This window comes from Rhizophagus irregularis, chromosome 25 (genome assembly GCF_026210795.1).
Source record: "Rhizophagus irregularis chromosome 25, complete sequence".
Lineage (NCBI taxonomy): Eukaryota > Fungi > Glomeromycota > Glomeromycetes > Glomerales > Glomeraceae > Rhizophagus > Rhizophagus irregularis.
In genome coordinates, this window is record NC_089453.1 from 2,901,784 (window position 1) to 3,137,171 (window position 235,388).

The 235,388-nt window shown below is 28.1% G+C and overlaps 45 protein-coding genes across 45 annotated transcripts; 29 read left to right on the forward strand and 16 right to left on the reverse strand.

The window, feature by feature from the left end:
* Window positions 1-9,412: 9,412 nt before the first annotated feature.
* On the reverse strand, window positions 9,413-10,528 carry OCT59_017056 (uncharacterized protein; the record flags this gene model as incomplete). Its single annotated transcript, XM_066146109.1, has 4 exons — window positions 9,413-9,472; window positions 9,549-10,123; window positions 10,313-10,381; window positions 10,501-10,528. 4 exons carry the CDS (start codon window positions 10,526-10,528, stop codon window positions 9,413-9,415), a joined length of 732 nt encoding a protein of 243 aa, XP_066003834.1.
* Window positions 10,529-15,188: 4,660 nt separating this feature from the next.
* OCT59_017057 (uncharacterized protein) lies at window positions 15,189-15,598 on the forward strand (the record flags this gene model as incomplete). The annotated part of the gene is made up of 2 exons (XM_066146110.1): window positions 15,189-15,446; window positions 15,524-15,598. The coding sequence occupies 2 exons, from the start codon at window positions 15,189-15,191 to the stop codon at window positions 15,596-15,598; spliced, it is 333 nt and encodes a 110-aa protein (XP_066003835.1).
* Window positions 15,599-21,734: 6,136 nt separating this feature from the next.
* On the forward strand, window positions 21,735-23,578 carry OCT59_017058 (uncharacterized protein; the record flags this gene model as incomplete). The annotated part of the gene is made up of 2 exons (XM_066146111.1): window positions 21,735-21,761; window positions 22,049-23,578. The coding sequence occupies 2 exons, from the start codon at window positions 21,735-21,737 to the stop codon at window positions 23,576-23,578; spliced, it is 1,557 nt and encodes a 518-aa protein (XP_066003836.1).
* A 476-nt stretch (window positions 23,579-24,054) lies between these two features.
* On the reverse strand, window positions 24,055-26,234 carry OCT59_017059 (uncharacterized protein; the record flags this gene model as incomplete). The annotated part of the gene is made up of 7 exons (XM_025325673.2): window positions 24,055-24,316; window positions 24,397-24,631; window positions 24,724-24,974; window positions 25,060-25,210; window positions 25,298-25,433; window positions 25,510-26,001; window positions 26,083-26,234. The coding sequence occupies 7 exons, from the start codon at window positions 26,232-26,234 to the stop codon at window positions 24,150-24,152; spliced, it is 1,584 nt and encodes a 527-aa protein (XP_025180063.1). The 3' UTR covers window positions 24,055-24,149.
* Window positions 26,235-26,775: 541 nt separating this feature from the next.
* OCT59_017060 (uncharacterized protein) lies at window positions 26,776-28,590 on the forward strand. The gene has a single exon (XM_066146112.1). It carries the CDS (start codon window positions 27,129-27,131, stop codon window positions 28,380-28,382), a length of 1,254 nt encoding a protein of 417 aa, XP_066003837.1. The 5' UTR covers window positions 26,776-27,128; the 3' UTR covers window positions 28,383-28,590.
* A 628-nt stretch (window positions 28,591-29,218) lies between these two features.
* OCT59_017061 (uncharacterized protein) lies at window positions 29,219-29,821 on the reverse strand (the record flags this gene model as incomplete). The annotated part of the gene is made up of 1 exon (XM_025325674.1): window positions 29,219-29,821. One exon carries the CDS (start codon window positions 29,819-29,821, stop codon window positions 29,219-29,221), a length of 603 nt encoding a protein of 200 aa, XP_025180065.1.
* Window positions 29,822-34,537: 4,716 nt separating this feature from the next.
* Window positions 34,538-35,077, forward strand: OCT59_017062 (uncharacterized protein; the record flags this gene model as incomplete). The annotated part of the gene is made up of 1 exon (XM_025331926.2): window positions 34,538-35,077. The coding sequence occupies one exon, from the start codon at window positions 34,538-34,540 to the stop codon at window positions 35,075-35,077; it is 540 nt and encodes a 179-aa protein (XP_025180066.1).
* Window positions 35,078-39,319: 4,242 nt separating this feature from the next.
* Window positions 39,320-39,685, forward strand: OCT59_017063 (uncharacterized protein; the record flags this gene model as incomplete). Its single annotated transcript, XM_025325675.1, has 1 exon — window positions 39,320-39,685. The coding sequence occupies one exon, from the start codon at window positions 39,320-39,322 to the stop codon at window positions 39,683-39,685; it is 366 nt and encodes a 121-aa protein (XP_025180067.1).
* Window positions 39,686-45,319: 5,634 nt separating this feature from the next.
* OCT59_017064 (uncharacterized protein) lies at window positions 45,320-48,544 on the reverse strand (the record flags this gene model as incomplete). The annotated part of the gene is made up of 10 exons (XM_025330305.2): window positions 45,320-45,529; window positions 45,614-45,706; window positions 45,787-45,972; window positions 46,055-46,721; window positions 46,818-46,974; window positions 47,067-47,219; window positions 47,304-47,431; window positions 47,507-47,588; window positions 47,666-47,887; window positions 47,968-48,544. 10 exons carry the CDS (start codon window positions 48,542-48,544, stop codon window positions 45,320-45,322), a joined length of 2,475 nt encoding a protein of 824 aa, XP_025180068.2.
* A 4,958-nt stretch (window positions 48,545-53,502) lies between these two features.
* OCT59_017065 (uncharacterized protein) lies at window positions 53,503-53,792 on the reverse strand (the record flags this gene model as incomplete). Its single annotated transcript, XM_066146114.1, has 2 exons — window positions 53,503-53,689; window positions 53,770-53,792. 2 exons carry the CDS (start codon window positions 53,790-53,792, stop codon window positions 53,503-53,505), a joined length of 210 nt encoding a protein of 69 aa, XP_066003838.1.
* Window positions 53,793-54,777: 985 nt separating this feature from the next.
* On the forward strand, window positions 54,778-58,111 carry OCT59_017066 (uncharacterized protein; the record flags this gene model as incomplete). The annotated part of the gene is made up of 14 exons (XM_066146115.1): window positions 54,778-54,857; window positions 54,935-55,027; window positions 55,103-55,551; window positions 55,624-55,766; window positions 55,850-55,864; window positions 56,053-56,073; window positions 56,157-56,171; window positions 56,259-56,273; window positions 56,351-56,365; window positions 56,459-56,488; window positions 56,799-56,859; window positions 56,928-57,475; window positions 57,561-57,926; window positions 58,004-58,111. The coding sequence occupies 14 exons, from the start codon at window positions 54,778-54,780 to the stop codon at window positions 58,109-58,111; spliced, it is 1,959 nt and encodes a 652-aa protein (XP_066003839.1).
* Window positions 58,112-63,302: 5,191 nt separating this feature from the next.
* On the forward strand, window positions 63,303-63,778 carry OCT59_017067 (uncharacterized protein; the record flags this gene model as incomplete). Its single annotated transcript, XM_066146116.1, has 2 exons — window positions 63,303-63,322; window positions 63,592-63,778. The coding sequence occupies 2 exons, from the start codon at window positions 63,303-63,305 to the stop codon at window positions 63,776-63,778; spliced, it is 207 nt and encodes a 68-aa protein (XP_066003840.1).
* Window positions 63,779-72,312: 8,534 nt separating this feature from the next.
* OCT59_017068 (uncharacterized protein) lies at window positions 72,313-74,575 on the reverse strand (the record flags this gene model as incomplete). Its single annotated transcript, XM_066146117.1, has 14 exons — window positions 72,313-72,351; window positions 72,447-72,464; window positions 72,556-72,579; window positions 72,870-72,878; window positions 73,005-73,013; window positions 73,108-73,116; window positions 73,232-73,249; window positions 73,546-73,584; window positions 73,711-73,728; window positions 73,824-73,832; window positions 74,058-74,081; window positions 74,207-74,224; window positions 74,300-74,335; window positions 74,564-74,575. 14 exons carry the CDS (start codon window positions 74,573-74,575, stop codon window positions 72,313-72,315), a joined length of 282 nt encoding a protein of 93 aa, XP_066003841.1.
* Window positions 74,576-77,632: 3,057 nt separating this feature from the next.
* OCT59_017069 (uncharacterized protein) lies at window positions 77,633-78,635 on the reverse strand (the record flags this gene model as incomplete). Its single annotated transcript, XM_025325676.1, has 2 exons — window positions 77,633-78,299; window positions 78,376-78,635. 2 exons carry the CDS (start codon window positions 78,633-78,635, stop codon window positions 77,633-77,635), a joined length of 927 nt encoding a protein of 308 aa, XP_025180071.1.
* Window positions 78,636-82,904: 4,269 nt separating this feature from the next.
* Window positions 82,905-83,447, forward strand: OCT59_017070 (uncharacterized protein; the record flags this gene model as incomplete). The annotated part of the gene is made up of 1 exon (XM_025310673.1): window positions 82,905-83,447. One exon carries the CDS (start codon window positions 82,905-82,907, stop codon window positions 83,445-83,447), a length of 543 nt encoding a protein of 180 aa, XP_025180072.1.
* Window positions 83,448-86,474: 3,027 nt separating this feature from the next.
* On the reverse strand, window positions 86,475-87,032 carry OCT59_017071 (uncharacterized protein; the record flags this gene model as incomplete). Its single annotated transcript, XM_025329796.2, has 1 exon — window positions 86,475-87,032. The coding sequence occupies one exon, from the start codon at window positions 87,030-87,032 to the stop codon at window positions 86,475-86,477; it is 558 nt and encodes a 185-aa protein (XP_025180073.1).
* A 5,349-nt stretch (window positions 87,033-92,381) lies between these two features.
* On the forward strand, window positions 92,382-93,020 carry OCT59_017072 (uncharacterized protein; the record flags this gene model as incomplete). The annotated part of the gene is made up of 3 exons (XM_066146118.1): window positions 92,382-92,436; window positions 92,548-92,811; window positions 92,875-93,020. The coding sequence occupies 3 exons, from the start codon at window positions 92,382-92,384 to the stop codon at window positions 93,018-93,020; spliced, it is 465 nt and encodes a 154-aa protein (XP_066003842.1).
* Window positions 93,021-104,856: 11,836 nt separating this feature from the next.
* OCT59_017073 (uncharacterized protein) lies at window positions 104,857-105,201 on the forward strand (the record flags this gene model as incomplete). Its single annotated transcript, XM_025325677.1, has 1 exon — window positions 104,857-105,201. The coding sequence occupies one exon, from the start codon at window positions 104,857-104,859 to the stop codon at window positions 105,199-105,201; it is 345 nt and encodes a 114-aa protein (XP_025180074.1).
* A 5,567-nt stretch (window positions 105,202-110,768) lies between these two features.
* OCT59_017074 (uncharacterized protein) lies at window positions 110,769-111,329 on the reverse strand (the record flags this gene model as incomplete). The annotated part of the gene is made up of 1 exon (XM_025310674.1): window positions 110,769-111,329. One exon carries the CDS (start codon window positions 111,327-111,329, stop codon window positions 110,769-110,771), a length of 561 nt encoding a protein of 186 aa, XP_025180075.1.
* Window positions 111,330-117,114: 5,785 nt separating this feature from the next.
* OCT59_017075 (uncharacterized protein) lies at window positions 117,115-117,469 on the forward strand (the record flags this gene model as incomplete). Its single annotated transcript, XM_025331927.2, has 2 exons — window positions 117,115-117,199; window positions 117,321-117,469. 2 exons carry the CDS (start codon window positions 117,115-117,117, stop codon window positions 117,467-117,469), a joined length of 234 nt encoding a protein of 77 aa, XP_025180077.2.
* Window positions 117,470-123,018: 5,549 nt separating this feature from the next.
* OCT59_017076 (uncharacterized protein) lies at window positions 123,019-123,222 on the forward strand (the record flags this gene model as incomplete). Its single annotated transcript, XM_066146119.1, has 1 exon — window positions 123,019-123,222. One exon carries the CDS (start codon window positions 123,019-123,021, stop codon window positions 123,220-123,222), a length of 204 nt encoding a protein of 67 aa, XP_066003843.1.
* Window positions 123,223-124,570: 1,348 nt separating this feature from the next.
* Window positions 124,571-124,801, forward strand: OCT59_017077 (uncharacterized protein; the record flags this gene model as incomplete). Its single annotated transcript, XM_066146120.1, has 1 exon — window positions 124,571-124,801. The coding sequence occupies one exon, from the start codon at window positions 124,571-124,573 to the stop codon at window positions 124,799-124,801; it is 231 nt and encodes a 76-aa protein (XP_066003844.1).
* A 208-nt stretch (window positions 124,802-125,009) lies between these two features.
* On the forward strand, window positions 125,010-125,388 carry OCT59_017078 (uncharacterized protein; the record flags this gene model as incomplete). The annotated part of the gene is made up of 2 exons (XM_025325679.2): window positions 125,010-125,249; window positions 125,326-125,388. 2 exons carry the CDS (start codon window positions 125,010-125,012, stop codon window positions 125,386-125,388), a joined length of 303 nt encoding a protein of 100 aa, XP_025180078.2.
* A 1,760-nt stretch (window positions 125,389-127,148) lies between these two features.
* Window positions 127,149-127,733, forward strand: OCT59_017079 (uncharacterized protein; the record flags this gene model as incomplete). Its single annotated transcript, XM_025316651.2, has 1 exon — window positions 127,149-127,733. The coding sequence occupies one exon, from the start codon at window positions 127,149-127,151 to the stop codon at window positions 127,731-127,733; it is 585 nt and encodes a 194-aa protein (XP_025180079.1).
* A 730-nt stretch (window positions 127,734-128,463) lies between these two features.
* On the forward strand, window positions 128,464-129,717 carry OCT59_017080 (uncharacterized protein; the record flags this gene model as incomplete). Its single annotated transcript, XM_066146121.1, has 5 exons — window positions 128,464-128,513; window positions 128,696-128,717; window positions 128,790-129,408; window positions 129,483-129,496; window positions 129,580-129,717. The coding sequence occupies 5 exons, from the start codon at window positions 128,464-128,466 to the stop codon at window positions 129,715-129,717; spliced, it is 843 nt and encodes a 280-aa protein (XP_066003845.1).
* Window positions 129,718-130,709: 992 nt separating this feature from the next.
* Window positions 130,710-134,756, reverse strand: OCT59_017081 (uncharacterized protein; the record flags this gene model as incomplete). Its single annotated transcript, XM_066146122.1, has 8 exons — window positions 130,710-132,343; window positions 132,413-132,574; window positions 132,665-132,805; window positions 132,878-133,480; window positions 133,566-134,064; window positions 134,150-134,319; window positions 134,395-134,458; window positions 134,535-134,756. 8 exons carry the CDS (start codon window positions 134,754-134,756, stop codon window positions 130,710-130,712), a joined length of 3,495 nt encoding a protein of 1,164 aa, XP_066003846.1.
* A 6,176-nt stretch (window positions 134,757-140,932) lies between these two features.
* Window positions 140,933-143,457, forward strand: OCT59_017082 (uncharacterized protein; the record flags this gene model as incomplete). Its single annotated transcript, XM_066146123.1, has 5 exons — window positions 140,933-141,299; window positions 141,369-141,712; window positions 141,803-141,929; window positions 142,008-143,202; window positions 143,451-143,457. 5 exons carry the CDS (start codon window positions 140,933-140,935, stop codon window positions 143,455-143,457), a joined length of 2,040 nt encoding a protein of 679 aa, XP_066003847.1.
* An 831-nt stretch (window positions 143,458-144,288) lies between these two features.
* On the forward strand, window positions 144,289-145,081 carry OCT59_017083 (uncharacterized protein; the record flags this gene model as incomplete). The annotated part of the gene is made up of 4 exons (XM_066146124.1): window positions 144,289-144,340; window positions 144,420-144,595; window positions 144,669-144,742; window positions 144,826-145,081. The coding sequence occupies 4 exons, from the start codon at window positions 144,289-144,291 to the stop codon at window positions 145,079-145,081; spliced, it is 558 nt and encodes a 185-aa protein (XP_066003848.1).
* A 9,866-nt stretch (window positions 145,082-154,947) lies between these two features.
* On the forward strand, window positions 154,948-156,076 carry OCT59_017084 (uncharacterized protein). Its single transcript, XM_066146125.1, has 6 exons — window positions 154,948-155,139; window positions 155,231-155,248; window positions 155,379-155,411; window positions 155,507-155,614; window positions 155,688-155,732; window positions 155,832-156,076. The coding sequence occupies exons 1-6, from the start codon at window positions 154,993-154,995 to the stop codon at window positions 155,889-155,891; spliced, it is 411 nt and encodes a 136-aa protein (XP_066003849.1). The 5' UTR covers window positions 154,948-154,992; the 3' UTR covers window positions 155,892-156,076.
* Window positions 156,077-157,471: 1,395 nt separating this feature from the next.
* OCT59_017085 (uncharacterized protein) lies at window positions 157,472-158,065 on the reverse strand (the record flags this gene model as incomplete). The annotated part of the gene is made up of 1 exon (XM_025331928.2): window positions 157,472-158,065. One exon carries the CDS (start codon window positions 158,063-158,065, stop codon window positions 157,472-157,474), a length of 594 nt encoding a protein of 197 aa, XP_025180086.1.
* Window positions 158,066-160,077: 2,012 nt separating this feature from the next.
* Window positions 160,078-160,996, forward strand: OCT59_017086 (uncharacterized protein). Its single transcript, XM_025331929.2, has one exon. The coding sequence runs from the start codon at window positions 160,233-160,235 to the stop codon at window positions 160,881-160,883; it is 651 nt and encodes a 216-aa protein (XP_025180087.1). The 5' UTR covers window positions 160,078-160,232; the 3' UTR covers window positions 160,884-160,996.
* Window positions 160,997-162,747: 1,751 nt separating this feature from the next.
* Window positions 162,748-163,622, reverse strand: OCT59_017087 (uncharacterized protein). The gene has a single exon (XM_066146126.1). The coding sequence runs from the start codon at window positions 163,505-163,507 to the stop codon at window positions 163,049-163,051; it is 459 nt and encodes a 152-aa protein (XP_066003850.1). The 5' UTR covers window positions 163,508-163,622; the 3' UTR covers window positions 162,748-163,048.
* A 1,763-nt stretch (window positions 163,623-165,385) lies between these two features.
* OCT59_017088 (uncharacterized protein) lies at window positions 165,386-165,979 on the reverse strand (the record flags this gene model as incomplete). Its single annotated transcript, XM_025308444.2, has 1 exon — window positions 165,386-165,979. The coding sequence occupies one exon, from the start codon at window positions 165,977-165,979 to the stop codon at window positions 165,386-165,388; it is 594 nt and encodes a 197-aa protein (XP_025180089.1).
* A 7,269-nt stretch (window positions 165,980-173,248) lies between these two features.
* Window positions 173,249-173,455, forward strand: OCT59_017089 (uncharacterized protein; the record flags this gene model as incomplete). Its single annotated transcript, XM_025325680.2, has 1 exon — window positions 173,249-173,455. One exon carries the CDS (start codon window positions 173,249-173,251, stop codon window positions 173,453-173,455), a length of 207 nt encoding a protein of 68 aa, XP_025180090.2.
* Window positions 173,456-175,079: 1,624 nt separating this feature from the next.
* OCT59_017090 (uncharacterized protein) lies at window positions 175,080-176,057 on the forward strand (the record flags this gene model as incomplete). The annotated part of the gene is made up of 4 exons (XM_066146128.1): window positions 175,080-175,110; window positions 175,690-175,791; window positions 175,853-175,894; window positions 175,969-176,057. The coding sequence occupies 4 exons, from the start codon at window positions 175,080-175,082 to the stop codon at window positions 176,055-176,057; spliced, it is 264 nt and encodes an 87-aa protein (XP_066003851.1).
* A 6,529-nt stretch (window positions 176,058-182,586) lies between these two features.
* On the forward strand, window positions 182,587-183,078 carry OCT59_017091 (uncharacterized protein; the record flags this gene model as incomplete). Its single annotated transcript, XM_066146129.1, has 1 exon — window positions 182,587-183,078. The coding sequence occupies one exon, from the start codon at window positions 182,587-182,589 to the stop codon at window positions 183,076-183,078; it is 492 nt and encodes a 163-aa protein (XP_066003852.1).
* Window positions 183,079-183,160: 82 nt separating this feature from the next.
* On the forward strand, window positions 183,161-183,631 carry OCT59_017092 (uncharacterized protein; the record flags this gene model as incomplete). The annotated part of the gene is made up of 1 exon (XM_066146130.1): window positions 183,161-183,631. The coding sequence occupies one exon, from the start codon at window positions 183,161-183,163 to the stop codon at window positions 183,629-183,631; it is 471 nt and encodes a 156-aa protein (XP_066003853.1).
* A 109-nt stretch (window positions 183,632-183,740) lies between these two features.
* On the forward strand, window positions 183,741-184,157 carry OCT59_017093 (uncharacterized protein; the record flags this gene model as incomplete). Its single annotated transcript, XM_066146131.1, has 1 exon — window positions 183,741-184,157. The coding sequence occupies one exon, from the start codon at window positions 183,741-183,743 to the stop codon at window positions 184,155-184,157; it is 417 nt and encodes a 138-aa protein (XP_066003854.1).
* Window positions 184,158-187,301: 3,144 nt separating this feature from the next.
* OCT59_017094 (uncharacterized protein) lies at window positions 187,302-187,767 on the forward strand (the record flags this gene model as incomplete). The annotated part of the gene is made up of 2 exons (XM_066146132.1): window positions 187,302-187,662; window positions 187,745-187,767. 2 exons carry the CDS (start codon window positions 187,302-187,304, stop codon window positions 187,765-187,767), a joined length of 384 nt encoding a protein of 127 aa, XP_066003855.1.
* A 9,109-nt stretch (window positions 187,768-196,876) lies between these two features.
* On the forward strand, window positions 196,877-197,176 carry OCT59_017095 (uncharacterized protein; the record flags this gene model as incomplete). The annotated part of the gene is made up of 1 exon (XM_066146133.1): window positions 196,877-197,176. One exon carries the CDS (start codon window positions 196,877-196,879, stop codon window positions 197,174-197,176), a length of 300 nt encoding a protein of 99 aa, XP_066003856.1.
* A 3,945-nt stretch (window positions 197,177-201,121) lies between these two features.
* OCT59_017096 (uncharacterized protein) lies at window positions 201,122-201,589 on the reverse strand (the record flags this gene model as incomplete). Its single annotated transcript, XM_066146134.1, has 1 exon — window positions 201,122-201,589. One exon carries the CDS (start codon window positions 201,587-201,589, stop codon window positions 201,122-201,124), a length of 468 nt encoding a protein of 155 aa, XP_066003857.1.
* Window positions 201,590-207,679: 6,090 nt separating this feature from the next.
* On the reverse strand, window positions 207,680-208,216 carry OCT59_017097 (uncharacterized protein; the record flags this gene model as incomplete). The annotated part of the gene is made up of 1 exon (XM_025327275.1): window positions 207,680-208,216. The coding sequence occupies one exon, from the start codon at window positions 208,214-208,216 to the stop codon at window positions 207,680-207,682; it is 537 nt and encodes a 178-aa protein (XP_025172083.1).
* Window positions 208,217-210,870: 2,654 nt separating this feature from the next.
* Window positions 210,871-211,954, forward strand: OCT59_017098 (uncharacterized protein; the record flags this gene model as incomplete). The annotated part of the gene is made up of 2 exons (XM_025333470.2): window positions 210,871-211,357; window positions 211,557-211,954. The coding sequence occupies 2 exons, from the start codon at window positions 210,871-210,873 to the stop codon at window positions 211,952-211,954; spliced, it is 885 nt and encodes a 294-aa protein (XP_025172084.2).
* A 1,219-nt stretch (window positions 211,955-213,173) lies between these two features.
* OCT59_017099 (uncharacterized protein) lies at window positions 213,174-213,765 on the reverse strand (the record flags this gene model as incomplete). The annotated part of the gene is made up of 2 exons (XM_066146135.1): window positions 213,174-213,343; window positions 213,537-213,765. 2 exons carry the CDS (start codon window positions 213,763-213,765, stop codon window positions 213,174-213,176), a joined length of 399 nt encoding a protein of 132 aa, XP_066003858.1.
* A 5,223-nt stretch (window positions 213,766-218,988) lies between these two features.
* OCT59_017100 (uncharacterized protein) lies at window positions 218,989-231,667 on the forward strand (the record flags this gene model as incomplete). Its single annotated transcript, XM_066146136.1, has 14 exons — window positions 218,989-219,412; window positions 219,740-219,882; window positions 219,957-220,756; window positions 220,836-221,127; window positions 221,194-222,599; window positions 222,678-224,616; window positions 224,697-225,864; window positions 225,937-226,093; window positions 226,181-226,700; window positions 226,786-226,840; window positions 226,914-227,019; window positions 227,093-228,163; window positions 228,241-231,499; window positions 231,578-231,667. 14 exons carry the CDS (start codon window positions 218,989-218,991, stop codon window positions 231,665-231,667), a joined length of 11,430 nt encoding a protein of 3,809 aa, XP_066003859.1.
* Window positions 231,668-235,388: the final 3,721 nt, after the last annotated feature.

Below are 235,388 nucleotides of genomic sequence, written 5' to 3' on the forward strand. Positions count from 1 at the left end.
GCATAGGGGGAATACTATGGCATGGGATATACGGAAATCGTCGAAAAAAAAGTTTGATATTTAATTTTTTAATAAAAAAAGTCTCCTTATGTAAAAGGAAGATATATTTATATCAATTTTCTTTCTTATGAAAGAACGTATTTGATTGTATTATTACTAAAAAAAATAATATAGTCCCTACGGAACATGTACTCCGGAAATGGCAATAAAATAATCAATACAAAAATAATTTTGCACACATTTTACCGCTTTGTTACAATCAAACAATAAACATTGTGATGTAACCAAATTAGGCAAATTTTCTTTCAAAATAAAGGAAATAATGAAGTAAAATCAAATTACGCCAAGATTTCTGATGAACTACTATAAATAAATCTCTCATTGATTTTGTACGATACATTCACCGTATTTATGATTCAATAATATGTAATTTTCGCACGGATCAAGCTGATTTTGTTTGCTGATCACCGTACAATTTAGTTTTCACCCCTACTTCCAATGATTTTGGCTAGTGAGCTAGTGAGCCGGGTCCGATTGATCAACATCTGGAACTTTTGATTTGTAATCATTTGGGGCTCATGTCTTCTGCCGTCATTATATCCTGTAAAAAATGTTTGTCCGATAAATATTCGGAATGGTTCAATTTTCCGGACATTCGCACGCTATTATACAATATTTGTTACAATTTAACACAATATGCGGAGATTGAGAATTTTTAACCACATAAAAAACGTACAATATCATGATGAATGTACAATAAATGTCAAGTAAATGTTCGATTTTCCAAACAAGAAACCGAACAGTGTTTGGACAATTTTTTATAGGGATGGAATCCAAGCTAATTTCACGTCGGATCAAATGGGAACCTGGGGCGAAAATTAGTATAGCCACAATATCAATCATCAATAGTTAGTTTATTTTGACAATAGTGATACAATAAATACAATGAATGAACATCTATGTGACTGAAATATTAATTTTAATTTACTCGTAAAATTTCGCTATTTATCAAATCCAGTATTTATAGTAATTTGTTAAAATGTACTAAATGAAGGAACGAAAACAAATTTTAATAATATTTTTAACATTTAACAAATCCCTATAAAAAAGGAATGTTTAGAATATATACGTAAAATATACAATATACATAAAATGTCTATAGAATGTCCATAAAATATATAAAAAATATACAAAATGGGCTCACTGTATATAAAATGTACAAAAAAGTATATGAGTCCCCTTTGCATATATCCTATGTATTCTATGGACATTCTATAGACATTTTATGTATAATGTACATTTTATGTTTATTTTATGTATGTTTTCTGAACATTCCTTTTTTATAGGGAATCCTTTATTCTTTTTTTGCATTATAATTGTTATCAATATCAAATGTATTAGTGTCTAATTCCTCTATATATAAAATTTTGTTTTTTTATTAACATAATGACAAAAATTTGGTTTATTGCATTAGTGTTACGATCCGCGGATGGCGGATACTAATTGATCCGGATATCCGACGGATGATCCGCAGAAATCCGAGGATTATAATACCGACGGATATCTGCGCTCACATGAATCTGAACTTTCTACAATCTACATTTTTATTTCGAGCTGCTAATTTCATTGATCTTTTGAAAAACCGAATTTTGAAGCCCTTGTATGAGTGTTTTACGTCCAGTATGGTTTGTAATTTTTTGGTTAGCCAGTGCAATCAATACCACTCATTTTGCATATTTTATATTTTCATTTCAATCGGGTTTGTATATTAATAATATAAATTAATTGATTAGTAATAAATAAATAGATAATTTAATGAAATAAATAATAGCGTTAAATTTACCATCTCGTTTGCATTCTTGGAGATAAAATGGTTCAGCTACTTAAGGACGATAAGACAAATATTTTTCATAAATTTCAATTATATCTGGATTATTTGGTAAAATAAGTAGCCTTCCCATGATTTCCGATTTCTACCGCTGATTCTATATATATGTAATATATCAAAACCTCCATTCTTCACGTTTTTTAAAATTCTCAGCCATTAAATAAAAATGTTCTCCCACGTAAACCTAATACAGTATATTGCGTTATAAAAAAAAAACTATTTTGAACTTCTTCGTTAGACAATCATTGGAACCATTTTTTTCTCCTTGATTTCCCTGAATAAACCTGCTAGAATTGCTTAAATATTTTGTTTTCAATTTATATGACTGAATTTTGATTTAAATAACGATAAATTGCTGAAACAGTTGCTTTAATTGAAGAAATTGCATTTTTCTGTTTCATGACTGCTAAATATCGTGCTTAATTCCAACACTTTTATTTCAAATATCTCCTCCAGTTTTCCCCATAATTATTTTTAGCACAAAATATTTCTACAGCACGTATCCAATTATTGATAGAATATTTTGTATTCTTTAATTTTTCCAGTTACACAAAAGAAGTTTACATTTTTTCAAATTGTCACTTGAAACTTTTTTTCAATAGTCAAAATTATTATGAATAATATTAATTCGTGATCCAGATGCATGTCTATCAGTAAAAATTCGTAAATAATAAGAATCTGCCGCCGTCGTCACAAAGACAAGTCATTTTTTAATTTTCATTGGAAGGGAAATTAATAATGCATTCGAAAGTTGTGGTTTTTCTGCTATAAAATACTGCGTAATATTTTCATTTTGTTGCACTGGATGCAGTGATACCTTACCCACAAAAATGCCAATTAAATAAATTTCATTAATGATCAAAATTTCGCCCCGTTTTTTGATAGTGTAATGCCGTAACTTACCTAGTAAATTTATTAATTGTGGGGCGCAGTATTATATTAATATTAGTATATAAATTTTTTATAGTTTAAAATTGTATTTTAATTGGTCCGCAATGACATTAAACTATGATGAACCAAAATTAGGAAAGGATTAACGTCCGAGATGACGTTAAACTAATGAATTAATATATCAGGTGATTAATTTGTAGATCATGACATTAAATTAAAGGATAAGTTAATTGGTTCTACAATTAAGGAGATAGTTGAGCAATGATAACATTGTTAATTTTGAGGTGTAAGATGAAACAGCACTTTTTAGCAATGTGTCCACCAAATATTTGGTTTTACACCGCTTTTTAGCAGTGTGTTTAGTAAATATTTAGATTTGAGGCAACGCTCAATATAAAGAGGTGTAGGATTAATCGTGTACAATTTAAATATAAATAGATGGTGATTTTGGACTTTAAAATCAGGTTACGAATTTTAGAGAATAATTTTTAAAATGTGTAGGTCTAGTAATACATTGCCTTAATTGAGCGTGGCTACGAAGTTTATGATTCCTAAACTATATATATATATCATATATTGATATTATATTTTAGCATATTTCTCTAATTTTATATTTGCATATTTTTTACATATAGAATATGATATTCCATTAATTAATTTTCACCATATAACAAAGATATTGCAAAATACGCTAGTTGAGCAATTTATTGATATGAGAGTGATTGATCAATGTATAGATTCTTAAAATCATGTGAAAATAGTTTTATGATCCTAATGATAATTATATAGATTCAAATGGTGAAAGTAATTAGTAATTGCACGAATCAATAAATAGTACAAATTTCAAACAAATTTCAAAAATCCATATTAAAATAATTGTACAATTTCCATTTAATAAATGTTAGAATTTAATAACTTTATAAAAAATCTACAATAATCATACATTTAAGTTTACGAAATAAAATTTAAATATCAGAATATTAATAATGTTATGAAAAGCCTACAATAATCATATGATTAAATTTTATAAAAAAATGCGAATTTATTCAATTATACAAATACTAAACAAAAACTAGATGATTATTACAAAAATAAAACAAAAACTGCACGATTTTTATACAATGACTTTTTACTAGGTTGTTATTATTAAAAAAAAATTGAAAAGTTTTATTTATACAATATCTGCCTTATTTATTATTATACGATCTATTGTTATTAGAAAAAAAACTTAGAAAAAATTTCTGAAATATTTTATTATATCTATAACGATCTATTAGCATTATTATAAAAAAAAAATTGGAAAATTTTATTTATACAATATTGTCTTACACATTATTAGAAAAAAAAAATTAAAAAAAAATTCTGAAAGATCCATAACGATCTATTGGTATTATTAGAAAATTTACACAATATCTGTCTTATATATTATAGCTATTATTAGAAAAAAAATTTTTTAAAAAAAAAATTCTGAAAGATTTTATTATATTTATAACGATCTATTGACATTATTAAAAAAAAAATTGGAAAATTTTATTTATAAAATTTTTGCCATATGTATTATACCAATTTATTGTTATTAGAAAAAAAAATTAAAAAAAATTTTGAAAGATTTTGTCAGGTTTATTGGCATTATTAAAAAAATTGGAAATTTTTAACCTATTAGAAAAACAAATTCAAAAAAAAAATTCCGAAAGATCCATAACGATCTATTGCTATTATTAAAAAAAATTGGAAAGTTTTATTTATACAATATCTGCCTTATTTATTATTATACGATCTATTGTTATTAGAAAAAAAAACTTAGAAAAAATTTCTGAAATATTTTATTATATCTATAACGATCTATTAGCATTATTATAAAAAAAAAATTGGAAAATTTTATTTATACAATATTGTCTTACGTATTATACCTATTATTAGAAAAAAAAATTCAAAAAAAAAATTCTGAAAGATCTATAGCGATCTATTGGCTTTATTAAAAAAATAAATCAGAAAATTTTATTTATATCTGCCTTATATTATACGATCTATTGTTATTAGAAAAAAAATTTAGGTAAAATTTTTGAAATATTTTATTATATCTATAACGATCTATTGGCATTATTATAAAAAAAAAAATTGGAAAATTTTATTTATACAATATTATCTTACGCATTAAACCCATTATTAGAAAAAAAAATTTTAAAAAAAAATTCTGAGAGATCTATAGCGATCTATTGGCATTAAAAAAATAAATCAGAAAATTTTATTAGAAAAAAAATTTAGAAAAAAATTCTGAAAGATTTTGTTACATTATCTATGGGCATTATTAGAAATTTTTATTGTCCGGAGGACAATATATGTCTACGCACTATGAAAAAAAAATCGATCACGTGAGTTTATCTGTCCGCCACGTGATCGTCACCCAATGAAATCGGCAAATTTTAGTTTTTCGTTCCGGACTTACAACGGTTCCCGTTTCCTAGTTTATACAGTATCTGTCTCACGTATTATACCTATTATTAGAAAAAAAAATTTAATCTGAAAGATTTTATTATATCTATAACGATCTATTGGCGTTATTAAAAAAAATGTTTCTCTATCTTTTTTATCAATAATAATATAAAAAAATGTTGTGAAACATTTTTATATTAAAATACTTTAACACTTAAAATTTTTATATATTATTATTGATAAAAAACGTTGCGAAACGTTTTTTTCTAAGTATAAACGTTTTTTTTAAAGTGTTTCAATATAAAAAAACGTTTCGCAACATTTTCTTATATTATTATTGATAAAAAACGTTGCGAAACGTTTTTTTTCTAAGTATAAACGTTTTTTTTAAGTGTTTTAATATAAAGAAATATATTTTTATATTATTATTAATAAAAAATGTTGCAAAACGTTTTTTTAAGTGTTTTAATATAAAAAAACATCCTGCAACATTTTCTTACATTATTATTAATAAAAAACGTTGCGAAACGTCTTTTTCTAAGTGCTTTAATATAAAAAAAATGTTTTGTAACATTTTTTATATTATTATTGATAAAAAACGTTGCGAAACGTTTTTTTCTAAGTGCTTTAATATAAAAAAAATGTTTTGTAACATTTTTTTTATATTATTATTGATAAAAAACGTTGCAAAACGTTTTTTTCTAAGTGTTTTAATATATAAAAAACATTTTGCAAATATTTTTTATATCATTATTGATGAAAAGCGTTGTACAAAATATTGCTTGAGTTATCCTATAAACTAATAATTAGAAACTAATAATTTATATCTTATTGGCTTCATTTTTGCTTAGATGAATCTAATGGTGATATAAGAATGATGATATCACAAAAATTGAATCCTCATTGGCTAAGACGAGCAATGTGATATATCACGTGACCAATAATATGTAACGACTCGTGTAGAAATTCAATGATCATCCAGGGTAATGTTTGCATCCAGGGTAAATTTTCAAAATCCTATAATGCGCCATACTGTTCAAAAATCCCGGGTGATCACCCTGGATGCATCCAGGGTCATCCTGGATTTTTGAACAGTACGGCGTTTAATAATCCAGGGTAAATCCTGGATACATCCCGGGTGGCTACCCGGGATTTTTGAACAGTATGGCGCATTATAGCATCCAGGGGGACCACCCGGGATGTATCCATGGTCATCCTGGATTTTTGAACAGTACGGCGTTTGATAATCCAGGGTAAATCCTGGATTGATCCCGGGTAGCTACCCTGGATGCATCCAGGGTGGCCACCCAGGATTTTTGAACAGTATGGCGCATTATAATATTCTGTGGTGGGTACTGGAACAAAAAAAATACTGGCTAGTTTCTAAATAAAGTTGACTTCGTTAAAAAAAAAAAAAAAAAAAAATCTTATTCACCAATTATTAATACCAAAAACCTACCAAAAAAATGCGTGTTCCCTGTTCATAATTTATTTATCTTAAAACGAGAGCATAAAACATCAACATGTATATGATCAAAGCTAAACACCCTTTTAATCACGTTACATCACCACCAGCGGCAGATTCATCAGATATAACAATTTCTGCGACTCATTTATCACCTAACATTATCAATTGCATCATAGGCAACGAAACATTCTATTGAGTTATTGGATACCCTCGCACGCGCATTTTCGTGTGAACAAAACATCACCTTTTACACTGACGGAGCTTCACGACCAGCATACTTACCATCTGACCAGACTCTGACTACTACTAACATGGGCTTCGGATGGGTCAAAGTAAGCAATAAATCTCCACTATACACTTTTCATGGCAATACCACCTTCACGTCATCATCCACCAAAGAAGAATGATTCGCTATGATACTCACGTCTTTATTAACATGCCCACCAAAATTCACCATCAATATTTATACAGACTCGCAGAATTGTATCAACACTTTTCATCTTGTTAACGACGCATTAACATCGGACAGAAAAATCCTAATGATCAACAATCACCACGCATAGCACATTATCAAATTCTTGATCAATAACATGACTTTGAATATCACACTACACAAAGTTAGAGCTCATTCTAACATTTATTATAATGATCTAGCAGATGTCAAAGCAAAAAAAGGTCTTGACATACTTCCAATGTATATTAACCTGAAATTCGTCCCGGATGCCACAATGTCTCCCTTTTGGGATTCCATTGGCACCATTGATAGAGATATCAGAAAATTCAGTATAATAGTTACAGATGCACATACTTTTGATTCTTTCATCAACAACTCCAAATTATGATACTTTTTCACACCACAATTTAAATGAAATCAATTGGTCCATCACGCAAGTTTGGCTCAAATATAATGAAACTACGGACGTATGCAGTTCAGAGAAATCCAACAAGATGAATTCAAACTGAAATGCCTGAAATAACATATTACCTTGCGGCGATAAATTAAAATCACATTATCCTTCACGGTATACTGATATTCAGAAGCCCATCAAATGCCCAATTTGCAAAATGGAAGACGACACAAATTCACACTTAGGTTTCCGTTCTTCCAGAACTTAATCACATCATCAAAGATTTTAAAGCCAGCCTACATACTAAAATCTCTTTGCATGCCGATCAACGCATAACAACATATTTGCTCAATCAAGATCTGAACAATTCTCCTCTTTTCCATCCTATACGGACAAATCACACCCAGTTTATCTATTACTTCACAACTTCATTCCGCAACTACTTGTGGATCTAATCAATCAATACACCAACCGATTTAACGTAACGAAAAAGCTAACAATAGAATTTATGTTGCAGCTACACACAGAAGCTATGAAACAATGGGACATAACGGAAGGTATCACTACTACGAAAAAGATACACCACAAGAAAAAATGTCACCAACGGATTAAAAACTGATCAAAACCTAATCTTACATTCACAAGCTCTCCTTTACCATTAAGGAATATTAACAAACATTACGATGAAAATCATCAATTCGACGACAGACTACGTATCAACTATTATCAATGCCAGAAGACGGACGACCACTTCATTCCATTTTGGATCATCCTCATCACATCGAATTATCTGCATGCGGATGGTTAGAATAATCTTTTATCAAATTGTTAGATAGACAACAATTTTATAGAGAATATTTACTATTTTTTTCTTATTTTTCTTTATTTTCATCTCATTATAATTTAGGTTTTTTTATCACTTCTTTTAATTTTTATTTTTATGATGTTAGCAGGATACTTGGATGCCTAGGGCTCATGGTTGAATATTAGGCAGGACAACTTCTTTATAGGGGGGTTGAAATTACTCATGTATGTTGTTTAGTCTTGTATTTGTAATACCTGCTACGGCAGTTGTTTGTTCTTTCCGTAGATAATAAAAATAAAAATAAAATAAAAATTTATTTTTATACTTAGTTCTATTTTCTTTTATAAAATATTTATCTTATAATATGGTTAATTTGGTCCACCATGACCCTAAACTGGAGGACAGATAAGTATGGTTATAGTGGATAGGATCTTTATTTAGTTAAAGACGCTAGAATTATTATAAATAGAGCACTATGAATTAGGATTTGGGCACAGTTTTATAATATTAATAAAGTTTATATTTTGCCACAGCAAATAATACCTCTGCGATGGTCTGGTTGGTAAAGAGATATACCTTTATGGTTATTTCTTGCAGGTAATGCTGCGAGGCCATCTGGAAGTAGTTCTGCTTTAGACGTCCCCCCTAATTTGGCTACATCACAAATGTTTAAAATAATAAATACAAAAATAATTTTGCACACACTTATTATATATTGTCATTTCCGGAGTACATGTTCCGTAAGGTCTATATCTTTTTTTTGCCAATAATACAATGGAGTACGTTATTCTTTCAAAGGAAAAAAAATTGTTATAAGTATATCCTTTTTACATAGTAGGATTTTTTATATTAAAAAATTAAATTTTTTTTACAATTACCGTATATCACGGGCCATAGTACTCCCCCATGTATAGTATAGTATCTAACCATGTAAATATACCCCGGGTATAAACAAGATTGGGATAATATGGCCCGTGAAATACTGATATAAAATTTTGACTTTTGTTTTCGTTCAACTAGACTACGACTACTGAAAATATTTTGGCATTAATAAACTATATTTCTCTTCTCTTTTCTTTCTACGTTCTTGCCTCATTTTCGTGAATAATATTCAACTCCTCTTTATTTAAAATGCCATTCTAAAAAAATGTTTGGCTCATCAGAAATCAAAAAAGTTTCTTCCTTTTTAAAGAAGAAATCAAAGAAATAAATTACCATGTAACGTTGCTTATTGTTTCTCCATCTATTGTAACACTGTTCCGGTGAAAGATCATGGCCATTAACGAGCATCCACTTAGAGGCACCATTCCAGAGTTCTACTTTTACACCACTATGAGGGTCACTCAATTTTTCGATTTTATTAATATTTTCTTTTAAATATAATAATAAACATTTGACCGCTTCGTCTTTCCAAGTGCATCGTTTTGTGTTTTTCCCTGAAGATAATTTTCGTGATTTACTTCCACTCCATGCACTCAATGACATTCGTTTTAGACGTTTGTACATAGATGTACTTTTACCCGAAAAAGATATTTGTCTTGGACTTTCACTCATTTGTCTTGGGCTTTCGCACACAAGTGTTGGACTTTCACTCGAAAAGGACATTTGCCTTGAGCTTTCGCACACAAGTGTTGAACTTTCACTCGAAAAGGTCATTTGTCTTGGGCTTTCGCACACAAGTGTTGAACTTTCACTTGAAAAGGTCATTTGTCTTGGGCTTTCGCACACAAGTGTTGAACTGTTCCAAGATAGCTTTCGTGCTACACCTTCGCCAGAAGATTCGGTTAATTCTAATGAAAAAAGGAAAATCATTATCATTACTCAATTTTAATAGAATAATTGTACGATTATCGACTCTCGTTATATCATATTGACAGCTTAATTGTCTACGAATTCAAATCTATTCTCTGTCGTTATTTTACCTTTAACTTATTTGGGTTGTATAAGGAAATGAAAGATCAATTTAAGGTTAATAATACCTTGATTGGGATTATCAACATTATAATCTAAATAACTCGTTTCTTTCGGAAGGACATCGACCGATAATCCTATTACAAAAAAAGAGATTAATATGATTTCAGGCAGCATAAATATTAATATCTTAATATGTGTAGGATAAACTTTTTGATAATGGCAATAAAAGTAAAAAAAAGGTAATAATGAAAACCTTTTTGATTGACCGCCGTCTGTGACATTGAAAGGATATCGTTCGAATCTAATATTTTATTTTAAGAGATTACAGCGTTAATAAAATCGACAATATTAACAATGTTCCTCTATTTAAACGGCAATATAAAAGCCGAAAAGATACGTGAGAAATGTAATCTAAATAAAGCTAGCCTTTTTTTATTGATAAGCATCACCGTAAGTATAATGTATTTTTGTGAAAAATGTTGATGAATAAAGTTTAATAACCTACATCGCGAATTTGTATTATTGTAATTCTGACGATTTTTAATCGTTAATAAAAAAATCATTACCATAGTAACCTTTGGAAGCATCATCTGATTGAGATTGTGGTAGTAGGTTTACTATTAATTATAATTGAAAAAAAAATAACGAGTTTATTTAGTAACCAATAGATAATCGGAAATTTAAGCAGTTTAAGCAATTATAATATCATAACTACTAAATTAATCTGTAATTGGCGATTTTAATCAATGATAATATTTTTGCTTTTTTGAAAACTGCAATAATATTAATTTTAAAAAAAAATTCATTGTTATAAATTACCTTGATAATCTTCTTGTCCAAGTTCTAGTAGTGGATCAGTGATTATTAGATTTAATTAAAAAAGCAATTTTTATTTAGTACCGATTGATAACAGAGGTTTAAGCGGTTTAAGCAATTTATAACATATTAAAAAATTATCAATTACAGAAATGAGTTCAAATTCAATAATATTAAGATTGAAGAAAAATAATTGTTATAATAACCCCGATAATCTTCTTGCCCAAGTTCTAGTAGTGGGTCGATGACTATTATAATTAAAAAAAACGCGATTCAGTAATTTACGGCATAAAGTATCAGTACAAAATGAAGTTTGCTTCCTTTATTGTAATTGGTAATTTCGCGCGGTGTAATTTTTGAAACGATATTGGGGTCGAGAAAAAATTTTTTTTATAATAACCTTGTTTGTGACGACAATCATTTAGAGTAGGATGATCCGGATGATCAAATTCAAGTTGAGAAAGTGAATGGATTACTATTATTATAAAAAAATAAAGATTTTATTTAGCATTTATTCAAATGTAGACGTGTGTTTGATTTAAGCAATTTAAAATAATTGATTATACTCGATGTAAAACAACCTTGATTATGATGAGAATAATCCAATAAAGATAAAGATTGAAATTGTAAGTGGGCGTTTAATTCTAAAAAATTAATGAGTGTTATTTAGCATTCGTAGTTTTATTATTATTTCTTAAATATTTTGAAAATGAAAATACTTTGATTAGAATAATTAGTATAATTCTCATTCGAAAGGAAAATTATTTCATCCATTGTCGTTATATAAAATTGAGTAAGAAGACTTTGTTGATCTTTTATTATTCGCTATACGAGAACAATTTTTGATTTTTCTGAATGAGTATTTATATCATTAATCAAAATGCAGATCCTCCAACTAAATAAACACATACTATGTACTGCACCATATTTGAAAAAGATCATTATTATATTATGATAAAATAAGTTAGATGTATTTGACTGGATTATCCAGTAGTATTTGTTTCTATTTGATTCGCAAATTTTTGGACAATGTGTTCGATCAAAAACTATGTCGTACACAAATTCGCATAGATGTTAAATTATTATATTCTAATAAAAATAAGTTTGCCTGGATTATCCAATAGAATTTTTGTTTTCTATTTATTTGGACAATGTAACAGTGTCGTACAAAAAAAAGATTTTTAAAAAAAATTCGCATAGATGTTAAAATAAAAATAAGTTTGCCTGGATTATCCAATAAAATTTTTCTATTTATTTGTAATTTGATGGACGATGTAATAGTGTCGTACAAAAAAAAGATTTTAAAAAAAAATTCGCATAGATGTTAAACAATCATTATAACATTTTAATCGAAATAAGTTTGCCTGAATTATCCAATAGAATTTGTTTTCTATTTTATTTGTAATTTGATGGACAATGTAAACAGTGTACAAAAAAGATTTTAAAAAAATTCGCATAGATGTTAAACTATTATATTCTAATAAAAATAAGTTTGCCTGGATTATCCAATAGAATTTGTTTTCTATTTATTTGTAATTTGATGGACAATGTAACAGTGTCGTACAAAAAAAAGATTTTAAAAAAAATTCGCATAGATGTTAAACAATCATTATTATATTCTAATAAAAATAAGTTTGCCTGGATTATCCAATAGAATTTGTTTTTATTTATTTGTAATTTGATGGATAATGTAAATAGTGTCGTACAAAAAAGATTTAAAAAAAAATTCTCAACTTTTCTACTACGCAGTTCCGAGATGAAAGAATATCATGTAATAAACCCGGTCAACTATAGTACCTATTTTATCAATTACAAATTCTGTCACTAAATGTTAAATGCAAAAATTTTTGTTTTAATCTAGGGACTCTTTCTTTGTGCGTCATACTGTTTAAACAGATTTCGTAATTATATTGTTTTAAAGACGGTCAGTTTCTAATTTTGTAATAATTTATTTTTGATTGAACACATTGTCCATCAAATTACAAATTTGCGAAGCAAATAGAAAACAAATTCTATTGGATAATCCAGTCAATTTATTTTACTTATTTTTATTAGAATATAATAATGATTGTTTAAATCTTTTTCAATACGTAATATGTTTATTTCTTGATCGGCTATATATAAACACTCGCTCAAAAAAATTAGTAAATATTTAAACAATCAAATTTGTTCTTGTATCATAGCAAATAATAAAGGTCAACAAAGTCTTCTTACTCAAAATTATTTACAATGGATGAAACAATTGTCCCTTTAAGTAAGAATTATATTAATGTTCTAATCAAGATTTCATTTTCAAAATATTTACGAAATATTAATAAAACTATGAATGCTAAATAACAATTATTAATTTGAACGCTCACTTACTGCATCGGATTATTCTCATCATAATCAAGGTTGTTTTACATCGAGTATAATCGATTAATTGAAATTGTTTAAATCAAAACACACGTCTACATTTGAGTAAATGCTAAATAAAGTCCTTTTTTTATAATAATAGCAATACACTCATTTTCTCAACTTGAATTTGATCATCCGGATCATCCTAATCTAAATGATTGTTGTCACAACCAAGGTTATTATAAAAAAATTTTTTTCTTGACCCCAATATCGTTTCAGAAATTAAGAAATATTATCGAAATAACCAATTACAATAAAGGAAGCCAATTTCATTTTGTATTGATACTTTGCCGTAAATTGCTGAATCGCGTTTTTTTTTAATTATAATAGTCATCGATAGTCTTTTAGAATTTATACAAGAAGGTTTGTTATTATATAACAATGAATTTCTGTTTTCAACATTAATATTATCAGAGGCAAAGCAATACTATCATTGTTTAACATTACCAATTACAATAAAGAAAGAAATTTCATTTTTGTATTGATAATTTTATGCCGTAAATTGCTGAATCGCGATTTAATAATCGCTATTTTAATTATAATAGATATCGATCCACTGCCCGGACAGGAAAATCTAGGTTATTATAAAATTGTTTTTTCCAATTTTAATATTATTACAGTTTTCAAAAAAGGCGAAACAATACTATCATTGTTTAAAATTACCAATTACAATAAAGAAAGAAATTTTCATTTTGTATTGATAATTTTATGCCGTAAATTGCTGAATCGCGATTTAATAATCGCTGTTTTAATTATAATAGATATCGATCCACTACGACAAGAAAGTAGCCAAGGTTATTATAAAATTATTTTTTTCCAATCTTAATATTATTACAGTTTTCAAAAAAGCGAAACAATACTATCATTGTTTAAAACTACCAATTACAAATTCAATTTGCCTTAACTTTGTAATTGATAATTCGTTATTTTATTCAGATGATGTTTCCGTTCTAAATAATATTGTTATTTTATTCAGATGATGTTTCCGAAAATTATTATGGTAATGATTTTTACTATCGAGTAAAAATTACAGAATTACAATAATACGAATTCGCGCTGTCAACTTAATCATGCAAATTGCGATATACTCGCTCATATTTCCGGTATTATCCCTTTATTCGTTGATATTTTTTACAAAAAATACGTTATACTTACGGCGATGCTCATCGTGGTCATAAAAAAGGATAGCCATATCCGTTTTCCGAGAGTTTTGTCGTATCTTTTAACGGTTATCGCATTATTTTCTAACTAATAAGATTGACAAGTATTAATGTCGTTGCTTTAATAGAATTCTTCTCTATCCCTTCAATGTCACAAACGATCGACTATCGAGTTTATTATTATTATTATATTAATTTTTATTGCCATCTTCAAATTAAATATGGTTACTATACAATCCCTATAAAAAAAATTCCGATAAATGATCATTTTTCTAGTTTTTATTCCGAAGAAACTTAGACACGTGATCATTTTTCTGAAAATTTTTTTATAGGGAATTGTTTGTATCGTTCTTTTATTGCCGCATTCAATCCAAAAAGTTAAAGGGTGAGAGAAATAATACCAGAGAATAGAGATTCGGATTCGTAGTTAATTAAGCTTGTCATCATACTCGTACAATTGAGCCACTAATTGAGTAATAACGACAATGATTTTTTTTTTTCATTAGGATCATCTAGTAGTTGGAGCAGTTACGTCTATGATTCGAGTAGTAGTGATAGTCCAAATCAAATGTGTGAGAGCCCGATACAAATATCTTTTTCGAGTCCTGGAAGAACAAAACGATGCGAATGGAAAGAGGAAATGGATACATGTTTATTATTATATTTAGAACTAAACAAAGATACAATTAAAAAACTACATAATCCTCATAGTGGCGTCAAATCAGAACTCTGGAATGGTGCATCTAAGTGGATGCTCGCCGGTGGCCATGATCTTTCACCGGAACAGTGTTCCATTAAATGGAAAAATATTAAGCAAAATTACACGGTAAGTTATTTCTTTTTTTTAAAAAAAAAGAGTTAAAAAAAAAGAGAAGTCTCTCATTAGCTAATCGTTTTATTTAGTGCGGTAAATTAAATGAGACGAAAAATCCAGTTCAATATAACTTAGTAAAAAAAATTATTGAACGAAAAATGTAATATTCCAATTTGTCAATATTTCAGTAATTATTATGTAGTTAAACGGAAAAGTTTAAGATTTTTAACTTTCTGTTTCATTATTGTATATATAATTAAAAAAAAAAATTAAAGGGACATATTTATATCAAATTTTTTCTTCTTGAAAGAACAAAGAACAACGTATTCAATTGTATTATTGCCAAAAATAATAGACCCTACGGAACATGTACTTCGGAAATGGCAATAAAATAATCAACACATGCTTTACCGCTTTGCTACAGTTGAGCAATAAACATTGTGATATAGCCAAATTAGGCAACTTTTTCTTTATAAATAAAGGAAATAATGAAATAAAATCAAATTTATCGATATTATGCCAACTTTGCATTAGCAACATTTATCAATTATTATTTACCTAAACATCGAATTCTATTTTTTCTTTTCTTCACCATTACACGAAATAACCTAATAATATTTCTTAATTGTACATGTTTGAAATCCGCGCCTTAGTTATCATCCTTATAAGAAATTTATTCCGTGTTTTTTTTCAAGCTGCTTATATTTTTAGTTATTTTTCCGTGAATGTGTCATATTCACGAGTTTTTACAGAAATTACGGATAAAATTTTTTACAGGGCTTCAACTGATAATTAACTGTAATGTGTTGTTCACTTATTTATCACCGAAATCTATTTACAGTATTTTATTATTTTTATTACATGTGCCTTTATCATCAATCTCGTCATTTGTTTTAAAAAAAAAATTAATAAAAGGAAATAAAAAAAATGGTAAATTACATAAATAAGATGTAGAAAACAGTATTGAGATTCTTACGTAACATATTGCAAATGTGGAAAAGTCTGTAATTCTGGTCGCATACGCTACAACAGCCAGGATTTTAGAAGAAAAATTATAAATGGAAAACACGTTGACAACATAGTAGCATGTTGTTGAATTCTCGAGTGCTGACAAAATACATACATAAATGTCAGTGAAGTTATTACAGAGGTCATCATGTTGCAATTGACCATGAAATACAAGAATACACGTCCCGGAATACACAAACCATCCGTTTCATTGTTAAAATTTGTCAAAAATCCGTTATATCGAGAAATCCGATATATTGAGGTTAAATTAATCATTCCGATATATCAAGACTTCCGTTGTATCAAAGTTCCGGTATATCGAATTTCACTGCTACGCCCGTAGTAAACTACGTTGCCACCGCAATCTTAACAAAAATGATATTTTATTAATAATATAAAAATAAATAAATAATGCTTGGTTTAATAATAATATAATACTAAAAATTATAAAAATAGAATTCTCGAATCTTTTACTAAGTCAGATTATCTAGCCCTTTATAATGAAATGATTTTCATCAAAATAAATTCTAAAATATTTTGTTTTCCCTTTTTGAAGTCTTCCCAATTTTGAGTTTCCCGCTTTTTGATTTTAGTAAACCTTTTTCTTTGTACGGTTCCCCTTTCATAAATGTAATTTTCCACTTTCAATAAATATTAACTTCGCAAAATCCCCAAAATTTGATCGTCAATCCCATTTCTTGTTATAGAAATAATCCCGAATATATTTCCCGAACCTAATCTATAAATAAGTTCAAACGCAAGAATAGCTACGGATGTTACATTTGTAATATTCCACAATTAATACTTTAAAATTTTATACACCTAAACTAAATATAATACTGTGCCCCACAACTAATAAATTTACTAAGTAATTCCTGGCACTACACTGTATATAAAGGGAATCTTTCCGAAGGTAACATGTGACTTTAATCATGTGACTTCACGTTACCACTTAGTTACACACATTTAAAAAAAATGCACTTTAAATAAAAGGAAAGCCAAATAAGATTGACCAATTGCAATTCAAATTTGGGCGATGGAATGTACAATGTGACCAAAAAGCTAATGATTATAAGAATTTTAATTTTCTTATGATAGTCTAAATCTGACCGGATTGAATCGATGCGGTCAGAGGTCAAGTCATACTGAATTGGTGTCCACCTCTGATTAGGGATGGCAACGGTCAGTCACGGTCAGTTATTGGTCGGTCATAACCGGTTATGGGTCTTTGACCGACCGACCATTTTTGCTGACCATTTTTCTGACCGTTTAACTGACAGAAAAAACGTTAAAAAGTTTTTTTTTTTGATTAAATCCGCTAACAAAAGCATTATACAACTTTTTTTATTGATTCAGCTCATAAAAAAAGTGTTAAATGAATAGGGTTGGTTAAATGGTCGGTTAACGATCGGTTAAACGGTCGGTTAAACGGTCGGTCAAACGGTCGGTCAAAACTGGTCGGTCAGAGCCTTTGACCGACCGATATCGGTTAACCGGTCATGACCGGTTATGACCGTAACCATTGCCATCCCTACCTTTGATCGATTTTATAATAGTCACGTCTACGTATATAAGTGATCAAATTGCTCAAATTCTAACTACAATCTGATTGGTTATACATTTTTTTGGTCAATCCGAAATGAACAGGGATTTCTTAAATAAAATACTATAAACTATTAAAGAAAATTTTTTTATTTATATTTTCCATTGGTCTTGATAACATTCAAAAAATTTCTATGTGAGTTTTATAATCAGATACTGGTAGTTAATTTTTCAAAAGTTAAAATCACTATGATCTATGAGATGCCAAATGTAGCTTGCCTTAATGTCCAAGTTTATTTTGTTTTTTAAGTAAACTCTAAACTACATGCGTTTTTATATATTCTACTATATACTGAAATGGTGACGATTTGAATAAAACTCATATTTTTGATATCTACTTTTTTGCATTATTCAATATTGTAGTCACCAATGCTTTATAAATGTAATTCAATTTTCTGTAATATTTTCTGCTTTGGAAGTAAATAATTATGACTAAGTTTCAAAAGATAATGAAATGCCCATCATTATTTGATATTCGATTTATACAATATTGTACAAAATGCATTTTCATCATGAGAATAATTTTCCGGTTGCCTTGGTTTTCTCGTAACACATTGTATTCTTTTTTTTTAAAAAAAAGAAAGATATATATATGTAGTATTTCTACAAAACAAAAAATAGATTTTTTTTATGTTGGTGTAAAAAAAATTTAAAAATTGAGTAATTTTATGTTTCTTATACTGTATATCCCCTTATTTTGTTACTCGGTTTCATAAGCTTTATTAAATTCTCTCAATACATCCTCTGCGATCTGTTTCATTTGATTTCAGATAAAAAAACACTTCAAACCAACTTCAGAGACTCTATTTCTCATTTTAGTTATGAGAACATTTTGTTTCTTTATTTAATTTCATAATTTATATTGTATAATGAATGCGAAATAAAAACAAGAAAGAACATTATTAATGAGCGTGAAAATGATCGTCTTCAATTTTAAAGTTGCATTCACAAATATATTTAAATAGTGATTAACACCTTACAATTCATCTAGTGTGATTATGACTTTAACGGTTAACTATCGTCTATCAGATTTAATCTTGTATTAATGATATTAATATAATTATAGGTTACAAAATTTGTATATAGCTTGGAAAGTAAAAGTAATGCAGTTCAAGGGCACATGTTTTATTTATCATATCTCCTTCATAACTGATGTCAACGATAGACTTAATACTAATCCTATATTTTCAATCCTATTTCCCTTTTGATATACCCATTTATTTCTATCTGAACTCATAGTATACATCTTTTATAATTTGGCAAAAACAAACTGCGCAATAGGATTTTTATAGAATTTATTCAGCCACTCATGAAGGACTTGGACTCTATATATGGTATGAACCTCACGATCCAAATCTTTCGAAACCTGAGAATTATCGCACAAAATCACTCGGAAAAAGAAAAAAACTACACGCCTCATCTACAGTCATCGTACTCGTAGCAAACAAATTTATACTCTTTCTGTTATCCGCCCTTACAAAAACTAATCTCCGCCCTTGGATATTAACGATGGACTTCTAGTAACTTTCTGCATTCAGTTCTTGGCAATCTCATAGAGACATTATCAATTTCTCTATGATCAATATGCTAGAGTTATTTCCATTTTATCAATTTTATGGTTATTTTTATTTTATTTTTTCTTTTATTAATTTATTTAATTTATTGCACATAAGAAACTGAAACGGTATCAACTACAATGAAAATAATATTCTACAGTAATAAATATTATAAAACTGACAGTCTGACATCAAGAAGCCCGTAGATTAACCATCTTCTGTGAGAGAGGAAAAGGAAAAGCATGACTAAACTATACGCAGGCAAATTGCTTTATTTGTATCTTCTATTTCATAAATAGCACCAAGATTATATTGAGCATACATATCCCCTAAATCTGCTGCTTGTTGATATAATTTAAAAAGATTCTTGTTTATTAACACTAGTTCCAATTCCGTAAATATTGCTCGTAGTACTTTTACGGTATAAAAGTTCGGATTTGTGATTTTATATAAAAACCGCTTTTATACCTCTTAAATAATCCAGAATTTGACTTTGATCGGCCGGTTAAATACGTTAAATACGTATTTTGTTTCAAAAAGCAAATAACACCGTTCATTATTCTTTCAACGAAATACGCATAGGAAAAAAGGTCCAAAATTTAATATTTTTCCCAAATAAAATATTTAATAAATAAACAAATAATTGGTTGATCAAAGTCATCAAACCTTTTTAGTTGTCAAAATAAATATAGTATTCACTTTATTAGCACTATTATTTTGTTAAAAATATATTTTACTATATTGTACATCTCTTCCACACGTAACTTATCTCTGTCATTTATATATAGCTTATTATTATCTTTTCTCTTGAAACCTTAGTACTAATTCTGATTGAACTGAAAAATATCTAAATGAGTTCCTACTACAATTAAATTGCCAATAACCTGAACGAATGTGGCGTAGTACCGCGGCCCGTCTCAATAATTATTTTCCTGTTCTCTTTTTTTTATTGATACCGAATGATTTTATGATTATCATATTAAATGCAATAAAATGTTTTATGATACATTAAAGAAATAAAGAAAACAATATGCAATCTAAAGACGAATATTTCTTTTATCGACAAGAATTCAATGACCGGTATTGTGTCAAATTGGTTCCTCTCTTTTTAGTTAACAAATTGTTGAGTAAAAATTTTCTCTGAATTAAAACATGGAACAAGAGCATTGGCATTTACTGTTGGCCAAATTTTAAGTCAATACATATTTAACTAAGCAAATGAATTATTATGAAAAGATTTAGTATAATTTTTTTAGTATAAGATTTTTAAGTTTTATGATGCAGTATAATTAATTATAGGTAGGGTTGTTAATAGTCTGGTCTGGTTCATCTTGCAGTCCAGGACAGACCGATTGATTCTATAAGACACAGTGGTCCCATGTACAGTACCTATAAAAAAAGTTTTTATTATTTTTTTTTGCATTTTTTTTTTAGATTTGGACATTCGTCTACCTCTTTTTTAGTTTAGTTGGCGCCTTAAAGGTTAGCACAACTAACTGTACGAGTAGTGCTTACAGTCCCATAGTATCTATAATTTGATCGTTCGACACATGACACGCCATCACGTGACTTAGATCGCCCGACGAAAATTTCCGGTGATGAATATTACAAAATCACGTGGGGGTGGAAAAAGTGTCGGTGATACTGGGGAAGATGGCTGACTCCCCCCTCCCTATGTCATCATTCAATTTAGGCATAATTTATAAAACTCCTTTGATTTATTTATAAGGATGTTTTTATCTACATTTATTTATTTATCAAGAAGCACTAACACATATTAATCAGTAAAATTAATTTCACGACTACTAATACTTTCACTATTCGTCCGTTTAGTTCAATATATATTAAGTTAAATTATTCGCTATATATATTTTTTTGGTCAACAGTAATTGCCAAATACTCTTATCTTGTTCCATGTTTTGTTGAAGTTCAACTCCGAAAAAATTTTGCTCAAACAATTATTAACTATAAGAGGTGAAATAATTTCACACGATATTTGATCATCATATTTTTGTTGAAAAATATTCGTTTTCTTTAGATTTCATGTTATTTTCTTTAACTTATGTGAGATATTTCGTTACATTCAATAAGGTAATGATAAAAATCGGTTGATGGGATAGAAGAATACAGAAGGATGAATATGTTGAGGGTGAAAGAATCGGTTGGTGAAAGAGGATTGTGTTAAGACGAGTTGCGGTGTTGCAACACATCTGTTTCCGTTTGACGATTCCCCTCCGAGCGAATTAGTCGTAGTTCTCATTTAGATATTTTTTTCAGTTTGATTGGAATGAATATAAAATTATTAGGGCTTCTAAGGTGATAAATAATTATATAAAGAAATAAATGAAATGAAAAACAAGTTAACACGTGAAAGAATAAGCGTGCAATATAGTAAAATATATTTTGTCTTTCAAAATAGTGTTAATAAGTTAATAATGTTTAATAAAGTTAACTTTTGGCGATGCCGCTCTTGTTGGTGCTGCTCTTGTTATTGCAATCTCTTGTTGGTGCTGCTTTTATTTGTTGTTGCACTTTGTTGCTGCCGCTCTTGTTGTAGCTGCTCTTGTAGCTGCTTTTGTTAATGATGCTCTTGCTGTAGCTGCTCTTGTTGGTGCCGCTCTTGTTGGTGTTCTTTTTGAACTTCTTGCTGGTGTTCTTTCCGCTCTTGTTGGTGTTCTTTTTGATCTTCTTATTGGTGTTCTTTCTGGTGTTCTTGTTGGTGCTGCTCTTGTTAATGTTCTTTTTGGTCTTCTTGTTGGTGTTCTTTCTGGAGTTCCTGTTGGTGCTGTTCTTGTTGGTGTTCTTTTTGATCTTCTTATTGGTGTTCTTTCTGGTGTTCTTGTTGGTGCTGCTCTTGTTGGTGTTCTTTTTGATCTTCTTATTGGTGTTCTTTCTGGTGTTCCTGTTGGTGCTGCTCTTGTTAATGTTCTTTTTGGTCTTCTTGTTGGTGTTCTTTCTGGAGTTCTTGTTGGTGCTGTTCTTGTTGGTGTTCTTTTTGATCTTCTTATTGGTGTTCTTTCTGGTGTTCTTGTTGGTGCTGCTCTTGTTAATGTTCTTTTTGGTCTTCTTGTTGGTGTTCTTTCTGGAGTTCTTGTTGGTGCCGTTTTCGTTAGTGTTCTTTTTGGCGTTCTTTCTGGTTTTCTTTCTGGTATTCTTGTTGATTTCCTAATTTTTCCTGAATGTTCAATGAGTTTCCGGGGTCCTGTTCCAATCTCTACTTTTAGGGATGATGCCACTCTTATTGGTGTTGCTCTTGTTTTAGCTGCTCTTGTTGGTGTTTTTTCTGGTGTTCTTGTTGGTGCTGCTCTTGTTGGTGTTCTTTTTGGTGCTGTTCTTGTTGGTGTTCTTTTTGGTGCTGCTCTCGTTGGTGCCGCTCTTGTTGGTGTACTTTTTGGTCTTCTTGTTGGTGTTCTTTCTGGTGCTGTTCTTGTTGGTGTTCTTTTTGGTGCTGCTCTCGTTGGTGCCACTCTTGTTGGTGTACTTTTTGGTCTTCTTGTTGGTGTTCTTTCTGGTGCTGTTCTTGTTGGTGTCCTTTTTGGTGCTGCTCTCGTTGGTGCCGCTCTTGTTGGTGTACTTTTTGGTCTTCTTGTTGGTGCTGCTCTTGTTAGTGTTCTTTTTGGTGCTGCTCCCGTTGGTGCCGCTCTTGTTGGTGTTCTTTTTGGTGCTGCTCTCGTTGGTGCCGCTCTCGTTGGTGCCGCTCTTGTTGGTGTTCTTTTTGGTCTTCTTGTTGGTGTTCTTTCTGGTATTTTTGTTGATTTCCGAATTTTGCCTGGGAGTTCAATGATTATAAGTTTCCGTGGTCCAGTTCCAACCTCTACTTTTAGAGATGATGCCGCTCTTGTTGGTGCTGCTCTTGTTGGCGTTCTTTCTGGTGTTCTTGTTGTTGCTGCTCTTGTTGGTGCCATTCTTGTTGATGTTGTTGATACCGCCCTTTTTAACTTGTTGGTACTATTGGTACCTCTCTATTTAACTTGTTGATGGCTGTTCTTGTTGTAGCTGCTCTTGTAGCTGCTCTTGTTAGTGCTGCTGCTTCCTCCTTGTTATTAGTACTGCTGCTCTTGTTAGTCCGTATTTCGTTGACAAAATATTGAACGATGTTTTTTTCTTTTTGAAAAAAAAAATACGTATTTAATGTTCAGTTTTAGATTAATTAAATTGTGAAAATTTTTTGATCAAATGATGAACCTTATAAATTCCAATAGCGTTGCACAGTTGCGTGTTACAATCAACTGAATCAATTCTTTTCAAGCATTCTAGAAGTTTCTTATATATTACCATATTGGGAATTATTGTCTGGAGGGACTGTATGACTATATGTCCTATTGATCGATCACGTGAATTTCTGGTCATTCAATGAAATCGCAAAATTTTGGTTTTATCTTTTTCCGCTCCGGACTAACAACGGTTTCCGTTTCCTAGTTTTTTTTTTACTCAGTTAACCAATTACACAAGCTGAGAGAAATCGTAGCTTATAGCTTTATTAAATTCTCATAATCAGGAAATAAATTACATAATAATTACAAAATAAAACATATCATCACATCCAACATTAATTATTAGAATAATCCAACGCTTCATCTTGTTCAATATCATCATAATTTTGATAATCATCCATAAATTCATAATTACGAATATTATCATGAACATTATAATGTAACAATAAATTAAATATATCAGGAAAGACTTTTTGATGTACGTCATTAGCCCAAAGGAAATCTAAACATAAAATATTAAAGAAAAAAATTTAATATGAATTATTATTATATAAACGAAGACAACAACAAAGAAATTCCTACCCAAATGTTCATACTCTAAAACTTCTCTCATTAGAACAGGAGTGGGTATTTGTTTCAATAACATATTCATATCAGCCAGACTATCTCTACCACCATAAAATATGGCAACAGGAGTAGTAATTTGTAATGTGGGAAATCTTTGACAAGAATATCCTAACGAAGTTGAAGTATAAGAATAAGGTGGTAAATCATCATACATCTGAAAGTTTCTTGATCTAATAATCTGAAACCAGTGCTATTTTAAAGGCAAGAAAATAATAAATCATTAGTTTTCCTTTCGCCTTTTTTTTTATTAAAAGAAAAAATCTGTAAAATTGAAATACTTACGACCAAACTTTTTGTACTTAAACAACTATATAAATGATAATAACCGATAGCTTTTTGAGCTTCACTTATATTTTTACAATCCCAACCAAATAAAATTCTTAAGGATAAATCAATAATTTTAGTAAAAATTGGTGGAGATAATACTTTTTGCCAAAATAATGCCATCGTTAACACAGCTTTACGTCCAAAAAATAAATATATTACATTTGGTGATAATTTCATTAATGCATCAATTACCGGATTCCTCAAACCTAAAAAATATAAACGAGAATTTAATTATTTCCTTATTAAAAAACTATTAAAACGTCTTAAAAAAAACTTGAATATTATTTATACCTTTTGGACTTGTTGCTGGAGCTAGCGCGATAAATAAATTTATTTTTTTGTTTAATTTTGAATTAATTGATAAAGCAGCAAAGCATTGAGCTGTTCCTTGTGAAAATCCAATATATGTTAATGATGGTGCACCTGTTATTTCTAATATATACTATTTTCAAGATAATTAATTACAATTAGAATTAGTATAGAGTCGATTTACTGAAGTTGATCAAAACATTAGTCTGATTATACATACATCAATTGTATCAGGTAAATCATATAAAGCCATTTCATCCATTGAATATTCCCAAAATTTTCTTTCGCTTGGATCAAATTTAGTATGTTTCATAGAATACTTATTACCTCTTGTATTACCAAACCAAACATCGTACCTAATCAAAAAAAAAATATTATTATTAAAATACGTTCTAATTTTCGTTGATATAAGAAAATTTTCTCATTATTTACCCAGCATCAGCCAATAAACAAGCCAACCTATTTTCATATTCAACATTACAAACCCAAAGTTCACTACAAGTCATTAATCCATGATAAAGTAATACAACGGGCTTAACAAAATTCTTTTTTTGATGTGAAGAAGAAGAAGTTGATTCAGAAAATTCTTGTAAAAAAGATGATAATGGTGATGATGATTTATTCTTTATTTCATTTGGATTTTTTCGAATTGCTGATAAAGAAATTCCATTATTCTTAAATACTGTTTCTATATTAGGTTCTTCATCTTGTTGAATTGGATTTAATGTAAAATTCATAGATTTAGATCCTACTGATCTACCATTAGGTATTCTTTGAAGTCCTAATATATAATCATCCTTTGTTTTTACTATATGTTCTTCAACTTTATAATCCCAATAACTAACTAATTCTCGGAAATTTGCCGCGTGTTGAAATAATTTTACTGGTAAAGTTCTTTCATCCTTATATAACATTGAAAATAATCTAAATGAAAACAAAAGTAAAAAAAAAAAGTTAAATTTAATATGCATTTTTACGTTTTTTTAACATATCATAATTTCATACCTCTGACTTTCTTCCCTAAGATAATTCACTCCTGCTTTAGGTAATAAATAAGTTATACCGCGAAGTAATTTTTCAATAAATAAAAACACGATAGCAATGAATAAAGCTTGATAATCTCTATAATTTAATCTTCCAATAATTGGAACTTCCATAATGATTTATTTACAAAAAAAAAATACAAAAAAAAAATATTTACGAGAAAATAAAATTAATTAAAAAAAAAAGATTTCTTCTTTTTAAAGATTATCAGATTATCCACGTACCGATTCATTTGCGTCATTTTTATACAAAATTTAAGGTATTCCGCAGTAAATCTTAAAAAAAAAAAATGTTGTACAGACTTGTTTTGGATCTGATTACCACGCTACAACTCGAAAGCGAACGGGCGTACGGTTTGTAACTGTGTTACGTAATATATATGGGCAAGAAAAATAAAATAATTCTAAAAATAAATTCACGTTTTTTCCTAATTGAACTAGTTTGGATTAATAAAGACAATGAACTTTATATAAAGAGAAATTTTATATATAGAAATGAACATCACTATCATTATGAAAATGGTAAATAAATTTGGTAATTAAATAAATAAATATGCGGTGTACAGCTCTAAAAAAAAGATTTGGTTAGTTTTCGGAAGAGAAACCCGAAAAAAATTATAATAATATATAATAAAATATTCCGGAAAAAAAATGAAAAAAGAAAAAAAAAATCTTTTTTTTGTTTCCTTAACTACATTTCATCAAAAAAATCAAGAGCTTAAATAAAATTTATTGATATTCAATATCCTACTTATTAACATATATTATATCATAATTTATTATAAATTGATAAAGATTTATTTAAGGGGCTAAAGTTTATTATACAAATAGCGTACATATCTGTTACAAACAATTACTATATTAGTTAGTGGGTTCTTTTAAAAGGTTTTTTTTAGTCATTCAGATTTCTTTCTTCTTTCTCTTTATCCCTCTCTCCAAAATAATAATAAAAAAAAAAAAAATTTTTTTCTCCACTTTTTACGATATTAATAATATTTAATTTATATAATGGGTCAAAATAATTTAACAAATATAATAAGAAATAAATACTTTATAACTGTAATAGTTCTTATTATTGTGTTCGATTTCTTGTATACAATTTTCTCTGATTCTCCTCCGTCAAATGATCAATTTACCGTGCCACCACCTGGCTTATTTATTCGAAAAAGACCTAATGGCATTCTTGATGCTGACCGAGTTATGAAACGTTGTGACATGAAATTTAGTTTAGTGGAGAATTGTTTAGAGTATCTTGATAAAAAAGAAGATGACTATATTATAGAACCTCCATCCCCAATTCCACAATGTAACGAAAATGAACCTCCAATGTTATTTCATGTATTTTGGCGTGGTATGATAACCGACAAGTTAACTTTACAAATGAAAAGTTTTCTTTATACGCAACCTTTAGAATGTTCAAAATTATACGTCTGGTTACAAGATTCTGACACTGATATCGATTTAAATCCTTTTGCGGGAAAAATATATGAAAAATTTTCACCAAAAAATATAGAATTCAAAAAATGGGATACAAAAGAACAATTGGATTCAGATCCATTATACAAAGGTTGGGAGAATATCATGTCTCGTCATAGTTCGGTATCATTTAGTGATTTGGTTAGGTTCGTTGTATTAAATAGATATGGTGGAATGTATATGGATGGTGACGTACTGTTCTTACGTGATATGCGTCCATTATATCATTCGGGTATAGATTTTTCATATAAGTGGAGTTTTAAATCAGAATATAACACCGCCGTATTAAGACTTCGTGCAAACGGAACCACTAGTAGGAAAATTATTTCACAAGCAATGTTAAACAAGATGAATTTTCATCCTTTTGAAATCAAAAATTATTTATTAGCAAATACAAGTGTTTCCTTGGATACCGCTACCACAAAATCTATTTATAATTCACATCTTTTTATGTTTTCCGTACCTTTATTTGATCCTCTTTGGTTAAAGAATGATCACAGACAAAATAATAATTTAAGACCTAATCTTAGAGGTATGGATGATGTTTGGGATCCTAAATTTATTCCGGGTGAATTTCCTAACATTGATAATTTAAATGATTACTCTCCTTTGGATTTGAGAAAAGCTGATGATTTTTTCAGGGGTGCTTATGCCTATCATTGGCATAATAATTGGGCTAGAGAATTAATACCTACTTGTTGGATGGGTGTAATAAATACTGCTTATGATGCTTTCATAAACGGTACCCAAAGAAACATTTATGGCGAATTTATTCAAAGTTATTAGAAGACTTTTCTTTTTTTTTTTTATTATAATTCTTAAAAAAAAAATTGTAAACATTTAGTTTTTTTTTTGAACGAGAACTTTCTCAGTTTAGTTTTAGAATAAATATGTATATCTTTGAAACTTTTATCATGTACAAAAAGAAAGTAAACGAATAAAATAATAATAATAATACTAATAAAATATTTATTTTTTCATTTATTTATATTAAGATTGATGGATTATATAAAATTAAAAGTTCAGTTACAAATAAAAGGGCGAGGTTAGGAATCCCAATTGGCGATCGGAGTCATCAACTCATCGTGTTATTTTATATATGTATATATTATATATGTATAACAAGCCCAAAGGACTCTTTGCCCCGTTTCAAATACAGAATGTTTGTGTAACCAATGTTACTTATGTTACTAATACATCAATTGACGTTAAAACAGCTACGCTAATTTTTTCCACGTTAGATGATAATTTTCTGAAAAAAAAAAAATAGAAAAAAAGCATCTATTAACTTATCCTTCACTTTTGTTGAATTTTCTTTATGAAGATATTTCCGAGTAAAGAGCATGAAAAAAAAGCCATTTTCAATCAGGAAAGGTAAAATACTTAAATAAAGAATACTTAATTTTTTGAAAAATATCCTTAAAAGACGGCATAGTAACGGTATATATTGGAAAGCATTAGATTAAAAAAGGTTAATAAAATTTTTGATAGATTATTGGCTAAATTTTTTTTCTTTATTTTTAAAAACGGATACATTTAGTTTTTTTTAAAAAAAAAAAATTACAAATAAATAAATAAATAACACTAAACTTAAAAAGGATAAAAATGTTAAGTTCTTAATCTTAATTTTTAATTTCCAATACGTATTGACTTAAATATTTCATTAAATGACGTTCGAGATGGTCTTTTTGACCGAAAGTTAACGCTAAATACTCATGTTCCATATTTTGTTGAAGTTCAACACCGAGAAACTTTTTACTCAAACATTTATTAATTTCGAGAGGAGAAACAATTTCACATGATACTTGATAAAGTTGGTTATTACATTGTTGCTGATAATAGAAAGTATATCCATTTTCATTGAATTGAATGTTACGTTCTTTTAATGATTTATTTAATAAGTAAGCTACAGTGTCGTTTGAGACTTCCTTGCAAACAACATAATAATGATATAAATCATTTGGTGGTCGAAAGAAAAAGATAGTAGAATGAATTTGAAGATTTGAGGAAGAATTAGTTTGTTCATTTGCGTTGTTGTCTGTCGGTTGAAATTGAAAGCTAGGAATTGTATTAGGAGACTGCGCTACATAGGTTACGTCGCTCGAAGCAGTCAAACTTTCTTGCCTTTCATGAGATGGAACGTCATTATCTTGTGAGTTATAAGGAATGGAAATAAGAGAAGGCTGATTGTTTTCTGAATTAGGAATTTGGACTTGGGAATTCATATTGCGATGACAAGAATATTTAAATTTATTGATAATAGTCCGCAGTAACTAAGGTTTCCTTAATTGGTAATAATATTTGCAGATCGTAAGTAGCAAAAAGAATTTTTGAAATAAAGGAAGAAAGATTTTGAGAAGAAAGGAATTTTTAAATGGTTTATATTTAAAAATTCATATTCAAATGTATGTGAAACAATCAAAGTTATTTTTAGTATAGTATAAACTTTTCAATTAAGCCGCGTTATTATAAATTATATTAAATCGCACGATTAATAGATGTTTTTTTTTATCGAAGAGATTACGGTAATAGAATGTTCGAATTTAGATTCGAAATTTGTCTTGTGATATCCAGTCACGTGATGTCAATTGTTGAAAAATTAACACGTTAAAACGATCAGTACAAACACTTTTATTTTATAATAAAAAAAATAATAATACATGTAAAAAAAGTATCAATTCATTATAAATTATATTAAATAGCAATGTTTTTTTTTTTATTTCGAAGAGAGATTGATAGAATGTAGAATGTTCGAATTTAGATTCGAAATTTGTCTTGTGATAGCCAGTCACGTGATGTCAATTGTTGAAAAATTCTCACGTTAAAACGATCAGCACAAACACTTTTATTTTATAATAAAAAAAATAATAATAATACAAAAGTAAAAAAAGTCTTATTAATAATATTTGAATAATATAGATTCGAATGTCCATTTGAAGTTCGAATATCCATTGAGATTCGAATTATATGTATCATTTAATTATAATATGATGATAAACAATTTGCATACTCTGAAAATAAAAATAAAGTTTCTGTAATTTCGTCTAGAAATGTGTATTATTCTTTTTTTATTATAATTTATTCTCTTCTATTTTTTTATTTTGATTTGAAAATTAAAACATATTTTTTTAAATATATTACTTAGGAGTGTAAAGGTGAGCTATCAAAGTTTTGAACAATTATTAAATAACATATGTCAAATTTTAAAATAGTTTATTCAGTTTATTTGCTAAAATAAATCAACAATAAATTTTATAAAATAAATAAAATCATCGCTTTTAACTTTTGAGAAAGATAAAATGTCGTATAAAATAAATCTGACCAGTCAAGCCACATTGCCGAAATTTTTATAAAGCAGGATCAATCATTTCATGTACAACAAGTGTATACATATTATTTAAGTGCCGTTTTTTGGAAGAATCCTTAAATAGACCCAGCGGATATCCTAGAACCATAGAACATAACAGTATTTATCATGTAGTGAGTAAAATTTTATTTTTATAGGAAGGCCTAGGATAAGAAAACTTGGATTTTATTACAAATCACGTGTTCATAAACGCTTTCCATCTTTTCACGTTTTTTTTGTTTGTGGTAAATTTCACATATAAAACAAAAAAGTGCATTGTTATTAAAATATTTTTATGGCCCTTTTTTTTAAAAAAATAGAGAAGCTTTTATTTGTTATTTTTTAATTGTTTCAATATTACCAACAATATGTTTGCTAAAGATACTTTTACAATAAAAATTTAAAAACTTTGGATAAACTAAATAAAATTTTATTAAGTTAAATACAATATTTGCAAAGTTTATACTATGTGTGTTTTTTATAATAATATACTTTATTAAATATTTTATTAACACTATCTAGTGTGTATAAAACTTTCACTTTTATTAATATATAGAAATCTTTGTGAGCTTATAACAAAAAACAAAACCATGACATAACTCTTAGTTAGTCACGTCATAGACATAATTAATTCATAACCCTTAAAAGAGCATGAGTTTGCAATCTACTACTAATTAAAATATATAGATGTAATGGTATATAACGTAACCATAAGTTAATTCACATCATAGATGTAATTAAGTTTGTACTTTTACGGATCACTGATCTCAAAATTTTCCAACAATAACGTTTGTTGTGATCAAAAATTTCCACCTTTTCGGTAAAATCGGGCCACTAATCAAGTTGCGACCAAAAGGCCAAAACCCAATCAAAAATCTGATTATTCAATAGGGAGAAGCAGGTATTAAGTAAAGTAGTACTGTACGGTAATACACATTCGGCGGTGTATCTGATGTAAAATAGTATGTATATTGTATTTTTGTTAGTACGTATGATTTTAAATCGTACGTACCACTTCGATTGTTAAATATAGAAAAATTGTACGTATCACGTTATGTAGTGAAAAAAAAATCACACATACGTATATAATCATACTTTTTACCAGCCTCGTCATACACTTTTGCTCCTTCTTTAAAATATGAAAATAAAAATTTAAATAAACATAATTATGTGTTGTTTCACTCGTTTGTACGTAATAAAAAAATTTAAATCATACTATCAATACATACATATTATTATATATTGTGATAAGTATACAGTGACACCTCTATAAGTGCACCCTCTATAAGTGCACGCACTATATAAATTCTCTTTAAGTGCACGGTGGACCTGATCCCAACTTATAAGAGCTCTTAATATTTTACTCTCTATAAATGCACACCCTCTCTAAGTGCACATTCTACTATTTTTTTACTATGGTCCCAAGGGGGGTGCACTTAGAGAGGTGTCACTGTATATGTACAGGACCCAGAAATATATATACAGGGGTAGGGTACACAGATGCGTCGCCTGGAATTAGACGGAGTAAAGTTTTGATTTGCGTACAATTTTAGAATTTTTCATCTATAGTTAGGTCATCAAGATTGCATCAAAATTTTTATATGTAAAAAATTAGTTTGCGTATTTTTTGGCTAATCTTATATATATAATATATTTACTGTACGTACTAACCGCATTGTAATATTTAGTATAAATTGAAAGAAATTTCTAAGGGTTAAAAAGTGAAATTTTAGAAAAATATTATTAAAAAAATGGTAAATTCTATTTTTTCATAGTATTTTGTTTTATAAATAATATAGAAGCCATGATAAAATAATTAATAACTTAATGTCTGAAATTTTATTTGCGTATTTTTGCAGGATTTTCAATATCAGGTGTCAATTATGCGTACTACTCATATAAAAAGTCTCTGCGTACAGCTCATAGTAAAAAAATTTTTCGCCACCTGACCTCTATATATATATTTCTGGGTCCTATATGTACCATAAAAAATCATACATACAAAGTAAAATTCCACAAACATACTAACTTACAAAATCGTACTATACTAATATTATATATACTCCAAATTCGGACGGACGTTAATCTTTTTTGTTTGTACGTACGTTTCTAACAGATAAATTTTTTTATACTAGTACGTACGAATGCTTTAAACATTTTCGTACGACTTTGAATTTTCGTACAATTTTGAATTTTCGTAAATGTTTTGTTTTTTAGTAAAATACTTTATGTTAAAAAATATAAATATATCAATTATACTCTTTGAAGATAAGCTTGTAAATTTCTATTTCTTTAATAATATTCAGCTCTATAATAATAAAATTGACTCATAAAGTCATAATAATTATATAAACCTATTCAAATTCAGGATTTACCAATTCAATTGGAAAGTCTTCAACATCGGATATATTATCAATATTCATATTTATAATTATTTTTCTTCTTCAAAGCTGTAAAGATTAAAAAGAGATATTTATGATAAATATATCATTACAAATATATAAATTAATCAGATCAATTATGTTACTCAAATATTATGTAATTGTAACATTTTCATTCTCGAAAGTTCTATCACATGATGCTGCGATGTAAAAAAATAGTCGTTAGAAAAATGGTGTATAGAAAATACAGCTTTTTTTTATCTAGATCACAAATGGTAGTTATCAAAAATTAAGGTAATATTAAATATTCGAAATGATACATAGAATAGTATAATATCTCGCTTCTTTTTTAAAAAAAAACACTATAGAACTACATTCTCTGTAGTAAAAAATATTTCCTGTAACTTTATATTAGTGTGATATTGTATGAAAAAGCTTTCTTGATAAATTGTACTCTAAACATATCAGATCGATATTTTTGCAGCTACTACTATATTAAAAAATAGTTATTCAAAATTACTGTATATTTGACTTGAATGGAATACTGTATCAAGAAGAAATCGGAACCGTAACATATCATTATAAAGACAAGTTAGTTTGACAATTGACTGGATAAAAGACTTTTCATATATTTATAAAGAGATTTTGATTTTTTCGCTCACTCTTTTCTGTCTTAATACTTTCTTTTGCTGTTATAAATTTATCTTATTGTAGAAGTTTTTATTTTATAAAAAAATTTAATGAAGTTTTTTTGCAATTTCATACGGAAAATCATTTGTAAAATAACGTGCAAGCTCTTCTGAAGTCGATCATCGGATTTCCCTTAATTGTCCGCGGCCTGTAGTGTTAATACAGTAATGCAAAACAATCATGTAATAAAGCATTATGTAAAATATTTATGTATATATATATATATATTATTGACAGCAGTACGACCTCTATATAGTCACGAAGGTTTTTTATATCACAATGTGTGGTTATACTTATACTATTGTAATATATATTATTATTATTATTATTATGTATATATATGAATATACATACAGTCAGACCTCTATATAGTCACAAGGTATTGTAAAATATTTATATTATATAAATATATTATGATATTGTATATTGTGTAACCATGTAAAAAAAAAAAATACATTATAAATAGTACCCGTTTTAGATAAGTTTTTTTCGAAAAAAAATTGAGATTCACATTCACATCCAATATGAATCAAACTAATTCACAAATTCAAGTTTCTGACTCGACGAACTTGTCGCCTCCATTAATTACTATCCATTCGAATTCTCGAGATGATAACACCCTTACAGACTCACAAACGCAAACAGCACTGAACTATCAACCACCTCAACAAACTTCTCAAATTACACTTGCACAAATCTTTACTCACCCTAATGACTTTTTCTATCGACCACCAAATGATTTTTGTCATTATTATGTTAATTGTAAAGAAATTTGTTATGATACTGTTACACATTTACTAAACAAATTTTTAAAAGAACGTAACATTCAATTCAACGAAAATGAATATATTTTTTATTACCAACAACAATATGATAATCGATTTTATCAAGTATCATGCGAAATTGTTTCTCCTTCTTTAATTGATAATTTTTTAAATAAAAATTTTCTTGGAATTGAACTTCAACAGTATTTGAACCAAGAGTATTTAGCATTTACTTTTGACCAAAAAATAAACCTTGAATATTTTTTAAAGCAATATTTAAGTCAATATATATTGAACTAAGATAAATTATTTTATTTAAAATTAAGAATTTCGATTCATATTTTATAAATAAGTTTATAATTTTGGTAGTATATAATAAATAAGTTATTTCACGGAGTCATTGCGGTTTTCACGGCTGCGCCATGAACTTAGAAATTCATCATTGGCCGGTATATAACAATTTGTCAATCATGCGCTTGGCGACATTTCATTTTTATTATTTGTTAGTTGGTATATCATGAAGGCGATCAAAGAAAATTCTTTTTTTTTTCATGGATGTTATTTAGATGTATTGTATTTCTATTTATAAATATATATAAAATTCATTTTTTTTATTAAAGCTTTAATAATCACTGGTCAAATTAATATTACAAGTTGAATTACAAGTTTGAATAAAGTTAAAATTTAGTTAATAACATAATCGAACGAGACGAACGATAAGTTTGTTACTGACTCGAAATTTGAAACCATATTTCCATGCGAAAGAAGCTGCCACCTTCTCTCCCGACAAGTGAGTGAGTATCAGATAATTTGATAATACAAGAGAATTTGATTAAAAATAAGACACGAGTTTTGGGTTAATATTCCCCCTTGAAAAACAAAAAACCTTATAAAAAAAAATTCTAGTAAAAACTCCGATAAATGATAGTTTTTATTCTGAAGAAATTCAGACACGTGATCATTTTTCTCAAAAATTTTTATAGGGAAACTCTTCCAAAAGTTCCTCCTTATATAACTAATTTAAGGGTACTTATTTTAGGGTTATTAACTTCTAATGTATTACTAATACTAACTCTTGGAATTACATCGTTATAACCATTGGTTCACATTATTAACATGGTAATCCGAGTTTCATGTTCATCTTCTTACTTGATCGTCATGTGATGGATCATAAGTTATTACTGCGCTATATGTTATGACCTTGAACATATGCAAACTTATCCAGATTACGTATATAGACCAAATAAACGTAAAAATGAGAAACGTAGACAAGCTCGTAAAAATGCTGTTGCAACTTTTAACTCCCAAGATACGACTACTACTAATAATTACGAAGGTGGTGAAGCTGGTCCTATCCAAATTCCAATATATTAATCCGAAATTGTACCGGACGTTTAATGTCACCCTTTTGGGATTCCATCGGTACTATTGATAGGGATATTAGAAAATTCAGTAAAACCATCACAGATACACAAACTTTTGACTCCTTCTCCACTAATACCAAGTTACAAGAAACATTCTCAAACCACAAGACATCAATTGGCCCGTCACTTGGATTCATCATAACGAAACTACGGACGTATGCAGTTCGGAGAAGTCCAAGAAAGAAAGACGCATTTAAATTAAAATGCTTAAATCATATATTGCCTTACTGCGATATTTTATCTTCACATTATCTCATTTTATTTAAATATTCAGACACCTATCAAATGTCCAATTTGCAAAGCGGAAGATGACACTAATTCACATTTAGGTTTCTATTTTTCTGTTTTACTAGAAATCAATCGTATCATCAAAGATTCCAAAGCGAACCTATATACAAAAATTTCTCTTCACGCTGGTCAACGTCGTATGACATACTTACTTCCTAGACGGTGTAAGACCTAAGCCCGTGATAAATCACGTTGCCACCTTAGGCTTAACAAAATAATACTTTTATTAATAATATAAATGAATACGATAATATGCTTGGTTTAATAATACTAAATAACGGTTAAATATTTATCCTAAAATTCAAAATAATTCTCAAAATTCGTATCAAAGTCAAATTATTTTTTACTAATTAGAATATTTGATTGACAATATTGTTGATCTTTCCAGAATTATCACAAATATAAATTTCGTCATGATCTACAAATTAATCAGCTGGTATCCTAATCACTTGACTTAACAATCTTTTTAGTTTAACGTCATCTCGGATGTTACATTTATAACGTCATATAATTTTAAAATACTAAAATTTTTATACACTAATTCTAAATATAATACTGCGCCTCATAATTAATAAATTTACTAGGTATATTACGGCATTACAACGGCTAGACCAAGACCTGAATAGCTCTCCTCTCTTCAGACTTATCACAGACAAATCACACCCAGCCTACTTACTATTACATAATTTCGTACCACAGCTCCTCGTGGACTTAATTAAGTATACCAATCGATTCAACATCACAAAAAAATTAACTTTAGAATTTATGTTACAACTACTAACCAAATTATATTCTGCCATATGGCTTAAGCACACCGACGCCATGAAAAAATGGGAACTAGCGGAAGGTATCACCACTTCGAAAAAGAAACGTTACAAGAAAAAACGCTACCAACGGACTAAAAACCGTACCAACCAAACCGTCATAACAACGGGCGTCTCTCGCCCACGTCCTTCGTCTTCACCGAATAGGACTTTCACTAAACATTATGATGCGAATCATCACTTCGATGACAGATTACGAATCAATGTCAAAAAACGGACGATCATTTCAGGAATCATCCTCATAACGTCAAGATATTTGCATGCGGAATAGTCATTTTTCGAATTGTTTAGATAATAGAGAACATTATATATATTTTTCCTATTTTTCTTTATTTTCATCACATTATAATTTAGATTACTTTATCACTTCGTTTAATTTTTATTTTTATGGAGTTAGCGGGATACTCGGTCATGCCTAGGGTTCAAGGTTGAATAATAGGAGGGACGACTCCAATCCAGTGCGCGGGGATAGAAATTACTCACGATTTTTAGTCTAATCTTGTATTTGTATTACCTGCCGCTTTCTATTGTTTGTTTTTTCCGGTTCCTGTCTATATTATAAAAATAAAAATAAAAATAAAATTATACAAATGGTGATCGATATTGGCGTCACTTGCCTACTACTTTTATATCATTGGCAGTTTGGCACTACACCATCAACAAATAGTTTATTATGCTGTATCCAATCTCACCTAATTTATGAAAAGAAGATTTAAAAATTCTACTATTGGAAAAAACGCCGAATATCACGTAAAATCATAATCGTATCTTTGTATAATTAAAATTATGTTATTTAGGGTGAAGTAGATGTTTATCAGCTTAAAAAGAATTAAAACTCTAAAGTTCCATTACTGAGAGCTCTGTTTGGTTCTGTGAACTGAACTGTCCGACTTGAGTGATTTAGTTGATCAGTTCCGTTCAATACTTCAATTTTATTTTATTATAAACAAATATTGTATAGGTTTAAATGCAATCAATAAGATACTAAATGATTTAATTTAATATTATTTATTTTGCTAAAATATTAATTTTCAGTTAATCTTCACTATATATATAAGCGCGAAATTGTTTTATCATTATTACCGTCCGGAGCGAAGCGGACAATATATTTCCAAGCACTATGAAAAATTTGTCCACTCACGTGAATAATTCTCTGTAAATTCGAATCGACTAGAAATTTTTTCTTATTAGAATTGCCGGATTCTTCAAAACCAAATAGGCTTAGATCACATGATGATTGATGATATGATTTTAAATTTAACATCGGGTTAGCCCATATTTATACTTGCTCCACTATAACCAATCGATTCCACAATTATTAATGATTATTTCGGCGATGACATTTTATTTTGCAACCTTTTGGAAAGACAATTTATAAAACAACATTTTTTCACAACAACCCCCTAAAAAATTTATTCCATGTTTCTTTTTATGTTATTCCGTAAATGTATCATATTCACGGAGTTTTTCGGATGAAATTTTTACAGGGAGCCCTTTGTTTAATTATAACACCTTCTCAAGCCTTTTTAACGCTTTTGAATAAATATTGATCGTCTTTATTTAGTTTAGTGTGCCGTGTTTTATTTGACGTGACTGGTCAAACTGTTAAAATGGTTAGTAATTTAGGTTTTATAGGCAGTACATAATAATTTCTTCTGATCTTCAGCAAGTTTGATCTTCAACATGATGATTTCATGGAATTTTACGGAATTATATAATATTCCCAGAATTAGATATAAAGGGATGATGTTTTTCGACGAAGATTTTATTTCCTTGTTCGTCAATGATTTTTTTTTTACTTATCATTGTATCTCGAGAAAAAAATAAATAAAAATCATTCTATTGTTAAATACTAAAACAAACTCTAATTAACGTAGATTTATGTTCAAATTTAATAACCCTAACAGCTAATAATTTTTTTAAAATACAAATAAACTTAACCTCTTAATTTTATTTTAATTTTAATTTTATTTATTTAATAATTTATATTCATTACTAAGTCAAATATGAATCAAGATCAAGTTTCTAACTCAAAGAACTTTCCATCTTCATTTACATCATCTAATATGAATCAAACTCAAGTTTCTAGCTCAGAGAACCTTTCACTTTCATTTACCTCGTCTGATATAAATCAAATTCAAGTATCTACTAACTCGGAAAACATTCCGCCTTCATTTTCATTTACTACTATTTATTCTAATTCTCAAGATAACAACGCCCTTATCACTTCTCCACGACAAAATGCAAACGCATTTCACGTAACTACTATGGTTCAGGATATTCATCCTCAATATGATAATATGCAAACGTTGCCTCAACAAACATTACAAACTACACTTAAAACTACACTTTTTCTATCGACCTCTAAATGAATTTTGTCATTATTATGTTAATTGCAAAGAAATCTGTTATGATACCGTTAATTATTTATTAAACAAATTGTTAAAAGAAAATAACGTTCAATCTAAAGAAAATGAATATATTTTCTACTATCAACAACAACATGACGCCAGCTTTATAAATTATAATTTAAATCTTTGTTTATGGTCAGTAACAAATAAGTGAATAAAGATTGCCACTTGCGTCATTTATATCTCATCAAAGTGAAATTCATATTTAACTACCCATAATTCAATTCTAAATATACGTTGCTGTAAACATATCACAGATAGATGGCATTTATATATTTAACATATTTTAATTTATGTAATATTTTTGTCATATAGACAGAATAGCTTTATGATATTTCTAATATAACATAAATAACATATTTTTGGAATATTTCTATTATATACTAAAATACAACTAATAAAATATATATCATGGTTATGTGCATTTTGCAATGCTTTATAGTATTTAGAGTTTATTTTGAAACCTTTCGCTATTTATATTAAATTAGTCATTACGTATATCACGTGAATAATATTAAACTTCAAATTTTAAACTATCGAAAATTTCCCTCCTTTTAGAATTTTAAACTTTTTCGAAACTTTTCTCCTTTCCTTCGTACTTTCCCTGTCCTTCGTCCTATGCCTTTCCTTATCTCTCATTCTTTCTCTTCCCTAATTCTTCCCTCTATAAATTTCTTAATAATTAAAGAAACGTTTAATAAACGATTCGATTTTTCTTTTTTTATTATTACTAATTTTTATCCTTTTTTAATGTGCCAATGACCGAAATTTTTTTTTAAAAAAAAACTTTTTCTTTTAACCGGAAATTCTTAATTTTTTTTATCTTATAAAATTTACTTTTCTTTTGAACAAAAGCATAGAAAGAAAAAGGATTTTTATACCGAATATTGAAATAATTTATCTTTTTTTTGAAAAAAAAAAGGAACAGACCATTCAGCTGAGTATATTTTACTTAATCCACCTTTGTAGAGAAACCAGCTCCAAAATGAACGCTGGATTTCTAAGTTATGATTTTATAAAAAAATTTTTTTATCCCAAATAACGGTAAGTTTAAAAGAATGAATTTTAAACTATTAAAAGAAATCATTTCTAACCTTTTTTTTCTTTTTTAGGAAATCGGCTTCAACTTGGAAACCGGAAATCCCAAATATTGAAAAAATGAATTCAAAGCTTTTAAAAAAAATTTTTTTAGTTTCCTTTTTCGTAGGAAATCAGCTTCGAAAATCCAGATAAGTTTCGAAAAATAATTCGAAACTTTACAGTAAAAAACGATTTTATTTAATTTTTTCTTTTTTTAGGAAATCGGGTTCGTAACCGGAAATAATTCTGCGCCTGGTCATAACAAAAATAGCAGTTCTGAACATTATACAGAAATCCAATAGTCCAAAAAAATCGAGGGGAAGAAGCCTTCCAAAATCTGAATCTCCTTGAAAGCTTAATCGACCTTGAACAGTGAATCCTCATCCGTCCACGCGTCCTAATACCTCTCTCCCAAATCCAAATTCCAAAAAATTCCTCCAATCCAAAGAGCGTTTATAATCCATAAAATCCATTCTAGATTCCATTAAAAACCCTTTGGTATTTCCTAGAACAAGAAATTCTCGTTTACATTTATTTACCTATTCTCTACCGACAATCTATCCATACTCCTAAAAAGAACTAAAGAACCCATATCCAATCAAAAATTTCACGTGATGACCGCTGCGGCCTTTTTTAAAAGACCAGTCAAATTTTTTGCCGAAAATATAGGAATTTTACTAAACTAGGAAATTTTTTTTAGGAAAAAAATACATGATTATATATATGCATTGCCTCATCATTCCAAAATTTAATAAATTATAATCATGCGCTTGAATCACAATCATTTTTATTTTTGATAGATAACAAATTTATGATTATAGTATTTTCTTAAATGTAACAGTTTATAATAATATAATAAATATATTTTATACATATTTTCGATACATGATTATTATATAAAATAATATTTTCAAAATTATATTTTTAATATATAATCGATAGATATCGTTAACATATTTTTATCCTGGATTTCTAACATATGTTTGATATATCATCATAAACATCGAGTTATAAGAGAGTTAACGGAAATACACCATATCTGATATGTTTCAAACATATTTTCAGGTTCTGTAAAGTATTAAAAAAAAAAAATTTTTTTTTTGTGCACTAGATTAAGAAGTCATTACTCGATAAACTTTTTTTATCATTATCACGTAATTGTTACTTTAAAATTTTATTTTTATAGGAAGAAGGTCTATGATAGATTTCATTACAAATCACGTGTCCATACAAGTTCTCTTTTACTTATCATCTTTTCGCGTTTTTTTTTTTGCAGTAAATTTCCTGTATAAACAAAGTGTGTTGTTATTAAAATATTTTATGACCTTTAAAAATAAAAAAGTTTTTATGTATTAATTTTTAATTGCTTCAATATTACTAACAATGTGCCTTTTATAAGTATGATATTTTACAGTAAAATTTAAAAATAAACTAAAATTTATTTAATTAAATACAGTATTTGCAAAGCTTTTAAACTATATGTGTTTTTTATAATAATACTGATTATGTTTCTTTTTGTTAATCATAGAACTTCATGCTTAAATTTTAATGTTTAACGTTTTAGATTTTGTATTATAGCGTATAGGTTGGTTTCTTTTTTATAAGTTCACAAAGATTTTCCATAAATGAAAGTTTTTATATATCTGATAGTGTTTAATAAAATTTATAGTAACTTCATAAAGAGTAATATATGATTGGCTAGAAATTTGTCGAATTTGTCATTACGTGCAAAATCAACAAATAAATTGCATTTCTCGTGATATCAATGTTTACCCGTGATGTTACAGTGTAATTATTTGATCGTCATTAGCTTGGAGATAAGAACGCCGAAAAGCCTGTGTAATGTGTCTAGCTTTAATCGTAGCATAAATTTGTTGATCGTACTAATCATGAAATTCAATATATGGTTAGTTTGATGCCCAAATATAGCTTAAACTTTTCCAGCATTTTTATATTAAACTTGAAGCTTGATGCATATATTTAAGCGTAGTAAGCATAAGCTTCAAGCTTCAAGCTTCAAGTGTTGGATCCGCAGTTATCTTCTTTACGGATGGTAGGTTAATAGGTTAATATATATTGAAACAAGAACGACAAGAACGATACCAAACCATAATATTTCAAGAAGTTGTCGGACATAAAGAAAAAGTTGGCAGAGATGATGAGGTAATTCATTATTTATTTAATTTATTTGTATATTAATTTTTTTTTTTTAATTTTAATTTTTTTTAATTTTTAATTTTTTTTCTTTTACAGTGGCTTATTGAAAAGCGGTGACTTTTTTGTTTATATTCAATGAACCATATAATTTACCATCATATGTATTATTCTCTAAGACATTATAATAAAATATTATTTTGATCTTAAAGAACAAAATGTCAGGATCTACAATTTATTAAAAAAAATATTGTGTCATCTATTATTGACTTAAACTAAAAAAGAATAAAACTTGGGATTCTATTATTATTGAAATGATAAATATGGATTATTAAAAATCCACTGATTTTCGTGATAGAATCTACTATTTAAACTATTTATCATGAGAATCTTCATTCAATTTTTGGTTAAACATTTGTTTTATACTGCAATTCCTGCAATACCTGCAATTCACATTGTAAATTATTCTGCAATTTGATGCGTTTTGATGTGTTTGATGCGTTTGATGCGGGAAATTCTAGTAGATGAATTCACTTTACTTTGTGTTGATCTTCAGCAGGAAAATCATCATATAAGAATAAATGCTATATTTTACCGAAATTTTTCTTTTTTTTTTAGTAAAATTGGTTGATAAACAGATAAAATCAATTATGATATGTGGCGTATGATAGAAAAAGAATTTTATCAAATGTTATCATATATACAGAAGCCATGAAATTTTCAACTTGCATTAAACAAACTTGCATTGCATAAATAAGCCCATAATTTCACGTGCATTTCTCAAAGACATGGGTTACTGTGAGTTTATTGTCTATTTTCAATAGAGTGTACATTTTAATAATTAAGCTTTCTGTAAGAACTGTAAGGATAACGATCAATATGGAAATGATAACTTTAATTAATATGAAAGTATTAGATTTGAACTTTCTAAAGTTTAATCTATTCAACATTCTAAATTTATATTATATGCGTCTTTTTATGTTATTATATGCATTAGAAGCTTTTTTACAATTTTTATTGGAATTGGAAAATTAGAAGACTTCATCATCGTACAACGTTGCGTACAGTACCAACCCCCCCCCCTGCAATAGTTTCCCTCTAAAGTACCGTGACTATTTATACTATTTAACAGTAAATTTCGATATTTTTGAAAAGTATCTGGTTCTAATTTTGGCCAAAATTTGATATTTGGCCAAAAGTTATTCCCTGTATACAAGGATATAACGATATGTTGAGATCCATATGAAAATCGTTGAAAAAAATATCGTTATATCAAAAATTATACTGATAATTTATATGTTCTCTCATATAGTGGGAAAGTAAAATTTTATTCGTTATTAATGGATTTTTAATATACTGTATATTGGTATATCGAATATCAGATCGAGGTCTGACTGTAGTACCCTCTCTTACATAGTCACCCCCAGGCCTGGGTACTTTTCAATCTAACCTAGCCTTTCTTGAATAATGATTCGGGTACTGTATGCAGCACTATATGGTATGTACAGTAACATACACTATATTTATTCTTTCGGGGGAACTCTTTAAATCAACAAGTTTAATAAGACATTATACATTTTATTTACCGTAATATATTCTAGTAATTACATTAAAAGTAAAAATAGAAAATTTTCGATAATTTGATGTTCAATTTTAGTCAATCATATTAAAAATATAAAATTAGAAATATACTAAAATAAATTAAACCCATTTGAAAATCAAAGCCGTGAAGCTCGCATTTTTTTTTTATTTTTTTTAGACTAGGGCGCGACTACCCACTTTGTAATTCACTGGATGAGATACAACGGAATAAGGATGACCTTCATCAAGAAATGCTAAGGATAGGTTAATAATATAGGAAGAAAACAAAGAATAAGAATGAAGAAAATTTAATTGAAAATTGCTCGATACAAGTTGAGTCGTCTACAATATCTGATAATAATGACGTTTAATGAAGGAATGATGTTTTAATGCTTTTAATGCGAGATATTTGACCAACATTATACATACAGTCATTGCATTTACTCCAAATCACGTGATTTATTCTTCGTGTTGACACTTTTATTTTCTACCATAGTATTATAGTTTTATAGTTATTTTATAGTTTGTAATAAAATTGATGACACGTAAATTTTTTTAATGAATTTTAATATTTATTTCACAAATTTATTCAAATTATAGATAATAAAGACTCGTATTTTTTTTTTAATAAATTTAATATTTATTTCACAAATATATTCAAATTATACATAAAAAAGACTCATATTCAAAATACATAAATATAATAAGATAATAATAAACTATATATATATATATAATAAATCATTTCTTTCTTTTACAAAAACTACAGTATGTAACTCTTTATCTCAAGCCAGCAATAGATAATTCTCTAGCTTTAGCATGCTTTCGTACAATTTCTGTCCAGCTAGATAAATTTACTCCTAATCTTCTACTTAAAGTTTCAAAAGCAGTTTCCAAATTTGTTGCAAGTTCTTGGAATTTTGTTTTTGTTGAACTTTCGGAAGATACTCGTATTGCAATAATAAGAGCTCTACGCAAGACAGTCGCAACCTACGCATATAAAAAAATTTATTATAAATTAAGTAATTGAAATTTTTTAAAAAAAAAAAAATAAAAAAAACCATTTATACTCACATCCAATAAAGTGTCAGTGTCACCCTTAATTGCTGGGTTCCTTTCTAATGCAAATACATCAACTAATACATCATAATAAAATCCGCTGAAAACCTAAAAAAAAAAGACAATCAGTTTAATAATTTTTTCGTGCTACGTCATACACTTCAGTCTTACATGAAGTTTATACTTACCAAAGATAAAGCATGTACTTCGGGTTGAGCTTTGGAACCTATAAGATCATTAGATAAGTTTCTTAAACCTTTTCCTTTATTATTGAATAAGGCGTCTCCAAATTCTTCTCCTACAGCTGATAAGAAATTGTTCGGGACTCTTAAATTTGCTTTTGTTAAAGTAACAAATAAATCTGCAATATCTGCCTAACAAAAAAAAAAAAAAAATTTTTAATATTTTAAATTTTTAAAATAATTTTTGATTCACTTATTAACAATGTATACTTACCATAGAGATAAGAACAAATAAACTGCATAAATCACCGAAAGCTTCATGGAAACCACCAGTTTGTCCATCAGATCTCCATTGAGGTTGCAAAATATCCAAAAAGGAGTGGCCAGCTTCATGTGCCACCACATCTAAACTTCTACACAAAAAGATTGGTGTACCATCTTTTCTCTTGGTGAAAAAGAATTTCAAAGCACCTTCTTCGCGACTATAATAAGCATTAGCATCTTCTCCAGCATGAGGAAATATTTGAAGTCTCTTATTTCCCCAAGGTCTGGTTAGTTGTGGTGGATTTCCATCAAGATATTCTAAATCACCCAATAACAAATCATATGTATATCGAACAGTTGAAAAAGTATGTACAACATCAAATCGAGTGTGATTATCTGATTCGTTGGGAGCTTGTGAAGGAGTATTGTCAAAATCTAATAAGAAATCTCCATTTGCATCAGGAGCTATCGGTTTTGCTGTTGATACTGTTTCGAACCAAGGATCAACTGGTCCCGATTTTATATCAGTATTTATTAAGAAAAGTTCGCGTATACCGATTGTCTTGACAGATGGATCAGATTTCCAGACTCTAACTCGCGATCCTTTACCGGGTGGTGGAACAGCCGCTTTTACAATTGAAGGTTGTTGCAAGCGAGAAGCCAAAAAATTTGCGCCCCTATATAATAAGAACGTATAAAATGATTAATATAAGTAAAAATTACTTATTTTTTTAAAATTAGAAATTTATTTGATTTAATGGTTGATTGATTACCTTGGGTAAATATTTTGATCGTAGTTAAACAATACGAAAGGTAATCTTTCAGGAGTTTTAAGCTCGAAGCCAAAAGATGATGATTTGTTTGAATCTGATGGATTAAATTCAAGGAATTTTTCATTATGGCCAACAATAACTGATTTGGTTGAGAAATCTAATGTGATAAAATTTAAAACAGAAAAATTTAATTCATGATTTCTTTCGTTCCAAAAAATGATCAATTGACCTTGAATTACAAATAATCACCTGGATGAGGAACGAATAAAAAGAGTTGCTCCGGTTTTGGAATTGTAGTACTTCCGTGTGTTTCACCATCTGAAAAATTCAAAGATCCTTGATTAGATTCAATGCTCACGAATTTTCCTGAAGGATTACGCCATGCTACTAACGGGATAGTAACTATAAAAGGAAAAGAAAAAAAAAGTTTTTAATTAAATATAATGAATAAAATGCATTTTTTATAACGTTAAAAGTATATTTTACCAAGGGTAAGATTTCTCAATATATCAGCAGAATCAAGCTGTTTATTATCACGCGTGTATCCAATTGAATAAGTGTGCTCATCATTCTCAACAAGATAAACTGCAGATTCATGCCAGTTATTGTCGGGTCTAATTGATAAAACAATATAGCTTAATTGAAGCGTCAATTATTTTTTTTTTAAAAAAGAAAAGAAAATTATTTACTTTTCTTTATTCGCTTTAAGACTTTTTCCTAGATATGCTCCATATTTCTTATTATACAACGCATAAAAGTTTCCGTAGTTATCTGTATTATCACGTGATTAACCGTTAGGAAATGAAAAAACGAAAGACTAATGGAATGAATATGTTTAATATATCTACCAATTCTCCAAAGCTGAGAAGGATCAGTGAAATTGTAAAGATTTTTCTTGATTGAACCATCTTTTTCCATTGAAATGGCTAGCTTGCTAGAATCAATGAATGCAAAGTATCTGTAAACTTCACCACTACTTGGTTCAGCTTCCGAACTAAATGAAGCAGTGCCTGGACTGATGTTAAATGGGCGGTCAACGTTAACAGCGGGAAGCTTCCAGTTAATTTTCACTATATTAAAATAAAAGAAAAAAAAAATATTATTTTTTTATGTTGATTTTTATTTAATTTCGACAAAAAAAAATTCCTACCATATCTTCCGGATAAAGCGGTTTCGGGACCATGAGGACTTGTTGCAGGGTAAGGTTTACTTGAACTATTTAAACCGGAAATAATGCTTCCAATTCTAGCTTTTTGTTCGTCGAAAACATGTTCTCTTGACCAACCAGACAATTGATCAAAGTAATCGGAAATATACAACGGGACATTTGTTTCAAGATCCTTAATTGCATTAATAGGTGTAATACCAGATGACCAAGTTCCATTTCCTATACCAGAAACAACATTAGCAATTTTTGTGGAGGATTCCGAGAAATTTTCAGCAGGAACATTAAAGTTTGCGGAGAGTTCATTAGCAATTGAGGTGGAAAGTGATTGAATCCAATCGTCTGAAGCCGTATAAACTGATGTTGCGTCTTTGGCAGGAGATTTTTTAAAGATATTTTCAATTACAGATTTTACAGTTTCTTTGGGAAGCTTATAAGCGATACAATGAGGAAAACTCTTGTGTAGACCTCCTCGAGGGTCAGGAGGGTCAGTCGCAATTATTTTGGTTATTGAACTTGCTAACAGCCTTCTTCCTCCTGTTGGTGTCATTGAGGTAGACATTTTGATAAAAGAAAGTTTTTGCACCAAATTCGAAAGATGCAAAGGTTTTGAGAGGTTCCGAGGACGGTAAAATGACCTAGTATTTATATCTGTTGGATTATCAAGAAATCATTTAAAAAAGACGTAAATCACGTAATTTTCCTTACCATATGGATTACTGTTTATTTCTTACAATAATGATGACTTGTCGGAAATTGTAGAAATTGTTTACCACATTTGGTTTGATGAATTCTTAATTTGTTACTTTAGCATAATTTGTGAGAAGTGAGGTGAGTACCTTCATCTTTTTTTCGGTACATAAATTCCGAAAATATTGATTTTTAAAATAAAATTTTCAAAGCAAAAGACAAAGAAAATTCAAATTTGTTATGATTAACCTGTTAACAGCTGAAAGATCAACTTTGCATACGCCCATGCCAATTAATTGTATTTTTGATTCGTTGGTATATAAAAATTCTTTTATAGTCTAATATTTTTATTGTAGGCCGTAGTTAATCTAAATATTTTTATTGTAGGACGTAGTTAATCTAACCTTTATTGTCTAAAGAGATCCTTTTTCATACTTTTGTCGCCCAAAAACAAATAAAACGAAAAACTTAATTTCTTTTTGTTTGTTTTTTTTTGAATAAAATTTTCCTCTTATGATAAACGCCACAAACTGCAAATTTTTTTTATAACCTGTATTTGGGCAATTTCCCACATAGTTATTATTTATATTCTCATTTTTGTTTAAATTAATCATCTTGATAAAGAGAAATGATGTACGAATTGCAGCTCAATAAGTTTCTTTGTTTGAACATTTCAATAAAGTTCAACCAAAAAAAAAAAATAGGCTAAACTTGCAAGTTTAATTGCGCCAATAGCATAAGATTAAATAACATAACTTTTTACGAGTCAATTTATTTTTTATTATTCATTGTTAAAAAGTAAAAGAGGCTTTTTGGTTTAGTTTTTTTTTTTCATTTCAATCGTCATTAACTAAATATCATTGAAAAAAAACCCAATTTTTCCTACTTTCCTGTTTTATATATTTCATACTAAATTAATAATATTCTTTTTTTAATCTACCGATTTTTTAATCAGTTGAGAAAAAATTACACAAATAGTTTACGTAAATATTCGGAGTATTGGACTTATCATATCTATTGTATTGAAAATGAATAGTCTAAAACTTGAAAAAACTTTTAATTATATTGATATAGAGTAAATATTTTTAAGAACTAATTCTAATCCTAATATTGATCTTAATCAATTACAATTAAAGATTATAGAGTAGCATCCTTACCTCCCTCCCTCCTACCGAACTCACGTCTTATAAATAATTTTTTTATTCATTTATTAAATAATCAAATATGATATTAAAACTTACTTCATTTTATATAAATGTCTAATTGTCATACATTGGCTTTTTTAAATTTAAAATATTGAATTTAATATCATTATGAATTATTTCATAAAGTAAAAAAAAAATAAATAAATAAAAAATAAATGAGTAATATTTTTAATTACACGAAAGTACACGAAAGATGATTATGAAAAAAATTGTGTAATATTTGTTAGGGATGGGGACGATCCAAACTGATACTATTGAAAAAACCGAATCAAGTCAAACCCGAAAAACCGGTTCGGTTCCATAATCAGTTTTTGTCAAAACTGATTTGGTGATGTCCGATTCAAGTCGCTCAACCTGAACCTTTTCCAATCCTAAATATTGTACGCGTATGATATGGATCATGAGGTTGTGTGATAAAAATTTTCACTCATGTATGGCATTTTTTTAATCCTATTTTCTGTTTATTTTATTTTAAATAATTTAACTTATTATAAACCAGAAAAAAGGCACGTAATAATCTATTGGTAATTATTTTATAATGAGAAAATTTTATATTAGATGATTTATTAGTTAGAGAAAAAATTGGAATGATTATTCATTTATCAATTTATCAAAATCAAGTATACTACTAGGGATGACCAGGCAATGGATCGGAATGAGGTCTAATCCAAACTGCCGAGTATGTTAATCAACTCGGTCTCGACGATTGAGGCACCTTTTGGCCTTGATCGTCGAGACCGTTAGGATTCGACAATTTGGATTAAACCTCATTCCGATCCAAATAAAGAATTATTATCAAATAAAGAATTAACTTATTAAATTGGATCTACTAAAGAGAAAAAATATTTTTTTTTTCCAATTTTTTAATTCTTTCTAAAATAAATAAAATAAGGAATATTAGTTAAATTCTTTCTTATATTAAAGAAACCGCTTGATAAATCAATACAACTATCTGCAACATGCTTTCTATTATTCCTCCTAACAAATTTTTATTATCTCAAGCATCCAATTTTGTGAATTCTGACCCTCTATCTATTAATCACATGTTCAAATCAAAAACAAACCTGCCTATTACCTACCATTTGTCGGATCGAGCTATTAATTTCTCCTAAAAAATTATTTTTGCGCTCACTATTCACAAAACCCATGGATTGATCTTACAAAAAGTTTCTTTTGCATCAAATGGTAATATCTTCTCCCCGGTCAAGCATGCGTTGCGCCGTTGCCTTGGCAGGTGCCGGGATAACGTCAGCATATCTCACCTTAAAATCAGCGTTTATGATCAATCTCTAAAATATCAAACATTATCACCACCATAAGTCCTCGTATATTCTCATAAATGCTTTTTATATTTATTTATGTAAACAATTTATTTTTATCCATTAAAACGTAATAAAATTTATATATCAAATATATTATTTTTAATTATTATCTACTTATAATATTAACCATATCTGAAAATAATATCTGATGTACAACGCGGTTTGGGACACAACAATTCATCAAATGAATTAAAAATTTAATAAAGATTTTTGAGTAAATATATTTAAAATATTTCAACATAATTTGGTAGATACTGATTAAAGCTACAAAATGACCTTGGGATTATCCTATTTGATTATCTAAATCAAAAGTTATTATCCTGTAAAATTCAGGTATAATTTTCAGATTTGAAACATATAATTCTGGTCAGTCATTATAATTTTGGCTGCTTAATTCTAGTCAATATCAATAAAGTTATAATAAGAATCTTAATTCTAGCTAAAATTAATGATTTCAGCCAGAATTACAGAGAAGTATAGTCACATGATTTATTTCTGTCCAATAAAAGTCAATATTAATTCAATCACGTGATTTTTTTAATTTTTTAATTTGAAACATATTGATGATTGTTGTGTCTCCCACTATACAAAACAATTAAACCGAATCACAAAAATAATAAGTCATAGGTAATTTATTGACTAGTTTAAGACAATATTAAATATAACCATTATTTAATCGGTTCGATTAATTCGTTTCGAATTATGTTAAAGATCGGTTTATAAGTGCGAAAACACTTTAGCAATTCACAACCTACCAATTGCATTAATAAAATTTACGTTGACTATAATAATTTTTTTGGATCAACAATATAATTGTAAAAAAGTAATAAAATTTATAAAATTCTGTACATTGATTGGATCGGTTCATATAAAATTAATATCTTGCATCAAAAATTTTCTTAAAATATGTTATGTTTTTTTTTTTTAATTAAATAATTCCAAAATCATGATAATTCAAAATCTTCACCATGATATATATGTTATGCCAAAGGTGTCAATTTGTGTCAGTTGATAACTGACGCGCATCAGGTGTTCACAATTAAGTCTTCTTAATTTTTCAAGTAAACTTTTATTTCACAATGAATTATACTTTATATTTGATTATGTGAAATTTTATATTGTAAAATTAACTTTTAATTTCTAAATAATTTTTAATGAAGTGTTTCTCATAAGCTTGATCTAATATTTTAAGATTACATATTTTTTTTAATGTGATAAATAAATTTATTTAATAAAAAAAAGTTAAGTCTGAAAAAATTTAAAGTTTAATTATACCTTAATGTTAGATAATCATATGGACAACAAAACATAATGAAACAATGAATAACTGTTGTAGGCATAAATTCAACAATCAAAAATTGTTGAGCCACTTTTGGGATCTTTAGTTTTGGTAGGTTCAGTGGTAGGAGATTTACGTACTGTACATTGGTAAGAAACTGTCAGATTCTAGTTCGAAATCGTCACAATAGGAATCAAAAAAAAAAATTTAATAAAGACATTTTTTTCGATGGAGTGCAGGATAGACGGTGAAGGGAGGCCATCGTTCAAGTTGTCTACAAAGATGAGAATTTACAGGCTAAGGCGGAAAAGGTTCTCGGATATATTGTATGGCTGTTAGAGGAGATGCAGCAGCCTATGGACGATTCACAAAGTGGTGAGCAATTGATGGTAATAGAAAAGCATAGGTCATCGAGCAATCTTACGGAAAAATCAGATACTGTAGATAGGTCTTAAGTTAGAAATTTCATGTATCACTGGCGTAAATCCGAATCTGTAATTTAATTTTCACATGTACGGGCCATATTCCGAAATTTGGATTTATCATTTGCCTGTATCAGTAAAACATTTATTTTATAACATATACATGAAAATATGTTTAAAAAATCAAAGTAAAGCATCTTTATTATGTTTTGACTTTACAATGATTAGGAAGTCAGTTTTCTATGTATGCCTCAATACATGTGACAATTGTGACATCCAATCACGTGCAAGATCAATTACAAACAATTAAAAGAAAAATGAAATAGGCATATATTAGTGGTTGACCAGATTGTTGGGATCGTCACCACGGGTGGCTTTAATAGCGTCAATATCCTGACTCCTCAATTCCGATAAAAGCGTCCTATATCTATCTTTGATGGCCTCTCCGAATCGAAAAATGACTTATATATACAGTCAAATGAATATTCGGCACGTTCAGACTCGTAGTACAAGTCGTAAATTCATTGTAAAATATCGTTAGGTCTCACATCCACCTGGCCTTGTAAATCAATTACGTCTTCATCTTGTTCAGTGCATGTTTTCTAGTGACTACCTGTAGATTGGGTAGATCTTGCTGACCGATTTGGATTGCTGCGTCTGGTCATGCTTGAATTTTGATTTTCCTCAGTCATATCTACAGTAGAAGCGTTGTCGGAGGTCTCAGTTGTTGCGTCATGAGGAAGACCTGGTCCCGTGTACTCAACGCCCTCCATGGGCTGAGGGCTGCTTCTGGATGAAAAAGGGTCAAACAAATTATCGCACCGGCATTTCAGACATTGACTAAAGTTCCTTTGAGCAACGTCTCGTACGAAACAGCTCGCATGAAATACATGCGAGCAAAGTCTTATGACGCACCCGTCCAGTAGAAACACATCATCTAAGCAAAAAGAACAAAAAAACCGCTTCAAGGGAATCAATCCCATCTATGTTAGGCTGCGGTGCATTTGTCAACACTATCATCAAGGCCAAACGGGTGGATTCTTTGAGAGAAACCATCAAAGGGAATAAGATTCTTTTTTCGTCGATGATCTGCAGGGGCAATTCTGAGATATACATAACTTTGTATCTGGTTATTGCGTAACTGTAGATCACTTATTTAAGGTTCCATTCATTCTTAAAGATTATATAGAAAAGATGTTATGTATAGACACCTATGTATATAGTGTATAGTGATGTGCACTATACGTTGATTTTGTGATTGTACGACATGACAAACATATTTTTTGTACGTATGTACACTAACCATACGTAATTGTTATATGTATATATAAATGTATCCAGTGGCGCAGCATATGTGAACCGGCAAATTTTGCAAACAGGGCCGCATTACGGCGTTATGCACTAACACGTGAAACAAAGTGACGAATAAAGGCGTGACGAATAAGTTTTTACTCACTCGAAAAAAACTAAGTCCCTCAGATAATTATAAACAGTGAAACAAGGCTCGGGCGGGACAATGTGATGAATTAAAAATAGATCACGTGACTGTGCAAAAATTGCCGGTGCGGCTGGGCTAGTACTAGTGTAGACAGTTACTGCGGCTGCGCCTTATCATTTGTATTTACGTGCGTTTGGTCTCTTATTTCATTCATACGTACGTATGTTTTTATTTAATTAATATTTATTATTATTTATTTGCCATGTATGTACGTACAGTACACTCAGTGCAACCATACGTACATAGCCAAATTTCACCATACACTACACACAAGGGTCTCTATACACTACATGTTTCCTAATTGCCCATTCTTAAACGTTAAATTCTTTCGCCACACTTTTTTTCTTTTCATTAACCAAACAAACGTTATTAAAAAAAAATGGATGCTAATAAACTATTACAAAAATTATCTCAAAATTTACTTGAAATTTTGAATGATGACGAATATTGTGATATTAGGTTGGAGATGACCCTTACGTAAAAATATTCCGGGCTCATATGAACATTTTAAACTATCGTTCTTCTTATCTACGAAGAATTTTATCAACTATTGAAAGGAGAAATGATGGAACTTTGATACAAATTAAATTACCAAATATTTTACCAGAAATTTTTCAAATAATATTAAGGTTAATATAAGTCTTGTTGTTTTTATATAAACGTATTTTTTTTTTGAATGTGAAATTAATTATTTTTTATTTTAGGTATATTTATGGGGGAAGATTACCTTTGGAAGAATATGATGCTTTAGATATCATCAAAATTTTGGTTGCCGCCAGTGAATTAAGTCTTCAGGAATTGGTCGATTATATACAATCCTTTTTGACCAAAAATAAAGCGGATTGGATGGAACAGAATTTTAATTTGATATATCAAACAAGTTATGAAAAAGATTCATTCTTGGAACTTCAAAAATATTGTACTAATTTAATATCTAACAATCCAAATAAGATATTTAACTCTTTAGATTTTTCTACATCTCCTGAAAAACTTTTGATTTCAATCATTCAAAATGATAATCTTCAAATGACTGAAATTCAAGTATGGGAGAATGTTCTTAAATGGGGCTTTGCACAAAATCCTGATTTTCCTTCAGATCCTTCCAATTTTTCAAAAGATGATTTTAATTCTTTAAAGAATACTTTACATCAATGTATTTCTTTTGTTAGATTTTATAATTAAACTTCTAAAGAATTTTTTTATAACGTGGTACCTTATAAAAAAGTTTTACCAAAAGAATTATATATGGATTTATTAAAAACTTTTTTGGATTCTGATAGCGAACCAGTTGATAAACTAAATTCTCGTAAAGTAATTAATGATAATCATATAAACAAAAAATCATCAGATGAAATGCCACAATATCAGGTATCAATAAAAATTTTAACAATATATAGTCGTGTTTATTTGAACCTAAGTTAATTTAACATTTACCTTATCACTTTTATTAGGAGAATTACGGTCGGGTATTGATTAAGCTTTAACAAAATATACTTGTTTGTGTTTATTTGAATTTATATATGAATTACTTTAACATTTATTCTATCATATTTAAAAGGCGGCAAAAATTCCGGTATCAATAAAAATTTTAACAAATATACTTGTATTTATTCGAACTTTGTTGTTAATTTAACATTTACCTTATCGCTTCTAGTATAAGAAGAATTACGCTCAGGTATTGATTAGGCTTTAACAAAATATACTTGTTTGTGAAATTTACATATGAATTATTTTAACATTTATTCTCATATTTAAAAGGCGGCAAAAATTCTGGTATCAATAATAATTTTAAATAAATATACTTGTATTTATTCGAATCTTGTTATTATAAGTTAATTTAACGTTTACTCTTATTATAAGGATAATTCCTCTCAGGTATTGATTATACTTGTTTACGTTTATTTGAAAATTACATATGAATCATTTCAACATTTATTCTATCATATTTAAAGGTGCCAAAAAGTCAGGTATCAATAAAAATTTTAACAAAATATAGCTGTTTTATTTGAACCTTGTTATTATGAGTTAATTTATATTTACCTTATCACTCTTATTATAAGGATAAGACGATTGCAGAAATTCACGAAGATGTAATTAGGGATTGGAATCGATTAATCGAAAATCGACAAAACATAGTAAAATCGATTCTCGAGAATCGATTCTCAGCAATTTTTTACATATAAGTTAACCTGACTCCAAAGTAATTTTTCATACCAGCCAAGTGCTGATTATTTTCGTTGAAATTAGAAACTGATTCAAAGTTAGGTTGGTCGTCTATAAGAAAAATCTTGAAAAGATTCGATTTTCGATTCCAATCCCTAGATGTAATGAAAATAGTATAGAGAATATACGTATATTTAGTACATATAATAAATAAATATTCTTTTTTTTCAATTTTAGGCCGCAGAACAAAAAGAAGAGGCTGACTATCTGAGACGAATGACTAGTTCAGGTGGTAGAGGTGAGTTCATTTAAAATTAGGGTAGCTTTTTACTTAAACTGTTATTAATTAATTATAATCAAATTTAGGTATGCCTAAGATGGCAGAGCAAATGTCGCGCAGTGGTTCAAGTCATCAACATCGATCAAACAAAAGAACGATACAATCACCAGATGGATGGAGTACCGTTGGAAGTTCATCACAAAGAAATAAAGAAAAAGTTGGTGACCTTACTAAATTTGGATCAGTAAATCGTAGTAAAATCGTCAGTTTAGCACCAGGAGGCATATTAGGAGGCTGGGTTAAAGGTTGGTCCAAGAGTGATAATAAAGATCAAAATGATAAACCTGTAGGCCTTAATAGGGCAAATTCAACAACGAATATATATAGCGTATTAAATTCAGAGAGCTCAGAGGGAAGGAGAAGCTCCGAATCAAATTCATCATACACTCAAAAACCCTCTCCACCAACAGAGCGTAAAAAATTAATTTTAGCTCCACGTACAAAGAGTTTCACACCTGAAGAGCCTGTAAAGTTGGCATCATCATCACAAACAACAGTAAAGTTAGATTCAAAGAAGATCTGTAAAAGTATTGTCAATATGGTGGAAGAATACTTTTCAATATTGGATAGTCAAGTATGTGCAATTAATATAGGTGTATTTTTGTAAGACCCCCCTCTATATTGTAACTAAACATTGATATGGTTATATGATTTTTCAGGAGGTCATTACTTGCCTTAAAGAGGATATTCCAGTAGGATACCATCCAAAGGCAATAGAAACATTCGCAAACAAAGTGATCGAGAAAAAGCAGAAAGATGTGGATGATATTATGAAATTGTTCAAAGAAATTGTATCCTCCAGTACTTGTGATAATGATGCTTTTAAAGATGGTTTTAAAGCTACTTTAGAATTTTTGATGGACATTGGTGCAGATGCTCCAATGGCTTATTCTTATACAGGACAATTGTTATTTAGTACTGAACTTTCTTTTCGGGATATTACAGAACTTCTTAAACCTTTGGATGATGATATGGCAATTGATAAAATTGTGAAAGGATATGCGAAGGCATTAAAAAATGATGTGGTATGTTAAAATTATTTTCGTACATTAAAATTTTTTTAACTAGTTTTTTTGTTTTAATATATTTCTGTATAAAATAGGATGAACAAGAATATGTACAAAAAATAAACGAATTTGATCTTACATCGCTATTCCCAAAGAAAAATAAAGATGATATAAACAAATATATCGAAGATCTTGTTAGATAAAAATTTTATTTTCTAAGTTGCATTATTGATTTTTTTTTATCATTTTTTTACTGATTTTACATTCTTTTTCAAATTCAGGGGTGGTCTTCAAAAAAATAAATATATCGGGAATTTTTTAATTGTAAATGAACATTTTTTTTTATTTTTTCAGAAAATCAAACTGATAATAAGGTAGAATTCAAATATTAAAATGAATTTAAGATGAATTTTAATATTTTACGCCTTAGAATAGTATTCATATAAATAAATATCAATTCAAATTTAAAAAATATTGATTAAATAAATTACAACTACTATATGATTTTTTATTTTAAATATAGGTTAATCATATAAAAATTACTATGTTTTAAATGTCATTTTTGAAAATCTAACAATTTAATAGTACTTGTCTTGTAAAACAAAGTTACCAGTTTATCCCTTTAAAATTTTTAAATTTTTTAAAATATAGAAAAATTTATAAGCATCCCAATTTTATTGAATTAAATATAAACTTCTTGCACTATATGCACTATATCAAAAAAATCTTTATAATGCCATTCAAAAGTTTTAAAATATTTATAAACCTGATGCTACTAAAGTTAGACTTACCTATAATTACTCTATACTTATTTAACATTTATTCTATTTTATTTAAATGACGTCAATAATTCAAGTATCAAAAAAACTTTAACAAAATATAGCATTTTATGAGTGAGTTAATTTAACATTTGCCTTATCACTCTATCTTATTATAATGATAATTCCGCTCAGGTATTGATTAAGCTCTAACAAAATATACTTGTTTATGTTTATTTGAATTTACATACGAATTATTTTGCAAAATATCTGTATTTATATTAATTTGAAAATTTTATTGAAATTTAATAGCCAAGTAGATTTTATCGTAATCAGGTATTGATATAATTTAACAAAACATTCTTATATTTAAATTTTGTAAATCCATTTAATAATTGTCTGATCTTAATAATAACAGATCAGTAACCAGGATAAAAACAAAAAGGTAATGCTAATTTTAACAAAATTGACTGTATAATTAATTATAATATTTGAAAAGATTTATTAATTATTTAACATTTTATTCTAATAATTTTTATTTAGAAGTCAAGTAATTCTTATAATGATAATGATTGGTGTTGATAACATTTGACAAAACATCCTTATATAGAATTTGAAATTTATGTTGTAAGGTATTTAATGTTTGTCTAATCACTTATAAACAGGATTTGAATTTGGTAAACCAATATAAAAAAAACTAGTGTAAAAAAATTTCCTTTTTTTTGTTTCCCAATTTTTTTAGTTCTTAGATCTAGATTAGGATGCAAACAATATTTTTTATTTCATTACAAATATTTTCGTGGCCATCATTATGACATACTTTTGGCCAGAATTAAAATTCTAATAAAACACTAGCCCATAATTTCACCACTAGTTACCATCACCACTGGTGATATTTAGCAATACTAAATAAAAAAATATTTTTGTATATCATTGAAAATTATATTATTAAATAATTTTTAATAAAAAAAAAAAAATCTAATTTAACCAATTAACCGGAGGGGAAATTCCTCCCGTAACGAATAAGAGGTGACAAATAGGATTTTTAATAACAAAAATTTCTGTCCCAAGATAAATAAAGATCGTGGGGTGATACGTCTGATACGACTAACCTAACCCTAACCTAACCCTAATCTTAACTCAAACTCTCATAAATATTAGGGGGAACCGATTAAGTATTCAGTAAATAACTTTTTTATCATCCTAGATATACTAATTGGTCCGCCACCCTGTAAAAAATCTGATCTGTGTTTTATCTTTCTATGTTTTTTCCGTGAATGTATCAATTTCATGGAATTTATAGCCTCAAAATGTAATTATTTTCTAAAAAAAAAGTGTAAATTTTTATTATAAAATGAAAAATATTTTTTTTTTGATAAAAAATAAATATAAAAAATACAAGAACAATTAATAATCTATATTATTTTATCTATATTATGGAAAATCAATATAAAAAAACCGATATAAAAAATTCTTTTTTCTGATTGCGTGATATAGTACAAATGTAATATAAATATTTGTGACTTATTAAAGGAGTTTGAGAATTTTTTATTAAACAAAAAAATTTTTAATAAAAGAATTGAATCTTTAAATCAAATCTTTAAAAACCCACTATCATTTGGATCTTCAGGAACTTGTTATGATTTAAATATCTTCATATTAAATTAATTAAAGAAAAATTCTTACACCGATAAAAATATTCTTTCTTTCTTTTTTTTTTGTTTAAATCTTAATTTAATTTAAATAAAATTATTTTTTTAAATAAATAATTTCAGCTGAATTTATGGTCTAATTTTGGTCAAATTTATAGTCTAATTTCAGCTAAATCTATAATAAGAGTAATTTTAACGCTCACCAGTGGTGAAAATCACCAGTCACGTGATTCAATAAATTTTTAGTTTTTTGTTTAAACGAAAATATAAATTTAATAAATAATTTTTCTGCAATTTTATGTAATAATAAATGAAATATAACTTAATAGTAATGTGTATAATTTTTTCTTTTTCTAATTAATATTAAATTGTAATTATATTGTAACAACAGCTTCTGCCACTCTAAAAAAAAAAGCAAATAACAAAAAAAGTCATAACGGGAAAAAATATTTATATAAAAAAAATTACGTAAAAAAAATGGGTAAAAAAAATATAACCGATCCAACCTTCTTAGGATCGATGATCTAACCAAAAAGAATATAATTCTCTATTAATTATATAATTAAAATTAATAATCAACAAATGATGGGTATATAGCAAACATGTATTGTATGGTTAGCTTTGTATGTATTGTATTATTAAAACTTTTTAATGTATGTAATGTATGGTCTTTTTCAATTATGTATGTATTGTATGATAAATGTGGTAATTTCATGTATTTTATTACCAAATATAACTATTTCACATTTTTCATTATGATTGTGTACTGGCTAAAACAATTCAACATGTATTATTATAATCTTTTTTTTCTTTTTATTTAAAAATAAATATTTCTACCATGTTTATTACTTTTCATTTAAAAAAATTTAAAATAAATATTTCTATCGCGTTTTTATTACTACAATCTCTTTCTTTTCATTTAAAATATTTCTATTACGTTTATTATTATGTCTAAAGTAAATTCTATTATTCTTTCAGATATTGAGACTATATCTGATACCTTATGAGTCATCATCTATGAATATTGTAAATACTTGCATTATCTCTAGCAATACATTAAGAAATATTTATTTTATTTATAATAAAAAATAAATTTTTTTTTTGTAAATCCTAATCTTTATGTATGGCGAAAATAAGTATGCCATACATAGCAAACGTTCATTTTAATATCCATACATGTATGGATACAATCAAAAATACATAAGCATACAATACATACAACGTTAAGTATACACTACATGTATACTTGCCGCCCATTTAAAATCCCCTCCCATCCCCTCCCATCCCATATCCCATCCCATCCCAAATCCCAATCCCAAATTTCATCCCATCCCAAATCCCAAATCCCATCCCAAATCCCAAATACTTGTGTAACATTTCTCCATTGGCCATTATCACGTGACGTTACACAAACTTCCAAAAAAGGAAATTTTGCCTCCCGCAAAAAACGGATTTGGTTTCACAAGTATTCCAAAAAAGGAAATTTCTATGCCGATCACATAATTCCGGCCGTAATATTTTAGTTTTCGAAGTCTAATGTTAATTCAGGTTAGAATTTAGTTTAAATCCTTATCCTACATACCCCAATTTTTAAGAGATTTACCGATCAGATTTTAATGAAATTTATATCATTGGATTTGTCTCGATGCAAGGAATTTAATGGCAGTGAAATTATATTCCCAACATTAATATTTACTAAGTTATTATAAAAAATGTATTTGTATTATTTATTTCATGGGGAGTTGGAAATAATAGGGTTTTTTTCCCGAAGGGAAAAAACCCTATTGTTTTCCTTCTCAGGAAATAAATGGGTAATCCCCTGGAGCATGTCACTCATTAAATATTAACTATTTTAACAAACTAAAATTAGTAATTTCCTGGCTAGTGTTCTGAACGGGTCGGGTCAATTCGGGTGACCCGTCGGGTTGACCTGAAAATTTTGGGTCAGGTCATCAAATTTATGACCAGACCTTGGGTCGGGTCACAGTTTGACCTGACCCATTTGACCCATTTGACCCATGTATCAGCATTAATTAAAAATGTCAAACAACGTTTTTTAATTAAAAAAAAATGAATAAAGTTTTTTTAATGAAATATGTCGTATTTGACGGTTTTTCATTAAAAAAAAATTTGAAAAATGGGTCTTTTAATCGAGAACGTCGAATCTGACATTTTTTAGTCTTTTTAAAAAAAAATAAACATTTTTTTTTTTACTGAAAAACGTCGAATCTGACGTTTTTTAGTTTTTAAAAAAAACAAACGTTTTTTAGTTTAAAAAAATAGAATTTTTTTTTTATTTAAAAAACGTTGAACCGGCGGTTTTTAGTTTTAAAAAAATAGAAATTTTTTTTTTTAATTAAAAAACGTCGAACCTGGCGTTTTTTAGTTTTTAAAAAAATAATAAACATTTTTTTTTTACATAAAAACGTCAAATCTGATGTTTTTTAGTTTAAAAAAATAGAATTCTTTTTTTTTTAATTAAAAAACGTCAAACCGGCATTTTTTATTTTTTAAAAAAATAATAAACTTTTTTTTTACATAAAAATGTCAAATCTGACATTTTTTAGTTTAAAAAAATAATTTTTTTTTAATTAAAAAACGTCGAACTTGGCGTTTTTTAGTTTTTTAAAAAAATAATACTTTTTTTTTACGTAAAATGTCAAATCTGACGTTTTTTAGTTTAAAAAAATAGAATTTTTTTTTTTAATTAAAAAACGTCGAACCCGGCGTTTTTTATTTTTTAAAAAAATAATAGTTTTTTTTTTACATAAAACATCAAAACTGATGTTTTTTAGCTTAAAAAAAAAATTAACCAATTTTTTTTTCATAAAAACGTTGAATCTGACATTTTTTAACTTAAAAAAAAATTAAACGATTTTTTTTTTATATAAAAATGTCGAATCTGACGTTTTTTAGTTTTTTTAAAAAAAATAAACGTTTTTTTTACTGAAAAACATTGAACCCAGCGTTTTTCATTTTTTTTAATGACAAATAATAATAGTATGTGTTTGTGTAAATAAATCAGTTGCACAATTTCAATAATCTGTATAACAGTTGTATTACGCTATGTAACGATTGCGTAATTTCAGTTTGTGTTATATTGGAGAGTTTTTTTTTTTTTGACAAAAAAAAATTTCTAATTTTTTTGTTTTCAATTATAATGACAAAAAAAAGAGAGACAATAAGTATAATGAAATTTTCATAAAATATTTCAATAATTACAACTAATGATTAAGGTCGTAATGATTTAAAATAAAAATGATATCATAATAGGTTTGAAGATCAAAATAATGCAAAACATTTACGCCAAGAAGAGATAAATGATACAATAAATGATGAATCGAGTGGAGAATCAGAAACAGAGATTGATTATGAAGAAGAACATGGAGAAAGTGAAAAAGCTGAGTTATCTGGTTCTGAAGATAATAATAAAGATAATAATGAAAGAAGTTTCGTATAGAACCATTTTGAAAAATATACAGATAATAAAAATGTAACATGGGCAAAATGTCGTCACTGTAGGTATGTGTACAACTTTGCATTAAATTATATAAATCAAGTAGTTTTTATAAATATATTAATAATTAAATATTTAATAGTTATGGAAAGTACAAAATAACTGGCACAGGTAGTTCAACAGGCAATTTGAATCGACGTTTAAAAACACATTTAGACAAAATCGATCCTTCTGTACAAAGACAAGCCGAATTTATAAAGAAATTTATTGATGGTGAAAATAAAGATTCGAATACTGTAAGTCAATTATTCTGATTTCTGAACTTTTATTTTTTAAAAAAACTCATTTTTGTTTCTTTTTACAGGTATTTTCTAATGAAATTTTTTGGGAAATGCTAGCAGCATGGATAGCTGTTGATGACCAATCATTTACAGTAGTTGAATGTCCAGAATTTCATCAAGTTATAAGATTATGTAATCCAAATGTGAATCTACCGTCCGCTGATACTATTCAGAGTGATATCCTAAATTTATATAGTATTTATCGTCAAGATATTAAAAATCAATTACAGGTTAAGTGTCTTATAAACTTTTTTTAAAAAATCATCTTATAGAATTAAAGGAAATTTAATACTAACATTATAAATTTATAATTTAATTAATAGAACAGTCCAGGTAGACTAAGTTTCACGTTGGATGGGTGGACCTCACCTAATAATATTAGCTTTCTCAGCGTTACATGTCATTATATTGACAAAGACTGGAAAATTAATGATATCCTTCTCGATTTTATATGTCTTAAAGGCTCCCATTCAGGAGAGAACATGGCAATTGAATTTTCACAATGTGTTAAAGAATTTAATATTTTGTCAAAAGTAATAAAATTTTAATATACAATATATGATATACTGTATATACTTTAATTATTTAATATTCTTGTTATTTAATTTATTGTAGATAATTGCGATAACAGCAGACAATGCTGCTAATAAGTAATAACAACACATTTTTAAAGGAACTTGAAGAAATTTGTGTCCAAAATGAGACCAATTTTCATCATAAGAAAAATCACGTAGGGTGCCTCGCTCATATAATTAATTTGACAACTAATGAGATTTTGAAACACGTGAAAGCTGGAGAAGCCAGAGATGGAATTATGATTTTAGAGAATAATTCTGAAGAAAGTAATACAATCCCGAAGCTGAAAAAACTTATTATCAAAATAAATTCTTCACCACAAAGAAGGGGTCGGTTTTTACAACATATCAAAATATTTTCTGAATTGACATCTTCAAACCTAATACTTGATGTCAAAACTCGCTGGAATTTGACTTTCCTAATGTTGAAACTTGCGTTAGTATTACGAGAAGTAATGATTAAATTTTTATATATAAATATTATTAAATTATTTGATATTAATTTTAAATTCTAATATTTTTCATTTGTTTTATGTAGGCTCTTGATGATTTTATAATTCTTCAACGTGATTTAAACAGGTTTATAATCACTCCTGAGGAATGGGATATGATAAAAGAATTATGTCGTGTACTTGAGGTAGTTTATTTAAAGGTTTTATACTTTTATTTAATTCTTCATTATAAATAATATATAGTTTATTATAACCCTTAGAAATTTTACAAAGCAACCGAATTTATGTCATCCTCACAACATATTACATTATCATCATCTGTTCTGATTTATAATATTTTATTTGATCACCTTGAAAAATTTGTTAATGAAACAAGTGCCGAATATTGTCATATTGAAGAGATTCGATTGGCTATTAATAAAGGGATTAATAAGTTATCAACTTATTACTCTAAAACAGACGAATCTGAATTGTATTATATTTCAACAAGTTAGTATTTTTATACAAAATTTAAATTTATTTGTTAATCAAGTATTTAAGCTAATATTCAATTTATTAATAATTAGTACTTGATCCACGATGTAAATTGAATTATTATAAAAAAAATAATTGGGAGCAGAAATACATTGACAAAGCAACAAATATTATTACAGATAAATATAAAGAAATATATCAAAGTATTTCCAACTCACTCACTGATACCGATACTACGATCACTACCAATACAACTAATAAAAACAATTTTTTATTTGAATTATTTGAATTTGAAAATAATATTGAAGATATTGACGAACTTCAAGATTATCTTAATAAACCTGTAATCTCGCCTAAAATGGACCCTTAGGATGGTGGAAGGTAATTTCATTTGTAAATGAAATTGTTTTTCTTTTTTCTAATAGTTAAATTCACTTTTATATATATGTATATATATGATAGTCAAACGAAACTATTTATCCACGACTTGCAAATATGGCACGTGACTATTTAGGTATCCCAGGTAAGAGAATGTTTTTTTTTAAAGTAACTTCAACATTTTTTAAACATAATCATTAATATTAATTATATATAGGAACAAGTGTTCCCGTTGAGAGGATTTTTTCTGGAGGTTCAGATTTAATTACGAAAAAACGTTCCAACTTAAATATTGATAGTATTCGAACATGCATATGCTTAAAAAATTGGAAAAAATATGAACGTAAATCATAATTCTTTTTTTTCTTTTATTATAATTAAATTTTTTTTATAATTTGTAATTTGATGTTTTAATCTTTTTGTACATTTTATTTTTTTGCATAATAAGTATAAATATATTGGTAGAAAATAAATAAATAAATGCTTTAAATAAAAAAAGCTAATAATAAATGATAAAATCAATTATAAAAATATTATTAACGTTATAAAAATGTTTTTTTATTACATTAACGTTATAATAACATTTTTTTATTACATTAACGTTGTAATAACGTTTTTTTATTATAATAACGTTTTTTTATTACATTAACGTTATAATAACATTATGATAAAGGGAAAAAATGGTATAAACATTATAATAATGTTCAAAATAATGTTTTTTTTTATTATAAAAATGTTATAAACATTAATACGTTATAATAACATTTTTTTATTATAAAAATGTTATAAACCGTTATGATAACAGAAAAAGTGTTATAAATGTTATAATAACGTTTATAATAATGTTTTTTTGTTATAAAAACGTTTATAATAATGTTTTTTTGTTATAAAAACGTTATAAAATGTTATGATGGGAAGGATTATAGGGAAAATGGTAATAACATTTTTTAACCATTATGATAATGGAAAAACGGTATAAACGTTATAATAACATTTTTTTTTATTTTAACGTTATCTGACCCGTTTGACCCGTTTGACCCGAAATATTATATCGGGTCAAACAGGTCAACGGGTCGGGTCGGGTAAGATGGGTTACCTGACCCGACCCAACCCGATTTTTTTTTTCGGGTCAGGTAAGACGGATCACCTGACCTGACCCGACCCGTTCGGAACACTATTCCTGGCTATCTATATGAGACCGGGAAATAACTAAACGAAGATTCCCGGTCATTTATAAACTCAGCTAATCACTCGCAATTTTTAAAAATTAGTATGAAGGTGATCATGAGTAAGGTTGCTTGCCGAAACCTAGGGGTTTAGGCAAGATGGCGTTTCGCCGAAAAGCAAAATTCTGCCGAAACTATATTAAAGTTATATTAAAAAACTGGCGAAACTTTGGAGAAAGGCGAAACTGCTGAAACTTATTATAAATGCCGAAACTGCCGAAACTCTGCCGAAACTATAATAAATCTATAGTAAAATTTTGACGAAACTAATCGTAGGATTTTGAAGAGGTTTAGACAAGCAACCTTAATCATGAGTGACACTTAGTGTGATGGGGGATTATATATATAATATATATTATTAAATAACATGTATAAAGCAAGCAATAATTGGTTACTTTTAATATAAAAAGTTTTTAAAATATACTATTTATTCAATTTATTATTTTATATTTTTTATTACAATTTAACTTTGAATTAACTTAATAAACCTATCTATTAATTCATCAAAAAAAGTTTGATTATTTATTTCTAATATATATAATTTGATAGATAATATTATTATTGCATAAATATTTAATAAAATAATATTTACAAACCAGGAATTAATTAACTGTTAATCTAAAAAAATATCATCAAAATTATTAATTCAAATAAAATAATCAATATATTACTGAATACTAACTGCTAACATGTTACTTTTAAATAATATATAGTATAAAAATACATTTTTTATAATAAATCAGTCAATATTAATTTTAGAAATATGATTTCACTACCATTTAATTCCTTGCATCAAGACGAATCCAAAGATATAAATTTCATTAAAATCTGATCAGTAAATCTCTTAAAAATTGGGTTTGTAGAATAAGGATTTAAACCTTTATAATTTGTAATTCCGGCCGGAGTTAAAATATAAACTTCGTAAATCTGTTCGGGATCTTAATTTTGCTCATATTCTGGTAATGGATGCAATGCTGGCCAGAATTATATGATCGGCGTAAAAATTTCCTTTTTTGGAATACTTGTGAAACCAAAATCTCTCAAATTTTGCGGGAAGCAAAATTTCCTTTTTTGGAAATCTGTGTAACATCTCGTGATAATTGACCAATGAGATTATTTGGGATAAGGGATGGGATATGGGATATGGGATATGGGGGATTAGCATAGCGGACATCCCTATTTTATCACAATTTTGATGATCATTTGTCGATCATTTATTCAATTTTATCTCTTCGCTGTAATTAAATTGATTGGCTTTGGTTGAAAATTCTACATAATAATATATACTCAAATTTTACAGACAGCTTAATATTCGTTTGGATTTACTGCATATTAAATTTTATCAAGATTGCATCATTATTGGGCGACTTTTACTAGTAATAACTTTTTAAATTCTAATAAAATGTGTTTTTATGAGTATTTCTTCACAAAATTTTAAAGACTATTTATAAAACAAATGAACAATATAATTTTTAATGATCAAATTTGTTGTTTAAATAAATAAAACAAAAAATAATTCATTAAACAGTTCATAAAATTTTGCCAAAATTTTTTCCTAATATTCCTAATATATATTTTAATAATATTCATAAACATTCTTTTAATGATAACTTTTGGTTTATCTAAAATTCTGCTGGTTTATTTTAACCATTGATTCTTGAATACCTAAATAATATATTTTAAAAATTTCAAGTTTCGCCCATAAATCTGTGGCTTCGCCCGAAGCTTCAAAATCAGATTAGCAGATGATTGGCAAATGATTGGCAATTATCAAATTATTGGAAATTTTGGTTCAAGGCTAACCTTGGCAATACATTTTTTTTTGCCATAATACTTTTATAGTATATTTTTCATAAATTAAACTGACAAAAAAAACAATTAGTATAATTTTCCCGAGCATTTATGGCTTTACCCGATGCTTCAAAGTAGAAGTGATATGATATATATATATGATCGACAAATGATCGGCAAGGTGATAAAAGCATGTCCGCTATGCTGGTAGGATTGGGATTTGGGATTGGGATGGGATTTTGGCAAATGGGAGGGGATTTTGGCAAACGGGATGGGATATGGGATGGGATGGGATAGGGGATTCTCCCATCCCATTTAATATGGGTGGCAAGTATAACTACATGTTTTATAATCACCTCAATATTTGATGATTTGCAATTCAGAATTCATACCTTGAACTTACCGATATTAACCTAAATAATCTGGAAAATAAAGAGGAAAAAAAAACTTACACTAACATGGAATAGATTAGGCGCAAGCAGAAAATATATTACAATTCAAAACTATTTATACATGCTAGTCTAAACATTACGATTTTTTCATGTATTTTTTTAGTTATATGCTTGTACAATAATTACGTTATACAATATTATGGTAAAAATCACCAGTGGTGATTAAAATTCGAATTTCACCAGTGGTGAAATATTACATTTATTTATTATTTTCTTTTTTTTATTACGTTTTAAGACTAAGAAATTATGTAATAAGTCAAAAGGTTCGACCTAATTCAAAATATTTGCACAGCACTAAAAAATCACCATACTAAGGACTTGAAAAGATTTGAACCATAATACATTAAGATAATATTGTAGCCTAATCAATTGTTTTTTGTAAAGTATAAAATAACCAAGAATGGGAAATCCGGCTATTTGCAGAAAATCAAATATATAAGATTACTTACCATTCAACAATTATTAATATTAACAAAACCAATCAATTTATTCGGACATAAACATAGAAAGGAAAACAGACATAAAAATATGCAATCTATCTATTAGTAAAAAAAAGCAAAAATATAATTTTATTTTTCATAATAAAAAATTATTATGACATTATAAGTTGTATAAAAATACCATTTTTTTGCTAATGATGACAGTGAAGAAATACATATGGTATACTATAATACTATTATATATGGTGGTTTCGCTCCTATCTGAAACACAATTACACAAAAATGGGATGAAGTTACTATCTTAAGAATTAGAATTAGTGGTAAAGACGAAGAAACAATGTGTAAATCTAAATAAAAATGTTAAAAAGATGCGTAAATAATTTCAATATCTTGAAGAACCACTTGTCTGAACAACCTTGACCCGATAGAAGATTACATCTGAATAACGAAATGACGCGAGCTAAATATTTGGTGAGCAATTAGCCTACTGAACTCCAACGAAGGAAACAATGCAGTTTGATTCAGCATCATATTAAACACATACAAAAACTTACGGACCTATAATTTAGCGATATCCAAAATAGAAACTCAATCCAGGAACGTCAGCAGGATCAAATACATATAATATTTTTCTGATAATTTATAAAACGTAAAGACCATCACCATCAGAATCAGACGGCGAGGATAAAAACACATGAAAGGCGGATTATTTCATTGTGGATGAAATTCCCATGGATATAACGCCTTCTCAACTCTAATCATTTTATATATATTTAAAATAGAACATATACAATAGCTTTTAGTTCACCCATTTCACACCCGACAGTATTTACGTGCGACATTCAGTTGTATGTGAAAGAACACTGCAATACAGAATCGGTCCTGTCCAACTCGTTTTAATTAAGGCGGTATCCGAACTCAAGAGCTTGAAGACTTGGTGTTTAATAAGGATTTCTTTTAGTCTAGACTTCTCTTTTATACATTTGTAATTTTCTTTTTTCTTCCACTGTAAAAAATAAATAAACAAATAGGATCAGTGGTAAATGAAGCGGAAAGTTCTTCACTTTTCATAACGTAAATAGAAAATACTATTACACTCATTAATGCTGACTATTTTAAAAATTAAATCTTCTTCAAAGATTCTTTCATTTCACAACATATTTCCTGCTCGTTAATTAATAATTAATTATCTTCTGACGATGGTTATCAATTCCTATAGTAATTCATATATATGTTGTGTGTCAAGTGTCAATTTGCGTCAGATGCAGCTGATGTGCGTCAGATGTAAATTGATACTTGACGCGCATCACTTGAATCACACAATAAAGTTCTCCTATAGTAAAAATTTTTTTTTACTAATAAATTTATTTTTTGTTCCATAAGTAAATTTGTTTGTTACAATAAATTACACATATTGTGAAAATTTTATGGTTATTTAATCTATGTTTAATTAAATATTGTAAATTTACTTGAAAAAACTTGTAATTTATTAATATTTTGAATGAAGTGTTTCCATAAAACTGAGTCTAATCAATTTAATATTACAGGGTTACATATTTTTTAACAAGAATAATAAACTTATTTAATAAAGAAATTTAGTTTAAGTTTGAAAATTTTAATTTAATTATAACTTAATTTTGCATATTTTATATCACAAGTGACGCGTGTCAGGTATCAATCTACGTCTGACACATGTCGGCTGCATCTGACGCAAATCAACATTTGACACACAACATATATATACCATTTCTTAGTAATTTGTTATGATAGAGTAAGTCATAAAAAAAATAAACTAAATATTTTCTATTGGTATTGATGTAGATCACAACGATAAATTTGATAAGTCTAAAGGCGGCTGATAATCTTCAGAAAGTCAGAAAAAGAAGTATTTATTTATTTGACTGAGGTATTCAAGAAAGAAATCATAATAATATAGAAAATGTAGAAATTTAAACCATATCGCTTTTAGAGATCTTATTTTTTAATTTTTTACAATAGAAAATATATAAAGTTCAATAATATTGGGAATCTTTTTAATATTTATCAAAAAAAAATTGAAAATCGGGCTGAAAATAATTAATATAAGGAATTTTAAATTATCTAAACACCAAAAAAAAAATTTGTGAAAAGATTAATAAACCGTTCTAAATTTATACACTACTAATTGCCTTTTTTTATCCTAAATACTAAAAAACAACCTTTTTTTCATTTTTCTACTCTTAAAATATGATTTTTAAAAAAAAAATACGAAACAAATCTTAAAATGTAGGATAAATATTAAAATAATTCTGGTATAATAAGCATACTCTGTTGAAATTTAATCAATACGTGAGAGTCCAATGATGAGTTTTGGAATATTTTTTAACTTTATGTGTTTTGGTTTTTGGACGTCCAAAACCTGTCCAAAACTATCTAAACCGTCCAACTGAGAGGAATGATCTCATTTTCTAAATATAAGTTACAAGGTAAACATTAGAATAATTTATAGTGTAAATTTCAAAAATTTCTTCTTTAACCCCAAAAAGTAAAAATTTAACAATACCGCCTGAATGTTTTTCTCCTTTATATCATAAATAAAAATAATAGAACAATTTTAAAAATAATTCTGGTGCAAATTTCAAATAAACATAAGCATTTTTTGTTAAAAATACCTGAGGGTAATAATAATCACTCTGCTTTTTTAAACAACTCAGGTATAGAGAATTTCTTATTGTATTTCTTTGTTTCCGAATTATAATAATACTTCTCCTTTAAATATAAGTTACAAGACAAACATTAGAATAATTTATAATGTTAATTCCAAACAAAAATTCAAAAATTTCTTCTTAAACGCAAATAATAAGTAAAAAATTTAACAGTACCGCTTCACCCTTTATATCATTTTATAAATAAAAATAATAGCACAATTTTAAAATTAATTCTGGTATAAAATTTCAGATAACATAAGCATATTTGTTAAAAATACCTGATAGTCCTTTTAAATATAAGTTACAAGACAACATTAGAATAATTTATAACATAAATTCCAAACAAGTTTTTATATTTTTTTTTCAAAAATTTCTTCTTAAACGCCAATAATAAGTAAAAAATTTAACAGTACCTCTTCATCCTTTATATCATTTTATAAATAAAAATAATAGAACAATTTTAAAATTAATTCTGGTATAATTTCAGATAAAAATAAGCATATTTGTTAAAAATACCTGATAATCCTTTTAAATATAAGTTACAAGAATAATTTATAACATAAATTCAAAACAAAAGTTATATTTTTTTTTCAAAAATTTCTCCTTTAATGCCAATAATAAGTAAAAAATTTAACAATACCGTCTGAATGTTTTTTTCCTTTATATCATTTTATAAATAAAAATAATAGAACAATTTTAAAATTAATTCTGGTAAAAATTTCAGATAAACATAAGCATATTTGTCTGATAATCCTTTTAAATATAAGTTACAAGACAAACATTAGAATAATTTATTCAAAACAAAAGTTCTTATATTTTTTTTTCAAACATTCTTCTTAAACACCAGTAATAAGTAAGAATTTAACAATACCTTATTAATTCTATTTTTCTTTATAAAGAACAATTTTAAAAATAATTCTAGTATAAATTTTAAATAAACATAGTTAAAAATACCTTATTAAAGAAATTAAAAACAACTCTCTCCTTTTCCTCCTTTTAAATATAAGTTACAAGACAAACATTAGAATAATTTATAACATAAATTCAAAACAAAAGTTATTTTTTTTTTTCAAAAATTTCTCCTTTAATGCCAATAATAAGTAAAAAATTTAACAATACCGTCTGAATGTTTTTTTCCTTTATATCATTTTAAAAATAAAAATAATAGAACAATTTTAAAATTAATTCTGGTAAAAATTTCAGATAAACATAAGCATATTTGTTATAAATACCTGATAATCCTTTTAAATATAAGTTACAAGACAAACATTAGAATAATTTATAACATAAATTCAAACAAAAGTTCTTATAAATTTCTTTTTAACGTCAATAATAAATAAAAATTTAACAGTACCTTTTTGGTCTTTATATCATTTTATAAATAAAAACAATAGAACAATTTTAAAAATAATTCTCTAATTCTGGTATAAATATCAATTAAATATAAGCATATTTTGTTAAAATACCTGAGAGTAATAATAATCTTCATTCTTTTAAAATAAATTACAAGAAAAACATTAGAATAATTTATAACATAAATTCAAAACAAAAGTTCTTATATTTTTTTCAAACATTTCTTCTTAAACGCCGGTAATAAGTAAGAATTTAACAATACCTTATTAATTCTGTTTATCTTTATAAAGAACAATTTTAAAAATAATTCTGGTATAAATTTCAAATAAACATAAGCGTATTTTGTTAAAAATACCTTATTAAAGAAATTAAAACCATCTCTCTCCTTTTCCTACGTTTAAATATAAGTTACAAGACAAATATTAGAATAATTTATAACATAAATTCAAAACAAAAGTTCTTATTTTTTTTTTCAAGCATTTCTTCTTAAACACCGGTAATAAGTAAGAATTTAACAATACCTTATTAATTTCATTTTATTTATAAAGAACAAATACGTTTTTAAAAAATAATTGAGTTAACAAATTCAAAATAAACACAACATATTTTGTTAAAATACCTTGAGGTTCATTGTCGTTATTACACAGTCCTTTTTAAATATAAGTTACAGAAACAAACATTAGAATAATTTATAACATAAATTCAAAACAAAAGTTCTTATATTTTTTTCAAAAATTTCTTCTTTAATATCAATAATAAGTAAAAATTTAACAGTACCTCTTTTTCCTTTATATCATTTTATAAGTAAAAATAATAGAACAATTTTAAAATTAATTCTGTAATTCTGGTATAAATTTCAGTTAAATATAAGCATATTTGTTACAAATACCTGATAATCCTTTTAAATATAAGTTACAAGACAAACATTAGAATAATTTATAACATAAATTTTTTTCAAACAAAAGTTCTTATATTTTTTTCAAAAATTTCTTCTTTAATGCCAATAATAAGTAAAAATTTAACAGTACCTCTTTTTCCTTTATATCATTTTATAAATAAAAAATAATAGAACAATTTTAAAATTAATTCTGTAGTAATTCTGGTATAAATTTCAGTTAAATATAAGCATATTTTGTTAAAATACCTGAGAGTAATAATAATCTTCATTCTTTTAAATATAAAGTTACAAGACAAATATTAGAATAATTTATAACATAAATTCAAAACAAAAGTTCTTATTTTTTTTTCAAGCATTTCTTCTTAAACACCGGTAATAAGTAAGAATTTAACAATACCTTATTAATTTCATTTTTATTTATAAAGAACAATTTTAAAAATAATTCTGATATATAAATTTCAAATAAACATAAGCATATTTTGTTAAAATACCTTGGGGTTCATTGTCGTTATTACACAGTCCTTTTAAAATATAAGTTACAGAAACAAACATTAGAATAATTTATAACATAAATTCAAAAACTAAAAAGTTCTTATATTTTTTCAAAAATTTCTTCTTATATCAATAATAAGTAAAAATTTAACAGTACCTCTTTTCCTTTATATCATTTTATAAGTAAAAATAATAGAACAATTTTAAAATTAATTCTACAATTCTGGTATAAATTTCAGTTAAATATAAGCATATTTGTTACAAATACCTGATAATCCTTTTAAAAATATAAGTTACAAGACAAACATTAGAATAATTTATAACATAAATTTTTTCAAACAAAAGTTCTTATATTTTTTTCAAAAATTTCTTCTTTAATGCCAATAGTAAAAATTTAACAGTACCTCTTTTCCTTTATATCATTTTATAAATAAAAATAATGAACATTTTAAAATTAACAATAGTAATTCTGGTATAAATTTCAGTTAAATATAAGCATATTTTGTTAAATACTGAGAGTAATAATAATCTTCTACATTCTTTTAAATATAAGTTACAAGACAAACATTAGAATAATTTATAACATAAATTCAAAACAAAAAGTTCTTATTTTTTTTTCAAGCATTTCTTCTTAAACACCGGTAATAAGTAAGAATTTAACAATACCTTATTAATTTCATTTTTATTTATAAAGAACAATTTTAAAAATAATTCTGATATATAGATTTCAAATAAACATAAGCATATTTTTGTTAAAATACCTTGGGGTTCATTGTCGTTATTACACAGTCCTTTTAAAAATATAAGTTACGAAACAAACATTAGAATAATTTATAACATAAATTCAAAACAAAAAGTTCTTATATTTTTTTCAAAAATTTCTTCTTTAATATCAATAATAAGTAAAAATTTAACAGTACCTCTTTTTCACTTTATATCATTTTATAAGTAAATAATAGAACAATTTTAAAATTAATTCTGTAATTCTGGTATAAATTTCAATTAAAATATAATACATATTTGTTACAAATACCTGATAATCATACTTTTAAATATGATTACAAGACAAACATTAGAATAATTTATAACATAAATTTTTCAATAAAAGTTCTTATATTTTTTTCAAAATTTCTTCTTTAATGCCAATAATAAGTAAAAATTTAACAGTACCTCTTTTTCCTTTATATCATTTTATAAGTAAAAAATAATAGAACAATTTTACAAATTAATTCTGTAATTCTGGTATAAATTTCAGTTAAATATAAGCATATTTTGTTAAAATACCTGAAATTAATAATAATCTTCATTCTTTTAAATATAAGTTACAAGACAAACATTAGAATAATTTATAACATAAATTCAAAACAAAAGTTCTTATTTTTTTCAAGCGACAACTGTAAACACCGGTAATAAGTAAGAATTTAACAATACCTTATTAATTTCATTTTTATTTATAAAGAACAATTTTAAAAATAATTCTGATATATAAATTTCAAATAAACATAAGCATATTTTGTTAAAATACCTTGGGGTTCATTGTCGTTATTACACAGTCCTTTTAAATATAAGTTACGAAACAAACATTAGAATAATTTATAACATAAATTCAAAACAAAAGTTCTTATATTTTTTTCAAAAATTTCTTCTTTAATATCAATAATAAGTAAAAATTTAACAGTACCTCTTTTTCCTTTATATCATTTTATAAGTAAAAATAATAGAACAATTTTAAAATTAATTCTGTAATTCTGGTATAAATTTCAGTTAAATATAAGCATATTTGTTACAAATACCTGATAATCCTTTTAAATATAAGTTACAAGACAAACATTAGAATAATTTATAACATAAATTTTTTTCAAACAAAAGTTCTTATATTTTTTTCAAAAATTTCTTCTTTAATGCCAATAATAAGTAAAAATTTAACAGTACCTCTTTTTCCTTTATATCATTTTATAAATAAAAATAATAGAACAATTTTAAAATTAATTCTGTAGTAATTCTGGTATAAATTTCAGTTAAATATAAGCATATTTTGTTAAAATACCTGAGAGTAATAATAATCTTCATTCTTTTAAATATAAGTTACAAGACAAACATTAGAATAATTTATAACATAAATTTCAAACAAAAGTTTTTAGATTTTTTTCAAAAATTTCTTCTTTAACGCCAATAATAAATAAAAATTTAACAATACCATCCGGTCTTCATCCTTTATATCATTTTATAAATAAAAATAATAGATCAATTTTAAAAATAATTCTGGTATAAATTCCAAATAAACATAAGCATATTTTGTTAAAATTTAATCAATACCTGATATTTCGATGATGATGTTTCTGAACTATTGTTAGTTCCTTTACGAGGTTTTGGCTTATCAATTGGCTTGCTATCAGGATCCAAAAAGGTTTTTAATAAATCCATATATAATTCCTTTGGTAAAATTTTTTTATAAGGTACTACATTATAAAAAAATTCTTTAGAAGTTAAATTATAAAATCTAACAAAAGGAATACATTGATGTAAAGTATTCTTTAAAGAAGTAAAATCATCTTTTGAAAAATTGGAAGGATCTGAAGGAAAGCCAGGATTTTGTGCAAAGCCCCATTTAAGAACATTCTCCCATACTTGAATTTCAGTCATTTGAAGATTATCATTTTGAATAATTAAAATCAAAAGTTTTTCAGGAGTTGTAGAAAAATCTAATGATTTAAATATCTTATTTGGATTGTTAGATATTAAATTAGTACAATATTTTTGAAGTTCCAAGAAAGAACCTTTTTCAAAACTTGTTTGATATATCAAATTAAAATTCTGTTCCATCCAATCCGCTTTATTTTTGGTCAAAAAGGATTGTATATAATCGACCAATTCTTGAAGACTTAATTCACTGGCGGCAACCAAAATTTTGATGATATCTAAAGCATCATATTCTTCCAAAGATAATCTTCCCCCATAAATATATCTAAAATAAAAAATAAATTAATTTCACATTCAAAAAAAAAATACGTTTATATAAAAGCAACAAGACTTATATTAACCTTAAAATTATTTGAAAAATTTCCGGTAAAATAATATTTGGTAATTTAATGTGTATCAAAGGTTCATCATTTCTCCTTTCAATAGTTGATAAAACTCTTCGTAAATAAGAAGAACGATAGTTTAAAATGTTCATATGAGCTCGGAATACTTTTACGTAAGGGTCATCTCCAACCTCAATAGTAATATCACAATATTCGTCATCATTCAAAATTTCAAGCAAATTTTGAGATAATTTCTGTAATAGTTTATTATCATCCATTTTTTTTTTTATTAATAACTTGTTTAAAGAAAAGAAAAAAAATTGTGGCGAAAGAATTTAACGTTTAATGAATGGAACCTTATATAAGTGATCTACACAATAACCGGATAACAGGGTAAACAATTGGTCCATTTATCACATGATAAGAATGGATTATACAAATTATTCACGAAATATTTTATATGAACAAAATATTTAAAATAAATATAATAAAGCTTGAAATTCCCTAATTGAAATTTACTTTTAACGATGTGAAAAGTTCTTTAGCAATTTCATAATTATTGGCAATTTTGACTTGGCGTCCGGCGGTCCGGGTAAAAAAAAAAAAATTAGCCGATCTCTAAATAGATGATTGGCAAGTTACGCATCATATGATCAAGAAAAGTTAATTTCTTCCGCTATTTATTACCATGACTCACTTGATCATAAGAAACAAATTATTTTTATTATTTGGGTTAAATTCAAGATTACTATGAGACAAATTGTAATGCTTGCCTCACTTTGAAACTTTGGTTTAAAAAATTGTAAAGATTATCATAACTCATGGGTAACTTATTTTTCATAATTTAAATTTACAAGGTAATTTGCCAAACGAAGCGATTACTATAATAATTTTTTTTTTTTTTGATAAAAACAAACAAATAATAATATTTGAAAGAAATGCCAAGTACAAATTTTTGGTTCTTTTAGATAGCCTTATACTGCGGTTAATAGAAGATTCGATTAATAAGGATGCATCACTAGCGTCTCGGGTAATACAATGTTCCCTTGCCCAATAATATGCAGACTCAGATGATCATGCTAAAGCGATTATTTGTTAATCACAAAAATGTAACCAAATTTGGAGGACAACATTATATTAGAATTGAAGGGCATCATCCTACAGACTGTATAATGAAAATTAAATTCCTTTAAGCTTCAAAGCCATACCCATGCTAAGTGTGATCTAAGTTTAATTTTTAAAATTGTAATTCCTATTTACGTTTACCTTAAAAGTCTGCAATACAAAGATAAATGATCGTCTATTATTACTATTTTTAGCCACACTATTTTTAGCTTACTTGCCGCAGTTTTTTTTCTGGGTAGCCACTCAACTTTGAAAAAAATATTTATATACAAATGGAAAAATCTAAAACTTTGAACAATAATAATTCTTTTGCAAACAATTTAACAAATAATTTGTTCAAGTAAAAAAAAAAAAATATGAACCAAACTAATTCGCAGATTCAAAAACTTCTGATCAACAACAATACGATATTGATACACCTCTTTTATTTCATCCTAATAACAAATAATGGTTATTGGCATTATTATATTAAATGTAAAAGTATTTCTTATAATATGGTTTCATATTTATTGAATGAAAAAATGTTAATTTACACGGGGTGTTCATACACGAGTCACGTGACTTTATTAAAAAGTTATGTAAAAAAATTTTTTTAATAAAAAAAGGAATATGCAATATGTGTATTTTTGTCTGTTCTGCAAGTTTACTTAAAACGTCAAAGTTGATTTTGAATGTCAATTTTGATTTATTTAACAAATTCTTAATTTTTTTCCTGTTTTCGTTAAATTTAATTCTGGCCAACATTTAATGATCAGCATAGAAAATTTACTTTTTTGGAAATCCGTGTTTGAACACCCCGTGTACAAATAGAAATTGCCTTATTGAATATATGTAAATGAATATATTTTCTATTATCAACAAGAACATAATAATAGATTTTATCAGATTACCTGCGAAATAGTTTTCCCTTCTTTAATCACTAATTGCTTGAATGAAAGTTTTCATGGTGTTGAACTTCAACAGAATTTGCTACAAGGAAATTTGGTTTTTACTATGTATCAGAAAGAAGATCTTGGAATTTCATCTAGCTCGATATCTAAGCCAATACTTGTTAGATTAATAACCAAGATATTACATATATTATTTATCGGGAAAATCGATTTTATTTTTGAGAATAACATCTTTTACAAGCTTTTGTTCAGAGACAAGTTAATTAATTCGCCAATTCTTTTATGTCAATAAAACTTATTAATAAATTTTCATTTTCACATTAGAATAAAATCTAACGTTGTTTATTTTTCGAATATGATTAATATACTTTAGAACTATCTACAACTACGATAGTTTTAAGATGATTAGTTTGTGATAAATAAGTTCCACATGATATCGGTCAATAAATTATTTAATAGACGGAGACGTTTTATGACTATATATTTTTTTTATAATAAACCTTTGACAATAACTTTCATTTAATAGTGTTGACAATTAATAATTTAAAATATAAAGTCTTAGTGATGATATGATATATATTTACTACATATAAGCAATTTCACTAATTACTTTTTCAATTAGTATTACTCCCTCTTTAAATTGTTCACAAACAATAAAGTAAAATATTAGATTAAATTGTCCTTTGTGTGTAACATTGTAATAAATTTATTTACATATAAAAGTTCTTATCTGTTATGCATTGTAACTTACCTTTAAATAGTAAAATGCAGTAAATTTACATTATGAAGATATATTTATATCATTAACAAATGATATTTACACATAATAATTGTTATAAATATGTCCGTTATCACTTTTTATATTTAATCGTCATTTGTTATTTTTTGTTATTTAATGCATAATGACTGCTGAGAAATAGTAAACCAAAAATTCAGGTCATATATATGGATAATTAGGTAATTTCAATATCAGCACCACAATTTTATGTTCCATATAAAAATTCTAATTCGTTATAGCCAGTACTCGCCACTGGTTATAACGAACCGGAATTTTGAGCATCCGAACCGAACTTAGCCAGCCCCTATATATTAGTCATATAATATTCTATAACGAACAGTCATGTGACTATTACTAATCCAGGCAAAATTTATAGTTCCGGCCAGGATTATTACGAAAATTTCGAAATTATAATTCTGGCCAGCACTACAAATTTATCCAGAAGTTCGGTATATTAATATACCGAACTTAACCTCCTGGAACGGAGGGTTCCAGTGGCGACTGTAATAATTAAAATAACCTTTTATAGCGAACTTACAATTAAAAAAATTCGTTATAACCTTTTAATTTTAAAATTCATTATAAAAATTATAAAAAAAAATTTCGTTATAGTATAAAGAGTGAACTTTAAACGAATAAAATTTAATTTATTTATATACTACATATATATTTTTTATTAATTAAAAATATAACTGATAAATCAACTGGTGACATTTAGTAAAATTCATATTAAATATTTGAATATATTAATTTCAAATGGAAAGCACTAATTTGATTTTCCGATTCTGAAACTGCCAAGATTTTACAGATAATAAATTAAAGTGACTTTAATTAGAATATTCTTGTAAACAAAATTTTCTTAAACCAAGTAAAATAAAAGTAAACATAAAATATCTTATTTGTTGCTTATTTTCAAAAGTCACTTTTATATGTTGCAATAAATCAAACGGACGAGCAAATAAAAGTATTAAAATGCATACAAAAAAAATAGTTCGAAATAGGAAGTAACTGAATGTATTTATTTATTTACAGCAAATAAAATACTTATTTTCATTCAATTTTAATAAGGAAAAAAAGATTTTATACACTTTTTTTTATATTTTTCGTGAAATAAATATTTTTTTTCTTATTGTGTAACATTTCTCACATTGATCCCGATTTTTTCTTTATTATTTCGCAAAGTAAGGCAAAGTACGTAATTACCTAAATATGAAAAATAAAGAATATATTTATAATAAAGAGAAGACCTAGACAGAGAGAAGATAGACCTAAAAAAAAAGTCGAAAAAAAATAATAAACACACTCTCAACCACGTACCTAAAGGAAGATGTATAATGTAACTAACAATTTTGACAATTTTTCAATTTTTGATGGTTATCAGACGTATGTATCTTCGAAAAAAAGATGTAGCTAAGACAATTTTGGTATAACCCTTTTTATGTAATATTATGACTCATTTTTTTGAAGATCCATACTGCAAATGAATCTAGTTACTCATCGATCTTTTTATGATCCATCAGATCCATCAATTGTAATACAATCATTTGACAACTGGCCAATATTAATTGATGTATATTGATTAAAAAAGATAAACCAAACATTAATTACCTTAATTTGCCATACTCTTTTTTAGAGGAATATTAATTTTTTTCTTTTACTTACAAAACAACTTGTCAAAAAAAAAAAAATTTTCAATAGTTTAGTTTTTTAAAATCGTTTTATACACCTATATCTTAAGAACCGAATATTTAAATATGAATTCTCAAGGTCAGTTTTCTAATTCAGAAAACAACCAAAATCCTCTTATTTCTGCTTCTTTCAATCTACAAAACACTCCCGTTTCATCTAATGAAAGGCAAGAAAGTCCAACTGCCCCGAGCGAAACTTATATGACGCAGTCTCTTGACATTCAGTCTCAACCAATAGTTGCTAACGCATATGTACAATCCGATTCTTCCGTATATCTTCAAATTCAACCCGTTTATCCTACTATCTTTTTCTTTCGACCACCAAATGATTTTTATCATTATTATATTAAATGTGAAGAAATCTCAAACGACACCGTTGCATACTTATTAAATAAATCGTTAAAAGAACGTAATGTTCAATCTAATGAAAATAAATGTATTTTCTATTATCAGCAACAATATAATAACCGACTTTATCAAGTATCATGCGAAATTGTTTCTCCTTTCTTGGTCAATAATTGTTTGAATAAAAATATTCTTGGAGTTGAATTTCAACAAAACATGGAACAAGAGCATATAGTATTAACTTTTATCTTGAATGTCATTTGAAGAAATATTTAAGTCAATATTTATTAGGCTAAGCAATTTACTTTTTATGTACAAAGAAATGAATTTATATACAATCATTTTTCAACGACTTATTTGCTTTTTATTTGTTTATCTTTATTTATTTATTTTTTTTTTTTGATAAAAAAATTATAGGGTTATAGGGTTATATATGATATTCAATGTGACTTTTTTTATTATTTATTTTTTACAAAATGTATTAATATACAGTTCACCTTCTCTATAGTGAATTTTTACATAGTGAATAACTTGCTATAATGAAGAAAAGTTCAGGTACAGATTTTTTTTATATATAATAAAATGACTATAGTGAGGGTGAACTGTATAATAACATCAAGGTTTAAATAAAACAACAACATTTTACTTGTTAATCCAACAGTTTAACATTACTTAAAAATAATTTTAAAATAATTACCGTATTGTTATTAACAATATTAATTGTAGTCGAGAAAATATTAATTGTACGAAAAAAGCGCAGTACGCACAAAAACCTACATGTATTTATAATCTTTATTCAGCGTACTTTCTTTATAAATTACTTAACTTCCGCTTATATATATTTATGAACGCGTATCTCGGAACAGTCCCGAGTGTAGAGGAATCCAATGGTAGTAAAAACACATTTTTTTGTGATAAAAGTCTGTAATATTTTATTAAAAAAGAATTTCAAGCCAAGGCCCCGGCTGATTATCAATCATATGGACAAATAGGTTCAGTTGAAATTTAGGTTATTTATATTTTTTATTTTATTAATTATTATCATTATTTTTCTTATACTGATAAATATTTAACTAACATTAATTTAATAATTATACAAGGAAATGCGATCGTATTTTTTACGCTCAGTATATTCGGCGCTTATAAAATATTTTTTTTCCAATAATAGAATCGTTTCATAAATTAGGATGAGATTGAATACGCTATAATAAATTATTTGTTGATGGAAATTTCTATTACAGTCTAAAACTATAATTATTTATTGTAAGGATTTCGAGTTGGTAATAAAACTTTTATCGCCTTATTTATGAATAACTTTATTTTAATTTGTAACTCAACCTGTAACTCTTAAAATATTAATTTGATAAATGTTTATTAAAGCTATTATAAAAAAAAAATTGAACTTTATTATCTATAAACGAAATTGAAAAAATTTTTTTGTATTTCGGAAACCGTTATTAACATAGGTTCAGTTTCTGAGATGAGCGGAATAATTGGGAATTACACGAACATTCGGACATGAAGTCATCAAGCGTAGAAGTATATAGTCCTTCACACTTCGGAATAATAAAAAAAATGACAAAGTCGCCAAATGTGACGAATATGACGTGGCAAAATTGTCATACATTGTTATAAATACCGGTTATGAATGATGATCATAAACGATAAATTTCTTAAAAAGAATAAGCAGTATAGAGAAAACTCATAAAACCACCAAAAGAGAATTCTTTACCTTAATTTAAATAAAAATAAGTTATAATTCGGTAAGTATTGACATAAATATTGCTTTAAAATATTTTTTCGTTCAAAAGTAATGCAGTTAAGTGTCGTTTTGTGATTTTTACTAATATTTTAACGTGAATATGATTTCTAGATACTTAAACTTAATACAGCCAATTAATGTAATTATTTATAACAATAAGTTAATTACTAACGTCAGTTACATTTGTCAAAGAAATTTAACTCGAACTCGTAATATTATCTATTATCTCAACTAATATACAGTATTTAATATAGCTTAATACGATCGACAATAAAATTTTAACTGAATAATTATTAAAAGTAATTTAATTGTTTTAGCTGAATTATTAAATAATAAGTTTCGATTTTCATCTTTGTTACTGCTATATTTATTATTTTTTCAAACAATACCGGATTATTTAAGGAAGTTGGTAATACATGACATATCTTTTATATATTTCTTATTAAGAATAGTTTTTCATTCAAGTATGCCGTTTTTGATATTCATTCAGACGAATACTGTGTTACAGACAGACGCCAAAAATTAAAAAAGTAACGTTACATTAAGGTTAGCCGTACTTTGATCATATACCAAAAAAAAGGGCGAGAAATCTTGTGACTCCATAGTGCAGAATAAAAACAACTTCATAAAGTAAATAATAATGTTTAACCTTACTATTTGAGTGAAAAATACAAACAAAAAAGTCTCTAAAAACAAAAATCATTGCAATATTTTCAAAAATTTTTAATTACTGTACTTATTAACAGTTATATTATAAAAAGCCAACCGATAAATGATAGCAAATTTATTTTATAAAACTTAACATTAAACCTAGTAAGCAATAAGAAAAATAAAGAATTTTGGGTAGAATTTTTGTAAATTCCATGAAATTCCTTGGAATACAGCAAAGCAAAAGGATTTTTATAATTAGAAAAGCTGGAATAAAAAAAAAAGGTTATACTGCCGTGGATTTTCGCCGTTGGACCATATAGACGATTATATAATATCAATATTTAATTATTAAAATTTTGAAAAAAAATCTCCTTTTCCAAATTTGGTATGATTTATTTTATTCTCTTACATACTATATATTCTTATATATTTTTTTTTTGGAAGTGAACTTGTTTTTATTATGCGTCTTGACATCGTAAATTGTTTTATAATGAATTTTAGAACAAAATTATAGACTTATTATAATAATGTATTACATATTGATGAAATTAAACGTTTAATGCTAATAAAGTTTATCGAGTAATGATTTCTTAATCTAAATAATGCCCGAATTTTTTTTTGAATATTTAGTATCGGATGCTTGTTGCGATTTAGGAAATGATTTAACTCCACGACGCGAACTATTAATGTGCTGAGATATAAATAATACAAATGTCATGCTTTGTTACTGCGATTCAAATACTATGTCACAAAGTAAACTGATGGAACAGAGTTTTATTAAATATATTTATAACATAAACTAATGATTTATTTAAAAATATAATAAATAAAATAAAGATAGAAAGAAACCACAATAATCTACTATCAAATTTCCTATTTTACTTTAATAAGTATTGACTTAAATATTGTTTCAACAAACCTTCAAGGTTTTCTTTTTGTTCAAAAGTGAACGCTAATTTTTCATCCACATTCTGTTGAAACTCGAAACCAAGAAAATTTTTATTCAAACAATTATTAATCAATAAAGGAGAAACGATTTCACATGATACCTGATAAAACTTGGCATGTTGTTGTTGATAGTAGAAAATACATTCATTTTCGTTAGATTTAACGTTATTTTCTTTTAATGATTTGTTTAATAAATAAGCAACAGTATCGTAACAGATTTCTTTGCAATTAATATAATAATGACAAAATTCGTTTGGAGGACTATAGAAAAAGGTAGTAGGATGAAAAGGTGTAGTTGCAAGTGTAGTTTGTAACGTATGAGTTACGTGCTGAGGATGAATATCCTGAACCGCAGTAGTAACGTGAAAACCGTTCGCATTCTTTTGTAGTGGAGAAATGGTAAGAACGTTGTTATATTGAGAATCAGGATAGATATTGGTAAATGAAGGCGGAAGGTTCTCCGAGTTAGAAGGTTGACCTGGATTCATATTAGGATATGGTAAATGAGAGTGTTTGAATTATATTGTTCGAAAAAATTTTTTTTTAAAATAAAATAAATAAATAAATAAAATAAAGAGTTGAATTTTTGATTAAAAATAAATTTTGTTAGTTATTGGGAATTATTTAAATTTTTTTTTTTTTATCCGGAAACAAAAAATTTAGTCAAACGAGTCATAGAAACCAATACAATGATCAGTCAATAGAAAAAAAATTAGACAATAAGCAAGGAAGTAAAATTTTGCGACGGAAAACAAAAATCGCATCCAACACAGTATCCAACACACCTCATTTATATATAAATTCTGTGAATAATACGAATATTCTCATTCTCTTAGGCTGATATTTATGGAAAGTCAATGGCACTTATAATATATTGGTGATAATGTTAACGACTTAACGGTACAAAATACCTAATATAGACAACATAGACATATAATACATTACTGCGACATTTCCTTTGTTTAAATGGACAAACTGATAATATTTAAATTAGCGCATAAAAATAATGAAGACTGGAATTTGGGCGAATTACCAGGATTCAAACCATTAACCTTACTATTTTTAGTCATATTACACATAAACAATTCCATTAAATTTGTTTATACCAATATACCAAATATTACAAATTTTGGGCGGTAAAAACTATATTTTGGTATTCTTTATATTTCCATTTTATATTAAACTGTTGAATAATTGAAAAAATATAAATATTTTTAAAATAATAATAAATGAATATATAAATAATAGAAAAATACTACGTATCACTTGCGGTGATCATCACCGGCTACATTTAATATTATATAATCATTTGTGATTTTTTTTTATTTGACGTAATGTTTATTACACGTGATATGACGATTTGATATTTACCCACGAAACCTCTAGCGCACAAAGCCACGTTACTCCCTTTTTTTTCTATTCAAATATTTACACTCTAATCTATCCCAAAATTTTCGCAATCTATCTATTCAATTTTTTACATCAATTTTCGATTTCGTAGCCATCCTGTTTGGATTACTGAAAGGTTTTTTTTTCGGATAAACTTCAACCTAAATAAAGCACTGTTAAAAATTTGTAGTTGAGGTCAGACTATATTAGAAAATGCAGAACGGAGTACTCTTGGATATATCAAACAAAATTAACAGTTAACCTATTGATGATAATAACACAAGGACTGTATTAGAAGTGCAAACTAGGATACTTAACGCGTCACCTAATAGTCAAGAAAGGGATACAAATGAAATTAATAATACAGACACAACTTTAAGCGTTAATGATACTTTCAAAGATTGGGATGCAGTTGAAATTGCTGTTAATACATACGCAAAGCAAAATGGATTTGTTGCTATAAAATCCCGTAAAGATATTGATGCTATTGACAAAACTATTGTTCGACGTTGTGTGTATAGTTGTTGGAAAGCCGGAACTAGTAATCCAAAGAAGGTGGAAGACATTAGCTTACACCGCGAAAGTGTTTCAACTAAAACAAACTGTCCATGGCAAGTGGCTTTCTATTATGGCAAAAACACTGCTGTAATACGTCTTACTAAGCTTGATAACAACCATAACCACCAATGTGATCCAGTAACTATAGATCTAGCCCCTAAAAATTGTCATCTTCCTAAAGCAGTTTTTGATAAAATAGAGCATTACATTACTAATGGTCGTTTAGGAGCTGCACAGCAATATGATTTACTCACCAAAGAGTTCCCTGAATGTCACATCAAAAAAAAGAACTTATATAATGCAATCCAAAAATTTCGAGGTGTTCGAGTTCATGATGAATCTGATGCAGCTGTAATGCTTTCATATCTTATGAAGTTACGTGCTGAAGATCCAAATTATATTGTTGTTCCACGATTAGAAGGACCAACTTTGCAGAAACTTGTAATTTTTTAAGGTATCATTAAGCTACCTTAACTATACTGTCTATGAATCTTAAAAGTAACGTGACGGTCAAATTTTCTTAATATATCATCCCAATAATGAAATAACATTTGGATGATATTGATATGGTCATGTAACGTTAATTTGCATGACATTTTAACTATACCGGGCAGGTATTTTTTACAATATTGTGAAATTGTTAAGAAGACATCTTTTTAGCATGTTCACGGTATTCTAAATACATTTTTTATAATATACAATTATTTTTTAAAAGATAAAATACTTTTGCGTTGCTTATTGTCATACAATCAGAAAAAAATAATTTTTTTGAAATTATTTATTAATAAATATCAATATACTAATGCAGCTTTTAATTACAAATACATATTCATTGCATAAAAAATTTTTTTAAAGCGAAATAAATCATAGAGCCAGTTTCATAGCAACTTTTGCTGAAACTCAACTATAACACTTCTAGCATGTGACTATCATGTGATTATAGGGCCAATTGCTAGTGGAATCATAAACTTCGTAGCCACGCTCAATTAAGGCAATGTATTACTAGACCTACGCTAAAGATAACTTTAGCAAGGCTTTCTTTGTGAATTATAAGAAATTTCATACACTTTGCCAGCTGGTGGGATAGCTTATGACCTCTAACATAAAGTCTGATTATACAAATAATAATAAATCCAGAATGTTTGCATTGCTAAGTAGAGGTTGTTTCAATTCTCTTGTATAATCATTATCCTATCAGAATAAATAATAATGTCAGAAAATTTATTAATGAAAAGTTTTGCTATTACGTTAAAGTTGTTATTTACCAAATGAAGTCCAACCTATAAAAAGTATAGTTAAGGTCTTCAAAGAATTTCTAAAAAGAAAAAATATATAAATGAGCAATTAAACATTCATTAAATTAAAATAAAAATAAATAAATACTTTCATTTTTATTTATAATCACTTGTTTTTTTTGAACTTTTCTTTTACGAGTTTGCTTTATTGGTAGCACAGTTTGCATTTATCTTAAAGAAAATGTCGAATTATTATTAAAGTTTAGTATAAAATTAGGATATTAATTTATATTGATTAGAAGATTGCAAATACTAGGTAAATTATTTACAATATCTTCCTGTATTATTACTTGTTCTTTTTGAGCACTACTACGGGTTTGTCTTTTTTGTGCATGAATAATAAATATCTTTAATAAAAATTTATTGTAAAAGAAGTTAAAGGAATTTGATCTTTGCAGCTTTTTTTAGCTTTTTATAGAATAATAAGCTATCAACTAATAAGATTATTGACTGCGTGATTATATAACAAATCATTGCATAAATGGTAAACAATAGTACTTGCGTACTAAGAAAAAAAAAGTTTAAAAAAAAGTTAAAAAAAAAGTTTTTAAAAAATTTCACATTTTAATATTTTTGAAAATATAAGAGCTTGAATATTTTTTGAAGATATTAATTTATTATACCTTTAACAATTTTTAAATATTGATGATTAGAAATAAAACTACTTCATTACATAAAAAGCCATTTAATTTTCGCCAGAAGCCCATACTAAATACTTATCAGTTTACTGCAAATACTTTACAATCACAAAATATAATGAATATCCCATCACAAAATATAACATGTACTGTACAGTGGCCTACAAAAAGTCAGTGAGTACCTGTAAAATACAATAATCATTATGCAAATATGCTCCAATGTAAAGTTTTTTTTTTATTAATTGACCCACCTTTTGTATTATAAGTAAAGTTGATCACCAAGTTGAATTACACCTACTCTGAAAATTACACGAACTTCTAATTAAAATTGATTTTTGTATTTAAAATTTATTGGAAAAAAATTAGATTTTTAATAGAAATCTTTTAGTATTAATACAACGATAAACTAACTTATTTGATCATATTTTATTTTTTAAATAAATTATTTTCCATAATTTATAACATTATATGAAGTATCTATCATCAGTATTAACGCAATGATCAGCAAGTTACAACATTTTTACTGGCATTTGCCGATCATTTGTAGATCACTACCAGATTATTTACCGGAATTTAGCAAAACTAGTGCATTAAATTTAGCCAAATTTTTTTTGTATGAATGTTGGAAATTTTGACTATTTGTTTCTAACTTTTTTATTATAATCATAATATAAGATCATGATTTATTCTTTATTTAACAATTTACAAATAATTAATAGATGCCAAATATCTTTGCCAAACGTGTGTAACTTGCTAATTATTTTGTTAATGTTGATGATACTTCGTGATCATTATGCTGTAAATTATGACAAATAATTTTATTAAAAAAAAATTAAGTGTTTTAAAGCAAATATTTTAATGCTAAATTATTACCATAGATTTCCATTAAAATATCTAAATATTTTAATAAATTTCAAAATATAACAATTAATTTTAATCAGAAATTCATGTAATTTTCAGAGTAAGCATAATTCAACTTGGTAATCAACTTAACTTATAATACAAAAGGTGAGTCAATTAATAAAAAAAAAACTTTACATTGGAGTATATTTGTGTAATGATTATTATATTTTACGGGTACTCACTGACTTTTTGTAGGCCACTGTACGAGTTTCTTTTACTTTATTATATGATAGAAATAAATAAATAAATTGTATAGTAATCACTACTAATATGGTTTTTAAATAGGTCCACATTTAATATATATAATAATAATAACTTGAACGAAGGTAGTGATCATTTAAATAAAGAAGATAACTTAAACAATAATAACGATCATTTGAATAATGATGATAACAGTAATTTAAATGAAGAGAATTATTCGGTAACGATGACAGTGATGATCATTTGGATGATAGTAATTTGGATGAAGAGAACGATGATCATCATTTGGATGATGACAATTTGGACAATTTGGACGAAGAGAATTTATGACAGTAATGATGATTTAGAAGATTTTGAAGGCAAGTATTTACAATTAACAAAAATTATGTTTCAAATATAATAATAACATTCATTTTAATTAAATAGATAATACTATCAATGAAACAATTGTTGGTGAAGCATTAAAGTCAGATAAGTTACTGCAAAATATATGTGAATTTGGACCATACTTTAAAAGTATTACTGCTGCATTATTTTTTTGTTAGATCCAGAAAATACAGTATTTCTACACGTGCATATGATGAATTAGTTGATATATTGAAACATTCACAATTTCGTGTTGGTGATATCATCTCAAATATCTGATGATTTAGAAAATGGGGACAATATTTACCATTAATACCTATTAGATCAAATATCAACTAAAAAACCCCATCAACAGCTTCTAATAGTAAACCCGCCTATTATTTATTAATATCAGATATAATCTGGTATGTTCTTAATAATGAATTATTGTTTAATAAAATATACTTTGGGCCAGCTGTTGAAACACAAAAACAATCTGAATTCTGGCATGGTGAACTGTGGGTCTCCTCGATTTGGTAATGTAAATATTACAATAAAACAAGGTAATCAATCATATTTAATAAAAAATTTTTAATGGAAAATTAATAAATTATTTATTTTATATTTATTTTTCTACAGTTGAATATCAAATCGGAAAGTACATATGCTATAAGACAATAATGGAAGAAAATTGGGACGTCTTTTAGCTATTTTGAATGATAGTAATAGCTATAAATTAAAGGGACAACGTATACTAACTTATAATGAACTTTCAAGACAATTTCAAAGCAATTACCGACTTCAAAGAGCTCAGATTGATCCAAGGCTTTCCAGAACCTGCAATGGCTTTGCCAATTTATCAAATAGCCTTACACGTATAATGAGTAACTGGTTTATTATTGAAGAACATCCAGAATCTGATGATAATGAAACAAAAGGTAACTAATTTTTTATTTATTTTTATGTATATTTTCTAATCATTTATTTCATTATTTTTTTAGTGCAAATGTTGAAAATATTATCAAATTATCTCTTAAACGATGTATATTGGTACAAATCTCCAGAAATATATCTATTGATATATATAACATCATATTTTAATGAAATCATATTCAGATACGAATTATACAGCAGCTTTGATACATAACCAAGTCTTTTTTTATGAAATTTCAACATATTTTATGAAGTTGTAAGAATTATTTACATACTGGTGATATTGTTATGATTCAAGAACAAATTATAGCGAAGCAATTTTTAGCCATCAAGGTAATAATGATAACCTTTATGCATTTGTTATTGTACAGCAGTGGTTTAAAGAAACAACTCGAACAAAACTGGGCTGTCCAATATATACTGTAAGTTGTGAGCAAAACTTATTGGTATGACGTGTTTTTGTAATAAATTTAATTAATAGAGCACATTTTATTCATGATTGTGACGATTATTCTTGCATAAAATTTCACAATATATCAAACAATAATTATATAAGAAATATATACTATTTTAATGTTATTTAACAACATAGTTTAGATAATTTAAATGCACTTTTACGATATTTTTACAATAATTATAGTGATATTTTTGCAATACATCTAACAACATAGTTTAGATAATTTAAATGCACTGTTACGATATATTTACAATAGTTATAGTGATATATCTGCAACACATTTAAAATGATTTACCATGTATAGTAACGGACATGGCAGTATATCATAATTTTTTCCATTACTTAATGTTAACTTACTCGTGAATTCAATTGGTATAGTACCGTCCCGATTCTATTTAAACATCTAAATGACATTGGACAAAAATTGAAGTTTCTGCAAAGAACCAACGAACTTACTGGACTTTTTTGGATGACTAGCCAACAGCGTAATGAACTTTGGCCTAAATATCATGATGTAGTTCACAGCAAAGACCAATCGATATGAAATGGTACTTTGCTTATTTGTTGGTATTGATAATAATTTCAAGACAAGAGTTCTCGCTCAAGCATTAACAAAATATGAAACACAGGCAGATTATAGTTGGATTTTACGATGTACATTAGAAGCAACTGATAATCTTTCCGCCTCTTATACTGTTTACTGATAGTGATCCAGGAATGATAGCTGCTGTTCAAGTTGTTTATCCAAGGACACGTCACTTACTATGCATCTATCATATTATTGAGAATGTAAAAAAGAAAGCTAAATCCAAGTTGCATGGTGAAATGATCAAGAGTTTTATTGAGGATTTTTACCACATGCGAAATAGTATCAATTTGAAGCAAGATACAATGATATGCTTACAAAATATGAGCCATGCCGATCTTATCTTGAGAAAAAGCTCTATCCTAGTCGCAATTCATGGGCAAGATATTCTATTGCAAAAGTTTTTACAGCGGGAATAGAATCAACACAGCGCGTTGAATCTCTAAATGGGGTTCTTAAAAAGCATGTAAATCGAGGAACTCTATTAACGGAATTGGTAAAGGAGATAGAAAATGAGTTAGATAAGGAATCACAATATAATCGAATTAAAGATTATTATGGTGCAAACCCGTCAAACGGACTTCCATCAACTTATGATACTATTTTTAAAGACATTGATTCTGTTTTAAAAGATTTTCTAGCACCTATTCCATTATCTCTTCAAAGAGCCCAAATGAAACAGGCATTATTATACCAAGGAACTTTAGTTCCTATTGAACAAATTAATGAATCTGATGAAGAACTTGGAAATATAATAGAACATATATATGATAGACCACAAATTAGATTAAGAGAGCTTCTAATAGATATTGATGAAAAAGAAATTCAAGAAATATGGGAGGTTAATTATATTGCAGCATCTTCATCAACAAAACCACATTATGTAGTGATATTTGGAGATATGACATTACTTTGTACATGTATGTATATTATCAACCAGGGATGCCATGTCAGCACCAGTATCGGATTCTTCTCCAATCTAACAAAGCTGTTTTTCACATGGGTTTTATTCATACACGTTGGTTTGGATCAATACTACCTGAAACAAACAATTATATTACAATTAATCAAGGAACTACAACTTATACAACAAATTCATTGCAGTATATTAATCAAATGCGAACTGCTAACACTTATACATCAATTATTAGAGAAAATGTCAATAAAAAGATCAAATTCGGTATTAGTGTATTACCATGTCAGTAGCAAAAACTAGTGTTCAGATTGCTATTTCAGAAGGGGTTACATCAGAGTTAACTGGACTTCTTAAGAATTTATTACAAAATACCGTCGAAATACTGCCCTATAAAAAATTGGATACGTTTTTTATAAAGTTTTTATACGATTTTTTTTCCTTAGAAATAACGTATCATAATAGGATACGGAAAAATGCACAATTCCGTATCACTAAAAATATGGTTTGGATACGGAATTTGCATGGAATTCATATGGAATTTACATGATTTGATCACTGATTTTATCACGAAATTTATACGATTTGGTCACTGAATTTACTATTTGTATTACAGTTTACTATGTTTATTTTTTATTTTTTATTTAATTTAATAAAGTAAAATTAGATTTATGTAAATACAATTAAAGTACAAATACATTATGAAAATTCCCTCCTTATTAAAACCACCTATTGCAACCAAAATTATCTATAAGTTCAGGTTTATTTGGAGTCAAACAACCTAAAAGAACAAAAAAAAAATTGGAAACAAAACCCCCATATAGTATCTGCAATCGTCCAAGTCACCAAAGGTCAGCATTCCTACAAAAAAAGAAAGAGAACTCCAGAATGTCTGACCTACATAAAAGAAAAGAATTATGAGGCGTCTAATGAAAAGAAACCAAAACTACAAAATAAATCCAAAACTGACCTACAAAAAAAGAAGACTCTGAAGCAAAAAAACTGAAACAACCTACAAAAAAAAAAGAATCTGAACCCAACTTACAAAAAAACAAGAAAATTTGAACTGACCTAAAAAAAGAAAAAAATCCTGAATCATCCTACAAAAAAAAAGGACTCCCAAACTGATCTACAAAAAGAAAAAAGAAACTGAATATTCTCACAAAAAAAAATCTGCTGGCCTATGAAATTAAATATAAATAAAAAAGAAACATTTTTTTAAAAAGAGGGGTAACGAAGTTAGGAAAGTTAAAAAAAAATTTTTTTTTTAAAGGGAGGACGTCAAAGTTAGAAAAATAAAAAATTTTTTATAAAGAGGAAATAGAAATAGAAAGAAGAATTTTTTTTTAAAAAAAAGAAGAGTGGGAATAAAAGAAAAATTTTTTTTTAAGGGAGTGACGAAAAAAAATTTTTTTTCAAAAGAGAGTGATGAAAAAAAATTTTTTTAAAGTGAGGTACGAAAAAAAAAAATTATTTTTAAAAGGGGGTGACGAAGGAAGAAGAAAAATTTAGAAAAAATAACAAAAATAAGACAAGAGAAAGAGAAAGGAAAGGAAAGACAGAAAGGAAGAGGAAGATCAAACTCATCAAAGTAAGGGTTTATATAAAAAACAAAAAACGTATCATAACAAAACAATAAACAATCATGTGATCTCGTGTTATGATACGGGATTTTTGTAAAATTATCTTCTAAAAATATTAAGTTTAAAAATTCCGTATACATTCCGCATGATTAATTTTTTCCGTATACATTTCTTATACATTAGTTTTTTTAAAAAATGTTCAAAAATGAATTGCTTATTAAATATACGGAATTTGTATACGGAATCTATAGAAACGTACAAAAAATGTATACAAAACGTATCCTTTCTGTATACATATTTCTTATAGGGCTGGCTTGAATATGGGAGTACATCAGGAATTTTTTTCCGTTTAAAATCCACATGGAAATCCACATCAAATACTGTGGAAATATGTGGAAATCTAAATAGTTCCAGTATTTTCCGAATACCTGTGACGAAACACGTGGTATTTTCGGCATAAGTCCACGAAATTCGGTGTGGATTCATGTAGGATATTGGGAATGTGTGGAATTCCACGTATTTCTGAGCAAACCCACGTGGAATTACATGGACCGACCCACCTAAAAACTTCCTGATGTAGTTCATTATGAAGAGCCTTCTGTTGATAGTAATGTTCCAAAAATCTCAAATCCAGAATATAATAAGCCAAAAGGATGTCCTCTGAAGCGTTATAAATCATCAAAGAAGAGAGTAATGTTCAAAATGTATCGACTTCATTTAAAACGTGTAGTTATTGTCAGGAAAAAGGACATAATATTAGGGGATGCAAACAAAAAACTCATTCAGTTGCAAAAGAATAAACGCGGTTTTTCGTTAGCAGATTTTGCATGTAAAATCACATGACTAAAAATAAAAACCAATAAAATATTTTGATTTGAAACCTTATTTTATTATCTGTTATGATTTATTATCGGTTAATTTTAATCACGTGATACCGGTGATGATCGCCGCTGGTAATAAATAGCAAATTCCTAAATAATATTAAAGAAATTTATAAAATATCAGAAAATATATTTCATATACATATGAAATTGCTTCCATTAATTTTTGTTCCATTAAATGGAAATTTCGGAACATTTGATTAATTTAGTTAGTAAATTAAAAGTTATAAATAAATGATTGTTCTTTTTTTTTCTCGAATTTCCATTAACTAAAACAACAATAAAATTGATTGATTTAATGGTTTCAAACAAGAAATTGACTTATTAGCAGCCCTATAAGAAATATGTATACGGAAAGGATACGTTTTGTATACATTTTATGTACGTTTCTATAGATTCCGTATACAAATTCCATATATTTAATAAGCAATTCATTTTTGAACATTTTTTAAAAAAACTAATGTATACGAAATGTATACGGAAAAAATTAAACATGCGGAATATATACAGAATTTTTTAATATTTTTAGAAGATAATTTTACAAAAATCCCGTATCATAACACGAGATCACGTGATTGTTTATTGTTTTGTTATGATACGTGATCTTCTGATCTTCCTTTCTGTCTTTCCTTTCCTTCATTTCTCTTTTCTCTTGTCTTATTTTTGTTATTTTTTCTAAATTTTTCTTCTTTCTTCATCACCCCCCTTTTAAAAAAAACATTTTTTTTTTCGTAACTCACTTTAAAAAATTTTCTTTTTCATCACTCCTTTAAAAAAAAAATTTTTTTTTTGATTTTATTCTTTTATTCCCACTCTTTTTTTTTTAAAAAAAATTTCTTCTTTCTATTTTTATTTCCTCTTTATAAAAAATTTTTTATTTTTCTAACTTTGACGTCATCCCTTTAAAAAAAAAATTTTTTTTAACTTTCCTAACTTCGTTGCCCCTCTTTTTAAAAAAAAATTTTTTTGATTTATTCTTTATTCCCCTTTCTTTTTTTATTTATATTTATCCCTTTTTTTTTATTTCATAGGTCAGTAGATTTTTTTTTGTGAGAAGATTCAGTTTCTTTTTTCTTTTTTGTAGATCAGTTTGGGAGTCCTTTCCTTTTGTAGGATGGTTCAGGATTTTTTTTTTTTTTAGGTCAGTTCAAATTTTCTTTTTTTTTTGTAAGTTGGGTTCAGATTCTTTTTTTTTTGTAGGTTGTTTCAGTTTTGTTGCTTCAGAGTCTTCTTTTTTTGCAGGTCAGTTTTGGATTTATTTTGTTGTTTTGGTTTCTTTTTCATCAGACGCTTCATAATTCTTTTCTTTTATGTAGGTCAGACATTCTAGAGTTCTCTTTCTTTTTTTTGTAGGAATGCTGACCTTTGGTGACTTGGACGATTGCAGATACTATATGAGGGGGGGTTTTGTTTCCAATTAAATTAGACGTTCTTATGTTTCTTTCTTTTTGTTTTTTTAGGTTGTTTGACTCCAAATGAACCTGAACTTATAGATAATTTTGGTTGCAATAGGTGGTTTTAATAATTTTAATAAGGAGGGAATTTTCATAATGTATTTGTATTTTATTTATTTTTTATTTTTTATTTAATTTAATAAAGTAAAATTAGATTTATATAAATACAATTATAGTAAACTGTAATACAAATAGTAAATTCAGTAACCAAATCGTATAAATTTTGTGATGAAATCAGTGACCAAATCATGTAAATTCCATATGTATCCCGTGCAAATTTCGTATCCAAACCATATTTTTAGTGATACGGAATTGTGCATTACGTTATTTCTAAGGAAAAAAATCGTATAAAAACTTTATAAAAAACGTATCCAATTTTTTTTATAGGGCTTCTTTAATCACTAATTGCTTAAATGAAACCCTATACATATCAGCGGATTTGTTCACCCTCTAATTAACATGTTTATTTTAAGGTACTTTTGTTACACAAATTATTACATATGGCGCAGTAGGACCTGGGACGAACATTAAAAAAATTTTATTTGGTTTTATTAATACAATAATTTGATAAATTTGATAAATAGTTCTTTTAAGCCAAAATACAATAAATATTATTCTTAGCAATACTGATAATATCTGTTGTGGAATCTCACTTTATACAATAGCTTCTAAATCTTTTTTGTGTAAAAATCAATAATACATATGCTTACAATTTGTTTGAATATAAAAGTTCCTATTTTGTCTACAGCAAGATAAATAAGAATTAATAATATGTTTTGAAAAATGCAAAAAATGGACAATTTTATGAAAGTTATTACAAAAAAAAAATTTTTTAAATATTAAATGAGTCTTAGAATACTTTTATAAATATTCATAGCTATTGTGTCTATATAAATTTTTATTTTACTTTTTGTTTTATTAAAACATACTTACTTTCTAATAATACACATTAAAAATACTATGCAGGTGAGAAATGGGTTTTTTGTTAACGAAATGGGTTTTTTTGTGTCTATTTTACGTTAAATAATTTAAGTTTCGCAAATGTAGATTTTCACTTGACTTATTATTTAGTCAAGTGATATTCAATCAGATGATTTCATGACATTACAAACCGGTTTTGGGTGACGGATATTATGAAAATCATTCAAAATTTAGCATTATGCAAAAGTGAACAAATCCGCCGATATGAAAAACGAAATGTGTTAAATTTGTTTTATATTTGTGCTCATGTGTAATAAATGTCTAAAAAAGCACCATTTTATTCGATTTATGTCTTATTACAAAAAACAAAATTAAACAAAATGGTGCTTTTTTAGACATTTATTACACATGAGCACGAATTTAAAATAAATTTAACACATTTCATTTTTATAGGGAAAGCTTTCATAGTGTTGAACTTCAACAGAATTTGTTACAAGAAAATATTGTTTTTACTTTGTATCAGTTGAATTTCATCTAACTCGATATCTGAGCCAATACTTGTTAGATTAATAACCAAGATATTACATATATTGTTTGTCAGAAAGATCGATTTAATTTTTGAGAATAATATCTTTTATAAGCTTTTTTCAGAGATAAGTTAATTCGCAAATTTTTTTATGTCAATCAAACTTATTTATCACAAACTAATCATCATATTCGAAAAATAAACAACGTTAAATTTTATTCTAACGTGAAAATGAAAATTTATTAATAAGTTCCACATGATATCGGTCAATATATTATTTAATAGACGGAGACGTTTTTATGACTATATATATATTTTATGACTATATTTAATAAACCTTTGACAATAACTTTCATTTAATAGTGTTGACAATTAATAATTTAAAATATAAAGTCTTAGTGATGATATGATATATATTTACTACATATAAGCAATTTCACTAATTACTTTTTCAATTAGTATTACTCACTCTTTTAAATTGTTTACAAACAATAAAGTAAAATATTAGATTAAATTGTCCTTTGTGTGTAACATTGTGCTTAATAAATTTATTCACGTATAGAAGTTCTTATGCATTGTAACTTACCTTTAAATAGTAAAATGCAGTAAATTTATTCTTATAGTTTATCATTTACATTATGAAGATATATTTTATATCATTAATACAAAAGACCTCTCTTGTAAATGATATTTTACACATAATAATTGTTATAAATATGTCCGTTATCTCTTTTTATATTTAATCGTCATTTGTGATTTTTTGTTATTTAATGCATAATAATAAATATTTGAGATAGTAAACCAAAAATTCAGGTCATATATATGGATAATTAGGTGATTTCAATATCAGCACCACAATTTTTGTTCCATATAAAAATTCCAATTCGTTATAGCCATTACTAATTAAAATATCCTTTTATAGCGAATTTATAATTAAAAAAGTTCGTTATAATTTTTTAACTTTAAAATTTATTATAGTCATGATTAGTAAGGGTGAGCTGTAAACGAATAAAATTCAATTTATAATAGTTTATGTGCGTCAGTCGTCGATTTACGTCAGATGACGTCTACATTATCAACCCGATGCCTTAAGTGTTTGGCCAGCATTACTAGGTAGCCGTCATCTGACGGTCAGCTGACACAAATCGAACAGTTGTCACACAACCACACAACATATATTTACTATTTATATATATTTTTTATTAAATTCTTTATACATTAATATGTAATGCTAAAAAATGATCACTTTAGTTATCGTTTGAAAGTCAAATTGATATTTGAATACATAAAAATATTTGAGATGTAAATACGAGTATGATTCGAATCTCACGACATTCAAATATTTAAATCTTTTTTAGTGTGCAATAAAATTATTATTTACTTATTAATTTACATAATTCTTTGTTTTTAAATCTATCTGAAGCGCTTCTCCAAAGAAGCAAAGGTGATCATCTCTTAATTCTAACTGAAAATTTATACTGTTATTGTAATGAAAGACGATCAATCACTGGTGCACCTAGTAAAATTAAAATTCGTACTTAAATATTTATAAATATAATAAATTTTAATTTCAAACGGAAGCTCTATATTCTGAAACAAACAAGATTTCAGGGTAAAATGCTATAAAAGCATAAAATATTTAGCATTAACGTATTCTCTGATTATAAATTGTCAAATAAATAAAATATTAAAGATACAAATAATGTGTGCAAAAAAAGTTCGAAACTAGTAATACCTTTTATACATATAAAGCAATTAAGCTTTTTGGGGAAAGTATTTTGATCGAAATTTGAGACTTTCAAATAAATATTTTTCTTTGGTTACATTTCTCTGAATGTTTAGTATTTTAGACGTTATATAGTAGATTATTGCGCTACCCCCCTATAAATCATCTGATAAAAAAATTATTAGATTACAGGATGATTACCGGATAAAAATCGGACAGTGTTGTCCTGTAATTGTCCTGTAATCGTCCTGTAATTAGGCCACGCAAACTAATATTTTCGGTTCACGTAACATTAAAATTTAAAATTGACCCGGGGACCCGGGTTTTATTTTTTATTAATAACAAATTTTTATTATAAGTCACGTGACTGATTAGTTTATAATTAGATGAATTTAGGGGGTTTCGAAGATAATCGTTCCACTACATAAAGACATTTACGAATCTGTATGGAAACAAAGATCTCAATCATGGAAACTATTTAAACAAAGGAACGAACTCACTAAATCACATTTTATCAACTACCGTCGAGATCATACACACAATAATGACCCAGGACAAAAACAACGACAATTGAGACGCTCAGATTTTAGAGATCTTAATACAAATCAAGGATATCATTGTCCATTTAATGACTCAAGAAGAAATATCGACTCAAATACATTATGGATATACCTTACTTCATCCAACTTTTTACATAACCTTCCATGGCTATCAACGCTTGATAACGATCTATCGCAATTTCATTCTTATATGTTCAATAATATTTTATTTCTAATTTAAACCCACTGGGGATCTTAACAGTTTATAGCGATTACTGATATCACATACAGTGCCCTGCCAAAAGTGACCGACCACTTGCGAGGTATAAAAAATTTATAAAATCGTTACGAAAATTTAAACTTAATTTTCTCAAAAACTATTAAGTGAATTTTATAAAAAAATTGATTTATTCGAAAGGCAAAATTTGAAAGTTTAAGGCTCATTTATTAATATTTTGTGGGGTTACCCTTGCTCTTTAATACAGCCTTAATTCGGTTAGGCATACTATTAACAAGATTTTGGAGTTTATGAATTCTGATTTTACCCCACTCCTCCTGAAGTACAGACCAAAGTTCCTCCCGATTTTTTGGTAGTGGTTTGCGCGCCCGGACTTGTCTTTCCAACTCGTCCCATAAATTTTCAATGGGGTTCATATCCGGGCTCTGTGCAGGCCACGGTAGAGTTTCAATATCATTATCCCTTTTCCATTCCGTAGTAACCCTTGCTGTATGGATTGGAGCATTATCCTCCTGAAAAAGATACTCTTCTTCGTCACCTAAATCATCTATGAACCCAAGTAAATGATCGTCCAAAACATCTATATACGCTGCAGCATTAATTCTTCCTTCTAACCTAACTAAAGGGCCAAGCCCATTATACGTAAAACATCCCCACACCATTATACCATCTTGTCCTGACTTAAAAGTTGGAATAAGGCACCCTACATCATATTTTTCGTGAGGACTTCGCCAAACCCACCTTCTACCACTTCCTTTGAAAAGTTCAAACTTTGACTCATCGCTCCAAATTATGTTTTTCCACTCTTCCCCCCAATCCTTTCTCTCTTTAGCCCAGGAAAATCGTTTCTTTCTATTAGCCTCAGTTACAAAAGGTTTTCTGACTCCAGCTCGCCCAAAAAATCCCTGTTCATGAAGATAACGTTGAACAGTCCTTACACTTACTTTTACATCGGCAGTTTGTGTAAAATTATCATGTAGTTCTTTAATATTTGCTTGTCTATCCTTCTTAAGAGTTCTTAATAAACAACGCCCATTTCTTTCTGTTAGTATAGGTGGCCTACCTACCCGAGGTGGAGGCATCTCCAGTCCATCTTTTTTGTAAGCTTCAATAACGTCATGAATAGTCGTTTTGGGGTGGTTTAATTTCTCAACAATAGCTCGTTCGCTAATTCCACACTTCCAAGCACCAACAACCTCACCACGTTCAAAAATAGAGAGCTCTTTGCGTTTGTCAGTCATATTTATTTAGGAAGTAGCTTTTTGAAAATTGACAATAATTACATTTTGAAGAAAATGTTTTGGGAGAGGTGGGAAAAAAAATTTGGCGCAATTTTATTAGTCCGTTACGTAAATAAACAAAAAACAAAATTGGTAATGATCGGCAAAATTATCGCAAAATCGCAAGTGGTCGGTCATTTTTGGCAGGCCACTGTACATATTATTTTCTTTTGTTTTTTTTTTTAGATTTACTTATTTTATTGGCCTCTTTTCTTTATCAGTAGCGTAGTTTTACTGTTAGAGTAGTTCTCCTCGGAGGGTGAGGTCTTTTCATCTTCGTGATGAAGGGATGCATGACCATCGCACCTCTGATAGATTGATATTTCACTACTTGTAGTTGTTTATTCCTATCATGTATTTTTCTCTGGTTACTCCTCTCTTTGAAATAAAATAAATAAATAAGATAATCGTTCCAGTTTGTTACTAAAAATGCCTATAACATGTACGAATAAGTTACAACTCTGTAACTTTAAAAGATTGGGAAGGTTTACCAGTTGAAAAAGAGACAAAAATAAAGGATTTTTTTAATGATATATCAATTTTATGTTTGTCATCTAATTTCTGGGAAGCAGATTTTAAAGTAAAATTTAGTTCAAGCGTAGATCTACAAAATAATACACGTGTGAAAACTACGCAAATTTACACCACTCGCGATGAAGTTCTGGAAAATCTGGCCACTGATCCCCTTTTGTTGTGGAAAAAAATATTAAAATAGATAAATACGTGTCGATCAAACCGATTTGGGATTAGCCCAAATAGTCAAAAAAGGACCATGATTTGCAATACCTGAACGGGTAAATACATAGTAAATCAGTAAATAGATATATAATCTGGTAAATTTTTTTTTGAGGAATATTAATTTTTTTTTTTCTTACTTACAAAACAACTTAATAAAAAAATTTTTTAAAATCGTTTTATACAGAGCAGAAGTCAAGCATTTTTAAATATGAATTCACAAGGTCAGTTTTCTGATTCAGAAAGCAACCAAAACCTTCTTATTTCTACTGCTTTCAATCCACAAGACACTCCTGTTTCATTTCATGAAAGGCAAGAAAGTTCAATTGCTCTGAGCGAGATGCAGCCTCCTGACTCTCAGCCTCAACCAACAGTTACCAACACATATGTACAACCCGATTCTTCCGCAAATCTTAGAACTCAACCCGTTCATCCTACTGATTTTTTCTTTCGACCACCAAATGATTATTATCATTATCATGTTATTTGTAAGGAAATCTCAAACGATATCGTTGCATACTTATTAAATAAATCATTTTATTGGGCATCCCTATAGGATCATGTTATTTAATTTCCGCTCAATATTGCTAACGCATTACGTCATTTACCAAATATCATTTACATTAGTTTAGCTTAATACTGTACAGCAATTTGAAAAACTGTTACTTAAACTATATTAGTATTATCTATTGAATACAAATGTACAATTATTGAAAATTGATCCGTTTCCTTTAAAAATATCCTGTAAAGTTTCAGTTTCATTTATTGTCAATTTGTTGGATTTGTTAGAAAATGGAATTCGGCTTTCTTGATTGATTTCAGCTAATTTTATTAATAGAAATCAATAAAATAAAATAAAATAAAACAAACTATTAATAAATTACCTTTAAAAATTTCGCGTGCACTAGTAAAAGTTGATTTAAGTTCAATTGGTGTTAATGCTTGCTTATCTGGCATTGAAAAATGTGGCAAAGGTTCTAAAACATCTAAAATTCCATATTGTATAATTAGTATATTGAAAATCAATTTAAAAATTAAAATTAAAACTCACCTGAGCCTTCCATTTGATCATTATCTATAAGAACGTTCATTAAGTTGTTTAAACTAACATTCTGCATTTTTTCTTTAGTTCTTTCATAGCTAGTAAATCCTGAATTTGATTTATGCCGGGTAATTGCCATAACTTCATTGTCACTAGTACCAAGTTCTTTCAATATTCCTACTAAACTTTTTCGGGCGCTATGGTTGCTGATCTTTCGATTGCCAATATCAATACCACATTCTATTACAATTTCATGTAAAAAATTTTTTAATCGCTTTTCACCAACATGAAACTTTTGAAACCAACGATTATAAATAATATAATCTATAAATAAATAAATAAGTTAACTAATAAATGTCATATTACTGAAAAAAATAGCATAAAATGATAAAGTACATTGAACTCACCATCTTCAGACACATATTCTCTTAAATAGAATTCTTTATCGGCATTACCTGGTCTTTTAGAAAAATATTTGTTATAAGTTTCCATTGTCATTGGATGATATGGAATTCTTAATTTTTCATCATTTAATGAGCCATTAATACCCCTTTGATTTGTTTTACTTCGAGGAATATTTACATCAAAACCCTGACCATCAGCTCTAAACTTAAAATGAGAATATTGTAATGAATAGTGCTCACCACCTCTAAGAGCTAAGAATAATGCATTTAAAAAAAAGACTTTTTTTAACAATCCAGTGGGTGTGTCAATGTTTAATACTGGTGAATACAGTATTTTTTTACATTCTTCAACAGAAAGACCATCAGCTCCTTGAACATTGGCCTTTCCTTGTTCTGCTACATGTTTCATTTTGCCATCTAATACATCATATAATATTGGAAATTGTTTTCTTGAAGTAAAATCCATTGGAGATAGTGATGATAAATCATTTAAATGTCGGTTTAATGCATGTATAGCACTGAGGATAGATCTAGCCTTGTATTCTTCACCAGAATTAGTCTTCATAACTGTTACGAAACTACAGATTTGACTTTCTAATTCCTTTCTATCAGTAATATCTATGCTTTTACCAGTAAATCCAGCTTTTTCACGAAAGTTTTCAAATTGGTGAACCCAATTTGCTGTGGATTTATCTGTATTTACTACTCTTGACTTCTTTTTGAAAAAATTTATTTCGTCTTCTGTAGGTAAATAAAACTTGAATAGAAAATATTGTATTAGCAAATTAATATAACAATATTTTGGTAATAATAACAACATACTTTATCATTATTTATTTTATTTTTGTTAGTTTTTTCCTTCATTATTAAAATAAATAATAGAATAGGTTGAAAGAAAAAAATGTGTAAAGAAAAAGTAGGGTATTTAAAAAGTGTATATAAAAAAGAATGTGTAAAAGAAAAAACGCGTAAAGAAAAAATGTGTACAAATGAGTGGATTTAAAAGAAAGTTTAAATAAACTTTTAAACGCGTAAAGAAAAAGACGCGTAAAAATTGAAATTTAAAAGAAAGTTTAAATAAACTTTTAAAACATGATCTTGGTGGTCTGCCACAATAAAATCATTATTAGGTAAGAAGTATTCAATATTACCATTTTGACCATCAACATTATATGATTGGCCATTGTGCCACTACGTGGCACAATAACGGCCAATCATTTAACATCGACGGTCATAAATCTTCATATTGAATACTTCTTACCCAATAACTATATAAAAAGAACGTAACGTTCAATCTAATGAAAATGAAGGTATTTTCTATTATCAGCAACAATATAATAACCAACTTTATCAAGTATCATACGAAATTGTTTCTCCCCTCTTGGTCAATAATTGTTTGAATAAAAATTTTCTTGGGATTGAATTTCAACAAAATATGGAACAAGAACATATAGTATTAACTTTTGGTCAAAAAGAATATCTTGAATGTCATTTAAAGAAATATTTAAGTCAATATTTATTAGGCTAAGCAATTTACTTTTTATGTATAAAGAAATGTGCTTTTTATTTGTTTATCTTTATTTATTTTTTTTTGATAAAAAATATTATAGGGTTATAGGGTTATATATGATATTCAATGTGACTTTTTTTATTATTTATTTTTTACAAAATGTATTAATGTAAGAATTATTTGATTCATTATTTTTATTTGAGTTAACATTATTAATATCATTAAAGTTATTGACAGTAGTAGTATTTACATTTTTTGAAAATGAACAAATTTTCAAATTTTACAAATTTTACTAAAACTTTGCGCAGTATCGTCGTATCGCAGAAAAATTTTGACAAATTTTAGTAAGGGGAATTTCTTGGAAAATTTGCAGCAGTTTTGGAAAGGTCATATGACCATGTAAATCAGAAGATCAGTACTAATTTTATTTATCGATTACCCGGGTGTATCCGATCTTAGTATAGTATGGATTTTGTAAAATAGTACAATTTTTGTTAGTACGTATGATTTTAAATCGTACGTACTACTTTGATTGTTAAATATAGAAAAATTGTACGTATGTAGTGAAAAAAAAAATCATACATACGTATATAAATCATACTTTTTTATCAGCCTACCAGCCTCGTCATACACCTTTTTGATGGCGCTCGCTCCTTCTTTAAAATATGAAAATAAAAATTTAAATAAACATAATTATGTGTTGTTTCACTCGTTTGTACGTAATAAAAAAATTTAAATCATACTATTAATACATACCTATTATTATATATTGTGATAAGTATATATGTACCATAAAAAATCATACATACAAAGTAAAAATTCCACAAACATACTAACTTACAAAATTGTACTATACAAATATTATATACTCGTCCGATTATCACTCTAGTTAAATGAATAAAGTACGAATAACATTAATTTATTAATTTTTTTTTAACATTGTATTTAAAAATTTTGTGAAAAATAGATATTTATTTAATGAAATTAACTTTATTTCAATTATTTCTAATTTTATAATTACTTTAGCTAAATGAAATAGATCAAATGGTCAAGAACGTTTATGATTTCTAGATACTTAAACTTAATACAGCCGCATACAATTAATATAATTATTTATAACAATAAATACTAACGTCAGTTACATTTGACAAAGAAATTTAACTCGAACTCGTAGCTTAACGATCGACAATAAAATTTAGGTATTACCTAAACGGTTATATTTCCCACAACACTGTTTGTATATATATTAATACTATCAATGTTGTAAGTACGGTACCATCCTATTTATTTAAAAAACGCACCTGCAACTTTAGTTATACAGTATAAACTTAAACAAATCGTAATATACATGTACTGTACATGTAATCTATTGTTAATTTATTTTATTTACTTGAAATTTTTTTTTAAATCATAAATTTTTGGAAAATAAATTTCATTTCACATTTTTTTTTTACTTTTTTACTTACAAAAGGATCATATTCTAACGGTTCATCAAATTCTTCTAAATCAACAATATCTTCAGATAAAAGTAGACATAATTATATATATATTTTTATAATAATAATAATAGTGAAGAAAAATTAATAAAGTGGAGAAAGAAAAAACTTTTTCGATCAACAAACTCATTATATATAAAAAAATTTGATGATAAATTATTGTGAAAATGTGATCAAAACGTAAAATAAATGATCGCCATTAATTATTCGCTATGTTATGATTTTAAATCGTACCTATACATAATTGATCGTACCCATAAATAATTGACCATACCTTTACCTTTCAAATAATATCGTACCTTAATTAAATACTATATACTCTAAAATTTTAACTGAATAATTATTAAAAGCAATTTAATTGTTTTAGCTGAATTATTAAATCGATTTTCATCTTTGTTACTGCTATATTTATTATTTTTTCAAACAATAACGGATTATTTAAGGAAGTTGGTGATATATTACATCTTTTATATATTTCTTTTTAAGAATAGTTTTTCATTCAAAGTATGCCGTTTTCGATATTCATTCAAACGAATACTGTGTTACAGACAGACGCCAAAAATTAAAATAGTAACGTTACATTAAGGTCAGCCATACTTTGATCAAATACCAAAAAAAAAAAGAGTGAGAAATCTTGCTTAGAATAAATAAAATTTCCAATTTCATAAAGTCAATAATAATGTTTATGTTTAACCTTACTATTTGAGTAAAAACTATAAACAAAAAATGTCTCTAAAACGATGTTTTTCTAAAATCATGAAGACCAATGTAAAAAAGTATCAAAAATTTTTCAATTACTGTACCTACAGTATTAACAGATATATTATAAAAAGCCAACCGATAAATGATAATTTAATAATTACATTATAAATCATAAATTGATAAACTTGGTAAGTGATAAAAAATTTCGGACAAATCTCTCATGAAATTTTTATAAATTCCATGAAATTCCTTGGAATATAGCAAAGTAAAAGGATTTGTATTATTAGAAAAGCTGGAATAAAAAAAAAGGTAAAACTGCGGCTGAGGATTTTCACCGTTGGATTATCATTTTTCTTAACTATTTTGATGAATTTCCTTAAACATATGATAGATTATTATATCATACCAATATTTAATTAATAAAATTTTGAAAAAAAAATCTTATTAATTTTATTCCTTTACATACTGTATATTTTTTTTATATTTTTTTGGAAGTGAACTTGTTTTTATTATATGCGTGTTTGACATCGTATATTGGTTTATAATGAATTTTAGAACAAAATTATAGACTTATTATAAAAATGTATTGGTGAAATTAAACGTTTAATGCTAATAAAGTTTATTTAGAAATGATTTCTTAATCTAGATAATGCCCGATTTTTTTTTTGAATATTTAGTATCGAATGCTTGTTGCGATTTAGGAGACGATAGAAAAAATAAACAATGATTTAACTCCACGATTACGCGAACTATTAATGTGCTGAGATATAAATAATACAAATGGTAATCTTTGTTCTCTTATTTATTATGCTTTGTTACTGACGATTCAATACTATGGCACAAAGTAAACTGATGGAACAGAGTTTTATTAAATATATTTATAACATAAACCAATGATTTGTTTAAAAATATAATAAATAAAATAAAGATAGAAAGAAACCACAATAATCTACTAACAAATTTCCTATTTTATTTTAATAAGTATTGACTTAAATATTGTTTCAACCAACCTTCGAGATTTTCTTTTTGTTCAAAAGTGAACGCTAATTTCTCATCCACATTCTGTTGAAACTCAAAACCAAGAAAATTTTTATTCAAACAATTATTAATCAATAAAGGAGAAACGATTTCACATGATACCTGATAAAACCTGGCGTCATGTAGTTGTTGATAGTAGAAAATACATTCATTTTCGTTAGATTTAACGTTATTTTCTTTTAATGATTTGTTTAATAAATAAGCAACAGTATCGTAACAGATTTCTTTGCAATTAATATAATAATGACAAAATTCGTTTGGAGGACTATAGAAAAAGGTAGTAGGATGAAAAGGTGCAGTTGAAAGTGTAGTTTGTAACGTTTGAGTTACGTGCTGAGGATGAATATCCTGAACCGCGGTAGTCACGTGACAAACGTTTGCATTCTTCTGTAGCGGAGAAATGGTAAGGACGTTGTTATATTGAGGATTAGGATAGATATTGGTAAATGAAGGCGGAAGGTTCTCCGAGTTAGAAGGTTGACCTGGATTCATATTAGGATGTGGTAAATGAGGGTGTTTGAATTATATTGGATACTAATTTTTGAAAATTTTTTTTTTAAAAAAAAAATAAATAAATAAATAAAATAAATATAAAGATTTAGAGTTGAATTTTTGAATTAAAAAGTTATTTGGAATTTTTTTTTTGATATTTAATAATTAAAGAGTTTATTTAATTTTTTTTTTTATCTGGAATCAAAAACGACGAAAACAAAAATCGCATCCAACGCACCTCATTTTATACCTACAGAAAATCGAAAAGTAACGTGATAATGTTAACGATGACACGACAACGTATGCTTAATATAGAAATTCGGTTAAATTATTTCGTACCGAAAATCATTTTGGGTTAAATCTTTTCATGTGGGTTAAATCATTTTCATGAAATCATTTCGATTTTGGGTTATTTCACTGAAAATCATTTTGGGTTAAATCATTTTCATTTCGATTTTGGGTTATTTCACCGAAAATCATTTCACCGAATTTCAATTTTTTTACTGTAAATTTGATAATCCATAATTTATTAATTTAATATTTATCACCGTTTTCAAAATGATGTACGCAGTTAAATTTGAATAAAAAAAGAAGAAAACCGAAAACTGGACGAAAACTGGACGAAATATGGACAAAAAACGGATGAAAACTGGGCGAATGTTGGTATTCGAATATACAATCACAAATAAACTGCGTACACCATTTTGAAAATGGTCGATAATAGTTTTTTATTGTGAAAATAACATAGCAGAATTTTATTAATATGAATCGTTTTTTACCACTCATATAAATAAAGTGAGATGACAAAATTCTCTAATAAAGAAGACCATTATTGGGCTTTCTTCGAGGAATAGCTCACAATATTTCATTTTAATTAATTTATATAATTTATTCATTTTATGTATTAAAAGCATTAAGCATAAGTTTTTATTTGTTTTCATTTATAGAATTTCTATAATACAGTATATATAAGTATTTTGATTATAAGCAAAGCATTAAATATTATGAAATTATATGTTAAGTATAGAAAACAGCTAAATAAATAACATTTTACAATAAAACTTATTTATAATGATCTATTTTTTTTTGTATTTTTATTACAGAGAAATAATCCTGTCGGTGAAAGTAAACAACTGTAGGTGAAATGACTCCGTCGGTGAAATGACTGTCGGTATTCGGTAAGTTGATTGTCGATTAGATGATTTTCGGTGAAATAAATGCGTCCCACCCGTAACACGACTAACACGTCGTATCATTAGTTATACATTTTATCATATAAATTATCAAATACAATAAGAAATTTTGCAACATAAAGGCGATTAAAAAGTATTGAAAAGCATTATAAATAAATGGTTTAGAAGGTATAATATATCCCTGTACATAATTTATGATTGAAAAAAAAATTTTGAAGTTAAACCGTCAAAATACAAACTTTTAATTTTAGATTTTAAATAATCATATTTTTTTTAAACATGTAAATTAAAGAAACATTTTTTTCTTCTTTTGCGCAAAGATTTTTTATTACGTACTTTATGGATTTTTAATTTTTTCTTTTGATTAAGAAATTTAAATACATTTTAAATATAGAAGGTTAGTACAGTAGATCAACTAAGCTAACTATATTATAATCCACGAATGAATATAAAAATAGAGACTCTAATTAATAAATTATATAATCGAATAAATAAAAGATAATATATATTGAATAAATTGAAATAAGTAATAAATAAAATAAACATTCATCTTCAAGTTTTGCTAACATTAACTATTTTAATCGAAGAAAAAATTTTTAATTTCTAAATCCGCAGGAAGGCGATAAAAAATTTTTGAAGAAGAAAGGATAGCGATATATAATCTACTATTGACTTGACAAATTGGGAGTCTATTGAATAACTAATATAGTCAAGAACTATGAAGCGGCATAGTTCAACTGACCAATTGAACACAAAAGCTTATCTGTGTCACTTTCATACTGCAAATGATTAACTTTTTTATTTTTATTTTATTTTATTTTTAAGATATAGACTCGACTGGGGTCGAACGCTAAATAGGAATAAACATGGTCTAAAAGATCAATAAATTCTAAGCTAGTGATTTACCCAACCTCTCAGGAGAAGCCTGAAGGGGTCGTCTTGCCCATTATTCTATAGAACAATCAAGCATAACCTGGAGTCTAAAACGGACTATCAATTTTTCAAAACCAGTAAAAAAAGAACGAGAAAATAAAAAAAAGGAAAAACTAAAAATACAAGGGAAAGGAACAAAACGTAACAAAAGGTAAGTTCAAGTATATCACTGGAATCCGTATTTTTCTTTTGTCATAAAGACACCACACGTAAATACTGTCAGGTGTGGAATGGTGCATTATTTGAAGGTCCGGTGTTGTTGTACTCAATCAAGTGAGTTAATCATGTGACGGCGTAGGCGGGAATTCCACAACGGAAGGTCCTTCACTAGCCGAGAAGTAAGTAATGTCGCTCATGGTAGTGTACGAATCATTGTCCGGGGGAGGTGTACGCCGGAAATAGAGGTTCGAATCATTAAAGATTTGTTGATCCTTCTTTTTGATGTGGTAAGAAACGTTAGGAGGTGATTGTATACAATTCATCATGACGAATTTGGCATGATGTTGGCGGTATAGCTCAACCGCTTTGGAATAACCGTAATTGTATTGGGGGATCGAACTGACATTATAGTGTCGTCTAATATTATAATCAAACAGGTTAATATTATACGTATCGTAATAATATGTACGCTGGTCTCCAACAAAACCAGCAGGTAGAGGAGGTAATTGTTTCTTGAGACGGTTGCGTTTTTTAGTGCGACGGATCCAATTTTTGATCCTTTGACATGCGCGTATTTGATTATAGTGCCTAAGACCGTTAGGCGAATTTTTGAAAGCGTCAGAAAGTTGTGTAGGTGCACGTCCTATGTAACGATCCGGGAGATGGTGGATGGTTTTAAAAACCATCTGTCCAGGGGAGTTAGGAAGTAAACGAGGTAGGATAGTCTGGTTGGAGTGGTTACGTCTGAGTGTAGACGTAATTAATCTATTCCATCGTGCCTGCTGTTGAGGTGAACGAACCGCATCGAAACGTAACGTGCGGTATTGTTTGTAATATGGTTGAACCGTTTTGTTATCAATGCTAGGTAAATTTAAATCAACTGAGCGAAATCGTTTAAATTGAACGACATAGCTAAGGCCGAGGCGATTAGAATGAATTTCTTTGTGGTTCTTTTTATTCTTGTGATGTCGGTTTACCGTACGGTTAAACTGTTCAGCGTAGAACCTAGGCTCTACTGGATGACGGGTAGTAGTATGCGAGACCTGTCGGATCTGTTTGGGATGAGCTCCGCAACGCCAACGATTATTTGATTGTACGAAGGCAGGGGGGTGGATACATAGTGAGCCCACATTCTCACCAGGTGCAAAATATAGCGTGCCGCAAGGGAAATAAAAACCCAGGTAGATCACGTGGGGGCCGCAGCTGAACCGGATAAATGTTTTAGTTTTTCTATCGTTATTATCAGTCGATTCTAATCGATATCGTAGTGCTAGGAGTTTTTCTTTTAATAAATGGCGTAAACGGTTAAAGTATTTGTTCACAGCATCCTTGTGAAATTGTCTATTTAAAGAAAAGACAAATGTGAGGTAGATTCCTAAAATGTAATTTAAATTTGGTTTGTTAGATGTAGATCGAAATGTATGACGATGATTTTTTGATAATTCAATATCATTGGTGTAAATCAGGTATTTGTCAATTTCCGTAAGAGGAAGATCGGCTTTTTCAGACAGCCGAAGAAGGTAATATCGTCCTTTTCTAGTATTGTACAAAGTTCCACTGCCACGAGTGTCACATGACAGGTAGGGCGAAAGCTTGGAAATTCTCATGGAAATGTTAAAAAATTTTGTAATAGGTTTGTAAAGACGTAAAATAGCCTGTGAAACAGGCGGAGGGGTAGTAGAGTCGGGTGAAGAGTCCATAGGCCGAGCTTGAGAAGGCTTTGTGAGTTTATGTCAGAGGAAGAGTGGTACTTCATAAAAAGACCGGTAAAAAAAAATTTGTTCCAACTTTTAACACGCAGGACAACAGGGCAAGGAAAATGGACAAGTGACTCGAGAAAAGTAAATAATAAGGTAATAATAAAGTGAGTGTGAAAGTGTGGTAAGGTGGGAAAACTCTAACGAGACTAGACGGAGACAAACGTTTTTGTAAAATTTAAAAAAATTAACGCACGACGTTGTCAAAAAATTTATTCCTGAATTTTGTGGGAAAGAGTTTTTTCAAGTCGCAAATGATTAACTATTTTTAATAAGTACCGAAATTTTAATAAAAAGGTTAATCACGTGTTTATTTAACGCTCCCTGGTGATACCCGTAATAACCCGTTTATTTCATGGGGAGTTGGGGTTTTTTTCCCTGAAAGAGAAAAAATTTATAAATAATATGTATGATAAGTTATAATTAACTACGAAAATAATTTTTTTCTTTTAAAAAAAAAAAAGACCAAACTTCCACATTTTATATTAATACATATTTTTTAAATATAATATTGGTTCAATCTAAAGTCAATGTCTTCATTTCTGTTTGCATAAGCATTTATATATTAATTCAATATCTTGTAAGGTAAATAAAATAATCATGCTTTTTGAAGCGTGAATCTTCGAAGAGTCCAAATCATATGTGATGCATTCATACGTTATCTTGTTTCTTGTCCTCTGAAGATTTTCATTAACTCAAATTATTTCGTGTAAATTATAACTTTAATTTGTTACTACAAGTATTGGAGATCCTAAATTCCACGAAACTTTGAATATTAGTTGATATTGGATATATTGGATATAAACCGAACGTTCCCTTTCTGCAAAATAAATAAATAAATAAATCTTACTTCGCTCTTTTTTTAAGAATAAATATTTTTGGCAATAATTTCTTACATTAGATTATCGTCTGCAATATACAATTTAGACTTTACTGACCTAAAAAAATTAAATTATAATCACTTGATGTCATGATATAAAATTATTAGTACGAAAAATCAAATTATTATTATTATTATTATTATTTTTGAGCGACCGTACTAATTTGTATTACCGTACTGTACTGTACTAATACACTCAGCATTCCGATAAGTTCGTACTAAAGACTCCGTTTTACTTGACTTTCCATATTAAATTTATTATACACGAACTTATAAACTCATATGAATAAAAAGATGTATATAAAGGTAAATACGTCATGATTAGGTAATTAAAAGCTACAATATAACCATACGTATTGATATTGTTGAGTAATTGATTTAATTGATTGCAGATATTGATATCATTTATACTTTTTCTATGATCATTGTACAACAAAAAAAAATAATATTTATACAGTTCTTTTCTTTTTTTTTAATACATGTCTCTCCTCCATCTCTTTCATACTTTTTTTATAAATACTTTCTTTTCAAATAGATATCTAACAAATACCTTTTTTTCACACGCAAATAAATACCTTTTTTTTTACGCGCAAGTGAATACCTTTTTTTCACGCGTAAGTAAATATCTTTTTTTCACGCGCAAGAGAAATACCTTTTGTTTCACGCGCAAATAAATACTTTTTTTCACGCGCAAGTAAATACCTTTTTTTTCACGCGCAAATAAATACAATAAATACCTTTTTTTTCACGCGCAAGTAAATACCTTTTTTTCACGCGTAAGTAAATACCTTTTTTTTCACGCGCAAATAAATACCTTTTTTTCACGCACAAGTAATTTTTTTCACGCGCAAGTAAATACTAAGATGGAAAAAAAAGATAAATCAACATCAAGAACTGTATTTACTGTCTTTGGACAACATATGGGTAATGAGTTTCATAAACTTGTTTGTAAGTGAAAAACCATTCTAAATACTCCCGTCAGTTTAGACGTTTTGTGGTTCTTGCCAAATTTGGTACCTACTGTATTTACGATACTGCAATTTTATTACTGTTATCATTCTTCCTTTAGTTACGCATCGCGCTCCGAAAAACACCTTTATTCACGCTCTAGCTTCTGGTTCCGTTTCTTCTCATTCTCCTGCGGATCCCTCTTCTACTACTAGAGCTCCTTCGATAGGGGACAAGCTAACACTAAACAAGGCTAGGTCATATCATTAAGTGGTAAGTATAATTATAATAGTTCGCCGGATGGACGTATGTGTAGGTGTAACACAGCAGGGTTCACTGAAAGTCTTCCGGATGGTGAACTGTCATAATTGACATAGGGGTTTATGTGCTCGTAGTACGTACCATTTGCTACAGGCTAGTAGCCATCTGCTTTGGTGCACGAAGTCGTAGCTACAATGATGCCATATAGGTGATCCCCAAGCTGATCCATATGGAAGGGAAGGCCAGGTTCCCGTTGGAAATGACACATATCTCCTATGCCATGTCACTTACTTAGTAATTGTTATTGAATACTATATGAGTCCATTTACCATAGATCCTATGATGGCCACATGGGTGTCCTGGGGTTCCCTGCTTAGGCATAATTAACAGGGTGGTAAACCTCATATGGTATGAGGTGATAGTGACTAAAAAATTTTGTAAATTTTGTAGGGCATGTATCAATTCATTTTTTCTTTAAAATAGGTGTCTTAACGTTGGCGCCAGGTGAAATTCTTACTTCTTATGCAATTATGGTTATTAATCAGGGTAATTCTGAAGGGCAGTTGAAGATGTGAACTGGAATATAGATTTTTACTCCCATAGACAAATAGAACTTTTCAATTATAGAGTTTTTCTTCTCTTTTTAGTTTTATTTTTGGGTTTTTTTTCTTTTTATTTTTGTTGTTTTCTTTTTTCCTTTTAATTATAGATTTTACTATTTTTTCTTTTCCGTTTCTCATTCTGTTTGAGGTTACATTTAATATCGACTTAAATATGTAGCTTTTTATTTAAATAAAAAATAAGATAATGATATCTTTATAATTAATTGGATTTGAAAATGTATATGAGCGTATGAAGATATAATGCTATATAGTGCGTATATATGATAATAAAGTACACAGACATAATTGTATTAATGTAAAAAATATATAAACAATGGCTATCATCAAGATATGACTAAAATATATTTATTCTTTATTTTAGAATTTAAGCTGTATGTAATAACTCTATTCATATAAGAAAAAAAAATTATTTCGTAAATGTAGAAATATATTTCATGAAAAAATTTTCAATAATTCAGGTTTGAATACTCTATATCGTTCTTTTTCTTCTTTTAAAATAAACATTCCATTAAACTAGTTAAACAATATTCTTGAATATACCAACTTGTAGTATAAATAGATATGGTAATAATTAAAGCCTTAAATTCTTTGATTAAATATACACAAAAATCCATAATGTATCTGAAGAATTGTTAATCATGGCTGATTCAAATGATGTGACTTGTATAAAGTGAATAAGTGAATAAGTGAAACGAAAAAATTTGAAAAGATATAATAAAGCAACAAGGATTTTAAATTAAATCATTTTATTAAATGAATAATATAAGTATTTAAAAATATGAATACTTACTAACTCATTTAAAAAATGTTTTCTGATAGTATATTGAAAATACACTTATTTGAACCCAATTTGTACGATATATGATGCTATTTCCTTTACATGTGTAAACTAAGAATGTGTTTATAGATTTAAAAATTTAACCAGGTGATATTATTATTATGAAATAATCTTTTGTAGATTAAATGAAAAAATATCCTCAAAAGTGTAGTAATGTCAGTTGTATTTACTAATATTGAAAAATCATATTACTTTCGTACTTTTCGTTAAAAAAAAAGAAAATTTAATTATTTTTTGTTTTATTAATTGTAATCATAATTATATATCAACATTATGGTTATTAGTTCTATTTTTATTAATAAAAAATTTATTTTTTATTTTTATTTTTTTCTAATTGAAAAAAAAATTTACTTTGTTAATTTGATTGTTAAATTGGATCTGTCCACATGATCGCTTTTCATAATAATTCCGCAGCTGATTTTTATTTATTAAAAAAATTTACCTATCACACTAATTAGAAACCGTAATAAATACCTGTTTTGTTGTTATTAGAAATTTTCGATTCTCCCTAGTAAAATCCTGGTGCCTAAAATTTTGAGAGGATTTTTTTTTTTCATCATGTGGGAAAATCCAAAAAACTGAAAAATATTGTTTTTAAAAAAAAGAAATTTCGTCTGATAATTTTTTTTTAAAAAAACAATGACGATTCCTAAAAGACAATGATAAGAAGAATTCATTGTCACGATTAAATTATTATTATAGCTTAATAAATTTTTATATTATATTTTTTTTATTACATTTACTTTAGTTTCATTTCGTATCTACGCCAATCATTTATGCAGCCTAATAAGCCAAATGAAAACCTAAAAAACTGTAGCACCAGGGCGCAGACACATGATATTAGACGATCCACTTTTTTATGCAGGGTATGGTCAATACTTTTTTTTATAGATATCAAGAGTTCACGTTTAAAGGAGAGTTAGGACTATAAAATGTAAAGTATATGAAATGTGATTTATTTTGAACTTGTCATTTCAATAAAATCATGACATTCGAATTTATAATAAATATATTATCGCCGTTTTCAATTTAGTGCGACCCCTAATTGTGTAACCAGATGTAAATCTAATTTGATTTCCCCGATTTCCTCTATTTTTTTTCAATTGCTTCTAATAAAAGTTTTTTGTTAAATTCATTTCTTGTAAATTTCCCAAGATTTCATAAACTTTTTATGACAAACTATACACTTGCAAAGTTATAAGTATGATATTTACCAGGTAAGAGTTGGGTTTCAAATTATGAAGTTTTACAGATTTCCTTCGATTTTCTTTTTATGCAAAAAGTTGTCTTAAAAGTTATACTTTCGAATAAAAATATTACTTTTATTTAATTATATAAAGTTAAACAAATGCTAATTAAGTATTTTTTTCATTTATATTTTAATAGGTTTAAGTTTTATTGAACAAACTATATATTTCACATAATTTATGCTTTAATTAGTATTATGTATATTTAAATGGTTATAACTATGTATAGTCATGTCAGATTAGGATAATTTTAAAGTATTAGGACAAGCTTTGTTTGTTCTTTCAGAATATTAAAAATTATTTTAATTGAATCACAGGAAACATAGTTATTAATTTTTAAAATTGTACTTTTTTTCTTTTTTTTTTTCGTTCGAAATTAATCACGTGATACAGTTAATTTTATTGGCCATCAATAATTTCTCACTGTATGATCGCGTCATAACAATAATTTTATTGGCTTTTAATGTTGATCATCACGTGAAAAATCTGAAAACCCGATTTCCTATAACATGATGAAAATTAGGGGGTCGCACTAAATTGAAAACAGCGATAATTCAATAATATTGGATTTATCAAGTAATTAGCAAAAAATCTATGTTACAACCTAATAAAGGCCATGTGATTTAAATATCTTCGTTTATTGCAAGTTGATGATAAATTAACTTGTAAACAATCTATAATTTAATAAGTAAACTTACAAGATTTGTAATATTAATCAATGAAAACTAATAAATACGATGAATAATACATAATTAATAAAAAAAAGCAGTAATTTATATGATGTAATAACAGTTTAGTAAAATTCCAGAAAGAAAAAATCAAAAAAATAAAATAAAAAATAACAAAAAATGCTTATGCCTTTTTCCAATTTATTCCAATTTTTAATTTTAAATATGATATGTTATTGCTCGTGGTGATTGTCACACCTCACATCATGTTTTTTAAATCCTATTCATCATGAATCTCCAGTGCAATAAATGGAAAAATATGAAATGAGAAAAGTTTACAGAAAAAATGATAAAAATTATAAGTTTTATTATGCAATTTATGAGAACTTGAGAATCTTAATGAAACTGCTTTTTAATAATTACTTGAGAAGCCAATTTATAGGGAATTCTATAAAATGGTTACATTATTTTGAATGAGATACTCAATTTTTCTGAATTTGTGGCAGATTTCAACAATAAATCAGTTATTCTATTAATAATATGAAATTGAATTCCATTTTTTTTTTTGAAATGAATAATCTTGCCAAATTTCTCATGTTGGTAGGTTTACAAATGGTCTATTATAATGAGTCAGGTATTGTGAATGGATTTTGTAATAAATTACTATCAGTTAAAAATTCTTTTTAGAAAACATTTATTGGCAAATAAAACAGAGGAGTTTTTTTATCCAATGAGAATATTTAATTCAACAATAACTAAAATAAATAATACAAAATAATAGAAAGAATAGAAAATACTGCCAGCACATGTTTGCTTTGTTAAAATTTAATAACCTGTTAGTGTTATATAAATAAAATTCCTGATTTATTTTTTAATAATGCCAATAGATCATTATTTATTTTTCGGAAATTTTTCTAAATTTTTTTCTAATAATAACATTGATTTGTAATTATAGACACAATTAGGCAATATATATAAACTATAAAAGCTTTAAAAGCTTACCATCCAAACTTTCATATTGTTTGAGTTTGCACTAATCATTTGATTTGTAATCATGGACATGATTAAACAAGATATATAAAGGCTTAAAGGCTTACATAATTGCTTAATAACCTATACTTTTATAAAAAAGAACCAAAAAAACTGATTTCTAAATATCTTCATCTTCAACTTATTCAAAATTTTCAAGAAATCAACTTCTGTCAAATGATGTTTGTTCACGGAATTCATGAACCATATATTAGATATAACAGTAAGTTCTAAACTTGCAATCTATAGTAATTTTCATTTAGGTCTCAAGCCAACTTCAACTTAGCTCTCATCATGTACAGTACTTGGAATCTTGAACAAACTGGTCGTATAGAGAATTTTTGGAGCAGAACCATAACACCATAGTTGCCATATTCCAATTCAAATTGAGATGATCTTGATATTTCCTGGTCCTGCAATTTTTGATGGAGGCACAAAAGTTAAGCCAAGGTTTTGCTGAGTTGGAAAAAAAGGTGCATTTTTTTATTTTATAGAGAGTGGTTAATTCCTAGTTGGCTCTCATCCTGACTTAGAAAAATTACCACGCACTGTTACTGATAACCACTTGAGTTTTAGGTGTATGGCTGGGCACCCAAACTTTGTCATTGGTAAAAGACTGTTATTCCTTATCACTAAATAAAAAAGATGGTGCACTATTAACCTTACTTTTTTTCAAACAGGTAGAATCAGAGTGGAACAGAAATGGTTTGCAGTAATACTAGAAATGTATAATTAAACAACTTAAAAGGCTAAGTAATTAGTGATGCAATGATTGTATAAATAATAATAATTAATTAATCAACTAAATTTTTATTATAGATTTCTGAATATTAAAGGGGTTCACGTACAAAATTATTTTTCATGAAAGTCCTAACTGTATTCCAGAGGAGTTTAATCCTCAAAACTTTATTTTTGCAGAATTTGTAAAGAGGAAATACTATCTATCTTTATAACTATGTTCATTGTGAATGCACTAAGCTTGCACTGGCATCTACACTGGTAGCTGGACGAAGAGAAAAATGAAAGATTATCCTGGAAGGGGATAATACAAATGCCCAGAAAAGATGAGGGTACTGAAATACATCAGACTGCATTATGTCTTTGATATCTTTTACTGTACATTGATAAAAAGATACTATTACAGACAGGGATAATGATCTCACATCTTGGCAGTACAAGTAATGATGAATTGAAAGCATTTATCACTGAAGTTTTTAGCATGAGGGCTGCAGAACATATTATTAAGTGGTTACATCTAACCAGTAATGGATGTATTCCTGATGTCCTTTTACAGGAAATGATATATTATCAGGAGGATGATGAAATAGATGGTATTGAGTCTCTAGATCCAGACTAGCTTAGTTTAATTTATTTATGAATAAAGAATATTTTTACAATAAATATTTTATGACTATCATTATTAATAAAGTTAATAAATGACTAGCAGTCACACAATGAGTTTGTTTAAATAGAAAAATTTAGTATTACTAAGTATATTAAAGATGGTTACAGTAGTCTTTTATTTATAATTAGGATTTAATATGGTAATAATTAGCTAACAGAAAAAAATAAAATAAATATGTATTAAATTATATTTATAATATTAGATACAGTATTTACAGTAATGTAGCTATTTATATTAATGATTTGACATTTGAGTGTAAAATGAAATTAATTAATTTTTTAGAAGTATTTTGAAAAAACTTTATTATGAAAATACTCTTACTTCGCTCTTTTTTTTAAAAAATAAATGTTTTTGGCAATAATTTCTTACATTAGATTATCGTCTGCAATATACAATTTAGACTTTACTGACCTAAAAAAATTAAATTATAATCACTTGAAGTTATGATATAAAATTATTAGTACGAAAAATCAAAATTTATTTTTAAAGGTCTGTCTGAGTAGTACACAAAAATCAAATTATTATTTTTGAGCGACTGTACTAATTTGTATTACCGTACTGTACTAATACACTCAGCATTCTGATAAGTTCGTACTAAAGACTCCATTTTACTCGACTTTCCATATTAAATTTATTATACACGAACTTATAAACCATTTCTTTGTCACAGATGAACTAAAGAACTTATATATAATGACTTTATATACAGTGAATATGTATGATATATCCTCTCCTTAATGCTGGCAAATCAGCGTTTGATTCTGGTCAAACTTATATATAACCCTCATGTAATCAGTATCTAACAAAATATCCCAATACTTAAATTAGGTTCACCATATTAAAGGTTTTAGACGTTTATTTCTTACAAGAAAATTTATTCTTTCATTTTTGAAAGCTTTTATTCAGTTATTTATACCGTAGAGCACTGACAATAGTACATGGGTATTTTATAAATTCACCTCTTAATTTGCAAATACCTGGGTATTATTATCAGTACTCTAAACATGGGTATCGAAACCTCCAGAAGCATTTCCGAAAGTTTCAGGTTTTGGTATATACGAATAAAAACTTGACCCGAAACATAAACTCTCACCGAATCCCGAAACCATTTCCGATATCTGAAACATATCCTGATTTTCCAAAACGAATCCCAATTTTCTGATTTTTCAAATTTTCTATAATATAAATTGATCAGTTGATCACTAGACAGATTATGTGATACAGTGAGTCGGTGATAACTGATAATCTCTTTTTCCTTCGTGTTTGTTAACTTCGTTTTATAACTACAACTCTCTAAGAAATGTCTGATAATAGTGCACCTTCAACTTCAAAAAAATTAAAGTCCACCAATTCTGGTGGACGCACAAAAAAACCTATTTGGAGATTTTTTGAACAAGGGGATGAAGTAGATAAGGGACATTATGCTGCAACATGTTCAGCTTGTGTCCAAACTTTTCGACCTGGAAAGACTGCAATAATGGAAAAACATATAATTAATTGTTCGAAGGCGGACCATTCACCTAAGAAGTAAAATGATCGACAGTTACCTTTGGCGTTCAGTGATACCATATTTATAAATAGTTTAAAAAAAAAAAAATATTTATAAATAGTTAGACAAAAAAAAAAATTATTTATAGCTAAACATAAATAGTTGAACAAAAAAAATATTTCTATTTTTTTTTCAATTTTCGAAAAGCATAAATTTAAATTCTGCAGTAATAATTTTTTCGTACCCAACAATGTCTAATAACGCTGAACTTGTTAGCAATTCAAATGATTGGAATAAATGGATTGAAGAAGCGATTTCTAAAAAACTTATTAAGTATTATGAGTATAACCAATTTTATAATATTCAAGAAATTGGTTCTGGTGGTTTTGGAAAAGTTTGTCGTGCTAATTGGAAGAATTCTCATAAGCGTTATGCAATAAAATCTTTTTTTAATATTAATGATGCTATAGTCAAAGCATTAGTTCATGAGGTAATTATAATGTCAACCACTTTTCATTATTATTATAATTTAAGTTTTTTGATGTAATAATTTATTTATTAACTAGATTCAACTTCAACGTGAGAATACCTGCTCAGATGGTCAAATATGTATTTTTTTAATACGTTAGAGGTTGGAACCGACCGAAAAAACTTCAACCGATTAATAATCGATTAACCAGCTACCATAATCAAATAATAATCGATTAATTAATCGGTTAATTTATAATAAGATTAATTGGTTAACTAACCAGTTAATATATAAATTTTAAATTTATAGTAAGTTTATTTATATTTTAACAACTTATTGAAAAGATATATTATTAATACAGAGATACTAACTACATAAAACTACGTATACACATTCAACTAGTAATACACATCCTTTATATTCTAATAATTTAACTGTCATTAACATTTTATAATTTTTCGCGTAATATACATGACATAATTAATGTTCCGAAATATATTTATTTATACAAATAATCAATTACAAGAAATATTTATAAATAGCGTTAAAAAATAAAAATATAGAAAATAAAAATTTATTAGACTAATATATACTAACGCTAAGCTTTTATCGGACTTAGAAGATAATTTTAATTTTTTGTTTGCTGCTGCTGATTACTAGTTGTTGATTCCAAAAATTACGACATTGTAATGTAAGATGAAAGCTTTGACGACCCAGATAAAGATTCTTCAAACATTCCTATAGTTAATATATTCAGAAAAATCATCATTCAGTTGTTATCATCCATGTTAAATAGCCACTCTTAATAAAATTTATTTAAAATCAATTTAATTTTTTTATTTTTTTTACATAAATCTATCGATATGACTAATAAAAAATGTTTGTGAAACTGTTATGTTTGTAATTTAACTAAATTAACTGATTTTAAGGTACCTTAATCGGCTATCTTTGAATAACGAATGTTATTTGGAGTTAGGACTGTTACTTTGAAAAATTAGTATGTTTAAAGTCGCTTGAATCCATTAGCATGAAATAATGAAATAATGATTAATAAGGATAGTTAGGGATTAGTATCCAATTTCCAAAGTAAAATTCTTGGATAAACTACTGTACTACGAAAGTACGAAAATATTTGCTAAGGATATTTTCATTCGTCGTAGTTTCTTGGCCATACTACATTGATTGTGTGGATCGTAATTGCAAAGAGTTTTATTTTTTTAGATAGTTCGAAAGATTACTTAATCATATTATTATGTTTAATCTTTTCAGATATTTTAACAAACTTTAATACGATCAAAATTAGAAACCTCCAAGATAAATATTTCTTTGAATAACATTTCTTTGAAAGTTTATTTTAAATATCGTATAGTCAGTCATATTAAATGAACGTAAAAAATCCGCGTTCATAAAGGCTGTTAATTTTAAGATTTTAAAATATACAAATAAAAATAAATACAAACAAAAAACATAAAACCTCACGAACTGTATTTAATTGTGGCAAACAAAATACTTTGATAAGAATAATTAAGTAATCCACAAATTTAGCCTTCTTTTCCTTTTTCATTCTACGTACGAGTCATGTTAATCAATTAGTGTAACAAATTACCTGACAAATATTACACGGGTACAAAAATTAGTCATACATAAAAAAAATAAAATCTGGCTTAACATCTTTAAACTAGTCGTGAATAGTAAGAATGTATGTACAATTTGCCTTAAACGACAATGTTTTGAATATCATAAGTCTTTTATACGTTGCAGTTTATATATGATATCATATCACATTAAGCGGTTAGTGTATATCAATTATAAAGATATAAATTGAGTATAGTTTTTTTAGAAAATTACTAATTTTTTTCTCTTAATTACAAAACATTTCAAAATCGTTTTATATACTATTACCTCACGAATCATTTAGATATGAATTCGCAAGGTCAGTTTTCTGACTCAGGAAACAACCAACATCCTTTTATTTCTGCCTCTTACAATCTACAGGATACTCCTGTTTCATCTCATGAAAAACAAGAAAGTTCAACTACCCCGAGCGAGAATGTGTCGCAGTCTCCTTACTTTCAGTCTCAACCAACAGTAAACAACTTATGTGTACAACCCGATTCTTCCGCAAATCTTAAAACTCAGCCCGTTCATCCTACTGTTTTTTTCTTTCGACCACCAAACGATTATTATCATTATCATGTTATTTGCAAGGAAATCTCAAACGATATCGTTGCATACTTATTAAATAAATCATTAAAAGAACGTAGCGTTCAACCTAATGAAAATGAATGTATTTTCTATTATCAGCAACAATGTAATAACCGACTTTATCAAGTATCATGCGAAATTGTTTCCCCTCTCTTGGTCAATAATTGTTTGAGTAAAAATTTTCTTGGAGTTGAATTTCAACAAAACATGGAACAAGAGCATATAGTACTAACTTTTGATCAAAAAGAATATCTTGAATGTCATTTAAAGAAATATTTAAGTCAATATTTATTAGGCTAAGCAATTTTTTTATCAACGACTTATTTTATTAACTTCTTTTTTTTTTATAAAAAAGTATTTATAAGGTTATATATATGATATTCGATGTAACTTTTTTTATTATTTATTTTTTACAAAATGTATTACATACATATATATATATATATATTCAAGGTTTAAATAAAATAATAACATTTTATTTGTTAATCCAACAGTTTAACATTATTTAAAAATAATCTTTAATAAATAATTATGTACCGTATTATTAACAATATTAATTATTAGTCTATTAGTCGAGAAAATATTAATACGCACAATCAGCGTTGTAATCATTGGCGTGAAGCTGATAATTTGTGGTGTATTCAAAGAATTTTAATTTAAGAAATTATTTGATCATTAGTATATATATATTGTATTTGAGAAACTTGAGAAACTAGACAAACTACGCATTTTTTATTATTTTTCTTTTTGCAATATACAGTATATTTTATATTTGGACATCAAGCCATAAGCGATCCAGAAAAAATTTCGCAATGGCCAGCGATTAGGAACAAAAACAGGCCTAGCATTTCTTAATATAGAAATTCGCAGCATCGATCATTTATAATTCTGCGAAATTTTTTCGGGAACCATAAGTCGGCTTTTTTTTTACCCGGCCCGGTTATATAAGGTTCCATTCATGTTAAATTCCCACAATAAATTTTATTTTTTTTTTACTAAAAACGTTATCTGTTATTAAAATTTATTAAAAATGGATGATAAGCTTTTACAAAAATTATCTCAAAATTTACTTGAGATATTGTATGATGACGAATATTGTGATATTACTATTGAAGTTGGTGATGACCCTTACATAAAAATATTCCGAGCTCACATGGTCATTATTAATTATCGTTCTTCTTATTTGCGAAGAATTTTATCAACTAATAAAAAGAAAAATGATGGGACTTTAATACAAATTAAATTACCAAATATTTTACCAGAAATTTTTCAAATAATTTTAAGGTTTGTTGTTTTATATAAAAAATTATTATTTTATCTTTTTTTGAATGTGAATTAATTTTTTTTTTATTTTAGATATATTTATGGGGGAAATTATCTTTGGAAGAATATGATCCTTTAGTTATCATCAAAATTTTGGTTGCTGCCAGTGAATTAAGTCTTCAAGAATTGGTCGATTATATACAATCCTTTTTGACCAAAAATAAAGCGGATTGGATGGAAGAAAATTTTAATTTGATATATCAAACAAGTTTTGAAAAAGATTCTTTCTTGGAACTTCAAAATTATTGTACTAACTTAATTTCTAACAATCCAAATAAGATATTTAAATCTTTAGATTTTTCTACAATTCCTGAAAATCTTTTAGTTTCACTCATCCAAAGTGATAATCTTCAAATGAATGAAATTCAAGTATGGGAAAATGTTCTTAAGTGGGGTTTTACTCAAAATCCTGATTTTCCTTCAAATCTTTCCAATTTTTCAAAAGATGATTTTAATTCTCCAAAGAATACTTTACAAAAATGTATTCCTTATGTCAGATTTTATAATTTAACTTCTAGAGAATTTTTTCGCAATGTGGTACCTTATAAAAAAATTTTACCGAAGGAATTATATATGGATTTATTAAAAACTTATTTGGATCCTGATGATGAACCAAATGATAAACCAAAACCTCGCAAAGGGATTAACAATAGTTTCAAACTATCATCAGAAACATCATTACAATATCAAGTATTTATATTTATAAGAAAATTTATGTATATGAAGTAGAAAATCAAAAGGTATTGTTTAAATTATTCAAATGTTTGTCTTGTAACTTACTTTTATTTGGATTTATATTATAACTTATAATTCTTGGTTTAAGAATTTTACTACATCAGATGGTACAGGTAGTGATGTTTGGATTAAGGATTTTTCTATATCAGATGATATAGTTGTTACGGAAGTTGGTGATGATGAAGTTCCTAAAAATTGGGAGGAACAATTAAAAGAATTTACATAATTCTAATGTTTGTCTTGCAACTGATTTTTAGAGGCAGAGTGATTAATATTATACCGAGGTATTGATTAAATTTTAACAAAATATGCTTATGTTTATTTGGAATTTATGCTAGAATTATTTTTAACGCTTACCCTATTGTCTAAAGAAATGTTACTATGTTCCTTTTAATATTTACAGTGAGTTCAGGTTTATTCAAGCCTCCAAGAGTTGGTGTTTCTATAAAGAGAAGTTTCAAAAGGAAGTAGTCTCAGTACTCTACAAAAAAAATCGGTGTCCCACAAAAGGAAAAAAGTCCTGCCCCGCGTCCCTACTAAAAGAAAAGAGATGACATCCTATAAAAAAAAGAATTCCTGTTCCAGCACTCCCATAAAAAAAAAGTCATGATGGTTGACTTACAAAAAAAGTCAAGCATGCTACAAGAAAGCAGAAAAAAACAGATAAAATATAAATAAAAAATTTTTTTTTTATTAAAAAGAAAAAAATAGGTAGGATAAAAAACTACGAAGCGAAAATAAAAGATAGAAAAAAATTTTTTAAAAACTAAAGGGAGATAAAAATATTTTTTTTTTAGAAAAAAGGACTAATATTTAGCTGGCTTCAACAGTACAGTTGCGGTAAGCTATTAGATTTTCTTTTTTGAACGGTTGAAGGTGATGAAGTTCTAGTGGTTTTACGTCATGTCTTTGTTATTTTTATCGTATGGTATATATTTTTAAACGGCTTTCCTTTAAAATAATAATAGTAGTGTTTCTTTTATTTATTTTTATTTTGTTAAAAAATAATGCTTTTGTTTGCCATAATAATCTTTCATTAGTAAAATTGATAACTGATTTAATTTATTTTTATTTAAATAAATGCAAAATATCACTTTATTGTTTAGTAAACTGTTTGATGTATAAATTTCTTATCCTATTTCTAAAATATTAATTCAATTTCATAAACGTTTGGAAAAACGAAAGCATCAAACATAAATTATTCTTCTTATTTTATTCTCAAATGTTATTTTTTAGAAAAAAACCTCGTTCAGACAATTTAAGAATATCTGGGTCAATTTCCAACTCTTGTAAATTATAATTTCGTATATATTCAACAATTTTATTACATAATACATCCCAATTTTCTGATTTGAAATATTCATCCTTATATTTTTCTTCCAAGTAGTCTAACACCTTCTTTCTTGACATTTTTCGGGCATTATTAACGTAATCATCATCATCATCTTTTTTAGCAATATCTGGAATATCCACGTGAATGACACCATTACATGAATCAACTATTTCAGCAACTAATTTATTTTCTTCGCGCATTTGTTTCACGTCCTTTTCACACTCTCCTTTATCTCTAAAGTTAGAAAACTTAGTTCTCACAATGGTGATATAATCAAGAATACCACTTTTAAAAATAGAATCCTTAATCATATTAAATGTGTTTATTTCGTCTCCTGTAAATCTACCATCAATCACATATAAAACATGGCTTATCCCCTCTGGCATTGAAAGGATTCCTTCTGCTATTTTAAATAAAATATTCTCGGTACTTAGTTTAGAACCTCCAACTGCAATAGTATCAACTACGCGAAAATTTTTCGCATTCCATTCAAAATCAATCTTATTAAAACTTTTAGTTTGACTAACTGTGTAAGCGCTTTCCTTGAAATTCCTAGTGTCAGTTAGAACATTAACCAATGTGGATTTACTACCACCAGTGCGACCAACCATTAATATATTCCTGAAGTTTTCAATTTTTCGAGTAATAATCAAGTGTTGTTTTTGGTCAGAAGTTTCTACCTCGATAGATTTGGGACAATAACTTAGGTCAAGACTAGTTAATTTACTGCCAGTACAATCAAGAAAGTCTAAGTTGGAACAGTTACTTAAATCTAATTTATTTAATTTTTTATTATTTAAACAAATGAGTTTTTTGATATTCGGACAAAGATTAAGACTTAATTCCTCAATTTTAGTATTCGAACAATTGAGCTCACCAAGATCACTAACTTCTAACTCAGCTAACCTCTTAGTTGATGAACAATCTAGCTTAGTCAATTTTGGGCACTTTCTTATAGATAAACTCGTAAGTTTAGGAAACTTAAAAAATCCAGTAATCTGATTAAGTTGAGAACAATCACTTATTTCTAAATAAGTTAACCCAGATGGTGAACAATCAAACATGGTTAGATTTGAACATTCAATAATAGATAAACATTCAAGTCTAGGAAATACTGACAAGTTAAAAATCTTTTTGAATTGAGAACAATTGCTTATTTTCAAACTTTTCAGACTAATTAACTTAGTTAGCGAACAACCATCCGTGGTTAGTTTTGGACAATCTCTTACAGATAAACTCGTAAGTTCAGTAAGTTCAGACAAGTCAACCTTATTAAGTTGAGAACAATTATTTATTTTCAAACTATTTAACTTAAGATCCTTCAAACTAATAATTTCTAAATTATTAAAGCCTTCTATTTTTAAAAAACCTTCTAAATTTTTAAACTCGAATTCTAGTTTTGTAAATTCGAATTTTAAAAAACTAATTATGCTTTTGCTACCATCAATAACTATCTCTTTCTCATTCGAGTATTGAGTATTAAACTTTTCTTGTTCTTTTGAAATTTTTTGTTTGCCATCTGTAAATTGATTTAAGTTTATAAATATTTTATTTTCAAAAATATTCACATTAATATAAATTACCTTACCTGACATTTTTGATTGAACAACAGATGTTTGGTATTGTGAGCTCGAATTGCTCTCAGGCTTTACGTTAATATCTAAATCTACTGATAACTTCTTATTTATATCCGTAGTTCTTTCACTTGATTTTGAAATTGATTTATAATTTTTTTCCAATTTATGCTTATCTAGTATAATTAAACTAAATTCATCAGTTTTTCTTTAAATTCGTTGTTTACATTAAATTATTTTGTATCTGTATTTAAAATTTTATATACCTTCAATATCAGGACTTGACTTTGGTTCACCATTCTGATATTCTTGAGATGAACCCTCAATTGGTTCTTTTTTACGACTATCTTTAACGCGTAAGCCGTTATCATCAATACTAAGATGTGGAGATTGTAGATCTGCAATTTCTACCAATATCAGTAACAGATTATTAGTAAAAATTCATTCTAATACTAATCAATATTATTAAATTTACTTACTTGTAGTATTTGCTTTTTCCACTACAATCTTACTAAATAAATCATCACATTTTTCTAATTTGTAATATTCTTCCTGACATTCTTTCTCCAAATAGTTTAGTAATATATCTCTTGACCTTTTCCTTGCATCTCTATTAACAATGTTTTCATCTTCATCACAAGTAAATATTGGAGGATTTTTTATGCAAATGGTATCATTGCATGACTTAGCTATTTCGGCGATTATATCATTTTCTTCAAGCACATTTTTAAAATTATCAAATTCATTTTTAACAATAGTAACATATTTAAGAATACCACTTTCAAAAATAACTTGTTTAAATAACTTAAACATTGCCTTCTCTTCTGTCGTAAAACTTTTGTCAACCACAAATAAAATTTGACTTATCCCTTCTGGCATCAAATGTCTCATTTCATCATAAACTTTCTTTTCAATTGATTCAAATACAATTTCAATCACATTATATATTGATCCATTCCACACGAAATTTTTTTTCTGTAAATTTTTAATATTGTTAATTGTATATCCATTTTTCCCAATATCATCAGTACCACATAATACGTTGGATAATGTCAAAGCACGCCCAACTATGAGCAAATTTCCTAGTTATTAGAATAATTGAGTTTGGTAATGTTCAGTATTGACATTATGTAGTAAAATTTACTGTTATTAACAAATTATACTTACTGGGTTTTAGATAATTAGAAGAAATATAGAACCTGTCAATATCCGGATTACTATCGCGTGTATTAGGTGGTGGATATTGTGTATCAAAAGGATCCTTAGGGTTTAATCGAATTAAAATTTCATATACCTCTTTAATATTGGGCCTTGTTTCTGGTTTGTCATCCCAACATTTTTGATAAAGTTCTTGATAATTTGGAGGTGTACCCTCAATTGGATCTTCTCTAAGATTTTCATGACTAATGCGAAGAGCTAATGTATTATCATGTGAATAATTAGAAAAAGGAGGGCGCCCACTTGAAATTTCCCATAATAGAACGCCTAAACTATAGATATCGGACTTCTTGTCTTTTTTATACTTGATATTCTTAAGAAGTTGTGGTTCAGTATATTCAATCACCCCCTTTCCATTACCCAGTGGATTACTATCTTTCAACTTTTTAGATAATCCAAGGTCTGCGATTAATAATTTTCTATTATTCACTAATATATTTTTTGAGTGCTAGAAATGATTGTACAGTATTTATTAAAATTATCTTCAAAAACAAAAATAAAAACAAAATATTATTAAGTAAATACTCTTTTACCAAGTCTCTATGTATTATTTCTTTGGAATGTAAAAATCTCAATCCATTAGTAATATCCAATGCCATTCGAATTTTATCATTCCATTCTAAGGAATCAAATCTTTTTTTCAAATAATCTCTTAAATTCCCTTCATTAGCATATTCCAACACCAAAACATAATTCTCAGAATCTGTTAATTTTAAACATAAATTAAGTTAGACTGAATTGTATAAATAAATTATTTAAAAAAATTCTTAACATAAACCTTTTGTTATTCCCAGAATACGATTTATGTTTTCATGATAATCAACCTCACGTAGGAGTTTTACCTAAACAAAATGAATAATAATATTAATATTATATATACATACACCAAGATAATACAACATAAAAAGTGATTTCTACCTCATTAACAAGCTCATCATTATCCTCATTAATTTCTTTTGAACTTTTATTAAAAAGAATTTTTAATGCGACCACTAATCCCGTTTCAACAAAATTCGCTCTACTCACTTTACCGAAAGCTCCACTACCAATTTCAATGATTTGACTAAATTTATTATATTCAAAATAACGAATGTGCTCATTATTTATCTCTTTCTCAATCCATTTTTTTACCGAAGCCATTTTGTCATTCAAGTAATAATAATGAAATTTTATTTATTTTTAATTTTCTTAAAAAAAAAAACTTTTTTTAGCAGCATGAATTCTGATCAGGATATTTTATTTCATTGCATGCATGATGCATGCACAGTTAGCCCGTAGCCTGTTAATGCATAAATGTTGCAATTAATTGCAGATGCATCTGTATATTAGCCATGTTTGGGTTACATGTTGCCAATCTAATATCAGCCAATCTATTGTCATGCTGCATTAATCAATTTTGGCTTGGCCTAGTTTCATTGAATATTTACCTCGTTATTTAATAATTTTCCAAATTAAAATTATCAAGTTAAAAAAAAAAATAATTAAAATTATCAAGTTAATAAAAAAAAAATTAAAATTATCAAGTTAAAAAAAAAATTAAATTAAATTATCAAGTTTTGACCTAAAAAAAAAGCTTGTTATAATTATAATAAACGATTTGGCATTTAATATTAAAAGCCGCGCCACTAAACATGTTTTTACTCCTCTTGGCACTTTATTTTCTAATAAATTTCAGGAAAAGAGGTTAACTTCAAGATATCGATAATTGAAATGTGAAATTTATTATCTGGAGCGAAGCGGACATTATACAAAATTGACTGTCGACCATCATGCATGTGGAGTTCTGGTTGTTACTTTGTCACGGCAATTAAAATAAGTAAATGAAATTAAAAAAAAAGGTTATTATAATTTGTGATAAAACACTGCATAAACACGGCAATAAAAAAAAGAGTGCATATAACGTACTGCTTGGTATATGAAAAGAAACCGAATACTCTGTTCTATTGTTATAAAGATTTAAAATGATAAGGGTTCAACGTACGGGGACGAGAATTTTACTGAGTCAATATGTCACATAAAAAATAAATGTGCACGGCAGACAAAGATATTCATACCAGCAGAACAGGAATAACACTAACTTATTGAATCATGAACTAAATGAGAGAATACTGACCAAATAACATTTCTTGTTCGTCGATCGGTTCAAGTTTTGTCCTAAGTTATTAATTCATCGACAAAGATTTTAAGACTCCTTTATTGGTCATTTTTAAATTTTAAGAAAGCGTGAGCCGTTCTGTGTATTTATATTCCATGTAAAAATAGGTTTCGACTAATATCCTGATTTAGGATATAAAAGATAAAGAGTTAGAGAATTTGTAGTTAATACGGCAAAGAAAAAATGAGAATTTTGGGTAGAATTAATTCTTTTGAGTATTCCGGTTTTTGGCATACTGCAAAAAAAAAAAATAAATAAAATACTTTTGGTGAAGTTAGAATTTCTGCTTTTTAGCTGACAATGAACTACTAACGCTCGGCAGGTAGTAAGTAAGTAACGGAAATTGGCTAAGTAAGTAACGTAAAATTACTGTTTTAGGCCAATTTACGTTACTCCCCTTATATAAGGCACGGAACGTAAAGTCAATTATATTTACTTTACGTTACTCCCCTTATATAAGGTACAGAATGTAAGGTAATCGGTTAAACTTAAAATTTTATTGCGAAAATATTTTAAAAATTTTTTTGCAAACACATTTATTAAAATAATCGATTTATTTATTGAAATTTTATTTGCAAATATTAAATTTAAGTCACACATCTTCGATTTTAACGAAAAAAATCACTGTATTTATTTTAATGTAGTGATACAAATAAAAAAACAATAACAATAAATAAAAAAGATAAATAAATTACAATGATCAAGAAGAAAAATGCTAATAAAAAAATGAAATAACAATGGAGTAATGGAAAGAAGAAAGGGAGTAAAAAAGAGTAATGAGAAGTGATAGGAAACAAAAAGGAGAAATAGGGCATGATGGGAGATGAAAAAGAGTGATGGGAGATGGGAGACGAAGAGGAGTGATGGGAGACGAAAAAGAGTGATGAGAGACGAAAAAAAGTGATGAGGGACAAAAAAGAAATAATAGAAAATGAAAAGATGTAATAGAAATAATGGGAGACGAATAATGAGGTGGAAAATGATGAGGGACAAAAAATAAAAAAATGATCATGATAAGAGGTTGGGTAATGATAGAAAACCAAGTAAAAAATAAATCATAAAGTAAAAAAAAATGAAGTTAGTAAATAAGATAAAAACAAAATAAAAAAATAAATAAAAAATAAAAAACATACCTTTATTATTTATAGAACTGAAAGGACTAAGATAACTAAATAAAAAAATGAAATAAAATTAGTGAAAAACGAAATATGAAACAGAAACAAAATAAAAAAAATAAAAAATGAGTAAGAAACGAAACTACAGTATACTGAAAACGAGATTCGATAAAACAAATAAACATGACGCGATCATGTGGAAAATATAAGGAGTAACGTAAAATATTAACCAATAAAATTTACGTTCCGTACCTTACTATATAAGAGAAGTAACGTAATAGATCATGTGACTTTACGTTACTTACTTTGTCAATTTCCGTTACTTACTTTCTATATATTCACTAACGCTGGGGTGTATTAGACCCTTGAATTTAAATACGTAATGATATAATAAGAACAGTTTATTAGAAAAAATTTATCATTATTACTCGCATACGAAAATTTACAAAAATCTCTTCGCGTGAAAATTATTATTATTACTTATATAAATTATGAAAGTAATAATATTATTTGTTCGAAAAAAAAATAAATAAAATAAATAAATAAAATAAAATATGATAATAAAACCCTATAAAAAAATTGGATACGTTTTTTATAAAGTTTTTATACGATTTTTTTCCTTAGAAATAACGTATCATAATAGGATACGGAAAAATGCACAATTCCGTATCACTAAAAATATGGTTTGGATACGGAATTTGCACGGAATTCATATGGAATTTACATGATTTGATCACTGATTTTATCACGAAATTTATACGATTTGGTCACTGAATTTACTATTTGTATTACAGTTTACTATAATTATATTTACATAAATCTAATTTTACTTTATTAAATTAAATAAAAAATAAAAAATAAACAAAATACAAATACATTATGAAAATTCCTCCTTATTAAAACCACCTATTGCAACCAAAATTATCTATAAGTTCAGGTTCATTTGGAGTCAAACAACCTAAAAAAAAACAAAAAAAGAAACATAAGAACGTCTAACTTAATTGGAAACAAAACCCCCCTTCATATAGTATCTGCAATCGTCCAAGTCACCAAAGGTCAGTATTCCTACAAAAAAAGAAAGAGAACTCCAGAATGTCTGACCTACATAAATGAAAAGAATTATGAAGCATCTGATGAAAAAGAAACCAAAACAACAAAATAAATCCAAAACTGACCTACAAAAAGAAGACTCTGAAGCAACAAAACCGAAACAACCTACAAAAAGAAAAGAATCTGAACCCAACTTACAAAAAAAAAAAAGAAAATTTGAACTGACCTAAAAAAAGAAAAAAATCCTGAACAATCCTACAAAAAGGAAAGGACTCCCAAACTGATCTACAAAAAAGAAAAAAGAAACTGAGTCTTCTCACAAAAAAAAATCTGCTGGCCTATGAAATAAAAAAAGAGATAAATATAAATAAAAAAGAAAGGGGAATAAAGAATAAATCAAAAAAAATATTTTTTTAAAAAGAGAGTAACGAAGTTAGGAAAGTTTATAAAAAATTTTTATTTTTCTAACTTTGACGTCCTCCCTTTAAAAAAAAAATTTTTTTTAAGAGGAAATAGAAATAGAAAGAAGAAAATTTTTTTTAAAAAAAAGAAGAGTGGGAATAAAAGAATAAAATCAAAAAAAAAATTTTTTTTTAAAGGAGAGAGTGATGAAAAAAAAAAATTTAAAGTGAGGTACAAAAAAAATTTTTTTTTAAAAGGGGGGGTGACGAAAAAAGAAGAAAAATTTAGAAAAAATAACAAAAATAAGACAAGAGAAAAGAGAAGGAAGGGAAAGACAGAAAGGAAGATCGGAAGATCAAACTCATCAAAGTAAGGGTTTATATAAAAACAAAAAACGTATCATAACAAAACAATAAACAATCACGTGATCTCGTGTTATGATACGAGATTTTTGTAAAATTATTTTCTAAAAATATTAAGTTTAAAAATTCCGTATACATTCCGTATGATTAATTTTTTCCGTATACATTTCGTATACATCAGTTTTTTTAAAAAATGTTCAAAAATGAATTGCTTATTAAATATACGGAATTTGTATACGGAATCTATAAAAACGTACATAAAATGTATACAAAACGTATCCTTTCCATATACATATTTCTTATAGGGAAAATGAAAGTTACTAATACAAAAAATCAAATTACTCATTCATATTCAGTACTCATGAATAAACTTCTTCGTAGTTTAAATGTTCTTGCAGTATAGATTACTTTTTTCATATTTTCTATTCAAAGAATCAACATAATAACTATTCTATAATATTTGTACATAATGCAACATTAAGAATAAATATAATTGGTTTTAATAATGATGATAAATTACATTTACGAAATAAAGCTATTTAAGACGAATTGAATTAAAATGATTGAGGTTAATAAAATGAGAGAAATTCTAAAATTTAAATATTAAATTGATAAAAATTGCGTAACTTTTGAATATACAGTCGGACCTCTATATAATCACTCTCCATATTGTCACATCATATAAAATTCCTCTATATAGTCACCGATTTTTGCGGAACCAATTAGGTGACTATATAGAGGTCTGGCTGTACTTTTTGTGTCTATAGGCCATAGTTTAATGGCTAAATTAGGCTAGCATAATATAAATAAATCTTTAAAATGACATAATATGAAAAAAGATCTTTACGCGAAAATATATATTTTTAAGTAATTATTAAAGATACTGTATCGAGTAAACTGGAATATTTCGTAAATTGATCTCTCTTAATTAAATCATTATACTGAATTATTTATATATAATGAATTTTCTACGAGAAAAAAATAAAACTTTTGAGAAAAATTTTATTGTTTCAATGTACTACAAATACAAGAGTTAACGAACTTTCACGGTCAATTAATCCAAGGTTATGTAATTATTATATCCATTAATTTTTGTCAATATTAGTACATGATATTATAGCGAAAACTATTTATCTTATCCATGCAACTATCGGTTTTTTGAATTTGTTTGGTATTCTGTTTCAGTCCAGAACATGCAGTATATTGATTTTTGTCAACATTCAAGTTTAGTTTAATATTTTGTTAAAAAAAAATTAAAGTGCTAAGGAGTAATAAATATTGTAACTGACTTTATTTAATATATAATTTTATCGGAATTTTCTCGAGAAGTAATTGATACTTCCCTTCGAATGACTCAATATAAGAACGGAATTAAATTTCAACTTTAAAACCTTAAATTTCTTCTTTAGGTACCGTACAGTATAAAGCGGTATATCCGACATTATCTGTCATTATAGCACTAAAAAAAAAGATTTCAAACCCCAAATAAGTATGATTATTCGACAAATAAGAAAGTATTAATGTTTTGCAAATTCTGATTACAAGTGTTGTCATTGGTAAACGAAGATAAATTTCTGATCATGTGACAATTAACCAATCAATACTTTTTTCGAAGGGTTTAATATGAAATTTAAATAATGATATGGAAATTTTCATTTCGCCACTTTAAATTATATTCTCCGTACCAAAAAGTTTAAGATCACATGCGATTTTTTAAAAAAATAAGTTTTTTTTTTATCATTAATCTTTATTGGATTCTAATAAATGTATATAATATTTTCATTCCTTAATGAATACTTTTTAACTTTTTATATATAGATTTAATTTCTTTTTATGTTTTATATTATAATTTAAATAATTTAAAATAAACAAATTTATCATTTTAAAAAAACTGTATACACTGTATGTACAACCACGTACAAAAAAAAAAAAGATCCACAATGAAAAATTTTTTTTATGCCGAAAGATGATCATTGCTCAATTAACTTTACATAATAAAAAAATTTTTTTTTCTGCAAGAGGCTGAAATTTACGTACAACCATATGTATTTATGCATATGTTCCAATTTTCACAATAAAAAATTATTTTTTTTTTTTATGCAAGAGGCTGAAATTTTACGCATATTTACACACGTGTTTCAAATAATAAAAACTATATAATCGCAAATAACGATATAAAAAAAAATAATAATTTCTTTGGCAATAATTTATATATTTATAAGCGATTACCAAATGGATGAAATTTCAGTAATAATGAACGATGATGTCGAAATCGAAGTTGATAAAATTGATGTTGATAAAATCGAAGTTGATAAAATCGAAGTTGATAAAAATGATGATAAAATATTTACCTTCGATAATAAATCACATAATGGTAAACCTATTACTAGGATAGAAATATCACCAAATGAAAAATACCTTATTACTTATAGTAAAGGAGATAGTTCAATTGTCGGTTGGAATGTTGAAGATACAGATAAGGTTCAACTTAAATTTGATCAAATTGTTAAATTTAAGGTGGATAATGAAGATAATAAATATGAAATCAAAAGTTTATATGTTTCTGATGATAAGAAACTTGCCTATATTAATGGATATGGTAAGTAATATTATGTAATTATAAACTTATGGTAATTGATATTTATTTTAATATTTTTTTTTTTTGTAGTCAATATAATCGATATGAATAATAAAGATAAAAAAATTGCATTAAGTTTTGATAAAAATGTTCATCCGTTGTATTGTACCTTTAATTTAATAGGTGAATTTATTTTATATAGTGTAGTTAACACTTACTTTGAAGATTATAAAATTATTTGGATTTATTCCACACAAACTAAAAATAACAAATGGGAATGTAAGAGATTTTACAAGATACCTGAAGATTATGAAATAATTAGTATATCAAAATTTGATAAAGTTTACCTGTTTTCAAATGATTACATTTGTGAATGGAATATTAATACTGAAAAAAGTGTAAAAATATTTGTTAGTGATAGGTATAAGAATAAGGTAATAAATATTATAAAATTATTTTCAAACCAATTTTTATGTTAAATTTATATAATTAAATATATTAAATATTATTTATTTTTTTTTTAGATTGAAACAAAAAATATCGGAATATTCAATAATTGTGAAAAGTTTATTTTTTTAAAAGTCAATGATAAAATCATCGTTTATTCAATCGAATTGGGAATTCCTATTGCTTCTTTGGATATAAATGATGGTAACCATTTTTAATAAATTTTATTTATACATTAATTATTACTCATATTAAATCACTATTTTTGTTTTTTTTATTTAGATATTCAACTTTATAATTTTATGAATCATACTGGTTTATTTCTTTTACCTTCTTTATTCTATTATACACCAGATAAAGAAATCAAATATTGCTGGAATAGTAAATACAAAAATATGTTTAATCAAACTTTACTTGAAGAACCAACTGATGATGAATCAACTGATGAATCAACTGATGAACCAACCGATGAACCAACTGATGAACCAACTGATGAACCAATTGATGAACAAACAAAGTTTGTGTTTGGAATTCTAAATGAACGTGTTTGGAAATCTATGTCAAAAACTAAAGTTATTGAATATGATGATGATGACAAGAAAACTTACCATCACTTAAATGTTCATTCATTTAATCCATATATGGATACTGTATCTACATTATTTCAAAATACCACAACAAGTAATGTTGAACTTTCAACTGAATTAACTGGAAATTTAATTAAATGGGATATATGTGTTGGTGACGATAAAATTATACTGAAAGTTTTCAAAAAAATTAATACTAAATGGGAATTAATTAGCACAAGAATTGAAAATTATCCTTATAGAACTAAGTATCTTTACAATAGTCATTATTTAATTAAGAGCTCATTATTTAATAATAATGATATTGTTATATTGACAACATTTGGTATTCTTATTTATACTTTTAGTGAAAATAACAAATCTATTTCTTTAAACTATTTTTATTTTATGAATTTCGATTATTATAGCAGTTACATAAAATATCTTCAACATAACAGAAGTATATTTTCAAAATCTACTTTACCATTACCAAATTATGATAGTTTTAGATTAAATGGATGGGTTTTAGATGCAAAAAATAAAAAGTCAAGTCTTTTGAAATATGGTGTTGAATTATTAAAATTTGCTATTAAAGAACATAAGTTAGAATTAATTGATGATATTTATAAAAAATGTATGACTTATTTTAAAGAGGATCCAATGAACAATAAGTCATTTTTAAGCATTATCACTTCTGCAATGCCATTACTAGATGAATATTATCCAGATTATATTTCAAAATATTCATCAGAAACGAATATGATTATAGATTCTTCTTTTTATAGTATAGAGCATCAAAATGATTTTTTATATTATTCTTTTTTTCAATCTCCTCAAATAGTTAATTTATCAAATTCTCTTTTATGGACAAAATACTATCATAAATTTTATAACACAAATTACCATAGAAAGTTGTTAATTATAATTATATGGGTTATTCAAGCTTTAATAATACTTTTAACTTTACCCCTTTATTTTACCACATTTTATATTTCATCAAATTCCAATTATATTAATAATATTTACATTCAAGATGCATTTTCTTTTATTTATTTCTATACTAAACTTGAAATTATTAAATTTTTTGAAAATAATATAAAAACGACACCAGCAATTACTTTTATGATTCCTTATATTAATTTTGTTAATTATTCAAAAGATTATAATTGGTTCTTAGAATTAATTAGACCTCAACACAGTCCATTTACTAAATCAATTAGTAGAAATATCTATAAAACATGGAATGGTGAAGCATTAATTAATTTTAAATGGAATGCTTATGGAAAAAATTATTATGCAACGATTTGGATTTTATTTGTTTCTTTACTTGGATGCTTTACTGCTGCTGCAACAATACCTCAGCATTATATCAATGAAGAAATTAGACAACAACTTTTTATTGCTTCGATTATACTTGGATTTATTCATCTGATTTTTGAAATTCGTCAATTTTTTCATAATATTACTAAGTGGTTCTATAATTTTTGGAATATTTTTGGTAAATATAATTGTTTAATTTATATATTTACAATATTTTAAGAAAATGAAATTAATTAATTATATAATATTTTAATATTTCAGATATAATTGCTTATGTACTTCCAATTTATACTTCTATTTATTGGCTTCAAACAAATGATAAGAACAATAATTATCTAATTCAATTGCTTTCTTTTTCATGCCTATTTTTGGATATAAAGTTTTTGTTATTTTTTAGAGCATTTGAATATTTTGGTGTATATTTTGCAATTATTATTAGTGTTGGAAAAAAGATTTATTCTTTTTTAATAGTCATATTCATTATTATAATAAGTTTTGCACATGCATTTTATATTTTATTATCACCAAAATCTGAATTTTCACTTGAACAATATACAAATAATAATGATCCGAATAATCCTTGGAATTTAGCTTCTAGTTATAGTCAAGTAATTGATAATAATGGAAATATAAACTCAAATCCATTTATGATTCAAACACCTAATAAAAATACAAACATGTTTATAGATTTCAGAACTTCTCTTTTTGCTATATATTTATTTTTAGCAGGTACAGTACTATATTTAAATCTTTCATAATTATATTATTTTTCTAATATTTTTAAGCAATTCTTCTTTCTTATCAATAGGTGATTCAAATGCATTGTCCAATTGGTCATATGCAGATAATCCATCAATTGCAATATTGATTGTTTTATTTTCCCTCTTGATTGTTGTATATCTTATGAACTTGTTAATTGGATTACTCAATAATGCAATTGGAGAAGATGATAATAGAGTCTCATATTTGATATGGAAGGCAGAAGTAAATAATATTAATATTAATCTTTCTATTTTCTATTAGTATACTCATATTTCTCAATTTTTATTTTTTAAAGATTTTGGCTAAGATTGAGTTATTTTACCTATTACCACATCAGAGACGTTGGCAAATATGGTTTCCTGAAGTAATGTATGTAATTTTGCTTTTATTACTTTTATTAAAAAAAAATATGATGACATGATTTTATTAATTATTCAAATTTATTTTTCAAGACATTATTATGTTGATGTTAATAAGACTCGAATAGAAATTGAAAGATTGATTAAAGAGGGTGAATGGGATAATAAGGAATTCACAAAGATGCAAGAAAAATTATTAGAGCAACTTCAAATTAAATATAATCCTAATGACAATAAGGTAATATTGGAAAAAGTAAAATCTAATGACGAGAAATTAGATAAGTTAGAGAAATTAGAAGAGAAATTAGAGAAATTAGAAAAATTATTAGAAGAAATACGTGCAAAATAATTTTAATACTACATTAGTTTTATAATTTGATCACTGGAATTATTGGAATCATGAATAATGTATTAAATAGATCAGTTTATAATCAATTATAAGAACTAAATAAATGTATTTTATGTTTTCTCTTAATATAAGGGTTTTTAGTTTGAATTATATAAAATCTAGTTGAAATTGACAAAACTGTTTTACCAAAATTTATTTTATGTATGTTTTCAATTCACTACTTGTCTAAATTTCAACAAACTTTTGGTAGTATTTTGGTTACATTTTTGATTCTAAATTTTATATTTAATTTTATTCTGATATTTGATAAATTTATATTTAATTTTATTTTAATATTTGATAAATTTTTTTTACAGACATAAAGTTATATGTTATTCATCTAATCTTTGAAACCTACATCATCTACCATCCACCATTTGTTTACCATTTACCATTTATTCACCGTCTATAATCTATCATCCACCACCTAAGTTCCTGTTTAGAATCAAGGATTCATTCTTATTATTGCAGTTATGAAATTTATTGTAAATGGATCTTAATTCTCAAACAAAAAATTTAGATTTTAAATTTTTTTAACGTGAAAAATTAAATCAAAATCCTTGATTTTTGAGATGAAAAAAAAAACTAAAAAAACGAAAACTAGACATTTATTGAACAACGTAATGTATATGAACATGAAATTTGTGAATAAAAAAATATATGGTAGGACTGGTCAAGACTGGTCCTCTGATTACAGCCAAAGACCATAAAGACTGATCTTAGTAGGACTGATCAAAGACATCCAACCCTAATTGTTTTGAGATGACATGAGTAAATTGCCTAATAAAAATGTGTGCCACATCATCAATGTAATTATTTTAGTTTTAATTGGTTCCGTATGGTCATGCCAAATTATGTACTAATCCGAATTTGATATAAATTAAAGTATATAGTATTTAGAAATAATAGTGATAAAATTAGTAAAATTCATGCCTGTGATATACTTGATGAAATAGTAGAGTTCTGTAAGAAAGAATCAGACTGCATGTATATTGTTATAGATCAGATGAATGTTTTAGATGATCATAACAATACTGAAATTAACAAATCAACTAAGCAATGAACTATAGAATTCCTCAGTCAAAACATTATTATATTATTAGCAAAACAATGCATCGGCACTGCATCTTAAATTAAAACAAACTAATGAGAAAAAGATTAAACTTTATGGAAGCAAGTCTTAATGAGATAAATCTAAATAAATGCTTTATCCTTGAATATTTTGTATATTAATGCAATATTTCTGATGTTACAATGGTGGATTAAAAATAATTCCAATTTGCCATTAATGGATGTCAAACAAAAGAGGGAAATTATTGTATACCTGTCCACAGAATTTAGTGTTAGAAACAAATTAGCTGTAGAAATTTTTGACTATCAATGTGTATTGTGGATTAATTTCAATCATTCTTCCCTTTAATCTTTTCTCGTTAGCTTCAACAAATAATTTACATTATTCGGCGCTTCTGAATAACTTGTTATATTGAGTAAATCAAATTTGATTCCCAATAGGTAGCGTTAGTTATTAGGCTTGATAAGTGATTTATTTGGTATCACGTGATTTGAATACATGATTTTTGCCTGATACAGTGATACAGTGATACACTGACACACCATCTTTAATATAAAAAATCACGTGATACCAGACAAATAAATTCATTTGAATTATATACTAGAATTATTTTAACATTTATAACACTTATCTTAATATTTTTTATATATAAATAAGGAAGATGATAATGTGGATAGAGTAAAATCTCATATTTTAACTTTTAGTGACGAAGAAGTTCCTGAAAATTGGAGGAAAGAACAATTAAAAGAATTTATGTAATTCCAATGTTTGTCTTGCAACTTATTTTTAGAAGCAGAATGATTATTATTATACTTGAGGTATTAATTAAATTTTAACGACATTTATCCTATTATCTTTGAAAAGTAATTTAGAAAAAGAAAAAAATACAAGAGATCATATTTATTTTGAATTAATTTTATAAATCATTTTAACATTTGTTTCGTATTATTAATTTTTTTTTTAAAAAAAAAATCATAATTATATATAAGAATAGGAACACTAAAAAAGTTTGTTTAATAGTATTGAGGATGAAAAAAAGGCAATTGATGGTGTGTACTTTATTTTGTTTAGAACGGATTATATGATTTTTTACAAATTTTTAGATAATAAAATTCTTCATATTATGAAAGAAGTAACTTATGTCAATATAAGAAAAAAATTCCAGTCAGAACTGAACCAGTGAATTTTCCTTTTTGGGTTTTTATATTAAATATTCAACAAATCAATACTTTTATTATACCGATTTATATATAAAAATTCAGTATATCTAAAAAAATATTATAAAATCATATTTCCACTTTATATAGTGTCACAGGATATTTTTTTATTTTATTTATTTTTACTTTTTTTGTTATTATTTTTATCTTTTAGTTATTTTTAGTTATTTTTAGATAGATTACCTGTAGTTGTTTTTGGTTGTTTATAGATTAGATAAAAAGCGGAAGCTTAGCGATGTAAAGTGGCTGAATATAAGCTATATAGACAAATGTGCCCAGATCACCACAATTGGCCGGGAGACGATATTGGCCAGGTGACAATTATGTCCGAAAGACAGAATTGTACCAAAATCTTAACATTATAAAAAGGGACCGTCATTGATAGTAATAAAAGTTCTAATTCAGTTTGAATTCGTTTAGTTTTATTGTTATAAGATAGATATCCGGATATTACAGAGCGCCAGTTGAGGCAGTAATATCGTATTCTTTTTATTAACGAATAAACTTGTCGATTTGCTTCCAAATTATTTATATACGATTTATCCCATTTTATCACATTGTTTCATATCGTTTATTATTATTATATTTTATTATTATTTATTTCTTCTCATTATACATCATTGATTATCCGTATACATTATATTATTAACTATTATTATATACACCCACCACTTGATCTACCTTAATTTATCGCATCATATATTATCGCTTATAATCATTATAATCATTCAGTATCGACTGTTAATATATACACTTTTACCTTATCGATTGCTATATATCGTTATATTACCTTACCACTAATAAACCGATCCTTATTTTCTTTCTGTTACTACCTACCAATCGGTGTAGACTTATAATCAGGTGATCTGCTGCGTTGGATAGTGCCGGCCGAGGCTAAGTTAATTCCGGCCGGAATTAGGATGGTATCTGTTTATCGCGAATAATAAGTATGACTGGTTTATGATTTAACTTCGTTACATGTAATATCTCGAAATTTATAATAAAGTCGGTATATAGTGATAAAATTAATTATAGATGGTTTTGGTTTAAGAAAAAAGTTCGTTATGGGTCAAAATCGGTTTAACCCGAACCGTTATACCGAGTTATGACTGTATTATTAATTCATGATATATAAGACGGTATCTGATATGATTTAAATTTCTTCTGCCCGGCTAATACCTCCATCGATAAAATAAATGAATACTTTTTTTCTGACATTTCTGAAGATTATCGGCCACTAGACTTATTAATTTTGAAATACATTTAATGGACAAAATCTATATATTAAATAGGATATTTATATCTTTTATTTAAGCATTTTTAATATTATGAAAAATTGATAATATTTAAAACTTTACTAATCATAACAATTTACAAGTGTAGCATTAGCTTTTTACGATAAAACATTGCCGCTGCAAACGCACTTCACGTGACTGCTGTGATTCAGCCATCTGCGCAAATAAATTCTTTCCATTTTACTATCATATTCTATCGGCCATCAATGACTTTTTTTTAATCGTAAAAGAACTTCTCATGATACGTTACCTAATTACATAATAAATGAAATAAATAATGCTAATTGTTCTTTTCTAAATCCAGTTGAAGCTTAATTTCGAAAAAAGTGATTTAAACGATTAATAATCAAAGAGAAAAATAATTTCGCATGACATTTGATAAATCGGGTATCGATCGTTGCTGTTTATTTAGATTGAGTGTTATGATCCTTTTAACAGATATGTAAAATTGTATTGTAAGAATTTCTTTACAATTAAAATAATGACAAAAGTCATTATTGATCGCCCTAAGAGTAAGATGAACGAGGTTAGTAGTCTGCGAAGACATAGTTTGAAACGTTAGTTGCATTGGTAGATGCTTGTTTAAGGTTTGATTGTATTGAAACATTGAACCTTATAAATGAAGGAGAAAGGTTCGCTATGTTAAAAACTTGTGAATTACTTATTTTATTTTTCTTAAAAAATAATTATTGGTGGGTTTATAAATAAAAAGAGTTTTTTTTTAAAAAAAAAAAATAATAATTAAAAAAGAGATGATTTGATACACCCCCCAGTAATTTGATTTCAGGCTACATCGTTTAAAACCGGTTATAAAGTATCGTTTTAATAAAAAACATAGTTATTTTTTGTTAATACTTTTTACCAATCATTTACCTGTAACAAGTAAAAATAAAGTTTTTTTGAGGCTTCTATGTATCATCAGTTCTCTATCAGAAAAAAAAATAATATTTTTATAATATTTGCTACAATGATATAATAATTTGCAAAGTAAATTATCACTTGGAAAAGATATTAATCACGCATATCGACAATCATATTTGATAATCCTTTGGAAATACCGGAGCAAAAAAAAAGAAAAAAAAACATATAACAATAAATATATTAAGTACCCAGTTACCACATATTTATAATTTTTTGAAGAGAATCTCCGATAAAAGGATTATTTAAGGAAGTGGATACAACATGATATTAAAAAACTTTCGAGGTTTTCTTTTTGTTCAAAAGTGAACGTTAATTTCTCATCTACATCCTGTTGAAACTCAAAACCAAGAAAATTTTTATTTAAACAATTATTAATCGAAAAAGGTGAAACGATTTCGCATGATACCTGATAAAACCTGGCGCCATGTTGTTGTTGATAGTAGAAAATAAATCTATTTTCGTTAGATTGAACGTTATTTTCTTTTAATAATTTGTTTAATAAATAAGTAACAGCGTTGTAACAGATTTCTTTGCGTTTAACATAATAATGACAAAATTCATTTGGAGGACTATAGAAAAAGGTAGTAGGATGAGTTGAAAGTTAATTCAACGTTACGTATCGAGGATGAATATTCTCCGCAGTAGTCACGTGAAAAGCGTTTGCATCCTGTCGTGAAGAAATGGTAGGGACGTTGTTATATTGAGGAATATTGGTAAATGAGGGCGGAAGGTTCTCTGAGTTAGAGGGTTGAACTGGATTCATATTAGACGAGGTAAATGAAGGTAAAAGTTTCACTAAGTTAGAAACTTGATATTGGCGACAGTAATTATTGAAAAGGGAATTTTTTAAAAAAAAAATATGAATAAAATAAAGTAAAATAAAATAAAAGATTTAGTGTTTAGATTTTTACATTAAAATAAATTTAATTAGTTACTGAGAATTTTATTTTTGATATTTAATAATAATCGAGAGTTTATTTAATTTTTTTTCTTTACAAATTTTCGAGTTATAGGGACATGATCAATAGAAAAAAGATTAAGCAAGGAAGTAAAATCTTGCAAAAAAACGAAATTCGTATCCAACAAGGCTCATTTATATATAAATTCTGTGAATATTATTCTGATCAAAAATATTTTTAAATTGAAAACTTATCACAATAATAACTATAATATAATATATTGGTGATAATGAATAACGAACAGTGAGTTTACAATATTGCCTAATATAGAACATAAAATCATAAATTACTAACCGCATATCGAATTTCATCAGTTTTACCAGCCACATCAAACGATGAAATGGCAACATTAAACTAAATAATTACGATTAGAAAACATTATAATGGCTTGAGAAGGCATAAATAATAATCGTTATTTGATAATAGACGAAAGGGTTCATGTCTTATATAAATCATAGAACATCATTAAAAGAAAATGTTATTACGAAAAATTATCGATTTTTTCATGATAATTGTAAATCTGTACAACATAATCAGTCGTAAAATCCTAATCATCTAAAAATTATACTTTATAAAATGTTTAGGAAATGTTTAGTTTGTAATTTATGATTTGCAAAAAAAATTCCATCAAAATACAAAATTGTTTGGCAAGTATTTATTAATAATTAATAATAATTACAGATAACAATAGAAATTTTGGGTTTTTTAAATAATTAAAGAAAAATTGCTACTTTTTTTTCTTTTGCGTAAAGATTACGTCGATCAACAGATTTTTAAGTTATCACATAATTGTAAAACGTCAGTTTGCATGTCCACATGATTTTGTACACATACATTACACACCACTGCACACCACGTATAAGTATAAAAAATTTTTTCCTCCGAAATAAATTGATGTAAAGAGATTTATTAAATAGATAAAAATAGACAATTTTTTATTATTTTTAATGAATGTAATTTATGTAAATCGAATAAAATTTTAAAATAAATATAAATTGATTAAATTTTAAAATAAATATAAATCGAATAAATTTTAAAATAAATATAAATCGAATAAAATTTTAAAATAAATATATATTGATTAAATTTAAATTAAATAAATAAAAGTATATAAAAATAAATAAATAAATTTTATTTTATTTATTTATTTTAATAAATGTAAATTATAAATTATATAAGTCGAATGAATTTTAAAATAAATATAAAATAAAATAAAATAAAATAAATAAAAATTTAATGAACGTAAATATATATATTATATCCAATAAATTTTGAATAAATTAAAATTAAAAATAAGAAATGATATAAGCCTTAACGGACATTACAAATTTATCCTATCATCAAATTTAAGTTTTTTAATCAAAAAAAAAAAAAAATCATTTTCCAACTTCTAAATTCGCAAGGAGGTGTGAAAGAAAATTTTTGGGGAAGGGAAAGGGCAAAAAGCGTTCAATTTATAACTTTTTGTAAAGTGTAAACTATTAATACTATACTATTAATGAACCATTTACTCGATAAATAAGGAATGAAAATAGAATGGTCACATGGAATTTTCTATACACAAATCATGTGATTTGCAAAAACTTAACCTATTCAGACAAATGTTTTACACGTTTCGTACATATATTATTCAGTTACAGAAATTAAAACCATACTTCCAAAACCTCCAACATGATTTCCATCAAAATCTCTGAAAGAGATAAAAATTCTTGAAAAGAAATGACGTCTATTTACGACGAACTTACGACGAGCCCAATAAGAAGACATCACGATGACCATACCTGACTCGACCAGAGATTAACCAAACGACAATTATTGTGCTTTTGCATGATATGCATTGAAAAAATCAACAACGTAATTGTTTTTTAATAAGGCATCATTTCATACCTGACAATATTTATGTATGACACATTAAGCGAAGGAAAAATATGGGGATTTGATTTTAAATGTTGAAAGAATATTTTTAGTTAGGTCTTGTTTTTTCATCTTTTGGATTTTTATTAATTCTTTTAGGAGTCCAGAAGACAATTCCGCAAGGGAGTTAGGGTATAACATATAAATTAGGTTACTGTTTCTTCTAAATGTAAAAGACGTATCTAAAATTTTACAGCGTCCGTACTTGTCTAAATCTTAAAAGCAAAAAAATAAAAATATAAGTATACTTACAGTATATTATACTTCGAAAATATTTTTTTTTGAACCTATTGATTCGACAAATCGGGAATGTCTATAAAATCTATTAAACAAATTTGGTTAGTGATTACTGGATGATTATTTGTACAAAATTTCATGTGATCTGAACAACGGATATAATTTACTGTCGCACTAAGTGACGCTCGTGATTAGGAACTCAAGTGTTTAACGGATAAATTTTATTCCGAATCTGATTGTAAGTTTGCATAAGCTTAATATACAATGACTCGATTGACTCAATTGACTCATGGGTAAAACAAACTTTTTGGTAACTTTCTTATGAGTACCAGCTAAACTATATGTTTACACGAGTAATTTTTAAATATCTCATACAAGAATTTCGTAATGAAAAGAATCACGCTACGCGTTTTTTTTATAAAAATCAACGGAAAATACATTTATATCAGACGTAAACGTGAAAGAATAAAGATAATTTATAAAATTAGGTAGTATTAAAAACTCAGAAAATTTTTGGCTATAATTACATTGGGATTATTAAGCAATGATTAGAGGGCGTTACATCGATGAAACGCCATCTGGTCATTTCTTTTTATGAATTGAAATTATTTCACATAAGAAGCAATGATTAGAGGGTTACTAGCATTTCAATTTCAGGACGAATAATTATGTGGGATTTTACGTAATCAAAGAAAAGTTTCTTTGAGGCCTGCGAATCGATTTGTCCGCAACATAAATAGAATAAGTATCAACTTACAATTTAAATTTCATATCCCATTATAACTATTACTCATCGTTAATGTAACGCATTTGACTTCCTTTCGATATTCACAAAAAACTTTCCATACGTTGGAACCAAAAATACTACAAGACTTTTAACCATCTTCCATCAAAAAAAAAAAAATGAGTATTGAAGAGTGTTTCTTTGATTAGGATCTGTGTTATCAATGTTCATTATAAAAATTACTATTATAATAATAATGATAAATATACCTTTCAGAACTTTCGAGATGTTTATATTAAAAATAAATAATTTACATGCGCAAGCCATTAAAAAATTATAATTAAAAATTATGTCAAACAACAATTTAATCATGAGCATTATAACAAATTTGGGTGAATAAAGTAAATAATGTAAAATTAAAGTTCCTATATTTGTCTGTACTTACAAAACAAAATTAATTGAATATGAAATTAATATTGATTTTTTGTATTTTAACCTGTTCACATCCATTCTTCGCCAATAATTCTTATAAAAGTGAAAGGGTATGAAAAAGAAAAGGAAACAGAGTGATACAAATTTTATACTGAAACGCGGGCCAATAACTCTTGTAATAAAGAAAATTCCAAATCACCATTTATTCCTTTAGCTCTCAGTGTGCAACAATTTTTAGAAAATCCAACCCAACAGTCATGTACTTATTAAAACGTTAAACAGAAAAATTCTTTTTGAGGACACAGTATTTTAATTAGTTTGGATGCTATAAACATTCCCTGTGATAGCGTAACAAAACTCATATACTAGAGTAACATAATAAACTTTATGTTACTTATATGTTATCACTTAAGTCACTTCAATGAAAATAATACAACTTTCTTTCTATATTCTTCACGTATAACTTCAACAAGAACGGTTACAGCACTAGCATCAAGTACTTTGCCTAGTGCTTATTTTTCTATATCTCTTATGATGCTGTTATGCATTTCTAAACTAAAATTCATACGCAAAATTATTACGAAAGTGGTTGAATGTTCTTAAACTTTCTTCTTCATCATATCCATATAATTACAACTCTGTGATAAGTCAACTTTCATTAGTCATAAGTTTTAATTCTACATTAAATTTATTAGGTTGCATTCTGTAGAAAATGGTTTATAAAATAAAGCTGATGCCAATAAACATGTATATTAACGAGGTTTTGCTATTTTCTAACGGATATTATAAAGAATATTGACGATACCATAATTTTCATTATTATTATTTTTACATTCAGTTGCAGATTTACTTATTCCCAAATCACCTATAAATGCTATAAATGCCATAGAAATTTGATCAGTTGATCTCGGGCGGATCAACCAATCAAATTTGATTTACCCAATATAATGCGCGCCTATTATTATCATGTGATATTGTTTACTCTCAACCGGTTATTATGTACATGTGGATCGCTTATAAAAGGTTCCATTCTTTCCAATGTTAAATTTTTTTCCCACAAATTTTGTTTTTCTATTTTACTAAAAAGAAATTATTAGAAAAATGAGTGATGATAAACTTTTGCAAAAATTATCTCAAAATTCACCTAAATTAACTCCTGATAATAAACCAAATGATAAAAAAAAACCTCATGAAGAAGCTAATGATAATCCTATAAAAGAATCATCAAAAATGGCGCCACAATATAAGGTATTAAATAAAAAAATTTCTAACACAATATGTTTGATAATTTATATTTATGAATATATTTTGATGTTTATTTTATAATTTTATTTAAAAGAATAAGGATGATAGCAAGGTATTGCCTGTTAATCAATTTTGTTTATTGTATTTGAAATTTATATTTTTATTTTAGAAATTATGAATTATCTCAAGTATTTATAAAAATTAAACTTGAAACTTACAAATAATTTTTTTATATTTCATAGAAAAATAACAATCACACTGATAACTCCTGGGAGGTATTGCTAAGAGTTTAATAAAATATTTAAATATTTTATAAGCGAATTTTTTTATTTTGCTATTAAATATTATATTTGAAACTATATATAATAAGGAAACTATTGTTAACGGCTTCCAATTGGATTCGGCATTACCAGAAGATGGAAAATCTCATCGGGGTTTATTAAGATTTCAGCGTAAAACTAAGCATAAAAATAAACAGGTAACAATAAAAAAAATGGGTTGACAAAAAATATATTAAAAACTAAAAATTATATTTTTTAAAAATTATTAAGTATAATCGCGAATTAATACAAGAAGAAAATCGAGAAAAGGCGTCGGTAAATATAAAGATTATTATTATTATTATTAGTAATTTGAAGTTTATGAATTATTTTTTAAATTTTTTAAATTTTTTTTCATTCAAACTCTAAAATAAGGATAAGAAGAACAGATATGAAAGTTTTTGTGAGGAATGGGGATGGGATGATAGTATTTAGTCAAGTGAATTCTCATCTTCCTGATATTGAGAGTGAAAGAATAATAAAAGGTATAATGTTTTTAACGTTTCAACGATCATATATTTATTTATTTTATATTATCAGTAGTAATATTCTATAGTATTGTTTTTATTTTTTATTTTTGTATCTTATTAAATTAAAATTAAATGTTTTAAAACGCGGGTATTTGTTATTTGAAATTCGAATTATAATATTAAAATATTCAAAGCTAAAATTATTAATGTGATCAATATAACGAATCTAATGTAAACGGTATTGTATGTATTTATATTGGTTAACGTCACGAAGTGACATACAATATCTATATTATCGTACGGCTAATGCGAATCGTGCTCAAATAACAGATGAATTCAATATTGTAAGCGAATAAACTATTGATATATTGATATCAATATTGTACGATAATGATAATATCGGTCAAAAAAAAAATCGATAAATAATTAAATAAGCTCTATGTAAATTTATAAATTTTGAATTTAGTATAAAATTACGGTATATGTGCCTCATGATGATCTTTACAAATTAAAATGTAATTTTAGCAAGAAAATCAGATTTGTTAATAAAATTTTCGCATTTAATTCGATTATTAAGATTATTAAGTAAATTTACTATGAAACCACTGTGTAACTATGGCATTTAATTTGAGCTTACTTTAACTTACCCAATTTAAAATATGAAGATCCGAGACATGGCATTGCAGGATTTTTGTTTATATCACACCACATATTGTATATCACTGCTTTCGTGCAACAATTTGTCAAAGGATGTTTATATAATATATATGACTCTTCGGAAATTCTAATGCTCCCGTTTCCTAGTAATAATAATTATTTATCCCCAATTCCTCAATTATACGGTGACGGGATAAATAATATCCGAATTCTCTTCCATATAGAACTAAATACAATATCAAAATTCCAATTATACAATTGCTTGGGACGAGGAATAAATTAGATGAGTTTGGCTTATCTCCAATCGCTCAGATGATTAAATAAACGTAGTCTTATAATGACCCAGGGAAACGCCGTCGCCTTTGCGTATTACGATTAAATCTATTCATGAAGTAAAAATAAGATTTTGGGAAATCTCAAATCTCAATTTGTTGGAACGCAATCAATGAAATCAGCGAGAGATTGATCCAATCGTATAAAATTTTAGCGTATAAAAAAGGCTAGTTGTGAATAATTATTTATTTTAAAAATTTTATTCGATCATTTAAAATACAGTTATAAAAGAGTGGTAAGTTAATTGATTAGATAAAATGGTAAAGATGGACTTTTAGACGTTTGAAATAACGAAAGAATTAAATCTTTCTACTTTTTTGTCTTTACCAAATTCTATCATTCTAAATAATTTTTTATACGTATAAACGTATCTATAAAATAAATTTTTTTTTTTGTCAATCAAAGAAGCTTTTTAAATTTGCTTTTTCACAAATTAACAAGAAAATAGATTTATTAATACTTATAGTTGAGCTTAATTATTTATTATAAGAGAAATATATTCATAGACAACTCATAAATACTTATACTTCAAAATTATAAATGACTTATTCTAATTTAATTTAATAAGTATTGACCTAAATATTGTCTTAAACAACATTTAAGATTTTCTTTTTGATCAAAAGTAAATGTCAAATGCTCTTGTTCCGCATTTTGAAGCTCAATTCCAAGAAAATTTTTATTCAAACAATTATTTATTAAAAGGGGAGAAACGATTTCACATGATACCTGATAAAACCTGGCGTCGTATTGTTGCTTATAGTAGAAAATACATTCATTTTCATTGGATTGAGTGTTACGTTCTTGTAATGATTTATTTAATAAATATGTAACGGTATCGTAACAAATTTCTTTACAGTCAACATAATAATGCAAAAAGTCATTTGGTGGTCGGTAAAAAAAGACTTTAGGATGAACAGGAGGTATTTGTTGAGGGGGTGCAGTTTGTGATTGCATATTATAATTTATATTATCATATTGATCCTGAGGCGTAAAAGTCATATAAAGTGCTTTTGCAGCGTAGGAGGTAGATGCTTGTTCATGTGGCGATAAAGTAGGATCGTTATTATCTTGATCAGGATAAGTAGTAATAATTGAAGGTGACAAGTTTTCAGTATAAGAAACTCGAATTCTGGAATGAGTTTGATTCATATTATGCAATGTGGATATTTTCTTTTTTTAAATTATCGTTAGTTATAGATTTAAACAAAATTATGGGGAATACATATATTATGATAAAAAATCTTGAACGAAATCTGACGAATGCCGAATAGGCGTCTTTCTCCTTTTTTTTTTTGTTATTTAATAAAAATAAATTAGTCTATTTAAGAACGAGAATATTAAGATAAATTTTTCAATTATTTTCCATGACCTTTTATATTTTTCGTATGGAGGGACAAATTAATTACAATTGTTAAATGTTGTTCCACAATAATATTTTTTAGGAACCATAACGAGAATCTGTATTAAATAAGCAAGTTTTATAATTAATGAACGACAGACGAGCTTTCTTGGTATTAATGAATCATACATTCCCATTTGTCAATTTTATCGTTTATGGAATTCGTGTGACATTTCTAGACAATCAAAATGTAAATTATGATGTTTCATATTATTTATTAGAGTACGTAATTGTACCACCAAAAAATAGTGTCACGTGTGTGTTGATAAATTAAATACGTCGGAGTTTTTGTATTTATTTAGGCACTCGGTACCGTTGCTCTCCTTTACCATCTTTTGAATTTCAAATCCTAGCATTTTCTTGTGTATGGTTGCATGTGATCGTCCGGTAATTCAATATTTCAGTATACTTTTTTTTTCATTCAAATATATCATTTAAATTTAAACGGCGATAAAGTGTGAAATTTTCACATTTTAATAAAAATAAAAAAATTTTTTTTTTTAGTACTTTACGCGAGTATAATGATTTCTAGGTATTTAAGCTTAATATATAATGGTTTAACGTATTTAGCCATATAATTTGAACTCGTAATATAATCTCAACATTTGAATAATAAAAATTTAATACAATTCTATACAAAATTTTAGCTGAAAAGTATTGGGCAATTTAATTGTGTAAAAAAAAAAATGAATAACTTAGTTTATTGGTTACAACATTTGGAAATGAGTGTAACATGAAAATATCTTTGATAAATGTCCTTATTAAGAATTCATTCAAAGTTGCTATTTTGATATTCATTCGAGACGAATCGTGCTACTGTAATACAGAAACCAAGATCTATTTATTAGTATGGTAATATTTTGTATATATAATCGTATAGATGGGTTTCAGCAGTTGTCACAATTTGTTAACAACATGAAAAATTTATTTATGAAAATCCCGTTTTTTAATTATATTTAAAAATAAATAAAATTTTCTTTTTCCGTGACATTGTGAAAATTATCGATCTCCTAATTACTTATTTTGAGCATAATTAATTAATTAAGAGTATGTGGGCTGAAAGTATCCTTGAAGAAGTAAATAACAATTCGCTCAACATAATAATCAAAAAAATTTTCAATAGTTTTAATAAGAAACTGTTATATAAACAATAGTGTAACTTCAAACTTTATAAAAACATGAATTACGTTAACTTGACGAAACACTAAACCGATAAAATGATAGAGAAACATGAACTGTACATTTTACCATGAAATTATTATTGTTAAAATAAAAAATGATTAAAAAAATTTCCTATTTAAAATCGGTGGTTTTAAATAGTTTCCTATAAGGGTCCGCTTCATCGAACTTAGGTTCTTGTAGTGGACGATGCTATATAGTGTCAACAATTTATATTCGTTAGAATAATTTTTTGTGTTCCTCATTGTATTGCTCCTTACTATCCATAAAATAAACAAATAAATAAATAAACCTGATACGGAATTATTATATCATTCAGCATAAATTGATGCAGAAGTCACATGATCAATATGACGATCATTTCCTGTTTTGGAAATAGCCGGCAATATTGATCATGTGACGAACGGAAATTAAACAGGTTTATTTTTTTTTAAAACAAATAAATATTTATTTTTTCCCGTCAGAACAGGTTTATATTAATGAATAATATTAGCTGTCAGACGTATATATCCTTTTTTGCCTCAACTATCTTGTGATGAACGTTTCATATATATAAATAGCTCATAAAAAGTTCAAATTTTCATTTTCAGATAAAAAAGAAAAACTTTCAATCTATTATTAAATAAAATAAAGTTCTCAGTAACAGATTTTCGTTCACTCTCTTATAAATTTTTTTTTTTTTTAAATACAGACAAATATTTATCTTTTTGTTTATTTATATTTATTACTAAGTCTGATATGAACCAAAATCAAGTTTCTAACTCGGAGAACCTTTTACCTTCGTCTGACATGAATCAAGATCAAGTTTCTAACTCGGAGAACCTTTTACCTTCATCTGACATGAATCAAGGTCAAGTTTCTAACTCGGAGAACCTTTTACCTTCGTCTGACATGAATCAAGATCAAGCTTTTTCTCAAGATAACAATTCCAACACATCTTACATGACTACTGCGGTTCAGGATATTCATCCTCAATATGATAATACGCAAACATCACCTCAACAACAAACTACACTTGCAACTACACCTTTTCATCCTACTACCTTTTTCTATAGACCTCCAAACGAATTTTGCCATTATTATGTTAATTGTAAAGAAATCTGTTATGATACCGTTGCCTATTTATTAAACAAATCGTTAAAAGAAAATAACGTTCAATCTAACGAAAATGAATGTATTTTCTATTATAAGCAACAACACGACGCCAGGTTTTATCAAGTATCATGTGAAATTGTTTCACCTCTTTTGATTAATAATTATTTGAACAAGAATTTTCTTGGATTTGAACTTCAAAATTCGGAGCAAGAGCATTTAGTATTTACTATTAATCAAAAAGAGAATCTTGAATATTACTTAAAACAATATTTAAGCCTTCATTTACTAAACTAATGTTAAGATTTTCATTCACATTTAAATTTATCAGTTTATAATTTTGGTAGTATTGTGGTTTCTTTCTATCCTTAATTTCATTTATTATATTTTTAAAGTTGTATTTCTGTTTATAATAAAACTCAGTTTCATTATAACTAACTTTACATCATAATATTGAATGTTCAGTGACAAAGTACGTTAAATAAGAGAATTAATTCCAGTACTAAATATCAAAAAAAAAAATTGTACACGAGATTGACTAATTATTTTACTCGACGTTTGTTCGTATGATCACGTGATCAACAAATTCCAGAATATTTTGCTAAATTTATAGCTGAAGGACAAAAGAAGACGCCCTCAGAAAAAATTAAAGAAGCAATACTGCTGCATCCGCAAGGTTTAGAATAAAAAAGAAAATGTGTGAACAAGACCTTAGCCCTTGAAAAAAAATGCAAGTGAATGACCTGAATGACCGCAAAAGCTGAAAGTGTTGATTATCAAAAATCAAATGTCTTATGATACAACGTTTATTTTTATTTCAATTTCTAACTTAATTGTCCAGACATTTGTAAGGGAATTTAGATAAGCTAAATAAAACAAACATAAATTCTCAAAATTATTAAAGCTGAAAATCCGATATTCCACCAAGGGATCTTCATCAATAAATATTTTTAGCGTTAGGTTGAGTTCGCCTCTTACCGTAGTATTTGATGCATACGGTTTCTTTTCCCTTGTATTATTTTATTTTATCTTATATAAATTGCACGCCTATACCCATTAGAATCTTAAAAATCCATTAGATTTCGCGTTGTTTATTTAGGCCACACAAATTCGAATTTTCGGTTCACTTCACCCGGCCGGGTCACTTTTTCAAATTTCAATAAAAAAAAGTTTATATATAAAAAATTTATCACGTGATCAGGACGTTTTTTTATTGGCGGTAAGTTTATCACGCGGCTGAGAACTTCTAGAGCGAAAATAAATTCCTCATTTTTAAAAGTCAACCAATCAGATGTCACGATTTTATATATAAACTTTTTTTAATAAACCCCGGGTCCCCGGGTCGATTTTAAATTTCAATGTTACGTGAACCGAAAAATTGAATTTGTGTGGCCTTATATTTATGAAACCTATTTTTTATTTCAAGGTATATTTTATTGGTCAGCATACGACGACAATTAGTTAATAGTAAACCAAATAATTCAACCACGCATACCTTTCGGATTTTGCTACAAAACATGCAAAGAAGAATATCACCGTACCCTAGACTCTGGTTATTCAGTGAAATAATTAATTTAAACTAAGTATTTCACCGACATAGATCGTTGAAACAAACTCTTCCATTATCTTCTAATCTGTCTACTTTTCCGCTGATTCGAATTTTTTAGTTGCTTTAAATGATACGTGAATACTAATTTTATCTGTCGATCGACCGCTAAGACTATAAATATTTCAAAACGGGACGTGCTCACGTGCATAATTAAGGAGTGTTACACAGTTAAAATAATAAAATTCTCCTCAAAGAAGGAGTCGATCATGAACAATAATAGTTTTTATATAAGCGGCAAACAATTATGGTTACACCTTCACAAGCAAAACAATTACGCTTACGTATTAAAATAATAACGTATTATTTACTTTTAATTGTCTTATCGAAAAGATGATTATAAAAGAAACAAATTGTATTATTATAATTGTTCGACGTGAAATCTCATCGCAGCAGCTGCAAATTGTACAATATTTAGACTGATTGAATCTAAGTAAGACCTATTTATGTATTATACAACATGTAAGAATTTTCTTTGCATGCCTCTTTGTCAATTGACAATCTATTTACCGTATCATAAAAATAATATTTTTTTGAGTCACAACAAGATAATTTAAGTTAGAATGAGTCATCGTTTTTTTAATTAAAAAAAAAACAATAATAAATAATATATACGAAATTACATATTCTTCAATAATAAAGCATAAAATTATATTTGTTTCATAATAACATGAAGAATTTATTTTTGAAACGTAATGCAATTTAATAAAGGGGGTTACGTTTCAAAAATATTATAGCATGACACTTGTATAATACTTATTTATAATAACATATAACAGGATAAAGAATAAGAAAACAAAATTCAGTAATACAAATAATATATACTAATGACATAATTTAAAAGTAATAATTGTGTTTATAATTTAGGTTGTGAAATAATGGTATCGTTGCTATTTGAACTCTTATTAATTTGTTTTTGCGTCAAGCGATTAAGGAAAAATCCCTTCAAATGAGATTCCAAATTATCTCTTTGAAATTTTGAAAAAGTCAAATATTCTTGTTGTGGTTCTTCAACTTGTTTGAGTTCGATGCCATAAATTTTTTTGTTTAAAAATTGAACAATTAATGAATGTGAAATTAATTTACAAGTTAGTTGATAAAAATTATTGTCATCAATATTATAATAAAATGTATGGTCAGATAAAGGGTCAACAGTCTCGTTTGATAATTCACAAGTAATGTGATATATTTGAGAGTCTCCTGGAGGATTGTAAAAAAAGGCCATTCTATCATTTGAATGGTTTAAAGAAGGGGTTGCTAATTGGGTTAATTGATCAATATCAGTACATCCTTTGACAAAAATAACGTCACTCATTTTTGAGGTAAATAACTGACACGAGGTTTATATTATTAAAGGATTTTGAATTTTTTTTTTTCAATAAAAAAAGGACGCGAACTTTATATTATTGAAGGATTTGAATTTTTTTTTCAATAAAAAAGGACACGAATTTTTTTTTCAAAAAAAAAGTAAAACATGCTTATTTATATCTTAATCATTAATTATGATGTCTTTGTTCAATTACTATTAATAGTTAACATAATGTTTACTATAAATGTTTTGAAGCAATTTATTTGTATTCCAAATTTAAACTAATAAATTTAGACGGATGTTACCAATTTTTTCCCCTGTAAGTCATGTGTTGAGCGATCTACAAAATAGAACTTCTTGCTTTTTTTTTTAAAAAAAAAAAGTATTTATATTAAGCATAATTCTATTTATAAAATGTATTATTATGAAAATAAACTAAATATTTCTAATATCTCTTTAACTGGCAATTGTGAGAATTACTATATGTCCAGGTTTGATGGTAAAGTGTCCACTAACTAGAATCCAGAAGGACCTCTTCTGGTTGAGCTAGTTTGTCATTTAACTTTCATTTTTCCAACGAATGGCGCTATAAATTTTAAATAAACTGCTTAAAGTAATTGTTGGGCATGATTTATTACAGGGTACCCGCCTAAATTTAAATTCACTAATTAATTGATGATTAATATTTAGTGTATAATTAAGGAAAATTGTATTTTACGCAAATAATTCCCTTTTGTTTGGTTGCGGAATCATGTTTGACGGCGGAGTTCATCACTCGTCGAAGGGGAAAAAAAATTATATCTACGCCTCCTAAATTAAAATTTTTAAATCCTCATATTCCGGAATAATGAATTTTTTTTTATAATTAATATCAAACTTAAATGCATTATTTTATATATTAGAACTTATACAGTAGTGTTCGTCCATTTACTTTATTATCAGTAACTGTGAGTCTGTAATATAGTACCTTATTTATATATTTGTTATTACGACTAAATCCATTATTTGAAAAAAGAATAATATCTAGAAATCATTTTAATTTAACCTTATAAATGTGAAACGTATAATAAGTATATACCATTGTTAATTATTAACTTACGAAAGTCCAATTTCGTTGAAATCGCTTGATTAAATGATAACTCACGTATAATTGAGAGTTTAATAATACAATTACAAACAGGTATATCAATAGTGAAAATTTCAATATACTGGAACTCACGAAAAATTATATGAAGTTCCACTATGCCAATTAAACTAAAAAAATACTCTACTTCACTTTGATTTTACTGTTTCTTAAGATAAATTATCGTTATTTTCGTTATTACCCACCTTTATTGTTAAATTATTTTTTTGTTGCATAAGAATGTTTCGTTGTTCAATGATTTCCTTATTTATTTTATTTTATTTTTAAAATATAGACAAGGGCTGAGCTCTTACAAAAGGAAACTACTACGCTAACACTATACCCATATAAACCCACCCTATTTTAGGGGCCCTAGTATGGAGATCACGTGATACTGCGGATTTCAATAGGAGCCGTAGTAAGATCACGTGCAATATGATCAAACTCAAATATGTCTTAATGTCTATTTGGTCATCATAGTAATTATGATCATAGTATTATATTGGTTGAAGTCAAGCATCGAGTAACAATTTTTTTAATATTTAAATGGCAATCATTATTCTCTTATTTAACGTACTTTGTCACTGAAAATTCAATATTTTGATATAAAGTTAGTTATAATGAAACTGAATTTTATTATATAAATTTATGAACAGAAATACAACTTTAAAAATATAATAAATAAAATAAAGATAGAAAGAAGCCACGATACTACCAAAATTATAAACTGAAAATTTAAACATGAATGAAAAATCTTAATATTAGTTTAGTAAATGAAGGCTTAAATATTGTTTTAAATAATATTCGAGGTTCTCTTTTTGATTAATAGTAAATACTAAATGCTCTTGTTCCGAATTTTGAAATTCAAATCCAAGAAAATTTTTGTTCAAACAATTATTAATCAAAAGAGGAGAAACGATTTCACATGATACCTGATATAACCTGGCGTCGTGTTGTTGCTTATAGTAGAAAATACATTCATTTTCGTTGGATTGAACGTTATTTTCTTTTAACGATTTGTTTAATAAATAAGTAACAGTATCGTAACAGATTTCTTTGCAATTAATATAATAATGACAAAATTCGTTTGGAGGTCTATAGAAAAAGGTAGTAGGATGAAAAGGTGTAGTTGCAAGTGTAGTTTGTTGTTGAGGTGATGTTTGCGTATTATCATATTGAGGATGAATATCCTGAACCGCAGTAGTCGCAGTAGTCATGTTGATGTTGTTATCTAGAGAATTAGAATAAATCGTGGTAAATGAAGGCGGAAGGTTCTTCGAAATAAAAGCTTGATCTTGATTCATGTCAGACGAAGGTAAAAGATTCTCCGAGTTAGAAACTTGATTTTTGTTCATATCAGACTTAGTAACGAATATAAATTAATGACAAGATAAACGAAAGATAATTGTTTGTTTGTATTTAAAAAAAAAAGAAAATCTATTGCTAAAGAACTTTATTTATTTAATAATAGATTGAATTATTTTTTCTTTTTTATCTGGAAATGAAAAATTAAATTTTTTAAAAAGTAAATTTCAAAGCATATTTATATGAAATTTTCACTCCAGGCGTCTTTTTTTTTGTTCATATGATTTAGTATTGGAATATGACGACAGTGGTACATTAGCGAAAAAAAAATTAACCTGTTTAAAAAAAAATGGAAAAAAGTAAAAACCTGTTTAAAAAAAAATGAAAAAAAGTAAACCTGTTTAAAAAAAAGTAAAAAAAAATGGAAAAAAGTAAAAACCTGTTTAATTTCCTGTTGGAAAAAAAATATTATTATTTCCTTACCAAAAAAGAAATGATCGTTATTTATTTTGACCATAACGTGCGTCCCTGTAAGTCATGTGTTAAGCGATCTACAATGAATTTTCCACATAAAAAACATTATTAATGCTAAAATTTACTTTTTTTTAAAAAAAAGTATTTATATTTAAAATCTATATACGGAAATGATACGTTTTGTATACATTTTATATATGGTTTTAAAAATTCCGTATCACGGGTCTGGAGAGGTTTCTCGCTCTCGATAATCAGCAATATTATAATAAAAATAACATAAAGAATTCTATACATGACAGTATTTACGTATAGGGTCTGCGGATTAAAGATAAATACGGCCTTTAATCTGGGTGGAGGCAGATTATATATAATTTTTATTTTTTCGTTTTATTTTAATTTTCTATTTTGTTTGCCCGTTGGGTGAGTTTTGTTTCTTTATTTTTATATAGTTCTATATTTTCTTTTAATCTGGTTTGTTGGGGACGATTTAATTTATTATTTCGTTCTAGATATTTAGTTTAGTATTATTGTTTAGATAGTGTTTTCTCTGCTATAACTGTTATCAAACTAAAGACATAATTGTAATCTCTTATCAAATAATAAAGTTCGCTTGTTAGCCAGGAAAAAAAAAAATCGTATCACAATTCCGTATATTTCATAAGTAATTCATTTTTGAAAAAATTAATGTATACGGAATGAATATTGTGTATACGGAATTTATACTGAATTTTTAAACTTAATAATTTTATTATTCCGTATTTCCATTCCGTATACTTTCCGTATCCGCATAACATGTGACCATTTGATTGTTTATTGTGATACGTTTTTTATTTATTTAGATCACCGATCTTTTTTTTTATTATTCCTCCTTTTTCTTTCCTCCTTTTCTTTTATATTTCCCCTTTTTTATCCCACTTCTTTTTTTATCCCACTTCTTTTTTATCTCACCTTAATTTTATTCTATTTCGTGCTTTTGTTTTAAAAAAAATAATTTTTTTTTCTTATGGATTCCACCTCATTCCCTCTTTTTAAAAAATTATTTTTTTTTATATCACTTCGTTCCCTTTAGTTTTTTTTTTAAAAAAAAATTTCTCATTTATTTCCATCTTATTGTTATTGTCTTCCTCCTTTTTAGAAGTTTTTTAAAAAATTTTTTATAATTTTTATAATTTTTTGGTTTCCCTCTTTTTTTTTTGTAGGGCGGTTTTTTTTTATGACACTGAGCTTCTTTTTTATAGGAATGTTTCCTCTTGGAGACCCAGACTTTCTGTATGTATTAAATAGAGGGAATTGAAATTAATTAGAAATGTAGTAACATTTCTTCTTTTTTTAGGTTGCTGGACTTTTGGAGACTTAGATGAGCCTGGGATACTGTAGGTACTATATAGGAAGGAGTTTGAGTAAAAGTAACATTCTTTACATTTCTTTTTATTTTGTTTTTCAGGTCGTCAGACTCCTGAAAAGTCGAACCTAGACTTAGGTCTAATTCTATAGGGTTTTTATTTGCATCAAAGTAACATATTAACTTTCTTTTTTGTATATTTTGTAAGAGCAGGTTTTTCCTTAGGACTACTACTTCAAATATCTTAGGTATGCATGGCATTTTTATTTTAATAAAGATTTTTGGGAGGGAATGTTTCATATTTGTATTTTGTATTATTTTTATTTTATTTAATTAAGTACTAGTAACTTAAGCAGTAAATTCAGTGACCAAATCATTATAAATTTTGTGGCTAAACCATGTAAATTCTGTAACAAAACCAGTGTAAATTCCGTGATAAAATCGTGCAAATGATACGTTTTTGTGATACGGAATTGTGCATTTTTCCGTATCCTCTCATGATACGTTATTTCTAAGGAAAAAAAATCTTATAAAAACTTTATAAAAAACGTATCCAGTTTTTTATAGGGAAGCATAATTCTATTTATAAAATGTATGAAAATTAACTAAATATTTCTAATATCTCTTTAATTGGCAATTGCGAGAATTACTATATGTCCAGGTTGATGGTAAAGTGTACATTTTATAACTAATTTGACCCACTAACTAAAATCCAGAAGGACCTCTTCTGGTTGAGCTAGTTTGTCATTTAACTTTCATTTTTCCAACGAATGGCGCTATAAATTTTAAATAAACTGCTTAAAGTAATTTTTGGTCATGATTTATTACAAGGTACCCGCCTAAATTTAAATTCACTAATTAATTGATGATTACTACATTTGATAGATTAATATTTAGTGTATAATTAAGGAAAATTGTATTTACGCAAATATTTCCCATATTTCCCTCTATGTTTGGTTGCGGAATTATGTTTGACGGCGGAGTTCATCACTCGTCGAAGAGGAAAAAAATTATATCTACGCCTCCTAAATTAAAATTTTTAAATTCTCAGGAATAATGAATTTTCTTTATAGTAAAATTTTTAATTAGTAATCAATATCACATACCCCATAAAAAATTTCCTGGGAAAAACTCCGATAAATGATCATTTTTCTAGTTTTTATTCCGAAAAAACTCCGATATATGATCAATTTAGGGATATATAGTAGTGTTTGTCCATTTACTTTATTATCAGTAACTGTGAGTCTGTAATATACCTTATTTATATATACAACATATTAAAATGATCTATAATGATTGTTATTACGACTAAATCCATTATTTGAAAAAAGAATAATATCTTGAAATCATTTTAATTTAACCTCATAAATGTGAAATGTATATTAAGTATAATTATTAACTTACGAAAGTCCAATTTCGTCGAAATCGCTTGATTAAATGATTAATAACCCACGTATAATTGAGAATTTATAATACAATTACAAATAAGCAATGAATTTCGGATTTTGGTATCAGCCGGTAATAGTGAAAATTTCAATATACCGGAACACACGAAGTTCCACTATGCCAATTAAACTAAAAAATTCTCTAATTCACTATGTTTTACCTTTTCTTAAGATAAATTATCGTTATTACCGACCTTTATTGTTAAATTATTTTTTTGTTGCATAAGAATGTTTCGTTACTCAATGATTTCCTTCTTTTAGGGAACGTCCAGACGTCCAGTAAGTATAGGGATCACGTGATACTGCGGATTTCATATGTCATATGACCTAATCATATGTGCTATATTTACCCCAGTATCACCGATACTTTTATAATTAAAATTCCACCCCACGTGACCGGTGACATTTAAAGGGATGTGAAAAAAATAATTTTGCGAGGCAAAAAAAAACGAAGTCCCTCAGATAAATATAAACAGTGAAAACGCGATGAGGTGTGATGCCGGTGATGAATATTACAAAATCACGTGGGGGTGGAAAAAGTGTCGGTGATACTGGGTAAGATTATGTGCTATGACATGCTCATATGTCTATTTTGGTCATAGTAATTATAATCATTTGAAGTAGTTACAAATTTTTTTGATATTTAAATGGCAATCTTTATTATCTTTATTCTCTTATTTAATCGTACTTTGTTACTGAAAATTCAGAAACTGAGTTTTATTATATAAATTTATAAATAAAAATACAACTTTAAAATATAATAAATAAAATAAAGATAGAAAGAAACCACAATACTATCAAAATTATAAACTGATAAATTTAAATATGAATGAAAAATCTTTATATTAGTTTAGTAAATGAAGGCTTAAATATTGTTTTAAATAATATTCGAGGTTCTCTTTTTTGATTAATAGTAAATACTAAATGCTCTTGTTCCGAATTTTGAAGTTCAAATCCAAGAAAATTTTTGTTCAAACAATTATTAATCAAAAGAGGAGAAACGATTTCACATGATACCTGATAAAACCTGGCGTCGTGTTGCTGCTTATAGTAGAAAATACATTCATTTTCGTTTGATTGAACGTTATTTTCTTTTAACGATTTGTTTAATAAATAGGTAACGGTATCAACAAATTTCTTTACAATTAACATAATAATGACAAAATTCATTTGGAGGTCGATAGTAGGATGGAAAAATTTGAGGTGTATCATCATATTGAATATATCCTGAACCGCAATAGTCACGTGATCTTGGACGTTGTTATCTTGAGAATTAAAAGATATAGTAATTTGAATTTGATTCATATTAGACGAGATGAATGAAGGTGAAAGACTCTCTGAGTTATAAACTTGTTTCATGTTAAATTTGGTAATGAATATAAATATTGAAGAAAATACAAAAAAATAAAATAAAATAAATAAAATAAATAGACGAAAAATTAAAGGCTTATTTGTATCTAAAAATATTAAAGATTTAAGAAAGTGTGAACGAAAAATTATATTAATGAGACTTTATTTTGTGTATTTAATAATAGATTGAAGAATTAATTTTAAAAATTTTAAATGAGATAGATTTCAAAGCTTATTTATATGTCATAAACTTCATCACCACTGATTTAGATGAGGCAAAAGTGCGATAGCTACATTTGCAGTTATCACACCAGTTCCAAATACCATCACCAAGATAGGTGAAAAAGTCGCAGTCCAAGTTGTAAAGGAAGGAATTAAGTTGAAGTTCGGAGAAGCGAGAAAGAACGTTGTCGTGGAGGAAAGTTTTACGGCAGAAAGCTTCTTGATGGAAAACGTGCCCTTGGATAGAACTACAAAAGAGGATATAATAATATGAGGAAGTTAGACCAGCTCGAGCGAAATGTCACAGTTTGTTTACAGGATACGAAAACTCGCTTAGGTTTGTAACGGTCGGAATGTATTAAGCTTCAAAGGTCTTGATTTTTCAGTTCTTTTAAGAAATTTGTTGGGTCGTTTTTTTGCCATATTTTTGGGTGAACCCACTCTTTTGAATGAAACAAAGAATAAAGGTTTATTTTATTTCGGAAGTGTAGTAGGACTAGCTTTTAACCTTGTAAAGTATTTTGTATTTTGGTTGGTATAGTTTAGATTACAGTAGAGTTTTTTCATTAGAGTTTTTTTTTTAGAGGAGTTGGGTGTATATATATTTGTAAAAATCTTGCGTACGCGTAAAAAAGATTAATACAGTAATAAAATCAGAGCAAGGGTGTGTTGCTTATCCTTACCCTGTAGTGCGTAGGCCTGTACCATATTTTTAATTTCGTGATAAAAATCGAAGATAAATAGTCAAACACACCATCAAACCATCCGACTACGATGAAACACATACTCCTGGTCCTGCCAAAACAGAATTGCTCCTTGTAATCAAGAATGGTCCTATTCCATTAAGTTGGTCGCCACTGCCACTACACGTTGAATTAAAAGAAAAATATCTTCCTTTTGAACCGCAACAATTTTTATATTCGAATTCTGGTAAAGCTTATTATCCCGGGTTTCAGACAACTGGAGAAATCATACATATTAAAACAAAAAGGTACGAGAATGAAAGGTTTCCATCAACAATAAGAAACTGGCCACAAGAATCTAGCACGTCATTGTACCGAAGCACGTGATTTTGGTACGAGTCGCTTAAATCAATCATTTAGAATAGTTTCATCAAAAAACTCGGATACTCCAGATCACGAGAAAATTCGAAAGAAATATAAAAAGAAAACCAAATTGAATTTAAAAAGATTTTGATCTTACAACCCTTTACAGATTACGAAGGAGGAAATACTTCCAATGACACCAAACTATTTGAACAAAGACATTTAAAATATCAGCAAGATATACGAACAAAATAGCTCTTAGTCAATAAAAAACGTTGACCTACGACCACTAGGACTTAGGTAAATCTTTACAATAGTTTTTTAGGGTTTCTTTTTATACCTATTTTTTAGTCGTCAATTTTTAATTTTTAGTTGTTACCCATCAACGTATTCAAACCCAAAATAAATTAATCATTCCATACCTTACAGGTTTTATGTATAGCACTTTTTTGCAGGGAAATCCGTTCCAGCAGTTTCACCGGCCACGTTAAACGAGTTATATAAGGACATATCGTGAAAAATGTTTTTATGAATAAAAATTATCTTTCTAAGGGTTACAAAGTAAAATGTCAGCTCCGAAATACAGTATATATGTGTATTTAATTATTAATGAACGTGGAAAAGTAGGAATAGTTCGGGAATTTTTTTGTGGCACGTGAGTATCAGCGTTTGATGGTTTGGGTAATAACCAATAATGTGTACAATATCAAAACAGATTTTTCTAATTAACATAATAATGACAAAAGCATTTGATCGATAAAAAAGACAGTATAATGAAAAAGATTAAACTGTGCAGATGTAGTTTTGAGACTGCGTAGCAGCGTAGGATGGCGAGCAACCGTAGAAGTCACGTGAAGCGTATTTGTAGTGGTAAGGTTCTGTTACGGCGAGACAGTAAGGATGTTGTTGTATCTGGAATCGAGTTAAATGAGGCGAAAAAAAATCTCCAAAGTTAGAGATTGATTTTGAGTTGGACCGAGTATTAATACTTCTTTTTTCTATTTTTTCTAGAAAAAAGAATTATTAGGAAAAAAACAATATGATAAACAATGTGTTTAAAAGTATAAAAATTTTTTGTTTATATTTTACCGATCACATAATTATTTGTTTCTTTAATGAATTTTCTTAATTGGGATAAATATTATGGTAAGCTATTAAATCAAAATTAATAAGTTTCATGTTATTAGTTCTTAAATAGTTAGATGCTTTTTTATCCGAAGTAGCGTAATATGACGAGACATCTTTCATTTTTTTAATGAGTTAACAAGAACAAAATGATGAAAAAAATGAACCTCATTATAGAGCAACATTAGTTTATTCTTATCCCTCCGAATTGGATAATGTTGAATCTGAAAAAGTTAAAGTTGATGATAATGATCCTCATCAGTCATTGAACATGTTTCAAATCATGGTCAAGTAGTCGAGTTGTATTATTAGGAGATGTTGCTCATGCTGTGTCCTATATTAGGATTAGGAGCAAATAATGCTATTCAAGATGATAAACTTTCTCAAGCATTACTTAAATATACTGATGATAATATTTCTTTTATTAAAGAATATGAAAAAGAAATGTTAAAACGAACATCTGCTGATGTACTAAAATCTAGAAATGTCACGTTAAGACTTCCACACCACTTGGACCTTTAAGAATTAAAAACTATTAAGGTAGTACAGTACATGTGCTTTTTCCAAATATAATTTTGTCCAAAATTAGCAGCGAGTATTTTTAAAATTTGTAGCTGAAACTCGATACTGGGAAATAATACTATTGCAGGGTGTAATTGCATGTAGCACTGAATGATATGCTGTCAGATTAATTATGAAAAGTTTGTAGTTAGTTAATAAACTTTCCTTATTTTTTATAAAAAAAAATAAATTTTTTTCACAAAAGTAACGAATCTACAGGAACGTTATGTCGTTATATTTTGATGGATTATTTTATTAGACATAACAGTGAGTTCTAAACAGTTTCATGTGACTGAGTTTAAAAGATAAAAAAATTTTAAAAAATTTGATTAGCAATCAAGTTAATAATTATCGCTATAAAAAAGGAAAAATCCCTTACAGTAGTATCTGCTGTGACACGCCCATCCAGGTTACAGGCTAATTTTCATCTATTATATTATTTCCTTATAAAATCTTTGATCCAATAGATTTCATGTGTACATTAAAGTATCTTTTTTAAATTTTATTACATTGATTATCTTTAACCTATTTGCTATTCCTTTTTATAAAAGGGTAATTGAATCCCTATAAGAAATATGTATACGGAAAGGAAACGTTTTGTATACATTTTATGTACAGTCGCGTCGGAAAGTATTGCCCGATTACTTACAGATGGAGGTTATAATTATTTAGCCACTATGGTTATCCCAGCATCCAGTGATCAGAGTTTGACAAATTAAGGCTTGTTGGATTCACCTCACCAAGACGAGTCCAATGTTAGTTGAATCATGTCTTTAGGTCCAATAGATGCCGAGATATACCTCCAAACATACTTTACCTGAAAATTTTTCGAAACTCTAAATTTCATAAAATCGGGAATAGCTCACTATCCAGTGATCCAATTTTGATAATCAAAGGCTCATTGGATTAGTCTCTTCGAGACGCATCGAATGGTGACCAGCCCATGTGTATAGTATCGATATATCACGAGATAATGGCAAAAACGTCCAAAATATATTTTAATGTATATCTTAGCATATATTGATCCTAGAGATATGAACCGACCACCATTCAATTCATCTTGACGAGACGAATCCAATGAGCCCTTATTCGCCAAATTTGGATCACTGGATGCCAAGATAATCACGAGTGGCAAGATAATTATAGATTTCATCTTTAAGCCAAAAATCAGCTAAAATTAAATAAAATTGCAACTAGTGATTTGCCAACAAATTTACTTGGTTTAAACAAAGTAGAGAACAATTAGAAACGAACCAATATATTACCCAGAAGTGTTGACCTCCTCCCAAAAGCTGTAGGCGAACTTAAAGCTGTACTGAAGAAAAAATGAAAATTTAAATAGTTCTGTTTTTGGGAAGGCTGCCACCCTGGGATTGTGAAAATTTGATGTAGTATGAGAAGCAAACTAGATATAAATTTTTTACTAATGTATATACTGGTGAAAAAATACAAATATTTTTGTTTTTGTCTTCATTTTCAAATCGGGCATTACTTTCCGACGCGACTGTACGTTTCTATAGATTCCGTATACAAATTCCGTATATTTAATAAGCAATTCATTTTTGAACATTTTTTAAAAAAACTAATGTATACGGGAAAAATTAATCATACGGAATGTATACGGAATTTTTAAACTTAATATTTTTAGAAAATACAAAAATCTTCGTATCATAACACGAGATCACGTGATTGTTTATTGTTTATTGTTTTGTTTTTTGTTTTTTATATAAACCCTTACTTTGATGAATTTGATCTTCCGATCTTCCTTTCTGTCTTTCCTTTTCTTCTCTTTTCTCTTGTCTTATTTTTGTTATTTTTTCTAAATTTTTCTTCTTTTTTCATCACCCCCCTTTTAAAAAAAAATTTTTTTTTTTCGTACCTCACTTTAAAAATTTTTCTTTTTCATCACTCTCCTTTAAAAAAAAAATTTTTTTCGTCACTCCCTTAAAAAAAAAAAATTTTTTTGATTTTATTCTTTTATTCCCACTCTTCTAAAAATTTTCTTCTTTCTATTTCTATTTCCTATTTATAAAAAATTTTTTATTTTTCTAACTTTGACGTCCTCCCTTTAAAAAAAAAATTTTTCTTAACTCTCCTAACTTCGTTACCCTCTTTTTAAAAAAATATTTTTTTTTGATTTATTCTTTATTCCCCTTTCTTTTTTATTTATATTTATCCCTTTTTTTATTTCATAGGCCAGCAGATTTTTTTTTGTGAGAAGATTCAGTTTTTTTGTAGATCAGTTTGGGAGTCCTTTCCTTTTTGTAGGATTGTTCAGGATTTTTTTCTTTTTTTAGGTCAGTTCAAATTTTCTTTTTTTTTTTTGTAAGTTGGGTTCAGATTCTTTTCTTTTTGTAGGTTGTTTCAGTTTTGTTGCTTCAGAGTCTTCTTTTTTTGTAGGTCAGTTTTGGATTTATTTTGTTGTTTTGGTTTCTTTTTCATCAGATGCTTTATAATTCTTTTCATTTATGTAGGTCAGACATTCTGGAGTTCTCTTTCTTTTTTTGTAGGAATGCTGACCTTTGGTGACTTGGACGATTGCAGATACTATATGAAGGGGTAGATAATTTTGGTTGCAATAGGTGGGCTTAATAAGGAGGGAATTTTCATAATGTATTTGTATTTTGTTTATTTTTTATTTTTTATTTAATTTAATAAAGTAAAATTAGATTTATATAAATATAATTATAGTAAACTGTAATACAAATAGTAAATTCAGTGACCAAATCGTATAATTTCGTGATAAAATCAGTGATCAAATCATGTAAATTCCATATGAATTCCGTGCAAATTCCGTATCCAAACCATATTTTTAGTGATACGGAATTGTGCATTTTTCCGTATCCTATTATGATACGTTATTTCTAAGGAAAAAAAATCGTATAAAAACTTTATAAAAAACGTATCCAATTTTTTTATAGGGAATTCAATATTAATAATATTTGTATCTCTAAAGTCTCAAACAAATATAAAATATTATTTTTCAATTGTTCAAATTTACAAGTGCCTGTAATCACATATTTGATATAGTCCATTGTCATTCTCTATAAATTAAAAAAAAAGTTGTGTATGATTCATTATAATTTAAATTGTTTTATAGTTTGACATTTATTCTAAAGAAGCCAAAATCAGTAAATTATCAAGAATTATTGTAAATATTTTTGATCGAAATTTTATTTAATAAAAAATTTCATATAATAATAAATAGAAATTTGTAAAAAAATTGTTAAAAAAAAAGAAGTTGATGAAAATTTGCTCACAATAACATATCACGAACTACGCAAAATACCATATGTTTAAATTTACCATTTTCATTAAATTTCATTAACTGATAGAAAGATAGATGATTCTTTGATTATTATCAATGTTGGTTAATCCATGAAACCATCTTATTTAATCTAAAAAAAGAAAAAAGTGAGTACTATTGAACCAAACAACATGAATATTTGGCATGGTAACAGAACAAATTTCTTTGCAGGTAATGCCCATGCCTAGGTGTAAACACTACACTCATCAGGTTTTTCCCATAACAGAAAGCTAATTTCAGCCCTGCACCAAGTACTCTTACCCTGACGCCTGTTATCCATGCAGCAAAACTCAGACACACAACTTATTTGTGATACTAGGAATTTCTGAAATCAGAGAAGGACGTTCACAGTAACTGTGGCCACGATGTGCTTCCAGTTCTCTGATAATATATATATAAATATATATATATATTGAAACTCCTAATAAAAATAAATCCATTAAAAGATATCACAATGGTGGAGGTTCATAATTGTTCCTCCTTCAGAACAAAAGACCTCACGTGACCCGTGAGAAAGATACATAATTATTCCTCCTGTAAAGAACAATAGTTCTCACATCTTTGTCATGCTATGGTGGTCTGGAATTGCCTTCTCAAATACTAGCATGAAATTTAAAGATAAATAGTACCTTAATTAAAACTAATCATTATGGTTCTACAAGTCCAACAATGTCGTCGGGCTGGTAGTGTGTCTCGCTAGCGCTCACCCCACCTCGGCCTCACGGCCTCGCAGTACTTACATCCCTCCTCCGTGAGGTAGGGAACCCCCCATAGATCCTCCACAATTCTCCACATACTGTAGATCCTCCACAAAAATATATAACAAAAAAGGATAAAATAAGGGAAAAGAGAGGAAAATAAGAGGGAATCGGAGAAGTGTGGAGGATGTGGAGGATGTGGAGGACGTTTTAAAAAAATCGGGAGAGGGATCCCCCCAGAAAAAAGTTTTGATTTTACCCCCCCAGATCCTCCACATCTTCCACATCTTCCACACGTACAGGATTCCATTCATTTTCCTATTGGAAGCAATGAGATAGCAAACCAGGTAAGTTATTAGCAGGTAAGTCCCTAGAAGGCCTGTAGAGCCATAGAGATATAACCGGGTAGGAGCACGGATCTTTGGAAAAAATATATTCGGCAATTGAAGATTAGGTAACTATAAATTAGTACTCGATTTGATAGAACGAAAAAATGACCACTCAAGCTCAAGTTATCCCCAAATTCGGTGAACAAACGAAAGCCTTCAGTATCAATGAGCTTAAACGGCTTATTGTCGTTGCAAAGAGTATGAGTGACTTCGATCAAGCCAAGAGGTATCTTTGCAGTTATTTCATTCCCTGTGCAGATCCTCATGGGGTTTTCTGGTGGGACCCGGATAGTAAAAGTTTGAAACACGTTATTGACAAAAATATTGGTAAACTTATCCGTCCAATCACGAAGGTATTCTACACACAACCTGAACAAGGACCCTCTCAAAAGACCGAGTTCAACATCTACAAGTGGTTTATGGTCGAGAATACCGATGTATGTAATGCAACCTGTGATCCCCATAAACAGCGAATCTTCAGATCCTTAACCGGCCAACTCTATCTAAATATCTTCCCAGGATTCCTCCACGTCTTACGTCCGATATCCACCTTTGAGTCTACAATTCACCTCGCGGTTAAATTTATCTTCTCTCACATTCAGGATATCTGGTGTTCGGGTGATTGGAATCTCACTGAGTATATCATCAAGTGGTTGGCCGGTGTATCTGCTGGAAGGAAGATGTACTCGATCCTTTACCTGAAATCTGGACAGGGTTGGGGCAAAGGTATTATAGCAGATTTCATTCAGCGCAGCGTCCTAGGCACTCAACTCGTTTATAAGACCAGCGATCCTCAGACGATTCTTGGAAGTTTTAATGGGCAATTACAGGGTAAGGTTCTTCTTCTTCTCGAGGAAATGCCCACGGAAAAAAGCCAGTGGAATAATCTGTATCGCTCTTTGAAGGATAAGGTAACGAGTGACATAATGGAAATCCATGAAAAATACAAGACACCAACACATTATAAAAACTTTATGTCCACTATCGTCCTAACCAACGAAAATGCTCTCAGAGTGGAGAATGACGATAGGCGCACAGTGTTCTTGGATGTGTCACCATCCCGCAAGGGAGACCTCAACTACTTCAAAAAACTCAGTGACGCTATGAAATACCCAGGCACCAGTAAGGCATTCTATGCTTACTTGAGAGCCATCGCGGATGCTTACCCGGACTTCAATGGAAATCCACCACCTATGACAACATCCAAACAGGAACATATCATCTCGACTCTTCCACCCCTATTTCAGTTTATAAAGGATACATACCTCGTAATGAAAAATTATATGACCGACCTACCTATTCAAGAATTTTATAGGGTATATACTTCATACTGTGAAACTCATGGCATAACACCCTTATCAAAGATAAACGCTTCTAGAATCCTATCAAATGAGCTAAGTATAAAAAGTAAAAAAATGCGTATAGGTAAAACAACACCACAAGTTTACAGTATATCCAGGGAGGATCTATACAAGAAGTTTCTCGGCAAAAACTGGATCCACGAAACAGACGAGATAGACATAGAAGGAATTGATATAGAGACTTCTAAGAAACCCGCATCAGACCCCAAAGCCTTGGAAAAGTTCTTGGCAAATATATATAATCCAGCTAACAATCCACAAGACGTACAAGAGAAACCCGCTGAGAAAAAACCTGAACCCGCTAAGGAAAAACCCACTGAGAAAAAACCCGAACCCGCTGAGGAAAAACCCGCTGAGAAAAAACTCGAACCCGCTGAGGAAAAACCTGCACCTGTAATTCGCAAGACTCCTCCACCGCTTCCACCCAAGCCTGACCACTTAAAAGAACGTCCACTAGAGTTAAGAAAAGAACAACCAGATCCCGATGAAGATACTAATGAGTCAAACACCGATAAATCTATAGATAACTTCTCAGATTGTTATCTATCTGACGAGGAACCCGACCAAGAAGAACCTATCCCCGAGCCAGATAACTACGACGTTTTAGATGACTTGCTATCTGACTCAGATTTTACAACTGTGAACCCAGCTCCTAAACAACAACCCGAGTATCCCGCAGAATCTTCTGCATCTGTCACTAAGCCTGATTCAGAACTGGCTTCTGAAGAGCAATTTATCCCAGAACCCGACACAGAACCAGAAGTTGACCGGGATCCTGAACCAAAGGAAGGCACTCGAGCGCACTGGGCTTGGCAAGAAAGACACCGATGGGATCGCAAACCATGGGTTAAAAATTTAAAGGACCAGGTCTTCAATGATCTCTACAATACAGGTAAGGAATTATGGGCCAAGTACCAAGACGCATCAGACGAATATGACTGGGAAATACTCGCGTTTGAAATAGAGGAATGTCCCACAACGCGTATTGAGGATGAGTACCAGTACTACCTTATGGAGGTAGTAGACCGCTTCAAGGACTGGATTGAATATAATGGATACTTACCTAAAATACCTAGCCGTAAAGAACTCGCAGATTTAATAAGAATATACAAGGAGAATCGTAATGCCGAGATTATTCCCACCCCCTCTGGTTATGAAACTATGAGGGCAGATAAGGGTAAAGCGCGAGAGATCCCCGAGGAACGTCCAAAAACCGATATGGAACGTGAATGGGAGGCCGCCAATGGAATCATTGATGACTGGGACGAAGAGGATACTGAGGGCGCTATCAACGACATATTGTAAGCGCTATTTGAGATTATTTCTTTTTTTTTTCGTATATATATAGAAAGATATTATTTATAGTTGAAGACAAAACATATACATAAAAATGCAATACTCAAGAATCGCCCGCACTTTACCAACATGACCTGACATCAAGGAACTTCAGTATTCCGGTGCCCGCTTTTCCAGAGGAGCTATCGCCAGACTCGGTCAGACTCTCCAGGCACGATTTCCAGATAGAAAGTTCCAGATCCTACTTCCCTATGAAAACTGGAAACCCGGTGGATGGACATCAGGAAACCAACCAGCCAGCCTCTTTTCATTATTAGACCATTATGATGAAGCACAACTACCGGATGACGCAGACCCTGATTATTTTAAACGATTCATAATTTATGCAAGAGATAGTCCACTGGCCGCAAGAGGATGCAATGGGGAGCTAAATGATTGCCTGTATGAATGCCTAAAAAATATTTACGGCACATTCTCTAAAATGCCAAAGTCAATCGAAAAGCCCGAGTATATCAAAAAGGCATTAGGTCTCAATCGCGATGCTCCCATCCCAGTTTCATGCATGGACAAGGTTGAACAACTCGCAGGAAGTCTCGCAATTAATATTGTGGGGGACATTACCCAAATCTCTAAGAGTAAGTCCGATAGATGTGTAACACTCATCCTATCAGAAGGCCATTACTCCCTCGCGTTAAATCCCGGAAGACTCCACCCCAGTAAAATAGATAGAAAGCGTAATTTACCCATCGTATACCATGAAGATGGGACCAATAATGTAGTCACAATATACAACGGCAAAACGGTTAAGTCTTGTACAATTGCGCAGTTTCAAAAAACTAAGAATTCCAAGAGTTCCTTTATCTCTGTTGAGAAAAACTGTAAAACGGGAATATATGAAACTCTTGAAGAAGCATATCAGAGAATCCACGAGGAGCGGGATGTCTTCTTACAAACTACAAAGAAGTTCGGTTTAGGAATCGACTTATCATACCATAACTGGTCTTACAAAAGAACGGCTCTCTGGTTATTCGAACGATTAAGTGTAGGGATTCCAGCCAATGATCCTCTTGACCCGATAGAAGCAGAGTGGTTAAGTGATGCAATGATGGGAGGATTAATCTGGGCAGATAACGAGTGGAAGGGCTATGGAAGACAGTACGACGCAACAAGTTTATACCCGAGTATTCAACAATCGAATGCAAACTTTCCAATCAGACGGGGTAAATTCCAGACACTTAATGACTTTGTTGACCACAGGGGTTATGCCTTGTATGGATTATTCCGTGCCAAGGTAAGTGGGAATAATATTCTCTTCCGACAGAATAAAAGGGGAATCTATACATTCATCGACTTACAACGAGCAAAAAAACTTGGTCTCAATATACAGTTAATACAGAATGGGAAGCCAAATGCATTGATATATGATAGAGAAGCGAGAATCCCTGGAACTGTAATATTCGGTGAGTATGTACACTTCCTCTTCAAAATTAAAAACCAGGGTGGCGTAGCTGGCCGCGTGGCAAAGCGAGTTCTCAACACATTATGGGGAGCATTATGCCAGAGGAAGCGTAATTACAAGACACTCACCACAGATCAAACAGACCCGTTTACATTTCCAGAGGGGCATACACTCGACTCTATCATACCAGTAGGATTTGACCAGTGGCGATTCCAGTTTACAAACCCGGGTAATCCCTTCAAAGGTGAGTATCCCAGGATCGCCCCATTCTTATTAGCACGTGGTCGCAAAATCACATCTGAGGCAATTCAACCATACAAGGATAAAGTACGACGTATCCATACAGACGGATTTATTTTAGAAGAGCAGCCAGATAGCCCCGCACTTTTCACTTGTTCAGAGAATGCAGATACGACTCTAAAGACTTTCAAGTTTGAAACCGCGGGATACTGCCATGTGAAAAATGCGAACAAGGTTATCTGGACATGATTGCTAAGAACTGGTAGGTTTATTTTTTACCGACATACCGTGATGGCATAATTGAATAAACCTATGGGATATATAATCTTACGAGATACCCAAATGCAAAACACCGACGGATTAGGTAGACAAGACGACGAAAGTTTCCACACGTGGGCTAGACGCATTCAGAATGCTGTGCAATATTATGATACTTGTAGTAGAATAGGTTATAAGCGGCCACCTTATCCAAGGTCTCGTCAAGCTGTATATGCTTATATTGTGCACATTAGGAGAATAGTATCACGACTACCAAATAGGTGGTACTGTACCTACTGTAAATCTTTTATTGATCGCGGATGGGGAGCCGACGCTTCCATGGATCAAGCGGTACGACTACATTTATATAGTTGCTCGAAGCATTTTAATTTCGACTATTATACTCATCATGCTGAAATGATCCAGAAAGCCTTTAGGAAATATATAGAAAGAAGGAACAATAAAGCGGCTAAGATCATCCAGAAAGTCGCTATCCCCTGGTTATATAGACCAGGCTCTCCATTGATACAAAAGGCCAAGCGACGCTTCTACTGCCTTGCAGTATCCCAAGTGTAAACCCCGAGTTTCATATTTATTTTTTCTTATTCGAATAAACAGGTAACTGAAGATTTATATTTTTTACAAAGTACAAAGAATCATGTCAACATATACCGAATTCGCAAGTATTGTTAACAGCACTGACAGCACTAGTGAGGAGGTTATTTACGAGGCATCGCGCATTCAGCCTAGTGTTATCACTGACGAAACTGTCCCCAAGATTATCCGCGCATTAAAAGATACTATAGTAGTCGCATTAGTATCTGGGTTTAGCAAAACCAGTTACCTCGTCCAGGACCACGTGAAGTATATCAAGCGAATCCAGACGGCAAATTCTCCTGTATCATATGTGAAGTTCGTGGCCAGAAAACTCTTCCCAGATAATGCGGCATATACTGCTAAAATAGCAAAAATCCGCGAATCATACAAGAATAAACAAGCTCTCCTGGATAAGCTTGAGGCCCTCTTCGAATTGTATTATAATGCGACTAAGGACTCATCAACCGGTCCCCCAAAGCGAGCTATTACTAAAAACGAGGCTGAGAAAACCTTAACAGAACTTCTTGCATAAGCGGCTCCTGTGGTCCTACGATTCTGTACGAATTTAGTCTATATTTTTTATCCATGTGTAATAGGCATACAGTAATTGAAGATAGCTATAGTATAAGTAACATAACATCATGTTGGACCGATTACCAGTAGAAATAGTCGAACGCATTGTCGCAAAGATCCCGGATACTGACCTTATTGCAGCGAGTAAGGTAGATAGAGTGTGGTGGCAGGAAGTTCGTCGAGAGGCATATAAGAGGTGGAAAAATTATGCCACTACAATTGGGCATGTCCAAGCTCTTGGAAAGCCGTTTGAAAAAGGGAATATTGACTGGATATCATTTGAAGATGTAAACGACTTCTATAAAAGATGGATAGACCGCCTCACCGAGGATCAGCTTTATATTATGGAGAAAATGCTTAGGAATGGGATGGTTGTGGACCCCCAGGAAAGGGAAACCATAGAGCATGCATTAAGTGAACATAGATGGGGAGGCGATCCTTGGAGATTGGACTGGAAGTGGAATGATTGGACTCAACAGGAGTAAGCATTTTGTACTTGACTTTCGTAGGAATTACCCTGCAGAGTCATATTTTTTAGATCCGGCCGGCATTACCGCGTAATCCCGAATTACCGAAAAAGGAAATTTATGTTACACAAGGTTCCAAACGCATTTTTACCAAAATCGATTTTTTGTGGAACGGGTATCGCCCAAAAAGGAAATGATCTACGTACCGCATGAAATCACGTGACACTCTACACATTTGTTCAGGGTATCACGTGACATGAACTCCGTTCACATTTTCTGTAATATAATCCATAGTTTTTCCATGAATGCTTTTTAGGCCAATAATCCAATAACTTATTCATCAGGTATCCTCATGTTTCGCAACAAGGACTGATGACCACGTAACCTTATCATCAGGTATTCTCGTGTTTCGTGACAAGGACTGATGACGATGTCACTTGGTTATTGTAAATTGAAGATAACAATTAGGTATGTAGACACGTACAGAAAAAAGACATGTCATACCCTTATATAACTAATCCTATAACTGGACGTCCAATCCGTGTTGGTGGAGATACCTTTAATCGAATAGTTATGGAATCCCATGATTATATCGATGGAAGGCTTGTCCGTAGACAAACCGTACCGCCTCCACCCCAGGAACAACCTGTATATTTAAATACAGATACAGGACGCTATATTCAACACGGTACTAGAACGTATCATAGACTGGTTGAGAGTGACTACGAGGTAGTTGAGGACTACTACCTTGTTCATTCTGAAGAGGAGGAGCTTATAGAGGAAATCATCAATGAAACACGCTATAATGAGGAAAATCTTGATGGCCAGCGGTTAACTTTCAATAATATACAACAAATCAGAGCCGCTATTCAAGCTGACCAAGATGAATATGATGATTTTATCTTACAGCAGAATACGACTAACGGGACACCTTCCTCCGGTCCTTCCGGTCATCCACGAACTTTGGAGGACCATGCCCCGAGACTTGCAGAGCTTAATATTGAGTTGTGTAGGGAATGTCTCATGCCTGTAAGCCCAAGTGACTTAACGGACAAGTTGTGCAAGGACTGCGCTTCCTAATGGTCAGTCCTCCGGTCCTCTGGTCTTCCGGTCTTTCCAACAGTTGATCCCTTAATGCCAGTTATTTTTTTTTATACAAATGACAGGTATTTAAAGATAACAATATATAAAAAAGATTGTGAAGGATACTAAGTGAGCGAATAATCAAAGAAAGATAGCCATGTCAACATCAATCGTAATAAACCAGTGTCAGAACTGTGGAGTATTCTCTGCAAAAGCGGCATATAGAGGATTATCCAGCGTGTTGTATAGACAGATTATAAAGAAGATTGGTGACGAGAGTGAACCTTTACAAGCCTTGGGACTTGCCAGGGATAAGTTGGTCCAGATTATCCGTCGGGCAAGTAATGCGGATTTTACGCAATTATTCACACAAAGACTAGATATGAAAATTATGGACGGAGATTCATACGAGGATACTAGGAAGTGGCTTCTTGAACAGCTTATAGCCATTGGATGTGACAGTGGGGAAATTGCCTTATATCAGTTCTTACAGAATACATACCCGGATGGTATTGATGAACCCTTTACTACATTCTATGAGAACTATGTAAATCATGTAAGAAATCCGATGACTAATAACTTTGCTTCTCGAGCCTTAGGAGCTATTGGATTAAAAGCTAGGATGCTACGGATTGACTTCGAAGGACGTAAAAAAAGTGCCATGATTCTTAGGGCTTCTGCAGAAGAACTTCGCGAGATGGGTTGCTAAAGCAACCAGATTCTTACAAAATACTATTGATCCCTACTCGTAATGCTCGATGGTCCATATGACCCTTAGAAAAGATCTGTAAAAGGACCCCGATGCCTTCTATTATTTTTTTATTATCCAAAGGGTGACTAGACTTCAGGACTTCATATCGGAAGAATAACTCCTTTACGGTCTCAGATTTTGGAATTTCAGTCTTCGCGGTCCTATCCCGTACTTTTGCTAAGAATTTTTGGAAGTCTGATCCCAGGGTTTTACCAGATAGTCCGTAGGCTTCCCGAAAGACGTACTTAATCCAGGTATCTGCGTTCTTAGCTATAATACCAGATACGAGGAGGTGTTTTCTCTCTTTAGGCGATGGATATTCCCGAGCAAACTCAATTAGCTGGGAGGACTTTTTTGCTTCAGCTACAGCTTTCTGGCCATAAGGACTAAACTTTGATCGAACTGGGTTCAAACTCGGATCGAACGGGGATTGAACTGAGTTCGAACTAGGATCGAACTGAGATTGATCAGTGATCGAACTGAGACTAGTATCCCATCTAACCCGAATGGATAACGGATCGCTCTTGGATCTTCTAAGATCAAATACTATAAATTCGCGTTGCAGAGTAAGGTCATCGATTACTGGAGCTAGTGACTCCGATTCTTCTGTATACTGGCGGATGATCCTCTTAGTATCAGTCAAACTTCCGTGACCTCCATGTAGGGAAATATAATTCACATTTTCACGAATAGCCTTGGGAATGGTAAAGAATCTTTGGGCCACATAAATACATGAAATATTTTTGTGTCGTCCGTGTGTAAAAAATCCAGTGATGAGATCCTGGGTTTTTTTAGGCGTATCCATCAAATCCTCGAAGATTACCACAGTAGCCTGGGTGGAGTTGAAGTCCTTAACATTTGGAATCTCACTATGGGATACTGCGGTAAACGGAATTTCTTCTTCTTTGAAAAAATCACGTACGACTGCCCACTTCGGTTCATCGAGGTATCTGCCAACTAGAATTACCGCATCACATAATATGTACCTTTTGCCATCCTCCTTTGCCTTCTTGTCTCCCATTAACAAATTAATGATCATAGTTGTCTTACCCGAGTCAGAACTTCCTGCTACGGCAAGACGGAAAGGCCATGATGGGGCAAACTCATTACCCTGTCTCGAGTCGGTCGTGTACTCGTCCAAATTGTATACATAAAGATCCATTTGAATTTTATTCTAATTTAGTTTAAATATGATGTCGACACCAATTGCAATTTATACTCCTTCAGAGCCTACTGGACCGCCTCCTAGGGATTTGCGTGATATGAATAATATACCATTAGTTGCGGTAATTAAGGATCTAACAGATTTTTTAACTGTCAGTGATCGCATGGTTGTTAATCGAGATGTACAAAATGCAAACCATCGTCTTAAACATGCTCTTAATTTATTAATTCATCGCTGTAGAGAAACATACGAAGAACGCGATATATTAAAAGCGGAATGCGATCGATCTCGAAAAGAACGCGATGAATTACAAGACGAACTCGAGGTTCAAATAGGTTTGTTAGGTCTTACACAAGATGAGCTAAATATCATACAAGATACTATTACTGGTTTAGAAGCTAATTTGGCTGAATTGGAACGTGAGTTTGGTGGTATGCGGACGACTAATCGTCGTCTTCAGCAGCAATATAATCTTATGAGAGGAGAACGTAATAGAGCTATAGGTGAACGTAATAGAGCTATAGGTGAGCGTGATGTGGCACGAAATCGGCTTGTATATGCCAATAATCGGGTTCTTTTTGGAATTCGAACATTGGGACGTCTTAGGAATCGACTTTTCCAACAAATAGCTGCTCTGCGTATCCAAGTACAATGGTTTCGGATTAGACAATTGAACCCTCCTCCACCTCCTCTCAACCATCCACAAAATACGATATGGCTGCCATTGGTATAGCTGCCCCTATATTTCATGGTCGGGAAGATGAAGATCTTAATCTTTTTATTGATAACTTTTTAGGGTATATTAATACCGTTGGTATTGATCCATTGGACGATGCCGGTGCGCCTCCGGGTCGGGTGCGAGCGATGGGGGTTCTTCGTAGCTGTATGAGAGATGAAGCGGCGAGGTGGTTTGATGCAGAACTTACTGGAAAAAATTGGGAACTCTCAAATATTCGGTTAGTGGCTACTGCAAATGGTGGAGCCGGTGCTACTCGCCGAGCGTTCAGAGCTTTAGCTGTTCCTGAGGTTGCTAATAGATTACATGTTGGTACTTACTTACCCGGGTCTGATGCTGATGTATATTCAAGGGTTGCAGGTAATGTGGCGGTAACCGTTGGAGATGCATTTTTCCCATCACGCTGTAGCCATAGATACTGAAGTAATCGCATAATATGGAGGAATAATATGGAATAAAAGATTAAACGATAGAAAGTCACATGATTGGATAAAATTAACCGGAAAGGATAAACTCTTAGGAGAAGGAATGATCTACATGATGTAATGTTTATTAAATGATTAACGGAGAACCAATAGATCAAGTAGGGAGTTGATCGATGTGGCTTAGCAACCAGTTTATCAAGTTCAACAATAGGAACAATTAGGAAGAGTAATCATAAGCCACAAATGATAAATCATATAAAAAGGAAGGATAGCGAATTAAAGGAACAAAAAAATAGGAACATGTAAAATATTGATGAACTGCAGCCGCAGTAAAAGAATAGCGGACGAGACGCAGTAGAAAAGATAGCACAGCCACAAAAGATGAATCTTTACGATATAATATTTGAAAGATTACTTTATTTTAAAGAAAAGATAGCACAGCCACAAAAGATGGATCTTTACGATATAATATTTGAAAGATTATTTTATTTTAAAGAAAAGATAGCACAGCCACAAAAGATGGATCTTTATGATATAATATTTGAAAGATTATTTTATTTTAAAGAAAAGATAGCACAGCCACAAAAGATGGATTATATCTTTACGACATAACATGCGAAAGATTATTTTAAAGAAAAGATAGCATGTTAAAATAGTATAACATATTAGAAAAGATAACATATAAAATAGCATATAGGATAGCGCATAAAAGATAACATAAAATAGTAGAAAGAAATAAGAAGTAGGAAAAGAAAGAATAAGAAAGTTGGTTTAAATAGGAGCGGAATGGGAAGTGAATTCCACAGTCGTCAGATACGATGTAAAACTTTAAGTAAATTAGTTAATTGTGAATTTTATGAAGAATAAATAAAATACCCTTTATATGAAAATTAATTGTTCCGATTGTTTTTGTTACTATTTTCTTATGATGAAAAAGTAATTTTGTTTAATTAATTGTTAGTAAAGTATAATGTTATTTTAAAGGTAATAGGTTCGCCCTAAACTTTACTGTAATGTTCGCTTAATTAATTTTAATTGGACAAATTCATGGTGAATTTAATGTCATAACAAGAATTATGAAATGAATAAAATATAAACTTTTGTAAAGAGAACTATCATATTTTGAAAGAAGATAATGGATGAAATATCGTGGCGAGAGCTATCACAATTTGAAAGTTAAGTAGTAATAAAACTAAACCAAGCAAGAATATTAATGTTTCGTGGAGAACGAATATACATTAAAGCAGGGAAGTTTGTTTACCGCCGGGTGGCAGACGGGGGTGACAATTTGGTGCATGCTCCGAGAAAGGAAATGTCGACTTTGCATCGACATTTTGACTATCTTCATATAGTCAAGTACCTATGCGGTATTAAGAAGGAAACGGTTAACAACTAAGTGAATTGATCACTCGCGAAGGGAAGGATCGTTCCGATCATGGTACCGACGTGGTATTCCAAAGAATCTGAACTCAGAAAAAGAGGTGTTAGAATTAAAATATAATATTGGGGAAAAAGGTTGTAAGTACCTGAAAAACTTTAAAATGGGAACGGGCGAAATAGCGATATTGTACACCTACCTTAGGAATTATAAAAAGAAGGATGCGGTGATATGATGGAATATAATGAACTCGTTTCAAAGTAATAGATTTGTTACAAGAATATCCGGAAAAGTATTGTAGTAAGTCACAAAAGTTGTCGTCTTTAAAGTTTTTGCGCTAATAATTGTAAAACCAAGAAATTAAGGAAGCCCTCGTAAGATGTTGTATTCTGGGAGGGGCACCATTGTATTTTGCAGATGCCAGAAGTTCCTGGGGATACAATGTTGTAACGAAAAGTTGACGAGTAAACTATAAACTCAAGGGTTACGTGGGAACCTGTTACCAAAACACAAGGGTTGCGTGGGAACCTATTTAAAACACAAGGGTTACGTGGGAACCTATTACAAAAACACCGGCTGTGAATATAACTTCTTCGGATGGGAATCGAAATAATTGGACTCAGACGTGAGTGGAACATCTCCCTACTGAAAGCATTTTGAGAATGCGTAACTGAATTCACAAGGCAAAAAGAGAAACCATCGTGAGTATAATTTCTTCAGATGGAACTGGAAGCATTGAGGGAAATGCGCAACTGAACTCATGAAAAGAAGATAAGTATTATGGGATAAGATGAATAGCAAACCTCGAAACTACTATACTTCATTGGGAAGGTAAAGGCAAGCCGAGTATAGGTTATTGAATTGTAAAAGATAATAAATAAGAAGAAACACCGTTAAATAAGTATAAATGCGTGTGTCGCATAAGTATAAATGCGTGTGTCGCATAAGTGTAGATGCGTGTGTCGCATAAAGTATAATATGTTGTGTGTCGACATAATGGTTATGATAAGAGTTAGTACAAGATTAAACAAAGAAGATATTTTGCGTAATATTAAATATATGGATGTAAAGATTACATATATAATGAAAAAGAACTAAGAATTCACGAACTTTAGAAGTTATGAGAATTTTGAAGTTCGTGAAATGCGAAAATTATAAATTTCGATGATAAAAGAAAATTTTGAGGCGCAGTAAAAACTTAGAAAATTTTTGAAATTTTTAGAATGCGCAGTAAAAACCTCCGCAGTCTGAGGAGATTGTGGACTTAGAATAATTTTTGAATTAATGGCGCAGTAAAATATATACATGAAATTATGAAAGATAAGAATAGCGGAAGAAACTTGTGAAAATCAAAAAAGGGGATTTAAAGATTGAAAGATCAACATGAGAATATTATGAATAAGTAAAAGATTTAGAAGAATAAGTTGTTAAATGAATATTCTTAATGAAAGAAAGATTATACATTCAATATAGGTAATAGAAAAGGACGATATAGTAAAGGATGGTTAGAAGATCAAAATAGAAGCGATAAAAATGATATATAAGAGAGCGGAATTTCAATTTGAATTCTGGATGAATATTTATAATAATTTAATTGGAGTATACGATGGAATGGTACCATCAATGGGAAAGTGAATATAGGACACATAAAGAAGAACATGAGTTAAGAGCGGGAGAATTAGATGAATGTTTAAATTGTGAATTATGTCATCCGATAGAAAATGAACCAATGGTATTCAAGAAATTTTGGGATGCATTATTTAAGTTCGAAGATACAATAGTAATATATAATAATGTAACGATCAAGGGAGTAATAGATTTATTAAGTATGGATAATTCAGAAAGAGAAGATACAATACACAAGGGAAAATGTAGAGACATAATTGATAGAATAACGGAATCAATAAGATATAGAATACAACCAAAAATGAAAGAAAAAGGATTACGAACGATTATATTAGTAATTGTAAGAGATTGTATTGAAGGAGATTTAGGGAATGAAGTATTTGATAGGTTAATCGGAAATCCTGAATTAATAGAACACAAATATATTTTGGAAGATTGGGATGTTGAAAGAAGGTTTGAAAAATTTTGGCAATGGTACAAAATCACATCGAAAGAAGTTGAACCATTACGAGTAAAGTTGGGAGCAATAAAGACATTCAGGGAATTACTTTATGAAGAAGAGGGAATAGCTACGAATGAGGAGAAAGTAAAAGAGTTAATGTCCAACATGGAACATGGGAATATAGACATAGAAAATGTTCACGAATATCACAGGAATATGGTACAAAAGATAATAAGAATATTTATAGATACTAGGGGCTTTATAAAAGAACCAGAAGATTCGGAAAGTGAAGATAGCTTAGAAAGTTATGAAATGAAAAAGAATTTTAACGTGAGTTTATATCTTAGATTTGAAAGATTCAGGTACTGGTGGAATGACAAATATGAAGGTAAACAAATACATACATATCATGAAAATGATTCATTAGAATGGTTTGAAAAGATGTTATCTGAGGGAGAAAATTTGCAAGAAGATACTGTAAGAAAACTAATGGATAGTATGACATTTAAAGATAGCGAAGATATATATACAGTACAAGAGATCCTATCATATTGAGAATAGATGATGGTGTAATAGAATGGGTTGTAACAGATTTAAAAGAAACAATGGAAAGAACACAAAAATTCAAGTTAGTAGAGATAAAGCAAGAAGAAGATAATGAAATGTATGATTCTGAAGAAGAAATAGAAATAATAGTAGAAGATAAAACGTGGAAGTTAAGTGAAATAAGGACAGGATTAAGACAACTGATGGTAAATCCAAAAGAAGAATTCATCAGAGAAATAATGAAATTTGGAATAAAAGAAAAGATAGAGACGGGAGTACTGTTGACATATGATTTTATAAGATATTATATTTTTCAGGAGGGGAAATTTGATAAGTCTGAAGACATAAAGGAATGGACAGATTTGAGTACAAAAATATGTGGTAGATGCAATAAACAGAAATTAGATTATGTGATATCAGAAGAAGACGGCAGATGTGAAGAATGTAATCGGGAAATACGGGAAGATGAACAAGATGAATTAATAGAACTAAAAAACAACTTAGAAAAATTAGGATACGAAATGGATGTATCGGAAATTCAAAGAATAAAGAATTTTGGAGTTAATAATCGAATAATGGTAACAGAAGAGTTCATAGAAGGGTATATGGGAATAATAGAATTAGAAGATAGAGAGTTAAGAAAAGAGATTCATAAGTGGTTAAATGAGAATACAACTTGGTGCGAAAGATGCGAAATAAGATGGATGAATGATATGTTTAGATTAGGAGGAACTGTATGCAAAGATTGTGAGGAGGAAGATGTCGATGAAATTGATGATCGGATAAAAAGATTACAGAAGATTTTTGAGGATATTGGAATAATGATAATTGAAGAGGAATTGTTAAGATTAACTAGTATGGGATATACAGATGGAGAAATTTTAGATAAAGAATTTATCGAAACCTTTCAAGAAAATAAAAATGAGTCAGAAAAAGAACTAAAGAAAAAGTTAGATAAGTTGTTGAAAGAACAAGCAGGAGTAATAGATAGTGAAGAAAGTGGTGAAAAGAGTGATAATGAACAATCAGAAGAAGACAATACGGATAATTCAGAAAAGATTGGAGAAATATTAAGTCCAGAAGAATATGAAATATGGGATGGAAGTGATGAAGATTTTGAAGAAGAAGAATCTGAAAATGAAATCGAAAATGTTATAAATACAGGAGGTTTTGGTCTGAATCAAAATTCAGATTCGAATAGTTCATTAAATTTTAAAAATTCTGACACAGAAAGTGAAATATCTGATTACAATTTACAAGAATTATTTCAAGAGAATATAGTAAATATGGCAAATGAAGCACAAATAAGAAGAATAATGGAGAATGCTATGGGATTGGCACCAAATGCATTAGATAATGCGTTAGGAGCAGGACAGACTTTGGCGGATAGGATTCAGACTGCAGGAATGGGGGGAATAGTAGGTATGCCAACTTTTAGTGGAAAAGAGGATGAAGATATTAATGATTGGATTAGACAATTTGAGATAGCATTTACAGTAAGTGGACGACCAGAAGGAAATGTTGGAGGAGGTGTATGTAGACAAAATAAGGCAAACATAGCTATAACTTGTTTAAGAGGAATTGCATTACAATGGTATAATGAGGAAAAAGAAAGGGTAGCAGCTAATTTAGTGAATTGGTGTGATCATAATGAGGACAGGAATTTAAAAAGAAGATTAATCGACAGATTTACTAGGAATGATGTTCAAAGAAGAAAGATGTTAGAATTAACAAGAATTAAACAGGGAACAAATGAAAGTGTTGAAGAATATACTAGAAGATTTAGGTCAATATTAAGAGTTGCAACTAGAGGTCATGCGTTAGATGATTTATATCAAGTGAATTATTTTATTCAAGGGTTAGATGCCATGCTAGGTTATCATGTTAGGAGAAGTAATCCGACGAATCTGAATGATGCAGTTAACGAAGCAAAAAGAGAAGAGGAAGCGAAAGATGAGTTGTTAATGAAAACAACGGGGTTAGATATGAAACGAGTAGGACAAGAGAAAAACATGGAAGAAATTTTGAAAGAAGAGACAAATAAATATAAAGGAATGAATCCAATTACGAAAGAATTACAAAATAAAGAAGTTAAAAGTGATGAATGGGATGAGTTAATTAATGGAATGAAAAGGTTGGAAGCACATGTAATGCAAAGAAATGAGGCATATGTAATGCAAAGGAATGGGAATGATAGGAGACCGATCGGAAATAATAATGTCCAAAGAAATAATATGAACTGGGATAGAATGACTTGTTATACATGTGGAAGAAAAGGACATACTTCTAGAGTTTGTAGGGAAGGTCAAAGAAGATCATATGGAGGAAATAATAAAGGGTCATATAGCCAAAATAATCAAGTTAATTACCTTGATGAAGAATATTATGGTGAAGGATATAATGTGTATAATATGGAATATAATGATGGATATGATGGATATAATGAGGGTGATGGATATGATAACTATAATAATGGATTCGATGGATACGAAGTGAATAACTATGAAGATAAGGAAAGATATGATATGTTCCCAGTACTACCTAGAAAGAGTGAAAGAAATAAGGACAAGGTTATGAATGATGAAAGAGATAAAAGAAGAAGAGAACGAAACAATTATCCATTTAAGGATTGAAGAAGAAGAAGACTTCATACTAGTAGATGTACACATTATAATAAGACTAAAAGAGAAAAAGGTGAAATTAATTATGGAAGATGGAAATAATATGATAATAGAAGAAAGACCAATAGAAAAAGGATTAGGATGGGTACGATCTAAATTGATTATAGGGAATGAAAAATATATAAGAAGGATAGAAATACCAGGGATCAAAAATAAATCAAGAGATAAAAATTAAAAATATATGGAAACAGTTATCACGACGCTTTATTTTTACAACACCTTAATTCTTTTTTACAACACCTTAATTTTTACAACACTTTAGCTTTTAGAATTACAACATAGACATGGAAGAGGAAGAATATAATAGGATAGCGAGGAATATCAATGACGAACGGGAATATGAAATTATAGGAGGATTAATTTACAAAATAAAAGATGAGAAAAGACTAAGAGTGATAAGAAAATACGAATTTGAAGGATTAATGTACATAGCTCATGATCATGAATTATCAGGACACTTTGGAATAGATGCAACGTATAATAGGATCAAGGATGGGTATTATTGGAAAGGGATGAGAAAAGATGTGGAAGCTTATGTCAAATCATGTAATAATTGTCAGAGAAGAGGAAAACCAATAGGAAAACATGAACTGAATGTAATCAAAGTTATAGAACCATTTTATCAAATTGGGATTGATGTAGTGGGACCATTACCAGTAACAAAGAGAAATAATAGATATATAGTTACAGCGATGGATTATTTTACAAAATGGCCTGAAGCAAAGGCATTGGAAACAGCAGATGCTAAGGAAATTGCAAGATTTATTTATGACAATATAATATGTAGGCATGGATGTCCAAAGAAGATATTGAGTGATAGAAGGAGTCATTTCAATAATAAATTAGTGAAATCATTAATGGAGGAATTTCAGATAAAACATAACTTTTCGACGCCTTATCATCCAAAAACTAATGGGTTAATTGAAAGATTTAATAAGACATTATGTGAATCATTAGCAAAGCTAAGTAATATCGAAGATTGGGATTTGAAAGTACCAGGAGTATTGTTCGCGTATCGAACTAAAAGGAATGATTCAACGAAAATGGAACCAGGATATTTAATATATGGGAGACAAATGAAGACATTATTAGATTTAGAAGATAAGGAAATTACCATGGCAGAGAGAGTTAATGGGTTGATCGAAGGATTACCGAACATTAGGAATCAAGCTAAAGAAAATGTCAGGAAATCTCAGGAAAAACAAAAATCGTATCATGATAAAAAGAATAGAATAAAGCAGAAATTACAAATCAGAGATAAAGTACTATATTATGACGCAGCAAAAGAGAAACAATGGTCTGGAAAGTTAGAAGAAAAATGGAAAGGACCTTATTATGTACATGAGATAATTTCTAAAGGATCATACAGAATTAAAACTATGGAAGGGAAGATATTGAAAACACCAGTAAATGGTGAATTACTGAAAGAATATATTGATAGGACAAATTTTGAAGTAATAGTTCGAATTTGATGGGACTCAAATTTTAGGTGGGGGGCAAACTGTAGCCATAGATACTGAAGTAATCGCATAATATGGAGGAATAATATGGAATAAAAGATTAAACGATAGAAAGTCACATGATTGGATAAAATTAACCGGAAAGGATAAACTCTTAGGAGAAGGAATGATCTACATGATGTAATGTTTATTAAATGATTAACGGAGAACCAATAGATCAAGTAGGGAGTTGATCGATGTGGCTTAGCAACCAGTTTATCAAGTTCAACAATAGGAACAATTAGGAGGAGTAATCATAAGCCACAAATGATAAATCATATAAAAAGGAAGGATAGTGAATTAAAGGAACAAAAAAATAGGAACATGTAAAATATTGATGAACTGCAGCCGCAGTAAAAGAATAGCGGACGAGACGCAGTAGAAAAGATAGCACAGCCACAAAAGATGAATCTTTACGATATAATATTTGAAAGATTACTTTATTTTAAAGAAAAGATAGCACAGCCACAAAAGATGGATCTTTACGATATAATATTTGAAAGATTATTTTATTTTAAAGAAAAGATAGCACAGCCACAAAAGATGGATCTTTACGATATAATATTTGAAAGATTATTTTATTTTAAAGAAAAGATAGCACAGCCACAAAAGATGGATCTTTATGATATAATATTTGAAAGATTATTTTATTTTAAAGAAAAGATAGCACAGCCACAAAAGATGGATTATATCTTTACGACATAACATGCGAAAGATTATTTTAAAGAAAAGATAGCATGTTAAAATAGTATAACATATTAGAAAAGATAACATATAAAATAGCATATAGGATAGCGCATAAAAGATAACATAAAATAGTAGAAAGAAATAAGAAGTAGGAAAAGAAAGAATAAGAAAGTTGGTTTAAATAGGAGCGGAATGGGAAGTGAATTCCACAGTCGTCAGATACGATGTAAAACTTTAAGTAAATTAGTTAATTGTGAATTTTATGAAGAATAAATAAAATACCCTTTATATGAAAATTAATTGTTCCGATTGTTTTTGTTACTATTTTCTTATGATGAAAAAGTAATTTTGTTTAATTAATTGTTAGTAAAGCATAATGTTATTTTAAAGGTAATAGGTTCGCCCTAAACTTTACTGTAATGTTCGTTTAATTAATTTTAATTGGACAAATTCATGGTGAATTTAATGTCATAACAAGAATTATGAAATGAATAAAATATAAACTTTTGTAAAGAGAACTATCGTATTTTGAAAGAAGATAATGGATGAAATATCGTGGCGAGAGCTATCGCAATTTGAAAGTTAAGTAGTAATAAAACTAAACCAAGCAAGAATATTAATGTTTCGTGGAGAACGAATATACATTAAAGCAGGGAAGTTTGTTTACCGCCGGGTGGCAGATGGGGGTGACAACGCGCTGATATCGTTAGAACGAATTTTAAAGTTGAAGAGCAGTGGAGGCGTGCGGGCGGACGTCCTACTCATCAACCCGTTAATGGGTTGGGAAATCATGGAGGTCCATTTAATGCTGCTGTCCAGAATCAACCAATAGTCTTACAGGGGATTCTCCTGGATCAAGCATTTATGCATATGCGTACAAATTTTCCAACCGTCGTGGAAGAAAGACTTCAGATACGATTTAGTAATCTTTACCAGGAACAAGGTGAACCTGTTCGATCTTACTATAAGCGAGTTGAGAGGGCTGGGGATATTGTAGGATATAATCGAATTATGGTTACTGACCAGTTCTATAGAGGACTTTTGCCGGAAAACGTTATTGAAGCTTCCAGAATCGGGGCAGCGCCTCTTAATATATTAATCGATAGATTGAGTGATCTTGAGCGACGAAAGGGTGAAATGTTCTATGGATTACAAAGGTGCCAGGGTATTGAAAAGGCTAAAAAAGAGGAATTGGCTGGCTATACTCATCCCGTGACTCCACACGAAGGTGCTGTAATACAAAGGTCGACAGACGTTATTACTCAAGAACGATTACAAGAATTGCTTAAGGCGCAGGCCGAGGAACTTACCAAGAATTTCCAGGCACAATTTAAACAATTACAAGTATCTAAGCCAGTTCGTAAACTACCGGTCTATAGACAACAGATTAAACCTGTTCGGCCAAAGCCACGGCCACGCGTTGTTCAGGATCATCAGGATCCTGATTGGGATGATGGTTATGTAGATCATGATTTTGGTGATGACCCTGGTGACCCTGATGCTCCTGAGTGGACTAGTGAGGATGAACAACATGTTATTGATCTTATTATGGGATTTGAGACGTCTAAAATATTTCCAAAGAGACTTCAGAAGGCTAAAGATAGACGCGATGATCTGGAATTAGCCCGAGCAATGAGAAACCTCGATCTTAATGATGATGCTATGGATATTGATACTAATACCGCGAGTTTTGATGACTTGAAAATTGTTCCTGATGAGGAAGGTGGTTTTCGGATTTGTGCGGTTCGAAGTACAAAAAAAAGTAAACTCGGATAAGGGTGTAAGTATCTCGAAACTTCTTAAATCTGTTCCAAAAAAATCAGTTAAAATGACTCCTATTAAGATTCCTGTGAAGGTTACTAGTAGTAAGCCCACACTTATAAAAGCCGTCACCAAAAATGATTCATTAAGTTTATTAAGGTCTGCAGATTTTAGAAAATTACTCCGCGAGATTCTTCGGGAAGAATTAAAGTCTGCTCGTAAAAGTACGGAGATTCCGGAAGACCTAGTTGAGGAAAAACAAGAAGAGGATATCAGGGAAGATGACCTGATGGATATTGACATAGCTCGTTTGGAGAATACTAAAGATCTTTTAGCGCTGGATGGAAAGGTCAATGTGATAGCAATTCAGTGTTTAGCAGACACTTGTGCTAACGCGTCTTTTATTCAGAGGGAAGCCGCTGAAGAATTAGGGTTGGATATCGACAAGAGTATTACACATAACATATCCGGCGCTCCGGGTTCTGGTAGGACATTCGGCATGGTAAAAGGTGTGTCAATCAAACTAACCCTGATTGTGTAATCACTAAGAATCTCGCGGTTTTAAGCGATTACAAGCATAGGGAGATTGGATTGAGCCGGACGTGTCTGAAACGTTACAATTATGATGTCCATGAATCACGTGAACATATCGCCCTTACTTGTAATGAGAAGAATGTTTTTATCCCAATAGTTTCTGATGTGAATCGAGGAGACAAAAAATAGGGAATATTTATTTTTTATTCCCAAAACTTGCGGATTAAGGCAGGGACATCCTCCTCCAACCGGTCAGCGGGTTCCCAAGTGGCTTCGGTATCTGGGTATCGTTCCCACTTGACTAGATACTGGTCTTGACCCTTCCTGATGCGATGCCGGAGTATCCGCTCAGGTACAAATCTTTCGGGTTGCCCTCTTATCACGGAGTCAGGTGGGGGATGTTCATTTTCTGGAACAATCTGCAACTCTTTTCGGGTGTACGCACATCTGGATACACCTAGACGCCCGTGTGGTCCATCAAGAAGATACGTAGGAGGCTGTTCGGGTGAGAGGATCATTTTTTTGATGACACGGATATTGGGATTCCATCTTATGTCACCTGTACGAAATTTTCCATGGAGTTTATTCCCGAGTACTGAAATAGGTTCATCTAACTTGACTCGGACATGTGTTCCTTCAGAGAGAAGTTCCGTCTTTTTTGACACTTTGGGTGACCCTGTCGGAATGTCTGGGGGATTTCTCTGCCAGATTTCATCTATTTTATTAACTACATCACGGAAATCTTCTGACCATTCCACGGATGTCACCCCGGTCTTCAACTCCTGTGCCACCATTCGTTTTAGGAGAGGTTCCTGGATTGCTTGGATGGCTCGTTCAGCATATGATTGCTGTTTGTGTCTTCCTGGTTCGCCGAACCTCATCATTACCCCTAGGCTGTTCAGGAAAAAATCACGTACCTGGTCGTTAGTGAATTCTGATCCGGAGTCTGTCTCCAGTCTGTGTGTTGGTGGCTTAATACGATTTCTTCTGTAGATTTTGACAAACCCGTTTAGAATCCTATTTGCAGTCTTATCCTTTAGGGGTTCTGCATTGACTTGTTTACCCGCGACTTCCACCACTACGAGGAAATAGTGGAATCCTTTGGGGTCGACTGGCATCTCTGCAAGATCTCCTGATGTGTTGCATTTGGTTTCCATACAACTACTCGTGGACGCTCTGATGACTTCTCCTTTAGGGGCTTTTTATATAGGTTGTAGTGCTCCTCACCTTTTAGAATTCGTGCCGGTACTCTGGAGAGATTGTAGTATTTGTAGTAATTCTCTAAATGCGACATATTACGACAAATTAAAGGAAAGATTTCGGACTTCAAATCTTAAGATGACACGATTTTACTGCCTAAAGTGTAAGAAGGAAACCGAGACTGCTAGTGAAATACAAGATATGACCACAAATGGCCGCTATCGTTTACATGGTGACTGTGTAGTTTGTGGGATGCATAAGAATACTTTTACTGGGATAGACTGGGTTATCAAAAAGAAAACCAAGGAGAAGAAAAAAGAAACCGCAGCTAAAAGACATCAGACGGCGTACAATCGGCAATGCAAAAAACTCGGGCAAAAAATTTTAGAGGCTGATGACGCGTGTAAACAGTGTATTGATAAATGCCTTAAGGAGGCAAAAAAGAGGAAGACGGATTAGTATCGCCTTCTAAAAGTATTCCTCATCATCTGAGTCATCGAGAGATACCTCTCCATCATCTGATTCATCGTCTGAGTCATCAAGAGTGCGGCCTTCTTTAAGCAATTGGATGTTATACGTTATTTGAGTCCATTTCTCCCAGTCGGACTCTTGCATTATAAAGTCACATCTGAGGAGAGCTCTTTCTACTGCCACCATTCCTGCGAACCTAGTGTATTTTTTCTGATCGGCTTCATTGAAATTGTCAATGGCCTCCCTGTAGTAGTCTACTGCCTGTTTGTATACCTTCTCAGCTTCTTTATGCCGCTTCCAGAGTACTTGTTCAGCTTCGGCTCTCCAGATTGGGCTGACTTCTAGAAGATGCGGTCCAAAATTGCTACTTGGAATACGTTCCAGGATATGGCCTACAAGTTCGGGGATTACTGATACTGCGTGCAGGTTTTGGTGGCTTTTTAGGATCTCCCTATTGATACCCATAACATCGGGGACTGTGCGGCCAAAGATTCCTGCCAACTTTTCTACGGTATATGTCATTTTTTGTTCTATCAAATCGAGTACTAATTTATAGTTACCTAATCTTCAATTGCCGAATATATTTTTTCCAAAGATCCGTGCTCCTACCCGGTTATATCTCTATGGCTCTACAGGCCTTCTAGGGACTTACCTGCTAATAACTTACCTGGTTTGCTATCTCATTGCTTCCAATAGGAAAATGAATGGAATCCTGTACGTGTGGAAGATGTGGAAGATGTGGAGGATCTGGGGGGTAAAATCAAAACTTTTTTCTGGGGGGATCCCTCTCCCGATTTTTTTAAAACGTCCTCCACATCCTCCACATCCTCCACACTTCTCCGATTCCCTCTTATTTTCCTCTCTTTTCCCTTATTTTATCCTTTTTTGTTATATATTTTTGTGGAGGATCTATGTGGAGAATTGTGGAGGATCTATGGGGGGTTCCCTACCTCATGGAGGAGGGATGTAAGTACTGCGAGGCCGTGAGGCTGAGGTGGGGTGAGCGCTAGCGAGACACACTACCAGCCCGATGACACAATAAAAGATTTTAAGATGGTGAGATCTTTTATTCGCCACTCAACTCCTGTGCATGTTGGCTTGACTAAGTACAAAAATGTACAAAAAGATTAGTGCACTCACTAAGCAAGTAACCCTTACAGTCATTCAAAGTCTGATGATAAACATGAAATTACCTACTTGGGGATGGTTTTGTAAGTTACGGATTTTCCCAACGTAACCTGAAAAATGTCACAAAAAATCACGTGGGATTTTTACCGGCGTCACGCACTTCTTTGTTTCCATTTTTCATAAGTATCTGAGGGACAGAAATTTTTTTTAGTAACAAAATCCTACTCATCACGCACTATACGTCACATGTGCGCACACTTAATTTCAGTCAAGTTCCGTAATGCCGGCCATTTTCATGACATTTTTTTCAGGCGCTGTATAGTCAAGTTGCTGTTACTGCGCCACACAATAAAGCGAAGTAGTTGTTTGTTTTTGACCGACTTTTGTTGTTCGTATGGACCGTCCTGCCATCTTTTTTTTTGTTAGGAGAGTTTAGAACTTGGAAACAACATTATTACTAGCCTTTGGTTTATATTGTTCATATGGAGACATAGTGATAGTGTGTTTTAAATTCGTGTCTAAGTCTATAAAACATATTATCATGCAAAAAATTTTGAAGCGTATTGTTAGGTATGTAACGCTCGAAAAATTTTTGACTTCGCAAAAATTTCTAGTATATTTTCTTTGATGGTTTGTGTGTTATTGTGTAAAATTTTGTAAGAAAAAAAATTTTTGTAAGAAAAAAAAAAGGAAATAAGGTCATTTTATATGTTTTATTGTTGTACAATATTTTTATAAATTATGTAATAGCAATAGTATATTTTGTATATAAATGACTCATTACAGCACAGCGCCGCGCTTTTAATGTCAACATAGTTACTAATCAATCTGATCAATTTATCTATATTTATCAATAATTGTCATCACGTTGGCGCGTCGCGTAATTGATTATGTATTATTATATTAAATTATTCCCCATAAAAAAAAAATTCTGGAAAAAACTCCAGTTTTTACTCCGAAGAAACTCAGACACGTGATCATTTTTTCTGAAATTTTTTTTTAATTTAAATAGTTATCTTTTATACAGGACGTGTAGACAACTATAAAAAACAAAAAAAAAATTATATTACTGTCGCTTTTGTTGAACAAATTAATTGTAAATACCGAAAATTTCATTAAAAATCAACATCACGAAATGATCCAATTAGAATTCATCAAATTGTCGATCATATCTTCAAAGATATTATTATACGGTATTATATGAGTCATCTGTTTTTTTTTATTTAGTTTTTCTAAGTCTCCAACCTGAAACGTGATTTGTATATCTGAAATATATTAATTTTTATGTTTATGGTTTTTTTTTATTTTAACCTTTACAGAGTTTTATGACAAAAATACCAAGTGTAACTTATGAAAATGGCTGTAAATAAATAATTATTTACTATTGGAATTTACTATTGGAAACGAAGTGCCGCATTAGATAATATTATAGGTTTGACATGCAATTTTTTAATAAGTTACTTATATGTATTAGGATCACGGACTAATTCTAAATATGATAATAGTATAGGATACTACTACTTCAGATTCATCTGACCACGGTATCTGACCAGTAAGCAGTAGCCATATGCCATATTCGCTATGAAGCTACCAGTCGTTAGACCTCATCTTTGGGTTTTTTTATGTGTTCCGAAAGAAATCAAATGCCAATTATACCAGGGCTTTCATTTTGAGAATGGTGCAACCACGTCAATCCAACAAATTATAGAGTCGTTGCAACGTTGCGAAGTAAGGCGAAGAGCTGCTGCACTCCAGTTTTATCTGAATGGTAAGATAATGTAACAGTTAAAATATTCTTTGAATTAATTAATTAATTGGTATTTTTTTTTTTATAGACAGATAGTGAAAGAGGCGGCGTAATTTCTTAGTGATAGTGTACTTCATAAGTCCTGAGATGAATGACAATGGTGTTAATGTTATGGTTACGTTAATCCCTTATTCAATGACAATATTGTCAGCTAACTAGTTTCGTCTTACATTTTTTTTATTTCAATTTCTAACTTAATTGTCCGGTTCCCTTGTATTATCCCTTGTATTATTTTATTTTATCTTATATAAATTGACATATTTTAATAACGATAAAATTAAAAACCGATCTAGTAAAAAAAAACTAAATAATCTTTGACATAAGTTTTTTATAATTCTGCCATGAATTTTTTATTTTTTTCAAAAAAAAAGTTGATCGGTGTCTTTGCGTATCACTAATTATAGCTAGAATAATGATCTGTAAAATGAATACATTTGTGGCAAAGATATACGGCGTTTTTTTTTAACACAAATGTAAATATAAAATAATTAAACTATAATATAAATGGTTTAAAGCAATTTTATTTTTATTCCAAATTTAAGATCAAAGTAATAAATTTTGACGTCTGTTACCGATTTTACTTTTGGTTTTCCCCTGTAGTAAGTCATGTGTTGGGCGATCTACAATGAATTTTTGAAATATTCACATAAAACAATTATTAATAGAACTTCTAAAATTTATTTTTTTTTTCAAAAAAAAAAGTGTTTATATTAAGCATAATTCTATTTTTACAAGTGCATAAATGTATTGTTATGAAAATAAACTAAACATTTTTAATATCTCTTTAATTGGCAATTGCGATGTCCAAGGTTGATGATAAAGTGTACATTTTCTAACTCTTTGATCCACTAACTAGAATCCAGAAGAGTTTAAATTCGGTCTGTATTAAAAATTCACATGACTGGACTCAGAAAGATCATCGGACCGGACTGAGTAAGGATATACTCAAATAAGAGTAAATAAGATTTCCTTAGTGAAATTCTTTTGACAAATAAAAATGGTCGATCCATACAATTATATATTTTATTTATTGTCCGGTAACACTAGTATTATTTTAAGTGATTCGTAACCATAACGATGGACGCTGGATAAATTTTATCAAATATTTTAACTGTGACTGACATCGGATAATTTTATATTTCCATCAAAAATAGTATTTTATGTAATTATTATTCACTAAATTAAAATAAAATGAATAGCAAGAATTTCTGAGGCACGAAGGAAATCTTGAGTTTCACTTGAGGCAGTTTCTTTTTGATTACTTTGATTCAAAAGATAATTTAATTGTTAGGACATGAATTGTTCTGAAATAAATAACTTACGTCAAGACTATATAATTTAATCGAGTATTTACTAAATAGATATATGAAACAATCTTTTTATGATAAGATCGCTAGTATCCGAAAGTGTAACGAAGAAATCATTTATTTCTGCGGCAAAAGTGATACAAAATGTCCGTCCGTCATCTGTGCACTTTTACAGTCGCTAGAATAATCGTTTTAGAGTATTATACATTTATTACACATTATTTTATTATTTTACAATTTTTACTTTCAAACAAAGTAGGGCGAATTTACTAATTTATTCATGTGCTTGTTTACATATTATTAGTTTTAAATAAGGCCGCTCCAAGCCAATTCTTTGTTTAACATAACATAGGGGTCCCAATCTAGGGGGGGGGGGGGGAACAAAAAATAATACATAAAATAAAATACATGGCCAGAATTACCATTAATTTTAGCCAAAATTTTGACCAAAAGAGTGAGCAAAAATTTTGGATGATAATTCTGGCTAAAACTTAAAGATTTGTCTAATTCTGGCCTAAATTACATGTATTTTTTTTACATAAAAAATCCAAAAACAGGGGGGGGGGGTTATGTTAAACGAAACATTGAATTGGTGCGGCCTAACTATAATCAATTAATCGACGATGGAAAAACGTGACTGGTACTTTTTGTGTCTTAACAAATAGATATACACAACTGTTGCCGATCAGTTACAAAAAAGTTGCTCCTAAAAATAGAGAAATAAGGTCATAATAAAAATCTTATTGAGCTTTATTTCATAAACTTATAATTCAAAAATAACTACAATAATAATAATATAAAAGACGGATTCTCTTTTATAAATATAATAAACGATAATACTACTTAAAATTATAAACCGGACCCTATAAAAAAATTGGATACGTTTTTTATAAAGTTTTTATACGATTTTTTTTCCTTAGAAATAACGTATCATAATAGGATACGGAAAAATGCACAATTCCGTATCACCAAAAATATGGTTTGGATACGGAATTTGCACGGGATTTATATGGAATTTACATGATTTGATCACTGATTTTATCACGAAATTTATACGATTTGGTCACTGAATTTACTATTTGTATTACAGTTTACTATAATTGTATTTACATAAATCTAATTTCACTTTGTTTATTTTTTATTTTTTATTTAATTTAATAAAGTACAAATACATTATGAAAATTCCCTCTTTATTAAAACCACCTATTGCAACCTAAATTATCTATAAGTTCAGGTTCATTTGTAGTCAAACAACCTAAAAGAACAAAAAAAAGATTGGAAACAAAACCCCCCATCTGCAATCGTCCAAGTCACCAAAGGTCAGCATTCCTACAAAAAAAGAAAGAGAACTCCAGAATGTCTGACCTACATAAAAGAAAAGAATTATGAGGCGTCTAATGAAAAAGAAACCAAAACAACAAAATAAATCCAAAACTGACCTACAAAAAAAGAAGACTCTGAAGCAACAAAACTGAAACAACCTACAAAAAGAAAAGAATCTGAACCCAACATACAAAAAAAAAAAAAAAGAAACTGAATATTCTCACAAAAAAAATCTGCTGGCCTATGAAATTAAATATAAATAAAGAAGAAAGGGGAATAAAGAATAAACCAAAAAAAATATTTTTTTAAAAAGAGGGATAACAAAGTTAGGAAAGTTAAAAAAAAATTTTTTTTTAAAGGGAGGACGTCAAAGTTAGAAAAATAAAAATTTTTTTATAAAGAGGAAATAGAAATAGAAAGAAGAAATTTTTTTTAAAAAAAAGAAGAGTGGGAATAAAAGAAAAAATTTTTTTTTAAGGGAGTGATGAAAAAAAATTTTTTTTCAAAGGAGAGTGACGAAAAAAAAATTTTTTAAAGTGAGGTACAAAAAAAAAATTATTTTTAAAAGGGGTGACGAAGAAAGAAGAAAAATTTAGAAAAAATAACAAAAATAAGACAAGAGAAAGAGAAAGGAAAGGAAAGACAGAAAGGAAGATCGGAAGATCAAACTCATCAAAGTAAGGGTTTATATAAAAAACAAAAAACGTATCATAACAAAACAATAAACAATCATGTGATCTCGTGTTATGATACGGAATTTTTGTAAAATTATCTTCTAAAAATATTAAGTTTAAAAATTCCATATACATTCCGCATGATTAATTTTTTCCGTATACATTTCTTATACATTAGTTTTTTAAAAAAATGTTCAAAAATGAATTACTTATTAAATATACGGAATCTATAGAAACGTACATAAAATGTATACAAAACGTATCCTTTCCGTATACATATTTTTTATAGGGGGATAGATTTACGAAAATTTCTAATCTAGTTAAGTAATTGAAAGCTTAAGTATTGCCTTAAATAATATTCGAGATTCTCTTTTTGATTAATAGTAAATACTAAATGCTCTTGTTGTTCCGAATTTTGAAGTTCAAATCCAAGAAAATTTTTGTTTAAACAATTATCAATTAAAAGTTGGGAAACGATTTCGCATGATACCTGATAAAATCTGGCGTCATGTTGTTGCCGATAGTAGAAAATACATTCATTTTCGTTAGATTGAATGTTATTTTCTTTTATATGTTTATTTATTAAATATTCAACGGTATCGAGACAGATCTCCTTACAATTAACGTAATAACGACATAAATCATTCGGTGGTCGATAAAAAAAGGTGGTAGGATGGAAAAGTATATTGGTAAGTTGATAAGTTTGCGTTTTAGGATGAACGGTATCCGCAGAAGTCATGTTAAGAGTGTTTGCAGATGTAAGATTCTGTTGCGGCGAGACAGTAAAGATGTTGTAATTATTGGAGTTCGGATAAATAGCGTTAAACGGAGGTAGTTGGTTATTTTGATTCATGCTGGATCGAGTATTTTTTCTAAACAAAGGGAATTAATTAAAAAAATAAAAAGATCGTGATATTAGAAACTATTGTATAAACTGTACACTGTGAAAGAACACACTATTAAAAAATCTTACTTCACAAAATGGTTTCTTTTAATTGAACGAAAAGCTTTAAGTTGAGAAAAAAAAAGATTTCTCTTGCAATCTTTTATATAAGTTTTTGAATATTTTGGCGATCGCATACTACTTTGATCAATTTCCTAATTGAGTTGTGCTGCAATGAGCTTTGAAGGATAACCACCGTTGCAAATAGAATGAAGTTATCTTGTTTTTATATGCGTACTTTTTGAATTATACAATTGGAATACAAATTTAATAAACTGAATACATCCTTTATAAAAATATCTGCGTTACCAAAATTATAAATCACATATAGCATTTGATGATAATAATAATTCTGGTCAAATTATGACCTTGTTACATATTATGTATTGAAGTTTATGTATCATCTTTTGAATAGTGAAGAGTTAACATGTAGATGTGAAGATAAATACGTTTGGATGTTCTTTAATTTATTTGATCACATGTAATACAGAGTCACAGATCACGTAATAATGGATAGAAAAGGACAAGTTAATATTTAATTACAGCACCATATAAATAATCATTATTTATTTAATTTATTTATAATACTTTATTGCAAAAAGCATATAAATAAAATAATGTGTATAATTTTATTTACTCTTATAAAGAATTCGTCGCGGTGGTACGGTTACGCCCTGATTTGCGCCAACCATTAGTACTCCCCCTTCGTAGGGTTTCCTTAGAAAGGGTTCTCAGTCAGTCTTTCCAGACAATTTATTAAATTTTTTTTTTTATCTATTTTTTGTAAGTTTTATTGAACATTTACGCACAGTAACTTAACAAAAGTTACTTTAACCATTATAATTTATCAAATAATAGTTATTTTTTATTTTTACGTATTTTTTACTTTTGTTAATATTTAATATTTTAATTTTCGGTTAAAAGGTAAATAACATACTTAAAAAAAAAAAATTATTATTATCTTTATCTTTGAAAAAAAACAATTTCCGTCAGTTTCTACTATAAGCTTTCATTTCGGAGATTTCAAAGACTACAATTCCGATGATTAAAAGTTGGCTTAAAAAAAATTTTATTAATTGTAAGCAATTGTAAACAATTATAATATTAATAAACCTAAATAAAGCATTGTATAAATAAACTAATTTAAAGTATATAATAAATAAGATAGTTATATATTAAATACTTCATTAATTAAAAGAATATAGTATATACAATATTATAAAATTTTTATGTCATTTTCACATTTTATTTTATCCAATAGGAAATTTTTCTTTTTACCACGGTTCAGGAACAATTGCTGTGCCGTTACATATGATTTTGTGGTTCTTACAAATAAATAAATAAATAAAATCTTGGCACAAAAAAAAAAACATTCTATTGATTCTAGAAACATATAGAATACTTATTTTTAATATATATTTACGAACGATTTCGGTTATTCCGGTTATTATAAACGATATTATTTTATTTATACTTTTTTTTATTTATTTTATGAATTTCCATTGATATTCACTGCGCCAGAGAAATGTTTCATGGAATTCTTATGATCATCGAATTCATCGAATGTTCTTTAATATGCATGGAAAAATTTTTTTCATACTTATATGATCTTCATTTTGCTTTTATGAGAAATTTCCACCGAAATTCTCGGAGTGACTTTGAAGATTACTCCGATAATTTGCCATAATAATATGATTAAGTAATACAGTAAAAGCAAATAAAAGCGTTAATTAACATACAAAAATTATTATATCATATGGTCCTTTTAAATTTAAAAGGAATTTAAAATTTTTTTTTTTTTTTTTTTTTTTTTTTTTTTTTTTTTTTTTTTTTTTTTTATGTGTAGAGGATTCTTCTTTTTTTTTGTGTATACAGATACAGTGTGTGTTTAAGGGATTAATATTTTTGCCGATTTTTCTTTTCCTTTAATTTAATAAATTAATCCGACCAAATATATTCTTATTTGAGTTCATTAAACTATTTTAATAAAAAAAAAGAACCTTTCGATTTGAACATTCTTTTTTTTTTAAATAAAAAGTAACTTTCAAAAAATCCAAAAAAATAAATCCATTTTCTATACTTTTTTACTAAAATGATACACAAACTAGAGCGCATGGTTCCTTTATTAAGAATTATAAAAATTTATATTTTGTAAATTATAAATATATAATATATAATATATATTTATTATATATTTTATGAAGTATGATATATAAAATTTCGATAATAAAAAACTTTTTTAATAACGGTTAACTGCGCAAGCAATCACAAGTGATCACAAGTGATCATCACCGATAAAACGTATATATAAAGGTCCAAATTTAACAACTCAACAAACAACAATTTTTTACTCTTTTTTTTTTAACAAATATATTATATTGTACGTAATAACTCTCGTGTAAAAAAATTTACACCCTCTATACACGCATATATACTGTATATATATACTGTATATACATAAAATCAAATTGATATCAATAAATTTCTAAATTTTTTTAAATCTCTCTCTTTTTCATTTTTTTATTTGTCTTTTTTCTTTTCAACTGATAAATCAAGTCTGGAATATGTACCCAACTTATACGCAAATCCGTTCAAACATTGAAACCTTCCAAAATGATAGAATTACACCTTATTCTGATGATATTGAACGAATGGAAAATTTGACGAATTTAAATGTAAATAATTATAATATGACAGCTTCCGAGAACTTCAGTAATACTCAAGATTATAATGTACAAGCTCCAGATTATCAGCAGTCTCATTCATATATTGATGATTCTCATCTTAGAGCGAACCCCGTTTTAAACGTGAATGATTACAATGTGACAGCTCCCCAAGAACGGACCAGCTTCAATGACAGTCGAGTTTATAATGTACAAGCTCCAGTCTATCAGCGGCAGTCTCATTCATACATTAATGATTCTCATTTTAGAGAACAGATCGGCAATGGAAATTACCGAGATTACAATATGCAAACTTCAGCCTATCGGCAATCTCAATCACTCCATTATAATACCGAAAAAGTGAACCCTACCTTAAACATGAATGATAGTCCCCATAAAAAATTTTTATCCGAATATTTCCATTATTTCTCCGTGTCTTCCGTAAAAATTCCGTGAAAATGATACATTCACGGATATCCGTGTTAGCGAGATGAAAATTTCCATGATTTAAGGCTATAAATTCCATGAAAATGATACATTCACGGAAAAAACATGGAAAGATAAAACACGGATCAGATTTTTTACAGTGAGTATTTCTATAAAACGGAATTATCGGGATTATAACGTACAAACTCCATTATATCAATACGCTAATAATCCTCAATTTAATAACGGAATGGATGACGCTTTAAATATAAATGATTACACTGCTATTACCGTTGAACAGACCAGCCATAATAATTACCAAGATTATACCGTACAAGATCCAACTCATCAAATGTTTCATGAGGATAATAGTCAACCTCGCTTTTTCAGTCCAACTAATGATGATTGCGTTTACAAAGTTGAATTTGAAGAGACATCATCCGATATTGTCATAAAAATGTTAAATGATTCATTAATTAACAAAGAAAATTTACAAATTAATGAAAATGAAGTTAATTATTTTACGAAAATAAATATACAAATAGATTTTATAAAATAACATGTAAATTAGTTTCTCCTTACAGTACTATTACATCAGAACAAAAACAGAATCTATACCAATATCTTAATAATCGCTTAATAAATAAATGCTAATTTAGAAGATTTTCTTTTTTTTTCTTCGTCATTTCTCTAAGGAACAATTTTTTTTATCGATCAAATTTCCGGTTTTAAAATCCGAGAAATTTGGTCGTATATGAATATGAAATAATTATATAGAATAGATTTTCTTAAATGTATATTTTTTAATGTAACTATTATAAATATTAAATAAATATTAAAGTGTAATTAATCGATAAATATAAATATAAATAAAACATGTGATAAATTGGAAAAAAAATTTTTTATTTCCTTATTGAATTTCTTGAGAGAACTTCTTTTACATTACGTGCGTTGATCAATAATTGCTCAGGATCAGCTGTAACGTGCATCGGATAAATTTCACCCCGGCATTATTTTTATTATTTCGGTAAAGTACTCTTAAAATTTTTAAGGAACATAAATAAATTTAGTTAGGTTATTGACAAGCAGGATTTCAATTTTTAATAAATTTAAAATAAATTCTTTTGTTGTCTTACATGAAAAAAATTGTTTATCGTCATCATTTTTTGTTGACGTATATTATAATTACAATTCATTAATTGCAAACTGCTGATATTATCTTATACAATATTTGCATCTAATGAAATATTAAAGACATCTTAGATGACAAAAAATAAACAAATTATCAGTCAGGTAATAACTTCAGTCCACATAACCTATGTAAAGAGGCGGTTAATCGTTCATTCTTTTATAATCGCAAAATGATTCTCGAATTTAGGATATTATTTGTAAAGAAACATTTAAAACTTTTGAAACTTTGCCAAAATTAAAGGATTTATTTAATGTTGTAGAATATATAGAATTTATAAAAAAAACTTAAAGGAAATCTTAAGTTTAACAATACCTTTACAACTTCGACTTATATCACGTGATGCCTCAATCTATCACGTGAATGTTGTGTGGCGCGCATGAATTTTTTATTTTTCCACCGTTAAAAAATATTAATTTTTATTTAAAATCTCGGGAATAATAATAAAAACAATAAATAATAAAAACAATAGTAACAAAAATAAAATATAAAAAAATAAAACAAGTCTAAAAATAATAATAATAAATTTTCATAAACATTTGTTTCACTATTGTTGCTACAAATCGTGAGGTTCTTCACAAAATTAATTTCACAAATTATTTTCATCAATAAAATTATCTTCTTTTGGAGTCAAATAATCAAAAAGAAACTGTTTCAAATGAAACTCCAAATTTTCTTTGTGTCTATCGGAAAATTCCTGGTGTCGTTGTTGTTGTTGTTGCTGTCGATGCTCATCTTGCTTTATTTCGACACCATAAACTAATATTTAAATTTAAATACTGAAGAATAAATGAATGTGGAACCATTTCGCAGGCTATTTGGTAAATTCTTTTATCATTCGGTTGTTGAAAATAGAACACAAAAAGATCATTTGAAAAAAGATAATGAGATGAATATAAGCAATTATTTAATAATAATCGAGATACAATTTCGTCAGAAGTTTTTTCTTTACAGACGACATGATAAATTTGAAAATCGTTGCATGGTCTATAAAAGAATGAGAATTCTGACATAACAACATTTTCTTGATTAATATCAATTTTGTCATCATGTCGTTGAATAGAAGGAGATGTTACATGAGACATATTTTCATTTGATTCTTCAATAGTATCAACATTTGATAAAATATTGAAACTATCATCATCGTGAGAAGTAGGAGTTAAAGAACTTGAGTCGGTCATTTTGCGTTTATAGTGTAAGTTGTTTGAAATATGTATTATTTATCAGGATTTATTTATGATGTATATATTATATATTTCTTTTTACAGACGCTATTATGAGACGTCGTATAAATATCGTTGAGATAGATATGATTATAAAATTTATACGAATACGAATATGATATGTAAATAATCTGATTTGTAACACAAGATTTGTAACAATTTTCATTTCAAAACGAAATAAATTGGCACGTGAAATGTTAGTAAATCACTTTTATGGAAAAAATTCAAATATTAATTACTAAATTTAGCTGTATTATCTGTACTGTAACCTCGTTCACTTTGTGAATAAAAATAAACAAAAATAAATAAATTTAGCTGTATTTGGCGTTTTATTGATATTGACGTTAAAAGTTGGCGTTAAAAGTACTTGATGACGATCCTTCAATTTGAATCGTTACACACAACTCCAAACAAACATTGTTTTTTTTGCAACAGTAAGTTTAATTACAGATAAAAGAAATAGTTAAATCCAAATGTGGTTTACAAAATTTTATCAGTTTAGTAAATTTAAATTGTATTATAAGTTTTATTTTTATTTAGCATTTTATTGTTTTTATGATCATCATTATTAATTTCATGTGAGAAAGGAGCAAATTTGAATAACCTTCTTTTAGGCAAATCTCTTGGAAATTTAGTTTAAAACTAGGGTGGCGTCAGGAATCAAATTGGCACGCCTTCTAATATTTTTTCAGTTAATACTAGCAGTTACCCGTTGCTCCGCACCGGGACCAATGAGTTTGTTTAAATAGAAAATTTCAGTATTATAATGTAATACTAAGTAAATTAAAGACGGTTACAGCAGTTTTTTGTTTATAATTAGGAATTTAATATAGGTAATAATTAGTTATTAAAATTAATAAAATAATGTGTATTAATGGTAAACATCGCCTGCTGGGTCTTCGATCATGTGGCAGATTTAATATTTTTGATTGGCCAGATTGACCACATGATCGCGTCATGTTTATTTATCGAATCTAATTTTCATTATAGGTTGAGGTTCGTTTCCTCGGTTCTTTCGGTCTCGAGGTATTTTCTTTTTCTTTTTTTATTTTTATTTCTAACTTACATTCTTACACTTTGTTTCTTACTAACTCTATTTCATTATTTTTAGGTCTTTTAGTCCTTCCGGTTCTGCAATTAAGGTTAAGTTGTTTTTCACTTTACATTTCGTTTCTTATTTTTTTATGTTTCTGTTTCATATTTCGTTTTTCACTACCCTGTAAAAAAAGTCAATCCGTTTTTTATATTCCATATTTTTTCCGTAAAAGGCTCATATTTCCGGAATTAATAACCTTATATCGCGGAATATATCGAATTATTTACATTTTCCGTGAATGGATCCGTGAAAGGCTCATTTTTACGGAGTTTTTACAGAAATAACGGATAAAAATTTTTATAGGGCTAATTTTATTTCATTTTATTAGATCTATTAGTTCTTTCGGTTCTACAATTAATAAAGATATGTTTTTTATTTTTTATTTATTTTTTTTTATTTTGTTTCTATCTTATATTTCGTTTCTTACTACCTTCATTTTTTTTTACTTTATGGTTTATTTTTTACTTGGTTTCCTATCATTACTTTTTGCTACCTAACCTCCTATTATGATCACTTTTTTATTTTTTGTCTCTCATCATTTTTCACCTCTTATTACTTCTCATTATTTCATTCTTTTCGTCTCCCATTATTTTCTATTACATCTTGTCATTTTCCATTATTTCCTTTACTTTCCTGTTTACTTCCCATCATTTCTTTTTGTCTTATCACTCCTTTTCATCTCCATCACTCCTCTTCATCTTCCATCACTTCTTTTTGTCCCCATCACTCCTTTTCGTCTTCCATTACCCCTCTTCATCTTCTCATTATTCCTCTTCATCTTCCCATCGCTCCTTTTCATCTCCCATCACTCCTCTTCATCTTGCCATCACTCCTCTTCATCTCCCATCATATCCTATTTTTCTTTTTTGTTCCTATCCCTTCTCATTACTCTTTTTACTCCCTTTCATCTTCTATTACTTTTCAGTTTTCATTGTTTCACTGTTATTTCATTTTTTTATTAGCATCTTTTTTCTTGATCATTGTAATTTACTTTTCTTTTATTTGTATCAGTGTATCACTTCATTAAAAAATAAATACAGTGATTTTTTTCTTTAAAATCGTAAATGTGTGATTTAAATTTTAATAATAGCAATTAAAATTTCATTAGATAAGATTATTTTGGATAAATATGTTTGCAAAAAAAATTTTAAAATATCTTTGCGATAAAATTTTTAAGTTTAGCCGATAAAATTAACCAAGTTGAAAAAATCAGCCGTCAGCCGATTTAAGCATTATATATTGTACATCATGTGACATATTTAAAAAAAACTCAGGTGACAATCGCCCAGGCGACGTTTAGCAATTCCCAATCATATTTACAATAATGTACAGTAGCTATTTATATTAATGATTTGACGTTTAAGTGTAGAATGAATTCGGATTAATTAAGGAATTGTGAAAAAATAATTATCAATAAAAATTGATTAAACTTTTTAGAAGTATTTTCGAAAAAACTTTAATATTTATGAAAATACTACAAATATTTTTATATTATTATTAATTAATTATAAATTTTATAATTATTTTCTTATTATTATTTTATATTACGTCAATCTTAAACTCATAACCAACTTAGGAAAAATATTTGAATTAAATGTATTAGAATCTGTTCATTTCATTTATTATTATTCTTTTTGATATTCATTTTACTCATTTTACTCGATAAATTATTAATTTAACTAAACCATTTGAATTAAAATCTATATTCAAAAATTTGGTGATTATTTAGATTTTAGAGAATTTCGGATATGGATTTGGTTATAATAATCTATTTATTAAATCATCAATTTCTTCAATTAATTAATTATAAATATTGTAAAAATATCAATTTTTTTTTATCCAGCGTTCAATTTAATTGAAAATCCTAATCATCTTTCTATCAACGTCGGTCAATCCTCCTGATTTTTTTTTAAAAAAAATAATAATTTTGTAAATATATTTAATACAATATTTTATTTCTTTATTTAATAGTAAAAAAAAAATCAAAAAAAAATTGAGGAAAAGTAAAGGATAAAGAAAGAAATCGGTTTAAAAAAGGGAAATTTCCGAAAAAAAAGGTACCGAAAAAAATTTCTGAAAAAAAAAGGACAATAATTCGGGTTAAAAAGAGTGAAAAAAAAAATTTTTTTAAAAAAATAACAATACGATCTAAAAAAAAAGATCGAAAAAAAATTAATATAAAAAAAATCGGTCTTAAAAGACCGAAACAATAGGATTATTTTTTCAGTTTGGGAAAAAAAAATTAAACCTAAACGGAAAAAGAATGAGAAAAAGCAAATTTCTCATTTTGAAAAGAGATGAAAAAAAAAATCGGACAAAAAAAAATTAATAATCAAAAAAAAAAAAAAAAAATTCTAAGATAAAGTTTCATTAACTGAAATTGGATTAGTTGATTGGAATGCACATGGATCGAATATAAATAGATCAGGCGGAGGCGCCCTCATGTTATCTTCTTGACCAGCTTATTGTATAATATATTATGCGGGTCAAGAAAGTAAGTGGTACAGGGTCAAGAAAAGAATTTTTGCGGCGGAGGCATGTCACGGGTTTTAATTATGCATGGGATTTCAAGTTATGCAATTCAAACTATTTATACATGCTAGTCTAAACGTTACGGTTACACATTGCTTTATTATCAATTGTCAGCAACATTTCCCTTTCATTAACATTAAGTTTGATACTCTTAAATAAATTATCATCATCTTGTACTTCTTTAAGATCAAATTTTTGATGTAATTATATTTATATCATGTAAAAAAAATATTTTTTTATAGATGTGCCAATTCTATATCATTTGTCCGATTTTTTTAACTTTAAATGGGAAAATTTGATTACATAATCATTAACATTTGAAATCCCATTTTTTTTTTTTATTTAACTGATAATGGTAAAAGAATATAATCTTTTTTTTAAATTAAAAAAAGTAAAAAACAATTTATTTTATTGATATTATTTTATGATAATAAATTTTTTTTTTCGATAGCTTTCATAGTACTTTTTTTTTTATCATATTAAATAAATTATTAATAAATAATCAATTTAACATTTTGTTACGTACATGATTACATACATGATCGTCATTTTTTTCAATATATATTAACCTGCCATCCGTAGAGAAGCTAACTGCGGATTCAATACTTGAAGCTTGAAGCTTGAAGCTTATACTTAACCTACACTTAATATAAAAATGCTGGAAAAGTTTAAGCTATATTTGGGCAATCAAACTAACCATATATTGAATTTCATGGTTAGTACGATCAACAAAATTATTAATATAATGCTACGATTAAAGCTAGACACATTATACAGGCTTTTCGGCATTCTTATCTCCAAGCTAACTAATGATAACATAACTACTCTTTTGGATTTTTTTATAGGGATTGGTAAATAGATAGGTATTAACCAGGAGTGTGGAGTTTTTTTTTTTTATTTTTATTTTTTTTCATTTTAAGATTTGATATTTTTTTTTAAACAATAAATTTAATTTAATATTTTTTTAAATAAAAGATAATTTTTTTTAATTTTTTTTTTTGGATCATACCGTCACGCGTTTATATTTATTTATAAAAAAATACAAATGCAATATATTCAAACAAAAATATACTAAACACTAACTCCTTTACTAACATACCCTCTCTAACATACCCTCTCCATCTTCCCTAGTTGAGAGATTGAAATAGAATAATGATGTCATTCAGTTTAAGAATGATGATACAATTAAAGAAAAGTTTTTCATTAAACTTTCCTAACGCCATTTTCCTTTATATAGTGATCTGCTGCATATAATTAATATATTGCACGAGTCTAAGCACGAGTCTATCTTATGTTTGTACGATACATGATTTCAGCCTACATATCTTATCCCTTAAAGTGTTTTGCAGCTAAATTTGGCTGCGATTTACCATTGCTCATGTGCCGATCTAAACTATAATACAATGAAATTCCATGGAATCCTCTGCGGAAATCCTGAAAATTCCGCGGAATTTAGAACAATAGCTATCATTTAAGGGATATTTAATCAAAAGTTTTTTTTTTTAATTTTATTTTATTTTATTGGTTTTACGTTCTTATAGAAGAGAAGCCATATGGAAAATAATACATTGTCATTTACATTCCATATTCTTTTGCCAGAGAACATTGAAAGAAATGGACAACCTGTAATTCTTGGCGATGTAAAAGAATTAGGATCCTGGAAAAATCCTATCGTAAAACTTCGTCAACCATTTCCTCAAAATCTAACATATTGGAAATCCGATCCAGTTACCATTTCGGTATCAAATTTTGAAAAAATCCAATATAAGTATGCTATTCATACGTCTAAATCTATGTTATTTGGAGGAGAAGAAAAAATTGAATTTGAAGGAATTGATTCTCAAGACAATCGCACGTTGAATATTGAAATAAATGATCAATTTGATATATGGAAAATGCATGGATTTGCTTTTGTAGACTATATTTATGATTCTATCGAGGCTAATAACTTTAAAGACAAAGTTGTGGAATATCAACGTTTATTAACTTTTCACAATGATCTAACGATACGCGCTTCAAATCCAAAATTTATTATCAATCAAATTAATAATGACCTTAAAGAAAAACGGTTATTCTTATGTATTCTCTTAGGGTATTATGTTTCAAAAAGAGAGGTTTCTCCTCGTGAATTGCCAAAGAATTTCCCATCTAACTTATTGCTTAATGCACTTGAGAATTATAAGCAAGAAATTTTACCTTTAGGCACTAAAGATCAAATGTATACTGCTATCATAACTTTAATCAAGCATAATGCTTTTCAGATGAAATTTGATTGGCTCATTATTTTTAAAATTATGATTGAAGTTGATCCCAATTGTACTTTTATTAAGCATTTAAAAGCTTTAAAATATTCTGATGAAAATTTAGCAAAATTTATTGAAAGATGTAAAATCATTAAAATTTATACTGAGAATATTAAATTAGAATCTTACGTTGTAATCGCAAAGGTAAATTTTGGATTAAAAATTTTTTTGAATTCTGATTTAATTTGATTTTAATTACCCATTTTTTAAATTTTTAGTGGTTAATCCAATTATGTTACGATATTGACTCTCTTTTAAAAATTTGGAATGATGTTCTTATTCATAACGACGAAATTGATTATAGTCTTTTTGAGTGTTTTATTGGACAAATTAGTGATGCTGTTGCCTTAGAATTCTACTTTAGAAGCCTTTCAAAAGATTATCAAGACCGTGTTTCAGGAATTGTCCCAAATCAAGTTATATCTTTACTTTTAAGTCCAAATAAAAAGTGGACATATGAAAATATCGATGCTATTAAAAAATTACTTCACGATAATAATCTGGATTGGCACAAAGATAAAGTTATTCAATCATTGGAGCTAATATCTCAGTCACATACTTTGGAATTATTAAAAATATTTCCTGAAATTTTAGACGATTGGTTCCGTAGTGATTTTTCAGATACCAAAGAGAAAAAGATACCAAAAATTTGTGTAATTTGGTTTAAAAATCTTCTCTCCAAACTCGATACAAGCACAAGTAATAAAAACGAGAGCAATTTTATTTTTTTGGTATTTCAACAATTAGATCTTATGTATCCTTTGCTTAATCAAAGAATTAATATTTGGCGAGATTTAACAGCAATTGCCATAGATAGAGTGAAGAATTGTTCAGAAGATCGAATCTTTGCTGCAACAAAATTAATAGTACAAATAAAGCAAGATGATGTTAAGAAACTATTTGTAGAGATTGTAAAGGACATATTTAATAAGTCTGCTCTACAAACTCATAATCAGTTTTTAAATAAGATACGCATTATTTGCGATTGCGAAACCAGGCCTCTAGACGTTCCAAATATGTAAGTTATTTGTAATAATTTTTCTCCTAAATATTTGTAATGTTTTAATTTTTTTTATTGTTTGTTAATAAATCATTAGGATGAGCGAAGATATTTTATATCATATTATGAATAGATTAGAAAGCCAATCGACTGTATCCAGCTCTTCAGATCATTATTTGAATATTGTAAAGATTAGTAAATTTTGGAATATCATATTACGCGCTACTGGAAGCGTCGCAAAACTTAACTCAAATCCATTTGTTAAAAATATTAAAACGTCAATTAACGAACTTGCTGGATTCCTTCTTGAAAAAACTATTGATGTCCAATTATTGCGACAAATTTTGAAATATGATGACGAATATCTATTTCGACATTTTGATGCGGCTGTTGATAAGAAGAAAGCATTGGGAGACGTAATCATTTCTTGAGATGAAATTGCAAAACTTAGAAAGATATGTAATAATTATCAAAATCAACTCGATGTACTTTCCAAATTTTATAACGGATTTTGTCCAAACGATAAAGTAACAGATGTAGCTGATTATATTCGAGATTTAAAACAACATTTGCAAAATTCAGATAAAACAAAGGTGAAACAAGTGCTCTTATCAGATCATTGGGCATTCCATGAGAAAACTATGGACAGTGCAAGAAATTGCTACAAATTTAATCGATCTCAAGCTTTTCGAAATATCTTCGATTTTTGTATTAAGGAAGACGCTGCTGCAATAAACGTAGAATACATAGCACAAAATTTAATTCCAATCGTTTTTGAAAAGTATAATGCTATGTGTAAACAACTTAAGGATTGGGAAAAGCTGAAATGTTCAGAAACATCTTTGCTTTGGAAAAATGTCACAGATGTTAATTCAGAGCTTGATTTGATGGAAGACTATAAAATTTCCAAAAGTCAAATATTTGTGCAGACCCTTGATTATCTTACAAAAATTCCTCATTGGATCCAACGACTTGAAGAGCTAGAAAGTGTCGTGGAAATGGAATTCTTCAAAGTACCACATGATGAAGATGATTGGCTATCAAAATCAATTGGTATTTTAAAAGATGATTCCGTGAAACTTAGCACCTTGAATAATTTTTTCGATTATCTTGATAAGAATCTTTCTAATGTCAATCAAGATTGTTGGAAATTGATAAAAGAGCTATCAAGCGCTAAAGAATTTTTGAGTTTCTTAAAGAAAATTGCCGAGCATAATATTAAAAATCTGTTTATTGGTGTGGATGACTATTCGGATGAAGGATTGATCCAAGAGGATACTGTTTCCTCTCTCATTCAAGTTGGGCAATATTTATTACCTTTTATGAAGATTAATTATTGGGAAGGTATTACTGGTTTTTTAGCTTCGTTATCAGATGTTGTGAACAAGAATCCTACGTTAGGAAAAAAGATTGCGTTATGTAATAGTAGCAATATGGCATTGCAAAATATGTACAATAATATTCAAAACAGTGAAGAAGTAACTAGAGAGAAAATCAAAAATGCTGTACTTAATGGAACCTTTACATTTACACGTGACCGAAAAGAAGACAAGTGTTTAGTTTCTTTACAATATCCCTCTAAATCTAATGTGAAATATAATCTAAACGAAATTTTAGATTTACGTGGACAGGCTCTTTTGATTGCAAAACCAAAAAATACAAACAACAAAGAGGCAGAAATGTCCAAAGATGTTATGGATAAATTTGTTGCCCAAGTCGATATTGCACAAGAAATAATTAATATAGTATCCATGTTGATACAAATGGGACATTTTGGTTATAGAAAGTTTGAAAATAAATTACAAGGAACGGATAATATGAGAGATTACCTGAAATTTTTAAAGGAAGAACTTAAAAATTGGTGAGTGTTTTTTAATTTTTTTTATCATTATTGCTTTCTTGTAAGAAATTAACGAGTTTTGGTTTTACAAATTTATAGGCAAAATATAGTAGATCGTGCACAACAAAGATGTTTTTATTTAACGTTCTTCCCCGCTTGTCACATTTTAGCATTCTATGATTATTTTACATCAGAAAAATTAGATAAGGGTAATGAAGAAGAATGCAAAATATTGATTAGATTCGTAAACAGTAAAGCACAATTACCATCAACTCGTAGAGATATGCAAAAAATTTTACGTGAATCCAAAAATTATCTTGAAATTCTTACCGAAATTGGAAATGAATTAGAAAGAATTTTTAGAAACGTTCCAAAACAATCTCGTAAACCTAAAGCTGCTGGGCAACGCGTAATGTCAGATCTAGTTAGAAAGGGCGAAATATTCGTCGCTTCTTATACTGACAAAACACGAGTTCCAAATATTATCATGTCATTATATGCTAATCATGGATATTACCCCGAACCGTGGCAACTCTTGATATGTACTTCCTCAACTACAATGGAAGAACTAACTATTTTTATTAAAAGAAGTTTTTATGCATCAAAAAATGGATATGAAATTCACTTATTTTGTATTGTAAATTTGGAATTATTGGAAATTGAATTACAATATAATTTAGCTAACCAAATTAGATCAATGCAAGATCAAAAGGACTATCTTTTAGCACTCATTTTCTGCAGAGAAAATGGAGTCCATCATCGTATTTTAGATCAATTCTCTTCAGATGTTAAGGAAACTAATGGATTAAATAATGATTCAATGAGAGGAATTTATAGAGAATTGTGTCAGAATGTCATACGCGTTTCTTCTGATTTATCAGGACAGGGCAAAACTGAATGGATTAAAGAATATAGTTTCAGAAAAAAGAAAGTTCCTCGTAGCTTTTTAATAAGCGATGATACGCAGTTTGGCAGGCTTGTACGTCAATTCAAAGAATGTAAACTCCGACCTGTTGAAAGTCTGCATATCAATATAGTATCAGCTAACTATCCTGGAGACGTTAATATGTTTTTATTTAAGTTATTAACTTTGGGTATGGTTTCTACAAATGTTGATATAGCTTGTCTGCCTCCATCAGAAACACCCACACATATATTTATCGAAATAGCTTCAACTACAGAACAGAATCTACTTAATTCTCTTCCTATGGCAGGATATTTATTGTTTAATCATATATCTTGGAATATTAAGAATTTGAAAGCCTCTCAAGAAATCAATAGTCCAATTCAGATTACTTGTCATTATTTAAATTTATTGGATCGTAATAATATAGATTCAAAAGAGATCCTCTTCCGGACAGATAAAGCAATTAAAGATCCATTACCAGTAGAACGTTGTCAAAATCTTATTGAAAAATACTTCTTTAATAAAGGCAACAAAGATACTTCTTCATTTAGATTTGTTGAAATATTTATTAATGTACTCGCAGATCAATTAGTTCGATTTTCATCAAATCAATTCTTTACTGTAGATAATCTCAAATTAATGGTAAAAGAAACTAACATTAGAAATCTTATATTAAGAACCTTAATAGATGTTTCAAAAGATTTTGCAACCATATCTATTAGAACAAAAGAGGCACAACTAGAATCTACAAGTGCTATAGATGCTGATGATGGAAACGCTCGTCTTGGTAAAATTGTTCAATGGGACGACTTAAATCATCTTATAGTATTTTTCAATTCTCAAATTCCTGATATAATATCAGCTTTATATCGTGACAGAAATAAAGTTCATAAAAATATAAAGACTTTGTTAAAAAGTCAAGTAATTGGTAAACAAACGAAATGGGAATTAGATGATTATAATTCGATGTCTTCAAAAGCTCTTTTATTAAAGTTAGAATATTTGGAACGAAGATCAGATCTTCCTGAATATGCTTTATCTGGTGATAACTTAATAAAGATGGTCTTAATTCTTTTAAGAGCACGTGCAAACATTCCGGTCATAGTTTGTGGTGAAGTAGGATGTGGCAAGGTGAATATGTTATTTTTCATTATATATGTTACTTTTTCAAAAAAATAAAAATAATTATTAAAATTTTGTTTCTTTTATAGACAAGTTTGATCTCTTATCTGGCCTTGATGATTGAAGTTCAATTCCAGGCACTTTTCCTTCACGCCAGAATCAATGAAAAAGCTATTGTGATGTTCATGAATGATTCTTTAGAAAAAGCAGAAAAAGGCGAGATTTGGTTATTTTTTGATGAAATTAATACTTGCAATTATATAGGTTTACTCGCTGATTTAATATCCCATCGAATGTTTAATGGGAAGCCAATACACCCAAATATTCGTTTATTCGCTGCTTGCAATCCATACCGTCTTCATGCGAAAGCTCAAAGTGAAGCCGGTTTGACAAATAGAGTTAAAAAATTCGAAGAATGGAGTCATCTTGTTTATCAGGTCAAACCACTTCCTGACCAAATTTTAGATTATGTTTGGGACTACGGTATTCTGAAACCAGATGATGAATACAGATATATTCAAATAATGGTTGAAAAAGAATTAAAAACTTTAGCACACCCTGTATTTGCAGAACTTTTATTTGCTTCTCAAGAATTCATTCGTAAGGTTGAGGAACGATATAGTGTGAGCTTACGTGATGTTAAACGAGCTATAAAATTAGTGAAATTCTTTAATAATTCTCTTCAAGATCGTCCAGTTTGGAAGAAAGAACATACATATCCACCACCTGGTAATCCAACAATAAGGATTAGGTCTTATGTTCTGGCACTTAGTCTTTGTTATCATTTTCGTTTATATGATCAAAATTTATGCAAACAATATCGTAGTGAAATGGGGCAAATATTACAAAATCACAAAGAGTATATAGGGGAGCATATGTTTTCCAAAATTATTCGCGAAGAACAAAAAGATTATATTAACAGGATGCAATGTCCACCTAATACGGCATATAACGAAGCTTTATTAGAAAATGTTTTGGTCATTATCGTATGCATTTTGACAAAAATCCCTCTGTTTCTTATAGAAGCATCGGGCTCTTCAAAATCTTTAGCAGTTCGTCTTATAAGTTCGAATTTACGTGGTTCTGATTCAAGTGATATGTATTTTAGAAAATTAGCACAAGTTTACTTAATTCCACATCAAGGCTCTTCATCTTCAACTTCTGAAGGTATTATAAAAGTTTTTGAGAAGGCAAATAAATTTCAGAAGACAACTTCCAAACAATTTCCTGTTGCTAGTGTTGTTTTACTTGATGAAGGTAATTTTATTATTTTCTTATGGTCTTTTTACATTATTAAGTTGTTCATATCATTTATTATTCTTTTTATAGTTGGGTTGGCTGAAACAAGTCCTTTCAATCCATTAAAAGTACTTCACTCTTTGCTTGAACCAAGTTATCCAGATACAGGGCCAACTGTTTCAGTGATAGGAATATTTAATTGGCGCTTAGACATCAGTAAAAGTAGTCGTGCATTACTTGTTCAAAGGTACAATTTTTTTAAAAAATTTGATATTTATATAGTAATTTCACAATTTTACAACTTATTTATAATTTTCTTATATCCTCTATACAGACCACAATTTAATTTGAATGATTTAGTCGATACTGCCGAACGTTTATTAAATACTAGAGTTATTGGACAAAGATTAGTTTTAGAACCTTTAGCTAAAGCATATGAAAAAAATGGTCAAACTTTGTCTAACTTTCACGGCCTTCGTGATTATTATGCATTGGTGAAGCGTCTTTCATTAAACGAAATGACTCCGGGGAATGTTCAAATGGCACTAGCTCGTAATTTTGGAGGAACCGAGAATCATGTCAAATTATGTAATCAATATTTTGGAAACGTTCTAAAGATGTTTAATAATCATAAGCCATGGATATATGAACAAATTCCAGTCGGACAATTAATTGATTCAAATTTAAATGATTCTGATGCACGCCATTTAATGGTTATCAGTAAAAGTGATTCAATTGTAAATTTGCTGACTTATCAGTTAAGGAGGAGAGATTTGGATCCTGTTATAATTCTAGGATCACAATTTCCTGACGATCAAGAAGATTACTATTATAGTGTTTTGAGGAGAATCATGGTTAAAAATTTAATTTTCAACTCAAAGAATTTTTTTTCCTAGTTTAATATGCTTATTTATATTAAAAGTCAATATATCATTTTAGATGTGCGTTGAAGCAGGCAGACCATTAATTTTAACAGATTTAGAAACAATTTATGGTAATTATTCTATTTGCTATCATAGAGATTCTAATAATCAAGTAAATAAAAAATTTTTTTTCTATTTCAATAGGGAGTCTTTACGATTTATGGGATCAAAATTATATTGTGGTGGGAAATAAAGATAATGTCAAATACTTTACGAGAGTTGCACTTGGTGCATATTCCAACCCTATGCTGTAAGTAAAATTATGAAATTTATCATTCATATTTTATTATTACAAAACATTTTAAATAATAATAAATTTTTAGTTACGTTTCTCCGAATTTTAAATGTATTCTTGTTATGGATGAGACTAAATTGGCTTTGGCTAATCCTCCACTTCTTAATCGATTTGAAAAACAAAGAATGTCGATTAATGACTTACTTGATGATAAGCAAAAATTACTTGTTGAATATTTAGACAATTGGACAAATCAAATTACAACTTTGGTTAAGGCTAATTCAGTGACTGGTTTACATAATAGATTCACCAAAGAGGATTTATTCATTGGATTTGATAAAGATGAAACTTTACAAAGTTTAATGTTTTACATTACAAAGAATAACCTTGAAGCTAATGATAATGAGATTTTAGAAAAATGTAAAGAATCATTAATTGCAATAGCTTCTGCTGATGGGATTATAAGAGCAGAATTATCAATTTTAGAACAAGATGAAGTTGATCGGTGGAAACATGTTTATTTCAATCAAAATCATAATTGCCTTTCCAATTATTTTGACGCTTTATTTGGTCTGTTTGATCCCGAAGGACAATTAGTAATTATAAATACATTTTCTAAGATTTACACAGATTTCAAATCTAGTTTGCAAGATTATTTGAGATATCAAGCGCATAACTTGTCAATCATTAAGACCGAAGTTCAAATATCAAAAATAGTAAAAGATTTCTTTTTTGAATCAATGGATCAAGTTTTAATCCTTCAGTGTGATATTAATACTATTAATATTAAATGTGTCAAATTAGCGAAGTATATTATTGAACAGTTTCGAAGCGAATTTTTGGCCAAAAAAGAAGCATATGAAATAAATATGCCTATTAAGCATGCATGTATAATATTTCATATTCGACGAGATTATGAATCAAATTTAATAAAATCCAATTTCATTTGTGGCTGGAAACAAATTACTATTGAAACGTTAAAATCACAAGAGGCACCGTTAATGGATTTTTTGGATAAGCCTTTATATGAAATAATTAACTCTGAATTTTTTGAAAAAATAGTTGGTTCAACAAAGCCATTTGAAAAAATATTGAAAGATGAATTATTATGGTGCTTATCATGTATAAAATATCAACATTCCAATGTAAATTATATCAGGTATGTTAACTTTATGTCTCACTAAAGTAGATTATTTATAATATTACTAATTTATTGTATAAATTTCATTTTTGTAGTACGTTGAGTAATCAAATTTTAAGCAATTTGATTTTTGTAAATTGTATTAAAACTAAAACTTTTGAATGGGTTTTAGAAAATTGCAAAAATTGGCAATATGAAGTAGTTTTAGATAAAACGTATTTATCAAAATTTACTTGCTTATCACTGGCTTTACAAGATTATATAAGAATAATTATTAAACAGACTGTTGCTAAAATTATATATTCACTCGAAAATTTATCAGCATTAACTACATTTTTCAATTATAACAATAAGGAATCTAAAATAAAAACTGAATTATCCGATTTATGGAAACATTTCTTTATGGATAATACAACAATCAATATTAATAACTTATGTGAACCGAAACCTTCTATATATAAAATATCACACTTAATGATTAATGATCTTGAATTTCCTTTTTCATACTATTTCTTGGATCAAATTAACTTCTATAAAAAGTTATATTATGAAGAACTGGATATTTTAAAACAAGTTTTAGAAAATGATGATGGATTAATTGAAAATCATCTTGACGATTTTAAAAACAATTTGATTTCTATATATCCGAACTTTGAATATTTGCAAAAATATTCGGAGTTGTATTATAATGATTTTATTAAAATTAATTTATCAATTTATTCAACGAAATTGGATTTTATTTTAAGACATTTAATTGGAACTGAAGATAAAATTGTAAACCCATTTATTCTTCATATTTATTGGTGGAAATATGCTGCAGAAATTTTAATTCAATTAAAATTGGTTGAAACATTTCCAGATCTTATTACAAAGGCTCAGAATGATTTTATTGTATATGGTAAACTTGATCGATTTCTTTTCAATGAATCAATTAACTTGATTTTAAAAAATATATGTGATGATAAACCATGGAAACAAGATATGGATTTCATTTCATCCATATATTATAAAATCAATGATTCAAAGAATTTTTCAAACTTGCACTTATTATTTATATGTAATGATTTATTAAAAATTAATACAACTCCACTAGAAAAAGTCAAAGAAATTATTAATTTAGGAAAATCCACCAAAAACAAAGAAATTATTACAACTGAAATTATCAATTTAGTATTTAGTAATTTAGACAATAACAATAATGAAATTCCTATTACATCATTTATTAAAAGAAGCCTTAACCTTATTTCTTTGGAATCAGAAATTCGTTTAACTCTTTACAAACATATATTTTCACAATATTCTTTCAAACTAATGAATAATGGTATAATTGAAAAAATATTTACTACTGAAATCCAACAAAACAAACAAATATTTTTCATATTAATTAAGAATTCTAAAAAAGCTTTACAATTTTCAATTAGATTGAAAACTATTAATGATAATATTAATGACATCAACTCAAATATGGCTTGGTCTTGCTGTGAAATAATTCAATCAATTTTCAATCAATTTGAATTAAGTGAATTGTTACCTTATTTTAAGAATTCAATTGAATCATTTACAAATCAAGAAGATTTGCTTTTGCAACAAATAACTTCAATTGCATTTTTAAAAGAATTTATAAATAAATACTGGAAGAATTACTTTCAAAAAGATAATTCTTTATCTAAGTCATTAATTAAAGAAATTAATAATGTTATGAAAATCAGTGTTAATCTATTTATGCATTCAATACGATCTTATTTTATGCTAATTTTATATCAGCAAAGTTCTTTTGATATAAAGCAACTCGAAATATTAAAGAAAGAGTTTACATTTTTTGAAAATTTCACAAATATAGAGTCAATTACAAATATGGAAATGTATTTTCCTCCTAAACTTTGGAAATCAATCATAAAAGTGAATTTTAAAGATTTTCATACATATTATAATAATAATTTGGATAAATATCCTTTACTTTCAGTATTTTTTAAACATAATAAGAACTTAAATTTCATTAAACATCTTCGTCCAATTATTAGATTTGTAAAAATTTTAAGCTTTAAGCTTGAATATCATTTAACTAAAAAAACAGCTCAAATCATGACATTTCATGAATTTATTAAAAAAGAATCTGCAGATGATAATGAATATGTCAATTTAAAATCTTTATTTGAAGAATTTGCTATTAGTTGGAATTATATTATTAGCCATATTGATCAATATCAATCTGAAGAATTACTTAATAAGCCACATATGAATCTTGAACTTCCTGTAATTTTTGGATTAGTTGAGCAAAAAAATAATGGAATTTACTTATGTGCAATTTTAGACTTTTTAATTAAATTGCACAATGAATTTTTAGATGATATTATAAATATTCCAATTGAAGAATGTAAAAGCCTTAACTTTATAAAGAATTTGTCTTGGAATTATTTAAATTCTAAAATGTATTTTATTATATCTACGGTAGCACAAGCACAAGATGATAATTTTATTAATTATGAGTGGAATGATAAGATTTTAAAGTATAATCAAAGAAATATGGGTATAAAGGGAAATGTAAACTTTATATTTGATTTACAAAAAATCGAAATGAAATTAGCAAGAAAATTAGTTCTTGATAAAGTTTATTTTAAAATGGAAAATAATCAATTTTATTTAAAAAACTTTTCATTCAAATATGAATTATTTCATAACTCTCCAAAAATTCTTTTTGATATTAAAAAAGTATTACAACAAGTACCTATCCCGGGAGATAAAATTCTAATGATATTGACATTCTTTCAGCAATCAAATTCTTCAATAATTTTAAATAGTTCAACAAATTTAGTTAATCTATCTGATTTACTTTTTCTTTTTGAAATAATGCTCTGTTTTATTAAAGAATTATCAATTCAAAATAATAATATGCTTATTTTAGATTTTGTTGACCAATGGTTGAAATTAGCAAGATATAATATAGCATCTATAGATATACTTAAAGAGTTTTCTTTAAAACATATTATTGCATATTATGTATTAATTGAAGAACAAGTTGCTAATTCAATAATTCACAATATAGATGATAAATTTAAAATTCAATTAGTGCAGCAAATGAAGGATTCAATCAATAAGGCTGTGAGTTATAATAGTCAAAATCAACAACTTATTCCTGCTAGGGCATTGGTTCTTGCTTTGAAAAGATTTATTTATAGATTTTTATTAGTTAATTCTAATATTGAAAATCAGAATTTAAATACATATATTTTGGATTTCACTTTAGATTTATGGACTGATGATATTAAACAAGAATTGATTAAAAAATTGTTTCCTACTTGTTTATTAGTATCTCATGCTTATAATGCTTACACATTTATTGTTAATGAAATTGAGGTATGTATTTAACAGATTTATATTGAGTTTATTTTTAAAATAATTATTTTTAATATTTTATTAATTATTACAATGAAGGGAGAAGGAAATAATGAAAGTTTTGCATCGGCATATTCATTAACTGCAAGAAAAAATTTGATTAAAAAATTTAAGAAGTTTACAAGTTAAACAGTACTTTTACTACCTCTTATCAAATTTATTACTTTTGTATATATATATTCGTTGTATTAATTATATTTAAATAAAGTTTAATACACAGTGAAATTCGATAAACCGGATCTGTCGGTTCCACTAAAAATATTTGGTTTATCAGGATATCCGGTTTAGCGAAAAAATTTTGATATATTAAAAATCTATTATACTGAATTTTTATAAAATTTTCATGCTAATAAAACTAATATACACTATAATTTAATTTTTTCATCTTAGTTTTAAGTCATAGAGGTCATGAAAATGAATATAAAATATTTTAATTGAATATATAAGTAATACATAACTTCAGCCGGAATTAAGATTTTTATAATTCTGACCAAAATTAAGATTTACCGCATCACATTGCTTAAATTTTATTGGTTCATGATCACGTGATCCAGTTTGTCGAATCATTTTTACTATAGTTGGTTAGAAAATTGATCCGTTATATCGAATATCGAGCTTTTACTAGTAAACTCCGGTATATCGAAACTATTTTAATATACGTAATTTGGTTCCAGCAAAAAAGTCCGGTTTAGGCCCAAATCCGGTTTATCAAAGATCCGGTTTATCGAATTTCACTGTGTATTTGGAATAGGATTGATGGTTTCATAGTAAACTGAAAAAATCTTATTTTCATGTTGAGCTTTTTTGATATTGAGTAAATTGAAGGGTTTTTTTTATTGAAAAACGTAACTTTGATCATTAGAGCCACTGTTTCTAGGTATTTCTTATATCGCTAAGAATTCAATTAGAACGTTACTTAAATTAAGATATATCTCTTTTGTTATTTATGTGCTAATTATGTCTTTACAACTTATTGTGCTACAACGATACATTAGGGTGTACCATCAAATAATTAAATCAAAACATATGTAAAGTATCATAAAAAATTACTAGTTTTTTGATCACTATAATTAATAAAATAAACTTTATAAGAAACTTCATATTAAAATAACTCATTCCCACTATTTAAGTTTCAAATTCTGCAAGAATATCCAAAACAGCTGTCTTTTTCGTTTAATACCTTTATTTTTTTCAAAGAAGGCTATCTGCGTTTAGAACCAGCTTTCTTAGTTAATAATAAAACTTTTTTCTTTACTTGTTTTTTAAAAAAAAATCGAGGTATTACGTTATTCTTTACTAAGTTATCGTGTATTTTTTTGTCTTTTAGTATTGCATAAAAGCTAATAATACATGATTTACCGAGTTTCCGAGTCAGATTTTTTTCACGGGAAATTATGAATCAAGAAATTACAACAATCGAAACACCCCAGCCAAATGATCGGCATAGTTTCTAAGCTAAGTGGGCGTGCACTACATCCTAGCTTATAAACTGCCCATGGGCCAGATTAGCCCACGAGATCTGATTGGTCCAAACAACTTACCAACATCTAATTACAAATAAGGCAAATTTATAACTTTTGACCGGATATTTACTTATAAACTCATGGTCAAGGATTGCATTAATGTACATTTTGTACCACCTTGTAACTATAAAAAAGTCAAAAATTTTTTTAAGGTTACACATTAATTTGGCCAGAATTAAGATAATTTCGCCCAGCAAAATTTGGCCGGAATTATAAAAACGGACATTTATGTCCGTTTTTGTAAATTTGGCCAGCATTATGAATGTAAATATTTTAACTAATTATTCAGTAATCATAAATAAATAAATTATATTTTGTTGTCTTTGTCTCATCAAAATATGCTAAATAGTGGAATTTCTATTATCAATAAATAAAAGTTATTAGCATTTATAAATATTTAAAAATATAAAAAATTATTTCAAGAAAATATTAATATTTTATTATTTATTTATTAATCCTAAAGGTATAAAACTGCTACCATTTAAAATATCTCAAAAAAACAATCCAACAAGCTATATATATTTTATCTTTCTATTTGTAATTACTTGATTTCAAGCTAAAGCAGTTTAGCTTTCAGCAATTTAATGTAAATATTTAATCAGATAATAGACATTTGTTTTTTTTTAAATCAGAATACTAGATATTGTTTTATTATTTATTTAATATATAAAAGTTATATGAATATTGTGTTTTATATTTAAATATTATATGAAAATTTTGTAAATGTTATTTGGCATTTAAAAAATTGGTTTATTGAAAAAATATTGACTTTTGGTTTTTTTATTTTTAAAATTGCCAAAAAATTGGATCTTTCAATTATTAGTATATTAAATATATGTGGAAGTTACATATATAAATATACCTACTATCTAGTATTTAGTAGTAAATTAAATATATGTGAAAGTTACATAAACATATTGGTATTTAATGTAATTTGGTATTTAAAAAAATTATTTTATTAATTAAAATATTTTTTTATTATTAGATACAAATTATTTTAAAAATTGTCAAAAAATTAGATTTTTTAATTATTAGTACATTACATATGCAATTTAACAATTGAAAAATTATTTTATTAATAGGCCATTGATTTTATTTTAGTTTTATTCTTTTTTTTAATTAGATATAATTTATTTTAAATATTATTAGAAAATTAAATGATTTGATTCTTTTAATTATTAAACATATCTATTTAATGGAATTTAATATTTAAATTATTTTATTAATATAAAACTTAATTTTTTTTTATTTTTATTTACAGTATTTTTTTCTTTTTTTATTTTTATTTATTTTTTATTAGATACAAATTATTTTAAATATTGTTAGAAATTGGATCAACAAAATCATTTATTAAAAAAATTTGGATTTGCGAAATGTACTGATAAACATTTACTGCAATATTTGCAAATCCAAATTTTTTTAATAAATGATTTTGTTGATACAATTTCTAACAATATTTAAAATAATTTGTATCTAATAAAAAAAATAAAAATAAAAAAATAAAAAAATACTTTAAATAAAAACAAAACAAAAATTAAGTTTTATATTAATAAAATAATTTTAAATATTAAATTCCATTATTAAATAGGTATGTTTATCTAACTTCCATAAATATATAATGTACTAATAATTAAGAATCAAATCCTTTAATTTTCTATCAAATTTTAAATAATTTAAATCAAATAAAAAAAATAAAATAAAATTAAAATAAAATCAATGTTAATTGTTAAATTACATTAAATAGATTAAATAAGTATGTTTATTTAACTTCTATAAATATATAATATATTAATAATTAAAAGAGCCAAATAAATCATTTAATTTTCTATTAATTTTTAAATAATTTGGATTAATAAAAAAATAAATAAAATCAAAATAAAATGTTAATTGCTAAATTACATTAAATAGATTAATAAATAAGTATATTTATTTAACTTCCATAAATATGTAATGTATTAATAATTGAAGGATTTAAATTTCTGACAATTTTTAGATCTAATAAAAAAGTAAATAAAAAACAAAAAAATTAATGTTTTATTTAATAGCATAATTTTTAAATAATAATTAGAAGATTTAATTTTCTGCATTCATTTTTGAAATAATTTGTATTTAATAGTAAAAAATAAGAACAAAAAATCATTTTTAAATGTTAAATAACTTAAATTTACAATAAAAAAATTTTTTTTTGGTTAAAATATACCGAATTGCTAAAAGTTAAATTGCATTAACTTGTTATCAAGTAATTGTAAAAAAATAATACACAGCTTGTTGGATTGTATTGAGATGTATTAAATGGTAGGAGTTTTATACCTTTAGGATTAATAAAT

Excerpts from the sequence above, each read along its gene's own strand:
- OCT59_017060 (XM_066146112.1), top strand. The coding sequence starts at position 27,129 with ATGGGTCAAAATAATTTAACAAATATAATAAGAAATAAATACTTTATA.
- OCT59_017084 (XM_066146125.1), top strand. The coding sequence starts at position 154,993 with ATGAGTGATGATAAACTTTTGCAAAAATTATCTCAAAATTCACCTAAA. Across the intron at positions 155,412-155,506 it reads ACACTGATAACTCCTGGGAG|GAAACTATTGTTAACGGCTT; the intron begins GTATTGCTAAGA and ends ATATATAATAAG. Across the intron at positions 155,733-155,831 it reads AAAATCGAGAAAAGGCGTCG|GATAAGAAGAACAGATATGA; the intron begins GTAAATATAAAG and ends CTCTAAAATAAG.
- OCT59_017086 (XM_025331929.2), top strand. The coding sequence starts at position 160,233 with ATGAACCAAAATCAAGTTTCTAACTCGGAGAACCTTTTACCTTCGTCT.
- OCT59_017087 (XM_066146126.1), bottom strand. The coding sequence starts at position 163,507 with ATGAGTGACGTTATTTTTGTCAAAGGATGTACTGATATTGATCAATTA.